Genomic DNA, 288,358 nt, shown 5'->3' with positions numbered 1-288,358 from the left:
GATAATCCCTGCACCCATGTAATGTGTGTCCTCTGTGATAGCTAATCTCAGGTGTTAACCTGATGGGGTTGAGGATCACCTAGGAGACACAATTTGGGGCTTGTCTCATGAGGGTGTTTAACTGAAGAGGCAAGACCCAGCCTCTTAGTCAGAGTCAACACCATTGCATGGGTTGGAGTCTTGAATTTAATTAAAAAGAAAATGTGGTATACACTGTAGCAATCCTCTCCCTCTGCTTCCTGTTTGCGAGCTTAATGGGACCAGCTGCCTCAAGCTCCTGCTACCATGACTTATGTAGGATGGTATCCCCAAACCACCAGCCAAGACAAACCCCACCTCCTTCAAATTGCTTTCTCCAGGCATTTCGTCACCACAGTGGGAAAAACAACTAACCCATCTCTAAAGGAACTAATAAAGGGATGCTTGAGGAGCTACTGTAGCAGTGTGTCGTGAAACACAAAGGATGCTGTAGTGTAGCTCTGGACTAAAGAAAGTCTTAGGAGCTGGGAGTTCCTTACCAGCCCTCATTTTATAGTGTAGAGCAGCTGGAGGCTCTATGATAGCCCAGAGCCTCAGGATCAAAAGTCTTGTGACAATGGGCTACATGGTAGTATTGGGAGTCATTTACATGGACTACCTGCACATTCTCCTATGCAATTCCTACAAAGGCTTAGTGGCTTTGCTTTTACAAACAAACGGCTGACAGTGGAAGTGACACAGCTTGCTAGTGGGAAGGCCACTGATAGAGCTCTGCTCTGGGCACGTGGACACATTCCAGGGGCCACGAGTATCACACCCAGCAGATGGATTTGATGAACTGGTTTTACCTACTCAGCCCATGGTCTCTGCATATTCAGAGCCAGTGTGCAGGCTAACGTAAGTCAGCTGCACTTATATCCTGAACTGTGCTGGACAAATGAAAAATAACATTCTTTCTCCCTTTCTCAGACTTCTCTTAGGACCCCGGCGCATTTCCATTCTTTTCTACCTCTTCAGAAATCACACACACACACACACACACACACACACACACACACACACACACTACACCTTATTTGCTGTAAGACTGCTCAAAATACTCAGGGGCCTGACTAAATCTGAGGAATGACTGACACATGTCTTTGCTGTCACTCCTCTGTCTCCTTTGTCTTCTCCTTTGTAAAATACAGATCTTCAAGGTTTTTAATTAAAAATCTTGGAAAGGACAGGATAAAATCATTATGGTTGATTGTGTTTCCTAGGGCGCTTTTCTCAGGAAAGCCACATTCTAACAGGGGACAAGGAGTTCAACTTGGGTGTCCAACCCACATGGATTTGAGACTCAGGCTGCCTACTGCTTATGCAACGCTTGGCAAGAAACCCAACCTCTCTTAGCTTCAATTTCCTCATCTCTAAAAAGAGAATAGTACTTCAGAGGGCTGTGACAAGGATTAAAAGGATGGAGGCCACGTTGAGCACAGCTCTGGGCACGTGTAGGTGCCTGCTAAACCCCATCACTTCTCCTTTCTCTTCCATCACACAATCATCCGTGCATCAGATGCCAATAAAACTCCTCTGAGACATGTTATGTTGGAAGTCTATCAACACTATGGCTTACTCTTTTCCACATTGCACAACTATTATTGAGGAACACATTGAAAATTTTCCCATATGAGTAATATTTTACACAGATACACACACACACACACACACACACACACACACACACACACACACACACACACACCATAGTTAAAAACAGTTGTTTCAGTTAGGGCTGTCATAACTGTATTTCTGTCTCCCTTTCCCTCCCCCTCCCCCTCCTCTTCTCCCTCTCCATCTTCCTTCCCTCCCCCTCCCCCAGGTCTCACATCGGCCAGGCTGGTTTAAATCGCTATGTACTGGAAGATGACCTTGAACTTCTTCTCTTGCCTCTACCTCCACAGCGCTAAGATTACAGACCTTCACCACATACCTGGTTTAGGCAGTGCTGGGCCTTGAACCCAGGGCCTCATGAACGCTAAGGTAGGCAGTCTACCACCTGAGATATATCTTCATCTTTTGTGACTACGTTTTTATACTTAGCTGCCTTCTTGTCCACTTTTTCTTACAATACCAGCACCGCCTCTGGAACAGATGTGAGGGTTAACACCTCATCTCTGATGCTCCGAACCAACAGCGGCCTCTGGGCTTGCTTGCCTCTTGCTACAGTCATGAAATGCTGTTCCCCTGAGCTAAGAACTCCGGGCTGTGTTCACACAAAGCATGGCTGGAGTGCAGTTATACTTCAGAGCTTGTGCCTTTCTTTCAGTGCACTAAGGAGGTGACTGTCATTAAAGAACAATGCCAAACCATTAGTTACAAAGCTTTCAAGGAAGCTTTGTGCACAAGTTTGACTTTCATTATCTGTCTTTGTCATCCTTGTAAAACATCCCATTAGATTTCCTAGTAAAAGCAGGGAAATGAGGCAGACAATGGAAACTAAGTTGTTTAATTGCTATTACCTTTGAAAGTTTCAAGTTCTTTTTTTTTTTTTTTTTTCATAATTCTGTAAGAAAAAAAAGCTTGGATTTGAGCACTAAGGAGGGTGAACTCAAGATTGAGACAGTCTGTCCCAGTATCAGATATTCTGATAATGTAGCTCTTGCCAAATGATGGCAACATTAGGATGTGACCTTGACTGGGTCTTTAGGCCCCAAAGTAAAGCCACAGGAATTCCTATTCATTTAGCAAGGCCACTTACAAGATGACAGTCCTTGAAAATCCTTGTAACTGCTCCATTTCTGAATTGCCCTATCAGTAATGTCAGGAGAATGCTAGCCACTCAAGGAGCCTCTGAACAAGCAAACAACTGTAGTTCCCAGTCATATTAACCAAAGCCGCTCAACACAGACAGCCTCCCTCTCCTCACCGGACAAGCCAGTGCGGCTAGTGCAGAGCAGCAGCAGTTGATAGCGTAAGATTAAACGAACAACAGGGCAATACTGGAAAGAGAAGCCACAGAGGAAAAATATCCGTGTGTGTGTGTGTGTGTGTGTGTGTGTGTGTGTGTGTGTGTGTGTGTTTGAAGGTCCAGTCTAACAAAGTAACAGCCTAGACAGGAAGCCATGGAAGAGAGATCTTAAAAATTGTGATAAGGAGGCTGAAGTGTAGTTCTACACAATCAGTAACTTCTGGCAGGGCTGTGGATGGAGAAGGACTCATCTTTCTTTAAGGAGCTGCCCACTGGGAGTTTGACAGTGCTCCAGTGGATATATGGGTAATACAAATTGAACCTGTTCCCCCCCCCTCCTCCTCTTCCTTCTCCTCTTCCTCCTCCTCCTTCTCCTCCTTCTCCTTGTGGGGAGGTCACAAGGGTGTGAGGTGGGGGGGAGGGGGTGCTGACCTTGGAGAACTGGAAAGTGAATATAATCTGGGTGCATAATGTGAAGTTCTCAAACAATCAACACAAAATATTATGTTGAAAATAAAAGAAATTCAATTTTAAAGTATAGAAATTCTATTCAAATTTGGAAATGGGCCTTTATGGTGAGGGGTACAAACGTGAGTGCCCCAGCAGCCATTTGTCTCCGTTCAGATGCTATTGGCTACAATTAAACTCCACGTTCACAGCACACTCTTAGGAGTTCATATAAACCTGGTCAAAGCAGAACATTGTGGGGTAAATAACAATAGGTCCTGAATTTTGAGACATTTTTTTCAGCTAGTCTTTCCTGGCTCCTGAACACAAGCTCTCCTCATCTATTTCCTAAGATAATCCATTATAAATTATGACAGGCTCCCTGGCCTGGCGTGTAGGGCAGCCCGATGACTGGCCTTGTCTCACTTTTCTGTCCTACTCATCTCCGATGAGTCCGATGCGTGACCGGTCAGGAGACGGGCTAATTCCAGTCCACGCACTTTTCACATGAGATTGATTTTATTTTTAATTTCCCTACAAATGCATGCCAGGCACAGATCTCGCCAGTTATGGGCACAGCTCTCCTCTATCCCGCCCTTCCGCAGCTTGAACTATCAGATGAAGGAAGGGCCCAGTTACACATAAAAGTGATTATGATCAGCGAGATGTCTGACCGGTATGTCCTCCCACAAACGGACAAAGGTTTGAGGCTCTGGCATGCCCTTTGGATATTGTAGGGCCATCCACTGTACAAAGAAGAAGAAAAAGAAAAGAAAGAAAGAAAAAAAAAAAAACAATGACCCATGAGAACTTGTTGGATCTATTGCCCCCAGTGCCTCTGTGTGTACAGAGTCCCATGTCATCACACAGCAAAGAAATAGATGGCTTTCTCAAATTGGGGCAAACAATTTGTTTTCTGTTTCCACTCAGCAAGACTTCTTTTTGAAGGACCTGACTTCACCCTTTGAAAATGCCCTATGTCACCTCTACAGTCATCTTGGCTTTCACATAGAGGCACATGACTTCTAAGTCTTGACATCTGAAGGGCAGAACTCCATCTTTGGGAATTGTGGTCGGCTCATCCGGGCATTTCTTAGGGCAGCTCAACTCTACATGGACTGCGTTTGCCCCCAAGTTGACAATATCTAGAAGTGCACCGGATAGGCCCTGTACAGAGACTCAACAAGTCAAATCAGGCCAGAGAACACAGGAGTTAAGGGTTGTCTCCTCTGCCCATGTGGGAATTCATAATTTAGTTCTGGCTGCAAGAAGTCTCCCCAAGGACACATTCGACTGTAAGCCACTATCTGCATAAAACAACCAGGTATGGACAAGATGGAAAAAAGAAGAAATAGCAGCAGAAAGAATAGGAGAAACGAAGGGTCTGTGCTTTGCTGTCAAAGGAGTACGATCCTTTCTGTACTTAACTACTTACTTGTAAGCCTTAGATTCCCCCACACATCTAAAAAATCTAGATTATTCTGGACTTCTATGACAAACATCAAAAGAACTAAGAGACTCAGGAAAGCATTTCTTTGGTGTTGGGGTTCACAGAACTACACGCATCCTGAGCAGATTGTCCGGGTAGCCTCTGACCAGACCTCTTAATATATGAGCGAGTGCTTTTTGGACTTCCTGGGAGGGAATCCCAACCCAGACCAAGCAAATTAGGACCAAATCTTCTGATGCTGTTTCCTTTGGAAAAGACAGAACTCCACACAATCACAACAAACTTGCCCAGACTTGGGTTTTGAACAGAGCCTAAGAGGGTGGCAAAGGCAGGGAGATGCTGCCCCCACTGGTGGCAGCCAGCCTTGTGCCTGCTCCTCCACAACCCACCAGGCTGAGGCCCAACTGCCCTCTGGGACAAGCCAACCTTGGTAGTCACCCAACTTGAGAATCTCTTGAGCTCTTCCTGTCGCCATGCCCCACCCCTTCCCTTTCCACCCTCTCCTCTTCTTTCTCCTCCCTGGCAGCCTCTCTGTTTTCAGATGTTTACCCAGAAGAGAACAGCCACGCAGGAGGCCGGGGGAGGGCGAGTACCCTGAAGGAGACATTCCTCCAGAGCTTTCGAGGGCATGTGGAATGTGCGCCCACCCTTCCCCTGTGTGAGCTCACCCTACAGCATGTGCATGTGTGCGTGTGTTTTCTCTGGTTGACTGTAGTCTGTGTCTCTGGCTTGCAAAGTCATTAATCCCAGATTAACCCAAGCCCAGTGCCATTTTTGGGAACAGGGATATCATCTGTGCTCTAAATGCTCCATCTCAGTGGTCTCAGTTTGATCAGCACATCCGGATTTTGTAACATCATTTTATAACTGTTCCCCAGACCCCGATCCCATCCTTCAGAGCTCTGAGGACATGTAACTAGAAGCCACTCCAGTTACTCTCCCCCTCTGCAGTGGACCCGTGTCACCTGCCGCCCTGGCATCATCACCCAGGCATGCACTGTCACACTCCCAACCGGAATGTCAGCTTGCTGTTTGAGATTCACACCGACACTTGGTCCCCAGAGGGCTCCTCCGGGAGCCAGGGCGGCCTGTGCTTGGGAACACATGAAAGCACAGGAGTCCCCTCGCATCTTGGCAGCACTTCAAGCGCCAGCCCAATGAAGAGATCTTGACAGCATACTTGTAAACTCCACAGGCCCCAAGGGCTCAAACACCACGATATTTATGCTAGCGGGTAGAGAGCCAAAACAGTTGGGTTGTTATGTAGGCAGAGGTCAGGACCAGCACTTCTGACACCTGTTAATTGGCATTTGAAAGAACTGAGCTCAGGAAGGTGGGGGGCTTTGGGGGTGCTGCCAACCTGTACCTGAGCAGCAGGGAGTTGTGCAAGGTTCTGGCCCTCTCTGTTGGCCAGAGACTTCCGGTGGGGGGGGGGGCACAGTAAGTAAAGGGGTCTAAGGGTTGCCAAAAAGGATCCTCAAAGAAAGAAGAATATGGGGAAGTAGGCAGAGAAGAAAAGTAAGAGAGCAGGAGGTAAAGTAAAAAATAGAGAGAGGGGGGTATTTTTAGATTTGCTAGCACAGCTCTGTGTGTGTGGCACCCTGGCCAGTTTCTGCAGGCCCAGCACGACTGTTCCAGGTCGGAGTAGATGCGTCGTCCACTTCCCGCCTGGGACTATGAGCCTCACCTGTCTTTAAAGGGCAGCTTCAGGACCACCTCCTGCAAAAAGCCTTCCCTCTGGATGCCACTTGCCCGCGGAGCTGTCTCCAGTGCCCCGACCCACAGTTTTTAACTTCTTGGGATTCTACTAGAGATGTTTTCTGAACCAGTGGCCAACACAGCCTTGGACTCAAAGTAGGTCCTCAAGTGTCCACAGTCGGGTTGTTTTTCTCCCCTCTTCCTGCTTCTTCCTCCATCTCAGCTCGAGCTCAGCAGAGCTTCCTATCTGCCTTCACATAGCCTCAAATAGCCCCAAGTTAGTTACTAGTGCTCTGAGCAGCTCTCTCGTTGCATCTGTCTCAAGCTTTGGGTCCCTCCCGTTGCAACGCACACATCCGTCTTATCTTAGGTAACACGGCGCTGCAATAACTTAAGAAAAATGGTTTCTCTTTCAGTTTTAGCATTCTACATTCAGAAGGTCCATCATTGTGTACTAGCTTGTGTTCCCAGAGCAACTTGCTTGAATCTGGGGGCTCTAGAAATGCTCTACAGAAATGCATTCATCCCTTTATTCATTCTTCAAATATATCTTGAGGATTACAAGCATTGAGTATTTCTGGGGAATCTGAAACACACAGCATACAAACCCCCAGGAGGGGCTGAGGGAACAGCTCAGTTAGTAAACATCTTGTCTTAAAAACACAAGGACATCACTCCCATCCCAGAACCCTTGCAAAAATGTGGGGGTGGTAGCTTAGACTTGTAATCCTAAAACTGGGAGAGGCAGAGACAGGAGGATCACTGGGGGCTTGCTGGCCAGCCAATCTCGTATAACTGGTAAACTCTGGGCCGATGAGAGACAGTGTCCAAGTATGAAGGTGGTACTCCTAAGGATGATACCTGAGGTGGTCTTCCAGCCTCTAAACCCACACATATATGTGCACTTGCCTGCACAGACACACACACACACACACACATGCGCACACACACACACACACACACACATAGAGTTATTATATCCTAGTGAGAAACATAGACCACTCATAATCAAATGAAATACGTGATGTTCCGAGTATCCCAAGTGCCATCAAAAGGAGCAAAGTATGAGAACATGGGTGGAACACTGGAGGGGATGGGATTTAAGACACAGTCATCTGGCCAGACATCAGTTGAAGGAGACTTGAGAGAGTGAAAGAGTAGAGGAAGAGAGTTCCCTTCTCATGTCAAGAGAACCTGGGTTGGTAAAGATGTCAAGAAGGCCAGAGAAGCTTGAGCAGCAGGAGGAGGATCAGGGAGGTAGATTATAGGTACACTGCTTTCTCCTCCCGTCCACTGGTCGTCAGTTCAGCCCATACAATACAAACTCAGGACACTCTGATTCTTGTTTGGCAGGCAACATGTGTTCCTTGCTAACCAATGCCTGTGATCAGAGCTGGGTGCCCATCTACTACGTGCCCATCCTACACCTGTCTTTAGAATTAGTTCAAGGGAACAGTCCTTTGAGTGTCATCTAGGGAATTCTAAAGTCACGAAGAGCCTCCTCCGAATAGCACAGGAGCCCAGGCAGGTGAAGTGCAGGGCCCAGTAAATAGAATCGCCTTTCCAGAGGTGACTTGGAATGTTAGGATTCTTGAGTTGGAGCCTCAGGTACCTGTCTTGCACCTAAGTATGATTCTGCCCTTGAACAACTTTTGTTGTTCAATAACTAACATGCTTTTGAGGGCATTAAAAGAAAGGCTGTGTGTGTGTGTGTGTGTGTGTGTGTGTATACATACACACACACACACACACACACACACACACACACATATACATAGGACCTATGTAGAACCTGAAGTGTTCTGCCAATCTGGCCTGTAATTTTACACCTGCTCTCTGTATGAGGGAAGTGTGTGTGATGGCCGAGGAATGCTTCAGGTATGGATGCTGCTGTACGGTTTTATGCTAAATGTTCAGTGTCTTTGGGAAGAGGGCTGTGTAGTTTTCAGAACAGCGAGCTGATCAGCTGAAAAATCTAGACAGTAAAAAGACAGGCAGATGAAAGAGAAACCTGACAACCCCAAAGGAAGTTGCAGAGTAGAATCAGGGAAAAAAGGACCTATGACTCATTTTAAAAGTGACAAGCACAGGGATAGACCGAAACAAGTCACTACAGGTAAGAGTCACACTGCTCTTTGGGTCATTGTCCTCTTCTTTGCATGTCCCTGGACTGTTCAGAGCCCATTTTTGGATATCTGATCTTCCCAATTAGCCCAGGTTATCCCTACAGCCAAAACCACTCAGTCTTTCTTCAGCCCATCTCCTTTCTCTTCTGACATCTCTAGTGACAGAGACTGAGGCAAGCTGTCTGCTCTGGAGAGCTCCTAATACTAACTAGAAAGTCCCTAAAAATCACCCAAAATTTGTAACCTCCACTCCCAAGCCTGGTTCACCCTTGAGGTACTTAGAGTTATTTTAATCTCCCAGGATGCAGCTTTTTGAGTGTTTTTTGGGTGATCTCTGCCCTGCTGCCCCAATGCCAACACAACAGGCTTGAAGGTTTTCTTATCATCTATGGTTTCACCCTGAAACACCTAGGTTTTGTTGTTTAAATCCTATTCAGAATACGCTGTGTGCTTTCTCTTCGAATGCGGCATGCAGGACCTTCTTCAGCTGTTAAAATTCTTATTTTTGCTGAACTGAGTAGACATGGATTTCTACTTCTACACACTTTCAACTTCCCTTCTAGCACTGAGCCTCTTCCCGAACGAATTCCTAAGAACTGTATTCCAATTCACAAATTCTCTCTACAACTGATGTCATCTTTATGAAATACTGTTTTAATCCATTTTATTTGCATGTTATTCTTCTCGTGTTACTCCACGGGGCCTACACCCTAGTTTACGTCCTCCTGTCCTAGCACTTGGCTTCCAGCACAGACTGTTTTTACCTTCCTGTTATACCCCTACTGTGTAGAAGTACCCTTCTTGATTTAGAGTATTTTCATTTTCTCCATATGTTTTAGTTACTCTCAGGGCCTCCATGTGGAAGACTCCCATGTTCCCTGTGGCTCTTGGATTGTTCCCATACACTACTCTGAGCTTCCTTCCTGGGTTCTACATTCTCAGAATTCACTGCACGGTGCCCAGAAATAAGTGTAGTATTCTGAGGTCAGTCCCAGAGACACAGAACCCTGAACAAACAGGACTTTCAACAGTGTGGGGCCTTCAAAAGAAGCATCTATTAGAAAATAAAATTTGGAAGACTGCCCCCCACCCACCCACACACACCAACAAAGCAACCCATAGGGAAGATTAGCCTGCACAGGGCTTGGGTTGTCTGTAAGGTATTAGGCCAGTAGTAAACAGTACCTTGACCCAGGGAAAACCAGGCCAAATGCCAGCTAGGGAAGAGAAGTCAATAGAGAAAATAAGTCAACAGAGGCCAGGCTGGTGGTGATGGGGGGTGCGGGTGTTAGGTGGTTGGGGTGGGGTTAGGGGGGCAGGTGTTAGGCGGTTGGGAGTAGAGGTAGAAGGCAGGTGTTAGGTGGTTGGGGTGGGGGGCAGGTGTTAGGTGGTTGGGGGTAGAGGTGGAAGGCAGGTGTTAGGTGGTTGGGGTGGAGGTGGGGGCGGGTCAGTAGACACAGGATGCCACCTATGCTTTACAGGTGATTGTGTTCAGGATAATCAAATGGAGGCAATCTGAAGGGCCGCCACTACTGACATCTTAAAGAAGCCATCCTCCGTCATGCCTACTGTTAGTTACCCCATCACGGTCTCACTGAAGGTGGGGTTTGGAGGACAGAAGCTGGATAGCAAGTAAGGCTGGCCACCCACAGTGCGAGCATCCCCCTTGTTGGCATCAGGATGGGATGGACAGGAAAACAAGGTCACAGGTCACAGTGGCAGTCTTTCAGTGTGTCACAGCATCTCAAGGGTTGCATCTGGTACAACAACTGCATGAATGAGCCAACAGTTGTCAGCTCCTCTACTACCTGGGTGTGAAGTAGTTTCTGAAAAAGAACGTGTGTTCTGAACGCTCCATGTCTGAATCTCAACTTTGTCGGTTACTAGTTTTCTTTAGCCTTCTCCACTTTTTCCATGGACGCTTGTGATTAAAGTTGGTTGTGGGTGGAATGTTGGAACTTTATCCTTCAACACTTGGTTACTTGGTGCCAGTAACAAAGAAGCAAGTCTCAGAACCCACTCTAGCCATTTTATTCAGCTGACAGTGGCCGTCAGTCTGCCCTTCAAACAACTACAAGTTGATCCTATAAGCTTTGAGCATCCCTACCCCAGAGAGCACAGTAAAAGTGCTCTCACAGTAACATGAAAGATTTATCATAAGATATTGCAACGATAGAATCAGTACCCACATCCTTCATCAAGGCTTGGATACACACCACAGAGCGTTTCAGGCCTTCAGCCCTTTCTAAAGGTGGCAGGTTCCTCGGTCCTTCAAAGGCCTGTGCTCCTTTCATGATGGACAAATACGCTCTACAGATTCCTAGCCACTACTAGAAATTGTCATAAAAACTGTTTATTTCACCAAAACAAAGACTTTTTTTGCTCTACTTTATGATGATTATTCCACCCTCAGAGAAAGGCTTAGAGCAAGAGAGGTGAAATATTTTATGTCCTCAAGTGCGGTATCTGTTTCTAAGTAAGTGTCTCCCAGTGCTCACTAATGTATGCTACATATGCACGTTGCACTGCTACACTGGAATATTTTAAGTCACAGACACAACCCAAGGCTGGGAAAAATGTATATTCTTAAAGCAAAATCCACAGCTGGATGGGAAACAGCTGTGACCGTTTAAACAGGAGGACAAACAGTGTTCTTTCTTACATCCAAGTGATTTCTGTATCAAATTTGTTTACTGTAATCTTATGTTGGGTCAGGAAATTACTAAGCTCTCTACTGAACTTTCTCATTTTATTATCACAATTCTGCTTGGCTTCAAGAAGGCATTTCTGATATGAGCAACTCCCACACAGACTTGAAACTTCTCAGTCAGGAGGGCAAGAACTGACAAAGATGATAGAGTTGTCCCTGTGCTCCTTTCAAGTTCCAGGTAGTTCTAGGCCCTTGGACAGCTAGTGCCCTGTGCTTGGCAGTTCCTTATTTGATTCCTAAGTTCCCTCTAGCTCTTCCTGTAAGTTTGCCAAAAATATGCTTGGTTTCACCTGTTGCCCCATTTTTGAATAAAGCATGGTAACGGTGGGTTTTAGGAGATTTGCACTCATAAGGGACCTATTGGAACTGCTGAAGGTGAGACTAGCAGGTCACCCACCGTCTTGTTATGACCAGACACCCTTATGACATCAGATTTATTTGGCTGTTTAATGTGAGGAAACCTAGGCTAGGAGCTAAATGCGGCATACAGGCTTCTGTGTCATTTCCTGAGTGTCTGAATCACCTCAAGCCCAACTCATGACTCTGGAGGGGTCCTCTGAAGGCTTCCTATGCCCACCGTGGCTCATTCACAGGCCATATGTAGGATCTAATTATAGATAGAGCAGACTTTGCTCTGTAAATTATAAAAATGTTCTGTGAATACAGATAAGTGTCTGTATCAATTGTGTATACACATCCAATTATTCTTGTGAATGAGCTCCACCTTCCCAAGGAGACATTAGAGTCTAGAAAGGGAAGGGTGCACTCTGTGAGTCTCTGTGATGTCTAACAGTGCCGCTGAGGATGACAGTGTAAAGAAAAGGAGGAGAGTCTTTACCAGGAGCAGGTGGTGAGGAATTGGCTTGATCCTCCATCATGTGAAAGTGGTCAACGCCACTTCAATAAACAATTGAAGTCAACAACTTCAACAAACAATTATTGAATACTTTAAAAAAACATTGTGCTTGAATGAACAGTGGCCTCTAACTTCAAGAAGTTACATGAATTAAGGGATAAAAGTGCTAGAGGAAAAGTTGAAACACAAAGTAAGAGTTGCCATTTCTGTCCAGGAGAACACCAAGGGAGTACATCAGGAGAGGGAGAAGGAGATTTGTGGGAATGGGATCAGGGCCCCCACCAACAGACTTAGTGTCTGTCTTAGTTTTCTTTCCTGTTGCTGTGACAAAATATTCAGGGCAAAAACAACTGAAGGGAGGGATATTTTTAGCTTACAATTCCAGGTTGCAGTTTATTGTTGCAGGGAAATCGAGGCATGTGCCTCTGCTTGCTACATTGTATCTATAGTTCAGCTCAAAAGAGGGACTAGTTGGTTAAAGGCGGTTAGAGCTCAGCTTGCTTTCTCCATCACATTCCACCCTGGGCCCAGGAAATGGTGCCACCTTTATTTAGGGAGGGTCTTCTCTCCTCAGTTAACACAATGAAGCACATCCCTCACAACATGCCTGCGGGCCAGCCTGACCAAGCAATTCCTCACAGAGACCCCTTTCCAGAAGATTCTACATTGTGCCAAGTTGCCAACCAAAACAAACCCTCACAGCATCCTGAGGGGCCTGTGGGGCTGGGTGTGGTGGCACACACCTTTAATCCCAGCACTGAGGAGACAGAGGCAGCCAAAACTAAACAGAGAAACTTTTATTTTTTTGCCGAGTGGGGGGGGGGGGGTGTGAGGTGGGGGGGGGGGGGAGGGCTGGGGGCGGCAGGCTTGAGGGGATCTGGGAGACAGCTCAGTGAGTATAAAGTGGATCTAGGTAATCAGAGAGTTCCAGACTCAGTGAGAGACCCTGTCTCAAGAAGAAAAGGAAGAAGAGAATGGAAAACAAGGAGAGCATGAAGAAGGAGAAGAAAAGTGACAGAAGACGACACCTGACATCAACCTTTGGCCTGCACACCTGCATTCTGACACACGTGCATCTGCCTCTCACGCAATTTTTTTTAATTAAAGAAAATTTTAAAGTAGATAACGATCTAGAAGGGCCTGGTTGCCTGTTCCTTAGTGTGAGGAGCCAGCAGGAGGGTGTCCTCTCTGAGAAGGTGTGTCCTCACCAGACAACTATCATTTGTGCTTTGATCTCACAGTAAGTGAAAGCTGGGAAATGAAATCTCCCCCTCCTGGCTTTGATGAAAGGACATTTCGTGTGCACCCTGCCAATTTCTTGTCCTGGCAGAGGTGCTGTGGCGTCTCTGGTCGGTCACCAAGAGCAGAAGAGAGGATTGTTTCCTGTGTCTGTTCTTCTTGGTCTTGGAATCATATCTACACAGCAAGAGCAACTTAATTTGTCAGCACCGGGTGCTCTTGTGTGAGAGCACACCAGTCTCATCCTCATGCCAACCTGTGAAGGCAAGTAATCATTCCCACTTACAAAGAGACTGGCGCTCTGTTCAGTTACCTTTCTCATTATTGTGATGGCATATGTGACAGAAGCAGCTCACGCTTAGTTTGGGCTTCATCGTTTCAGAGGGTGCAGTGGTCGAGGGCAGGGGGTAGGCATAGGGATTGGCTGGCTCAGCTGCTGGGAGTGGACGCTCTTGTTTTGCGTCATGTTCACATCTTAGTGGATCAGAGAGTTTGGCTCAAACCAGAGGCAGATACCATCTCCAAAGCTCCGCTTTCATGACCCACTTCTAGCTAGGCCACTGTCCCAAAAGTTCCACAACCTCCCAAAACAGCAGCATAGGCTGAGGACATATAGGGTGAGGTGGGGTGGGGGAGGGAGAGGAACATTTGATGTTCATAGAGTTAAAATCTGGTCTGTGAGCCTGCAAATAGTCAGCGTCAGCACTGGGCTTGGAACTGGCCAATTGGGCACCACAATTTCATTCTCCAAAGCCACGATGTATCATTTATGTGCTAAGAGGCAGCTCTGGGTCCTTTCTGGAGAGCCCAAGATAACCTGTCATCTCTGGATGGACTCAGCTTGCAGCTCCTCAGACACATGCAGAAGACAAGTGCTTGGTTGGTGTAAGAAATCAATATTTATTTATTTATTTATTATTTGTCTCTTAGCACTGCACCTAAGAGTGGGGTTGGAAATTCAGAGAGAAGCTTTTTTTGGAGCGGGCAATTGATGGTATACTACCTTACACTTATCTCTTGTACTGGTGTCACTAATGCTCCGTTTGCGATGCCTACTGTTTTTCTCAGTCCTCAGTATTGACTGCATAGTGAACACACACTGGGCGATACTGTACTGGCTTTAGATATGTTGCTTCTTGTAATACTCCCAACAACCCTTCAAGTCAGATAGTATTATTATTTCCAATTTACAGTTGAGAAAATTGAAGCAGAAAGTTAAAGGTCTTATAACACCTCTCAGAGCATGCGGGGTTGTCAGTGGGACTAAGACCTCCCTCAGATGCATGCAGATGATGGGCTGAGTTTCCTTTCCCTTCACTCAGCAGCTCCCACAGTTCTCCATTTATTCTCTGATGTCTTCTATCCATACTTCTGTTGTAGCCCGTGCCTGAGAAGTTGGCAGGCAGGTAAAAAGTGTGGATAATTCTCATTCGGCTGTTCTTGAAGGCTCTAGGGAAGCCATGGGCTCTCCTCAGCCCAGGATATGCACGCCATCGTACACTCAGTGATGGCCCACGCACTGAACAATGTGTTCATGTGCACTGGTTGCCTGTGCTGGTAAACATATTTGCTTTTTCTTTTCATGAAATTCGGACCTGATGGACAGAGTTTTTCAATCCTCAAACTTGTTTTTTTTTTTTTTTTTTTTTCCTGCTATTTAGAATAAGATGCAGGAGAAAATACATACATGACAGGATGAAGATGGTATGCAGGGGGTATTCTTTTCTGAACCATAGTATATGTGAGAGAGTGCACATGAGCATGCACGTGCCTGTGTGTGTGTGTGCATGTGTGTGTGTGCATGTGTGTGTGTGCATGTGTGTGTGTGCCTGTGTGTGTGTGTGCATGTGTGTGTGTGCCTGTGTGTGTATGTGCATGTGTGTGTATGTGCATGTGTGTGTGTGCATGTGTGTGTGTGCCTGTGTGTGTGTGCATGTGTGTGTGTGCCTGTGTGTGTATGTGCATGTGTGTGTGCATGTGTGTATGTGCATGTGTGTGTGTGCATGTGTGTGTGTGCATGTGTGTGTGTGCATGTGTGTGCATGTGTGTGTGTGCCTGTGTGTGTGTGCCTGTGTGTGTGTGTGCATGTGTGTGTGTGTGTGTTGATGTATATATGTACACACATATTTTTGAGGTAACTTGGAAAGCCAGTAAAGAAAACAAAGCTTTCCTCTGCCTCTTGAATCATATGTTAATTCCAGAGCCACAATTGCTATTTTTATCCTAGGCTTTGACAATGACAGCTTCCTTTCTGTAGTGGGGATTCACCTACATTGGACCTGCCAGTCAATATCAGTCTAATCTGGCTGTATCTGTGACATCCTGCAACAATGACTTGTAGCAACTCACACAAGTCAAGATAGCAGACTTACACATGGGGTATTTGTTTATCCCAGTCAGAGTGACTCTGGAGGGTTGACTTAATTGCTAATAAACAGTAGGTTCTTTGTTTCTTCGTTGTGGAGACTTCTGCAGCAAACAGAAGTGACGTGCTCCAAGCCACAAAGTCTCAAAGTCACCCTTGGTCTTGTTCCTTCAGCTTTACTTGTATCTAAATTGATGTCAGAACCTTGCAACTTCAAAGGAACCAAAGATTCAGACTTCTTTATAAAGCCCAGGAAATTCTAAACAGAAGAAAGTGCACCTCAACTCCCTGACCCGTATGTGAAAGATTAGTGTGCATGGTCTCCTTCCAGTGCGTATCTGGGCCTCTTCCCCACCAGCTGACATACATGGTTATCTGGATAGAAGAATCTGCTGCCAACAATGCTTTGAGCACATGGGATTCCAAGTTTCTGAGAGTGGGGATTCACATTGTACTTAAATTCTGTACCCTACAATGTATGGTCATGTCACTTGCACTGACTGATAGGAGAAAAGTACAGCTATGTTAAGCAGGAAAGGACTTTCTGAACGAGATCCCATGGCACAGGTATTAAGACCAGCAATTAGTAAGTGAGACCTCATAAAATGAATAAGCTTCCGTACATCGAAGGGCAGTGTCATTAAGAGGCAGCCTATGGGATGGTAAGCAATCCTTACCAGCTGAACACCCGGCAGAGGGTCAGAATCTAGAACATACAAAAAACTCAAAAGACTAACAACATCAAGAAAACAACCCAGTGGAGCAAAGAGGCATGTAGCTACAGACAGCGTTCTCAAAAGATGAAACACAAATGGATGAGAAACTTTTTTTTTTTAAGTTTGCTGGGCGTGGTGGCACATGCCTTTAATCCCAGCACTCAGGATCGCTGTGAATTCAAGGCCAGACTGGACTACACAGTGAGTCCAAGACAGCCAAGGCTACACAGAGAAACCTTGTCTTGAAAAACAAAACCAAAAAAAACAAAAAACAAAAAGCCAAAAAAAAAAAAAAAAACCAAGAACAAAAAAACAAAACAAAACACACACACACACACACACACACAAAGAAAGAAAGAAAGAAAGAAAGAAAGAAAGAAAGAAAGAAAGAAAGAAAGAAAACAAAACCAGTTTAACATCCTTAACCATCAGGAAAACGCAAATTAAAAATACTTTGAAATTTCATCTTGCTCAGCCAGACTGGCCAAGATAAAACAAAAACAAAAGCAAAAACAAAAACAACCCCCACACAAACCAAAAATCAAAACAAAACAATAACAACAAAAACCAAAACAAGTGACAGTAGATGTTAGTGAGAGTGTGAGGAAAAACGCTCCTTCTCTGCCTATGGGAGTGCACTGGTGCAACCACTAAGGAAGTTGGTATGGAGCTTCCTTTAAAAGCTGGAAATAATTCTACCACATGATCCAGCTATACATCCTTAGGTATCCAATGGACCATATTTCTTACTTCAGAGATCTTTTAGCCAATAGAGTCCTATAGACTCGCCTTGCCCCCAAACATTACAGCCTATTTCCACTGCTGTTGTTTTCCCTCCAGAACTTGACAGTAAGAGCCTGTTGCTGAAAACAGTACATACTTGAATTATACAACATGGAGGAATTGGGATCTGGAGAGATGGATCGATGTTTAAAAGCACTTGTAACTTTTACAGAAGACCTGGTTCAGGTCTTAGCACCACTTTGGAGGGTCACAACCATTGGTATCTCCAGTCCCAGGCAATCTGACAACATAATTGACCTCCACAGATACTAGAAAAGTGTGTAGTATACACAAAACACATGAAGACTAAACAATCATATACATAAAACAAAATAATCTAAAAAATGTTTTAATGACTTTATGAAAAAATGAACAGGGAGAAATCGAGTTGGTACTGAATAGGAAACTTAATCACTCTTGGCTGTTTTTCAGAATTCTAGAAGGTTCTATGCATGCAGAGGACAAACGGGACCATCAATCTCACATAGGTGTGAACCCCACAAACTACAATAATAACCTGCCTGGAAAGATATGCTCATGGCAATAGTGACACTAACATTATGGGAGTGACAATTGCTCTTAGCTTCAGTTTAAGGCTTGTCCCATGGGATGGAAACCACGCCTGTCAGTGCTAGTGAAGCCAAGGACCTGAGGTAATAGATCAGAGGCCTTAGCAGAGAACCCAAGGTTATTATTACCTTAAATGGACAAGACATTCAATTGACTCCTAATGACTTTTACTATTACACCATAGATCAGCACATCTCTCAATCCGCGTTAGAGAAGCTTCTTTTTGCAGTACATGGCAATTAACCCAGAGACCCTCAAACTGTCAGTGGGTGGAAAATAAGAGACTGTGGGGCATTTAGCCCTAAAAAGGGACATGTGTATTGCAACCCTCCTCCCCAAGGCCCAGAGATCTTCCTAGAAGTGAAGCTACAAAGACTGTAAGACTCATAGGTGGTCAATACCATCAAGTAAACTGTATTTTCCTAACACAGCAGGGAGGTTGCCCATGTGGACCCACCGCGATTCCAACAGCAGGAACAAGACCTGCAACAGCTCAAGCCAGAGAAAATGTCAACAGGAAGAGAGGGGAGGTGGGCACCAAGCTCCACTCGTCACTGGGGCTCTACAAGCCTCTGATAGCTTCTGTGAGAAGGCAGGTCAGTTGTCTTTAATGGTGTGGCCTCCAGTATGCTGACCACACTCCAGGTCAGGCTCCATAGGCCAACACAAACTGAATTCAAAGGTGTGCAGGTGTATGTGTGCGTGCATGTGTGTATGCATGTGTGCGTGCGTGTGTATGTGTGTGTGTGTGTGTATGTGTGTGTGAAAGAGGGGCACAATTGGGTAGGAAGGAAGATGGGGGGGGAATCTGGGAGCAGAAGAAAGGAATGAGTATAATAAAAAAAATCCCAATGAACTAATAAAACCATTATTTTTAAAAGAAGAAAAAAATAAAAAGCATTTGCACTGGAACAGGGTAAAGTTAAAGTTATCTTCAGTCACATAAAACAAGATGATCGCATGTGTAGAGAACCTTGAAGATTCTGCTCACTCATAACTATTTGAACTAATGCAAAATCAGCCAAAGTCACTCTACACAAAATTAACACTAAAAAAATTACCTGAATTTTCTTCATATACTACCAATGAACAATCTCAGATGAAAACTAAGGAAAACAATACAATTTACCATAGCCCCAGTAGAAATCATATATGGACTATTTTCAATCAAATGGGAATAAACTTAGTGGAAGACACTGAAAAAAATCACAAAACATGGACAATAGACATTTAAGAAAGATACAAATGGGGCAGTGAGATGTTTCACCAGGTAAAGGTTTTTGCCACCAAGCCCGAAAACCTGAGTTTCATACAGTTACTTGTGTGGCAGATGGAGAAAACTGACTCCTGAAAGTTTTGCTTTGACATTGACTTTCTCTTTCTGTCTCTCTCCTCTCTCCCTCCCTCCCTCCCTCCTCCCATCCCTCAGCGCTCGCTCTCCCTCCTTCTCTCTTTCTCTCTCACACACATATTCTCATTCTCTTTCTTTCTCTCCAGATAAAAAGTATACGTAAATAAATAAAAAACACAACATGCATGACATCTTATGTTTATGGACTAGGGAATTCAATATTGTTAAAATTTCTGTGGGAGCTAGAGTAATCTCCACATTCAATACAATTCCCACTAAAATTCCAATGCCTTTTTTTTACAGAAGTAGAAAAAATAAGGCTCATATGAATCTTAACAAACTTCAATAACTATATCAGTTTTGAGAAAATAACAAAGCTGTAGCCCACATACTAGCTAATTCTAAAATATATCACAAAGTTCCAGTAATTAAAACAGTATGACACAGACATAAAGATAGACATGGAATAATGGAGCTGAACAGATAGCCCAGTGGTAAACCCTTGTACTTTTGATTAAAAAAAAAAAAAAAGTTTAAACTAAAAGAAATAAACTTTAATGCAAAGGGGGGGAAAAGCTTCTTCAATAAATGTTGTTAGAAAAACTAGATAGGTTCATTAAAAAAAAAAAAAAAAAAAAAAAAGAACTAAGACAGACTCTTCTCACCTCACAGGCAAAAATTAACTAAGAACAACATCAAGGCGTGAGCATGAGACCTGAACTGTGGAACTCCTAGAAGAGACGCTCTGATGAAACTGGAGCCGCAATGGCCACTTGGATGTGATGTCGAAGCAAAAGCAGACACTGTCCAATCAAAGAGCAGGCAGAGGAGGAAGCAGTCAAAGGAGTAAAATCACCAACTGTATGTTAAATAAAGGATTTATGTCTAGACCATATAGAGATAAAACTATGTAGTCACTAACACAAAATTAGTGACAAAATAAGCAAGAGTTTGAATAAGCATTTACATGTCTATTCAAATATGTCTATTTGCAAAAAAAAAAATACACAAAGGGACTAAAAAGCATATGAAAAGATGTTTAACAGCGCTGATGATCCAGGAAATGCAAATTGAACCACAGTGCCGTGTGCCACGTATTTTTTACTAACATAGCCACTATCAAAACCCAGAACACAAGTACCACTGAGAGTGTGCAGTCCCCGGGACTCCTGGCAAGATCCGTGAACTGTAACAACCATGCAACATAAAAGAAACAAATAGCGGTTTCTCCAAAGCCTACCAACAGGACCAGTCTTCAGTCTGCGTGTACATCCAGCAGAATAGAAAACACAGTCTTGTAGAAATGTCTGCACAAGCAGATGCATTGCAGTGTGACTCCTACTAGCCGTGGTGGGCAGAAAATGTGCCGCCTCCACATAGTGTAATATCATTCAGCCTTTAAAAAGAAGGACCTCTTAACGCATGCTATAACATAAACTAATCTTGAGGATGTTATGTTAAGTAAAATAAGCCAACACAAAATGACAAGTATTGCTGTATTTAGCTCAGAAGAAATGTGTAATATAAATAAATTCATAGAAACAGAGAGGTGAGTGGAGGCTGACGTGGCCTAAGGAGTATTTGTCATCTGTCTGGAAGCATATTAGCCATGCAAGATGAAAACATCCTAACACCCTGTTATACAATGTACCTAAGTGTAGCATTAACAATGTCACACGCTTAAAAGTATTGAGGGGACAGTGATATTATATAGGGGTTTTCTTTGTGTTTGTTTGTTTTCCTACAAGTTAAACAAGAACATGATGGTGAAATCGAGAGCTAAGTGGTGGATGCCTTGCCCAAGGTCACAGGATTAATGGGTGCTGACCCAAAGTAGGTGGTGTGTGTGTCCTCCACCTGGCCCTGACCTGTGAGAGTGGCTTTAGAGATGGCCAGGCTGGAAGATAATGGAGTCTTTGTCTTCCAAGGATGCCCAGCCTCTGTTTACCTACATTTGTAGCCATCAGACTTCCCCTGGCTTTTGAACTGAGTCTGTAATTGTGTTGTGAGGGATTACACATTAACAGCTTGCTCAGCCTCTGCTGCATTTAGGATCCCCAAACCCCTACTCACACACTCTACCACCCCCCCACACCCCCTCCCTGCCCCACCAGATGAAGTAACAGCCATGTGTGGGGAGAAAACTCCAAGGCCTGGAAAGGTTAAAGGACTTGCCTAGCATCACACTGTGAGCCTGAGAGCAAACTTCAAGCTCAAGTTGCTTAAAACTCTTCCAGCCTCTCTCTCCTCTTCATGGGATGACCATTTGCATTGTTGAGAGTAGGTATAAAGTGATTAAAATGCAGGAATATAGTAATAGATATTGCTTCTGCCCTACCCACCTGCTTCCTCCCTAGTTGATGCATAGGGTTTGGTAAGGGAAGACTTAAAGCATTTTCTTTCTGCATTTTCCCCTTAGGCCATGCTGAGGACTGATTGTTAAGTGCTCTAGCTCTGAGCAATATCCTCAGATGCTTCTTTCCTTTCTTCCTTCCTTCCTTCCTTCCTTCCTTCTTTCTTTCCTGTTTGTTTTTGTTTTTGTTTTTTCATGAAAGGGCTTCTCTGTGTAACCTTGGCTGTCCTGGACTCACCTTGTAGATCAGACTGGGATCTGCTAGCTTCTGCCTCCTGGGTGCTGGGATTAAAGCCTTGTGCCACCACACCCAGATGCTTGATACTTTCTTTTTTGGGGCAGGGTCTCACTAGCTTACTAGGTTAGGTGTAGCTCTCTGTAGCTCGGACAGATCTTCAACCTGTGACCCTCCTGCCTCAGCATCCTGAGTAGCTGAGGTTACAGCTGCCAGGGCCAGGATACTTTTTATGTATTTTCCTAATTTTAGGTGAATGGTACAAGGAAGTCTTGGAAAGGTTACTGCCCACACTGAAATCAGAAGTCCCTTTAATGGCAGCCAAAGAGGGTCCTGAGCCTTAAATTCAGGGTTCTGGGGAGTCATAATTCGTGACTTTCTGAATGCTTTGTGGGTTCCTGGGAGTGATATAGCTGGCTCCTCAAAACCTACTTGCACAATATGGGGTACAGGTGGGCAACCATAGGTCCCACCAGGCACCCTGCTTCCATCCGGTCCTACAAGCCCCCAGTTTTTTGAACTGTCTGTCGTTTCTGCTGATGTGTACTCTTTTTAGGCGATCTTGCATAGGACAGTTTTCCAGGACAGAAATGGCACTTTGCAGGACCCAGGGAGGCAGAATGCTGGCCCAGGAGCCTGAGGGGAACGCTCCTCCAGCCCCATGTGCGTGAGTGACATCAACACCCCAGACTCAGACACTGAAATCTGCTGTGTGAACGTCGGCTCCCAGGGCCCGACATCGAGGAAAGCTGATGGCCAGGGACCTGTGTCTTGCGTTTCCCTCCCTTGGATGAGCTGACTGCCCTCTGGCCTCTGGCCTGACCTCTAGGTCCTGGATGTTGGCCCAGATTTATGGCCCTGGGCTTCTTTTTATCTCTTCGGGAAGTCAACGTTTTGGTTGGGAAGTTTTTCAATTTCCTCCTGGCCTGGACTAAACTGCTCAGATTTCCAAGGACATGAGAGTCTCTTCTCCTCCCGCCTCCGCTGGGCACTGAGACCTCAAGAGGAACCCTATTCCGCCTACAGAGTGCAGACAGGCCTCCGGAAGTGCTCTGGGGGGTGGCCTCCACAAAATCAGCAGAAAAGGCAGGCCCTGCTGCAGATGCTGAGCACCCAGGCTGCTCTTCCTGGGTCCATACCATTGACTCCGCACTAGAAGGGGCCTTTCTGTGATGTGCTTAGGGGCAGGTGCAGAGATTCTTGACCTTGGATGGCCACTGACCACCTCCCATGGCTGTGCCCTACATGTTAATCATTAATTGTCCTGGTCTTTTAGGAGAAGGCTTGGGAACCCTGACTTTCACCATGTACCCCAGGTAGTTCCTTGTACCCCAGAGTTTCTGACCCACAATCACAGGGACTAAGGAATAGACTGAGTAAGAGGAGGAGAACCTTTGTAATCTGGTCTGCAAATGCCGCTAGAACTCTACAGCCTGACTCTTAAGGAAGGAATCTCAACCTAGGCCACCAACGTCACGCGTCAGGGCATACCACTAATATTGTCTCCCCACTGCCCTTTTCCTTAACCAAGAAGTTTTTATCCAGAGGCAAGAGCATCTTCCTTCCTTCCTTGTCTTCCTTTTTTCTTTTCTTTCTTTCTTTCTTTCTTTCTTTTTTTTTTTTTTTTTTTTTTTGTCCACATGTTCCCTCCCCTCAACTCATACTCACCCTCCCAAGCCGCTTTCCCTTTTAGCCTGGGTCCCTCGTCATGGTCATGATGTCATTTGCAAGTCAGGAAAAGCCGTAAAGTCAAGCCATCTCTTTTATACCTTCCGAATTGATGGCCCCCTTTATCCTGAAGGCTTCGCCCACTTTGGATGCCCGCATAGCTTCACCCACCACTGAAGTGCAGCCAGCCGGCTCAGGAGAGCGAGTGGCAGCTGTTGCTCTGTTTCAGGCAGGAAGTAAAGAAGAACCTGATATTCAATTAAAAGAGCAGGGGGAGTCCAGCGAGACAGCGGGGTCTACTGGAGGCCGTGGGCCTGGGAGGGCAGCCGCCTCAGTTCCATTCTCATCTGGGCCACCAGCAGGCGGGGGGGGGGGGGGGGGGGGGGGGTGACCTTGGGTCTGTCACTAAAAGTGTCTGGGCCTTCGTTTCATCTGAAAAATGGCAGTGATGATACCTGTGTCCCCGCTGGAATAGTGACGAGGATTAGGGAGATTAGAAAAACACACGGGGCTCTTTGATCCCTTCAAAGTGGGCAGTGGAGGATGGGTGGATGCAGAAAGCCATCCTTGGCTGCTGAAGCTGGCTGCCAGTTGCAGGGTATGATGGGATGTGTAACAAAGTCATCAGCACTGAGAACTCTGTCCTCCAGCCTGTGAGTCCCACTCAAGTCCCTCTGGCCCATGCAGCCTGCAGAAAACCAGGTCAAAAACACAAACGTGACACATAGGGTCAACAGCAGACTCCAGCCTGGCCATGGACTAGGAATCCTGCACTGGATTTCCAGGAGGAAAACACAACCACAAGTGACTGAGGCTTGAGGCCAGGGAAATATGATAGGAGAGAGTAGGTGCAAAGATGAGGAGAACTCAAGGTCAGGATGATAGTGGTTAGGACCATGGTCGGTTGGTAGGGTGTAATAGATAAGTGAACCGCAGCCATGGAGGCCCCAGTGACAGAACGCTGGCTAAAACATGATGTACCTTATGTTTGCTTCTCAACTGTAGTCAGAGAGCCTTGCAGGCAACGGTGGTCCTTGAGACACCGAGCGCATCATCCTCCCACTGAGCTTGGTGTCTGTGAAAGCAGCCATCTTTTCCAACATGTCCATCATTTTAAGGACAAACATGGTACCACTCCTAGTCGCAGCTGGTCGTGTCAGCTCCAGGGCTGTTGTTCCAGTGTGGATGGGTATTGGATGTTGTGCCAGGCTAAGGAGAGGAAGTGGGAAGAACAACATAGGATTTGAAGTCCCAAGGCTTGAGTACCAGCTTTGTCACTTTGATTTGGGGCCTTGAATGGTTAATCCTTTGGGAATCCCAGTTTCACCATCTGGAAGCTGAGATGATGCATCCCTGTCATAGAGCTTGCCAGAGTATCAAAGGAGGTTGAGAGAAGTGGCAAGGAATGCCGAATATTGGAAAGGGCTGCACAGAGGTGAGTCAGTACAAGCTGAGTTATGCTGCAGTAACAACACAGCCCTAATACTCACTGTGTTAAAGCAGTGTTTCTTCCTCCTTTCACCTGTCTACTACAGGCCAGACTTGGCAGAGGAGGATGGGCAGTATTGGACTAATTATAACTACATAGGAACACATCAGCTACCGGCTCATGAGAGAAAAACAATATTAAGTGTGCACACTGAGCTGTATTTCACTAGCCAGACAGTCATGTGGAAGCCAGGTAGGCAAGGATGTGCCATGCTATCACGCAAGGGTAGATAAGACATGGTTCTTGCCCATAAACACCGTACTGGAGCTTACCTCAGACTTCTAGCCAAAGGTCTCAGAAGCATCTCTAAAAGAGGGGTTCACTCCCAGCTGTGGCTCTCATCCTACCTCACCTGCTGGACACCACTCCCTACTACCACAGCCGTTTCTTTGTTCAGGAGCCTGATCATCGACTGTGCTTTAGCAGCTGCCATGCTGGCTATCTGGTAAGCAAGATTTCGTGTCCCCTCCCCCCACCTCTCTCTCTGTCTCTTTCTCCACCCCATCCCCACCCCCAGAGGAGAGGAGCCCAGGTGGTAGGGTTCAGGATGTGCCCTGCCCCCCTCCCCCACCCATAGACTGCGGCTAATTCATCATGCTTGAACACAACAGGAAAGCAGCTCTCTGCTTGTCTGGGGGCCTTCCTGTGCAAGATCCCCTCAGTGGTCCAAGCTCAGGTCTCTGGTTACTTCAAGGAAGAAACAAACTAACTCAAGGCAGCTTCTGCTTCTTCCTCCCTCCTTAGAGACACTTACTTCCCTGTTCTCCTGCCTCCTGACCACATCCACCCCCACCTTAGAGATTCCTGGCCTGGCCTGAGATCCATCCAGGCCTCCACTTCTTTCTTCTTGGATACTTTGTCTGGGACTCTGAAACGTAAACAAAGAGGACTGATGTAATACTGTAGCAATAGCAGCACATAAAATAGATCACTGTTCGCTGGGCTCTGCTCTGAATATACAATGTATACTAATTTGTTACACATTCACAATTAGCCTACATGTATAAAGTCGATGCTATTAATATCTCCATTTGAGGTTAACCAAGTGGAGCCAGGCCACAGCTAGAACGCAGCTGAGTTGAGTTTCAACCCAGGTCATTTGACTGCAGAACCTAAGCCGATCTATTCCCACTGTGCAGTTACTTATCCAGTGGCAGAAAGAAACTGTTAAAAGTTACAGAAGCAAGCAAGGCCACATTTCTTCTCTGGTGCTCATTTCATGGACCGCAGGAAGAAGAGCCTTCCCAGGGTATTAGGAGTCTGTGGTTGCCCTCTGCTGGTCACTAGTGGGCACTGCCACTCTGGGCACGTTGAGCAGAACCCTTCCAGGCAAAGACAACTCAGAGAAACTGACGACAGACCAGGCAGTTTACCAGTGATGGCATATTAACTATTTCTCTCCCCCTGGCTTGGTGCGGTTACATTTGGTGTTTCCTCTCCACTCACTGTAGGTGAGATGGGGGAACAGAATGCATATGGGCAGCTCTTCACCTCCAAGACCAAGCAGAAGAAACTCACAGTTGCACAACTATCAAATAGAAAGTCTGTTTATTGTCACGGAAATTGCCATGCAGTGCTAGATGCCCAAAAATTATCATCCCAAACAGATGCAAAAGCACATTTGGGGCTTTTATAACTGAGTTAGGATAAAATGCTTTCTAAATTAGTCTGGGTATATTTTTCTACTGTTAGACATTGCATGTGAAGAGATACTTAAAATCCAGCTGTTTTGAATTATCTGTGATTGCTATGCCATTTTTCTTCTTTGCTTCGGTGTAGGAACATGAAGGTAGCAGCCTCTGGCTATATCATGATATTCTTATATTATTATTATTATCATTATAGTTTTTTAGGCTTGTCCTAAGAAATAGCACTTCAGGAGCCTGAGGTAGGTGTAGGGTAGTGAGGACTGGACAAGAGGATCCCTCTGACAAGCTGGGTGTTGCCCACTACCTCTTCCTGTGGAGAGGGTCAGGAGGGGAGAAGGGAACACAGCTCCTCACCCAACCCTGGAAGCTGTTCCCTCAGGATCGCCATGTCAAAGCCTCATGTAGCAAAAGGAGATTGGGGCCCTGGAGTTTGGTGGGCTTAACGGCTCCCTGACAGAGTCACTAGACTTTATAGACCTTAACTTATTGTTTAGAGCCCTCTTCCTGAGGTAGAGGAAGTTGTGGCATACGGGGCATAAATCACACCACCAGCAAATCGTTCGCTATCAGAGCGTGCGTGTAATGTCTCACAACCTGCCAGCACGTTCTGCTTACACAAATGTGGAAGTTATAAGAACTTCTGATGTGAGGGCTCAGAAATGCAGACCCACTTCCAGGACAGCCTGATGATCCATCCCTGTGTGTCCAGCTGTCTGACACGTCTACGTGTTTATTGTTATGGAAATTGCTATGCAATGCTAGATACAGAAGAAATATCATCTCCACCAGATGCAGAAGCACATTTGGGGTCATTTATGGCTGAGGGTGAAATATTTCCTAAGTTAATCAGGGGCTGTTCACATCCAGCACTAGAGTAACTTTCTCACCCTTGCTCCCTGTTCCAATGTGTGAATGAACACTGTGGGCTCAGCCCCTGGGAAGGACAAAGCCAAGAAACTGGAGAGAAAGATAAAAGATCAGAGTTCATTGCTTGTACAGGCAGGAAAGCACCAGAGCTTATTCACAAAGTAGTGTCTCTCTAAAGGAAACAGTTGTACATTTTTTTTAATTGGGGAAAAACATATTAAACGATTCACATAGACGGTCCACATTATACATCTGTATAATTCACATAGGAAAGGCCCATCATCACACAGAGGTGGCACACGCCTGAACATTTCGTGTTCCTTTATCACATGTGTAAAACTTGGTAGAGAGAAACTCCCCTGGGCAGATAAGTTAGTGTTCTTAGGAATGAAATTTAGTCTAGATCACTTAAAAGAGAGACTAGGGAGACACTGAAAATCCGTCTGGCTCCTCTGGAAGGGCTTATCTTAAAATGTTAGCGGTCATTTAAAAGGAGCAGAAGGCCGCACCCACCCCACCCCGGGTGACAGACTGAGCATACTTGCCTGCCTATTAGCAAATTCGATGCCTTAATACGGCACTCTTGCTAAGCCAACCTCTTCACCCCTGCCCTGTTGTGGGATTTGGATTGAATTCTCCGTGACCTGATGTAGCTAATTATATCTGTCTATCCCTCAGGACCCCAGACAGCATGTGAAAGAGGGGACCATTTGTGGGATGCCAGCTCAAAACCTCAGAATCTTCAATGGTACCTCACCATTGAAGTCAGTCACTAGCAGTGCTCACATCTGTCCTCTTCCTTCCTCTATCTGTCTTCGCCCCTGACATCACAGTGCAGTGGACAAGTACCAGTGAGACACGAGTTCAAATCCCAGCTCCATTATGCATTATGTAAATGAATGTGGACATTTTACGTAAGCCTTCGAGTCTTATCTGTGACATGGAAATAATTAATATGTAGACTTTGCACAGTTGGTCCTGACCTTAATGAGATAATGTATATCAAAGGCTTGATGCACACTGAGGGTCTTTATTTCTTCACACTTAGGCTTCTTTGTCTTTTACCAGAGCTGATATGGTATGTCACCTCCTAATTCTCCCTTGTGTCTTTGTGGTCAATCACAGGTATGGATCCCACACTCCCCATTTGTCAGGCTCTGGACTAGCCACTATTCATATTAAACAAGCCCAAAAGGTTTTCCTTCCATGGAGCTACAAAACAATGGAAAGGTAAGGTGTCTCCCTTCCGTGATCTATTTCACTCTTCTCTCTGATGTGCCCTGCAAACGCACACATCACATGTCATTTCTCCACTCGGAACTGTCAATGTCTAGATCTACGAGATAGATACTATTTTCTGCCTGTTGTAAACCTATTTCCTCTGGCTTGAAACTTCATCTCTTACAGGGAGGTGGAATGCTTCTCAAACCCAGGAAGCGGAGGAAACATAAAAGGCCCAGGAAGTTGAGGAAATTGCAAGATTCCAATGTGGATTCAAGATCATAGTAGGAAACAAAGATGAAGCATTTGATCAACAAAAATGGGGTGTGTGGGGAGGGCATGTTGCCTTGGTGATAGAAATTAGTTAGGATCTTTGACAGAAACATTGATGAGTGATTCACTGGGGTCTTATTTGATTTGCATAACTAAAATAAACTTTTAAGGCATCTTTAGTTAGGATTTCCACTGCTGTAATGAAACACAATGACCAAAATACAAGTTGGTGGGAGGAGAGGGTTTATTTGGCTTATACTTTCCCATCACTGTTCATTATCTAAGGAGGTCAGGACAGGAACTCAAACACAGCAGGCACCTAGAGGCAGGAGCTGAGGCAGAGGCCATGCAGGAGTGTTACATGCTTGCTTGCTTATCATGGCTAGCTCATTCTGCTTTCTTATAGAACCAGGTGCCCAGGAGTGACACCACTCACAATGGGCTGGGCCCTCCCACTAATTTAGAAAATGCCCTATATGTTTGCCAACATCCCCATCTTACAGAGGCATTTTCTTAATCAAGTTTTCCTCCTCTAAGATGACTTTAGCTTATGTCAAGTTGACATAAAACTACTCAGCACAAGTGTCAAATAAATGAATAACTTAATTATAATTTATAAGCTGTGACCATTTGCCCGAGTCACATTACTGAGACAGACGGGAACAGTAGAACTGCAGGCTGTACCAGGAAGTGGACTTTTCTGAGGCAGAGCTCCTTGGGAGCACAAGGTGCCTTGTGTTCCAAAGTTTCCGAAGATAACTGAAAGCCGAGTGGTTCCACCTGACCTTCAGATGGTCTGTCTCTTCCCAGGGGAATGCTGTGATAGCATTTTCTGCCACTTTTGTGTCCAGCTTTTATGTGGGTTCTGGAATACTAAACAAAAGTATTCATTCGGGTTTGCACAGATTGCTTTTACCCACTCACAGAGCTGTGTCCCCAGTCACCTTTTAAAAGACTTTTAGTTTTTAAGATATTGTAATTACATCATTTCCTCCTTCCCTTTCCTCGCTTTTAAGCCACTGCTCTAACCAAATACTAGAGAAAAACAACTGAAAGGGAGGAACAATTTATTTAGGCTCATGGTTTAGGAGGCCTTTGTACATCTTGCAGGGAGGCGTGGCAGAGCAGAGTGGCTCACTAGAGACATCGAAGGAGCGGAGAGAGAGGATGTCAGTATTGGTAGACATCCTGCATATCCCTTTTATCCCATCTGGACCTCCAGCCTGTAGCACATTCAGACCTACACTTAGCGTGAGTCTCCATCGTTAGTCACTCCTCTCTGTGAACTCCCTCAGACCTGCCTAGAGATTTGATTTACTACTATCCTGGGGCTTCTCAATCCTATCAAGTTGATAATGAAGATTTATTATTACAGCAAGCACAGCAGTCATGGGAACAAAGTGTGTCAACTCTGAGGATATCGACCCGCATAGCAAAGGCTAGTGATTTGTCGCCCCTGGAATATGTGTTTACCTGAATCTACATTTGCTTCTCTTAGTAGCTTAGGAATCACTTGCTTCTGCAGCTGATTATCACAATGGACACACTTTATGAGTCATGATGGCCCACAGTGTTGTGCTTTTGGCTAAAGGAAATTCACTTCACAATGGAAAAAAAAAATAAAGTAATGACAGCTGTTCAAGAGACTCTACTGGTTACGTGTTAGAATATTCTTTATCCATTTTAAGAAAAAAATATATTTCTCTAACAAAAGTGATATATATATACATATACACAGATGTATACACAGACACACACACACACACACACACACACACAATGTTAAGCCCATATAAGGCAAAAAAATAAAATAACTGTGAGCCATGGTATATGTCAGTTTCAAGCAGGAGCTTTTGAGCCGTTGAATTGTTTTCACGTTTTACTCTCCTGTTTCATGACCAGCAATGTCTGGGCAGAGGCAAATCTGTCTGCCGGCATCCTGAAGTGAAGAGACCATGAGGCAAGTGGTAACAGTGCCATGTAGAGTGGGTTGGAAAGAGACCTCTGTTCCTTGTTGCTGCAGCGTTACGCAACTTGCACTTACCAGTGCTCTTTCTTATCAACGCAATGCCATGGCAAGAGGCAGTATGCGCCCATGGATTTGATGGTCTGTGAAATATAAATGTACAGCACAGAAGGTGTGCGTTATTTATGGGACTGTCCCCTACAGCACAAATGCAGAGGCAGCGAGTGGATACGAAGGGGACAGAATAACTGTAAAATTACTTCCTATCCCTGCATCTCATCCTTGGTAATGTCAGGGGTTTTAATAAACAAGGGACAAGTACTTCACAGAGGAGAAGCCACCATAGCCACATTGTAGTGGAAGCCGAGTGTGCACCTGGACACTTTGGTCATCACACTCACTCAAGTGTGCAAAAGAACTGTAATGGGCGGTGGTGCTCAATCTAGCTATCAAATATGTAGCAGAGACAGATGATGTAGGGGATTTTATTCCTGGTCTCCCCATTCTGGTCTCTTCTGAGGTCTCAATTTTCCAAGTTTTAGTTCCCCTGACTAGAAGACCCTAATATTTTTGCTTAAACCTCATGCAGCCACCAATCCCTAGTTCCATCTGGTAGCCATGAAAGTGGAAGCTTAACTCCATTGCTCTTTCTTCTTCTCCATACAGACTATCTCCCACCAGACTGCTTCTGCTATTGGTCCAGGGTCTTCAGGTAGATGCCCCTTTCCTAGTGTGTGCTTAGATTCAATCGTTTCTTTCTGTGAAAGAAATATGCGGTGATCTTTCTATTACTGCTGGAGTCAAGGTGAAATTTTGACTGAACTGAATAGCTTGAGTGCATTTAACATAAGTATAGTGATGGTAACTGTCAACGTCTCAGAATCAAGAACCACTTGGGAGGCAGGCTTCTGGGAGAGGGGGTATCTTGATGGTGTGGAGGCTGTTGAGTTGTGGAAAGATGATGGGCTGCCTGCTGCGGGTAGTGCCATTCCCTGGACAAGATCTTGGACTGTATGAATGGAGACTGGGAACTGACCAGCAGCACGCTTTCCTTGTCCTCGGCTTCTTGACTATGGTTACAATGTCACCAGCTGTCTCATGTTCCCGGAGCCATGATTCCCTGTCTATGATGGACTGTACCCTAGAACTGTGCACCCACATAAGCCTTCTCTTCCTGGAGTTTTGTTTGTTTGTTTGTTGTTGTTGTTGTTATGGTGTTTTGTTAGCAGAAAAAAGGAACTGAGTCAAGTGTGGCAGTGCATGCCTTTAATCCTAGTCCTTGGGTGTATGAGGCAGGAGGATTGCCATGATTTCAAGGCCAGCTTGGGTTCATAGTGAGTAGCAGACCAGCCAGAGTTACTTAGCAAGATTCTATTTCAAAAACAAACAAACAAACAACAAACCTCCTTCATTCCATTCCTCAAAATGGCATTACTTAGTGACCTTGTACATAGATATGGAAATATATCCAGCATGGAATAAATGGGGGAAACAGCTCTTTGCAGGGGGTGGGGAAGAATTTCTTCATTTAGATATTGTACAGGAATTGTGAGGGGCAAGGAGATTAACACAACCGTGGGAAGATGGAAGTGTGTGCACTGTGGGAAGGCAAAGGGCAAAACTGTGTTCTGAACTGGTCTTCATTCAGACAGCAGGGGCATGGAACCTACAGATTTAATTTCCCAACAAGCTTCTCTTTGTTCTTTCTAAAACAGGTTTGTTTGTTTGTTTGTTTGTTTGTTTTGGTACATCTGGATACTTAGTGTTAATTAATTGTCTAATATGTGGATACCATTGAGTTAAGAATTTATTGTGAGGTATTAATTTTACAATATCATTCATCACTCTATTCTCTGTGTATAAGTCTGTCAATACAATGTTTATGTCTTTGTTTGTTCTCTGTTTCTCTGATCAAGACAGGGTATTGCTGTATCAGGCGGGTTAGCCTTGCATTCCCGATCTTCCTGCCTCCGCCTCCAGAACGCTAGGACTATCTGAGTTAAAGTCATTCTCCATCTTGATCTATTGTCATTAAGGTATGTGCATAACTGTTTCTAGATCATAAATTTGGGGGAAAGGAGTTTTCAAGTAGAATCATTGCTCCATAATTCAGAACAGAGCCCCATTGGAATCCGGAGCCTGTTGCCCTGTCAGCTGTCTAGTGAGGCTCGCCAGCAGCAAAGTTGAAATGTTCAGCAACATCAAAGGGGCTAATTACATAAAGTGTTCTGTCCAATCAATGGCCTCGGGCACATCCTACAAATAGAGAGTAATGGAATAAAACCAGTATTCAATGTGCTATGCCAAAGGCTAAAATACAACAAGCATTTTTTACTTTGGAGGAGAAAAACCCAGCAGGGAAGTTTAATGAAACTTTCCACTAGGAAGCAGGGACTTGATTCTCACTACAGAAGGCCAAGAGGAGGCTGTTGCCACTTCTTGGAAAAGAGAAAACACACCTGCCTGAGATCAGCTCATGAGACTTTTACAGACTTTAAACCATAACGAAAGGGGCAGGTGTATATAGTTCAAAGTAACTGGCCTGGGGTCCGTCCAGGAGTTGCAGTGGTAGACTGTGGCATTTACGTAGCATGCTGACCATCCTGTTCCCATGGTGGGAGCTTGACTTGTATGTTTGAGTGTCTATCACTTCTATTTCCATTTTCTGAGCTTGCATTTTCAAGCTTTCCTTTTCCCTAAAATTCTTCCTGCCTTTAGCACACTTTCAGTAAGGAACCCGTGTGCCACCTCTCATGGAACTGTACCTTTCCCTCCTCATGCACACGCGACCATATGTCTAAGTTACATTTCTATGGCTGTGAAGAGACATCATGACCAAGGAAACTTAAAAAAGAAAGTGTTTATTGGGGCCAACAGTGTCAGAGGGTGAGTCCATCACTGTCACAGAAGGGAGCATGACAGAAGGCAGGCACAACGGTGCTGGAGAAGTAGCTGAGAGCTTACATCTTCATCAGAGACAGAAGGCAGAGAGAGAGAGAGAGAGAGAGGGGGGGGGGGAGAGAGAGAGAGGGAGAGAGAGGGAGAGAGAGAAAGAGAGAGAGAGAGAGAGAGAGAGAGAGAGAGAGAGAGAGAGAGAGAGAGAGAGAGAGCGCTAACTGGAAACGGCCAGGGTTTTGAAACCTTAGTTTCAAACCTTTAACAAAACCATACTTTCTAATCCTTTTCAAACTGTTCTACCATCTGGAGACTAAGCTTTCAGATGCATGAGCAGTGCCTACCTTGAAAAAGCTACCTTGTGTTCTCCAAGGCTTCCTGCTGGCTTTTGGTGCTTGTTCCAATTCTGCTAAGTGTAAAAGAGCTGTGACTCCAAACACCATTCACAGATTTCCTTGCAAGCTGACTTCTGATTGGCTCCTGCCACCGGGAGTCCCGACCACTTGTCAGAAAAGGACTGATAAAAGATGCTTGCACACCTGCTAGTAGCCACAACACTAGCTGCACAGCCCCCAGCCCCTGAGCAAGCCAGTCATGTCCTACAGAACTCCCCATCAGAAGGTCCCAATGTGTAGGGGCCATTCCTCCGTGCTTCCAGGATTCAGAGAACTCTTCGGCAGTTTCAAAATAACTTTTGAATAACCCAGATGTGCCACGGCGTGAGCTCCTGTCTGTGAGCAAAGCCACTTCCTTCTCTTCATTCTCCACCTGTGGGCAAGAGCTGCCTTCTGCTGGCCAACTCTGATTTGTTTGACTTCCTGTGTCTCCTTTCTTGACCTATTTCGTTTTGTTGTATCTACTCTCTGGAATTAGACTTTCTCTGACAGAAAGTCTTGGTACTTGTTTTCTCAGTTTCCTGAGCAGTGTGTGGCCCATTTTTCCACACTGGTCCTGAATGTCTTCGTCAAGTGAAGCCTTGCCTCACACCCCAAATGTTTGCCAACTACTTGCAATTATGTAACAAATATTTAAACAAATTTCCATAAAGGCACTTACATTAGCCCTCCCAGCTTCCTATTAGATTTTAAGTATATTGATAACAATCACCGAATCTTAACTCCATAATAACTAGGTCAGCACAAGATTTTAAGCAAGTGGTTGGTTTGAATGAATGGCTTATAGACAGTGTTTTAAGTTACCAATAGTTCTAAAGTTTGTGTTATGCTGCAGAATAGAAATGATTAAACTTTTCTGGAAAAAAAGCTTTGTGAATATTTTTAAGAGAATATGAAAACGTTTACACACTCCATCTCTTACCATGCTAAATGGTGCTTTCCAATTTACTGACCTGTGTTCACACATATCACCCCATTTAAAACTCACGTAAACAATACAAAAAGGCTTTACAGTTCACTGAAAGGTGGAGCTTCAGGCTTCCAACCTTGACCCTCAAATTCCAAAGTCTGGAATTCTTCCTTATCTTTCACCTGAGATGGGGTTCAGGCCACCATGGCTCTCTCAGTGTCTCTTTAGCGGGAACACACAGTGTGAGACATGCAGGCATTTCACATCTTTTGTAAAGGCATGAAAGGACAGATTATCTGTGATTCCCTTTTCATATGAAATTAAGGGAGAAATGACCGTTCTATCCCTTTGGCTTGGAAGATGTGGACAGCCGTGTTCTCAATTTCACAGTTCATTGCATGTACACTTATTAGATTAGCACTGGCTTAGAAACGCACTGTGGAACCTCCCAATAACTTGGCAGTCACTTTTTGATTGCTTTTTCGAATTGTACTGTCTTGTTCTCCTGAGATTCTGACCAAGGTTTAGTGGCTTAAAACTGAAATGCTACAGACATAAAATTGAATGCAGCCCAGGCAAGGCTAAGGTTATTACTTTTCTCCATCTGATTTGCTATTTGACTTTTCACTGGTGTGGCAGGAATTGCTGTTATGGAAGCAGACACTCACCTCCTCCAAGCTGGGAGACTAATGACAGCATGTGTACCCTGATTTAAAAGAAGATTCATTCCCTTTACCAGTCAGTAGTGGTAGGTGTTTCTAGGATATATATATATATATGTATGTTAGCCTACTTTTTTGGATAAAAAATAATTGTTTCATGTTTATCTATATGTGGTGTTATTTGTAGGCTAGTGAAAAGGCCCAGGCATAAATGCAGTCAATAGTCACTAAACAATACTGTACTGGGAATTATTTCAGATGTATATTTTGTCACTTAATTGTTGTGGTAGGCATGCTCCTCTTTCTGTCTTGTCTCAAGGACATGGAACAGAGAGATGAGGCAGACAGTGGCAAGGCAATATTCAGCAGTCAACATCATCACTCATAGAGGAAGTGATGGGAGGTCAGGAACAGGAATCCAACACCATGAGCCACCTATCTCAACAGAGGAGGCTGACAGCCAAGGCTGACCTCAAAGACTTGCACCAGGCAGGGAAAGGGTTAAAGGGTTGAGCTGCCAAAGGAAAGCATGCACCTCCTTTATCCCAAGAACTTTCAGAGTCACGCAATTATCTATAAGGTTCTGAATGTAGCATGCCTAGGAACAGAAGATGCATTACTGATGTGCTCTCAGCCTTCTTGGGTTATGTCAGACTTACTGAGACAGCATCCATGCATCCTTAGGTTTGCCTCTACATAGCTCCTAGCCTTGACCTGAGCACCTCTCCTTTACTTGTCACTTTGGAAATTAAGTGAATGGAGACATCTCAGAGCTATACTACTTTGGAGAACATTGTATTGGTGGCCAAAATAGGCCACCTCGAGAAGGCTTCAAAACAACCTTTGACCTCTCTCTTGTCTGTCTCCTGCTCTCTACCGACAGCTGTGGGCATCCTCCCTATGGCTCTACCTCAGGGTTTGGGATATTTTTGATAGAAAAATAAGACTAAAGGAAAAGACAGTGGAAAGATTGGCCAACTGGGCAAACCGAGATCATGTACACACAGTTTGGACGTGCTGGCAAGAGAAATGTTCCTAGACACCTCTCCATCTCTGCAAACACTGAGCCAAGTTGCCAGGCCCCATCCTAGAAACCAGTCCATCCTGGTTATTGAGTTGTCGAGGCTGGGGATGGGGTGGAGCAGGGCAGGAGGATGTGGAAGGACCGGTTCTGCATCAGGCTCTGGTGACTGTGCTGGCTGCTCTTCCCTCACTTCCCTTCACTCCCGGCCCTCCTCTCTGCTTTCTACCTTCACTTCCGTTTCCCTCAGTAACCACAATAGCAGGCGCGTTAGTAGTGAGAAAACTACTAATAGCTCCCATATTATAACTTACTACGTTCTGGCATAATGTTCTAAAAGACAGGAATTATAGTGGAGCAAACTATATGAAACACAGGAGGCCAGAATCTGTGATATGAATTATGAAACACTACATAACAATTAGCTGTTGTGCAATACCCAACACTTGTTTCTTGAAACAGGTGGAGGGGTCTGGAGAAAGAGGGGAAGGGGGAGAAGAAAGAGGTTGGGGGGATGGATAGAGGTAGAGGGGAGAGGGGAGAGGAGGAGAAGAGGAGAAGGAGGGGGAGGGGAGGAAAGGGAGGGGAGGAAAGGAAGGGGAGGGAAGAGGAGGGGAGAGGAGAAGAGAGAGACTTATGAGTTCCATAGATGGAGACCAATTTTCCCATTACAACTCCCTGGATTTCTTTTTCTTTCTTTCTTTCTTTCTTTCTTTCTTTCTTTCTTTCTTTCTTTCTTCCAAAGTCAATTCACATTTTATTCAGATTGTAGTCATAAATCCTACATGTGGAAAGTTTTCATTTTGTGAGGACTCGTTTTTGAAATTATGAGTACCTCTTGAAAACTCATGCTTTTAAAGCTCCTTTTTCTCCAGGATCGCTGGGATTCTTTTTTTAAAGATTGACTTATTCTGTATACAGTGCTCGCCCTACATGTACACCTGCCCACCAGAAGAGGGATGGTTGAGATGGCTCAATGGTTAAGAGCACTGTCTGCTCTTCCAAAGGTCCTGAGTTCAATTCGCTGGGATTTCTTAATGAGACGCTCTGTTCTTTCCTTGCTGGCAGGGACTTGTTTTCCAGCCCCCTCTGCTGAACTTTCTCCCCGCCTGCTTCCTGGCCTCCTTTCTCATTCCACCTTTCCTTCTCCCTCTTGAGGTCCCCTCAGTTTTCTGCTTCTTTTCATCTCCTCTTGATTTACTACATGATAGAAAACAATAATCCAAAACTCCAGATAAAAGTGATTTCCTTCCTTCCCTTCCCCCTCATAGAGTTTGACTGTATCCACATGCAAAGCCTTCTTCCTCATCACCCAGCATGCTTTGGGGTGGGTATGGCGCTGCGCCTCAGCAAAGCTTAGATACGAAGCTGTTGACAGAGTTTATCAGTTATCTGCACATACTAGTATATTTAGAAAAATAAAGAAATGAAAAGAAACAAATATTATAAATTTTGAAAGGATACCCCTGTGTAGCAAGTGATTGCCACGGAATAACAGCCACAAACTCAATGCATTGTCATTTATTTTGGTCCCAGAATTCTGGATCAGCTTTGGTTGATTCAAGCTGGGCTGGAGTTGGGCCCTACTGAAGAAAACTGGTTTTAGTTCTCATCTCTGAGTGTTTGTTTGTTGTTGTTGTTGTCTCTACTGAAGAAAACTGGTTTTAGTTTCATCTGTGCGTGTTTTGTTGTTGTTGTTGTTTTAAGTCCTTGCTTAAGTAGGAGGGATGCTTGGAGCCCCTTCGTCTTAGTTAGGGTTACTATCAATGTAGTAAAACACCATGACCAAAGCAACTTTGGGAGGAAAAGATCTACTCAGCTTATGCTTCCATATTGTAGTTCATCATCAAAAGAAGTCAGGACTGGAACTCAAACATGGCAGGGATCTAGAGGCAGGAGCTGACACAGAGGCCGCGGTGCCTGAGCCTCCTCATTAGCTCAGCCTGCTTTCTCACAGGACTCAGGATTACTAGCCCAGGAGTGGCACCACCCACAGTGGGAAGAGCCCTCCCCAACCATCCTGCCGGCGTGCCTACAGCTCTGACTTATGGAGGCATTTTCTTAATTGAGTTTCCCTCTTCTCTGCTGACTGCAGCTTGTATCAGGTTTACATAAAAGTAGCCAATATACTGTTCTTTTCTGAGAGAAGGTAAAAAGCACAGATCAAAGCTCTGCTCGTGTCTTCTGTATTTCACTGGGCAAAACAGTCACATGGCTAAGCCAGAGTGAAAGATCAGAAAAAGGTACTTCTAGTGGCACATGCAAAATCGCATAAAGGGTGCCGCTATAGGGAGAGGTGTAGAACTGACCAGGCATCCTTAACAGAGTCTGAATTTCTGAAACTGCAGCTAATTTAAGGCCAAATCTTACAGCATCCTTGAATAAAACCTTCCATGTGGGAAACTGGATGCACAGGTGCCCCCTTGAGGCTGAGACCATGAATGGAATGAACAAGCAGACCCAGGGAAAGCGTCGGTGCTCTGCTGAGAGGGCACAGAGTGAACACTCCTTGGGCACTGTCTCAGAAGCGCTGAGGTCACTTCTATACGTTGACCGTCTTTGTTCCCTCCTGTAGAATAGTGTAGAAGGCTGGGGACAGTTGTCTCACTTCACCTCATCCTCCAGACTGGGAAGGGGTTAAGGATTTTGGTTTGAATTCTTGGTTTGTTTCTTGAGACAGAACTTCTATGTAACGTAAAGTGGCCAAAAACATGCTAGGTGGTCGAGCCTAGCCTGAAACTCACGGTCCTTGTGCCCCAACATGTAAAGCGCTGGGGTGACAACCCTGTACCATCAAACCCAGCTCTGAAAGGGTTAAGTTCTGATCAAAACAATTAAGGACTTTCTAACTGCCTTTATTCCTCTCTCTAAAGGTTATATTTGCCTAGCAAGACCTTAACCCAGATTTGCTCGAATTTCATTCCTGAACCCACTCAGGCTCAGCATTCCCAGGGGGAGCCACATACAGGATTAAGCTGAGACCACATTGGACTATGGCTAAAGAACTCAAAGGGGATCTGAGCACGAACAATTTCTCCCAGTAAGCCACTCTGCTAGCTTGTCTCTTACACCCCCGACATTTTCTCTTCACCTCAACTCATAACGTCATAGGTAACAAAGAAGCAATCAATCAAAGTGAAAACTGCTCCTTTTTCACTGATTCTACCCCCCTCCCCCAGCATGCAACTCTTTCTGCTGCACTGCCCCTGGCTGCTAGGAGTAGCCCCAGCTCAGACAACCTACAGAGGTCAAGCAACAAGAGCAAGACACAACACTGAGACTCTGGGAGGTACTTGTTACTGCGTAGCTGATCTAGTGAAAATTGACTAATAATAGGTTTCCCCACCCTCTTTGGTTTATTGGGATTAAAAACTAGAGTGAAGGCTGGCATACTTTGAAAAATTCACAGATGAACATTAGAAAACCTCCACCTGTTGTCTAGACCTGACCTTGGATTTGTTACCAGGGAACCATCACCTCTTCTTTGATATTCTTAATTTGAAACTAATAAAACTTTGTAGGTGTTTCTTGCAGTTGCTATTTGCATGCCATTGCTAATGACATCTCTACTATGTTTCCCTCTCTTGATGTTGAGTTCTTTTCTTTTCTGGTGTGGTAGTTGATATTAAATACCAACTTGTCACAGCTAGGCAGGGAGCCTCAGTTGAGGAATTGTCTACAACAGCGTGGGCCTGTGGGAGCATCGGTAGGAACTCGCCTTGACTGCTTTACAGATGTGCAAAAGCCCACCCCAAATGTCAGTGGCACCTTCCAAACGAGGTAGCTCACACTTCCTTTGCTGGCTTGGCCTTCCATCCAGCTGCTGAGTTAACTCACCAGTTGCTGCTATCCCTTGCTTTGCTGATATCAGAACCAGCTTCTCGGGGCTTCTGATCTGGACAGGGACCAGCAGCTCTCTGGGAATCTTCCAGGCCTGTGGCACCTGACTGGAACTGAGCCTCATCAGCTGTGACTAGTGTGTTCTCAGCGTCTATGGTGTGAGGCCGTTAGTTGGACTATTTTGACCCCATTGCATAAGCTGATTTACCATTTCTATGGGTTGGGTTTCTCTAAGGAATTCTAATTCATACACCTGGCTTCAAGGCCAAGTACCTTCTCACCACCACCTACTGAAGTGGCTGAATTAATAATGACGGTGATGATGATGGTGGTGGTGGTGCAAGGCTGCAATTGGGGAAGGAGTGGCAGGAGATGACCTTAGGCTACACAGCAAGGTCTGGAATAGTCTGGCCTACATAGCAAGACTCTAGCTCAGACACTAAGGACTGAAGATGATGTAGCTTGGCTTAGAGTGTTTGCTAGAATGTGCAGAACCCTGGCTTCTCAATATCCAGTGCCACTAACAGCAGCCGCAGTGATGATGGACAGGATGTTTGCTGAAACAAGAGCAATGAATTAAGCCAGAGATTCTGGGCAATATGCAGTTAGGAAAGAAAGGGAGAGCTGCGTTTATCTTAAATTCCAACCTGCACACTGTGTGAAGGAATGCCTGTAACAGTAATCATTCTTAGTTAGAGTAACTCAGTGGCACCAGGCATACGTGAGAGCTGAATTTTGTTTCTTCATTGATAAAAAGGAGAGGCTGGGAGATGATGATATGCCAGAGTAATTGCTCTGCAGGCATGAAGACCTGAGGACCTGGATCCTAGCACCCAGCACCCATGTAAAGAACTGGGAATGTCTGTAAGCACATGTAACTCCAGTCTGGTGGGATAGAGCTAGGCAGACTCGGAGAGACGGCTGGCCAGCCAGTGTAACTGAAACGGCAAGCCTCCAGGTCAGTGAGAGCCTCGCTTAAAACAATAAGGCACAGAACAATAGAAGACACCCAGATGTCTTGTTTTGGCCTCTGCAAAGGCACAAGTGGACACAAACACCCATACACTTACACACTTATATTTAGGCAACACACACACTTTTTAGTTTTAAAGGAAACAGTTGTAGGGCCAGGCGGCGGTGGTGCACGCCTTTAATCCCAGAACTCAGGAGGCAGAGGCAGGCTCATCTGTGTGAGTTCAAGGCCAGCCTGGTCTATAGGGAGGGTGACTTCCAGGACAGCCAGAGCTATTACACAGAGAAACCCTGTCTCAAAAAACCAAAACCCAAACAAAACAACAAACAAACAAAACAAAAAAGAAGAAAGAAACAAGAAACAGTTCTATTGCTCTTTGCCACCAGATGGCGATCAAAGCTAACAAGCTCTTGGGTCCATCTGACTGCTAAACAGGCCTTCCATTCTCTCAGACCAGGGGGTCCACACTAGAAGAGAAACAAAACAAAACAAAGCACAAAAACCAACTCAGTTGCCACTTGGGTTCCAGGCACGGGGACCCACAAGCCGACACTGATATTCTTCTTTTCCTGACATTTTTTCAAATCAGGTGGGTTTACCCAGAAAACCTAGACTCAGTTCTCTTCTGATTTTCTAAAGTTCAGAGGTCTCCAAGCCATAAATATACTCATGCACACATTTAGTCAAGAAGCATGTACAGTCCAGTCCATGCACGGTCCTTGGTTGGTGCTTCAGTCTCCACAAGCCCCTCTGGGCCCTGGTTAGTTGGCTCTGTTGGTCTTCTTTTGGGACTCCTGTCACCTCCAGGTCCTTTGGTGCAACCCCCACTCCCTCACTTTCCCCCAAGGCTCCCTAAGCTTTGCCCAATGTTTGGCTATGAGTCTTCTACACATCTGTTTGGATTTGATGCTGGGTGGAGCCTTTCAGAGGACAGTTATGGTAGGCCCCTGCCTGAGAACATAGCAGAGTCTCATTAATAGAGTCAGGGATTGGATCTCTTCCATGGGGTGGGTCTCAGGATATTCTCTCAATTTCTGTTCCATCTTTATCCCTGTACATCTTGTAGGCAGGGTAAATTTTGGGTCAAAGTTTTTTTTTTTTTTGGGTGGGTTGGTGTTCCCCTCCCTCTACTAGGAGTCCTGTCTAATTAGAGGGTGTCCTCTTCAGTCCCCATGGCCCCTGCTACTAGGAGTCTCAGCTAGAGGCACCCCCATATCCTCCCCGAAGCGTACCCTGTCTTAGGTCTCCAGCTTGTCACAGAGATGCCTCTGCCCAGTTTCTCTTCTCTCTGCAGGACCTCTGCAGCCCCTTTCCCCTTCCCCAGGTCTGATCAGCCCTCATTTCTCTCTCTGTTCTCTCTCCTACCTGTTCCCTCTTTTCAACCACTTTCATCACCTAGTCCATTTTCCCTTCTGAATGAGATTTAGTCATCCTCCCTTGGGTCCTTCTTGTTACTAGGCCCCTTGCACAGATGTAGCCAATGGGCAGCTCAGGCTTCATTGGGTCCTCTAATAAAGGGAGCGGGGGCTGTCTCTGATATGGACTTGGTTGCCTATTTTTTGATCACTTCCCCCCTGGTGGGCCTGCCTTACCAGGCCACAGGAGAAAAGGATGAGCTCTGTCCTGATGCAACTAGAGGAGGGTAGTGGGCTCCCCTTTTCTCAGGAATAGAGAGGAGGGTGGAAGAAGACAGAGGGAGAGTGGGACTTGGAGGAGAGGAGGGAGGGGGCTATGATTAGGATGTAAAATGAATGAATGAATGAATGAATTCAAAATTTTAAAAAGAAGAAGCTTAGATGGGGATGTGGCTGGGTTGGTAGAGCACTTGCATAATAGCGTGAGGAGGAAGTTCTGTGTTCGATTCCTAGAACTGACTGCAAAATGGAGTGGGTCTGGTGGTGCACACATGTAATCTCACCATCTGCGAGGACCAGATGCTCAGGGTCATCCTGAGCTAATAGGGAGTCTGAGCTCAGCCTAGGCTACAGAAGACCTTTCCTTCAAAATTGAAATTTTATTATAAATCTTGCCATTCGGTGTAATAAAATAGATAGTTATTGTAACTAAAGCTTCTGGGCTACTGTTAAGTGAAAATTTACTGGAGCTCTTCAGAAATGCAGAATGTCATAGCGTGGGCCAGAACCTGCCTTAGGTGTCTGGTATCATATCAGAATTTGAGAAGCACAAAAAAGCCAGGACTCGTAACTTGTTTATGAATCCTTTTACTTCCAGCCAAGATCATAGAATCAAAGCGTGGATCGCGGCTGCCGAGGCTGTAGGAGAGGCGGCCTCCGGGTGGGGTAGGGAGTGGGATTACTAACTACTGGACAAGCTTTTAGTAGAGCAAGCTGAACAAGCCCCCTAGATGTGCTGTACAGATCAACCCCATCAGTGACATTTGTAGAGGAATTTGAGTGGTTTTCCTCTGAGCAGAGTAGAATTGCAGCCTTCTAGCATTGGGGGCTAAGAGCTTCGTCACTCTGTACTTCACCCAGAGGCCTGAGTATTGATGGCCCCGCAGTGTGCTTGCTTGGCGTAGTCACATCTGCACATTCTTCCTCTCTCCCCACCTCTCCCAGACCCTCTCTTTTCTTCTCTCACACCCTTTCTTCTTCCTGACTGTCATCCTTCCCTCTATATATGATTTGTGTACCCATACGACCACAGTCATCCACACACATAATATTTGTTTATTCAGGACAATAACTTAACCTTAAAAATGTGTCTGCCAAAATTATTCTTCGATTTTTTTTTTATCCAGCTGCTTGGAGTATTTATGACTCTCCATTAGCCCTGGTAATCAGGAGTTGGTTATATTCCCGTTCCTAAGATAAACACACAGCCACGCAAACGCTCAGGCTACGGGAGAGCACGGAAAGAGTGATCCCCTGCGCCATGCGTTCTCCTCAGCATCCACCGCAGTGCAGGGCAGCTGCTGTATGTCTTAAAACGCCTTGGCATTTTGTTTGTTAAACAACAACAGAATTTTCTTCACGGTCTCTGCTTTACTACTCATCTTGTTCTCACTAAGCCTTTGTCTGTCTGATGCTGTGTGTCTGAGGAATTAGGTTAAGTCTTACTGGAAAGCTGAGCTGGGCTAGCCAATCTTCCCTTGGAGCTGAGGAATAACCTGGGATTTGGGTGCCTCCAGCAGAGCCAGGTATCGCTAAAAGACAGCTTGAGGAAGACTGAGACAGAGAATAGAGAGGACCATGGGAAGAAGAGGGGGCACTGAAGACAAGGAAGAAAGAAAAAGGAAAAGGAAACAGAAACAGAGGTGGGGGGAGGAGGGAGGGAGGAAGAGAGGGACGGATGGACAGAGAGAGAGAGAAGAAGAAGGAGGAGGAGGAGGAGGAGAGGAAGGAGGAGGAGGGAGGGGGAGAGGGAGAGACAGGCAGAGAGATAGACAGACAGGCAGGCAGACGGACAGACAGACAGACAGACACACACACACACACACACACACACACACACAGAGAGAGAGAGAGAGAGAGAGAGAGAGAGAGAGAGAGAGAGAGAGAGAGAATGTGTATTCTGGTAGCTCAGAACAATCATAACAGCTTTGTTAGTGGTTGCTACTCTAGAGCTCAGAGGCAGAGGTATTTTCCAGCAAACCAGACATCCTGAGTTCCATCCAGAGCTGGGGGAAGGAGAGGACAGGCACCCGCAAGTTATCCTCTGGCCTCTTCACAGGCACAGTGCAATGAGCACACACACACCACATAAGTACAAACTCATTAAAAGTCAACTTTTTCTTCTCACACTTATGAGAGGCAGGCTCCTCTCCATGGGCCTTAAGCTGCCTTACACACACACACACACACACACACACACACACACACACACACACACACGCGCGCACACACACACACACACACACACACACACAGACTCTCTGTTCTATCTCCCACCAGTCCTTCCAACCCCCTCCTCCTGTCACATCTCTGAGACTTTGCCCTGCTCTGCCTTTATCTGCAAGACTCTTTCTTGCTCCCTCAGCCCCACCCCCCCCCCCTGCTGCCTCCATCCTGCCTCACTTTCCTTAATAGCACTTTTCACTCTCTGATACCTGTTTCTTTCTTTGTCTGACTCGCTGGATCAGAAAATTACTCCTAGGAAAATAGGGACAGTCCTTGATCCTGAGGCCCGTATCCCCGCTACCCTGCACCCTGCAGAGGAGAATGTGGCTTTGCTATGGGCTTGGCACTCCCATATCAGCTTGATTAGTCATCACCATAACCCTGTAAAGCAGGCTTTACAGAGGGAGCAGAGCCCCAGAGGACCAGATTCTCCTTTGCAGAATTCTTCTCAGACTACCCATTAATCAGTCTTTCTCCAGCGCACGCTGTTGAGTAAGTCTCAGTTCTAAGGTCAAGCCCATGCCACTGTAAGCTTCCATAGGGGAAGTCGGAATGGGCAAAGTGGTACCCACTGGCTTGGGTTTTGTTTGCAGCTGCTTTTGTGCTATGGTTGAGCAGCCGTGACAGGAACCTATAAAACCTAAAGTGGTTACTAACTGACCCTTCACAGCAAAATTTGCTGACTTAAAAGGTGATTGCATTAGTTATGCGTCTCTTGTTATGAGAAAAGACCTAGCAGAAGCCACTTGAGGGTGAAAGTTTATTTGAACTCAGAGATAAAGGGCGAGGGCCATCGTGACAGGAAGGCATGAGGGCAGAAGTGAGGAAACTGGTGACAGTGCACCTGTCCTCAGGAAGCAGAGAGGGAGAGGAACACCGGTGTCTAGCTCATGTGTTGTTCTCTTTCTTGCCTTTTTGTTCAGTTCGAGGCCTCTGTTCATGGTGAGATATGGCTCACATTCAGAGTGGGTTTTCATCTGCATGGAAAACCTCTCTCTGAAAAGCGTCCTCACAGACACACCCAGTGGTGTCTCCAAAGATTCTGTAGATCCAGGAAAGTTTGTTTGAAGGGAACAAAGTTTGATAGTAAGCCAGAATAAGAATGAAACATGTGCTACATTTACACAGTGGAATATTACTCAGCTATTAAAAACAAGGAAAATTTGAAATTTGCAAGCAAATGGATGGAACTAGAAATGATCATCTGGAGTGAGGTAATCCAGACCCAGAAAGACACACATGGTATGTACTCACTTATAAGTGGATATTAGCCCAAAATAGATGTCCTCTGAGAGACTCCACCCAGCAGGGAATCAGGACAGATACTGAGACTCGAATCTGGACTCTGAGCAGAATTCTGAGAGTTATAGGCAAGAGTGAGGGGAATGAAAGCTCCAGGAGGGAGCAGGCGCTCCACTGGGAGACCATTGAGGCCTGCAGCTCTGCACACAGGGGGACCTGCACAAACTGATGCACCAGCCAGGGACAGTGCATACAGAGAACCAAGAGCCCCTGTTAAGATATAGCCGATGGGGTAGCCCACGTGGCAGAGTGGGAAGGGAAACTTCCGCTGAACCTCTGACATGCACTCTGGTGCCCACGATTTGGTCACTGTCCCTAGGCAAGTCGACCTTGTGGGTACACAGAGGAAGGGGATGCAGGCTATCCTGATGAGACCTAAGAAGCTGTGGCCTGACAGTGAGGTCCCCCCCTTTCAGAAGTCTAGGCCAGAAGAGGGAGGGAGGGTAGGAATAAATGGGAAGTAAAGAGCGTGCAGATGACAATCAGGATATAATGTGAATAAACTGCAATTGATAAAAAAGAAAAACTAAGACAAAAAAGAACCTGTGTATACATCCCTCATTCTCTTTATGCATTTTTTTCCCCTTAATGATAACCAGAGATGTTCTAGAAAATATATTCTCCTCTGCTGGGCCTCAGAGAATGGACAATACATAAACCCTTTGATTGTTCGTTTTAAATGTTGATTTGCCTAGTTGAGAAGAGCGCTCAAATGAGGAATTGTCTAGATCAAGGTGGCCCATGGGCGTGTCTGTCTTGATTGCCAGTTGTTGTAGAAAGACCCAACCCATTAAGATCAGTACGATTTCATGGGCCAGGGCCCTGGACTCTGCAAGAGTAGAGATAGCGGGAGGATCCAAGATGGCGGCGAGCAGTGTGGACCGCGTTTGGAGGCTCCAGTGAACAATTCAGGGAATTGCACAGATTTCTGAGCCAGGAACACCGAGGTCCGAACATCACGGCAGCGGGAGTGCTCCACGGTTCGGAGGGGACCAGGGTGCGGAGGACCTGCGTGCCCCTTCAACGGGAGGAGCGTGGTTTTTCTCTGATCAGAGTGCAAGCGCAGCAGAGGCAGCAGCACCAGCGGCACCGCAGCGGCGGCTGAGGTTTTGCGCTACATAGCCTTCCGGTGGAGGCGATTGGTGTGGTGGCTGGTGGGAATTGCTGCGGGAGAGGGGACCTCGGGGCAGGATTTGGGTCGCGGGAGCCTTGGACCCAGAATGGACTCGGCGGACAGTTTCGGCCCCAGAGTCCCGGGTATTGGCCCGGCCCAGCAAACAATTCTGCCTGAGGCACTAACTCAGCGTGGCCATAGCTCCCCTGCTGTGGCGCAGGCTTAGTTGAGCACGCTGCTCCACACTAGGCACTACCTCAGCTCAGCAGCAGCTCCCCTGCGGTGACACAGTTCTGGGCGGAGCACTTGGTTTTCACCACAGCGCTAACTCAGAGCAGCCGCAGTTCTCCTGCTGTGGCTCAGGCTTGGTGACGTTGCTCGGTTCCATCCTAGGCACCACCTCAGCTCAGCGGCAGCTCCCCTGCGGGGACACAGTCCGGGCGGAGCACTTGTCCCACCACTGGCGCTAACTCAGAGCAGCCACATTCTCCTGCTGTGGCGCAGGCTTGGTACGTGCTCGGTTCATCCTAGGCAACCACCTCAGCTCAGCGGCAGCTCCCCTGCGGGGACACAGTCCGGGCGGAGCACTTGTTCCACCACTGGCGCTAACTCAGAGCAGCCACAGTTCTCCTGCTGTGGCGAGGCTTGGTGACGTGCTCGGTTCCATCCTAGGCACCACCTCAGCTCAGCGGCAGCTCCCTGCGGGGACACAGTCCGGGGCGGAGCCACTTGTCCCACCACTGGCGCTAACTCAGAGCAGCCGCAGTTCTCCTGCTGTGGCGCAGGCTTGTGACGTGCTCGGTTCCATCCTAGGCACCACCTCAGCTCAGCGGCACGCCCCCTGCGGGGACACAGTCGGGCGGAGCACGTGTTCCACCACTGGCGCTAACTCAGAGCAGCCGCAGTTCTCCTGCTGTGGCACAGGCTGGACAGAGCTCTCGTTCCACCAGCTCTTACGACTCTGGTTGGACACAGTGTACAGTTTGATCCAGAATTCCTGGCTTAGATTGGTGGTCAGTTCGGGCCCTGAGTCAATAACTGACCACAGCACGCACTTTGGGCCAAAAGGCCCTAGTGGAGCTTGGTGCGTAGTCCCAGCCCAAAAATCTGGCTGGGCCCTGTGTGCATTTTGGGCCCAAAATCCCTAGCTGAGCTTGGCAGACGGTTCTGGCCCTGAGAATCTAGCTGAGTTCTGCCCGTGGTTCGGTCCCAGTGCTCCTGGCTGGACTTGGCAGGGACCAAGAAGGCTGTGGATACCTGGCCTGACCCAACGCTCATTCAGAGACCCAGAACAATTGCGAATCCACAGCAGAGAGGGACTGAGGATCACTGGCTGTGAGAGACCAGAACAACAGGGCTAACCGCCTAACATCCACACCAGTGAAGCTTTGAGCTCGCAGCCTAGGGAAATCGTAAGAAAACAAGTGAATCTATCATCAGACACCCTCCATTTAACTCTGGAAGCTACCCAACAAAAACAAAGACGGCAAGATGTCTAAAGGACAACGAAAAAGCATACGCAAAAAAACCCCAAAACAACATGGCGTCTCCAGTTTCCAGCTATCCCAAAGAAAACCACCCAGAGAACTCAAATACAACGGAAATACAAGAAAATGACCTCAATCCTTAGTATGAGGATGATAATGGAGGAAACAAATAAATTCGTATCAAATGCAGGAAGACGCAGACAAACAGGTGAGAGACATAAAAGAAGCACATAGAGTGGAACTGGAAAAATTGCAGGAAAATGCAAACAACCAGATGAAAGAAATAACTAAACGGTTCAAGCTCTGAAGACCTATAAAGAGGCAATGGAAGAAACTCAGGAATATACAAAAAATCAGATGAAAGAAATCAAAAAATCAGTTCAAGATCTGAAATGAAATGGATTCAATGATAAACACACAGACAGAAGAAAAACGAGAACGTGAGACCTCAGAGAAGAAGGCGAGCAACACAGAGGTGAGCTTTTCTAACAGAATCCAAGAGATGGAAGAACGAATCTCAGGGCTAGAAGATACAATCACAGATATTGAATCAACCATTAAAGAAATGCAAATCTGAAAAACTCCTGACACAAAACATCCAAGAAATTAAGGACACACCATGAAAAGAAGAAATTGCGGATAATAGGCATTGAAGAACGAGAAGACATCAGACTCCAGGGCCAGAAACATATTCTCAACAAAATCATAGAAGAAAAATTTCCCCAATCTAAAGAAAGATATGCCTATAAACATACAAGAGGCCTACAGAACACCAAATAGAATTGACCGAAAAGAAAAACTGCCCGCCACATAATAATCAAACACAAAACATGCAGAACAAAGAAAAAATATTAAAGCTGCAAGGGAAAAGGGCCAAATACATTAATGGTAAACCTATCAGAATTACACCTGACTCTCAGCAGAGACCATAAAAGCCAGAAGGGCCTGGACAGAGATCCTGCAAACCCTAAGAGAACACAGATGCCAGGCCAGACTACTTTACCCAGCAAAATTATCAATAACCATGATGGAGAAAACAAATATTCCATGACAAAAACCAAATTCAAACAGTACCTATCCACAACCCAGCTTTACAGAAGGACTAGAAGGAAAACTCCATCCCAAAGGTCAAGCTACAACCAAAACTACCAGGAATAGATAACGATCCATGGCAAAACACAACTACACAAACGCTCGACTGGAACAACATCAAAATTAAGACTCTTACACAGTCACTTGGTCATTAATATCTCTCAACATCAATGGCCTCAATTCTCCAATAAAAAGACACAGACTAACCGAATGGTACTAAACAAGACCCAACATTCTTCTGCATCCAAGAAACACATCTCACCCATATGAAGGCATTACCTCAGGGTAAAGGTGGGAAAAAAATATTCCAAGCAAATGGTCACAAGAAGCAAGCAGGGGTAGCATTTTAGTATCGAACAAAATAGACTTTCAACCAACCAAATTAATCAAAGTGATGAGGAAGGACACTTCATACTCATCAAAGGTAAAGTCAACCAAGATGACATCACAATTCTGAACATCTATGCTCCCAATACAAGGGCACCCACATATGTAAAAGATCTCCTAAAAAAGCTTAAAACCACACATCGATCCCCACACAATACTAGTGGAGACTTCAACACCCCACTCTACTGAAGGATAAGTCATTGAAACAGAAACTAAGCCGAGAAATAACATCATTAACCAATGCCATGGGTCAAATGGATCTAACAGATATCTATAGAACCTTTCACCCAAACAGAAAGAATACACCTTTCTTCTCTGCACCCATGGAACCTTCTCCAAAATTGATCACATCGTAGTCCAAAGCAAGCCTCAACAGATACAAGAGGATTGACATAATACCTTGTATCCTATCAGATCACCATGCTCTTAGGCTGCAATTCAACAACAACAGAAATAACAAAAGCCTACACGTTTGTGGAACTAAACAACTCTCTGCTAAATGACCCTGGGTCAGGGAAGAAATAAAGAAAGAATCAAGGAGTTTCTGAAATTCAATGAAAATGAAGAAACACATACCCAAATTTGTGGGATACATTGAAAGCAGTGCTAAGAGGAAAATTCATAGCACTAAGTGCCTTTAAAAAGAAATTGGAAACATCACACATAAGCATCTTAACAACACAACTGGAAGCCCTAGAAAAAAAAGAAGCAGAAACACCCAAGAGGAGTAGACGCCTGGAAATTATCAAACTCAGGGCTGAAATTACAAATTAGAAACTAAGAAAACAGTCCAAAGAATCAACAAAACCAAAAGCTGGTTCTTGAGAAAATCAACAAGATAGACAGACCATTAGCCAAACTAACTAAAAGGCAGAGAGACAGTATTGAAATGAACAAAATCAGAAATGAAAGGGAGACATAACAACAGACACTGAAGAAATTCAAAGATCATAAGATCCTACTTTGAAGGCATATACGCCACAAAATTTGAAATCTAAGGGAAATGGACGATTTTCTTGATCAAGTTCACTTGCCAAAGTTGAGTGAAGAACAGATAAACAAGTTAAATAGTCCCATTCCCCGCAGAAATAGAAGCAATCATCGATGGTCTCCCAACCAAAAAAAGCCCAGGCCAGATGGTTTCAGTGCAGAATTCTACCAGACCTTTAAGGGCGAGCTAATACCGATACTCTTCAAGCTACTCCAAAAGATGAAATGGATGGAAAATTACCAAATTCATTCTATGAGGCCATAGTCTCATTGATACCTAAACCTCACAAAGACTCAACAAAGAAAGAGAATTTCAGACCATTCTCTTAGAACATAGATGCAAAAATACTAAATAAAATACTTGCAAAACGAATACAGGAGCACATCAAGATATCATTCATCATGACCAAGTAGGCTTCATTCCAGGCATGCAGGGATGGTTTAATAACGGAATCCATCAATGTAATCCATCATATAAACAAACTGAAAATAAAAAACCACATGATTATCTCCTTGATGCAGAGAAAAGCATTTGATAAAATTCAACACCCATTCATGTTAAAGTTTTAGAGAGATCGGGGATACAAGGCACTTTCCTCAACATAATTAAAGGCTATATACAGCAAGCCAATAGCCAAAATCAAAGTAAATGGTGAGATACTCAAGGAAATTCCTCTCAAATCGGGAACAAGGCAAGGCTGCCCACTCTCTCCATATCTCTTCAATATAGTACTCGAAGTTCTAGCCAGAGCATAAGACAACAAAAGGAGATCAAGGGTATCCAAATGGGAAAGGAGGAAGTCAAATTATCCCTCTTTGCAGATGATATGATAGTGTACATAAGTGACCCTCAAAACTCCACAGAGAACTCCTAAAGCTGATAAACACCTTCAGCAAATTGGCTGGATACAAATTAACTCAAAAAAGTCTGTAGCCTTCCATACACAAATGACAAGCTTACAGAGGAAGAAATTAGGAAAAACCACACCCTTCACATTAGCCACAAGCAATATAAAATATCTAGGAGTTACCCTAACTAAGCAAGTGAAGGACTTGTATGAAAAAAATTTCAAAACTCTGAAGAAAGAGATTGAAGATGACCTGAGAAGATGGCGTGATCTTCCTTGCTCATGGATCGGGAGAATTAACATAGTAAAAATGGCCATCCTACCAAAAGCAATCTACAGATTCAATGCAATCCCTATCAAAATAACTACACAATTTTTTAAAGACATTGAAAGTTCAATTCTGAACTTCATATGGAAAACAAAAAACCCAGAATAGCTAAAACAATCTTGTACAATAAAAGATGCTCCGGAGGAATCTCCATACCTGATCTCAAACTGTACTATAAAGCAATAGTACTTAAAACAGCATGGTACTGGCAACGCAACAGGCTGGTTGATCAGTGGAATCGAATCGAAGACCCAGATATGATCCACACACATATGGTCACTTGATTTTTGACAAAGAAGCCAAATCCATTCAATGGAAAAAGGATAGCATCTTCAACAAATGGTGCTGGTCTAACTGGAGGTCTATGTGTAAAAAAATGAAACTGGACCCATATTGTCACCTTGCACAAAACTCAAATCCAAGTGGATTAAAGACCTCAACATAAAACCAGAGACACTAAGCCACTTAGAAGAAAAAGTGGGAAAGAGCCTGGAACATATTGGCACAGGAGACAACTTCCTGACAGAACACCAACGGCCCAGGCCTTAATGTCACCATTAATAAATGGGACCTCATGAGGCTGAGAAGCTTCTGTAAGGCAGGAGACACTGTCAAGAGAACAAAGCGACAGCCTACAGACTGGGAAAAAATCTTCACCAACCCTACATCTGACAAAGGTCTAATATCCAAAATATATAAAGAACTCAAGAAATTAAACACCACCAAACCGAATAACCCAATTGAGAAATGGGGCTTGGAACTAAACAGAGATTCTCAACAGAGGAGTATCAAATGGCTGAGAAACACTTAAAGAATGCTCAACCTCCTAGTCATCAGGGAATGCAAATCAAAACAACTCTGAGATTCATCTTACACCCATCAGAATGGCTAAGATCAAAAATTCAAGCGACACCACATGCTGGCGAGGATGTGGGGAGAGAGGAACACTCCTTCATTGCTGGTGGGAATGCAACTAGTACAGCCACTTTGGAAATCTATCTGTGCTATCTCAGAAAAATGGGAATAGGGCTTCCTCAAGACCCAGCTATTCCACTCCTTGGAATATCCCAGAGATGCTCCAGCACACAACAGAAAATTTGCTCAACCATGTTCATAGCAGCCTATTCATAATAGCCAGAACATGGAAACAGCCTAAGTGTCCCTCAGTAGAAGAGTGGATAAAGAAACTGTGGTAACATATACACTATGGAATACTACTCAGCTATTAAAAACAAGGAATTCCGAAATTTGTTGGATAAATGGATTGAGCTAGAAATGATCATAATGAGTGAGTTAACCCAGAAGCAGAAAGAATCAAATGGTATATACTCACTTATATCTGCATACTAGCCCAAGGGGCATGTCCCACGAAAGCCTTCACTTACCAGGAAACTGGGACAGAGGGGAAGGCATCCTATTGGGACTCTAAATGAGAGACGCATGGGAGAACAGCAAAATAAAAGGATCCAGAGGGTCCTAGAAATCTACAAGTAGAACAATATGATAGGCAGATTTGGGCCCAGGGGTCCCGCTCAAACTAAGGCACCAGCCAAGGACAATACAGGAGGTAAACTTTAAACCCCTTCCCAGATCTAGCCAATGGTCAGAATATTCTCCACAGTTGAGTGGAGAGTGTGATACGACTTTCTCACATACTCTGGTGCCTCACATTTGACCATGTCCCCTGGAGGGGGAGACCTGGTGGCACTCAGAGGAAGGACAGCAAGTAGCCAAGAAGAGACTTGATACCCTATGAGAATATATAGGGGGACGTAATCCCCCTCAGGAACAGTCATAGGGGAGGGGAATAATGGGAAAATGGGGGGGGGGAGGAATGGGAGGATACAAGGGATGGGATAAACATTGAGATGTAACAAGAATAAATTAATAAAAAAAAAAAAAAAAAAAAAAAAAAAAAAAAGAGTAGAGATAGCTAGCTGGCCGTGGGGGGTGCTGTGGTTAGCTGCTTGGGTTCCAGGCTTTACTTCCCGCCCTCGGTGAAGGCCTATAACCTGAACTGTAAGCCATTTCTTCCCTAAGCAGCTTTTCAACAGAGCAGTAGAATTGAAAATAGAATAAATATCAAACCTCATGGAGCACGAGCACTAAACACGCATATTTAAAAGCCACTGGGATGTGGGGCTGCTTGCTGCTGCTGAAGCATTGCCTGCCCCACCTTCATGAATAAAACACCCCTAAGATGAAAGCTCCAGAGTCTTAAGAACATGAGGACCGCAGAGGTCTCCTCTAGAGCAGCGCCTTTGTTATGTTGCCTCGGGACAGTGTCACTCTGATAGGAGCGGAGGCAGTGATGCGTGACAGATGTCAGCCGTGTCTAAGGTACCTAGGCTACAATGGAGAGAACAGGAAGGGGACACAGCTCTTTTTGAGGGACATGGTAGCAATCCAGTCCACCTTGTGAAGGGGAGATAAACCTGCTTCTGTTTTGATCCCAAGCGTGGGACAGAGAAGAGGACAGGATGTTTACCACTTAGTTGTGAGGAAGCAGGGTGTTTTTCCACATAGAAGCCAAACTTCTTCGTGGGGCAGCTTGGTGAAAAACAGCCTTGAGAAGACTTAGAGCCCAAAACAGGAGAGGGGACTTTTTGGTTGGGACTTGGTTTTTGACTGTTCATCCCTGCACTTCAAGAGGCTCCTAAAGAGAACTGCTCCAGGGAAAGCTTCAAGGCTTTGGACTCCAGCTGAGGCTTGAGGGTCCGGCTGCTGCTCCCGGTTCCAGCAGCAGCTGTGGTGGAATTGCTGGTCTGCTGAAATCCTGCTGGCTACATCAGGTTTCATGGTGTTCTTTACTATCCTTTTCTGATTGTTTGGGTTAGTCGGGTTGTTAGGGAGGTAGGCTCATTTAATAAGTTCATAATAAACTATAATTGATAAGAAAATTGAGCCTACAACCTTGTTTGTTACTTCAGCTGTAATTAGGATCATTGTAACATCCAAATACCTGCTGTGCGGCCGCTTTAAAGTTTCATCCCTGATCGGCACCTGGGATGAAGGGTGCAAAGACCCTTACTGAAATGCCCATGTAGAAGATGCCTGCTGGCACCTGCATTTAGAAAGTGGGTATAATAGATGACTAGAAATCATAAACACAGAGTTTTCTTTGCTGAAAGATAAGTGACTGGGCCTAAGAGAGATACATTTTGAGATGGGGTTTAGGGAAAGGCTTAGCCCTGGATAGTCCTTAAAAAGAACAAGAAGAAGAAGAAGAAGAAGAAGAAGAAGAAGAAGAAGAAGAAGAAGAAGAAGAAGAAGAAGAAGAAGAAGAAGAAGAAGAAACAGCTAGTGTTCAAAGAGTCTCATGGGAAGAGAGACTAAAAGGGAAAGAAGAGAGAAACCAAACCAAGTTGCACCACTTGGACACAATTTTAAATGTCAGGCTTTGTTAGTCTTGGTGTGAGAGTTAATTTTATGTTGGTTAAAGTGATTTAATAAGGGGCGAGGTTTTGTTGGGACATCGTGATCATAGTATACAGCAGAGAAGGGAGAGGACAGGAGGAGGAAGAGACTTTCCAAGGACACTCCCCTGGTGGCCTAACTTCCTCCTTCGAGGCCCTACCTCTTATGAGTCCTTCTACCTCCTACTCCTACCACAGGTTGGTGACCAAGCGTGTAACACACAGGCCTTTGGGAGACACTTATTCAAACGTTAGCACAGGTTTAAAAAGCAAATGAAAAATTTAGCTATAGTATCATTTGTTAATTTGAAGCAAAAATCAACAGCACATTAAAAAAAAAAAAAGAAAAGGCAGGAGCAGAGCTTATTTTGATAGTCTCCTCCCCTCGTTCCTCCACCAAGGCCATGTTCAGTCGGTATCAGTTTATATTGCTGAGAGGATGTGGGAAATGGTCCTTCCTCGGGTCATCTTGACAACTTTTCGCTGCATATAGATACTGGACGCCCTTGTTTTACAAGTTGCATTGTTCTAGATTAAGGAACTAGTGTTTGTTTTAAGATGAGCTACAGGTAACTCTTACATGCTGCTGATGACCAGCAAAGATAAAGCCAAGTAGCAGCCATGTTGGAACTCAGTTACTAACCGGTGAAGAAATGGCATGAGGGTACGAGGTGTCACCCTACTGCCATCAGCAACTGAAAACCTGCATTAAGTACCTACTGTGTGTCAGGCTCACAGTCTTCTTGTGGAATACTAGCCAGTGCAGTACTCCACATGTGAAGGCCCACATGGGCACTTTCCATGAAGAGTGTAGTATGTGTATGCATTTGTGCACTCAGGAGTTGTACACAGTGGAGACCTTCTTGCTGAGCATCTCATCAACTTGCCCCTTCCTTTACTCATGAGGATGCAAATCCCACGCATGAGAACTTCATTCTCCTGAGCTACGTACTTTTCTAAGGATTCACCCTCTCATCCTGTTGTCAGTGGTCAGGATCTCCTGAGAGTATTCAGTCCATGATATCCAAAGAAGGTAACACATGTTTCTTTTTTTTGACAATGTAGGCTCAGCATGTTTCAAAAGGAGGTGGCAATACAACTATATATCATAAGCCCACCATTGACTGTTTTGTCTTATTATAAATATGACAGTGTCCTATAGTTGCCTTATAATTTAAAGGAGACAGCTCAGTCAGTAAAATGCTCACCATGCTAACACAAGAATGCGAGTTTAGCCTCTAAAACTAATGTAAAAGATTTGAGTGAGGTAGTGCACACTTATAATCCCAGCACTGGGGAAGGCAGAGACAGGTGGATTCCTGGGGATACTGGCCAACCAGTCTAGTCTAATCAGGAGCCTCCAGAAAATGAGAGACCTGTCTCAAAAAACAAACAAATAATAACAACAACAACAAAACCAGGTACATGTCTTCTGTGGAATGATTGACCACTGGCCTCCACACACACATGCACACGTAGGTGCACATCAGACGTACACACATGCACACTAATAACAACTTGTACTCTCCAACACAAAGCTTGTTGACACAATTATTAATACTCTTAAGATCTGATGAGACTCAGTCATAGGATGAAGCTCTGTCATCTTTCTTCAGATGCATGTCTAAGGATAGAAGGCACCAGAGCATCATGTGTGAGCTGGTGTTCAAGGGGTTTCCATGCTATTCTAATGTCTGTTCATGCTGTATCCAGCCCCACAGTAATTACTAAGTGAGTTGAAAGGCAAGGTTTTAACAGCTGGTGTACTTCCGGTGTGAAGTAAGGTTTTGTCATGGAAATTATTTTTTCTGACCTACCTGCTTTACTCTGAACCATGCTGGTTTAATACTTAGAGACTTAAGTGCTACCCAGGTTTCTAAGCTTAAAATCTTTGTAGTGTTCCGTACATTTCCCCCCACCCCCCACCCCCAAATACAGAACTTCAAACTCTGTTTTTTTTTGTTTTTTTTTTGCCTTAGTTATTTAACCCCATAAGGCATTGGATAGAAAAGAAAAGTTTTTATCACATCACATCAATGGCAGGGGTTGGACTACATTATTCTCTGGTGGAGGGTAAGTTTCATCTCTGTCAGCAGATACATGAAAACTGTTGAGGGGGAATCTCCATTCTATATATATGTCCCTGTGTGTCCCCTAACCTCATTTGTCCTGTGTCTGATTTCTGCTGTTCAATTCCTTATATTAATCCTGTGGAGTGCTGGAAGACATGGCATATGAGGAAGAGGCCAAATCTAAAGAAACCGCCAGACCTGTAGTTAAACCATCTCATGATAAAACACAGGCAGAGGGAACGCTGATTTTACAGCAAGGGAAAATGAAATGAGAAAACATTTTTCAATTCATTAGAAAATGATTTCCTATAGTACCCATGAGGTTGGAAAACACATTTAGTCTCTCCTACAAGATGAACTGGAAATGAAAAGAAATATTGAATATAAAATGGTAGTAAAATCTGACTTTGGTTCCAAATGGATACTTGGATCCAACTTATTTAGATATGGAAAAAATATTTAGAGGATGAATTAAAAGCCTGGTTAAAGGTCTTTTAGGCCATGAAAGAGCCAAGCTCAGAACTGTGATCTCCTAGCTGCCAGACAAGTGTTTATTTCCATAGACCACACTGCCGCATCCTGCCTCCAGCAAGGACTAAGCTCACAGGACCTCTCTCTCCTGCTAGAAAATGCTTCAAGGACTCAGGTGCAATATTGATCCCAATAGCCACAGATATATGCTTCTTTCTTTGTTTCAGGCTGTACAAAAAAGAGAAGTACCTTATCGGTGGAACTTACATAAAGAGATCCAGGAAGAACCATTACTGAGATAATAAGGCGCTGACGGTTTAAGGCGCCCCTCCGCCAGCTTCAACTCAGACTCATGAGTATGTCCAAGCAAATTTTCACTTTTCCAAATTCTTCCTCTTTATATAAACTTGGAGTGTTTACTGGTTGGATTCCATTTCAAAGTCAAAATTCCAATGTGATGAAGCTGAGATGGAGATCTGAGCTGAATCTCACTTTAGGATGACCCCAGTTCCCTATCCAGGCCAATTTTTGAGTGTGTGCATTAATGATGCTTTCTAACTGCCTTTGAATTTGCAACTCCATGAAACACCATATTCAACTATTCTACTCCCTAAAGGCTAAATGGTTGGTTCTCTAATCAAACAGTCCTGCCTAGCACAATACCCCCTCTCAGACAGCCAAAGACATAGATAGGGGACGGACAAAGTGCAACTGTGTTAAAGTTGTTTAATAGTGTGCCAATACGCAGCCCACCAAAATGAGTACAGCATAGGAGAGGGGGTGGGGTGGGAGAGCTGGCATAGACATTCCAATAAATAACAACATTTTCACATTCATAAACAAAGCTAAAGAATACCTCTGTTTAACATACTTGGGATGAGAGAGCAAAGTGTGACCTAATAATATTGACTCTGGCACCAGTGATCCCCAGGGAGAGAAGATGGCTCTCTGAAAGTGATGGGCAGATAGATGTCTGTTACTATGGATACTGTTAGCTGCCAGCATCAAGCTTTGGGAGTCTTATCATTTTAGGGTCTGTGAGGCAGGTGACGATGTATTACCAGTCTCTTAGGAGTCCAGGAGTTTCATTGGTGTAGCTGGAGTCTTAACATCTTGAAATAGTTGCCTAGCATCAAGAAGTTAAATCTTTAGTGGTCTGAAGAAAGAAAAGGCTGTTCCTTGGGAGTAGGAGAATATAGAACTGTCTGGAAAAAATGCCCTAAAGCTGAGGAAGGGAGCTTTAACAATGAGCCATTGATGGTGAAGAAGTTCAGAGACAAGACAAAGAGGATACTAATGGGAGCCATGCATGGGGTGTGAGACCAAGTGGTCCCAATAGAAACAGTACTGTGGCTTTTTATCGTTCCGCCTCTGTGCAACTGTGTGCTTCCAACTCTTACATGTGCAAGTCAGCTGCGTTTCACAGAAAGGTGTCCTCGTTTCTCACTAAGCTCTAGGAAGGCAGAGGGGCGTTTTCAGGTGAAACAGCAAACCTATTGGTTTGTAAGAGTTACATACTTCAGATGGTGACACTGAGATGTTGCTGAATAGTGTGGCACAAGTTAAAAGAAATGAAGCCTTGAAGACATAATTAGTCACTGTCACTGTGCTCTTACCTTAAGAGAAACTTCGTCTCATTCATCATTGTTAGAATACCTTTGTGCTTTTTGATGGGTTTTGTTTGAGTGGCTACAACAAAGGAAAAGTGGGGCCTGTCTTCTGTCAATTCCATACTTTTGACTCACGGCTTTTATAAGCCAGGGTTTTATTGGATTTCTTGGTAATCTTCGAATATTAGAGTGTATAGGAACCCACTGGAAGCCTGGTAAACTGTGGGCTCATCCCAGAGGTCACAGTTCAGAAGGGCTGGCACCCAGGAACCTGCATTTATGATTGACACGGCAGGAGTAATTCTGAATGCAGCTGTTCCATCAGGGGCACCTTGAGAGACTCTGCTTTTTCTCATCCTTTTCTATTTTCTATGTCCTTCTTGCTCGTTCAAACTCCACCCAGTTCCCACTCCCCACCATAATGACTCTTCATGAGAAACCCAAGTTCATGAAACTTTATGTCACTGCAACTAACAACTCTGTCTCTTCTATCTATTAGAAATGGTTTCAAATCCACCTGCTTAAGAATGTCTTCTAGATCAACCAATGTCATTGATTAGTGATAATATTTATTTCATTCATTTTTTTGTCATATCAGAATCATTACTTTTATGTTTTGGTTCATCTACTTCAGAATGAGACAGGCAAGATCAATGACTCTCAAAAATGCTTGGGAGGAACCTACCTAGGAATCTTTGTGGAATGACACAGAATATGGAATCTTCTACCCACCTCTAGAAAATGATCCGTGAATAATTTTGCTAGAACAGAGCATGAGTATACAGCATAGAACCATAAAAACCACTATAGGAATGGTAGATGCTCTGTAGGTGGCCACACTCATTGTGTCCAGTCCCATACATTCATTATTGTTGGCATTATTATTGCGATACTCACAATATGAGGCCTTGCAAATTCTGAGTAGGTACTCCATCATTAAGCTATAGTCTCAGCCCTCTTTTTACTTTATATTTTGAGACAGGTGATTCAGCATCTCATTAAGTTGCCCACACTGACTCATTCAGTAGCCTAGAGGGGCTCTTGACATCTTCCTGCCTATAACTTCCAAGCAGCAGGGATTATAGACCTGAACCACATAAGCCTGGTCCTACATATTCTAATAATGTGACTCTATATTAGTTAATTTTCCACCATGGGAATAAAATACCATGAACTAGGCAACTTATAGAAGAAAGAGTTTATTTGGGCTAATGAGTCCAGAGGATTAAATTGTATGATGGCAAAGCAGAGGCAGGGAAGTTGGGCCACAAGGTGAGGACTCACATCTTGAACTGCAAATGGGATGTAAAGATAGTAAAAAGGAGATGGTACAAGTCTTTAAACTCCCAATCCCTGAACCCTGAACCCAATGGTATACTTCCTCTAGCAAGGCCACACCCCCTAAGCCTCCCCAATGCACCACTAACTGGGAAAGAGTAATTTAAATACCAGAGACTATGGGGCATTCTTTTTCAAACTGCCATACACTGAGAAACTTGTGCCTACTCTGGTCCACAGAGTTTGCTGAAAAAAATGGTACTCTGTGATGTCCAAGGGTTAGGTCATAAAAGTTTATAGTTTCCATGTGCCTCACCTGCTCCTCTACCTCTCATAATTTTCACAACAGCTGCCATGTTAGAAAGAAGCACAAGCTGTGACAGCACTGTGCTTCAGGAGGATTTAGGAATCTGGGCCACCTAGGTTTAGTGGCTGGGCTCTAAGATGAAGAAGTCTCCCTCTGTCAGCCTTCAGACATTGCTCCTTGTTTATTGATAAGCTGCAAGAGCTTAGGAGTTTTCCATTTATATCCATTTAGTGGTTTTCTACAAGAGATCTGGCTAGCACAATAACTTAGATTAGGTTTTAATCTAAGTATAATAAAAAAAAAAAAACACCTTTGGGTTTTTGCTGTTGCTTTTTGTTTCTGTTTTGGAGACAGAGTTTTGCTAAATATACATCTTATCCTCCCTCTAACTCACCATCCTCCTGCTTTAGACTTCTGAGTGATGGAGTTACACGCAGGAGTCACTGTATCTGGTTTGTCAGGTGGTTTTAAGAAGAGAAAAAGCGTGATGCTATTCCTGCTTCTGCTTTTCCTGTCTTTGGTTTTAGTTTTTTGTCTGTTTTGTCTGTCTGTCTGTCTATCTGTCTCTCTCTGTCTGTCTCTCTCTCTCTCTCTCTCTCTCTGTGTGTGTGTGTGTGTATGTGTCTTTCTCTCTCTGTGTGTCTCTGTTTCTCTCTGTGTCTTTCTCTCTCTCTCTCTTTCTCTTTTTGTCTCTCTCTCTCTGTTTCTCTCTGTCTCTCTCTGTCTCTGTCTCTCTCTGTGTCTTTCTCTCTCTGTCTCTCTCTTTTTGTCTCTCTCTCTCTGTTTCTCTCTGTCTCTCTCTGTCTCTGTCTCTCTCTGTGTCTTTCTCTCTCTCTGTCTCTCTCTCTGTGTCTGTCTCTGTCTGTCTCTGTCTCTCTTTCTCTCTCTGTGTCTGTCTCTGTCTCTTGCTCTCTGTCTCTCTCTGTCTCTCTGTCTCTGTCTCTCTTCCTCTCTCTCTTTGGGTTTGATTTTCTGTCTTGGTTCCACATTGCTGAATCTTTTCTAGAGTCCCCACTGAAGATGATTGCCACAGAATGGCAATAGTTTTATAGGCCATGCTGCTTTTATGACACGAAAGCTCTCACTCAACACAAACCTCGGCTGGCTTCTCTCCATTTGCTAGCAACCAACACTGAGGAATATTCCATTTTCAGTATAGCAACTCTGGTACCAATCTGCATCAGAAACCTGCATTTGAATCATTATTTGGCCTGCTATTTATTAGCTAGGTGTGTCACCTTGAACATAGGCCTTAGCTCAGTGGTTCTTAGTCCTCCTAATTCTGCAGCCCTTTAATACGGATCCTCATGTTGTAGTGACCCCCCAGCCACAAAATTATTTCTTTGCTACTTCATGGCTGCAATTTTGCTACTGTTGCAAATCATAATGTCAATATCTGATATGCAGGATATCTGACAGGTGACTCCAATGGGGTCTCAAACCACTGCCTTAGCGTCTCTCATGCTTGATTTCCTGATTAGTACAGTTGGGATTCTGACCTCCCTGTAAAGATTGTCTCAGAAAATGCACATGAGCATTCATACTTTCTCAGTTCCAAAGAGGAGGTGTGGATTTGCTGATCTAGTAGGAAGGAAAGGAGGAGAGAGGAGGGAGAAGCAGAGGGGAGAAAAAGTGTTTTGAACACTGGGCTTGGGATTGACACTTTGGGGAAGTCATTTGATTGCTTGTTATGCATTGAATCCGCTTCCAATGAAAAAGAATCACAATATATAGTAAACTAATTTTTTGTTTTGTTTATGCTCCCCTCACTCTCCTATGCCCAGGAGTTACTGGTGTCTCCTCCACCACACTTTCAGAACAAGCTAACATTGGATTTTTACAAGCTCACCTTCTTGGGGGATATCCTAATAAAGGGGAAAAACAAGGAGGTTTGGATAATTCAAAAGCTGGCTAGCCAGCTACTGAATAACTGAGTTTGCTGGCCAGGCTTTGTGCTAGTTAGTGAGCCCACCAGTGCTGTGAACACTACAGCTATTGAGTGGATGCTCGGTTCGGCCTTGAAGATCCCCATAGCCCCAAACTATCCCCCACACTCCATGCAGAGGTCTCAAGATTTGACAAATGACTTCTTAAAACCCAAACGCACAGTACCCTGGCCAGTCTGCTCTGTGGGTAGTGCAGCCTTCACTGTGTATAAGCTCTGCGTTTGCTTCATCCATGTTTAAAGATGAGCCTGCCAATGCTTCCTAACAACGGGTGGAAAATGAGGCTGCCTGTCTGCAACATCACTCACTTGAAGCAGAAATAGGAAAATAGTTCACTACAGTTCCTGGAGAAAGTGTTGGCAAGATGGTTTTTAGGGTCTGAGTTTAGAAATAAACAACAGTGAAATAATTAAGTGAAACCTATTTAAGTTTTAATGGACTTTGTTTGTCTTCCCACTTTGAATGCGAATAAGCGGCGTTTGAACTCCCATAAGGATTACTGAACAAAATAAAAAGGCTTCCATTTTTGGAATGGAATGCTGGATGCTACCGTGGTAGAATAAACAACCTGATCCATCAATGCTACTGTATAAAACTACAATTTGTTTTACTCTCCAGCTCAACCACTTGCCAGGGGGCTCATTAGCAGAAGGTAGACAGTGATACACTTCGAGGAGGGCATGCCAAAGAAGAGAATTCAATGCTTTCTGAGAATGAACGGGGTCATCTGCCATCACACACTCCCCATGTTCTTGGCCTTTTTTTTTTTTTTTTCACGTATCTTCTATGAGGAGAAGGTTTTCCCAGGGACCACACACACTGTCCCCTTCTGTGCTGGATAGTTTTATATCAACTTGACGCAAGCCAAAGTCATCTGAGAGGAGGGAACTTCAATTAAGAAAATGCCTGCATAAGATTGGGCTGCAGACAAGCCTGTAGGGTATTATTTTCTTAACTAGTGATTGATGGGGGAGAGCCCAGACCATTGTGGGTGATGATGTTGCTGGACTGGTGGTCCTGAGTTCTATAGGAAACAGGCTGAGCAAGCCATGGGGAGCCAGCCAGTAAGCAGTATACCCTCCTTGGCCTCTGCATCAGCTCCTGCCTCCAGGTTCCTTTCCTGTTTGAGTTCCTGTCCTGACTTCCTTCAGCGATGAACAGCGATGTTGAAGAATAAGCCAACTAAACCATTCCCTGTCCAAGTTGCTTTCTGTCGTGGTGTTTCATCACAGGAATAGTAACCCTAACTAGGACTCCTTCATCACTGCAGAGGATGCCACAACCCGTCCTTCAGGAAGCAGACAGCTAGAGCACAGTTCTGGAAGCATTCAGAATACTGAACCGAGGGTAAAGGCTGGAGATCCTGTGTGAACTTACTGAACTGCACCCAGATAGTGCTTTTCATTGATAATTTATCAGGGTGTGAGAGAGGTACCGTCTTTGAAAACAGCAAAATAATAATAATAATAATAATAATAATAATAATAATAATAATAATAATAATAATAATAATAATGTGTAGAGGCTCCAACTGTGGGGAGCATGATTTGCTCTTCCAGGTGACTTGGATTTGGCTGTCAGTCTCCAGAGGCCACTAACCTTAGTGAGCACACACACACACATACACACAAACACATGCACACACACACACACTTTAAAATAAAGTATATCTTAAAAAGTGAAGAAAAGGAAGGCTCAGATGGTTTACATAGTTCCAGGAGATCTTTACTCAGAGACAAGTTTACAAGAAGGACATTGGGGATAAGAGCAGAACAGAGGGCTGGAGAGATGGCTCAGTGGTTAAGAGCACTGGCTGTTCCTCTTGAGGACCTGGCTTCAATTCCCAATAGGCATCCACAAAAACACAGAATCCATTTTGTGGTGGGCATCTATCTGGAGATGGGGTCTTTCCTGGAGTGTGGTTGATATACCCAGTGACATGCCATTGGAGAAAACCAATTTCCCCCTTACGAGGAGATACCAATTGCAAGTCACTTCTTTGTTAGCGCTGGGACTTTGGGTCCATTTCCCCTTTTCCGTGATGGGATTGTCTGGTTGGAACTTGTGCAGGTCTTGTGCGTACTGTCACAATCTCTGTAAGCTAACGTGTCTATCAGCTCTGTTGGGTCTGGAAGACAGTGTTTCCTTGGAGTCACCTTCTACCTTTGATCCTCACAATCCTTCTGCCTCCACTTTGAAATACGCCTCCGAGCCTTGGGAGGGGTGGGCGACAAAGACATCCCATTTAGGGCTGAATGCTCCCAAGTGTCTCATTCTCTGCAACGTAACAATGAAATGGCTCTTAATGATACACTGCTCTACCCATGTATCAGTGCCTCACTCGACCCACGTCCACGTCAGAGACGGTTCTTGTAGTAATAGATGGTAATTAACTCTGAGACCCCCAAATGGATAGTGCTCAGTTTCTCCATGTTCAATGACGTAAATAAGCTGTGCCTTCAAGAATGGGACCTTACCATCAGGTCGGGAGGGTGACCAATAATAGTCTTGTCAATAGCCTGTGATATTCAGGTGATGGGGTCTGTGGAACCTTTACGGCCAATGGTTAACAAGATGTAACCCATTACTGGATTTTTTTGCAACAATGTTCATGAGGGCTATTGATACATAGTTTTCTTTTGTTGTTGTGTCTTTGGGTGGTTCTGGCATCATGGTAGTAGTAGCCTCATAACCATAAAGGAGAGATGTTTCTTCAGTTTCTATTTTGCAAACTAATTTGAGGAAATATTGGCATCAGTTCGTCTTTGAAGGCCCAGAGGCACTAAGCCACTCAGACCTTGGGTTTTTTTATTTTGGAAGAGGTAGCTACTGCTTCTCATTCACTGGGGTGATGGTTCTCAACTTGTGGGCCACAACCCCCTTGGCATTGAATGATCCTTTTCCAAGGGTCACATATCAGATATCTGTCACATTTATATTATAATTTGTAGCAGTAGTGAAATTACAGTTATGAAATATCAATGAAAATAGTTTTGTGGTGGTGGTGGTGGTGGGGTCACCACAACATGAGGAACTGTATTAAAGGGTTGCAATGTTAGGAAGGCAGAGAACCACTCCGCTAGGGGCTATGGGTCTATTTAAACTCTTTCATTTTTATTTTACTTTGGTATGTGCATATGTTAAGAAATTTGTATATTTCTTATAGATTTTTTCAGTTTAGTAAAATACAGATTTTTAAAGTATGTCCTTAAGAATCTGAATTTCCTCAGTGTCTGTTGTAACATCTTCCCCTTTCACCTCTCTTTTGATTAACTTGAGCTTTTCTTTCTTTTGTTTAATTTGGATAAAGGTTTGTGAATCTTATTGATTTTCTCCAAGAACCAACTCTTTATTTCCTTGATTCTTTGTATTATTATTTTGTGTTTCTATGTTAGTGACTTCAGCCCAGATTTTTATTTCTTCCCATCTACTCTTTTCTAGTATTATTTCTTCTTGTTTTTTGAGAGCTTTCAAGTGTGTCATTAAGCTATTAACATGAGAGTTCTCTGGGTATTTGATGTACCACTTAGCGCTATGAACTTGCCTCTTAGAACTGCCTTCGTTATGTCCCACAGGTCTGAGTATGTTGTGTTTTCATTTTCATTCCATTCTAAAAGCTTTTAAGTTTCCTTCTTGATTTCTGTCTTGACCCATTTTTCATTCAATAGTGAGTTGTTTGGCCTCTATGAGTTATATGCTTTCTGCCATTCCTATTGCTGTTGATATCCAGCTTTAATCCATTGTGGTCAAGTAGGATGCAGGGTGTTATTTCAATTTTTTTTTGTATCTGTTGAGACTTCATTTTTGTCAAACTATGTGGTTAATTTTGAGAAAAGTTCCTTGAGATGCTAAGGAGAAGGCGAATTCTTTTGTGTTTAGGTGAAATGTTCTGTAAATATCTGCTGGGCTCATTTTGATTTATGACATTATTTAACTCCAGCATTTCCCTGTTTAGTTTGTATCTGCATAACATGTCTATTGGCAGAGTGAGGTACTGAAGTTACCACCATCACTATGGAAGAGTCAATATGTGATTTTAGCTGCAGTACTTTTTCTTTTATGAATTCTGGTCTCCCCCTCCCCTTGTGTTTGGTGCATAAATGTTTAGAATTGCCATGTCCTCTTGGTATATTTTTATGTTGTTGAGTATATAGTAGTTTATTTCCCACCTTTCAGATTAGCTTTGGTTTCAAGTCTACTTTGCCAGATATTAAGATATCCTAGGCTAAGCCTGATTGCTGTTTGGTTCCATTCACTTGGGGTACCTTTTTCCACTGCACTATCCTAACATAATGTCTGCCTTTGGTGGTGAGGTATTTTTCTGGGAAGTTACAAAAACACGGATCCCATTTTAAAATCCAATCTGTTAAAGTGTGTCTTTTTACGGGGGGGGGGGATTGAAACTATTATTATTCAGTAGGGTTTATTAATTCCTGGTAAGTTGTTGTTGGGGAGGTAGTGGTGGTGGTAGTGTGTGTGTGTGTGTGTGTATGTGTGTGTGTGTGTGTCTGTGTGTTTGTGTTCCTTTTTTAAATTAACTGTTTCAGAATTATTTATTCCTTCTCTCCTCTTAGGTGTAGTTAAACTTCTCTTCAGATTGAAGTTTTCCTTTAGTACCTTCTGTAGTGCTGCATTGCTGGGCAGAAATTGCCTAAATTTGTTTTTGTCCTAAAATGCTTTTCTTTCTCTATTGATAGTGATTAATAGTTAACCTGGGATGGCATCTGTGATCTTTCAGAATTGGTAGGACATCTATCCAGGCCCTTCTGCTTTAAGAGTCCTTTTTAAAAAAAAAATTTTTTTATTTTTTTATTCACTTTACATCCTAGTAATAGCCATCTTCCTCTTCTCCTCCCGGTCCAATCCTCCGTCCCTCCCTCCATCTTTCCCCCTCTCCTGTTCCTCAGAAAAGGGAGCACCCCTTCTTATCTACCCCAGATCATCAAGTCATATCAGGACTGTGTGTGTCCTCTTCCCATGTGGCCTGGCAAGGCAGTCCCATTGGGGGAGTGATCAAAAAACAGCAGAGTCCATATTAGAGATAGCCCCTACTCCTCTTATTAAAGGACTCACATGAATCCTGAGCCTCCCATTGACTACATGTGTGTAGAGGACATAGGTCCAGTCCATGCATAGTCATTGGTTGGTGCTTTAGTCTCAACAAGCCCTTCTGGGCCCTGGCTAGTTGGTTCTGTTGGTCTTCTTGTGGAGCTCCTGTTACTTTCAGGGCTTTTTTCTCCTTTGTTCTACTTTTCCATAAGACTCCCTATATGTTCTCCCAAAGTTTGGCTGTGAGTTTTAGCATATGTTTCAAACCGCTGTTGGGGGGTCCTCTCAGAGCACAACTCTCTTGGGCTCCTTTTGTTGGTGGTGGTGGTGGTAGTTTTTCAAGACAGGGCTTCTCTGCATAGACCTAGCTGTTATAGACTCACTTTGTAGACCAGGTAGGCCTCATACTCACAGCAATCCACTTGCCTCTGCCTGCCTGAGTGCTGGCACTAAAGGCACGTGTCGCCACGCCTGGCTTGCTTTAAGAGTCTTTAATAAAAAGTCAGGTGTGTCTAATAGGTCCCGTCTTTATATGTGGCTTGATTTTGTTCACCCTCAGCTTTTTTTCTTTGTTATTATTCTGCTCATTTAATGTTTTGTTTGTTGTGTGTCATGGGGACTTTTGTTTTCTGCTCCTGTCTGCTTGGTGTTCTGTGTACTTCTTGCACCTTGATAGGGGTCCGTCCATCCATCCACCTTTCTTTCTTTAGTTCTTTCTCTTTTTTTTTGAGACAGAATCTCTCTCTATAGTCTTGTCCTGGTAGACAAACCAGGCTCACAGAGATCCTCCAGCTTCTGCCTCCTGAGTGCTGGGATTAACGGTGTGCACCATTATGGCTGACTGCCTCTTTTCTTTAAACTGAGGAATTTTCTTCTATGAGTTTGTTTAAAATATTTTCTGTGCCTTTGACAGGTTTCTTGTCCTTTCTTTTATCCTATTATTTAAAAGTTTGGACTTTTCATAATAATATTTTAGTTTTTTTCTGGATGTGTTATGACTGATTTTTTTAAAAAAAATGTTCAATATTTCATTTAATTGAACTATTCATTTTCTCTACTTTGTCTTCAGAACTTGAAATTCTCTCTTCTAAATCTTTTAATTTTTTAAATCTGAACTTTATGTTTAACTTCATGGGTTTTTTTTTTTTTTTTCTTAATTTCAAGTTTTATTTCAGTTTGGGTTTTCTTTAGTGATTTTATTTTCCTGTTAAAGTCTACTTTCAAGTCTTAAATGTTTTTCATTATTTTATCCAGCTGTTCTGTTTTCACAGTTTCAATAAGGCATTCATTTACATCCTCTTTAAGGTCCTTGTACTTAGTCATAAGGAATAGAGATAAGATAGGAAGAAAGGCTGAAAGGGTAGAGGGGGAAACTAGGCTGACCCTAGGTTCACAACACAAGTCCCAAGGGCACAGAAGTGAACTAGAAACAGGACTAAAATAATAAATTTTAAAAATTAAAAAATGCACAAAAGACAAGGGGTTTGCAGTGGTACAAAATCTTGGTTATTTTGCCACAAGGCTAAACGGATTTTGGCATCTGAATGGAGAGGAAGATGTCTGGTCTGAGGTCTCAGCCATGCTCAGTTTCCATATATTTCTGAGATGGAATCATATATTATCCACAATTAGCTTATGGAAATTGTTAAGCGTAAGAAGTGTAAAGAGCCCATGACCCAAAGCAAATACTTCTCTTTTTTGTGAATGGAAAACTTTCATGTCCAGTCTCCAAACAAGCCAAGATTCTAGCCCACACTTTTCTGTGACTTGTAGCCAGAAGGTCCTACCACAGAGCAGGACTGGACAAGAGACCCAAGGGAAAGTTTCAGCTCAAGTGAGAAGAGGATGACCATCAGCAGAAGATGATCATCAGCAGAGGATGACCATCAGCAGAAGATGACCATCAGCAGAGGATGACCATCAGCAGAGGATGACCATCAGCAGAGGATGACCATCAGCAGAGGATGACCATCAGCAGAGGATGACCATCAGCAGAGGATGACCATCAGCAGAGGATGACCATCAGCAGAGGATGACCATCAGCAGATGACCATCAGCAGAGGATGACCACCAGCAAGGATGATCATCAGCAGAAGATGACCATCAGCAGAGGATGACCACCAGCAGAGGATGACCATCAGCAGAGGATGACCACCAGCAGAGGATGACTATCAGCAGATGACCATCAGCAGAGGATGACCACCAGCAGAGGATGACCATCAGCAGAGAGGATGGCCAGAACCATGTAGAGGACCTTTGCTCCAGAGCTCAGCCCTCTTACCTCCTGCCCAAACTCCCTCACAATTGATCCCCATCATTATTTCCCGCCTCACACCATCTCCTACCCATTTCCTGCTCTTCACCCACTTCCGCTGTCTATTTTATTTCTTCTTCTAAATGGCAGCCTATAGATTGGGGGAAAAAAATCTTTACCAACCAACTCTACATCTGACAGAAGGCTAATATCCAAAATATATAAGGAACTTAAGAAATTAAACACCAACAAACCAAATAGCCCAACTCGGCATCTTCAGATCCAATCTATCCCAAAGAAAACAACTGTGATAACTCAAACACAAGCGAAATAGAAGAAAAAGACCTCAAATTCTTAATAAAGAAAATGATAATGGAGGAAACCAATACAATCCGTAATCAAATGCAGGAAGAAGGCACTGCCAAACAGGTGGAAAACATAAAAGAGGTCTATAGAGAGGCACTGGAAAAAACTCAGGAAAATATAAACAACCAGATGGAGAAAATCAATAAAGGAATTCCATACCTGAAGAAAAAAATGGAAACAGTGATGAAGGCATGGTCTGAAAAAAAACGGGAACGAGAAACCTTAGAGAGTAAAGCAAGCAACACAGAGGTGAGCCTATCCAACAGAATTCAAGAAATGGAGGAACGAATCTCAGGACTAGAAGATACAATCGTAGAACTTGAAGCAATCATCAAAGAAAATGCTAAATCTGAAAAAATACCTGACACAAAACATCCAAGAAAGCAGAAAAGAAAATCTTCCCGCTACATAATAACAAAAACATGAAGTGTACAGAACAAAGAAAAAATATTAAAAGCTGCAAGAGAAAAAGACAAAGTAACATACAATGGCAAACCTATCAGAATTACATCTGATTTCTCAGCAGAAACTATAAAATCCAGAAGGGCCTGGGCAGAGGTCCTGCAAACCCTAAGAGACCACAGATGCCAGGCCAGACTACTCTACCCAGCAACCCTAGCAGTAACCATTGATGGAGAAAACAAAATATTCCATGACAAAAACAAATTCAAGCAGTTCTTGTCCACAAATCCAGCTTTACAGAAGTTGCTAGAAGGAAAACTCCACCACAAAGGGACAAGTTACAACCAAAAGTACACAGGAAATAAATAATTACACCATCATAGAACACAACCACACAATATCATTACTGTAACCATCTTCAAAATTAAGGGACTTAACAATCACTGGTCATTAATATCAGTTAACATCAATGGTCTCAAATCTCCAATAAAATAGGACAGACTAACTGAATGGATGCATAAGCATGACCCAACATTCTTCTGCATTCAAGAAACACACCTCGCCCACAAGGACAGACATTGCCTCAGGGTAAAAGGATGAAAAAAATATTCCAAGCAAATGATCACAAGAAGCAAGCTGGTGTAGACATTCTAATATCTAATAAAATAGACTTTCAACCAAAATTAATCAAAAGAGACGTGGAAAGTCACTCCATACTCATCAAGGGTAAAATCACAATTCTGAACATCTATTTGTCAAATACAAGAGCACCCACATTTGTAAAAACAAACCAAAACAAAACAAAACAAACAAACAAACAAAAAAACCAAAAAACCTATTAACAAAGCTTAAACCACTCATCGATCCCCACATATTAATAGTGGGAGACTTCAATACCCCACTTTCATTGAAGGATAGGTTGATGAAACAGAAACTAAGCTGAGAAATAACATCATTAATTAACATCATGAATCAAATGGATCTAACAGATATTTACAGAACTTTTCACCCAAAGACAAAGGGTTATACTTTCTTCTCGGCACCCTCATGGAACTTTCTCCAAAAATGATCACATAGTTGGTCACAAAGAAAGCCTCAGTAGATACAAGAAGACTGAATTAATACCTTGTATCCTATCAGATCACCATGGTCTAAGGCTGGTCTTCAACAACAACAGAAATAACAAAAAGCCTACACACACATGGAAACTAAACAACTCCCTACTTAATGACACCTGTGTCAGGGAAGAAATAAAGAAAGAAATTGGAGACTTCATAAAATTCAATGAAAATAAAGAAACAACATCCCCAATTTTGTGGGAAACATTGAAGGCAGTGCTAAGATGAAAATTCATGGCACTAAGGGCCTATATGAAGAACTTGGAAACATCCCACATAAGCAACTTAATGACACAGCTGGAAGCCCTAGGAAAAAAGAGGCAGAAACACCCAAGAGGAGTAGGTGCCTGGAAATACTCCAAGTCAAGGCTGAAATCAATAAATTAGAAACTAAGAGAACAATTCAAAGAATCAGCAAAACCAGGAGCTGGTTCTTTGAGAAAATCAACAAGATAGACAAACCCTTAGCCAAACTAACTAAAAGGGAGAGAGACACTATCCAAATCAATAAAATCAGAAATGAAAAGGGAGACATAACGACACTGAAGAAATACAAAAAAATCATAAGATCATACTTTAAAGGCATATATGCCACAAAATTTGAAAATCTAAGGGAAATGGACAATTTTCTTGATCGATTCCACTTGCCAAAATTGAATCAAGATCAGATAAACAAATTAAATAGTCCTATTTCTTTTATGGAAACAGAAGCAATCATTGATAGTCTCCCTACCAAAAAAAAAAAAAAAAAAAAGCCCAGGACCAAATGGTTTCAGTGCAGAATTCTACCAGACCTTCAAGGAACACCTAAAACCAATACTCTTCAAGCTACTCCAAAAGATAGAAATGAATAGAACATCACCAAATTAATTCTATGAGGCCACAGTCACATTGATACCTAAACCCCACAAAGACCCAACAAAAAAGAGAATTTTAGATCAATTTCTCTTATGAACATTGACCCAAAAATACTTAATAAAATACTCACAAAACAAATACAAGAACACATCAAATATATCATTCACCATGACCAGATGGGCTTCATTCCAGGCGTGCAGGGATGGCGTAATATACAGAAATCCATTAATGTAATCCACCACATAAACAAACTGAAAGAAAAAAACCCCACATGATCATCTCCCTAGACGCTGAAAAAGCATTTGACAAAATCCAACACCCTTTCTTGTTTAAAGTTTTGGAGAGATCGGGAATATAAGGCACATACCTAAACATAATAAAAGCTATATACAGCAAGCCAATAGCCAAAATCAAATTAAATGGAGAGATACTCAAGGAAATTCCTCTATGTTTGGGGACCAGACAAGGCTGCCCACTTTCTCCATATCTCTTCAATATAATTCTTGAAGTTCTAGCCAGAGCAATAAGACAACAAAAGGAGATCAAGGGGATCCAAATGGGAAAGGAGTGAGTCAAATTATCCCTATTTGCAGATGATATGATAGTGTATATAAGTGACCCCCGAAATTCCACCAGAAAACTCCTACAGCTGATAAACACCTTCAGCAAATTGGCTGGATACAAAATTAACTTTAAAAGTCAGTAGCCTTCCTACATACAAATGACAGTCAAACAGAGGAAGAAATTAAGAAAACTACACCCTTCATAATAGCCATGAGCAATATAAAATATGTAGGAGTAACTCTAACCAAGCAAGTGAAGGACTTGCTTATACAATAAAAGATCCTCGGGAGGAATCTTCAATCCTGATCTCAAGCTGTACTATAGAGCAATAGTAATCAAAACAGCATGGTACTGGCACAGCAATAGACTGGTTGATCAATGGAATCGAATCAAAGACACAGAAATGAATCCACACCCATATAGTCACTTGACTTTTGACAAAGAAGCCAAATCTATTCAATGGAAAAAGGATAGCATCTTCAACAAATGGTGCTGGTCGAACTAGATGTCTACATGTAGAAAAATGCAATTAGACCCATCTTTGTCACCATGCACAAAACTCAAGTCCAAGTGGATTAAAGACCTCAACATAAAACACTAAATCAATTAAGAAAAAGTGGGGAAGAGTCTGGAACATATAGGCACAGGAGACAACTTCCTGAACAGAGAGAACTCCAACAGCCCAGGCCTTAAGGTCAACAATTAATAAATGGGACCTCTTGAAGCTGAGAAGCTTCTGTAAGGTAGGAGACATTATTAACAGAACAAAGTGACAACCTACAGACTGGGAAAAGATCTTCACCAACCCTTTATCTGACAAAGATCTGATATCCAAAACACATAAAGAACTCAAGAAATTAAACACCACCAAACCAAATAACCCAGTTGAGAAATGGGGCTCAGAATTAAACAGAGAATTCTCAACAGAGGAATATTGAATGGCTGAGAAACACTTAAAGAAACGTTCAATGTCTTTAGTCATCAGAGAAATGCAAATCAAAACAACCCTGAGATTCCATCTTACACCCATCAGAATGGCTAAGATCAAAAATTCAAGTGACACCACATTCTGGCAAGGATGTGGAGAAAGAGGAACACTCCTTCATTGCTTGTGGGAATGCAAACTTGTACAACCACTTTGGAAACCTGTCTGGTGCTATCTCAGAAAACTGGGAGTAAGGCTTCCTCAAGACCCAGATATTCCACTCCTTGGAATATACTCAGAAGATGCTCCAGCATACAACAAGGACATATGCTCAACCGTATTCATAACAGCCTTATTCATAATAGCCAAAACCTGGAAACAGCCTAAGTGTCCCTCAGTAGAAGAATGGATAAAGAAACTGTAGTCCATTTACACTATGGAATGCTACTCAGCTATAAAAGAAACAAGAAATCCCCAAAATTTGTGGACAAATGGATCGAACTAGAAATGATCATAATGAGTGAGTTAACCCAGAAGCAGAAAGACTCAAATGGTGTATACTCACTTATATCTGGACACTAGCCCAAGGGACAAATCCCATGAAACTCTTCACTTATCATGAAAGTGGGGAGGACATCCTATTGGGACTCTCGGTGAGAGAATTATGTGATAATGGGGAAATAGAAGGATCCAGAGGGTCCTAGAAACCTACAAGAAGAACATTATGATGGAAGGATTTGGGCCCAGAGGTTCTGCTCAAAGTGTGGCACCAGCCAAGGACAATACGTGTAGTAAACATCGAACACCTACCCAGATCTAACCAATGGACAGCACAGTCTCCACAGTTGAGTGGAGAGTGGGGACTGGCTTTCATACGAACCATATTTGACCACATCCCCTTAATGGAGAGACCTGGTGGCCCTCAGAGGAAGAATTGCAGCCTACCAAGAAGAGACTTGATACCCTATGAGCATATACATGGGGAGGAGGTCCTCACCAGTCACAGTCATAGGGGAGGGGAATAAGGGCAAAATGGGAGGGAGGGAGGAATTGGAGAATACAAGGGATGGGATAACAATTGAGATGTAATATGAAAAGATTTATAAAATATATTATAAAATGCTCAACATCCTTAGTCATCATGGAAATACAAATCAAAATGACTGAGATTTCAGCTTAACACCCATCAGAATGACTAAGATAAAAAACTCACATGACAGCACATGCTGGCAAGAATGTGGAGAAATGGAAACACTCCTCCATTGCTGGTGGGAGTGCAAAATTATACAGCCACTTGGCAAATCAGTCTAATGCTTTCTCAGAAAATTGGGAATAGTTCTACCTCAAGACCCAGCTATGATACTCCTGGGTATATTCTCAAAAGATGCTTTACCATACAACACGATATTTGCTCAACTATGTTCATATCAGTTTTGTATGTAATAGCCAGAAATTAGAAACAACCCAGATGTCCCTCAACTGAAGAATGGATAAAGAAACTGTGGTTGGCGGGGTTGGAGATTTAGCTTATTGGTAGAGTGCTTGCCTAGCAAGCACAAGGTCCTGGGTTTGGTCCTCAGCTCTGGGTAAAAAAAAGAGAATCCAATGGCTTTGCCTGGTGGTGACGGCACACACCTTTAATCCCAGCACTTGGGAGGCAGAGGCAGGCAGATCTCTGTGAGTTTGATGCCAGCCTGGTCTACAAAATGAGTCCAGGACAGCCAAGGCTGTCTCGAAAAACTGAAAGGAAAGAAACGAAGGAAGAAACTGTGGTAAAATACACAACAGAATACTTCTCAGCTATTAAAAACAAGGAAATCATGTAATTTGCAGGCAAATGAATGGAACTAGAAAAGATCATCCTGAGTGAGGTAGCCCAGATCCAGAAAGACACACATGGTATGTACTCCACTTACAAGTGGATATTAGCCATATAGTACAGGATTACCCACAGATCCAAACATACTAAGTAGCAAGGAGGGTCCAAAGGGGGCTGCTTGAACTTTATTTAGAAAAAGAAATAGAATATTTAATTTTGAGTATATACTAAGCATCATTTCCGAACTGTCTTCCATCATCTTTAATTATGACGTCTCTCAGGGTAAAGACAGTGTGAACATTCACCAGACTATTTCTCTTTCTTCACTGACACACTGTTAGGCTGCATTGTCTTAGCTTCCCTTGCAGCTAGGAGGAACTTGAGAATGAACTCTAGTCTATGCCATGAGAGCAATAATCACATTCACTGCTGCTGTTCCTATTCCTGCCTGGCCTGCTTCTGAGACCCTCCTGGATAGCAATTCTGATGCTCTTGGTCCCTTCTAGATGTCTGGAAGCATCTGGAAGGAATGGTGAAGAATGAAGTGGGCAAAGGACTTTAATCCAAGGACCTCGAACCCAAGAAAAAGTCTATGGATAGAACCCAGGAGGAATGTGAGACCTCCAATGGGGAAAATATTGTATTCTTACACTGAAATTTACTCTAGTTGTGAACAACAAATCAGCAGAAGTTATATATGTGGTTTTGTCATCATTAAAATAACAGTTTACACATCATGTTCTGGTCATTGAGATCATTGGACACTACGTGGGCATCACTACATTTTTCTGGATGTTTTGCCACTTCCGGATGGTCTTCTAATAGAAAAGCATGTGTACACTGTTTCTTAGTGTACACTTCGACGACTGCTTTGGCCCTTGAGGTCCTCAGTGACAGCCTCCTGCTTGGTCAGCAGAGGGAGGTATCCTATTTCCCAACATCTTCCAACTGGACACACCCACATTAGGTCAAAGTTCGGCCTGTGAAAGGACACAAACATCAAAGCCAGTGTGGTCCAAGCACAAGATGTTTAATTGTTCTGAAGGCTGGCACGGAGTAGTACCTGCTTACATCCCTCACAACCTTGGTCAATACAGCTAACCATCTCTGCCAGAAGGGCTACCCTCTGTCAGTTCCCTTCAAAGGAGTGTTTCCTTCAACACATAATCCAATCTGTGAAAATAGGCCCTTATTTTTAAAATTGGTTTTAAGACATCAAAATCAGCAATTAAATCGCTTAGGAAGAGTGCATACTAGGTGCCACACATATGCTTCTCATTAAGTTTTGCTTCAATTGCCTTTCCTTTCCTTTTCCTGATTTATTTAATAGAACATTTCTTATGATTCCATCTTAATGGTCTCTTAATAGTGTTGTATGTTTCAGAGAACAGTGTGTTTGTAAGCTTAATTAGGTTGAGGACCCTAGAAATCCAAACCAATGTCTCACAGATAATTTTTCAACCACTCCATCTTCCTCTACCTTTCAGTTGCTAAGGATTTGATGTCATTTGACATTCAGCCTTTTCCATAGGCACATGGACAGAAGGAACACCGTCGCTGGCATTCCAGGCTCCCCACACTGTAACTTGAAGGGACCATCTAATGTACTTCAAGTTGGCTTTGCCAGTGAGCAGCCTGGATATCTTAGACATCTTATCTCTTAATTAAAAATTGGTTTATTGTATGAAAAGGTGATAGAGTGAAGGCAGTATCCAATCATGAAAGAGCACCAGGGAGGTAGCAAGTTTGATTTTCTCCTGTCTTCTGAACACCTAGTTCCCTTCTCTAAAGGGTGCCACCATTATCAATTTATTATATATCATCTCAAAGTACATATTTCTTTTTTTACATGTATGTCCATTTTTCCATACAAATAAGATATTGTGCTATAAATACCCTTTAAGTGACTTCGAGAAACTTAACAATAGCATCTTTCATATAACTACATACAAATCTTCCTTTGTGTCCTGTATAATATTTCATTATAGACTGGACTCTGCTCTGTTTAACCCATTTCTTGTTAATGGATTTTTTTTACATTGCTTCTTACTTCTTATGATTATAGCATTTCAATAGTCTTTACCCAATAAGGTCATTTTACAAACATTGTTGTGTCTCTATTAAACAAATACCAAGGAGGAGAAGACATGAGTATTTAAAATTGAATAATACCACGCAGCGTTATAGTTTTATAATAATGTCTTTTGCAATGACTGATAAGTGGACTTCTCCACCAGAAAGAGATTTCCTCCTAAGAATTCTAGTGATGAGAGCACCCACTGTGCCTCTTTGGCCTAAGCTTAAGGATTAGGCAGATATAGTAACTTATATCTGTGGATGGTGATAAGAGAAGTTTGCAAGATGCAAAGTGTTGGAGTTAGAGTAGGCAGGTGAGAGGAGTGAGTGGTCCTTAGGCTAATAGTATTTAGAGTTAAGGCTACTCTGGCTGAAAGTGCCAGGACACAGACAAGTGAAACGGAAAGGGGGCTCCAGAGAAAGCCGTCGTGTAGTTGGTGAGGAGGGAGAACGGTGATGAAGTCTGAAGTTAGAAGGCTTAAGCTTGCCTTCTCCCTCTCCCACCCACTAGGACGCTCACAGGTTGTTGTATTAGTTTTTTGTTTTTGTTTGTTTGTTTGTATCTGGTAAGAAGCAATTTAAGGCAGGAAGGTTTTACTACGACCTCTCAATTCGTGGGTCTTAGGCGACCATGGCAGGGACTGCATGGCAGTGAGAGAGTGAGGCAGTTGGTCACATCGTATTGTTGGGCGTCAGGAAGGAGCAAGTGGTAAGTGACATAATTTGTGTTTTCTCCTTTTCCCCATTTTAATCAGCCCAAGACGTTACCCCCAGGAGACGTATCTTCTAAATGTAGTCCAGTTGACGATGAAGAGTAGGGACTTAGGCATCATAAGCCCCGCCCCCCCATCTCTCTCCTGTTTTGTTTTGAGACTGGGTTTCTTTGTGTGGCCTTGCCTGTCCCAGAACTCACTTTGTAGACCATGCTGGCTTCCAACTCACAGAGACCTGCCTGCCTCTGGCTCTCAAATGCTGGCATCAATGGCAGGCACACTCCGCTTACTACGTTCTCCTGTGTTTAGACTTAAAGACTACTAACTGTTAAAAGTTCACCACAGCATCACCTATGAGGCCAGGCCACATCTGGCCTGCTCAGTGCCACGCCTGCTGTGATTCCAATTATCCTCCTCATGGGGCACAAGCCCAGTGAACACTGTCACACATTTAAATGGTGTAAAGTCAACTCCGCTAAAATAGACAATGAAACAGAAATGCAGAGAGAATGGTTTATTAGTATGAGTGGGTCTGATTTATGGAGTTAAATGTTCATAAATAATCACTATGAGGAAAACCTAACAATGGTTGTTTTAGATAAATGTGTTGATTAGATAAGCTAATGAACAAATGAACATCTCCAAGCACTTTCAGAAGTTAAGCTATTTTGTGAAGTGAGCAGGCTTCTCAAACCCTACTGCAAGAAAAATTTAAAAACTATTTAGATTTGAAATGCGTATATAATAGTAATGCAAACTTGAAAACTTGCCTTCTCTTGTTTTCTTGTAGTTTTAAGCTATTTTTCCAAACATGTTTTGGTTGAAATCGATGAAAGCATTCAGACTGCCTGTTGCTGGCGACTGGTTCTAAAGCCTGGCATCAGTACATTCTGTCCACATATGGAAATGTGCAGCTAAGGAGATAACTGCTCAAGTGTGGCCAAGTGTCAGGATTTCAAAATAAAATCAGAGGATTGGGGTTAAAGGAACTTGAATGCTCTTTTGACTTGTTGGATATTGACAGTGAAAACATAATGAGAAGAGTAGGCGTTTAAAAAAATTAAAACAATAGTAAATGAAAGAAACCCAAGTGCCCTCTGGGATAGAAGCCACATTGCAGTTGGAGGGTTATGATAGACACCCCACCTCCTTCTGTCTTGCTTTGCCTAACTTTTGCAGTCCCTGTCACAGATGTGTAGGAGAGCCTGGCCCAAGTGGAGCAGCTGGACCTAAGATGATGGCTCTATGCACATACCATGATGCTAAGTAGCAAACTGGCCAACAATCAGGGGCTTTGTACAAGAGACTGCTGTCCCGAATCAAAGAGCCGTCTGCTACTGAGTTGAAAGGGCTTTTAAATTGGGGTGGTCTGCCAGCCACAAAGACATGAAGAGACAATGTCAGCTGCGACTAAAGGCCAAAGTCTGTGACATGGAGGCCTCATGGTCATGACTCCATGGTGTAGGCCTCTTTGCCTTGTTGCACCCTCTCTGAGAGCCAGTTGTTAATTTCCTTAGTTGGTGGCATTCTTTCTCGCATGCCCCACTTTTGTTCTGAGCTAGCATGAGCAACTTGACAGTGTCGTCGCGAGTTTCCTTGTGTTAATAGCAGGTGTACCCCAGCAGTCAGAGGTAAAGACCACAACTGTGGAAGCTCAAATGATAAAAACCAGCACAAGGAAACCCCTGCACCACACACTGCTGGCAAGCAGACACAAACCAACGCTTAACCCAGGAGCCCCAAATCTTTGCTTATGTTAATTGGCCACTCACCCCTGTTTGAATAGTTCAAAGGTAAGAATATCATAATGGCATGGCTCAGATAACTTATAGCTGTCACACTACTAAAATTTCCCAAACTGCCAATTGATTTAGTACTATTTAGGAGCCTATCTTACTGCATGAGGCATATGTATTCTTTAATCCTGTTCATTAAAGGACACGTGTCATTTTCTCCATATAAACCAAGAGTTGGCAAGCTATGGCACACAGGCCAAAAATAGCCTGTGTGTGTTTTAGAAAATAAAGTTTTATTAAAACACACATTTGTGCATGCATTTACCTTCTGACTGTGGCTATACGTATTTGAGCTTTCCCTCAAACCACGAGGCCTAACCCAACATTGGGAAAAGTCCCATTACAAAGGAGATAAAAAGTGAACCTGATCTTCTGGTCTTATGTGGGCTGAGGGTGAACTGACTAATCTAAAACGAAAAGAATAAATTACCTAAGGCTAGTCAGATAAAAATAAATTTTAAAAAGCCACTTCCCTCAAGTCTTCTCACTGAAAATGAAAAAGTTAAAGGTTTCACAATTTCCTCGCCATGTAATCCCATCTTAGGGCTGTCAGCGTCTTAATAGTGTATTGATTGGCCCACACTTCAACTATCTGTAAAGAAGCATTATTACTGTTGGGCCAAACATGAAAAACTACTTTTAAAGGCCTTTTTAAGGGCTTTTTGATTTTTCAAAAGCTTCTTGGGGGCGTATTGAGCTGCTTTGAGAGCAGAATTAACTCTACAGAGCTTTCTCTGTTCCTGAGACGGTGAATTCATTTGCAGCCGGTGAAGTATCAATGACTCATGGTTGGGGGAATGAGGGGCCTTCGAGATGAATTAATGTGGTAATTAGTTACATGGGCACCTGGGTTTCTAGCCTGGTTCTAAGTAAGAACATTTTTTGCTGCTATTGCATTGGAAACTCATGATAATTACCAATAGTCTTTAAAATATGTGGGGTGGACCCCAGTATGAAAGGGTGGCGAGTAAGGAGAAAAAGAAGATGGATTGTAAAAGTTAAATCTGTTAGTGCATAATACTGTTTTTCAATTATCTAAATGCCTGGCAAGCAGAAATAAGACATCTTCATTTATAGCCTTCACTGTATTTATTGATTGTTCATATCTTTTCCTTCAACATTAAAAAAAAAATAGCATGAGAATAACTTTCATTGAATGCTTAGAAAAAGATTTGGTGACCATACACTAAATGTTATTGCTTGGGGGTTCATGCTGTGTTCCAGCCTTTCCTGCAGCTCTGGAAATCTCAGTGCTACTGTTTCTCTCCATTGATCATATAATCCCATAGGACTGGTTTTGTCTCACTGTTTTCTTGGGAAACCATTGAACCACCTACAGCCTCATCCTGCCATTTCAAAATCTATAGTATTGGGTCAGCAAGATGGCTGAACAGATAAAGGCGCTTGTCTCCAAGCCCAGCAAGCTGAGTTGGACCCTCAGGACTCATATGCTAGAAAGAAAGAGCCAAGTCCTGCCTGCTTGTCTTTCTCTAAACTCTCTATGGGCAGCAAGACACCAGTGGGCTGCCACTCACATACACACTTATGCCCGCATAGTAATAATAAACAGACAAAATAAAATCCAAAGGATACAATGTGCCATTTTCTAAAGTTGAGTTTATTAAGGTGTAATTTGTATACAACTCACCATTCACACAGTTCTTTACATTTTGACAGACATATCAGAACAGTCTTATCACATTCCCCCAGCCCCACAAATCTACGCCTCTACCACAGTAACTTTTTCTTCCACTCACAACTTTTGCAACCACTAATTGGTTTCTTGGTCTCTATAGTCTTCTCTTCAGGATGGTTTTCTCTTTATTTAGTTATCCAAATGTCTCAACTTTGTGTGGACAGACTTCTGCCCCTCTCCGGGCAGAAAGGTGCCCTCGTGCCTTTGCCTGACCCAGGGAAAACCTCCTTCTATTGGCTTGTAAAAGAGAAGGATGTTGGGTCTCTTGGACGGGCCTTTCAGGATGGCATGCTTTCTTCCTTTGGCAGGAATGTGCTGGGCACTCCATGTTGACTACCACTCCCAGGACCAAACAGATGACTTGGAATTTGCTTTTGACAAAACAAACACGCCTGCTTGACAGAGATCTCATCACCTAAGGGATGATTTAAATTCCAAATATGCACAGGGTTGAATAAAGACCTCTGCTTGTCTTAGCTCCTCTTAAGAAGGAGGTCCTCTGTGCACATGGGTGAGACTGCGCCTTCTTAAGTGCCAGGGCACCAGGAGCAGAAGCCTGCTCAGTCCACGTGCTCTTTGTGGTGCATGTTGCTGCTCCTCTTGGTATTTCTTCACTCTTTATCAATGTCATCCAACTGGCTGTCAAATATCTTGAAATCTCAATACCCCCCTGTCACAAGTATTTGCTGTTTGCATGAAGTCTGGGTTTCTTTGCCTGGTAAATAAATGAGCATCTGAACCCACTTAGGTTTGAGATTAGAGTTGAAATGTTTGATGATACCACGGAGAGAACATGGACCATCTACACGCACAGTTCACTTATTATCCAGAGAACACATTTCAAAAGGTCTCTAAATTTTGGAGTCCCAGGCAGGCTGTTTAGTATTATGGAAAGGTTTTGAGACTTAGGAGGCCATCTCCCCTTGTCAGGATCGTGACCACCCCTGGGGCCTGTGACTTCACCTGTCTGTGCTTTTGCTTATTTGTGAAACTCAGAGGCTCTTGGTGAGGACAACTTCCTTCCTCCATAATGTCACATTTTCCCAGGATGCTCTGTCCTTAGACAATCACTCTCTTTCCGATTATTTTCTTGATAACATTTACTCACGTGTGTGTGTGTGTGTGTGTGTGTGTGTGTGTGTGTGTGTGTGTGTGTATGAAGGTATGCATGTGTGCATACATGTGTCTGTGTATGTATGCCTGGGCCATAGCACTCATTTGGAAGTCAGAGGACAACTTGCAAGAATGGGTTTCTGTTTTGTGGGGTCACAGGGATCAAACTTAGGTCATCAGGCTTGGTGGCAAGCACATTTACCTTGCTGCTCCTCCCTCAGTGTCCACATTTGTTGGCATACTGCATTGAGGGTGTGGCTGGCTTCATAAAGGCCATGGGTTGGCGCTTTTCTTCCTGAATTCTTATTGAAAGCACCCAGTGACCTTGCGGAGATACAGAAGTTGATTCACAATGTCAGAGGTAGCACGGAGACTTCCCTTTCCTTTTCTTGAAAATAGATTTTTTTTTCCACATAATATACCCAGATTTCAGTTTCCCCTCCCTCTACTCCTCCCAGTTCCTCCCCACCTCCCCTCCCATATGGATCCACCGTTCCCTTGCTGTCTCTCATTCTAATCGCATTCCACCTACTTCTCATCTACTTATAAAATTTACATTATCATCATCATCACCAATTGTGTGTGGGTGTGTGTGGGTGTAGGTCAGAGGATAACTTTGTGGAGTCATTTCTTTCCTATCTTTATGTATGTTCTGGGGATCATATTCTGTCATCAGGCTTACTCAGCAAACACTAACCTATTGAGCTATCTCCCTGGCCCTCTTGCCCACCTTAATCTTCTATCTCTCCATTTCTCTTCTCCTTTCCCTCCCCTTTTCTTTCCCCCTCTTCTCTGTCCCTCTTTTTTCAACAGAGTCTCATTATATAGTTTGGCTGTTCTGAAGCTGACTGTGTGGACCAGGCTGGCTTTGGACTTGCTGTGTTCCTTCTGTCTCCGCCTCCCAGGTGCTGAAGTTTCAGGTGTGTAAAGCTACACTGGACTTTTCAGAACGTTTGTCTTTCCATTGGCTTATTATCTACCAGACTCCTCCAACGGTTTGATGACGGAGTTCTGTTCTATGTCATGTTCATTCGTCTTTATGCGGTGTGGACTTAGGAACCCACCCTGTTAGTTCAAACACCCATACTCCGTCTCTGGGAAAATATTTTCTCAGCTGTGATGCTCTCAATTCACAGAGCAGAATCTCAGGGCTTGACAAGGTCCTTGATGTCATCTCTACCTTTGATATGAAAATGTGGCCTTCAGATAAGCAGAATTGGTAAGTCCTGTGAGAAATGCAGGTTCTCAGGAGCCACCCAGAACTTCTTCAGTTTTAACAAGATCCCAAGAGATGCAAGTTCACAGGAAAGCCGAGAAGTGCTGCTGCACGGTAGCTTCCTGTCAGATGCAACAATCCTACTGGTCATAGCTTGTGGGCCCAGCTAAGGCTTTCCTTTCCTCATTGCACTCCCCCCACACCACTGGCTGCAGGAGGAAGCAGAGGAAGGGAAGACTGCCACAATGGACCACGTTCTCTTATGCCAGAATAGAGGCTCCCAACTGTGATTGCACAATGAAATCACATGTGGTGATGTTAAACAAACAAGCCCTGATGCTGAGACCTTGACCCTAGATGGTTAGATTGGAACCTCTGCCATAGAAGTCCCATCAAAGACTCCTGTGACTTTAAACATCCCATTTAGAGCCATCTATTTGCATCTTACTCTGTCTCCTTCTTTCCTTGCTCTGATTTCCTGTGAACATGTAAATATGCCCTCAGAAAGGCAAAACTGTTATCTCTCATTTACACTTTGCTTGAAAATAGTGTTTTTTTTTTAATAATCAGCATAAATAATTTATCACACACTCTGTAATATCAGTGCAGCAGGAGGCACGGCAGCTCACACAGGAGCATTCTGACCTGGAAAGGCCAAGAGTCTGGGGTGGGGGCGATGAAAGTGCACAGCTGGGAGGTGGCTCTGAAGGGCGAAGGTGCAGACCTGACCTTCATCCGGTAAACTGCTTTGGGTAAGGGGCGGGGCCGGGGTCAGAATGTGCAGCTCTTCTTTGGCTGGTCCACTGTGGCAGTCTTTCCTTCCTCTGCTTCCTCCTGCAGCCAGTGGTATGAGGGGAGTGCGATGAGGAAAGGAAAAAGCCTTAGCTGCTAGGATGGTGGCTTCTGGGGCAGCTTGGGCCCCCTTCCAATGTTTGGCCTGCTACATGCTTGCATCACAATTTTATAGCTAGAAAAGCTGCCCACTGTATTCTGCCATTAGTTACTACTCTAGACACCGGAGTAATAAGCCTATGGTCTGAGACACAGCAGTTTAACAAATTCATAGCTTTTAAGCTAATTTTATTTAGACATTACTGCACTGGATTGTTCTTTGTGGAAGATAAGTTATGTTAACAGTACCTCCAAGCTGACTAAACACATTTTCTGTCAAAAGTTGTGAGGAAAGCATTGGAGAGAATGTTATTTTAAAATGAAAATAAAATCACTCCCCATAATTTTATTAATGTGCTATTAATAAAAAATATATAACACAAAACAATCCCTTGACTATAAATGAATTTGGAGGCACAAGTAACTTAGGTTCCAATGAATATTAGTCACATATTACATTGTAGAAACTGTTCAGATCACACTTTCTCCTTTATATGTATTCATTTCTCAAACCAAATTATTTTTGCAAAGTAAGTCAATTTAATTTAGATACTTAAGGATAAAATCTCATCACATTTTCTTCCCTCAGCTCCTGATAGCCGAACTTTTAAGCCTGAATAAACATACCAAGTTCTGTTAATAATGAACTTGACACATAAGATAGACTCATAGATGCCTTGGAGATATAAAAACTTGGTTTTCGGGTCTTTAAATGTCCCAGCAGGTGATCTTTACAGATAACCATCTGTTGAACCTCACTTTTTACATCAAACAAGTATTAGAGGAAGAGGGAATTTTATTTTTTAAGTTTCTGGTGAGGTACAAATGTTTGGCGGTCACTATTTGACCCAAGAGTTTCCAGGTGGTTGGCATGTTGCAGAAAGAATTGAAGACACACACAACAACAACACAGCAAGGGATTTTATCCAAAGGCTGCAAAAGTGCAGAATAAACACCCTGTAAGAAGCTGTAGGCTCCAAGCAAAATTGCTTAAGCGCCTCAGTCCTGACGAAGAAGGAGTCAGTTTATGGGAGTAGGATGTAGGTGGCTTCCTGTTTTGATTGGCAGCCTAAGTTTTGCATGGCCTTGTTTCCTATGCATGTCCTTTCCCAGGATGCATCTAGGATCAACAGTAAGCATAATGAATCATGCATAGGCACATGGTGGCACCTAGGTCACCGTGTACCTATGTGCTCATCATGAGGACATAGTTTGTATTACTGTGCATACCCCTAAAGCCAGCCCAGCTGGGCCAGCTCATTGCCTCCAGTTCTTAGATGTACCCCAGGAAGTGTTTGACCACAAAGGGGAGTTACTGTAAGGTTTCTAGGGAGATATTAGGTGCTGTCATGGCTGGGTGATTAGTTTTTTTTGTTTGGAGAGAGGTGTCCTACGCAGCTGGGGGCTCCAAGGGCTCTAGGCCATTCCTGTAAACTATCTGTTTCAAGTGCATAGTGCAGTATTGTTACTGCAGGCACAAGGATGCACAGAAGCTCTCTAGAACAGTGGTTCTCACCGTTCCTAATGCTGCAACCCTTTTATACAATCCCCATGTTGTCCTGACCCCCAACCATAAAATTATTTTGTTGCTACTTCATAATTTCATAACTGTAATTTTGTTACTGTTATGAATTGTAATGTGAATATCTGATATGCATCTCCAGAAAGGGTCACAACCCACTGCTCTAGAGCATATTCATGTTCATGGCTAAAACCTTGCTACCACCAGTAACTGTGTGCGACTCCTCCAGGCCATAATGACTACCACCATGGCATTCTCTGGTTCTCTGTGCTTGATTGTTTTTTAAGGAACCACACATAATTGGAGTCATATAGTATGCATCCCATGACTGGCTTGTTTTACTTAGCATGATGTCTCCAAAGTTTATCCGTGTGGTTGTAGATTACAAGCTTTCTTTTTCTCAGGCTGAAAAACCGTTCACATTATCACACCACACACACACACACACACACACACACACACACACACACACACACACACTTTCCTTATCTGTCCATCTGCTGAAGGAATTAAGATTGTTTCACAGCGTGTCTACTGTGGCGGCTGCTGCCATGACATGGAGTGCTAAGACAGCATCACTGTTTTCCATTATGACCATGCAGTTTTGTTTCTTAGGAAAATATGAGTGGAAGATGGAGGGCATTTTAAAAAGCAGGTTTTTGGTAAGCATGGTTATTTTTTCCATTAATATAATATTTGAACTTTATTTTGATAGTAGTTTTGGTATACACAGTCGACATTTTTTAATTTCAGTTTAATATTTGTGTTTATATTTTAACATATTCAGACTGGGATGATTAGCTAGAAAATTCATGACACGTTTCTATTTTCAAACTATAATATTTGGGAAATTACCATGGATTTTTTTAAGCATGAAAAGAATCTGAGTCATTTCCCAAGTGAATCTTTTGCATAAATTCAAATTTCTTAAAAAAGGATACTTCTAAGAGAACTCAGTGATAATTGTTACTCATTCCCTGCCATGAACACTTGGCAGCAGACACAGTCTTTTTCTTCTGTGTAACTCAAATACCTTTATTCAGATTTTTAAAAAGGAGGGTACACCTGTGAAGATTCATCAGCTTGTGATGGATATTTCAATTATCTACTTACTTTGTCATGAAAATGTGACAACATGAAAACTTGAAACTAAGCACTTAAATGTGAAATAACTGTACAGGACATATGTGGCAATATCGCACATCATCCATGTCTGTTCTCTTTTCAAATTCTAATCTGTTTTCCTGTTTTCAGTGTCTCTTCTTTGTCCTGAGTTTCTTCTATACATGTTCCCTGTGGTTAGAGAAAACTGATGAATACACAAGGACACCTACATGTGCATGTCCACAGGGAACAACAGTACACATACACACATGATGCAAACATACCTCATATTTCTATTTACTTATTTGATTTTTGAGACAGGGTTTCCCTGTATAGACTTGGCTATCCTGGACTCACTCTATAGACCAGGCTGGCCTTGAACTCACAACAATCTACCTGTCCCTGCCTCCCAAGTGCTGGGATTACAGTCGTGTGCCACCACACCCAGTTGATACAAACTTTTTAAAATCCTGTTAATTACAGCTCTTCTATTGTCACCGTCTGCTTTTCACCTCAGTGAAGGACAGTCGCTTGAACTGTATGCTTTTGTGTAAGTGTCTGATCAAGTTCACCATTACAGAAGAGCTGGGAGCCGGAAAGTTATCAAGGCTACTCCCCTTACTCACCAAGTAAACACTCCATGTTCTAAATGCCCTGGCTGATGGCTTTGCATCATCTTGCACTCAGCAAACACTTTGACCTACTCCTGAAGCTCAGACCCTAGAGCCTTATTAGGATCTCCAGGGATACATTGTTGCAGTCTAGACACCAGGGAGGAGGATGAGCCCGGGACAGCCCTGCCCTAACAGGGATTCAAGAATGTGCAAGTTAGAAGGATATTGTGTCCCACCAGTTTAGCACAGAAAGCTATGTCAGAGAAGCAATGTGACTCACCCAGGGACCTCTAATAAGTAACAAACAACACAGAAGGACAGAGAACATGAAAACCAGGCATGCTGGATAAATTAAGAGGTACTAAAGCTCTGGGAAAATATGAGTGGGCCTAGAGTTCTCAGCAGCAGCTAGAACTACTTGTGTCTCCTGCCAGTTGTGGGTGTATTCTCTGTGTACACACACGCCCATTTGAATGGATCAGTCATTATCCTACCCAGGAGAGCCCTTTCCGATTATCTCGTTAGTCTTTTGGAAGGTTTTTCATTGTCCCAGGTCCATGCTGGAAATGTGTGATTTGGTTCTTTGGCTGGGCCCCGGATCTTGTTTGCTCTCTCAGTGCTTCTGGGCTTTCAAGTCTGGGGTGGACTTAGCTTGTCTATGAGAAATGTGACACTGAGGGCATGGAATATAGTAAAGGTTCAGTGCGTGTCTACTGTGTGGTCCTTGGGGTACATCCACCTGTCCCGTGAGCACATCTTTGAAAATATAAATGATGCCCTGTTGTCCAGGACAAGAAAACTAACTCTCTCCTCCTTGACCGTTGATCTTTCTTCATATTGTCATTTCATGAACCTCAGAGGCCTCTGCTGCTTCTTTGGATAAATTTGTTTGAAAATGATCCCATGATTGCTCTCTCTAACAAGGCTACCATCCGGACATGCCACGCAACATCTTTCTCTTGAGCTTTTCTGCTCCCACACCGTTTTCTCCAAAGTACATCTCCTCGAATCTGGCAGTTTTCTCCCTCCTTGATGCCTTCTACTTGGTAACACTTCTTAGGCTAAGTAATTATCCGTTATCCCTCAGCGTCCACATCGGGTGGGTTCCAGGCTATCACACAGTTACTCAGATCCCCTGTGTAAAATGCCACAGTACCTACCCATAAACCATGCACATCCTCCAATGTACTTTAAGCCATGCCTAGATTACTTATAAAGACCTAATACAATGTAACTTGTATGTTAGTAGGTGTCATAATGTATTGTTTGGACGATGATGACAACAAAGAAGTCTGTAGATTTTCAAAAGGGGCCACAGTTCTGGAGGGTTGAGGTAAGATGGATAAGGGAACGTCAAGGGCACTGAGCAGTGGGTATGGATGGCTGCCTGTGCTTTCCAGTCCTTTCTGTCTACTTCCGGTCCTTATTGTCCTTTTTTTTTTTTTTTTTTTTTTTTTTTTTAGGCAATGCACAAACAAAAATAAAATCAATCTCAGATTGCAAAACATACTCTTAATTATTTTCCCAGGTTTTCTCCCGGCATCAGGGAATCCATATTTATTAGCACTGCTGCTGAGTAACTCAAAAATGAAGTCTGGATTCTCTTGCTTCCTAGGCTCACCTCCCACACTGGAGGTTTGCCCTTCTCAGCACCCTTCTCGCCACTCCCAGCCTCCCATTTCCTCTGTGTGGGAAGACTGGATATGGGCTGCCTGAAAATCTGGCTTCCTGGATCTTTTGCAGAGACAGAGGAGGAGGGCTTTGGTCCTGTGATCAGGTATGTGCTGTGCTTGTGTGTGTGTGTGTGTGTGTGTGTGTGTGTGTGTGTGTGTGTGTGTGTGTGTGTGTGTGTGATGCTAAATTTAATTTTGCTTTTATTTTATTTTGCTTTTGGCAAGTGAATGGCTTTCCAAACCTCAGGGCTTTTCTAGAAGTAAACCTCATGCAGGACTTCCTTTGCTTTTAACAAGTGACATCTGTTTGATCTGGGTGGGGGGGGGGGGTTGGCAGTGGCTCTTTTGTGGAAGCTGAGACTGCAATGTCTAGGTCGAACCACGACATCATTTTTCTGATGTCTTCACTTTATAGAAGAGAAAACTAAGGCCATGAGAGGTCAGTGGAATCACTAACCTCTTCCTGACAATTAGTGACAGGGCTGGGAGAAGAGTACAGATCTCCTGACCTCAAGTCCGCAGAGACTTCCAAGCTGCTGTGTCTCTCACAAATGAGCCCCGTGTTCTGCAGAACGGACACAGTTGCATGTGACAACTTTGGGACCCCTTGTTTTGCTATGCTGTGTGTGGCGAGCAGCTATGGGGAGCCAGATGTCCTTGAAGCATCCCCAAGATCTACAACCGTCCGTATTGCAGAATCCCTGGGCTGTCAGGAAGATGGCAGCTTGTCTCTCTCTCTTGCATGTCTAACTTGGCAGCTCTGGACAGAATGACATAGTTTGTGAGGTCTGTTCTTCCTGCCTACCTCCCTCTTGGGAGTGCTCATCTTGTGTGCTTCAATTCCTCCTTCTCCTGAGATGTTCAAGTCTGAACCTTTCTCTCCGTGTTTCAATCAGCGTTGTTCTTCCTATCCTAAAAGTCCTTTACCTGAGTTGTCCTCTAGCCTTTTAAAAGTCATTCATACTTTCTCTTAGACCCAAATGAATACCACTGATTAATATTGAGCATTAACAAAATAACACTAATCTCATCATCGCACATCCATTAACATGGCTTCATGGGTTCCCTTGTTTATCATGATGTGAGCGCTTAGTCTCAGTCTAGAATGGGTATATGTATTGTTCCCAGGGTTTGCTATCCAAATCTTGCATTCTGAACTTTACCAGCATGCATTTCCCTTTCCCCCTCACTGTGAACACGAATATCCTACCTGTTGTAAATTCTGGAGTTACTGCCCTAAGAGTCAACTAATTTCCTGCTAAATTAGTCCTTACTATTATGCTAACAGTACTGTTCTAATGCCACTTTGCTTCCTTTGCAAGAAAAAATGTGCCCATTTAAAAAAAAGAAATACATGGAGAAAAGTTCTTAATTTGTGCTTATGTACCTCTCTTTATTTTGTGTCCTTTAAACAAGACATTCATTTAACTGGAGGTGTATTTCAAACAGTGGAAGATTCCAGAACACCCAGAGTCTGATCAGTAAGGTGTCTGAGGATGGTTGGTCCTGTATCCTCCAAAGCATCACCCAGGATGCCCGTCTTCTTAGCTGGTCCCCTCTGAGAAGGACAGTCTGCGTTTTAGCCTTGAGCGTGAGCACAAGATTGAAACTTTACCCTGTGGAGGTGGACCTCTGCACACTTCAGTCAGAAGGGAGCATCCAGCCGAAAAAGCCTCAAGCATAGCCTTGCTTCCTGCTCAATCTAGGCAGGTCTGAATGTAGAAGGTAAGTTTAAAACACTCAGAAAAAAACCATGGAATGATGTGTTCATGACCTTGGGTAACGGTGCTTAAACAGGTTATAAAATATACTAGCCATTAATGAAAACTCACTAGGAATAAGTCCAATATTGTTCCATGAAAATCCTATTATAGACATAATCATGGTTTAGACTTTAATGAGACTGATGATGTATTAGTTTTCCCATGCTGTTGTAACAAAGTGCCATATGCTGAGTGGCTTAAGCCATACTAGTGTACTGGGGCCAGCATGGTTGCATTCTGGGGAGAACTCTGTTTTGCAGATGGCCACATTCTTTGTGTGTATTGGTTGGTGCGGGCTTGGGGGAGTGTTCCTGGGTCCCTGTGAGGCATAGGGCACTGCAGAGAATGGGGCTCGGGCAAACAGTCCACTTTCTTAATATGTTCTAACATGCAAGGAGAGATGGGGAAGGAAGAGGAAGAAGAGGGGCCTCTTCTTTGTATCATGTAGTTATAGCTGGCCTACAGCTGTGTAGACTTGGCTACCTTGAGCATGCTTCTGACTCCTAAGTCCTGTGATTGCAGACATGTCTTTTTATAATGCCACATTCTTATTGGATTAGGCACCTTGCCCTGTGACCTCCTTAACCTTAACTGCCTTACAAAATCCTCTTCTCCATGAGCAGTCACGTGGGGATTTGGGGATACCGACATCTATTTTGGCGAGACACAACTCAGACCATAAAGATGGCTTTGCATTTTGTAGTAGCATGTGCCATCCCATACAGTGGCTTGTACCCGGTTATGCCTCCAGCATTCTGTTTTAAGGAGCAATTGGCTGTGTAACTGTTTACTCCTCCCTAGCTCTCCTGAGTCCATTTGAATTGTACTTTTGTTGTATTGTGGTCTTTGTGATGTATTGTTTACATCCTTATCAGAGAGCCTGCCACATAACGTGGCCCATGCTCTATGGATGTTGGAGATGCAGTGATGCCATTGTCTGATGATCTAGTTTTATCTGTGAATGGGACGTCTGAATTCTCACTCTGTAATATAGACCATAGAGGTGTGAGCAGGGCTTGATGGTACTGGAAGGATCTATTTCTTGATCTGGTTGGTATTAAAATGTGCCCATCTTCCTATATATAATTCTTCAGGCTGAATACTTCTCCTTTGCATACTTATATATGTTATGTGTTAACAAAACATGTGCCATGTGTATGCCAAGCATACAATATGTAAGTTCAGCTTGAAAAGACATTATGTTAGCGTGAGTTTGTAAAACACAGTTATGTATATATATTATTTACCAAAATCCAATTTTTTTTTTGTCCAAATTATCAAAATTGAAAGCATTTACCTTCCACTGAGCACGGACTCGTCTAGAAACAAACCCTGAAGTCTATTATAGCAGAGCATATGGTTCTACATTCAGGGTCATTTGCCGCAGCTTACCATGGTACCATGGAAAACACAGACGAGCATTGCTCAGATGCTGGTGAGGAGGCAGCTGATCTGCTGACTTGGAAGGGTCTGCGGATTGATCACTATGCAGAAGTTTGAGATAAGCACAAACATATGTAACTTGTTCATGATGATGATGATGATGTTTGTGGAGTGTCTGTAGAAAGCCACCCAGAACACCTGGAGGTAAAACAGGAAACCTTGTTACTGCCTAACTTACTTAATAAACATTGCAAATTTCACTTCATTTAAGTCAATAAAACCAAAACGTATTTTCCCTTTTGCGCCTCTGTCACCTTCGTTTAAAGTATTACCAAACATTCCACAATTGATAGGTTTCCCTTTATTTTCTTCACATCCATTCATGGGCAGAAGTCAAAAATCTTCTTCCAGTGATATTGAGCAAAGTAGGCAAGGCCACTTGCCTGCGGGTGCTATCATTAATTGAGTTTAAAGCACCAGAGAATCTAGACACATTGTTTTGCTTTAAAAAAAAAACATTCAAAGTAATTTTTTGCCAGTGTTAGTTGCCCCTCCACCTCCCCTCCTTCCCCTCCCTTGAAGGCAGGAAAAGGGAGAAAGTCAAGTGTCTTCATTTGTCTTTAGCTAGATTTATAAGCAGTTGTCAAACTCCTAGGAGAGGGAACCTTGGGAAGTGATTTTAGTTGTGAAGGAGAGGAAGCTTCCAGAGCTGGTCTTCCATTTGTAACAGTAAAATTCCTACGAGGGAAGTTTTGTGTCTGTGGCCCAGGACCCAGTATATGGAGGGGCCCTCAGAAAGAAAGAAGCGGGGAGGGACGCAAATGCCTACGCCCATCTAGAACAGGTAGAGATGACATGGCTAGAAAGACAAAGATATCAGCCCTTATCTAGCAGAGAGCCAGTATGCTAAAGCCCATGCTTGCAAAATTAGCAATAGGCATATTTATATAACAGTGTTTTAAGAAAGACACAGTGCTGGGTTGTGGTGGTGGGGGGGCAGGGAGGAGAGACTGGAATTTCATGCTGCTGTTTCATTAGCTAATATAAAATTAGAAGGTAGAACTCATCCAGGTGGCACAAGCTGCCGTTATTCCAGCCCTCGAGAAGGCTAAAGAAGGAAGATTTCAACACCATCTTGGTCTATGCAGTGAGCTCCAGGTGAACCTGGCCTCTACCTGGAAAAGCAAAACAAAGTAAGTTGCAAACAACAACCACCCAAATTTAGTTATGTTCACCATCCATTTTTTTGTCCACCATCCATTCATTGGGGGGAACATGCTCCAAGCAGATCCCAGGGTGAAACTCCCAAGTCTCTTGTTGAATCTACTTCTCACCTAATGTCCTTAAGAGCCTGACTTTCTACTCTGGAAGCAGGTCTGTCTGGATTTGGTAGCAGTTCTGTATGGTTATGTTGTTGTTGTTGTTGTTTTGTTTTGTTTTCTGAGACAAGGTTTTTCTGTGTACCCTTGGCTGTCCTGGACTCACTTTGTAGACCAGGCTGGCCCCTAACTCACAGTTTGAGGAGGGGCGGTGTATGAATTTGGGCGAGATACGCAGCCTTTCCCTGCCTCAGTCTTTTTGGCTGTGAAATGGGGATGATGCTAAAATCACACCTTCTTGGTATGGTTGCTATGGGGATTAAAAGCACTTCAGAGAGGGCCCTGTGCCCAGAAGACAGAAGATCATACAGATGTTAGTTTTAATACTCATGATTATTATTTATTCAACGCTATGCACCAGAGAGTATTTTTAAGCAATAAAGAGCAGACCAGCAAGGGACGCATCTGCATTAGGGCACTGGCTCGGCCCGAGATGCACCAAGAACTCCGATGTCAAAAGTCAAGAAGTTGTCTGATACAGAAGGATTCAAATGGGGGTGGTATGCCGTCCCTAGGCAGCTGAAAGCAGATTCCAATGTGGCATGGAGGCCCGGAAGATGACCTCTAGTGGCTTCAATGATCCTAAGGGTCTACTGTAGTGTGACAGAGATTATCTCTGTAGAGTCACCTTGCCTGGTTTCCCTGCATGTAGATCAGCCTTGGTTTTCCCGCACTCAAAATGAAGCAGACTTTGAATTTATTTATGGGGCACTTGAACACCTGAAAATGCCAACGTGTAAGGAAATATATTCTTACCTTGCTAACAGGATTAGGTTCATTACAGGATCATGAGTAGAAACCACGGGGTGGGGCTTCACTCCTAACCAAAGGTTAGCAAGAACCGCCCCCCCCCAAGCTGCTTTGCCATGTGGGGCGTGGCCATCACCCACAGACCTCAGCCAGTGACCACAGTCTTCCTCTGCTGGCAGCTTCCTAGGGCCTCTGATCTTTCCCAGAGATCTGGCGAGGGTGTTTTCTTTTTAGTGCACTCCTCTTTAGTTTATTTATTGTTGTCTGTTTTCATTAGGGCTTGGAGGTCAGAGCGTCAGTTTGCCCTGGAGCTTGCACCCTTTTTTGGGTCAGTACCAGCAACTCCAGCCAGCTGTGCACGTCCCTTAGGAGGGGAGGCGGGGGGGGGGGGGTTGTCCTCAGCTGGAGAGCTAAAAGTACTGGCCCCCGCATTGGCATTGTTTCTATTTCCCAATCTTAGCCTTGCCAGCGCCTCCTTTACAGAGGACCTTCTCTGTTACAAAGGGGTTGGGGTTGCCAGAGTTACCTGGAGCTCGGTCTCCGTTTCTGGAGCGTCTAAAGTTGCCATCCGCCACCAGGAGGGGACCTGCTCTCCCTAATCTCCATTTGGCCTTTGCATCTGAGTGGCCTAACCTCAGCTGTCCATGTGGGCCTTAAATCCCGTTTATCTTCTTAGCACCCCAGACCTGGACAGCCCCGCCCACCTCATTCCCGCTCGCAAATTACAGCCCCTCCCTTGCGCTTCCTCTAGAGTTCTGAACTGAGCGGAGTAATCTTTGAGGTGTGTTAGGGAAAGTGGTTTAAACTGGGTGCAAGCGACCTACAGAGAGCGTGAGGAAAGAAGGGTCCAGCCAGTGGAACCTAGGCACCCCAAAAGTTCAGAGCCAGGATCCAGCCGAGGACCCATGGTCCCGTAATCTGACTCTACGAACTCCCGCGGAGTGTGGAAATCGGTCCCACCCAAGCCCCCGATCTAGGTCACCCGCGGGGAAGGGCTGAGCTGGGGGCGGTGTGCTCAGGAGGTGGGCGAGGAGTGAGTCGATTCAGACCCCGGCCCTTGCTCTTCCACTAGATTGTAATTCCACCTCCTGTGGGTCGAGCCGCCCTCCCTCAGGCGGTCAGTGCGTCCCTCCCCTCAGCCTCCAGCGTCCACTCCCCAACCTCGAAAAGCTCTGCCGCCGCGAGCCCGCTCCACACCAGCACGCCAGCCTCCCAAATGCTGCCTTGTCTCCTCGGACTCCCGAGTGGTTCCTGATTCAGCTCCCTGGGTCCTCCACCTTCTCATCCTCGCGTCACTGGCGTCCCCCACGTCCCCCAGGAGACGCCCTTCCCCTGCGCGCCCGGGACTTGGTGAAACTTTGCAGACACCGTCGCTGAGATGGATTTAATCCCAACCTTCTTGCTCCGTTTCTTGCTCCTGGCCTGCTGCGTCCCACCCGGCGCCCTGTCACTCCGAACCGCTCTGCGAAAATCAGGTAAAGCGCTCAGTGCGCCCTGAGCCATGGTGCCGGGAACACCCCAGTCCCGGTCTTCGGTGGGGTCGCAGAGCAAGCAGCTTCACACTGCTCTCTCCGCGGACCAGCGTGGGCTCAGCCCGCCCAGGCTACGCGCAGAGCTAGCCTAGACAGGAGCCTCTCCCTCCCCCAGCCCAGCCAGTACCAAGGAAATTGTTTGTTAAAAAGCTCCGTTTTCCAGAGCTAGCAGAGGTGGCGGGATCTGTATGGGATCACAGACTGCTAAAAGTTGGGGGCAGCCATCGCTCTTTCTTGGTTACGGAGGGCTGAGGGAGAGCAGAGGACTTCAGCAGCTCCTCCTGTTTCTTTGAACATCTTATTAGATTCATATTGCCTAGAGCCCAGCCATTTCCTGTTGAGTGTCTGAACGTTTGGCTTGAGCCCCCCTTCCTGGCTCTGGTCCTGTCCAAGCACTGGGTAGGGACCTGCACTTTCTCTGTTGTTGGAGTTCTTTTGCAGCCCGGGGGGCATTTGTGCTGAAAGGAGCCCACAGTGGGTTGTTAACCTGATCTTTTTAGAACTCCTCTCTTTGCTCTGCTGTTCAAACAAAGATGTATGTATGCACTGTAGGCTAGCTAGTACAAAGGATCGAAGAGACCATAAAGCCACAAAAACTCACATTCTCTCTAGGTAAAAGTATGTCTTTATCTACATTGATTTGCTGTGCCATAAAGGAAAGTAGAATATTTTAAACAATAAAGTTCCTAACATTGTTTCTGAATAACGATTTTTATTCTTTGTTAGCTAGGACCATATTTAGAATTGTGTGTGTTGGGGGGGGGGGGGAGAAACATTGCTTTTTCTTAGCTTACTTTGCAAGTGGGGGTTGTCTTATGGGATTAATTACGGCCTCTGAACAATGGAAAACAATCTAACTATTTGAATCCAGCTTGTAAAACCTCACAGAAAGTGGAGTCTGCCCTCACAAATGTTTCTACAAGAAAGTGGCAAACCAGGAAAAAAAAATTATCAGAGTGCAAAGAAAATAATCTTGGCAGGTTTCCATTTGGCTGCTTAAATATTTCTTACTGTATTGAAGAGATATGGAGAGAGTGGGCAGCAGTGGAATATGACTTTTTCACGTACTCTGGTGCCTCATATTTGACCATGTCCCCTGGAGGGGGAGACCTGGTGGCACTCAGAGGAAGGACAGCAGGTTACCAAGAAGAGACTTGATACCCTATGAGCATATACAGGGGGAGGAAGTCCCCCTCAGGAACAGTCATAGGGGAGGGGAATAAGGGGAAAATGGGAGGGAGGGAAGAATGGGAGGATACAAGGGATGGGATAACCATTGAGATGTAACAAGAATAAATTAATTAAAAAAATATTTCTTACTGCACAAGTATCTATCTGGAGTAGTAGGCTGGTTGCCTTTTATCCTAGGAGGTATCTCAGTCTTCAAGCTTTAGCTGCGGTCACCTGTATCCCCACCCCCCTTACCTGACTTAGCTTTTAGGACTGCTCTCTGCTTCTGTACTGCACTTGGATTTGGAACAAATCTGTCTGCACACCATCCAGTTCACTTGGGAGGCAGCACCAGCCACCCAAGGTTGTCTCATAGCAACTTGCCTTCTTGCATCTCCATACATCTTCCAGCATCTCAACATGAGGATCCCTTGAACTTTCTTCCTTAAGAATACCACATTGGGACCACTTGAGCTCTGCAGGTTTGTGCACATGAAAACGATCTAGCCATGTTTGACTAGCATGTGCATACATCCATCCATGCCTCTGATCCTGAGTGCCATACACAGAGTTCTTTAAGGAGAGACTCCAATCCGTTTAAGCAGGCTGCAAAATTATTTCACAAGAACCTGCTGTATAAAACTGCACACATGTTTTCCCCTGTTCCTTTATTTTATTTTTTTTTGGGGGGGAGGGGTCATTCCTCTCCTAAAAACATTTCTGTCTGGCTCACTCAGTATCTTTTTCAAATATTCACGTCACCAGTGTATCATGTTGGCTTCTTTGGTTTTACTTAAACCAAAGGAGTGTGTGTGTGTGTGTGTGTGTGTGTGTGTGTGTGTTGGGGGTGATTTTGAAAACTTCCTTTTAAATGTTCTTGGCCTCATCAAGGTGGGATGAATATTTAGACTAACTCCAGCCTAAAAAAGGCCTATTAAAAAATTAGTTCATAATTTTATCCAGACAATGGTTTTCAGGTTGGAAAGCTGCTTGGGTGAAAAATGAGAGCTACTTCATAAACTTCAGGGGGAAGTTTCCTTGTGGCCTCATTTACATCCTACGGAAAGACTAGTTTTTGATCCGTAAAATTGGTCCAGATTAAAAACTGAATGCGCCCCGGTTGGCTCTGATGTGAACAGCAGAGGGGCTCATTTATAATCTTCCCCAGACACCAGAGAATCCTGCTCGGACCCATAGGGGAGTGACTTTGTACCTTGTTTTCCACCATAGAAATTGGCTTGTGTGCAGTACTTTGAAGGTGGCGTGGCTACCACACAGGCATTCCAAAGCAGTCTGGTTTGCTTATCTATTTATTCCTCTGTACTCGACTCAATCGACTTTGGATATTTAGAGTTTAGTTTTGAAGTCTTGGATTCCAATTAACCTGAAGGTCCCTTCTCTTCTTTTAGAAAGAGACAGGTAGGAAAGAACCCTTTGCCCCCTCGCCCTAAGGTGTAGCACCTTCTGGCACAGAGCATTAGGAAAGCAAGCTCCACATATGCCAAGACTCACAAGAGTTGCCACTACAGTGTCAAATTAAGTCAAATTAAATAATAATAACTGACATTAATTAAGTGCGTGTTACACTATTCTGAGAACTTGACACATACGGATTTCTTTAATCAAGCCTGCAGCTTTGTGAGCCCCATGCTGCTAGTTTCTTTGTTTTACTGCTGGGGGTGGGGGTGGGGATGGAAGGGTGGGAGTTTGGGGGTGGGGGGAGGTTTTTTGAGGAGAGGCTGTGGTTTGGAGGAGTTCAATATCTTACCTGAGGCCACACAGAGGCTAAGCGTGGAATGGAAATGTAGGCTCTGGTATTTGGCACAGAATCCCAGGCCTCTACTGTCCTGTTTGCAGAGCTATATAGCCTTGGGCGTTTTCAAGGTTGAGTTCCCCAGGGACAGAGTCGCTGTAACCTAGGTAGAGGGCCTTGCCTTGCTGTTTTGTGAGGGAGACCTGTGTCACCTAGGGAACATGACTGGGCCTCCAAGCCAAACAGTACCTACACTAGGGATGAGGGTACAGGAAGCCACTGTCCCCTGATAGTGCAGGTAGCCATACAGATCAGCAAGGAACTGCTTGCTTCCTTCTGTTACACAGATGGGGGCTAATGTTTGGGGGGACAGAAAGACACTGGAGTCCCTTGGAGGTAGAAGCGTGAGAAGGTGAAGGGCCCTGTGTATACACCACCTGAACAACCACCCCTGAACACACCACCCCTGCACGCATCATCTGCACACAACACCCCTGCACACAACACCCTTGAACACACCACACCTGCACACACCATCCCTGCACACAACACCCCTGATCACACCACTCCTGCACACACCACCCCTGATCACACCATCCCTGCACACAACATCCCTGCACACAACACCCCTGAACATACCACACCTGCACACACTACCCCTGATCACACCACCCCTGCACACACCACCCCTGCACACACCACCCCTGCACACACCACCCCTGCACACACCACCCCTGCACACACCACCCCTGCACACACCACCCCTGCACACACCACCCCTGCACACACCACCCCTGCACACACCACCCCTGCACACACCACCCCTGCACACACCACCCCTGCACACACCACCCCTGCACACCACCCGACACACCACCCTGAACACACCACCCCTGCACACACCAGCCCTGCACACACCACCCCTGCACACACCACCCCTGCACACACCACCCCTGAACACACCACCCCTGAACACACCACCCCTGAACACACCACCCCTGCACACACCACCCCTGCACACACCACCAGCCTGCACACACCACCCCTGCACACACCACCCCTGAACACACCACCCCTGCACACACCACCGCTGATCACACCACCCCTGCAGGTCTCCAGGTTCAGAAACACAATATGCCAGAAAGGCTTCATTCACATCCTGCCCTGTCGTAGACTGGGAGCAAGTGACAACTCCTCATTTTGCAATGGGACTGAGAGGGACTCAGTGATTTGTCCAAGGTAACATCAAAAGCAGAACTAGGGTTACTGTGAAGACCCCAACACTAGTGGCCTGTAGCCTCTTCTGCTTCTGAGCATGGTTTTCCTCTGGGGGGATTCACACAACCGTGGGTGGACAAGCAGGCAGGGAGCTTTCACTATGAAGATCATTTCTAGGCAGCTTTATTGAGGCGAAGACGTTCAGGAAAATTCTTCCTTTTCAGGGATAGTGTGGTAAATTCTAATAAACATATGCAGCAAGGACACCCTCAGCTGTCCAGCCTCAGCCCGCAGTACCACCTAAAAGGCTGTATTCCCCTCATGGCCTGTCCACAAGCTAGTCCCTTGCAGGCCTTGGTTTTGGAATGTGTTTTCTTTACTCAAGAATATAATCATGTGCTCCTTGGTGGAGAATCCACCCCATCAAAGCCCCTGGCAACTGATGATCTGATTTCTGTTCCTATAGTTTTGATTCTTCCAGAATGCCATATTTTGTGTCTGCTTTCTTATACCCAGTGCAACACTGACAAGATCAATCCATGTACAGTGGCACTTATTAGTGGTTTGCTGCTTTGTTACGGGTTAGTAATAGTCCTTGTTTCATAGATCTTAGATGAACGCAGTTTAACTCTTGACTAGGGAACGGCGTTTCAGGTGTTTTCAGCTTAGGGCTGTGGTGAGTGAGGCCGCTACATGCAGTTACCTATGTGTCTCTGAGTGGTTATGCTGTGGTGAGCGGGGCCGCTACATGCAGTTACATGTGTGTCTCTGTGTGAATATGCTTTTATTTATCCTAGTAAGAAGCCAAGTGGGATCAGTACTTCCAGTGGGCTGAACATTCCAAGAGAACACTGGTTTTTCAGAGTGGTTGTACTGTTCCGTATTCCTAGGTGCAGTGTATGGGAGTTCTGCACGTGCTGGCTCCCTACAGCATCCTGTACATGTTCTAGTTTTATTTCTGTAGCTGTGAGGAAGAAACAAAAACAAAACCTTTAAAAAAAATTAGTGGAGGATGGGTTTAGTTCATAATTCCATGTTGTAGTCCGTCACTGGCAGAAACAGGAATTTGAAACGGGCAATTGTGTCAGATCCAATCAAGAGCAAAGAGAATTAAGTACATGCATGCTCACTCGCTTGCTTGTGCTCACTGATTTCCCTACTTATATGTTCATGATTTCTTTTACTAGAGAATGGTGCTGCCCACAGTGGCCACGCCTTCCCGCATCAACCACGGTAGTTAAGACAGTTCCCACGAGCCAGAGCCAATTCGACGTTGGTAATCCCTGACTAATCCTGTCTTCCCAGATCATTCTAAGTTGTGCCAAGTTGAAAATGAAAGCTTACCATCTGCATCCAGTTGGTTCTTTGTCACCTCTCTGTTTGTTTGCTGCGTTGACTAATAATATTGAACTTTCTTTTTCTTGTGTCATTTGCCTCTTAAGTTTCTTTGGATCCTTTGGCTTTTTCTGGAAAAAAAGAGATGTTTGTTTTCTTACCATTTTTTTTTTAGTGTTCTTTGTACATTTTGAGTGCAGTCCTTTATCAGACAAATGCTTTGAAAACACGAGCTTCCCAGGTGCAATTTTCCAGTGGTTTTTATGCACACATGCATGCTTGTGCACGTGCACACCTAGGTGTGCAGCAGTGGGTACACATGTAGAGGTCAGAGGAAACCCCAAATGTCATTCCTCTAAACCTATCCACCTCTTTTGATGAAGGGTCTCACGCTGGCCTGTGTCTAATCAATAGGCCGGACTTGCTGTGTCCCCCAGTCTCGTTCTCCCCAGCCTTGAGATTACAAGTACATGTCACCAAGAGCAGAAGTTTTACACGGTTCTAGAGATTGAATTAGGTCCTCATGATTGCAAGGCAAACACTTGGCTGACTGGGCCATCTATTCAGCCCTTTCCTTTTGCTTACTTTTCTCTTTCTTTCTTTCTTTCTTTCTTTTTGTTTTTGCTCTTGCTTTTGTTTTGCTTTGTTTTGTTTTTTTTTTGTTTTTTCAAGACAAGGTTTCTCTGTGTAGCCCTGGCTGTCCTGGACTCACTTTGTAGACCAGGCTGGCCTCGAACTCATAGTGATCCGCCTGCCTCTGCCTCCCGAGTGCTGGGATGAAAGGCGTGCACCACCATGCTCGGTTTCCTTTTGCTTTCTTAAAGGTATCTTTCAAAAAGAAGATCATTTCAACTTGATTTGATCCGATTTATTCCCTTTTAATGATTATTCTTTTTAGGACAACTTAACCCATGATTGCAAAAATGTTCATCCTTATCTAGAAGGTTTTAAGTTTCCACTTTGGTCTACAAATTATTTTGAGCTACCTTTTTTGGATGAGGAGTGATGTATTTGTGTATTTATTTGTGTGTGTGTGTGTGTGTGTGTGTGTGTGTGTGTGTGTGTGTGTGTGTGTTTTACATAGGGTCTCTCTGGATAGCCCTGACTGTCCTGGACCTCACTATGTAGATCAGGCTAGCCTAGAACTCATGAAGATCTGCCTGCCTCTGCCTCCTGAGTGCTGGGATTATAGTGTGTGTCACTGTGCCAGGCCATAAAGTGTCATATTTGGATCAAAGTTTTCTTAAGGATTTGTAGATATGTTGGCATTGTTACATAGTACTGTTGTTGTGCTTGGTGGTGTTGGTGGTGAGGGGGCGGTTAGCTTAATGAATTGTTGTGCACCTGCCCACAGAAACTGGTGCCACTCAGGCCTACTCACATCCTCTTGCATCAGATGAGGGGTGGCTCTTAGGGGTGTCTTTGCTGTGTCATGTCTGTAGCTGGGTGCCATAAGTCACAATAGGTGTACTGAGGACTTTACGATTTATGGATTAAACGGCAGTGTTCCCAATCCTAGGGTGTGGAGTTGTTTTTTTATTGAGACAAAATCCATGGCATTATTAAATCTGCCACAGGTACACAGGAATGAGAGAGCACATGGGTCCTGATTTTCCTCTTGACTTTTCCATTTTGCCTGAGCTCCCAAGGCCAGTGGGAAAAAATAAAGCAGGGTTCAGGGCTCAAGGTTTTCCTGGAGGAGCTGACTTTCTCCACAGTCATCCTCAATATGGCACAAGCCCATAATATTTTCCTTTCCACTTCCTTAGTATTTCTCCACCCATAGGATTAGATTAAAATGAAGATCTAGGGAAATTTTTTAAAGTTCCAGAAGAAGAGTTAGCTCACAGGCAGGTGCCTTCCTCACCGGTGGAGGTTGAAGCATCCGGGTCTCTCCAGGGGGATACTGCTTCTCAAATGCCACCCGCATCAAACTCCCTCTCTATAAGTCATGTTCTTACTTAGAACTCATATTATAGACTTTTTCCAAGTTACGTGATTTGGGGAACTCATCTTTTTCTTTTACTAGAAAGTTCTTTTCTATCACAGTGAAGTTGTATTGGTTCTATAAAGGCCTTCTCTCTCTCTCTCTCTCTCTCTCTCTCTCTCTCTCTCTCTCTCTCTCTCTCTCTCTCTCTCTCTCTGTGTGTGTGTGTGTGTGTGTGTGTGTGGTGTGCTCTCATGACCGTATGATATCTATTTGTTCCTAGCTGGTAATGCTCCATGAACTTCAAGAATCATGGCAGGAGAAGCCTCTGGGTCTTCACTGAGCTGTTCTTCCCCTTTTCCATGCACTTCTCTATCGTGTCTGGTAACTACGAAGAAGTGTTTCTCTTTGTTTTTCTCTGTCTTTCTCTCTTTCTCCATGTCTGTGTCTGATTGAAACAAAGGAGAGAGATCAAGGTCAGGGGTAAATATGATTTAACACAAGGCTGTGCTTTCCTTTGAAGAAGAGTGACTTGTCCAGAAAGAAACCATATATATACATATATACATACATACATACATACATACATATGCATATGCATATACATATCCAGAACTTAGAGTTCACTGGGGAATAGTAGTCTGTAGTTTTCTTTTGTTCTCCCACCCCTGCTTTGTTAATTTGACCTAAAAATATCCAATGATTTCAAGTTGGATTTATGAAAGTCCAGACCCATATGTTTGAGGTTATGGTGGGGCTCAGCTTCCACATGCTTTGTCCTGTGGGTACCTTGAGTTCCCATAACTCACTCAGTGAGGTTACATGGGTTCATAGTCTTTTCCAACCATTTTGAGTCCACTGGTGTGGCCCTCCCTTTTGAAGAAGGACCCAAAGTGTGTCTCCATGCAGAACTGATTGAAGAAGGGAGTCTCAGGTGGAAAAAAAAATTATATAAACAGCCAGCAGAGTGCACAGTTCCAGAGCTGGCTGGTGTAGGACTTGGGTGGGGGTATAGGGGTGGGGGTAGGGGGGTGGCGGGTGGCCCTCGGCAGGCAGGTACAAAGGTCCTCAGGTGTGCATTAGTAATTTCTAGAGTATACTCCTCGCATTAGTGGTTGAAACACAAAACTCCAGGAGAGTTGACAGCAGGTGACTCACCGTCTACACATGGAGAGTTTAGGCTCCTCTGCCTGCTCTGCTACACCCACAGTTCCTGTTTATCTCTGCCCCATCAAACTCTGCCAGTTAGCAGCAGCATTCATGCAGGTGAAACTTAGTTAAGCAACCGTGTATAGACTCAGTGAGGTTTCTGGAGGTTGGGCTGGGGATTTTTTGTCTTCTTTCTTCCTTGGTTACTGTTGTTATTTATTAGCTTTAGAGCCGGGCTTGGTAGACAGCCCAGGTTAACTCTGAAGAGGTAATGCTCCAGCTTCAGGCTCCTGAGTGACTTATGACACCTTTTCGGAGCCAAACCATCCACACCTCCTTTCTCTACCTATCCTCTCAGGGATGGCTACATGTGGAAGGGGACCCCACAAAAAGACCGACAGCCACACCATGCTCCACAGAACCAATCCCTACCCTCCCTTCTCTCCTCACCTTCACAAAGCTGCTTCATTTACCTTGTAAGGGGCTCCTGGCTGAGCAGGTGTGTACGCACTTCAATATTCAGCCACCTTGGGGCCAAGCTCTGGGCTTTCTTGTTAGTTATTTGGTGACGTTTGGAAAACTATGTAAGCTATGCAACCTTTCTCTAGTTTCCTTATCTGCAATTAATAAATGAATAAATAACAATTTTAAGGAAAGTACATACCCTATAGGCTCCTTCAGAGAACCAACGAGACAGTGAATGTACCAAGGCATTGGGTAAGACTGACTGGTGCCTAAGGGTAAAATCGAAGAAACTGTTAATCTGGGTTAGAAGGAAAAGCTTGAAAGAGTAAATATACAAACATATTTACAGGCTTACTAACAAATACAAGCATTTGTGACTTCATTTCTTTTTATCCTTTCCTGTACATGTTAATGTATCATTGCATGTGATTTAATTTGTAGTGACTCATAAACATTTGAGATATCTTACAAATTAATTTATGAATCAAAAATTGTTCAGCCACAAACCTTGATTTTATGCTTGGGATATGAGGCTGCCAGGTACGTGTTTCATGTTTCCTTTTAATGAATTACCTGTGTAAAACAGTATAACCCTTGGGGACGATGCTTGAATTTTGCCCGGTAACTATTTTGGGTCCAGTTTTACAGGATTAAGGGAAGGGAAGGAGTCTCTTAAAGAATATTCTGATGCTTGGTGTGTGGCAGGGAGTTGGCCCAATGTAGTCAGGTACTAGGAGATAGCTCGGGTCTTGTGCACTGGTAATAGTGACACAGAAAGACAGGCCAGGCCCTGTGAACTTTCTGTAATGACTCTTCTGGTTCCTTGGCTGTAAGAAGCCCTCACTTCCCCCAGGCGACCCCACTGCTAGCTTACTCTGAAAACCAAAGGAAGAAAAGCAGACCAGTGTTTTGAAAGAGCTGAAGTGGTGTGTGTGTAAGGAAGGATGAGCCATTCCAGGCCGAGCATCCACGATCCAAAATCCGAAACCCCAAAACCAAAACTTTTTGAGTACCGACATGGTGCCTCAAGGGGGAAAACCCACAGATGACTTGACATGTAAAATTTAGTTTGATGCACAATATTATTTAGAACTTTTCATTAATTACCTTTAGGCTATATGTAGAAAGCATTTGTGAAACATAAATAATGTGCTTTGTGTTTTGACTTGGAGGCCCATCCCTCCCCTACCCCTGCAAGCATTGTTACATATATGCAAATATTCCAAATCTGAAAAATATCCCAACCTCTTCCATTCCAAATCAATTTGGGTAAGGGAAATCTGCCTGCTTCAGCTAAGAGCAATCCCTGTAACGATCGGTGCCTTCCCCACCAGTCCCATGGCTCTGCTCTCATCTGCTTTTATTTCTGAGCCTCTCCCTTCTCACTCCCCAAATGATACCTGAGATGTGTTTCTTATCTGACTCTGCAAATACTGAGTGATTTCAATTTTTAACATTTCGTTTTTGCTGATAAGGCACCCTTGAATCCTAATTCAGTTAATGCTATTTATTTTTCTTAGTGCAATAAGTTTATATTAGCCTTTTAACAGTTTACATTGTGCGAAAGGAATCTTATCAGCAGCCACTTTTCCGTAACATCTGGGCAGTTGGGAACATAATACTTAAATATAACCTGCATTTAAAGCCTTCCTTGGACAGATGGCTAATTTTATTGATCTAATCTTACATTTAGGAATAGGTCCCATGATCCTTTGCTCACAATTCTTGGAGTGAGCAGAGAAATAAATAAGATGGCCAATGGTTGTGAATCAGGAGCCTGTTCCATGCCTGAGATTTATCTGTTAAATACTTCCCTATAAACAGTTGCAGTATGAATTGCTTGAGTCTCTACCTTAGGGGAGTTCAGATAATGCTTGCAGTAACACAGGTAAGAAGGCAGCACTCTAGCAAAAGAATTGACATCTAATTTTACCTCCTGGTGACAGTGCCATGGCATGGTTAAACGTGGAGCGTTACCTCTGCTCTGGCCAGACATCTATGCCCCTGGCCTGGCTAGTTATCACTCGAGCCATTTTACCGTGAACTCCACTCTCAGAGACAGCTGCGCGCGCGCGCGCACGCACACACACACACACACACACACACACACACACACACACACATATCTATCTATATATATATCACATGAGGCAAATTCACACAAGAAACTGTGTGTGGTGGGGCGTGTCTGTATCCTGGAACTTGGGAGGTGAAAGCGGGGACCTTATAAATTCCAGGCCACTGTGCGCTGCTACATAGTGAGACCATCTCAAAAACAGAACATAGACAGGCATGACAATATCAAACTCAAATTCACCCTAAAGCATTGGTTAATCAGGGTTAAACATGTTTTCATTAGTGAATACATAATTGGTTGATAAATGACCACATGTCTCTCTTATTTTGCACTAAGAATCTGGCAAGCCCAGGTCAGTGCTTTCCTCATGTGACAGTGAAGCCACCTGTCTGCTCCAGGTTTGCTTGTCCTGTCACTAGAATAGTGATGTGTCACGAGGTGGTGGTGATGCACACCTTTATTCTCAGCACTAGGAAGGCAGAGGCAGGGGGATCTCTGTGAGTTGGAGGTCAGCTTGGTCTACACAGTGTGGTCCAGGACAGCCAGGTTTACACAGAGAAACCCTGCGTTAAAAAAGAGAGAGAGAGAGAGAGAAACCTTGTCTTGAAAAAACAAAAAAAAGAGAGAGAGAGAGAGAGAAACCTTGTCTTGAAAAAACAAAACAAACAAACAAACACACAAAAAGAATAGCCATTTATCTCCTTCAGCACATACAAGCAAGCATCTGGATTAATCGAGCCAGTTTAACATGGGCTGCGGGATGAACAGCTTCTTAGTTTGGTGGCTTCATACAATATTTATTTTCCATTTACTCGAAGTCCGCCATGTGTATTTCTGGTTGGCTGCTCCCTCGGATGACTCTCTTGTGAGTGGTGACCTCAGGATCTCACCATCCTTTGTTTGGTATCTCCATTTTGTATTGTTACTGTCTTCAAGACGGACCTACAAGGAGGAAGGCGAAGAGCATGAGGGATTGTGGGAGAGGTTCTGTGTGTTATGGCATACCACAGTCACAGAGCCCCAGCTGAACTGCAAGGGTGGCAGGAAACGCATTTGAAGTGTGTCCATGGGAAGATCCTGAATCCAGGACAGTGATTGTCTCCGATGCTCTATTTTGAAATTCCTTAAAGGACCAAGAAGAGGTATTGCCAAATTTGTAGGAGCAGGTCGTCTACAATTTTCGTGTCTTTTTACCTGTGGATGAATTTGAGCCAGAGGGTACTTTCATTGTGTTGTACAGCCTTGCTTGAAAATCAAGCGCTTCCTGTCTCAGATCACGTCCTGTTACTATAGAGGAGTGAGTAAGGAAATGAGAAGCCAAGGATGGGCATTTACAAAGAAAAGAGGAGCTAAGGTGGGTTCGTATAAAGAAGGATTTATTTGGGTTCATGGTCCAAGACCTTAAGGCTGCACCTGGTGATATCGTTGCTGGGAAGAGCCCTGTGATGGTACAGAGAAGACATGGGACATAAAGAAGGGAGGGAGTGTGTGGATGCATCCTTGCCTCTCTTTTTCAAGGCACCTGGACCTAAGTATAAATGCCCCCCCCCATAACCTTATCTAATCCTAAGCACTGCCCAAAGGCCCTAGCTCTAATCGCTGGACACAGATTAAATTTCCACCCTCTCAGTGCCTCACAGTGGGGATTAAATTTCAACACATGTTACCCAGAGGGATGTAGTCAGACTATGTCCGAACCATGGCGGTCACCATCTGTCAGAAACCAGAGCAATATAAGGAAAGACCCTGAAAGCCAAGCAATCCAATTGTTATGTATCTGAGACAAAACATCCTGCTGGGTGAGGATGAAGACAGTTTGGAACAAGGCCCCAAATATGGAGAAAACTACATTAACCTGGGCCCCTCCATTGGGCTTGAACTCTGACAGTTCCTGAGGCTACAGTGATCTGATTTCCAGAATGGACATTATCTGTTCCTCTGGGTTCCTTTCTGCCCTCATAGCTGGATCAGAGAAAGCCTGACTGCAGGTGCATGCTGTAGCTGCTGTCAATCCTGCGGCATAAAACCTACCACCTTTGTCTTGATTCCCTCTTTGCTGAGTGGGCTTAAAGTCTCCTTAGAGCCTCCACCATGTTACCATGTGTCTGTCTATTGCATTATTAACTCTTTTGGAAAATCTCTTATACCAAAGGACAATCTGCCTTAGTGTCCTCGTGGACTCCCAAGCCCAGAACGTTTCAAGCTATATAACTGTGTGTTCTTATATCTTACAAGACGTAAAATCCGTTCATAGAAGTCACCTACGAACTAGTCCAGTGGTTCTCAACCTTCCTAATGTTGCGACTCTTAACACAGTTCTTGATGTGGTGATGACCCCCAACCCTAAAATTATTTCCTTATTACTTCATATCTGTAATTTTGCTACTGTATGAATTGTAATGTGTGTAGTCTGTGTTTTCCAATTATTTGGAGGGTCATGACAGGTTGAAAACCAATAAATTGGGGTGTGGCTTTCTGGGGCTGAGGAGACGGTTCAGAGGCTAGAGCCCTTACCACATGAGCATGAGGTTTCTGATACCCAGAACCCATGTTTGAAAAGCACTTAAGTTCTAACACTGGGGAGGTAGAGACCAGAGGCACTATGGGACTTGCTGGCCAGTCTGTGTAGCCTAATTGAAGAACTCTAGGTTTCTGATGTCTGCCTCTGGCCTCCACACACATGTACACACACATCTATGTGCACTATACACATAAATACAAAAGAATAAGTGAAAGGATGGCTTTCTAGTGTACCAATTAAGATTTTTGCTACTCCACCCACCAGTTTTCTAGAAGCTCCTCTATTTGGGTCCCATCACAGAATGGACTCTTTATGGTAGATAATTTATTCAGTAAGATGCTTCTTAAAATATAACAACAGTCTCTTAGACATAACATCCTGCTGGGTGAGGATGAAGACAGTGTGATGGATCCCACTGACCATAAATTCACAAGTGTGCTTGAATGACTTTCCAAAGCACCTTCAGAAAGATGATGTCATTGCAGCTTTGTCATCTTTGTCCCATTGGGAAGTCAGGGCAGATGACTTAGAAGTAGGGAGATGGCATAGCCAAGACATGAACTTAGGCTGACCAACGGTCTAGCCTTGTTGCTTCTGGTCAGCCCAAAGGTGTATCTGTAGCCAAGAGAGAAGATAACAGTGAAACTCCCGAAAGCAGACTTAAATCTTGCTCTGCTGTATGGCTTGCTATCTTGTAGACTTCTTTGCTTTCCCAGTGTCAAAGGTATCCCCACGTTAATCTGACATTGGAATATTTCTCCCCATCTCAGCCCAGGTAAATGCAAGCTGTGGCTCCCATTGCCCATGGAGGGATCTCACCAGAGAGATTTCCTCTTCATCCTGCCTTCTTTGGAGAGGATGAGTACATGTCATGGGTACCCTGGAATGACTGAGGGCTGTTGACAATGCTACCCCAGTCGGCTGGTGTGCAGATGACAGCCCTTGAATTTCCTGAGTGTCTGATAGGAGAGATTCTTGGTGTCTCGGGGATCACCCAGAGGATTGCCTAGCTTTCTCATCCTTCAAATATTCAACCTCCTTCTTTGGTAGTAAGCAACATTTGTTAATCTTCCAAGGTGGACTATGTGAAGGCCAAGTGACAAGGCTTTCTCTTTGATGCTCTCACAGTTTCTCACTGGTGTCATATGACAAATAAGGCATTGCACTGAATAATTTCTCTCCCAAAGTAATGGATAAACTTCAGCTACAACCCATATGCCAAACACAGGGGAGTCATAGAGATCTCATCAGACAAGTATGTCGTAGAGATCTCAACCAGATGAGTATGTCGTAGAGATCTCAACCAGACGAGTATGCGTTTGAACACCAGCTTCAACATTTACTGTCTGGTTCCAAATGAATACTTCATTTTCCCCTCATTCTTTATCTTTCTTGTCTGAAATCTAAGCTTCACAATACCTAGATAAAGTTATTTAGATGAAGCTATAAAATGCCTAAACATTTGGTGCTCATTAATTGTGTTCTTTATTCTTTATGGAGTTTATATAGAAGCAGAGCTTTTCCATATTGACACAACCTCAGATTTGAATGACATTGACATAGCTATATAAATGATCTTAGGAGCCCATGAAAATGCAAATGAAAGAATTCCATTGCCTTAATTTCATATCACAGATTTTTGGAGTATGTGCCTTCAAATGATGAGTTTAAATGTCTAGATTAGTCATAAAGTTCATGTCCTTGAAAAAAGACCTGAAATTAGAGTCAAAGTTAATAAAAAAATAGTCAATATTCATTTGGAGCCTTGTATAAAATCAGAAAGAAAGGATTAAGCCACTGTAGTAGTAATAGGTTTTTGTATGTAAACTATCAAAAAAAAAAAGGGGGCCCCATTTGTAGATGGAATATTTTTGAAGTTTCTTAGCTATCTTTTTAAAAATCATCCTATTAACAGAATAAATTTAAACATGCTATTTATTTTTAAGAATTTACTTTTGTATTCATCTGTCTGTATATGTGCACACCTGCACGTGGGTGTTTGCAGAGGCTGGAAGGCGCAGGTCCCCTGGAGCTGTAGGTATAGGCGGCTACAAGCTTCCCAACAGGGATGCTGGGAACTAAGCTCTCATCCTCCTTTGGAAGAGCAGCTTGCACTCTTAATGATTCTAATCTCCAGCACAAAGGTGCTATTTCTGTGGTAAATGCTATTCCCCCCCCTTCCCCTTTTTTTAGACAGGGTCTCACATAATATAGGCTGGCCTGAAACTTTCTTTGTAGCTAAGAATGACCTTGCTCTTCTGATCCCCCTGTCTCTCCTTCTTCGTGCTGGACTTAATGACATACAACATGAGGCCCAGTTATTCTGCCAAAATTGCTTTCTCCAAATGCAGTTCTGATGCTGCAACTCTTGTTAATTTTTGTCTCAGTGTGTGTGTGTGTACCCCTCAGCCTTCTAAAATCTAATGCTGGACACTCCAAGCTTGGATAACATGGCCTTTATTCTCCTGTCTTCTCACGGAATTCATTTCACAGCCCGTTCTCCAGACAGGCTAGATTGCTTGCCATTTTATAGCAAGGCTATAGCAAGGTTCTCCAGAGCTGAATGCTGTCCACGTGTTGGTCTAACTTAAAATACTGCTCTCTCATCTCTGCACAAGGCAACACCTTTGAAGTGTGAGTCAACTGTTTCTAGCCTGAGAGGTTTCATATGGCACCCGCTAGGCAGATGCCAGCCTTCTGGGCTCCCATTCAGCCTGGCATTTTGGCTGTGGTTTGTCTTTTGTTTTTGAGGTATTTGACTTCTGTTCTTCACTTGGTCAACAAAAGCATCCTGATTCCTGATCCTTTCTCCCGTTCGTTGCCTGATGGGGTGTCTTGAGTGAGGCTGGCCCTTCAACCGACAGCTGCGAGATGGGAAACAACAGCCTCATTCTGGGCAAATGCGTTTTCACATCGTGTGATTAATTTGGTCCCTCTCGTAGCTCCCAAACTCATTTCCTTTCTCAAGTGCAATACAGAAAAGGTGTCACCTCCATGCGCTAACGTTGTTGCTCAACCCGTGCAGACGTTTGGAAACCCACACCGCAGTGTGATTTAGAGACGGGAATGCCCCTGGGAGTCTGTCTGCAGCGGCAGGTAATTTAAGTCCCACCCCTGCCTGCTGCAGGCTGTTGGAGTGTCAGAGTTTTAAAGAGAGCCTGATTGAGTCTAAGCTGTGAACTGCTTCTCTGTTGCTACCCAGAGACCAAGCCTGGTTGAAATAACCTGTGGGGCTCAGACCTGCTCTGCATGTGGAGGTCAGGAAGCCAAGACAGGACCATATACTTAGATGCCAGAGGACAGTGGGTTAGGAGGGGTTAAAATAGCCCAGTGTTCAACACTCCTTAGCTCATCTACTTTTAAAACCAGAAGAAATTGAGGTTTTCATGGGTCTGGTACGACTGCAAAGGTCACATTGCAGGAGAGGGGCTAAAACCAGTCAGTCTACCATAATGAGGTCTGAATGCAAGGTCGTGAAGAAGACGGTGCCTAATTCTTCAACATTCATCTTCAGCTTTATTGTGCTGACCCTGGCTTGCTTCCAGAAATCAATCCTGCAAACCCTGGAAAGTAAAATGGCCAAAAGCTGGAAATTTTGCAAAGGTGTTTTTCATTGTTTGTCTTCTGAGGACCGACAAGCCTCCTAAAGTGAAGGTGCCTGATTGAAAGCACCCAGTTAACTGGCTTCTTGATCTATCTATCCAAATATCAAGAAAAACATCTCACACACACACACACACACACACACACACACACACACACGTTAAAAAATGAGTCACATCCCAGTTGAAATTAAGAATGAATGACACAAATCATTTGGCATTAGGAGAAAATGTGTTGATGTCTGAAACTGACTTTGAGATACACTAGATTTCCCGACAGATGGAGAGAGAGAGACAGACTTTGGGCAGATGCATGGTAAATATTAAAACAGTGGTGCAGAGACCCAGTGGTGAGGATATACATGCTCCCTCCAAAATTCTTTCACTTTCCTTTAAGCCTGAATGTTTTCATGATAAATCGATGACATAAGTATTAAGAAAACAAGCGGGCATACGTTTATAATATCCGTAGAAGCAAGGCTCATGGATGGTTGGCTCTGCACACAAAAATGTGTGTGTGTGTGTGTGTGTGCGCGCGCGCGCATGCTGTATCCGTTCATGCATGTCTTCATGTGAGTGTGAGTTTATACATGTTGCACGTTTTCCTCAGTTGTGCTCCGCCTTATTTTCTGAGACAGGGCTCTCAGTGAACCTGAAGCTAGACTGGGTGGCCAACAGGATCTAGGGATCTTCCTGTCTCTGCCTCTCTAAGGTTGGGGTTGCAGGAATGTGCCACCAGGCTTGGCTTTTACGGGAGTGCTGAAGATCAAATCTCTGGTCCCCCGCTTCTATGGCCAGCACTTTATCCATTACTTCATCCCCCAGCCTCGGGCTCTCGACTTTTGTCCTGTGCTCTCACTCTTCATCAGAGTGCCCTCAGCTCGTCCCTGCCCTGCACCGTGCTCCACAGGGCTGACTTCCCGAGCCACGCCTGAGGAGAGAGGAAGTGAGCCTGGTGGAATTCCTCCCCTGTGTTCGAGCTGCCACACTGCCGGCAGCTGGGTTTCCCTAAAATTGGAGCTCTTTGACAGTGCACGGCCAAACTGCGGTGGGCTCCGGGAAGGCCACTTTCCCTATGTGTGTGTTCAGCCGTGTGGGTAGTGACGGCATCATGCTAGTGTGGTCTCTGGGTGCACAGGAATCCTAGAGTTCCTCGAAGCTGCTCATGCCTCCCTAAGTAGCCTCTTAATTAAAATCTTCTTAAATATTAAGTGAATTCTTCTTCCTGCTGGGACCTTGATTGATACCTTTGATACCCTGTTTTGTAATAAATGCCTCCCAGAGCACTGATTGGTGTGGAGCTTGCATTTACAACTCTCTTAGGAGCATCTGGTGCAGCCGGAGGCTGCCTGCCTTAAATCCATGCAGTGACTATTGGCTAAATGGAAACGTTTGTCTTTGGAGATTGATCTGTCTATTGGGTGAGGATCTGCTGGCCATTGGGACAAGAGCTGAGTATGACACACCTGTGGCTGTGACTGGCTAAGAACTAATTACAGCCATCTCAATGATTTTCCATAGAAATTTTACCAGTTAGTGCTAGAGATCTCTGTATAAAACCCTGAGCCTTCAGTATTCAATATGTATCTTATAATTAAGCATTGGTTAAAGGAGTAGATCTTATGTTAGATATTCTTATCATGAAAATATAAAACAGAAGATTTAAGAAATTGCTCTTGTCGCATATAGTATGTGCTGTTGTTAATTTAAAAGTATGTCCCCTGGAGGGGGGGACCTGGTGGCCATGTCCCCTGGAGGGGGAGACCTGGTGGCCATGTCCCCTGGAGGGGGAGACCTGGTGGCCATGTCCCCTGGAGGGGGAGACCTGGTGGCCATGTCCCCTGGAGGGGGGGACCTGGTGGCCATGTCCCCTGGAGGGGGAGACCTGGTGGCCATGTCCCCTGGAGGGGGAGACCTGGTGGCCATGTCCCCTGGAGGGGGAGACCTGGCGGCCATGTCCCCTGGAGGGGGAGACCTGGCGGCCATGTCCCCTGGAGGGGGAGACCTGGTGGCCATGTCCCCTGGAGGGGGGGACCTGGTGGCCATGTCCCCTGGAGGGGGAGACCTGGTGGCCATGTCCCCTGGAGGGGGGGACCTGGTGGCCATGTCCCCTGGAGGGGGGGACCTGGTGGCCATGTCCCCTGGAGGGGGAGACCTGGTGGCCATGTCCCCTGGAGGGGGGGACCTGGTGACCATGTCCCCTGGAGGGGGAGACCTGGTGGCCATGTCCCCTGGAGGGGGGGACCTGGTGGCCATGTCCCCTGGAGGGGGAGACCTGGTGGCCATGTCCCCTGGAGGGGGAGACCTGGTGGCCATGTCCCCTGGAGGGGGAGACCTGGCGGCCATGTCCCCTGGAGGGGGAGACCTGGCGGCCATGTCCCCTGGAGGGGGAGACCTGGTGGCCATGTCCCCTGGAGGGGGAGACCTGGTGGCCATGTCCCCTGGAGGGGGAGACCTGGTGGCCATGTCCCCTGGAGGGGGAGACCTGGCGGCCATGTCCCCTGGAGGGGGGGACCTGGTGGCCATGTCCCCTGGAGGGGGAGACCTGGTGGCCATGTCCCCTGGAGGGGGAGACCTGGCGGCCATGTCCCCTGGAGGGGAGACCTGGTGGCCATGTCCCCTGGAGGGGAGACCTCGGTGGCACTCAGAGGAAGGGACAGCAGGTTGCCAAGAAGAGACTTGATAACCCTATGTAGAATATACAGGGGGACGTATTCCCCCTCAGGAACAGTCATAAGGGAGGGGAATAATGGGAAAATGGGCGGGGGGAGGAATGGGAGGATACAAGGGATGGGATAAACATTGAGATGTAACAAGAATAAATTAATAATAAAAAATTAAAAAAAAGTATGGCCTAATAAATGTTTATTATTAAGCTTATAATTATTATGGTGGTTTATTTACTTACTTTCTCAATCAATAAAGACACAGATGCCTGATGTATTTTAGAATAGACTTAATTCACCCTGGGCATGGCAGATATTCCCTCCTAAGCTACCTTCCATTGTATCCCAGCCTCTATCCCACGCCCTCTGCTCTAATAATTTCTATTTGGGCTAACTTCCCAACCATAATCCTAAAATACTTACTAAGGTTGTTCGTCTGGGCCATTTCTTTCATGTGGAACTTCAGAGTTCCTCCTCTGGGCCCACATGGCTCATTCCTATGCCATGGTGATCCTCCACCTCCTTCCTCCTCTGGTACCTGTCTGCGTCTCCTTCCCATGATCCTTCTCTCCCAAAGCCCGGGAACTTTGGCCACGCCCGCCTTCCTCTGGCCCTACCCAGGTATTGGCTTTCTTTAATAGTCAAAGAGAGACGAAGCAAAGTTAAACAGTGATACTTGGGGTATGTGACAGTCTGAAGTAAGAATCTTGGGGGCAAGCAATTAACATGTACAAAGCACCAGACCATAATCCAACAAATATGCTAAGTTTTGATAGATGTAAAATTAAATTAAAAGGTAGATTGGATGTTTTATCTGGCCTTACCAGATTAAATTACAGTGTTGAATGTGAATTTTAGACAGGCCACACATGCACTGAGTCAAATAAATACTTTTTCATGTAGATGTTCCCAAATAAAAATGTGGCCTGCTTACACTAGAAAATGTTATTGTTCATCTGATGTTGGACTTTCACTCCACATTCTGTTTCTGTTTGCTAAGTATGGCGCTGTAGTTACTGAGTGAGCACAGCAGTGTGTCCCACTGCCCTGTCAGTCTTGGTGATGCTGAGGCCTGATGGTAGTATGTGTCTCTAATCGAAGGGGCGGGTGGGGGGTGGGGGAGAGTCTGAGCTTAACATATAGAACAGCAGTTCCCAGCCTGTTGGTGTCGACCCCTTAGGAGGGGCCACATGTCAGATAGCTACACTGTGATTCCCAACAGGAGCGGCATCACAGTTGTGAAGTGGCAGCAAAGAAGACTTATGGTTGGTGCCACCACAGCATGAGGATTTTAGCAGGGCTGAGAACAACTGTTCTAGAAGATGACCTAGTGGAATTTGAATCTAAGTTCCATCACTGACCAACTAACAGAAACAGGACAGGAATCTAACGTCCCTAACTTTCTCCCAGAAAAAGGGGATTCACTAGAAAAGAACGAGGGTTTTCGGTAAAGAGGGACCAGAAATGGGCTACATCCACTATACTATGTCTTCTTGAAAAGGTAAAGTCATTTATTGTTTTATTTATTCCAGTAAAAACAGCTGGATTTTTTTTTCTAAGAACCCAGAGGTGTCTGGCCACATGTAAAATGAAGGGAAGATAATTCTTTATCTCCTACCAAAATGTCAGCAAACCAACCTGTCATGGCTCCAGCCTGCTTGGGCTTTCCCCTCATTTCTTATTAGATTAATCTTTTCACTGACTCCCATGTTTTCTATGTATACATACATAGAAAATATGTACATATTTTAGCGTGTATGTAGAGCAGGCCTTTGTGTCTTTTGAGAAAAGCCCTTGTACAAAAGCTGCAGATCCTGGGCTGACCAGCTCTAAAAAGAGATGGAGCCTGGAGGCCTATGGCGAGCACAACAGTTCTGCTGTACCACCGACTGACTAATTCTGCTTGGAAATGCAGGACCCAGTGCCGCTTACCATTTTAATAGAAATCACCACTCTTCTCCTACAGTGCATCAAAGCGTTCTGTATTCTAGTCCCCTCTTATCTGTGGTTTTACCTTTCACAGCTCCAGCCACCACAGTCCACAAACAGTAAATGGGAAACCTCAGGTCTGAACGATCTGTTATGTTTTAAATCTCTTGCAGCTCAGTAAATGAATCATCTCCTGCTCAGAGTTTCCACAGTGTGTAAGCTACCTGACCATTAGCCATTCAGTGCTTCCTCTCATATTAGACCATAAGCTATCTCAAGGCCACAGTGCCTGTGTTCAAACAACCCTTATTCTGCTCAGTAATGTCTCCCAAATGAAGGAGTAGTTATGTGGGCAGATTTTACACAGTATATCATTAAAATAATTCCATTTTGTTATTAGTTCCTGTTGTTACTCTTGGTGTGTGTGTGTGTGTGTGTGTGTGCAAAACAGATTATATACTTTGAAAAATCTATAGTGTTAGGCATCCACTGAGAGAGCCTTTGATGTTTGGGGACTCCAAATTCTGAGTCCCAACTTCTACCATAATTTTCCCGAGAAAATGATACCTGCACCATGGTGTGAAACCCAACTATTTTGTTGAGCCACCAGCTCACTACCATCAACATTCACTGAAATGATCAAACATTTTAATTGTTTGTTCTGAAGTCAGTAGATCTCAGATTTCATCACTTAAGTCATAGCTTATTGAGAAGTCCCCTCGTAGATCATGGGTTGCTATAATGGTCAAGAATTCACCTCTTCGTTTAAAGGTACACCTTCATAAAACAGTAACAACTGATGTTTCTACAGTGCTTGCTGTGTGCCAGGCAGTGTAGCAACAATGTAGCTTCATTGGGCTGGAAATATAGAACCATAGGATTTTAGCAGGAAGAGGGAGTTTGGGGGGCACTGTTCAATAAAGTATAAGTTATTTGCCTAAGAGCATGATGCTAGTGTGGGTAAACTTTGCTCTAGGACCCCGGGCCTGGTGTTCTGTCTACTGCTAGATCTACCCTTGTGAGTTTATGATAGAGAATGAATATGCAGCTTCTAGTTTTGTTGGATTGGTCTTCCTCACTTTAGAAGTTAGTCTTTGCTTATATATAGTGAGAGGTAACAAACCACCAACCCAAGTTCCTACAATGGCTGTACACCTTGAGAAACAACCTGTGTAAAAATTGTCCCTGCTTCTGCTTCCATCAGACTGCCTTCATGGCCACCTCTTATAAACTCCAGACCACAGATTTGTGAAAGACACAGCTTCTAAAGCACAGAGACCTACAGTTGGAGAGGCATGTGTATCAGGGTCAAGTGGGAAGTGTGCCCCCACCTCCCCGGAGTTGTTTGTATAGTGGACTCTGAAGTAAGGCACCTATGAAGGGGACATTTGTGTCATAGGACTGTGGCAGTGCCTTAATCATTTGGCTTGCTTCACATTATTGTGGATAACCTTGAAGTGGAATTAATTCATCATGACAAGGTTCCAGAAATTTTTTTAAAACCACAATTGCAGTCATCCTTCTCAGAGTATCACCTTGTGTAATACAAGTCCTTTAGAACCAAGGTTAGCAACACTTTGACAAAGAGCCAGACAGTAAATATTTTATTGATTGATATTTCTATCTATTGGATCTACAATCCAACTACTCATCTCTGCCTATTGTAGACTGGAAGCAGCCATAGGTCACATATAAATAGCTGTATGTTACTGCTGTTTCAATAAAACTTTATTTACAAAGAGAAGACAAGGGCCAGATCTGACCTATAAGCTGTAGTGTGTAAGTCATCATGTGGGTGCCGAGAATTGAACCTGGGTCTTCTGCAAGAGCATCAAGTGTTCCAAGCCACTGAGCTATTTCTCCAGCTCAGAATTGCATGTTTTAAATGAATAAAAATAACTCCATTACAAAACTATCAGATTCAATTGTTCTCAAGAACAATTATGTTCATATAATTAAAGCAGAAAATCTCCTCCAGTCCATTTTCCCCTGGTTAGCTAATTGAAAACGGGATGCTTTTCATATAGATCTAATTTCATTTTATTTTCAGTTGAAAATGGCAATGGGAGATCTGCTTGGTGAGATTTGGGTGTAGAACACAACTTCTTTTTGTTCTGTGCTTTCTGTAAGTTAGAGCCCACCAGTTGTTCATCCTTCAGATGCCGACTGTAGACGTCTCTCATTATCTGAGGCCGGGGTGCTTTTAGAAGACCTGTGGCAATTATTTTTGGGGAGCACATTGATAGACTAATTCTAAAGCAGTGTCTTAGCATGTACAGAAACAATCCTGGGCATTTTGTTTTATTACTGATCATACTTGGAGTTCATCTGCTTACAAGTGGTCATGTGATTACAACAGCAACCAGGCCAGTGAGGAGTAACACATGACTGGATGTGTGTGTGTGGGGGGGGGGTAGGAAGATGCTGAAACACAAGAGATGAAGAGGCAGTGGGATCCAGCCAGGACAAGTCTCCAGGGGACACTGGCCCAGGTCCATGTCAGTACGATGGACGCTGCTTCTCTAGTCAGAGAATAACTTAGGGAGACGTCTTTTGCATCCAGTGGTATAAACATCTGCATGGCTTTGCCCCAAATCAACTTCCTCCTCTGTTCACACCCACGCCTTACTCGAATAATCCGTGTACAAGCTTCTGCCAAAGTCTAATGAAATTGTTGACTATTTTGCCTTGGTGGGTTTCAATCAATGAAACACTTCTCCATCAGCCACTAAAATGTGCAGTTTCCATAATGAAGCACACATGTACAGATTACAGGCATCAGTAAACTTGAGACTTTATATTAAAAAAAAAGCAGACATTTATACAGTTTTATTACATACCGAGTGTAATTCCCCAGGTTTGATATAGTGATGCTTTTGTTGCTCTTAACATCAGTTTGAAGTGGACCACCATGAAAAGACTAAGACAGAGAGAGGTTAAGTAGTGAAGCCAGAGCTTGACCCTAGGCAGGCTGCATTAGCACTGTTCTTCTAAGCCACGCCTAGTTTCTGCTTCCCCAGGACTGCAGGGGCATCAGATGGGAAGGGTTGAGCCATCATCCACAGGAGCACTTTGATACTCTCATCTCTTACACCTTACAGTTCACGCAATGAGCACAAATGGCAGGTTTGGGGCAAAGCATGTTAGAAGCACATCAGTCTGAAAGAGGCAGTGTGAGCCCAACTTCCAAAGTTACCCAGTTCTTCAGGGGAGGAATACTTGTCTTGGTGGCTAGAGTAAAATTTCAGTCCTGAATGAGGCCATGGGAAGCCTTGAGTCAGTGCTCACCGATCACTTTAAGTCCTCAACGTGTCATCACAAAGCTCCAGCGTCCCTACCTGTCAGTGGCAGCTGATGGCTGGAAAGCAACCTCACTGGATTAAATTGGAGTACTTTGCTACTACCAACATCCTATTGTGCTTCTCATAGATAGCAGACAGATTGTGAGCAGCCATCACTCCTGTAAGGAGACTCTGCACCCAGGAAACAAAGACCAGTATTCATGTGCTTAGACAGAGTAGATCTGGAAGAGCCTACCATAGTGGTCTGGCAAAGCACAGTGGCTCAATGGTCATATTCAATAGTACTTATCAGCTTTGGAGAAGAGATTTTTTGTAGGGCAATTCTGTAACATTGGATATTGGCACATTATGATAGTGATGTGAGTATGCATTTGTAAAATACTTCAGAGTCTATAAACCTCTAGTCTACCTTGTCACTATCATAATCATCAGACTTAGAGTGAGACCAATTTGCAATCATATGTCCTGTATTTCTGGCCTTGGTCAAATTCTTCAATCTTTCTGAGCTTCAGTCTTCTTCTTCTTCTTCTTCTTCTTCTGCTTTGTCGTTTCTTCTCGTCTTATGTCTTCTTCTCCTCCTCCTCCCTCCTCCTCCTCCCCTCCTCCTCCTCCTCCTCCTCCTCTTCTTCTTCTTCTTCTTCTTCTTCTTCTTCTTCTTCTTCTTCTTCTTCTTCTATAAACTGGGACTAAATCATTTATCTTTCAGAGTTCTATGAGTTGTCATGTAACACCTGCGTTGTGCATAAATAGAATTCAGCTGGCAGCAGGTTCCGTGCAAACCTCCTTGACACATGACACATGCAGAAAGGCTAACAGGCTTGGCAGAACTGGACCCCACATCTGACTCTTTGACTAGTAGTCTCTGTCACACATTGCCTGGAGGTATGGCTGCTTTATTTAATGCACGATGGGGCAGCAGTACCATCCAGTGGTGACGGAGAAGGAAATGGATGCCTGCTCTGAGAAGATGGCATGTGAGTGTCATTCTGGCCCTGAGTGGGAACATTGGTAAATCAACATACTTTCATTAATTGCTCATCCAAGTTTGCATAATCATTGATTTGTCCAATGGGTGTTTACTTAGCAGGTAGCATTTGCCAGGCATTGTGCTTACTAATGGGAATAAAGTGGAAAAGATATACAATAATTTCTCTAAAACTCATTAGCACTTCAGAAAATTCCAAAGATATAATGATTCCTATTGGAAATAGAAATTACTTACTTTGTAATTTAACTCTATTAGATTTAAATCATCTGATTACAGATTATAGAGCTAATTATAAAGCTGAAAGGTACATTATGAACTGCTTTTCAGTCTAATTTCTCATTATAGATCTTTATTAATGTAGTTTTGTATAAATGAAAATTCACTGCACAGGTTAGATGGTCTACAGATTTCACAAAACTGTGAAAGATAAAAGGACTTAAATACATGGTAAGGCTGTTTTATGGGGCTATCCAATTTTCCCGACATAATCTAGCACTTTCAATGTAATTAGTAAAATAGCTTTAACTTTGGTCAGTTTTAAAACTGGAAAATGGGGGGAAAGCCCATACTGATGAGAAAGAAATGATCTCCACTTTGATATGTCCTATGTATTATACACATAGTAGCATCCAAGGAGAGAACCTCACTTCACAATTGTACTTTACCTGGGAAAGCCAAGCTATTATTTAATAGAATTTTATACAAGCACATAGTCTGGTTGAATAGCTCCGCTTTCAGGGCAGAGAATGGAGTTTTGAATTCCTGAAGCTGTGGTCCCTGAGTTAAGAAGATACAGGGCTCGCCCAGTCTTGCACAGAAGACTATTTAGTTCCACCATGAAGCCCAGGGAACATGTTGGTTTTCTTATGGCAAAACCTCTCAGACCGCGAAAAAGCATAAGACGGCAAACACTTGTTTTCCCCTCCCTTACACGTTACAATTAAACGGTGGGACACATTGTTCAACTCTACTCTGCCCAGATGTTCCCCCTTCCATGCTACTTCTGTATTCTTTAGCAATGGGGCCTCTGTCCTTGTCCTAGTTTGCTTTCTAATGGTGTGAGAAACACCACAACCAAAGGCAACTTGCAGAAGGAAGGGTTTCTTTCATCTTGTAGCTCTCATCTGCAGGAAAGGCAGGACAGGAGCTCAAGACAGGAAGCTAAAGGCAGGAGCGGAAGCAGAGGTCATGGACGAATCATGCTTACTAGTTTGCTTGCCAGGGCCTGTTCATCATGGCTTCTCTGTCATGACTTGCATGCGGTGGCTTACCCAACCTGTTCCTTTTTATACCTCTTGCCCAGACAACATGGTAGAGGCATTTTCTCAATTGATGTTTCCTCTTCTGTATAAATAGATTGTGTAAAGTTGATAAAAAGTTAACCGGGACAGTCTTTCATAGTCAAGTGTGCTCCTATGGAACTCACCCTATTCTATTTTCCTGGGCAGGAAAGCCTTTGTAGATCTTTGTGGTTTTGACTTTAAGCCCCTCATAGGCATGGTCAATGTTTTCTTCATAACTCCAAATAAAAATGGCAGAATAAGACTGATGACTGTGTGTACACATATGTGCACACTTGTTGGCTTTCAGACCCTGTTAGGTGGCGCTACTCAAGCTAGTTCTGTAGCCTGGGTTTAAGGATGAGGCAGTTTTCTGTTCTCTGCATCCTGTACTATGGTCAGCTCTCAGCTCAGCTGGCTTCCGGCACATATGGTGCCACTTGTAGTAAGGACAGGAGAAGAAGCTACCCACCAAGGAGGGCAGCAGTCTCCAGAGTATGTTCCAGGCCCTCTTTCCACCTGTGGTAGCCAGAAATGTATGCCATTGTTCCCACCAGAAACAGAAATAGAAAGAAGGTGGTTTGCTCAACGCAGGTTTCCTGACAAGACAAACACAATTCAGTAATCTTCAGGCACATTGCCCAGGAACCTGACACTTTACCTTATCTACCAAGGATTGTCCATAAGCAGGAGGTGACAATAGCCTTTGATTTCGCTTGGCTAGAATTGGAGACATGAAATGACTCTTAGGTGCTCTCAACTGACATTCAGAGTTGCTTTTCACTCATCTAGAAAAACCAGGGTAGACTCAAAAAGAAATCCGATGGGTGTTCTTGCTCTTTCAAAGCTGTCGTCTCACAGGGTTTTTCAGATTTCTGTCACACACACTGAAGTTCCATAACAAGAAGCAACAGCCGGACACCAACTTCAACCTCATCCATGACATCTCTTTCTGAGTTCTGCATGTTACAAGGCCTTTTCTTGGTTTTACACAGGGTCGCCCCTATGTCCCCCTGGCTAGCCTTGAATTCACTGTGTAGACCAGGCTGGTCTCCAATTCACAGATCTGGTGATCTCTGTCTCCCAAATGAGTACTTGGATTATAGGTGTACACCACAGCATTTTCTGACCCAGTCTCTTCTAATTATGATTCTGGCCGGGCGGTGGTGGTGACTTATGCCTTTAATCTCAGCACTTGGGAGCCAGAGACAGGCAGATCTCTGAGTTTGTGGCCAGCATGTTTTACAGAATGAGTTTCAGGCCAGTTAGTGCTACAGTGTTTGTCTCAAACAAAACAAAGCAAAGCAAAGCAAAATAAAACAAACTAAAGGTTCTGGACACAGATAGTGATTGATTCTAAACAAAGATAACTGACTCCCCACTCCTTCTCCCTCCCCCCCTCCCCAACCAAGGACAGAAACATATCACATTCTTAGTCAAATCCTTACTTTAATTTTTTTTATCAAATTACTTGCCTCAACAATTTCATGCACAGTCAGTTTGTAAGTTAATTATATACCGACTTTAACAATGCCTTTTCTTTTATCTGTTTTAAATTACTTGCTGTTGGACTTCATTGAGTGCCCCTTTGTTCTTACAAGGGTTTGTTTGAAGAATGGCTTTGTTGAGTTTTCTATGTTTGTTGCCACTGCTTAAAAAGAAAGTCTGGAAGGAAAGAAATCGAACAACAGCTGCCCAGTTGTGGGTCTCTTGCAAGTACAGGCACCCTCAACGTTCTCTTTCATCTTCTAAGTGCTGAAACCCTTCCCACTTTTAAAGCATATAGATTTGCAGTGGTGTGCAAACTGGGCCCTCAGAGTTGTGAACTGATGATTTTCCCACACTAGAGTCATACAGAGGTGGCAGGTGTATCAATAGTTGCCATACGTGCGTGTGTAGACAACTTAAGTACACTATGCGAGGACACATGCTTTTGTTAGTAGCATGGTCTACGTATATGTGTGTGGGCTGATTAGCTGGGACTGAGATGGGGGAGGGGAGGGTTAACCAAAGACAAGTTTCTGCAGGAAACAAATTCTGTTTCAACTTTATATGATGACTGTGAGAGATTAATCTTTACTGCAATTCTGTGGGTGCCATGTTGAAAACAGGTAGAATAAATGCAACTCGTGCTTTCTCTGTCTCCCTGTGGAGCCCACAGGAAGGCTGCCACTTCTCTCTGTCTCCCTGTGGAGCACACAGCATGGCTGCCCTTCTCTCTGTCTCCCTGTGGAGCACACAGCATGGCTGCCCTTCTCTCTGTCTCCCTGTGGAGCACACAGCATGGCTGCCCTTCTCTCTGTCTCCCTGTGGAGCACACAGCATGGCTGTCCTTCTCTCTGTCTCCCTGTGGAACACACAGCATGGCTGCCCTCTGCAGAACAGCACATTGGGAACATCCTTCCCTATTTCCTGTTTGTTTTTTGATTGTTTGTTTGTTTGTTTTCTGGTTGGAGCTTTTATTTCGGCCTCTGAGCCTCATTCTCCATATGTTTTCATTTCTACTTGGAAGGGTCTAGACAGCTCTTGACTGAGAGCCTTAACTTTTAGTCTAATAAAGTCTCTTTCTAGCCGGGCGTGGTGGTGCACGCCTTTAATCCCAGTGCTTGGGAGGCAGAGACAGGAGGATCGATGTGAGTTCAAGGCGAAGTTGACTAAGTTTTAGTCTAATAAAGTCTATTTATTTTTTAACTTTTATTTTGTCTGCTGTTTGACCTATGGAGACCTTCCATTTCCTGATCTGGGGCACATGCACACTCTCTTTGTGAAGGACTTGAGTTTGGCTCAGGAGAGTTAGGTTTGAGCGTTAGCTCCCATCTGAATGGCTTGACTTTAGACAAGTCTTCTGTCCTTCTGGATTTCAGTAAAGAAAGCCACCCATCACCCCCCACAGACTACGATAAAGATAAAACTGAAGGAGGTCTTTAAAAGCTGATCTCTGGTCCCATCGTGCTGGCTGTCAGGAGCTCCTCCTGCCGGTCTCTTTTATTTCTGAAATACTTCAGTGAGAATCACTCATCAACACAGGACACAAGTACAAACATATTTCTCCTTAGTGGTTGCCCTCTATCAGCTCCTCAAAGCATCTTCGAATGTAGTTCTTCAGACACAAGGTAGAGCTTTATTGAGTTCTTTCCCAAGCCCAGTGATTACATAAGCCTAGCACAGGAACCAACCGGCTTTTGAAACTTTTTTTTTTACTTTGATGTCTCAAAAGTATAATCTAGATGCTTTGTCCTAATGTGGGTTTCATTTAGGGAGCCATTTGTCATGGCACATTTCTCCTTCAACATGAAAGCAAGATGTGACACCGGGGGACTCCTGTGGGAACTGAGACCATTAAGGAGCAGCGGGTCCAAGACTCCCATGTCACTCACTCGGGTGTTGGCTCCCTCTGCAACTTTTATATTGATCTTTCTTTTGTTTAAAAGTTAACCGGCCGGCCAACTTTCACCCTGTAGGAAACCACACGGAGCTCAGTGACCAGGAGTGGGCTATCATTCCTTCGCACTCACGGTTCAGCTGGTTGGTTGGAGCCAGGCTGCGCTAGGCTACATTCCTTCTGGGATTGACCTTTTGTATCAGTTTATACACAGATCTACTCCACATTCTGGGACCCAGGCTCAAAGTACAGCAGCGTCTCATGGCCACAAGGCAAGAGGGACAAGCTCATGTGTGTGAGAATATTTAAAGCACCTTACTGCATCATACAAGCACCAGGTCCGCTGTGAGCACCAGGTCCGCTGTGAGCACTAGGTCCGCAGTGAGCACCAGGTCCGCTGTGAGCACCAGGTCCACGGTGTGAGCACCAGGTTCACAGTGAGCACCAGGTCCGCTGTGAGCACCAGATCCGCAGTGAGCAGTCTTGCTGAAGGAGCATAGAAGATGGCGCCCACACATGATGCTGCTCTATAGGATGTTTACACTGTGAAAAGAGATAAGAAAGGCGACAGTCTCACAGGCTCGTCTTAGTTCTACTTATGCTTCTTCTCCCTCTCAAGGAAGGCATCTTTCCTCAACAGGAACCAAATCTTGCATGTGTTTCCCCACGGGAGGGTAAGCCCTAGACTGTGATTGTAGTGTCTGAAGAAGAAAGGTCTTACAAATGAAATTTTGAATTGAAGTGAAGCTAATGGTGCTTTAACTTAACTCTTCACCTTGATTTGTTATTAAAAAAAAAAAAAAAAGTAAGTGCCGTGTGGACAGGCAGCTTCAGAAGAAAGCTAGGAGCGTGGTAGTGGTCAAGGCTTCTCAATTCACTTTTTATCGTGTTCAACCTGGAAAGAAAAGCAGGTTTGCAGCAGTAACCAAGGCAGAGAGAGGCCGTTTGTGTGAGTGGCTGTTTCATATAACGTGTCTGTTGAGAGGTTTTAAGATCTGACTGATGAATACGGTATCGATAAACAAGCTGCAGGACAGGGAGGTGACTACACTGTATTCTCTTCTATTCTTCCAGATGCATGTTAGAAAAAGCCTCATTATTTTGTTACATGAAAAATAATAGAAAATACTTGCCTAATAATAGAAAATTCACTGAAGTTTTTCATTTAAAATTGGAACAGAAAAGTAGAATTTAATGTGAACTTTGCTCTTTCCTCTACCCTAAAATGCATCAACTAACAAACATGATTGTGGTAATAGTTATCAGGCAAGTAGTAAAATGTGTCCTCCACATTTCTGGCACAAAAATAATGCTTGTGTAAAGCAAAATGTATTCCGTTACAAAGTAAGCCTTGTTTATCAGTTGGTCGTGGATTGGAAGAGCATGGTTTTATACAAACTACATTGTGAAGGCAAATATAACCATGCAAGCCTAAAATATAAAGGGGTAGTGTGGGTGCATACATGTGTGTGCATGTGTGTGGATGTGTGTGTGTGCATGTGTGTGTGCATGTGTGTGTGTGGATATGTGTGTGTGTGTGTGTGTGTGTGTGTGTGTGTGTGTGTGTGTTTTGCTGGTTACCAATTCTCCTGGCCATGAAATACTTTGGAAGTAATGTACAGGAAAAAAAAAATGAGAAAAATATTGGTAGAGTCACATAAGAAAAATAAAACAGTCTTTATCTTGTATCTTGGTGGGAGGGCTAGGCTGAAAGAAAGAACGTCTCCTGACTTACTGCTTTAACTGTTCGAAGCCAAGATAAAAATTGCTCTTCAGAAGACAAGCATTAATTTTTGATGAGTATAATGATGATGATGATGATAGAATTGACTTAGTAAATAATTCAGATTCCAAGAGGCCAGTTGTGTGGGTTCATTTTGTTATCTTGATTGAATTAAGAAACCACTCAGGGATCACTGCAGCCTCTCTCTCTCTCTTCCCCCTCCCCCTTTTCTTGCTTTCTCTCTGTGTGTGTGTGTGTGTGTGTGTGTGTGCCTCCGTGTGTGTGTGTGTGTGTGTGTGTGTGTGTGTGTGTGTGTGTGAGAGAGAGAGAGAGAGAGAGAGAGAGAGAGAGAGAGAGAGAGAGAGGAAAAAGAAGAAGGAGGAGGAGAGAGATGGTGTTTCCAGATAGAGACAGTTAGATCCTTAGGACTCAGAGGTAACGAATGCCTTAATCCCTTGACAAAGTCATAATATCACAGCATTCATGGGATGTAAGGAACAGTTAGACAGGGGGTCTTTAGAAAAACTGAGCTGCATTTTGTCATGAGCCTTTCTGTCTTCTTTCCTCTGCCTCATATGGTCAGCTTCTGCCACATGCCTCTGCAGCCATGGTCTTCTGCCTCACCATGGGCCTAAAAACACAGAACCATGGGCCAAAACAAAGCCTTCCTCCCTTGAGTTGTATGTGTCACCTATTTTGTCACCATAATGCAAAAGTGATCAATATGATGGTTTAACCCTAAAGTTCTTTGTCTACAATCAACTGTCTCCCACTTGAGAACTGTACCCTCTTCACAGAAGAATTTCAGTTATAAAATGTTTAGTGACTGGGAAATGGAAGCATCATCACTAGGAAAATCCTGCCATAGTGTATCCATCGCAAAGTAGTGGGCCAAAGCTTGAGAGGCAGAGAAGGACCCACAGCATCAGAGAAGCCTCCATCTGAGGACAGTTGTTATGTACAAAGGGAAAGTAGTAACTTATAGTGAAAAGTCGTCAGACACATCTTACCTACGTGGGCCAGGTGTACTAGGACTGGTGAGAAGACACTGGTGTTATGTACTCCTTGATGCCCTGACAGAGTCACAGGCTTCTCTGCTATCGCTTCCCCAAGTGTCTCATCTCAGTACGTAATGAAAATGCATCCATCACAAAACCAGACTGAGGAGTGTTCTACAGAATAATTGACCAGAGAGCTCCACAAGTGTCTAAGTCATGAAAGACAAGGAAAGACTTCAGAGCTGGTACAGAGTGGAACAGGTTAAAGAGAAAGAACTAAAGAGCCTGAGCTCCAGAAACAAAGACGAAGCAAGCCCCTTACCAAGGAACTAGCAGGGAACTGACAAAATTTGAACCAATGTCACATTTTTAGAATTTATTATTATGCTGTGATAAGATTTAATCATAGAGGCAAATGGGGGCAGAGGGCCTATAGGAACCACCACTGTTGTTTTCCCTGCAACTTTTCTGTAGGTCTACAGTTGAGATCCATAGCCAAACATTAGACAGAGCTTGGGGAGTCCTGTGGAAGAGTTGAGGGAACAATTAAGGGAGCCAGAGGGACCAATGACTTTACAAGATGACCTTCAGTGTCAACCAACCTGGGCCCATGGGGGCTCACAGGGCCTGAACCACTGAGCACAAAGCATGCATCGACTGCCCGTAGGCCCCCTGCACATATGTAGCAGATGTGCAGCTTTGTCCTTGTGTGGATCCCCCAACAACTGGAGCAGGGGCCCTCTCTAACTCTGATGCCTGCCTTTTGGATCTTGTTCCCCTAACTAGGCTGCCTTGTCTGACCTCAGTGGGAGAGGATGTGGCTAGTTCTGCAGCAACTTAATGTGCCAGGGCAGGTTGGTGCTCATGGAGGACCTCCCCCTTCTCTGAGGAGAAGGAGAGGGGAGGAGAGGAGGAGAGAAGGGCAGGGGAGGAGGGGAGGGGAGGAGAGCAAGGGGGGCATTGAGAGGAGGGGGCTGCAATCAGGATGTAAAGTGAATAAATAAATTAATTTTGAAACATTTTAAGTGAAGATATGGTATAAATTGAATTCCTAAAAACTAATTCTGTATATTAAATTAGAGAATTGTCCCTCTTAGTAAAGGAAGATGATTATTTACTTATCCAGAAGCATAGTAATTCCCAGATTAAAAAAAAAAATAACCACTTGACAAATTGCATAGTTTTGTTTAGTATTAGACTATCTGCGTGATGTTTTATTTCTCTCATTCCTCTGGGTAGGTTTGTAATTTATATTCAAAACTATTTGAACAATAAGTCGTTTCAAGAGTAGAGAGTAACCTTTTTTCCCTTTTTACAGAATGTAATTCCAGCGCTTGGGAGGCAGAGGCAGGTGGATCACTGTGAGTTTGAGGCCAACCTGATCTACAAATTGAGTCCAGGACAGCCAGGGCTATACAGTGAGATCCTGTCTCAAAAAACAAAACAAAACAAAACCCCAAAACCTCACAGAGAGAGAGAGAGAGAGAGAGAGAGAGAGAGAGAGAGAGAGAGAGAGAGAAAGGAAGGAAATAGTTTTCCCTCATACTATATACCCTGATTATTTTTTCCTCTCCCAGTTCCACCCCATTTCCCCTCCCTTACAGATCTAATTTTCTCACTAGAAGAATTCTAAGAGATAACAAATTATAAGCCAAGTAAAATATAATAAGATAAAATAAAAACACATCACACTGGAGTTGGACAAGGCAAACCAACAGAAGGAAAGGAGCCCCAAAGAAGACACAAGAATCAGAGACCCATTCATAAAACGCCCTAAACAGAAAGCTATGACAGATACACACAGAGCTGATGCAGCCCTGTGTCGGCCCTGTGCTTGCTGCTTCAGTTTCTGTGAGTTGATATGAGCTTTGCTCAGTTGCTTTAGAGGACTTTAATCTCCTGGTGTCCTCTGTCTCTTACACTTAGCCTCTTCTTTCTAGGGGTTCCCTGAGCTCTGCGGAGAAGGATTTGATGGACATATCCCATTTAGAGCTGTGTGTTCCAAGGTCTCTCTCTCTCTCTCCCTGTGTAATGTCTGGCTGGGTCTCTGAATTTTCTCCCATCTGATGTAGGAGGAAGCTTCTCTGATGGTGGCTGAGGAAAGCACTGACCTATGAGTACAGCAGAATATCATTAGGAGTCATTTTAACACTACACTTTTTTTCTTCTTTTAGATCAGTATTACTTGCTTTTACCCTAAGTCTCTGGGCTATCTAGTCTCTGATTCTGGAATGTTTTCCATCTCATGGAGTGGGTCTTAAATCAAATCAGACATAAGTTGATTTTCCGACAATCTTTGTGCCATCGCTGCCTCGGCATATTTTTCAAGAAGGACAGCATTATAGATCAAAGTGTTTGTGGCTGGGTTGTATCTACATTTCTTTTTCAATGGCCTGCAGAGTACCTTCCCATACCAGAGACACAAGGACGTAGGGGTGAAGGTTCTATGTGGGCCCCAAGTCTACCTCTCCGTGTTTAATGAATTGTGTGGGTGTTGGCTTCAGTAATAGGCCCTTGCTGTCAGTTTGTGGAGGGCAACTTATTATCTTGGTAACAGCCTAGATTGTTTGGGGATTTCCATAGCATCCCTTTGGCCAACAACTGAATAGAATATAACCCAGCTGCGGTACTGGAAGCTTTGGTGGCAAGAGATGCCCAGGTGGGACTTTGTCTGTCCCATTGTTTGGTGACTTCATTAGGATCGTCTTTATATATTTTAGGAGGGGAGAGAAACCTACTAAGCATGCTATACTCCTAACAAAACTTGCTCTGCTTTCTTAATCTGTCCTATGTAATAATTATCTGGTCTTTAAACTCACATTTCTCAGGCAAAGAGCCAGCCAGAGCCATTCATTAATGGGTGTGATTAGCACTGTCTTTGCCAGGCACACTTCGGAATAGCAACTCCAAGGATACGTTACAATCACTCTGGGCTCTGAGAACCACCCACCAAAGATTCAGAACTATTTCTGGGTGCTCCCTGCCCCATTTCCTAAATTATTTGGTAAACAGAAGTAGCCAAGGAGGAGAGACTACAGCTGGGATCTGCTACTCCTGCGTGTTCCAGTGACAGTGTCTCCCCAGGGCACTCCAGACAGGATCCAGTGTGTGTGTGTGTGTGTGTGTGTGTGTGTGTGTGTGTGTGTGTGTGTGTAACATCCACCATAGGAAGATCAGTTTTGAGAAAAATCAGTCTCCAAGGACTTGAGAAGAGCCTGCTAGAAGCATCTGGAGCCAAGGACTGTTGTTTGCTGTGAAAAGGAGGGAAACTGCTTTCTCACGTTCTTGGCCCGCAAACCTTGCCTGGCAGTAAGACTCTGTTGAGCGTTTGCTTCTTTTCCATCTGAGCAGCAGCTTGCATCATGAACTGCCTTAACTATGACCCTGGCTTTATCTGAGTAATGTCAAAGTGAGCTAGAGAGTTCATTTCTCAAGTTCCCCCTTCCCGGCTCTCATGTTAGGAGGGACTTACAACCTCACAGCTTGTGGGACCTTCCCAATCCACTCCTTGTTTCATTGGCTTTCCCAACACCTAGTTTGCTCAGTCACAATGGGACCACAGCATCACTCACCCATCTCTGTGGACCATCTCTACACTTTACACCACTCTCAGGAGCTCCTGTGTCAGCCTTTAACATGGTGCTAAGACCTCTATTATACATATACTTAGTACTCTGTTGCATAATTTTTTGATTGCATGTGGATATAAAAGCTAGAACTGTTATTAAATTACCACAAATGCAGAATAGCATAAATATGCTTTATCACTATTTAAAAAAACAAACTTGCATGAATTATTTGTTTATTTATTTATTTTTGAAACAGTATCACATGGAACCCATGCCGGACCCAATTTCTCTATGTAGCCGAAGTTGACCTTGAACTCCTGATGTTTCTGCCTTTACCTCCCAAGTACTGAGATTACATGCATGTGCCACCAAGCCTCATTTATATACAGGATTTGGCAACTGAACGCAGGGTTTTATGCAGGTTAGGAAAACACTTCTTATTAACTGAGCTACATTTCTAGCCCATTAAAAAAATGTGGGGGGGGGGGCAGTAGGTAGCACATATGAGTGCCCATGTTCATGCAGGCCAGAAGCCTCAGATTTGGAGCTGGAATTACAGCTGGTTGAGAGCCACCTGACACTGACTGGGAATTGAACTTAGGTCCTCCATAAGAGCAGTATGTGCAGCCGGGCGTGGTGGTGCACACCTTTAATCCCAGCACTAGGGAGGCAGAGGCAGGTGGATCGCTGTCAGTTCAAGGCCAGCCTGGTCTACAAAGGAAGTCCAGGACAGTCAAGGCTACACAGGGGAACACTGTCTCGGAAAACAAAAACAAAAACAAACAAGCAAACAAAAGAGCAGTATGTGCTCTTGTCTGCTGAGCCATCTCTCCAGTCACTGAATGTTTGTTATGTGGCAAGCATTAAAAACAAAACAAAACAAGCCAGGTGTGGTGGTGCATACCTTTAATCCCAGCACTCCAGAGACAGAGATAAGCACAGATCCCCGTGAGTTGGAGGCCAGCCTGGTCTACAAAGGGAGTTCAGAACAGCCAAGGTTACACTGAGAAACCCTGTCTTGAAAAACCAAAACCAAATTGAGATGTAATATGAATAAATTAATAAAATATATTTAAAAAAAAAGAAAAGAAAAACCAAAACAAAACTAAACCAAAACCAACCCCCAAACACCTTCCTCTTTCTTGGGTTAGGTAATTTAACCCTAAATTGCAAATCTCTAAAACATTGCTAGATATAAGTTCAGTGATGCATATTTAACAGCTAAGGAGATAGTCTCAAAAAGTCCTAAGCAGATGAAGATGCATTGTGCCCTAGTCATGTGTGCAGCTCTGGGATGTGCATGGATTTCTGTGTTTTCTGCAATACAGAAAAGATAGATGAAGACAAGACAACCTCCTCAGGGGCCCACTCCCATGCAAAACCCAGACTTGTGCCACAGTTGCCTCCTTACAAAGCATCTTCAGTTATCTGTGTATGGACTATGTGGCTTAGCGAAACCAAAGGCAGTTTGAATTCAGACTCTAGGACCTGTGGTAGGCCAGGTAAGCAAGGGTTGGCTGTGGCGCACAAATTCTAGCCAGTATCCTAAAAGAATATTCAACACGAGGAATCTGGCATGTGTTTATTAAGCACCTGTGGTGTACTGGACACTGTTGTAGGTATTTGGTACCTCTAAACAAAAACCAGATATTTATATTCTAGAGGAAAGGGAGACTTTAAACCAGCTTAAAGTAAGTGTGTGTGTGTGTGTGTGTGTGTGTGTGTGTGTGTGTGTGTACTATAGAAGACAAGAAACACTGACTTGACTGATAAAAGGCAGCTGAGTGTACAAGGCAGGGCTGGGTATCTATAACAACGTAACAACGGTCAGGCTGGCCTCAGTGGGGTAAAGGGAGTGAGAAGGTTACCAATGAAAAGAATGGGCAGTCAACAAGCTCCAGGATGGAGTGCAGCAGGGAGCAAGGAGGAGCCATGTGACTGACTGGGCAACAGCAGGGAGCACAGAGGAGCCATGCGACTGGGCTGCAGCAGGGAGCACTGAGGAGCCATCTGACTGGGCTGCAGCAGGGAGCACTGAGGAGCCATCTGACTGGGCTGCAGCAGGGAGCACTGAGGAACCATCTGACTGGGCTGCAACTTGGTTGAGTAGGAGGAGAAGAGAGAGTTAAGAACCGCAGCTGGAATCACGGTCATGTGAGAATATGGAACAGGGTTTTGAGCAGAGGGATAACTTGTGAGGTTTTTTTCTTTTCTTTTTTGGTTGTGCTAGAAACTGAACACAAAGCCTAAAAGTGCTTTACCACTGAGCCAAGTCCAAGATCTATGGGGTTTCTTTTTCACTACACAGCTCTGGCTATTTTCTGCTGAGAATAGGAAGGCAGAAAGAGGGAACCCTGTCAGGAGGTAATTGAAGTAACACAGGAGAGGGGAAGATGTAAGGATGGCAGGCACTTGGTCTGAGTTTGTATCTTGAAAGTAAAACCAACAGTATTTCTCCAGACATTAGGTGTCAGCATGAGTAAGAGAAGAAAGGATCAAGGATGAAACCAAGATTTTAGCCTGAGCCACTCAATGGAGACTGTATGCTGATCCAGACAAAGAAGGCCATGGGTAAAGCGGGTCTGACAGTCAGGACATCAGGAGCTCCATCTCAGAGGCATGGCATTGAAGATGTTTTCATATGAGTGGCGATCGAACTTAGAATCTGGCAGCTCAGAGAAGAAACTGGGGGCAAAATGGTGGCCTGGCAAGCCTTGTGATGGCCATTGTCAACTTGATAAAATCTAGAGCCACATGAGAACAGGAGTGTCAATGAGAGCCTCGATTAGGTTGTCCTGTGGCATATCTGTGGTGGGTTGTCTTGGTTGCATCAGTTGATGTGATAAGACCCAGCCCACTGTGGGTGACACCATTCCCTGGGTTTAGGCCCTGATCTGCACTGAAACGGAGAGCCTGAGCATGCCCCCACTCATTGGCTGTAGCTGTAACTAGCTGCTTCAAGTTCTTGTCACCACAACTTCTTTGTTCAATGGGCCATAAGCTGGAATCATGAGCCAAAATAAACCCTTCCTGTGCTAAATTGGGTTTTGACCGGTTGGTTTCTTTGTTTTGTTTTGTTTTTTGTTTTTGTTTGTTTGCTAGCTTTATCTCAGAAAAAAGGAAATGAAACTAGAATAAGTCTTTCTAGGGTGAACAAGATAAGTGAGGGAGAGAATACATGGCAGAAACCCCAGGAAGTCAGAGAGTGAGAAGGAACCAAGCACAGCTTCTCAGAGGGAGGGAGGTAAGTTTGGGGGAAGTTGGGGAGGAGCCTGAAAGCAAGTGCAGGCCATAGGTCAGAGGGACAAGAAATCAACTTGCAAACATTGTTAGTAGATACGTTAGATGAAGACGAACACTAGCCATTGCAGTGGCAGAGCAGAAGCCCCTGGGGCCTCTGCGGCAGGCACCTCAGCACCACATAGGGTAATGCTTGAACGAGGAGTGCTTGAAGGAAAGGTAGGAGGAGAGATAGAGCGAGGAAAACAGCTGACAACAAATAAGGTATCTGGATGATGATTGAAGAAGCTATTAGAAAGTAGGGGTGGGTGGGTAGTCCTGGGCAAGACAAAATGGGAGGTTTTTTTTTTTTTTTTTTTTTTAATAATGGGAGAAATAGGAGTAGGTTTAAATAATTCGTAGCCAGACCCTTAAGTACCAGTATAGCGTCTTTCAATGCTAGGGTTAACAGGAAGCTCATGGAAAGACTATGGCTTCGGAGGTGGAGGTCTGACCGTGGGGATGGGTGGGTGAGAGCAAGCAGACCGTGTGAATGAGAAATAAAAGAGAGGCATTTCAGAAGTGACATCAGTTAAAATGTGTAGGACTGGAGAGAGCTGGTGACCGCTAGGACCTGATACCTAGGTGACATCCATCTCCTTATCCTTCGTCAGCAACAGAAATCCAAGCTTAGTGTTGTGACAGAGGAGCACACCCTCAGCTAGACATGGAGACCTCATAACCATGACTGAGGAAAGTCTGTTTCCATAGGACATAGTGCTGGACCCAGACAGAACTGGCACCTTGGCAGGTTTGTGTTCAAATCTCAGTTCAGCCACACACTCTTACTGTAAAAGTCCCGAGCCTTGATGGCATGATGGCAAAAACAGCAAGGCAGGTCCCATAAGGCTGTTCTAAGAATCGCACGAAATAAATAAGTATTGACATGAAGCAAGGCTTCAGGAAACGAGCCACCCTGATTCTTGCTAAAGTAGAAATTAACTTTATTTCCATTCCTTGCTTGATTCTCCTTCAATAGTTTAAAACCACCACTTTTGAAACCTGAGACTGTTTCTTCGAGAGGTTTATGGTTTAGGTTCCTACGATTCAAGAGGAATGCCTAGGAAACAGATCTTCCTCTCCTCACTCAAGTACCTGTACAATGGACAATGTGTATTTTTCTAAAGTGTCCCATACTCCCGGTAAGAATGGAGGCTTTGTTCATTTCAGCTCCTGGGAAATGTACTGAACAGGAGTGTCCGAGTGCTCTGGGCTGTCCTCCGGACAAGACCGTTAGCTCATTCGGGATTCTTGGAATCCCAGAGTGCAGCAGATGTCACTCAATCCATCTGCACAGCCATTGTAGCAAAGACCAGGAGGGTTGTCTTTACCATTTCACAGCGATCATAGTGGCAGGAGTGTGATGCCCCCTGTTCATATCATGGCAACCAGGAGGAGAGACTGGGCCAGGCCCCGGGGCCAGACATAAACGTCAAAGGCCCCATCCTTAGTGAACTGGTTCCACCAGTTAGAGTCTACCTACTCCTTAAGGTTTACAGCTGCAAAATATCGCTGAAGAATGAGCATTCAAAACATGAGGCCGTGGGGACATTGCAGATTCAACCATGACTGGAAGTGCTGTGCAAATGTGGGTATAGAGCTGATCTGCCAGGCAACAAAGATGAGGAGAAAGATGAGGACTCCTAACTTTCCTTTATCCTTTCTTGAGAGTTGCTCAATGCATGGAGAATATTAGTTCAGTACTGGAGGTATAGAGTCTCATCGTGGTTTACTTCTCTCTGTACTTGAGGCTCCACAAAAATAGATTTGTTTTTTCAAAACAAGCAGGTTAGGTACCAAGAGTAAATGGAGACAGTGATGACAAAATTTTGGAGAACGACACCCTAAGCTGGCAGTAAGGAGAGCCGAGAGGCTTAGCAGATGTGCACCCCGAGTCCTTCTGTTCTCTCGTGCTGGTATCATCTGCTGATTCTGGAGGCAGGGCACGAAGAGAAAGATAAGTAAAGCCTGCAGGGAAGTGTGACTGAGCAGCAGTCAGAATCCCACATCGCTTTCTCATTTCCACATGGCTGGGAAATGGCGTCACTTCTAAAAACACTGAATGCAGAAGCTCCATGGATGAGTGGTGGCTACAGCTGAGGAGATGGGTGGCCCACTGAAAGGTGTAAACACATTCTCTGACAAGACCTTGAACCTTACCACTTAGCACCCAGAATCTGGGCAGACAGTTCTCTCCTTCAGATAGACTATGAGGTCTTCCCCTTAGACTTGGCCAGCCTGAGGTGAAAGAGCCAGGGTTGTAGACGTCGAAAACTCCCAGCCACCACAGACAAGCTCATAGGCTCAGTCCACTCCCACACAGCATGCAAAGAGGGTTAGATTTCTGACCATTTTAGTATGAAGATAAGATTAAGACTGCTCAGGCATCTAAGGAATGTCTCTAGTACCCGAACATAATGTCCCACCCCTAGACAAAGAACTACAGGCAGCCAATGACTTCTGGGAAAAGGAAACTTAGTCCTTCCCAGGGATGAACCCCTTACTGGTTGTCCTTGAACCTATATGTACACCACCAGCAGAAACAGACTTAGCAGCCTGTATTTAAATATATGTGTACATATACCACACACACACACACACACACACACACACACACACACACACACACACCAATAATAATCAAAGAAGAAGAGGCTATATACTTGAGAGCAGGGCGGAATGGAAAGAGCTCCAAGCAGGACACCTGGGAGGGGCTGAAGGGAGAAAAGGGATGGGGAAGTATTGTAATTTTACTTCAATTAAAAACATATTAAAAAGCCAGGGGCAGTGAGTGGTGCACGCCTGTAATCTCAGCACTTGGGGAGGCAGAGGCAGGTGGATCGCTGTGAGTTCGAGGCCAGCCTGGTCTACAAGTTAAGTCCAGGATAGCCAAGGCTACACAAAGAAACCCTGTCTTGAAAAACAAACAAAATAATAATAATAATAGTAACAGTCATAATAATAATAATAACAGTAATAATAATAACAGTTACTAAAAGAAAGATGCAGCTCAGAGGGAAGAGAAATTACAAAAGAGAGGAGAATATAAAAGAAATACATCCAAAAACATGCATCCTGATCCTAGTCATGGGAGATCCTGACGCTGTGGCATGAGAGCAGGGTAGTAGGTAGAAGAGAAATCTTTTTTTGAAGCATCATAGTGTCTTTAAGCAGAATGTTATTTCAAATAGCACCAGGGCATCAGTCAACCCACACATCCACACTCAATGTTTGCTCACCTTGACACATCTAGGACAAGTGGGTCCAGCCAGGCTTCCGTTCTTGATCATATGCCTGCTTGTGCACTGCAGGTGTGCTAACCCGGCCTCCTGCTTCACAGGAAATCTAAAGTGCTAAATATCTCATATTCAAGGCCATTTTCCTAAATTGCACTTGCAGCTATTATTGCTATGGTATAATTTATATTCTTCTTGCTTTCGTGTAGCACAAGTTTTATTTATTCTTGTTTATGTATGCGTCGTAGATGTGCTGCTGAGCAAGCCATTTCTCACAGTGCAGAGAAAAATGACCTGTCTGCCCCTTCACTATACCAGTGATTTCCCAGTGAAGGGACCATTCCCCTGGTATGCACACCCCTCCTAGACTCCATCCTGGAGTTGGCTGCTGCGTGGGAAGGCCACATGTAGGAGAATCCCAAAGCCTGCTGATAGCAGGAGTAAGTCCTGCTGAACTTTCAGCCAACGGCCGACCTGGCCCTCCACCCGTGTGAGTGAGCCCACTTTACAGGTGGATGGTGGAGCCCTGACTGGGCCACTGCTGCAGATAACAGACACTATTTCCTCCTGGTCCCTGTTAAAGGACCATGGTGGACAAGTAAGGAGTACAGTTGAAGCCATTAAATTCTGGGCTTGTGTGCTAGAGAGTAACAGATAACTAGCGGCTCTTCTTTGCTATTCCATTGGACCCACAGCCTGATGAGGCCAGGGATCTGCTTTGCGTTGTATCTTTTAAGGCAGCCCTGAAAAAAACATGTTTCCTTGTAGTTCCTTCTGTTGCTTTTTTCAGTTGACATTCTTAGTGAACTTTCTTTCTGTCCAATTGAGAGGGGAAAATGTCTTAAAGGATTTAGAGATTCCAGAGGCCATACACGTAAGAGTGGATGAATTCAGAAGCAAGGACTTTATTTGAAAAAGACAGGTTCTCACTATGGACACTCATGTCTCAGACTCTTGAGTGATGGCATTACAGGCATTTACCACACACCTAGCTGGGGTTTTCTTATATTTTTGGTCAACAGAGTTACTCTGATCTCTGATCTTATTGCCCTGTCTTATTTAGTGTGGAGTATGGTTTTCCTAAACCTTGACTGTCACAGAGTAATTTTAATCCAGCAACATGGCTGCTCTGATCACGCCCAGAGACCTTCTAGGTGCACGTGATCTGGACAGAATGAAGACACGCCCTTAGCACACGCCTTTAATCCCAAACAATGAAGGCAAAGCTAGCGTGTAGACAGAAGACCAATGGTTGAAAGTGATGTTGAACTGAGATGCAGACAAAGTGACTAACAAAGGAAGATTTGACAGAATAGAATATGCTCAACGCTCAGGAGGACGGAGAGAAAAGAGAGGCAATTTAAGAGGAGGGCAGAGAGAGGAGGCAGTTTTACTGGGACAGTTTTACAGAGACAGTTTGAAGAGAAAACAAGCTAGACACAGGTGAAGACAGAACACAGAATGAGAAGGAGCCAGAAGATTAGAACAGATTGCTAGAGTTCATTTGAGGCCAAACAGAGCAATTTAGTCAGGGGTCAAGAGAAGCCAGTTTGAATCAGTCAGCTTGGAGGGGAGTCAGCCAGAAGAACTGAGTTGAATCAGCCAGTGAGAGTTCAGAAAGAGCTAGAAAAGGTGAGCTTACTCAGCAGTAAGTTTCAGAGGCTGAAAACATTCTAGGCCTAGATTAGATTATACAGAGGCTAGAAGCTTCCAGGACTGGGCCTAGGTTAGCAGATGGAGGCAGTGAGGCCCGAGATGACAATTACATCAGTCAAATAAATGTTATGTTTACAGACTGCTACCTTGGTGCTTCTCTGGCTTGCTGTGGATTCTGGTTCTGAGTTGCTTTTAGCCTTTTGATAGGCCTGGTTATTCCATCCCTATAGTTTTGTGTGGGAAAAAATAGTTTCCCAGAAAAAAAAATTGGATTGGAAAGCCGTCCCTTAGGAATAAACAGATTTTTTTTCTCTCTGTACTCAAGCAGTCCCTTACAAAACCTCTTCTTTCTTACAGCTGCTAAATGAGAGATTAACCATTACTATATAAAAACTGTACAGAACCAGGAAGCTCTTGTTAACATTTTGAAAACAGCCAATCCAGCTTTCCCTTTCTCCATCCTTTGCAGACACGTGATGCCCTGCCCACCAATAGGACCACGCCCTGGCACACTTATGGTGAAGTTCTTGCTGGATATCTTCTGCTCATGAGACTCTCTCCATGCAAAGGGCTGGGATGTAGCATGGCCAACAAAGCTTGGCACTCTGGTCCTGAGGACTGGCGTTGAAACCACATGGCCTTGGCTGTTTCTAGCCTGTGACCATAAGTCAGTTTCTCATGCTCCCTTGAGTTTCCTCATCAACAAAACAAAACAAGCAAACAAAACAAAAAACCCAAGGTATTCAATGTGCATTATGAGGTTGCTCCAACGTTTAAAATTAAATATTATTAAGGATTCAGAACATGAACTAAATCTTTGACAAATGAGTAGCTAGGGACTAGAAGTGTGTAGTTTCGTATTATATTTCTTGCCTAGTATGTTAGGCACTGGATTCAACACTCAATGCTATTTAAATAATAAAATAAAAGTATCCACAAGAAAGATAATAATGATTGACGATGATGATGGTGGTGGTGGCGGCGGTGGTGACCATAACGACAGTGGTGACGGTGGTAATGGTGGTGATGGTGGTGATGGTGGGCTCTAGGGAAACAACTTGAGGTCAAAGGACTCTTAAATGTTTCTTTCTCTGAGGTCTCTCTAATCCAAGATGGACAGAAAAAGAAGGCAGGTCTTCTCTTATGTGCAGCAGCTCCCTGTATCCCCCCCCCCCCCCGAGCTAGTCCATGACATTTTTATTGAGCCTTTTAGTTTATAATGTGAGGTTTAAAAAAAAAAAAAAAGCAGTCCTCGTTAATACTTTACATAACTACAGTAAAGTATCTGAGACCTAAAGGGGCTTCAGGGGATTACATTTCTCAAAACTTAAGATCACGTAAACAATATTTAAGTCCTTGAATTTTCCAGTTGACAACAGTTACAAGCTCTGATTAGTCACGTGAAGCTTCAAGGCCAACTTTGTATTGTTGCTGACATCTTCACATCTGAATCCCTGCTTTCAGTCAATGGGTACTAATTCCACTCTGACGATGAGCTCGGCGTCTGGTGGGATTTCGGCGTCCGGCTGCCCCTGCTTTCATCTCCACTGGAACTTTTTCTCCTTCGCTCACAGGTGTGGACGCTGCATCCCATCCTGTGAGATCCTCTCCTATTCTGACCTTGAAATGCTCGGCATTTGTCCTCTTTGAGCTTGTGTGAATTTAGTGACAAATCTGGTCGCATCTGTGAGTGTCCCTGTATACCAGCAGTGAACAACACCTCCCTTTTGGGGGGAAGTTGGTTTTACGTCCTTTGTTTATAACCGATTTTGTGCATTTCAGGGGACCCTCATTGGGAGTCTCTTCAGACTTGGCTTCACTTTTTTTTTTTTTTTTTTTGCGTGCCCAGACTCTTTACCTACGGCCTCTGTACCCTTGAAACACTTACTTTCCAAAGGATGGTCAAAGCTGCAACCAAACGGTCCTTATTGACAGTCTTAGCTACATTTTTAATGTTTCTCAATAATTCATGCTCTGTCAGAAACAAATCTGAACCATGATCCTGCCGAAACCTGACAGTATTCTTCTTGGGCAGCTGGATGCTGCAGAACAGCCCCTGCCATCCTCCTGCCTCCTTTGCTTCCTTTCCTCCTCTCCTCCCCTTCCCCCTCCCGTCCCCTCCTCTCCTCTCCTGTGGTTTTTACAATACCTGTTTCCAGGTGTACATTAACTCTCATCACTGCCCTGCAGAGCGCTTGAACTTGCGCTCCCTCTGTAACTAAAATGCTATAGCTTTTGGCTAACACCTTCCCTTGTCTAGTGCCCCAACTAGTGTCCCCACCGCTTTGCTCTCTGCTTCTACAAGGTCATGTTGCGGTTTCACACATGTCTCTATCTGCCTGGCTTACTTCACTCATCACAGCATCTCCCAGGTTCATCTGTGCTCTTTCCAGTGGCCAGACTTCTTTTGTGGAGTGCAGGTGCCATGTTATCTTTATTCATTCCTCCGTGTATAGATAGACTTTTCTACAGTTTTGTTTTCCTTCTGGCCAGCAAAGGCAGCAAAAACAGAAATGGCAACATCTATAAAACATTAAAAATCCCTTGATACCAAGATCTTTATCAAACCACAGGGCTGGAGCAAAATCGGCCACCTTAGAATTTCCAGGGCTAAGGAATGAATGCCAAACAGGCAAAGGGGCAGAATGGAGACAATGCTGCCGCCTGATCACATGCTTTCTTAAGTAAGAAGAGCAGCACCTGGCACAGCGAAGTCCCACAAAGGTTTCTCCAGTGGTTGGGGGTGGAGGTGGGGGAGGGGATTCAAAGTCAGAGATGCCTGAGCTCACTGCAGCTCTCCAGCTAGCCCTGTTGCCATGGACACTTGAAATATCAAAGTCTCAGTGTCTTTTATGTGTAAGATGATAACAATGGTAACTTCACAGGGTTGTTGTAAGGAGTAAATGCCATGATATCTGTATGGTGCGCTTATAAGAACTGGCCTTAGAATCAATCTGTCTTGGCTCACCAGCTGAGCGCTTTCAGAAAAGTCGCTCAATTGCTGTGTCTTGGGTCGTCTGTGAAACAGGAATGTTAACACCGAGTGAGAGGTTAAATATATGGGCTCCTTCAGAATATTCTGGCATGTGTTGGATTGTACCCTTTACCTTTAGTGATAGACACCAATGGCATCATGGGAAGGGCCTAGGTGATGGGTACCCTCAACACTCAGTCATTGTCAGCTGTTAAGATGCTTATCTATCTCTCAAAAAAATAATAAGTGCTTTTTAAATGAAAACGAAAACATAAGAAAAAGTAGAAAGAAAATGTAACCACTTTGGGGAAAGTCTCAATAAAATTTTTGTTGATTATTTTCTCAGGAAAATATTATTTTCTTGGAAAATGTATTCTGTTTTGTAAAATCATGTATTATATGTACATTTCTACATTACATGCACAGTCCTGTATCATGTATGCACTTATGTAGCGTATGTACATTCATGTGCTGTATGTACCTCCCTGCGTTGTATGTACAGCTGTGTGTTGTTTGTACACTCATGTATTACATCCACAACCTTGTATTGCTTACAGTAACGTATTGTATGTACGCTCATGTGGTATATGTGTAGCATATGTTATATATATATATATACTCATGTGGCATATGTACATATATGTTACTCATATGACATGTATACAGTCATGTGTTATAAACACTCATGTGGCATATGCACAGTCATGTGTTATATGTGCACTTGTGTGGCGTAGGTACAGCCATGTGTGTGTGTTCATTTACTTCAGAGACTGCTTGGACCACATCCACTGGAAAAGAATCATTTCCACGTCTTATCACAAACTCTTCATGAACATCATTTACGTGGCGGGCCGTTATGCACATGTGTGTGGCCACAGCCCACGTCCACAGTCTTGCCTAGATTCTTGCTGCCTGAATTTTTCTTTGCTATGAAAGTTATACTAGTACATAAAACTGTTTTCACATAAGATTATCTCTAGAATACAGAGCGTGAAAACTGTGAGCATTTGGCATATTGGTACACATTAGACTCATCCTACAGTGTCCATCTACTTTTTAAGAGTAATACGAAGCTAAACTTGATGACGCTTTCCTTGTCTCAGCATTTGGAACACAAGGGAGGGGAAAGCAAGTTTGGGGTCCCCTAGGCTACATACTGAGACTTTGTAACCAAAATAAAGCGCTAGGAAGGATGGGGCTCAGGGAAGAAGCTTGCCTTATCTGCATAAAACTCGGAGTTCCCTCTCCTACACCACAAACACAAAAGTAACCATACCAAGTTACATCAAAGTGTATGAAAACGCTCCTATAGAACTTGCCACTATTAACAACTTGTCTCAGGCAGGCATGGTGGCACACGTTTTAATCCCAGCCTTCAGAAAGTACAAGGAGGATCTCTTGTGAGTTCAAGGCTAGCCTGCTCTGCATAACGAGTTTCATGCTAGGCAGGGCTACATAGTGAGATTTTTGTCTTAAAAGCAAAACAAAGCAAAACCCAACTAGTTTCACTCCATTTTCAAAGTGTGTGTGTGTGTGTGTGTGTGTGTGTGTGTGTGTGTGTGTGCACGCGCGCGCACACATGAGCATATTCTAAGGCATGCATGTGTAAGTCAGAGGACAACTTTGTGTATGTAGTCCATTCTGTCTACTATGTGGTTACTGCGTGTTGCATTCAGGCCATCAGCTCTGTGGAAAGTGCCTTTACCTGTTAAGCCAACTGGCCAGTGCCTTGTTTCAATTACAGGAAGCAGTGGCCCCCAGGTACTCAGTAAGAACTGCACTTCATTAACTACTCATGTGTTCTAAATATTTCTAAACGTGTGTGTTTAAATTTTGTTGTTTCTAGTAATTTGTCTATTTAAGTTTTGCTTATTTTCCATCTGGCGAACCGTAAATATTTCTGTTGTGTTTTATACAAGCTCCTTGCGTGTTAAATGATATTATTCTTCTAATGGTCTATAAATATTTGTCCATAGGTGGTGTTTTAACTGTGGCATTCCTTTTCACATAAGAAATGTTTTGAAATGCAGTTGTTGGATAACCTGTTTATTTTGTGTATGACTTTGTCTATGAGCAAAGCCTTAGATGGTATAATGCTGAAGTGGGTGAGGGTGACTAGGGAGAATGTCCTTATTTTATGCTTTTACAAATGTTTATTTCTCAAATTTTTTAATCCATCTAGAGTTAAAGTTATGTCGGTGCATAGTGTGAATTAAGGCTGCAGATTGATTTTCTCTTCTAATTTGCTAACCAACTGTCCTAATGCCATTCGTGGAATAATTCTTCCATTCCCCATTGATCCAAGATGCCTTTCTTATCATAAATTAAGTTTTTTATATGTTCTAGGGCTATCCATCCTGTTCTATTGATCTGCCTGTCCATTCCTATGCCAATTCCATGGTGTTTTAATTATAGTTGAAGGGTCTTTTAAGTCCACTACTTCAAGAATGCCCAGCGCAGCCAGCACATTGTGTGAACGTTTGAGTAAGGTCAATGGGTACTTAGACATGCCCACGGATTTCATTCTCAGGCTCCTCTCTGAGCCTGAAAAGGCCACAGAATGATTGCTGTTTATTGAAAAGATGCACTTAGGAGTATAGATGTGCCTCTGGAAGGGCCCCCAAACAGTGGGTCTCCAGTACAGGCCAATATGGATCCCACTAATGCTTAATTCTCTGACTCTGATTTTCCCAGTGTTTTGTGTTCTTCAAACGTTGGTAGACTGTTATGTTAATACATAATGGAGACCAGCCAAAGTCAGGTGAAGCATGTGACTAGTGTTCTTCAAGGAGACAGCTTGAAGAGCGGGTCTGTGAGTTCATCCTCCCTCCAAATATTGGTATAGGCTTTCATAATCGGGACCGTGAAGGAGGAGAACTGTAACCAAACTCTCCTTCTTATCATAAGCCATGGTACTTGTGGCTCATTTGTTACAGCAGCACCACTCAGCCTAACCTGACTGGTAACAGAAAGTGAGTCAAATTCTTAGTACTTGGTACATCATGAATTCAATTAGATACTTAAAAATGAAATTAGAGAATTAAAATAGATACCTGCTAGGACACCAGTGAGGTGAGGCTGATTTAACCTTGTAATTTACTCAAGTGTATCTCTTTAAAGTGGCAAGGCAAGCCTCACATCTTCTTGACTGGGTGTTAGTTTACTAACTCAAGAGTTATTATCATCATAGTGATTCCAGTCTTAATGGTTCTTCTCATCTTTAATACCATGACTTAGTTTCCTATGTCAGAAACTAATATCACCCCTTTGTCTCAGTTATGCTGATCTTTTTTTTCTACTGAGAACTTAAGTCCTGGAGGACACCCCAATGTTCTACAGCTTCTGCCCATCACATGCAATAGCACCATTCATCCTACAGACGTACGGTATTATGTCCACTTTGTCGTTAAAAATGTATGATATAGTCCCATTACACTTCCTCAGTTCCTTGTAAGAAAGACTTCCTTGCCCTCGATGAGGAAATCATGCCCCAGATGATGTGAAGAGAATGGAACCTTGCCTTAGGCTGGGCCCAAGGTGAAAGCAGTCTTGGGTGGCTTGACCCCACCGAGACTTTGTCTCTCCACACTGATAAAGACCTTAGACTCAGAGAGAGAGGGAAGACGTTTCAGCCCAAGACAAAAGACAGGCTCTGGTTTTGTATTGCGAAAAGGACCATCGGCTTAGGAGGAGGAAGAAGCAGGAGAAAAAGAGGAGAAGGACGTTGGGGAATCGGAGTGAGAGCACTCAGAGGCTCCTGCCCACAGTGTGCAGAATTGGAGGATTTGGCCGTGGGCAGCGAGCTTGGTGGATTCCTTCAGGTTTGGTCCATAGATGGTGTGGCTTCTTCTGTCAGACGGAGGATGTGCTAGACTCCTGGGAATTATGTCCCTCGAAACTGATGCCCAAAAGTTTTCATTCTTGTTCTCCTTAATCTCCTTTCCCTCCTACTTAGGGTAGTCAGGCTGTAATAAATTACTAATAAAGTCGAATCATTAAGGAATCAGAGCCAACAAAATGACCTGAAACTGGTATGTTAGAAGTTGGTGTCCTTTTCAAGTACAGAAAAGACAATGGAGCCTGTGGTTGGGAGGTTGGTTTCTGAATACAACCAGCCTCAGCTCCCACCTGCTACCTGTGGTGGAGGGATGGGAAGGCATCATCCAGTGGGCAAGCTGCTGTATCTCTACCAATCTCACTTTCCCTGTACAGATGGATGGAGAAAGCACGTGCAAATGATGTTAGCCCAGAACCTGGTCCTTCAGGTCACTGTTGACTGCTAGTATTCCTTGGGTGAGACACCACATCCAGCTTGATCTCTGATGTCAGGCTCAGGACAACATCAAGCTCTCTCTAGAGGGTGGGGATAAAACAGCAAAGTGTTCTTTGGTCCATGAGCTAAGTGAACATGTTATATATGAACCTGTGAACTCACCAGGAGTTTTAAAAGACACCAGCTTTTAGGGTAAAGAGCAGCGGCTACTTTCTTTTCCTTTCCTTTCCATTTCCAAATGACTCTTATCTTTATTCTCCGGAAGACAGTGAGTTCTAGGCCCTATGCAAATACTATGTGCCTTGCTAATGTATCAGCTCTATTTTCTCTGAAGACAGGGGCTTCCCAGGAGTGAGCCACACGTGAGGGCTGGACAGGGTGTTCCTTGCTGCTGGTTGGATCTGGGGCCTGGGCATGGTGCTGTCCACCTTTACACCAAGCACAGTTCTCAGCAGAAGCAAGTGGGTCTCTGGGAGCTTGAGGCCAGCCTGGTCTATATAGTGAGTTCCAGGCCACCCAGGACTGACTACATAGTGAGACCCTGTCTCAAAACACTCCACCCCCGCCCCATCCCCCAGCACAAAAAACGTTGGATTTTTGTCCCAGCAAGAGTTTGTGTTTCTAGGTTGGGTGTGGACATCCCAGGCTTCCCCACTGCTGTGTATGTTTCCAGGGGCCAATGTTGGCTGTTAAAAAAATGAAGGAGGTGGGTTGATTCTAAATAGAAAAAAGGAAAGTTCCACTTGCCAAAGAATTGGTGTGGCATCCTACTGCTATGAGTGGCACTCGGAGAAGGGATCAGCTTGTGTTCTTACACATATTTTACACATGCACACAGTGTGTCTTCATCATGTCTACCCCTCACCAGCACCAGCTCCTCCCAGGACTACCCGTCACACTTCCTCATCCTCTTGCTTGAACTTTTTTAGTTTTTGAGCACACTGAGTCTCATTCACGCTGCCCATGTGTGCATGCCTGTGGGATCATTCACTGAGCTACGAGGAACCCACCAGTGGACACACACCTTGGGAAGAATAACTCCCTCCTCCCCTCGTCATCAGTTGCTAGTAGCTCCTCAGCTCAGGGTGGTACCTTAGGAGCCCCATGTACCCTCCATGCTGGTGCTATTGATTTCCCAATTTGGACAATCTGTTCCAGGTAGCTAGGCTTGTCCAGTGAGAAGACTTCTGCCTGGGCAATAAGGTTTCCCCCACCAGGGCCGTGATGACAAAAAGAATGACACTTTCTCTTTGCTCATTTTATTTTCGAGCAATTTCCAGTTTATGCAAGTGTGTATTTCAGATAAGTTTCAGACTTGTACAGCAGTGTTTCCATGGCACCTTCATTCAGCATCTTCTGATGTAAATGCCTTATATTACCATGGTGATCAGCTATCAGCTCTAAGAAATTAACATCGATACAGCACTATTAACCGCAGTGAGTTATTATTCAAATTCTATTCAATTTTTCCCAGTATCTTTTTTTTTCTATCCTAGCATCCAATCCAGGAACCCACTGTGCCTTTTGATGTCACATCTCTTTAATACTATCTAGTCAGCGGCAGATGCTCAGTATGTTTTTGTCTTCCAGGACATTGATGCTTTTTAAATGGGTTATTCTTTTCATAGTGACACTTAATTTAGGTTTTTCAGAAGTGGCATCCTCTCATCTCCCATCATAGCTGACACATAGCTCAGCCCAGCTCAGCTCTGATGAGGGGTTTAGCTCTACTGTAGAGTGAGCAGTTGATTTTTACCAAGTTTCTGTGTTGACATTGAGTCCCCAGAGTGGTAGCATTTAAAGGTAGGACATTTGGAAGGTGATCAGGCCATGATGGTGGCGTTCTCACAGTTGGCATTAGTACCCCTAGTTGGGGATGAAAAAATAAACAGCCTCCTTTGCACCATATGAGGATCCAGCAAGAAGGTGTTGTGTATGAACCAGAAGGCCACCTCCACCAGACACCATGCCTGCCATGACTTAACCACAGACTTCCCAGTGTGTAACTGTGAGAAATACACTTCTGCTGTTTTTAAGTTATCCAGTGTGTGGTATGTTGTTGTGGTTGCCTTCATGGTCTATCACAGGCTCCATGTTGGAGAAGGAAGGCTGTCAGAGAATTTGTGGACATGAAAAACCATGATGTCAGTTTGTAAACATTTCTGTTGAGATACTTTGGGCTATGCAAACAAACTGTTTCTCTTGCTTTCTTCAGGGAGCTTTCATCTTGGATTTACCTGCAGCAATGACCTCTGGCATTCTAATGTCGGTATTCTGCCTGTAATAACCCTGCCTGTCGGCAGAATAGTCTCAAAGCTTCATCTAGCAGCTAGCCAGAGAGGGCAGCTACTGTAGATATAGGCCACCTTCTCTCAGGATAAAGGCTGGTTATGGGTCACAGACATGACCCTTAGTCCTTCCAAGGGACTCTTTTATGCCTGTGGCTTTGGAGACACAGGAGGGTAGATGTCACCTTGGTTTCTCCTGTGTGCTTTCAATGCCTTTTTAGGAAAGATTAACCTGGTTAAGAGTTAAATTCCCAGAACTCAAATGGTAGAAAGGAAAAACCAACTCTCATAAGCTGCACACACAGAGACACACACAGAAAGATGTACTAACAAAGCTGCACTCCTTAGGCTGAGAAGGACGAGAACCATAGTCCACTTTCAGCAAGTTGTTAGCACAGAGCAAAAGGCCTCCAACCTCGACTGTGATAGTATTTCTGGGAGTAGAGGTGGTGGTGGTGGGGGGGGGGATCATGCTTGTCTGCGATGCTCTGTGATACCACAGCACCTAAAAGAGTAAATTCAGGTTCATGGTTAATTTAGGGATGCAGAGGAGGCAGGCTAAGGTTCCAGATGCTGTGCAAAGGCAGCAGGGATTTACTCGGTCAGCTGTTTACTTAGCCTACTGTGTCTGTTTTGTGCCAGATACTGTAAGGACACAGGGATAAAGGACATTAGATGGGGTCACAAATGTTCTTGGCCTCATGAAGCTTACAGTCTGTTGGTGTTAGGAGTGACACAAAGAGTCCATGTGGAACAGAAGAGAGGAGGATTTGACAGTGTGCCCTGACATCCTGACTCTGCAGGACCTGGGAGGACAGCGAGGTACAGAAGGAGAGGACACTGCTGTCGCCTGCAATACTGGGCACTGGGTGTGTTTGTGAGCCACTGGGGAGGTGACCTCAACGTTTTAAGGAGGTTTGGAATTTTGTGTCAGGATGCATTCATAATTGTTCCGGGTGGCTTTGGCCCACTGGCTGTAGGTTGAACATGCCTATCAGTAAAGCCTCCGTGCTGCATTCTTGCCAGATGCCACTGGAGGGATTTCAGTCTGTACTTCTTTGCCTTCTCCAATGGGCAAACGTGTTTAGGGTGGCAGGAAAGCACAGACATATTACTTAGAAGCAATTTTGTGTGCTCGTGCAATGTGTGTGTATTTCTGCATACACGTGTGCTTGTGTGCATGTGTGTGTGCATGCACGTGTATGGTGAGAGGTATTTGCGGCAGAGTTGCACAACCTTTTGGCTTTTGTAGACAACGTGAGACGTTAGGTTGAGCCCCCCTCCCCTTCGCCTTCCTGTTTGGAAGATGTGCGTGTGCAACCATGGATGCCTCAGCCTGTATCCTAACCCTGCAGCCCCACACTCCAGGATGATGGCCTGTATTCTGGTGCTGGACTCCATAACAGTGGCCTTCAAAGAGGAGCCTGGCTGTGACAGGAACGCACTGGGGACTGTGCTGTGGGACACAAGACCTCTTGCAACCCGGTGTCTGGGCATTTCCTAAATCCTGGCTTGAGTGGAACAACTCCTGCTCTGTGCTTTGAAGCTATATTTTTTGCTGCTGCCTTGCAGACAATAACTTGGAAGCAACTTCTGTGTGGAGATTCAGTCACATCCGTACAAAGCTACTTTAGCGATGTAGTGACAACAATAGAGCATCCTTCAAAAGACACAAATGTGGGTTTGTTTTCTAACTCACAATTTGCTGACTATTTTTAGTTAGCCAGGCACTTTTTACTGCGCCGGTGACTATTACGTGGTTCGCTCTGTGAAAATCAAATAACTGGAGAGTCAGCCATGTATTTCTGCCACAGCCCATGCTTTGGTTTGCATTTTGAAGTGTTTTTATGAATTGGGTTGCAAAACTAATTGAATCATAGTCATGAATTCTGCTCAGAAAGTTGAAGTACGTTACAAAATAAAATTACCATAAGAAATTGATCTAATTATTCAGCAGTTTCTAATACAAAAAAAAAAAAAAAAGCCTAATACAGTTGAAAAAAAAAAAAAAAAACTTCCAGAGAGGGAATCTCAGAAGCACAGCTCCTCCTGGCAAAGAAAAAGCTTTTATTTACTTATCTCTTTGGAGATGCAGCTCTTAGCTTATAAGAACACAGCTTCAGGGCCTTGCTTTGTTAGCGGACTGTTCTACTTTAAACTAGTTTTAAAGGGCAAGGAGCCTCAACACTAATTTTCTTATGTAACTGAATTTCATCATTTGTAAACACCATTCTTGAGATGGAAACATTATTATTTGTTGACCTGCTCGAATCCTGTTTTTCCCACATGGGAGTGACTCAACTGTTGGAAGGGGCTTTAACATTGAGGAACCACCGATGTGTTTCCTTACCATAACTGCTGAGGTCTCAGCATACTGCAGATCAAATTCTTTTTGCTTCATGGAGAGCTCTCGGAGAGCCGAGGCTGGCTTTTTGTGTGCCTTATATCAAGTCTGAGCTCTGCTGTGATGACTCACACACTGTGGAGATGGGACGAGTCTGCAGTGGCTGGGGGAGCTTTAGGGACGAAATCACTGTGATCCTTCCACTGCTGTTAAGACCCTGCCCAGATGCCTTATGTCTCTGAAGTTGACACAGGCATGTGTCTTCCTTTTGCTTGGTGGTTTCTCTCCTCCTTCAAGAGCCACTGCGCTTTCCTGACTGGGGTTTATATCTATCTCAGGGGTTGCCTTACCCTTTGCCTGTGGCCTGTCCTTATATTCCAAGATTCACAGAATTTCTATGTAGGAAGTATTTGTGTGCTGCCAAGACAGCTTCAAAGAATGCCAGCTGACAGTCTGCCCTGACATCCAGCACATTTCAGACAGATACAGAGATGCCATGTTCACCATGCAAGCACTGCTTGGGAAGTCTATCGTTCTATCGTCTAGCAGCCATTTGTCTGTTCTGGATGCGAGATCTAGAATCCCAGTGCCCTGGCCCAAACCACACTGCATTCAACTGTTCCTTGGACAAGGGGAAACGGCGCCCTCACTAACACATGCCATGGGGAGAAACTGTTGGATGGAGTTAGCGAAGAGGTGGCTGGTCATTGCAGCTGTGCTGCTCCTGGGCACTGGGTTGAGGGGAGCTCTGAGATTTCCATAAAGAAAGACTGATGAGGACCCTGTGCCTGTGGTCTACAAGTGACAGTGGGTGACGACAGCAGCTCTCAGGAGCATGTGTGGTCCTCTGGTTGAAAAGTAAGGTGATGAAGGCAAAGGCCCCCACCTCTGGCTTACTTTCCTGGGGCACAGAGGGCTGGGCTAGAGGAGGACAGTGAGCCACAGAACACATGTGGGTGGATGGACAGGGAAAGGGGTGTTGAGGGAGTTGAAGGGAGGGGGAGCAACAGGATCACACAGCCAAGGTGGGGGACAGGAAGGGAAGAACACCAAGATTTTATTCCTCACTAGATTGCTTTCTGTCCCTTAAGGTAAGATCACAGATCCCCCAAACCGTACAAGCCCATTTCTTCATGAAAATAGTTAGAAACAGTGTCCCCCTCAGCCCAGTAGTGGTATAGATCAACTAACTCCCGCTGAACTTGGTGGATTGCGCAGAGATCTTTGATGCCTGAGCAAACGCTGGCAAGCTGAGGGACAGACTACTAGTCAGAAGGACAAAGGAAGGTGAGTATAGCAACAGAGGAACCGAAGTACACATGTGGAAGCCAAGGAGGGATGATTTCTAGCCAGCAATGACAGGCAAATGAGAGCTGGCTAATGCTTTTGAGTATTTTAAATTTTCTGAAGATTTTAAATCTCTCTTTACCACACTGTCTCATCTTTTCCTCAGACCTCTCTCCTTTAAAAGAATGTGTACATGATGTGCTACTGGTTCGTTGCCTGTTTGGCTGTTCCCAATAAAAATAGATCAAAGAAACAATTGTATGAAACAAAAGCACAGACTTACATGGAGATAGAAATCAATGCCACCTGAATAGCCCTTATCTCTGGAAGTGAGGAAAGGGGGCAGGAATTTGACATGGAGTTTTACCTGTATTTGTTTTATTTTTATTTTTAAAAGGAATCTGAAAACTAAAATTATCGCAAATAATAATAATTTCAAATCTATATGTATGTTAGTTATTTGGAGAAAGAGAAAAAATATTTTATTTTTATTTATTTATTTTTATGTGTGTATTATTTTATTTATGGAGCTTTGGGTTGTTGTGAGGTACCTAATGTGAGTGTTGAGAGCTGAAACTTGGTCTTTTCTGCAAGAGCAGCGAGAAGTTATCTCCGGCCTCAGAGAAAAACACGTTACAGTCAGATATGTGGATAGGTTGCTGAAAGCCTAGACCCATCAACTCCAGCTCAGGGCTGTCATGGCAGTGTGAAGCCACAACCCTGCCCTTGGGTCTTTCTGCTATACCCCTCACACATTGCCGTCTATCCCAGCCATTCTCCAAGCCTCGTCTCCTGGGAAGCCCCGTGGTGGCCGCCCTCTTTTGAGATCAGGAGCCCAAGGAGAAAGATGTATTTGTGAGGCCTCATTCCTGATCAGAAGAACTGCCTCAGCCAACCGAGATCAGAGTGGGAAAGATCACGCAGCCTTTTATTTAGTGGTAGACAGCCCCTGAATAGCGGGGTGGGGGGATGGGGTGGGGGTTGCAGTGCTCCGTGGCTTCGGCGCTCCGTGCCCTTTGCAGCCAGCCACTCCCTGACACAGGTTCAGTCACAGCCAGTGGCAGTTCCACGTGACCGTGACGTTGCTCTGCCCCTGAAAGCCTCCTTCCTGGGTGTCTTGAGTTGGCTGTGACGGTTGGGGTGAACAAGCATACATGCCCGATGTAGGTCTATTAGCTTTCGTTGTTGAGAGCTAATCTGCTTTATTAATTGCAAACTATATTTAGCCTTATCATTAAATAGAGAAAAGCATTCTGAGGACATGTGCAGCTCCGTTTGCTGTGAGTGACCCGTGTAAACTTAGCGCGTACCTCGCATGTTTCCTTTGTCGTGGCTGGGGGTCTCAGTTGGACTCCTGACTCCACAGTTCTGGCCTTTAAATGCAAACAAAACAAACTCTTTGAAAGGAATTTCTTTCTTTAGAATGTGAGAAGCCGGTATGATAACATTGTGTAAAGCGCGTGTCAAGTAGAAGAAATAGGAAAGAAATAGTCTTTAGTCTCAGCTGCCTAAACGTCACAATTAACCTTTTCTCTTGTCATCAAGTTGCTTTTCAAGTAAATCCATCGTAAGACTGCAATCACAGTACTATGCTAATCTGGGCGAGTTTCTTAAGTTTCAGACTATATTATAATTCTGTTACAGACACAGACAAGCTGTGATCCCCGCCTTGTTCTCTACCTTTGCTTTTAGATGGAAATAAATTCATGTTTATAGAAGAGTTGAAAAGACAGTGGAGAGCATTCCTTCATGCCATGACTCAGTGTCCTCTCATGTTAACTCTCCTTATAACTGTGGCGCACTTGTCCAGTCTCATTTAGTGAAAGGATAATTCTATCAAGGAAGCAGCAGACTTTATCTGGACGTGATTTTTTCCCTCCACAAATGTCTTTCTCTGCTTGAGAATCTAGTCCAAGGTGGCACACGTGTTTCATGAAATTCCATGTGAGTGTCTGTACACAGCCCACCTGAGTGATGCACACAGTCCACCTGAGTGATGTACACAGTCCACCTGAGTGATGCACACAGTCCACCTGAGTGATGTACACAGTCCACCTGAGTGATGTACACAGTCCACCTGGGTGATGTACACAGTCCACCTGGGTGATGCATACAGTCTACCACTTGTGTGATGTACACAGCCTACCTGGGTGATGCATACAGTCCACCTGTGTGATGTACACAGTTCACATGTGTGATGCACACAGTCCACCTGGGTGGTGCACACAGTCCACCTGGGTATCATCCACCGGCTATTGTCCTGCTTCTGCACATTGAGATTGTTATGGTGTCTCTGTACCCAAAGAGATGCTTTGTAAAGCATCCTGCTGGTACATCCTTTGCTTTGTTTAGGACTCTTCCCTAAGACAGGCTCACCACACTTTTGGGAGACAAAAGACAGGATAGAGTTATGGCTATAGACACCACTGACATTGCCAAATGGTCCTCCACCATGCCAGCTACTCATTTACACTGCCCTCCCTGATTATCGGAAGGTGGTACTGCAAATACTCCTTTGGCACTCCTTACTCTCACTAAACATTTTGGCTTAATTTAATAGGCAAACCCAACATTTCAGTTTTTAAACATTGTTTCTTTCATAACTCACAAATTTGAATATTTCCCTGTGAGTGTTTACTAGCTATACTTCTTGTGTGATTTTTCTCTTCATATCTTATTTATTAAGGTTTCAGTATGATTTTTTTTTATCAATATTTATGAGTTTCATAATAAAGATATCCCATGGCCTGCCATTTAGCAGCAATTATTTACCCTTCAATCTGCTGGTCTGAATTTTCCTTTTGTAATTTTTAAAATGCATCATGAAAGTTTCATGATTTAGAATCAACTAGTTTTCTTTTTGATTTATTTTTTAGCCTCTTTTAAGCCTGGAGAGTTTCCTCTACAAAAAAAAAAAAAAAAAAAAAAGACAAACAAACCTGATTTTGAGATCCAAGTACTGTATTCTGTAGCTTGGCTTTCCAGGTGTCACAGCTTCATGAGGAGGAGTTCCGGTATTTGGTCCAGATGTCTGGCCTGGCTGGCTACCATGCATGCACAATCCTACCTCCATAGGTGGCACCGAAAGGTCACCCATGTGTTTCCAGCTGATTGTGGACACACAGTCGCTTTTCTCTGTGGCCCAGGTAGAATTCCTGTAACCATCCTGATTCCTTCCTCCCATCACTTTCATGTACACCTGGTTGTTGATCCCAAAGGGTGTAGGTGTGATGGGGACACTTTTCCCTCAACTGCAGGAACAACTAGAGGTCCCTTCTTCTCTGTAGGATACTTTCCTAACCTTCATTTTGTCTGCCTCACTCTTATAAATCAGAAACAACCAGGTATGTCATTACTCTGTGTAAAAAAAAAAACTGCTACATACTCTACAAACTCAAACCCAACCGCAATGCCTTGTTAACTTGTTTGTGGACCCACGTCTTCTCATCCTTATGGTAACCTCGCTGGCTGACTCAGTCCCTTGTACATACAGAAAGCTCAATTTATAGTTGTTAGATGTCTTGAAAGAAAGAAGAAATGAGTGAAAAGGACAATGAAATGTGAGTCATACCAGTGCCCAGCAAGGTTTGATGTAAATTCTGTCCAGAAAATATGACAGGAAAAAGGGACAGATTGATGGAATTTATGTATTTCTGATGCAAAGATGGGGACTGTAGGTTGACATCGTCCCTATCTATCTCACTTTCTGTAATGCAAAGGCTTGGACACACACACACACACACACACACACACACACACACTCGGTCACTTAAATTTCCAAGACTCCCTTACAGCCAGCGTTCTGGATATGAACTAGGTTCTACCAACCAGACATGCACTTGGGGAGATACAGAAAGCAACAAAGGTGCAGATGCCCCTTTCCTGCTACTGCTTTTGCAGTCAAGCCAGGTCATCCGAAAACGAGATCTCATCATTTTAGTGTTCAAGACTAGCTTGGTACCATTATTGGTAGTGGGAGAAGAGAGGCTTCTTGTTTCTGAATGTCTGCTACCTATCTACCTATCTATCTATCTATCCATCTATCTATCTATCATCTCCATCATTATCTACCAATCATAACAGTTGATGGAAACTACTGAACTCCATTTCTCTGTCCTTCTCCCAACTTCTATAACTATCTTTTTTTTTTTTCTTAAAGATTCTAGGGTGTTTTCTAATTTATGCATTGAGCCATTACAAACACACAATGAATATGACGACTGACTCCTCTCTTCCTGAACTAAGCATCCTGCCTGAATCAACTTTAACTTTTCCCAGTGCACAGGGAGAATGCTATTCCTGTGACTCCAGATTCAGCTATGTCATTGGTTATCTTAATATTTCCTGAAGGACTCATAAGCCATTTTCACTATCTTTGTCCTCTGTTGCCACTTTGAGCTGTCTAAGAATAGACTTTTTAACTCAGCAGTGGCCATGGCCAGTAGTGGCAATTATACAGTCAGACCCAATAATAAAATTATAGTGAGAAAATATAGTTGAATTAATGACAAAAATGTTTAACTTATCAAAACTTTTTGTAAACCAGTGAGGGGACAAGACTCAATTTAAAAAAGATACAAAGATAAATGTCCAACAAAAGTATAAAGTATTTAATTAAAAAATTAATTTTATGAGGTCAGGTGTGGTGGCGATGCCTTTAATCCCAGCACTTAGGAGGCAGAGGCAGGTGGATCTCTGTAAATTTGAGGCCAGCCTGGTCTACAAAGCGAGTCTAGGACAGCCAAGGCTACACAGAGAAACCTTTTCTCAAAAAACCAAACAACAACAACAAATAATAATGATGATGGTAATGATGATGATGATGATGGTTTTACGCTAGGAGCAAGGGCACAAGCCTGTAATCCCAACACTCCGGGAGGCAGAAGCAGGTGGATCTCTGTGAGTTTGAGGCCAGCCTAGTCTACAAAGGGAATCCAGGACAGCCAAGACTTCACAGAGAAACCCTGTCTCAAAAAAATATTAATTTTAAGGCCAGGCGTGGTGGTGCACACCTTTAATCCCAGCACTTGGGAGGCAGATGCAAACAACTGCTGTGAGTTCGAGGCCAGCCTGGTCTACAAAGTGAGTCTGGGACAGCCAAGGCTACACAGAGAGACCTTGTCTTGAACAACAACAACAACAACAATAATAATAATTTTACAAAGATATTTGTTTTGTTTTGAGATGGGGCCTCGTTATTTGGTTCTAGCTGGCCTAGAATTTAGTCTGTTGACCTGTCTATTTTTGAACTCAAAGATTTGCCTGCCTCCATCTCCCTAGTGCTGGGCTTAAACAAATGGTTTTTGACTCAGTTTTTAGAATGTGGGCTGTCACTCAGCATTCTGGTGCTTCCCTTGCATAGTCAAGACCCCGGGTTCAATCCCCAGAACTGCCAAAGTGGCAAAGGACACCTCAAGCTTTTCTTTCTTTTGTTTTCTTCTTTTTAATATTTAATCATTTTACAGCCTGATCCCAGCCCCTTCCCTCCTATCCTCCCAGTCCCATCCTCATGCCCTCTCCCTACTTTCCTTGTCCTTCTCAGAGGAGGGGAGGGCCCCAAGGGGTACCAATGCACCCTAGCATCTCAAGTCACAATAGGACTAAGCGAATCTTCTCCCACTGAGGCCAAACAAGGCAGCCCAGCTGGGGGAAAGGAATCCAGAAAGAGATTCACAGCAAAACTGAGAGAAAGGTGCAGAGATTTCTTACACATCCTTACCTGTACACAAGCTCAGACTTCCAGGTTATAAACAGCCCCATCCAAAGAGGTCCGTTTGTCTCAACTGATCAGCCCCCAGTTGACTATCAGCTGAAGTCTACAATTCACATTAGGGTTTATTATTGCAGTTGAATGTGACACGAGTAGGGATGGGTATATAATGGCAGGCATACACATCGTTACAGTATCATATCGCAATGGTTAATCCTAACCACCAGCTTGATTGCATTGAGATACACTCCTGGGAGGTTCACAAGGCACACTTCTGATGTGCCCCATGACAGCATTTCTAGGAAAGATTAACCAAGAAAGGAAAGCCCACCTTGAATGCGGCCAACCATCCCAACGGGGCTGAAGGCCCAGGTAGAGTAGAGAGGGCGGGAGAGCACCAAGCTAGTATTAGCATTCGCCCTCTCTGCTTCCTGACCGCCTCAAGATGAGCTGCCCTGCTTCACCACCCTCCACACCAGGATGGACGCAAGTCTTTTCAAATGTGGTCTAGAGTACTTCCTTCTTTTGAATTGTGTGTCTTGAGTATTTGTTACATATGGAATAGTTTCACTTGTAAAAAATCCATCTATTCGTCTCTGTCTCTCCCCAGATTCTTGGCACCCACTGATACCTCTACTGTGCGCAGAATGCCAACTGTCTGGAAGTACTCAGTCTGTAGCCTTTTCCAGACCGGCTCCTTTCATTTAGTAATATGCATTTACATTCCTTCTAGGTCTCTTGGCCTTATAATATCCCGCCTATTCTTTGTATCAAATAACATCCCATTGTCTGGATGTACCACAGTTTATTTATCATTTCAGCACTTGAATTGCTACTTCTAAGATTGGGCAATTATGAGTAAAGCTGCCATAGATGTGTGTGCACAGGGTTTTGTGAGAACAGCTTTTAGTTGCTTTAAATAACTAGAGGTGCACAATGCTGCATCATATGGTAAGGTTAGGGTTATTTTTATAGGAGACTACCAAAAGCTGTCTTCCAAAGTGACTGTAGCAATCTGAATTTCCGTCAACATGAGAGGGAGATAGCTTTTAAATCTGGAGATTGACCTGGCTTCATAGCAGACACCAACCCTGTTCATAGCGCTCCACCCTGTAAGCCCCTCCTAGATGCCATACATTGGGCTAAGGTTCAGCAGATACATTTTGGGAAGGACTCAGCACCCTTTAATTTTCTACTTTGAAACAAAGTCTCACTAAGTTGCTCTGACTGGCCTAGAACTCACTCTCTAGTCCTGACTCCTGGTCTTCCTGCCTTGGCTACAAAGTAGCCAGCATTTCTGGCTGATGTTACCAAGCTTTGCCTGGGCAGCGGTACTTATTGCTTCCCGTTCTTGGCAGTGTTCCATTTTTTTGTTTTGTTTTTGTTTGTTTGTTTTTGTTGGTTTTGTTTTGGGTTTTCGAGACAGGGCTTCTCTGTGGAGCCCTGGCTTTCCTGGACTCCACTTTGTAGACCAACCTGGCCTCAAACTCACAGTGATCCACCTGCCTCTGCCTCCAGAGTGCTGGGATTAAAGGCGTGCGCCACCACACCTGGCCCTTTGGCAGTGCTCTAGATTTAGGTCATTCTGGTAGGTATAGACTGAAATCCCATTGCTGCTTTAATCTTCGTTTCCTTCATAATGTGATGTTAAGCATCTTTTCATATGCATGTGTTTTCTATCTGTAGATCTTCTCCCGTGGATTATCTATGACCCGTTTAAAAAACTACATTATTTTCTCATAGTGGGCACTAAGAGTTCTGTGTTTATAGTTTGTTCAGTTGCTGTAGCAAAATACCGTAAGCTGCGTGGTTTATAAACAACAGAAATTTATTTTTCACAGTTACCGAAGTTTGGGCCATGGGGTCTAGCTGCCAGATGGAGGCTGCTGGGGGGAAGGCCTTAATGCCCTTTTCTAGTGTGTGGGGTGTAGAAAGTCCACAATCGTGTCACCAGGAGATTCAGTGTCTGGAAAGGTACTCCCTGGGTCGTCTTGCTGGGCTCTCACATGGCGGAAGGGGGGAGGAGTACTTAAGTCTTTTTTCTAAGAGCACTGTACTGGTTTTCTTGTCACTCACTGTGGCAAAATACACGACAGAATGACTTAACAGGAAGTGTTTCTTTTGCCCACACTCTTGGAAGATTTAGGGCATCATATAAGGCATGGGGAGTTTAAAACCATAAGAACTGGTCTCATCTTCGAGAACTGGGAAGCAGGGGGCTTAGGGTGGCACTAGATGGAGATGCGTCTTTTAGAGCTTCCCTAGTATCCTACATCTTGTAGTTGGGCACCTTGTCCCAAAGGCCTTATCACCTCCAGAGCTGGACCACTAGCTCAGGCCCAAATGTTGAAGCACATGAGACTCTGGGGGGCATTTCAAACTGAAACCATCACAGGCACCAACTCATCTAATCACCGCCTGGGGTTTATGGTCAACAGATAAATTGGGCGGGGGGACACATTTTGCATGTCAAACTTATATATTGACTAGTAGTCCTTGGTCAGATGTATGGCATACAAATATTCTCTCGTAGTCAGTGGCTGGTCCTTTACTCTCTTACCAGATGTTTTGCAGAGTAGAAATTCTGAAGTGCTAACATTTACTCCCGGAAAGCCCCACCCTGCTTATTTGGAGCATGCCACGCATCATCATAAGCTTATAAATTAGTTCATTTCTCATACACAAGTTTGGTTCTCATGAGTCTTTAAAAGTATTGCTTCTTTTAAGTTGGTAGCTCTTAGCAAGTTTTCAAAGGTGTCAGTCTTTTGCCTAGATTTATTAGGTCTGGCTAAGATGTTCCTGTTCTTTACCAGGGAGCACTGCTACTGTTTACTGGGGAGGCAGTAACGGTGTTGCTAAAAATCCGTCCACGCTGTAGGACAGCTCTACCATAACTCACAATGGCAACAGTGTCAACACTGAGAAATTGGCCTACGTACAAGAATTCCAAGAAATTACTCAAATTAAATAAGTGTATGTTTAAGGTTTTTTTCATTGAGTCTTTGAGGACAGCCATGTCAGTAAGCCCCACTAATTAGAATGCAGGTGTACTGTGGTTGTGAAAGATATCCACCCTAGAAAGAGTTTCTCATGCACATGAGGGAGCTCACGTGGAAGTTCTTTTCAGCATTTTCTTTAGTGAAAATGTCTAAACAGTCTTATCGACGAGGCTCATGGTTAATATACAAATGCAATCTCTGGGGGAATTATAGGCTGTGTGACCCCTGACCTTCTTCCTATGAACTTTTGAATGCCCTCTGTTTCGTGCACGGACTTGGTATAAGATCTAAATCCCAGGCCTCCCTTCAGTCTGGCATTCCTGAGTTTGGAAGCCAGGAAGGAATAACATTTTTTTCTGCTACCACGTTGCCCAGGTAGGCACATGGCCCAAATTTGTACTTCAAGATGGAACTTAGGGCCATGAACCAGGTAGAGGCAGACAGACCATTGGGGACTAAGTTCCTGGATGTACGTATAAATGAGAAGAAGGGGCTGTCTCCTGCTCATTTCTGAGTGATAAAATTGTGGGCCTGTGTGTGTTCTAAATTTTGACAACTTTCATATGCCATTTTAGAAGTATAAGATATATTAATGGTCATAAAATTGCTTAAGAAAAATAGATAGTGTCCTAGTTTCTTTTCCCACTGTTGTGTTAAAACACCCCAATAAATGCAACTTCACGTTCTGTTCTTCAAAACATTGATGAAACAGTTAATTATTTAATTACTCAGGAAAGAATAAGAATAACAAGGTGAGAAATGCCTGAAGATATTTTTATTTATTTATTTTAATTTTTTATTAATTTATTCAAGTTAACAGTATTATACACAGGGTTAACTGAACAATTTCCTTGGCCCTTCTGACCATTAATATAACTCAAGTAACAAAAACATTTTACTCATGAGTGGGAGATGAGAACATTGGCAAACAGCCTTAGAAGTAAGAAATTGGCCCATTTACACAGATGCATTAAATTTCTGTAAGTTGCAAATACTGTAACAAGTTGCACAATTATGTGCCATTGTTAAAAGAAAAGCACATCTGGACACAGCAGGAAGATGAAATTTTTTAAAAACAATCAAGATAGGCTCTCACTATTTAGCCTTGACTAACCTGGAGATGGCTTTGTAAACCAGGGTAGCCTTGAACTCACAGACGTCCATTTGTCTTTCTCTCCTAAGTGCTGGGATTAAGGCATACACCACCATAGCTAGCAAGGAAAATCAAATTTTAGAGCATTCATTAACTCAAGGAATGTTTGCTGAGCTCTGATTATTTCCTATTCTGTATGCTGGACAAGATAGAACTGCTTTTTGTCTTCATGGAATGTTATTTAAAATGGTAAATTATGGAAAATAAAAGTGTCTAACAATAGTGGCATGACAAATACTGTTTATTATGCTTAGTGTGCTGTGGAAGTATTTACAGTCATTAAAAATAATTATTTTAATGACAGTAAGTTAAGTAAAATAAACCAGAAAATTATGAACATGCATACATATACACATAATCACTAAATAATAAATAAAATGATATATAACTAAAACTATATGGATCATGCATATACAGAACAGTGTTTTCACTGTTTCGTAGGCCAAAAGAAAGTCTACTAAAATGCTAACAGGGCTCACTTCTGAATGATAAAATTGTGGGCCTGTGTGTGTTCTAAATTTTGACAACTTTCATATGTCATTTTAGAAGTATAAGATATATTATTAATGGTCATAAAATTGCTTAAAAAAAATAGTGTCCTAGTTTCTTTTCCCACTGTTGTGTTGAAACACCCCGATAAATGCAATTCAGAGTAGAAAGGTTATAGGTCCAGGTTACAGCCCAGTAACACAGGTGAGTCAAGGCATCTGCTCGTCATATTGCCTGGCAGTCAGCAAGCCGCGAGCTGTGAATGCAAGCGTGTGTCTGCTCGCTGTCCTGTGTCCACTCTTTAACTTCCTGTACTTATTTGTTTATTTATCTATGTGTGAATGAGTGCTTGCCTTCAGTTATGTATGTGTACCACATCCATACAATATTCCTCAAGGCCAGAAAGGAGTGTTGGATCCCCTCCAACCAGAGTCACAGGCGATTGTGAGCTGCTAGTTCGGTGCTAATCCCTGAGCCCAGGTCCTCTGGCAGAGCTGCACGCTCTCCTAACTATGTAGCCGTCTCTCCAGCCACCTCTTCCTCTACTCTCACACAGTTCAGGATTCAAACTCAGGGGAAGGTGCTGCCCACAGAGAATGGGTCCTCTGGCTTTAGTCAACATCATTAAGATAATTACCAATAGACATGTCCACAGGCCAGCCTGGTCTAGACAATCCTTCATCGAGGCTCCCTTCCCAGGCGAGTCTAAATTGTGTCAAGCCGATAATTAAAATGAATCAACCACAGACCATATTTTCTTTTTCTTCCTTCCTTCCTTCCTTCCTTTCTTTCTTTCTTTCTTTCTTTCTGTTTTTGTTTTTGTTTTGTTTTGTTTTTGAAACACAGTTTCTCTGTGCAGCCTGGGCTGTTCCGGACTCACTTTGTAGACCAGGCTGGCCTCGAACTCACAACCTCTGCCTCCCGAGTGCTGGGATTAAAGGCGTGCGCCACCACGCCCGGCTTTCAGACCATATTTTCAAAACCACCCATAAGAGTGTATTAGCTATATGAGCAGATATATCTATGTAACATGCTTACACAACAGATATGTTATAAGTAGATTAAGAACAGGTTGTCTTATTAAACCTTTTTCAAATTCTTATGGGAAAGCCATTGAGTTTGGTCTGTTCCACTGAGAACTGTAAGTCTCACCTTGTTGCATGACCACAGGTTGCAGAATGAATCGAAGGCATTAGTTGGGCCACTTTCTCTCGCAGTGGGAGTGAGCAGTTCTAGTGGGGTTTCTGAGACTGCTGTGGTGGATCAGCAGGCGCTGCATCGTTCTTATCTGCAATCTTTGTCTATAAGGACATGCTCAAATCTTGGCATGAGCGATACTTACGATGGGATATATGGCACATCTAATGCAATCTTTTTTGTCTGGAGCAGGCAAGGTGGGGCCTCCTCTTGACATCAAGCTGGGAGCCTTGAACTGTACAGCTTTCAGCATCCAGTGGAAAACACCGAAGCTTTCTGGTATCCCCATCATTGGGTACACAGTGAGTACAGAGGCGTGCAGTGTGTGTGTGTGTGTGTGTGTGTGTGTCTGTGTCATCTGTCTGTCTTTCTGTGTGCCCATTTTTCTCTGTGTTTGCCTCCTATACAGGTTTAGTAACTCTTATCTGCTGGGGATCAGAAATGTTTTGGATTAGGGATTATTTTTTCCTTCAGATTTCAAAGTACCTGCCTAATACATAATTAGATATCTTGGGACTAGGATCCTAAGCTAAACCTGAAATCTAATAATGGTTCATATGTACCTTATGCATACATATAATAGGAGACCATTCTATATAATTTCAGTGTATCTAGGTTTTCACTCATCATGTGAGATCAAGTTTGCAATTTTACTTTTTTATGTTTTGGTGTGGTATCAGCACTCAAACTGTTTCAGATTTTGAAGCAATTCAGAGTTTGATTTTTGTATTGTAGGTACCTGCCTGGTTTTGATCCCTCACATCAACCCTCATGTGTCAATAACTGTGTCAATTCTCCTCTGGCGAGCTGGTAGTACCACCATTAGGATCTATCCAGCCTTTTTGCTGTGTAGCTAAGGGAGCACAGAGCAGGTAGAGTGCGTGGTTTCTGCTACCAGCTGCATATCATCAAATTCAGATAATAACGCAGAAGCAGAGAAAATCACAGGGAGCCACTGACAAGACCTCACAGGTGAAGCAGAGGACTTGTTAGGGACTGCGCCCTCCCCACCAGAGACTACAAACTAGGTTGAACTACTGCAGTTCGTCAAAACAGTTTTCTTTGAATAGTGTTTTTGGAAATGTGTTAACTTTAGAAGTCAGGGAATTTCAGACTTCTGAAGTCTCTGTGATACTGGGAGAGGTGGTCATAGCAAAACCACAGTGCTCCGCCCCTCAGAGTGCCCCGCCCCTCAGAGTGCTTCGCCCCTCGGGTTGAGCATCTCATCTGGGATGGGGAGAAAGCTGCTTCCTTCATTTGTGTCCCACCATTCCGTACTGTCTTTATTTTACTGAAGAGCAGAAGCTCTTTTTCATAGTCCACACCCTTTGGTCTTCTTAAAGTAGAAATCTCTTTTGAGATGACTGTCTTAGTGAGGGTTTCTGGCGCTGTAATATTACACCATGACCAACTTGGGGAGGAAAGGGTTTATTTCACCTTACAACTCTCAGGTCACACTCCATCACTGAGGGAAGTCATGGAAGTCAGGGTGGGAACCTGGAGATGGAAAGTGAAATAGAGGCTTACTGGATTGCTCAGCCTGCTTTCTTCCAGCACCCACACTCACTACCCACAGTGAACCGGGCTCACCACATCAATTATGAAACAAGAAAATTCGCCATGGGCTTGCCCAGGGATCAGTCTTACAGGAATATTTTTCTCAATTGACTTTCCCCTTTCAAAAATGACTATATCTTGTGTCAAGTTGACATAAAATGAGCCAGCACAGTGACACATCTACAGACATGGAAAATCAGTGCCCCAAGGTTATATTTTGGGGGCATGGAAGGAGCTAAGGCCAGAGGTACCCATTCTTCCTCATTATAGGGGTCTTTCTCCAAGCCTGTGCAGGCTTATGGCTCTACTAGGCACTCCACTTTATTCACGAGGACCTAGGTCAGTAGCCACAGCCTTCCTGAGTGTTTTTGACTCTTTGATTTTGGGGAATGTTGCCTCTATTCTCACCGGGGTCTCTTCTTCTTTTCAAGGTGTTTTACTCTGAGGTTGGTTCAGATAAGTCCATCCGGGAGCAGTCACATAATGTACCTGTTGGCCAGGACACCCAAATCACTGTGAGTACTTCCATGTAGGCCCCAGGGCGTTTGGGACCTCTGGGGAACACAAATAGATTTCTGGCTTGCTACGTGTGCTTCCATGTATGTAATGATAACAAGAGTCTGTGTTAGCATTCTCAAGTGTTTTCCCTGTGCACCGCTTTGGTGACATGCTATCCACCTCTTTTAAAAGGCAGCCATTTGATGAAAATGTCCATCCCAGACACATTTCATTTTTCCCAGAGTGGAATCAACCACATGAAGGCCTTCCCTGTCCACTAGTCTTCTCTTCATAAAATTCAAGGATGACACTTTTGTAATCTTAATAAAACTTTATAAATAAACATGACACATCTATGTGTTCCCGACTAGCTGGAGACATGATGCAGAAGAAAATGAGGTAATTTGAAATGTATATTCACATGGTCTGTTGTTTATTTTATTTTCCCAGCCCGGCACCACATGTCAACTTCTCCTGTTTCCTGTCAGGGTCTCTCAGGGGGAAATCTTTGCTTTTGGATTCTTCTGGTATCTTTCCTTCCCGCTCCTCCTCCCCATCCTGCCCCTTAATCTGCAGGCTAGAGCTTCAGAGTAGCTCATAAAGCACGACACCCATGCCTACAAACGACACTGTCATGATGGCAGTGGTGGCACTGTCTGTCACTCCCACTTAATAAGCGCCTGCTGAGCACAGCACATCCGGGAACCTATTTGTCATCTTCGATAAGCCACTATTACTTATTAAGTGTCTGTCACGGCCAGGCACCGTCCCTCCTGTTTTATGTTTGTTTTTCCTTTTAATCTTCACAACTCTTCTATGACCTCATTCTACTGACAGGAATGTTGAAACAGAGAGGTGAAGTCACTCCCCCAAATCATATATTAGGAAGAGCCGGCATCACTTGCACACCTTGGGTGGGGGGTCTGAGCACGGACCTGCCCGATCTTTACTAAAGCTCTCGTGTTCTGGGAGGACTTGCTAGACGCTTGAGCTTGCTGGTATCTCCCCATCAGCCTTCAGCCCTAACCTCATTAGTATCCGAAGCCCTCAACCCCAGCCTGTGGTTCTCTCTGCCCTCAGTTGGAAGACTAGGACCAGGCATTAGGGTGTCCTGTCAATTTCTAGTAGTTCAGCATCTTGCTTATGTAACAGCTGGTGTAGTGGCTTCTGTATGGCCAGTGCAAGATAGCATGCAATCCTTGTCTGAGGATAGTATTCATTTAGATTAACTTCATTTAGGAGCTCCCCTCCCCAACCTTGGGACTTTCTATAAACCCACTGACCTCATGAGAGAGTAGGTATTTTGGCTAGTAGTATCCCCACCAGGGTTTCAAGGCATACTGTTCTGTCTAAAACACAGTCAAGGTACTGACCCAGAGCTTCATAACTGAGAGTGTCCCTGGCACAGGAGAGCAGAGCTACACAAGTGGCACTGTGAGACCAAGTCAAGGCAGGTGTAAAGTAGAAGACCTGGAGGTATGACACTGGAGTTCTAGATCTTCCGTCCCATTTGCAGGTTAGAATGCTGGCCAACGTAACTTTGTCTATGCTCGAGCTTTGTCCCGTGGAAAAGATGCAATGATCAGACTGCAGTGAGAGCAGACAAAACTGTCATAAAATGTCACAAAGATGTTAGAAGTCATGCCTGTGCTCTACACACCCTCTGTTGGTGACATTCAGGCCTTAGGGTGGTGTCCTGTCAATTTCTAGAATTCCAGCATCTTGCTGGTGTAACAACTGGCATAGTGGCTTCTGTATGGTCACTGCAAGAAAGCATGCAGTTGCTGTTTGGAGATAGCGTTCAGCCTTGGAAAAGTTCAGTCTAGCCTGCTGGCATGTAATCCAGGTTGCACAGGAGGCAGAGGCAGGAGAATGTCACTTTAAGGCCTGCTGGGTATAGGGTGAGTTCAAGGATACACCACAAGTTGCTTATTAGGGCCATGTCTCAAAAGGTAAGGAGAAAGAAAGAAAATGAAAAGGTAAAGGAGGAAAAAACCCTCAGGCAACAACTCAGTGGTAGAGAACTTGACCAGTATGTGAGAGGCTCGCCATTCAAACTCCCATATATAAAGCAAAACAAAGTAAAGGAAGAAAACTACACTGCCTCTGATAAAACAATTAGAGAACAGTGTAAGACCAGATGCCGTTAACCTGAGATTTAATAGGCAGGGTTTAGCAGGAATAGATAAATATTGACACAAACCATCAAGAGATACAACTTGGGGCTGGAAATGAAAACAGAACTTTCTAGAAAGTTGGATTCAAAAGAATCCCATCTCAATGGGAAGAAATGGTTTGAACCTTAGGAATGAACATGTGTATGTGTGCGCATGTGCCTGGGCGCCTGTATGTTTGGGTGGGGTGAGCACACTTGTCCAGGATACAGGGCTAAAGAGGAATTAGTGACTATGCAGAAATGCAAGAAGCCAAGAGGTTAGAATTGGAAGCCTTGCACAATGGTGCTCCGGGTGTTTGGATTTCTATGCTACAGCAAGCTAAGGATTCTAGGCCACAGATAGTATCTGTGGTTCCCAAATTGTGTGCCAGAGTATCTTGGAGGTCTTCGACAAAGCTCAGAAGGGCACTCTGTAGTAAAACTTTGAGGTGGGCAAGAAGGCTTGATGGGTAAAATAAAAAGCTGATGCCCAACCTGGTAAACTGAGTTTGCTTCCCGAAACATGCAAAGGTAGCTGCCTTCCGCCCTTTATACATGCACCATAGTATTCATGCCCCCACATATATATCATGCACACACAAACACATAATGATAATAATTAATAATAATAAGCTCCAAGGAAAATAGCAACATCTCTGTGAATTAATATTAAAAAGGTGTTTGGCTATAACTACCTAGTAAATAGAACTGTTGTGCATTTGTTTTGGCCCAGAGGTGGTATACGATGGTTCTGAGAAGTTATGTGTGCCTCGGGCGGAGGAAGTTTAGGACCTCTTTACTTTTGCATATAAACTATAGCATATGGCCGTTATGAGAATTAAATGAGGCAATGGTTGTAGCACTCTCAGCACACCCACCCAGAATAAGATCTAGGAAGCAGATAATGTAATTTACACCGCAAAGGAAAAAGTCTATTTGCCTCTGCCGTACTTATGGGCAAGGCGGGAGCTCTGTGGACTGAGTTTAGCCTTGCAACTTTTCTCCTCTTCTTCAGATCTCTTCTGTTTCTCTTTCTCTCTCTCTCTTCAGCGATCTCCTGGTCAATATTTGTATATCTTCTGGAAGTTGAACCCAAACCCCAGCCCAGGGTCAGGAGAAGGGAGGCCCTTCCTCTTCACTGAAATGTTAAGTTTTCTGCGTCCCCTTGTCCTGTGTAAGGCCCACTGCAGATTAACTAATCCTAGGGTTCGCAAGTAGGATTTGAATCATTTAGGAAGGAGCATTAGCATTTGTATGCCTGATGTTTTATCTCACATAGCAAAGAAAGGATAAAGGGTTGAAGTCATTTGAACTCTGTTCTAAGATTATAGGAAGCTGACTGAGAAAGAAAATACTTAAACTGGTGAAGAGCATAATAGGGGTCCACCTCCCATCCAACCTCTTTTATCCTTAGTTTTACTGCCTCAGAAAGTCCTTATAGTATACAAAGGCCCCATCACCAAAAATAAAACTTGATTTTATTTTCCAGATTGAGTAGCAAGTAGGGCACTAGGTTGACAAATGGATAGTCTGATTTAAATGATTCATAGAAAGGGGAAACAAAGCAAAAATAGCCTGGCTGGCAATGTGCAATTCTTAGAGATTATTTAGTAGTCTTCCTTCTAGAAGCTTCTCACATGGTTAGCTTTTTGCACCCACTTTATCTTTTGTCTTAGAAAGATGACTTGCAGCTCCACTCAGGAAAACACAATAATGAAGTCAGGCTAAGAAAGCTTGATAATACTTTTGAGAATTAGAAATAGAAAATAATGGAAAGACTGGTGACTTTTGCATTTTGGTCACTTATCATCAGTTAAGTGTTTGAGCACACACCAATATATGTCTATTTATGTATCTATAAATTATACATGTAGCACTATACTACTATATTATGTACATTATAAAATCCCACAGAATCTTAGAAGAAGAGATAAAACAGAAACAGAAAGTTCTGGTTTCTTCAGCTATCTTAGTAGTGTGTTGCTTACCTAAAGGCTCCAGGCAGTTCTTTGGACTCTACTGGACTTCCTGAGCCAGAACATTGATTCCGTTCTGTTTAGATAGGTCATATCTAGAGAGAGAGAGAGAGAGAGAGAGAGAGAGAGAGAGAGAGAGAGAGAGAGGGGGGGGGGCGGAACTTAGGAATCAGAAGATTTGTTTATAGTTTCCACCCTATCATCACCTGAGCAAAGGTGACCTTTGGCAAGGTTTCTGAGCTCATCAGAATCTCTTTGGCAGAACATGGGTAGACTAGCCCTGATTCCTGACTGGAGATGGAGGCCATGCAGAAATACGTCTGAGTTTCTTAGTGGGCAGACATTAAGGTTATATACTCTCTTATAGTACTCAGGAGAGACTCACACAGTGAGGATTGTCAGCCTCAGGCTCCCTTCCATTCCAGTGTTCTTCTCTCTTTTTTAAGATTGTGCATATGTGTGCACATGCACAAGTGTGTGCGTGTATATATGTGTGTGTGCATGTGTGTATGTGCGTGCGTGCATGTATGTGTGCGTATGTATGTGTGCATGCGTGCATATGTACGTGTGTGTGTGTGTGTGTGTGTGTGTGTGTGTGTGTGTGTGTGTGTGTAGGCTATCAGGCATTGGATCCCTTGGGCCCTAGTGCAGCCATCACTGATGAGTTCTGTCTCTCCGGCCTTCCACTTCACTGTTGTGCCAACCCTTCTTGAGTCCTTCCCCAGATGCTTTAAGGCAGCCGACAACCGTGCTATAGGTAATGAATGAGAGAAGGAGGAAAAGGAGCACGCGCCCCTTCTTTTCAAGAGATAGCTCAGAAATTAGCCTCTGCGTTTTCACCTTTGTCCTATTGGGCCAATTTCCTTTCTTGTGACCATGGCAAAGGAGGGGAGACTGGACATCTCCTGCTGTGGTCCAGCTGAAGAGCAGGGATTATGTTATGAGCAAGGAGTGAATGGATATGAACAGATCATGTTGTGAATGGAGGGAGGACTAGGGCAGCAAATACAGAAAGGCAAGTGAACTTTGGATAACCAGAGACTGCCTTTAGCTATGGATGTGCTATGTCTGGCAGCCAGGGCGTGGGGAAGACTAAATTACAGAATATTTTATAACAGGAGCCAGACTCTCTGCTGCTTTGGGTAGCTGCATGCTGTTTTGATTAGGTTTCAGCATCTATAAAGTGGGAATAATAGTGTTGACCTCTCAGAACTATTGTATGAATTGAAAGAGGCACCGGTGGCCCAAGACCTTATAAATTCCAAAACACTACATAAAAGCATTTGGCTAAAGCAGTCATGAGATGTAAGTGTGGTACCCTGGCAGCCAGTGAGGATGGTGAGAATACTGCGGAAGGGCTATCTCTGTTCAGTTTTTTGAACTTTCTCTCTGAGCTCAGGCTTGCCCTTCAAACTCTCCTACAAATATGAGTCAGTGGACACTGGTCCATTGGCAGAGGTTCCTTGTGTTGTGGAGACGAAGGGTCCAACTTTAGGAAATGGTTTTGCATTTCAGAAAAGAACAGACAAACTGAAAGCAGGGTTATCTGGCAGTGCTCAGTATTGCCAAACCCTGACCGCAGCAAGGAGGTAGAGGGCGGGTTAGGGAGGGAAGGCTCCTGGGTTAGGAGAGGAAGGCTCCTAGGTTAGGGAGGGAAGGCTCCTGGGTTAGGGAGGGAAGGCTCCTGGGTTAGGGGAGGCTCCTGGGTTAGGGAGGGAAGGCTCCTGGGTTAGGAGAGGGGAGGCTCCTGGGTTAGGGGAGGAAGGCTCCTGGGTTAGGGAGGGAAGGCTCCTGGGTTAGGGAGGGGAGGCTCCTGGGTTAGGGAGGGAAGGCTCCTGGGTTAGGAGAGGAAGGCTCCTGGGTTAGGGGAGGGAAGGCTCCTGGGTTAGGGAGGGGAGGCTCCTGGGTTAGGGGAGGAAGGCTCCTGGGTTAGGGAGGGGAGGCTCCTGGGTTAGGGAAGGAAGGCTCCTGGTTAGGAGGGAAGGCTCCTGGGTTTAGGGAGGGAGGCTCCTGGGTTAGGGAGGGAAGGCTCCTGGGTTAGGGAGGGAAGGCTCCTGGGTTAGGGAGGGAAGTCTCCTGGGTTAGGGAGGAAAGGCTCCTGGGTTAGGGAGGGGAGGCTCCTGGGTTAGGGAGGGGAGGCTCCTGGGTTAGGGAGGGAAGGCTCCTGGGTTAGGGAGGGGAGGCTCCTGGGTTAGGGAGGGAAGGCTCCTGGGTTAGGGAGGGAAGGCTCCTGGGTTAGGGAGGGAAGGCTCCTGGGTTAGGGAGGAAGCTGGTAGGAGGAAGGCTCCTGGGTTAGGGGAGGAAGGCTCCTGGGTTAGGGAGGGGAGGCTCCTGGGTTAGGGAGGGAAGGCTCCTGGGTTAGGGAGGGGAGGCTCCTGGGTTAGGGAGGGAAGGCTCCTGGGTTAGGGAGGGAAGGCTCCTGGGTTAGGGGAGGAAGGCTCCTGGGTTAGGGAAGGCTTCCCCCATAAAGTATCTCCAACAGAATCAGAGTACACCTTGGCTTGACTTTAGACTTTGACAAAGCAACAGAACACAGCAAATCCTTTTTATTTAGAGAACATATTCAACATTTTCTTCAGTTTCATGAAAGGCTGAAGCGGCCATTACAAGATTGTCAAGGGAAGGTGTACAAAGATTTGTAGAATTGCCTGGCATCTTACTAATCATTCTGAAGATTTCCACAAGTCACAATATTCTGAGAAATTCCATTTGGGAGGAGAAGTGCCAGCGGAAGAAAAGACAGTAAATCACTAAGTCCACTTCTTTCCTCATGGCCCCAACTTCACCTACTCTTGACCCTCCCACAGTTAGGCCACCTGGCTAGCATAACTGCCTGAGAAATGGTGATCTCTAAACAGCTGGTCTATGTCTCCCCCACAGGTGAGGGAAGCATTGATCTTCCGCGGCTAACGAGCAGTCTGAGTGCTTGCTAATGCATATGTGCCGCTTCTACAAATATAATTGTTTTCTTGGTTTTTATTCTTGGTACACTCACATTTCTGCTATATGAACATTCATATCATAGCTAAATAATAATCTAGTCTTTGATATTTATTATTGATGTAAACATCACAATCCTTCTCAGTGCTGATATGATTCATTCCGAACTCTGGTTTAGGAGTCATGTTGGGCAGGGTTTGGATCTTTGCTTTGTCTCTTCCTGTCCCTCTTGAGAACACTGAATTAAATAAGGGCATATGCACAAAGGCAACCACATAGGATGAACAAAATCCACAGATGGTCAATAATGATAGTTAGATTGGGTACCGACTCCCGACAAAATCAACAGTAGTCTATGAAATCTCACCATTTTCATACACTGCAGTGAATTCCCAGGAGAAAAGGACCCTACGGCAAAAGCCTTTGGAGCAGTCATTTGATTTGAAAGTATTTCTGGTTTGTGGGACAAGCCTGGAGGGTCAGTTGAAAGAAGAGTAAAAGTGAGGCTTTGGGCCCCCCTACTCCCTCTAGACCTGGGACCCCTCAACTTGACCTAAACCTGGGATAGAAGGTAGAGTCAGGACTCCAGGAAGGAGAGCAGATGGGGCCACTACAGCCACAGACCTCCTGTTCAGTAGAGATCTCTTGTGAAAGTGTGTGTAGGACAGAGAGCCAGGGGGAGGGGGGGCAGAGAGAGAGAGGGAGAGAGAAGAAGGCAAAGGAGAAGACTAGAAACATATGCCTCCTGGATTGCTATAGCAACGGCTCAGATAAGGAACCAAGGGAATCTGGGGTAGAAATGGAGGAAGGGGGCAGGTCTGAGGACAAGAGTCACTCAGCCTTGTCTGTGGAGTTGCTGACACAGGGCCTTGAGCACGGGTGCTGTCTTAGCTTGTTCAGGGCTGTTAGAACAGAACATCACGGGTAATATATAAAAAGGAGAAATGTATTTGGCTCGTGCTTCTGAATGCTGAGTGTCCAAGGGCACATCTGTTCAGCATCTGGTGAGGGCCTCCTGCTGCGTTACCCTGTTGTGGAAGGTACATGGTGGGGGCGCAACTCACTTCTGTTTCTATAAAAATTTAATACTTTATTTATTTATTCACTCATTCACTAATTTGTTTGTTTGTTTGTTGTTTTCGAGACAGGATACCTGTGGCCCAGGCTTGCCTCAAACAAACTACCTATGCAGTCTGGGATGACCTTGAATTTCTGAGCCTCCCATTTCGACTTTCAAGAGCCAATCCCTTCAGCAACCGGCTAGCCTACTCCCATAGTAACTAGCACAATTAGTCAAATTCTGAGGGCTCTGTCCTTGGGATCTAGCCACCCAGGACTGTTGCACTAAAGATTTAGGTCTATTTTACAAGGTGAACAAGAACTTTCGGGGCCGCATTCAAGCCTTGGAAGGTACTATTGATCAAGATGGAGGGGTCAGTAGGTTGAGCTCTTCTCTTGGTGAGGTAATCTGCTTCTCTGAGGACGTCTTGGTTCACGATTCTTTTCTTTCATCCCACTTTGGTTCACTTATTGATTCATCAAAAGCCCCACATGAGCACTGGCAGGGGGTCTGGCAAAACTCTGCTAGTCTCTGTGATGCCAGGGGGATAGGAAGTCGCATCCTGCCTTCTACGGGGTGGGGAGAAAGTGACAAACAGACAATTACAAAACAGTGTGAGTAGTGTTAAGACTGAGGCCCACAAGGACACCAAAGAAACGTAGAGGAGAGGCATCTAACCAGACTCGGGGACGGGGTGGAGAAATGAGGTAATGTCTCAGTTGAGTCATGAGAGACGGGTAGGGAGAAGGGCACTTCATGGAGAGGAGCAGCAGGTTCAAAGGCCCAGAGGCAAGGAATGGAACGGCATCAGTGTGATCCCTGCCAAGCTCTTAGGTATGACTGGAATGTAGAACGCAAGAAGGGGCGATAGCATGGATGGTGTTAGAAGGATGAATGGTGTGGGGTGGGGACACATACACATATGCTGCTCAAAGGGAAGTTTAAAGTGTAAAGTGATAGGGTCCCATTTGAGACCTCGGATGGTAACTTAAGCATAGCAGTGAAGGGTCCAAAGTGGAGCGCAGTCAGTTCTTGTTGTAGACAGAATCAGCCCCTTGTCTTCGTTGTAAGGGCTTAGATTCAAGTGGCTATTGGGATAAAATGACATAAGCAGATTCCAGTGGAATGAAGGTGGGGAGGAAGGAGAATGAATACGCAAATCCGTTACTGAGGAAGAAGCTGACACTTGGGAGGTTCGGTGTGAAGGGCACAGGCGAGAAAGGATGGAAGAGTCAGGATTCAGGGGCAGCGCAGGTCGGCTCCAACTGGTGCCCTTTCCCCTGCACTGTACTAGCGCTTCTCTCTGATCAGACTAGCTGCACCTCCCACTTAGCACTGTTGTTGGGGCCAAGCCTCTCTTCCTGAATCTGAAGGGACAGATCTTCTTCAGCTAGGGCTTTGCGCTCAGTGTGGTTCTGCCGGGACATTCTCACATGCATCCATCACAGTTCTAGCCTTTCTCGAGGAGCGGGAAGCAGACAGCATCAGCATCATCTGGGATCTTGTCAGAAATGCAGCAAATTCTTAGGCCATTTCTCACTCGGGACTACTGAATCAGACACTCTGGGAGCCAAGCCCACCATTTACCTTAAGGAAGCTTTCTTGGTGGTTCCATCAATTTAAAATTTGAGAACCAAGCTGGACATGGTGGCGCATGCCTTTAATCCCAGCAGAGGCAGGCAGATGGATGTGAGTTCAAGGCCAGCCTGGCTTACAAAGGGACTCAAGGCTACACAGAGAAACCCTGTCTCGAAAACAAACAAACAAAAATTTGAGAACCAAAATTTTCATCCCTTACTCTTTGATCCAAATCAAACCTCAAGTTTGCCATGAGTTTTCCACTTTGCAATTTACAAATGCAGAGAAAGCCCAGGGGTATCCCCGAAAGATGACAGCATGCATGACAGCCGCCCCCAGAGGACAGCACCGAGATTTGAATAAGCTCTTGCTCTGGGGTGCTGTGCAGACTCTAGTGAAGATTAATCCTCTGAACCTATGAGATACGTTGTGTGCTGTTTTGCTTTGTTTCCAATTTTATAACTGGCTCACACCCACATAGAGCAACCAGTCTCTGTCCTATGCAAGTTCCCAGAGATCTCAAGATGTAAACCTTACAGAAACTGTTTAGATCAACACTTGTCAACGTGTGGGTTGGGATCCCTTCAGGAAGTTGAAGAACACTTTCACCGGGGCCACATAGCAGATATTTACATTATGACTCATAAGAGTAGCAACACTCTTGTTATGACGTAGCAACAAAAATCATTTTATGGTCGGGGTCACCACAGCATGAGGAACAGTATTAAAGGGTCACAGCATTAGGAAGGTTGAGAACCACTGTTCTAGAATGCCCAAGCAGAATTTCTAATTTTTGGCACCTTTCTTGTTTGATTATTAACAGGAGGAAGTGATTGGAGATTTGAAGCCAGGCACTGAATATCGAGTGAGCATAGCAGCTTACAGCCCGACGGGCAAAGGAAGGCTCAGCTTCCCTCGGCATGTGACCACTTTGTCTCAAGGTAAAAATGGGCTTGGATTAAATAATAATGGGAGGGGGCTTCCCATTTATTCATGCCTTCATTCATCAAAAAGCACATGCCAGGTACTGTATCAGGCTCTAAGAGGCCACTGGTGACCACAGTAAGCATGCCTCTGTGCCCTCAGAGCTCAGCAGGGCCAGTCAAGACATTATCTGTTTAGCATATGGAGACAGATTGTCAAATGTGGTACCCACAGGCTGCCAGGACTTACCACATAGGAATGCAAGAAGAACTCAGTGAGACAATGAGACTAACAAGGGAAATGGAGGAGGGGGTCCGGCAGATGTTCATCCATGTGGTACAGAGGTGGACACTGGAATACAATGCTAGGTCCACTGTTCACACTGCGCTCACTGTCAGGAAGTGACAAAGATGTGTCTCCACCTGCATTACAAGAAGTTCTTAGAAAGGTGGAAAAGTTTCCCTGGCCTAAACAATAGTGTGTACAAAACTAGAAAGTATGTGAATCTGGACATGTAGACAGTAGCATGTACCAGGTGATGGTACATGACGGCACGCACCAACATGTCCTACCACTGCTATCTATATGGTCATCAGTACATACACAAAACACACACACAGAGGTATCGAGAGGAAAATAAGCTGCAGCAACAATGGGTATGCAGTTTCCTTGGGAGTAGATACCAACCACAACATGGAAACAGATGAATGGTTGATAGGAGATAGGGGTGTGGCAGAAGATTCTCAGGGGTACACATCATAGGTCTCATGGCCAGTGAAGCCAACTGAATTGCTTGCCAGCCGGAGGTTCTGGGAGCGGGAAGGAAGACAAGATTTCAATGAGTGTGAGTTACATGGTGAAGTTATCTGGTTTTGCTGCTTGGCTTGGGTTTTGAGGCCCTACCAAACAGATATGGTTCAGTAGTAGAATGTACACCTATTTTGGATGTATCCAATCTCACCTCACCATAGCCAAGTCTAGCTGTATGTCTCATCCTGCCTAGATTCCTGCCTGCCCCCTGCAGCACCCCAGCAGCCACGTGTCCTTGTGGTTTCTGATTCTGAAGTGGCCCTCGCTTGGAAACCTGGCAAGGATGAAGGAAGTGCCCCAATTCAGTCCTACGCTGTGGAATTCATTAGGTAAGTCACAGGTCAAGTCACAGACCACAGCGACTCCTCCCCGGATGATGTAAGAAAGGGCCAAATCGTCACTGGACCTCAGCCATGTGTGTGGTTACAGTAGTACAGAGCCTTGGAGGATGGTGTTTGGAATCAGGCCAACATTTATTCCTGAATATTCGTCTTGGAAGAGTGGTCATCGATGACAGTGTCCCCTCTCCCTACTGTCTGAGCCAAATACTGTTCTGAGCTCTGAAAATCCTTTATGTGCCTTTACTATCAAGTTGGCCTGCATTTCAGGGTTGAAACCTGTTCTTCTGACTTTAAAGTATTGTATTAGAAGTAAATATTTGATGGGCTTTCTCAAAAGGAAAGGGAAGAACTCCTTACATACAAACAGCAAGCACTGTGACCTCCAGATCCATACTACCTTAGGGCAAGTTTCTAAGTTTGAGTTCAACTTCCTTCCCTCCTATTACATTTTAAGTAGTCATTATTCAGTTTGACAGACCATAGAAATTCATGTGGAACTCATGACTGTCAATGCTGCTGTGCAATTTTATTTAAAGAAGAAGAAGAAGAAGAAGAAGAAGAAGAAGAAGAAGAGAAGAAGAAGAAGAAGAAGAAGAAGAAGAAGAAGAAGAAATGGCGAACAAACCGAATTCCCAATACAAGGTCTTCGGCCTGAGTTTGGGTCTTCATTTGATTCTGGGTGGAAAGTGCACAACTTGGGTCAGTCTGGCCTGCATTAAAGATGAGGAGCTCCTCTGAGGCCTCCATGTTGTGGATTCAAAGAGACTCGGCAGAGCCTCACTCCTCAGGCTTTCTGCAGCTGGGGCAAAGGGTCGTGTCAAGATCTGATGAGTTTGGGTGGTTTTTTTCTGTTTTGTTTTTGTTTTGTTTTTTTCTGTCCTGACCTCCCAGTTTATTCCTGGACTGTGGGAAGCAGACATCTGTGTCTTCCGAGCTCGTTTGCAGGCAGGGCCTGCTGAATTCCAAGTAGCAGGAACTTGAAAGAAGATTGAGGCAATAACATATCAGCTTCTGTGACCATAAAGTCTCCTGGCAAGTCCGAATTCAGGGAGCCCTAGATCCATGGCGCCTTTAGCAGTCTGTCCATCCATCTTTCTGCTTTATTGATTCGTTTTCCAGCCGACTTCCCCACACCCTTAGGTTTTGTGGTCTTCAAGCTTAGCTCCCTCCTTTGACAAGGGTATGGATTTCTCCTGAGACCTGGCCGAATTTCAATGTGCATTCTGATTAGGCAAGTCTAGGTCTTTTTCGTTTTCCAAGCTGATCACAATGGTCAGGGTAGAGAGAATTTATGAAGTTAACCAAGCACTGGTCATACCATAAGCTCTGAAAGCAGCCATAGGTGGGAGTTTCAGGCCTGGAGTGTGTAGGCCCAGTCTTCAAGATGGGTAGCCCCTCAAAGGGAAACTGGAAAACCACTCTTGCAAATGGCAGGGGAGGAGGGGGTGGAAGAGAAGAGGAAGGAATTTTTTTTAAATGAAGGAAGAGGGGGACAGAGGAAAGACAGATTGAAGGGGGAGAAGGAAGAAGGGAGGAAGGAATGTGCAAGGGGAAAAGAAAGGATCAGGAGGGATGCTATGGTGACATTCAAACCACAGGAGGAAAAGACAAAAGATGTCTCTTATCACTTAGAAAGGAGGGTCCATGGAGGCCTTTTTACGGTAGGTCCCTAACTCTGAGCCACTTAAAAACAATTATGTTAGCAGCCATTTGTTTACAAGGAGATAGTGTAAAATGCATTAGAGAAACGTAGCTAAAGAAATCCTTTGCCACTGTACCAGATGCTACTACAGTAGCCAACATCCTGCCTCACCAACTGCAGCCCCTTTTGGTCCGTGGTCACTGTCAAGCCACCACTGGAAGACATTTACTGCCACTGATTTCTCAGCACACAGTGGGTAGCAGGAGCCTGTGAGCTGGCTCAGCAAGTAAAGGAGCTTGCTGCAAACCCTCATGGCCTGAGCTTGATTCCAGACCCCAAATGGTGGAAGGGGAGAACCAAATCCAGTAATTTATTGTCTGACCTCCACATGTGAGCTGTCATGGAAGTATGCGCGCGCACACACACACACACACACACACACACACACACACGCACGCACGCACGCACGCACACACACACACACACACACACACACACACACGCATGCACACACACACACGCACGCACGCACACACACACACTGCAAAAATGAAAGGCTACCAGTTCAGCCTATGGTGATGCTTCAGATACTGAGATTCAGACAATCTCAGTATTTGTGACTCATTTACAGGCTCTGACTGAAACTTCATGCCACCTGGAGTCAAAAACCGAGATTTAGTCTTCTTCATAAAGTAGTGAGCCACCAGCTTTCCTCTCAGAACTTCACTCATTACTAGAATTTATAGCAATAACCGGATGAACGGCTGCAATATTTAAGAGGAATTCTAGCCTGGGTTGGTTTTCCCAGCCCTCAGATGTTGGTACTGAAAACATTTAAGGATCGCTTTTTCCTCTGTTACTTTATAGTTCTGGTGCAGGAGGGCCTCTGGCTTGCTTCTGAACTCCATGCTCAGCCCCAAAGGACTACGCCAATACAATCAATTTAGAAAGAATGGAAAACAATGAAAAATGTCTCCCCACCCTGTTTCATGGAGAAATTATTTAGGACGTCGGGATGCTCTGATATAATCGGCTCCTTGCCAAAAGGAGCAATCAAAAGACCGGCTGGCGTAGACGTCAGCCGAGACGCCCAGTTAACAAATGATGCCTTGTGAAAGCAAGAATTCTTTTTTTTAATTATTATTATTTTACCTTCAAAGATGAAAATGTCAGAAGCACCTTGCAGACTGGCACAGGGTCCTAGGAGTTCTGCTAAGCATTAAGGCCTCAAGTAGATGAAAACACTAACCGTTTTCGCAAAACTAAGACCCCAGGTGTTACAGGCAGATCCTTTCAAATTTCAGTTCTTCATTCTGTGATGGCTCCTAGTAAAACTCCTGCTCAGAGCGCTGGGAGCTGATAGAGATAGAATCCCCATGCAGCAGCTTTGGGAGCTATTTGTAAACTGCAAATGAAAAGGCCTGCACTCCTCTTGCAAACTGCCATTCAAGATTATCATTGCTCGATATTCTACCCATCTGTTTGTCATTTGATTAGTTTAGACCAGTATGTAAATTGAGAGGCTGAGGGAGCTGAAGGTCAAATAGATTTCCTTTTTAATGTAATGACTTAATGTTTCGGACTTCACACCACAGTTCATTTATATGGGGAGTGAGATTTGCGTAAAACTAGACTGTTAAGCAGACAGTGAAAGCTCCATTGAGTACACGGGGTTTTCTCTCACTCCTGTCTCATTGGCCCTGGCTTATCTATGGATTTGTGTCTCTTTTCTTAGAGCCGGGTGCTTATTTTTGCAGTCTTTAGGTCCCCCAAAGGGCTCCACAGAATTTAAGGGATCTCTATATTTGGTTGGAAGAAAACTATATTCTTCCTATTTGGCAAATGAAACTAAGCACTGCGTTCATAAATCAATGGTGACTCCAAACTACAGTGGCAAAGCAGTTCCTGGGGCTTTTGTCACTGTTGAATTCATCTTTTCTTATCCCATTACAATTGTTGCACATATCTCAAAATAGCAGCCAAGTTTATCACTAAACTAAAATTATTACCTTGACTGAAATTGGTTCTTAGTTTCTCTTATTTTAATAAAGCAGTTAAAATTAAAATACCAAACTTATTACTTCGGTTATTGCTGCCAACATAGTGATTGTGATCTTATGTTTAAAGTTACCCACATAAAGCCGGTCGTGGTGGCGCACGCCTTTAATCCCAGTACTTGGGAGACAGAGGCAGTCGGATCACTGTGATTTCGAGGCCAGCCTGGTCTACAAAGTGAGTCCAGGATGGTCAAGGCTACACAGAGAAACCCTGTCTCTAAAAACCAAAAAAAAAAGTTACCCACATAAAACCATTCTAGGAAAGGGCCTTTGTCAGACAGTCACTGTGGCATACGAAGGTTAAAGACTATAATTTTAGGTCAGAAGTTGACAGGCCCTTTCTTGAAGGACCAGATGGCAGTTTTGCTCTATCGCCAATATGAGGTCTGTCTCAAATAATCTGCTATGCCACTGTCACGGGAAAGCAGCTGTGAACTTTAAGACCCCCAGGGACTGTGTTTCCATAAAGGTTAATGGCTGAATTTTTTGGACCACTGGCTTAGGATATCCTCTTATTCCTAACAAATTTAAATTTTCTTAAATATCCTATTAAAAGAGCCTACTATGAACATTTATTTATACAAGCCCATGTTATTAACAAATATGTGCCAATCATGGCTAAGGGATTTAGAGGCAACTAAGCTGTGCCCCAAGCTTTTGGACAGTGTCATGAGGGATATGGCTGAACATAGTCCCGAGTGGCAAGTGGCGCAGCATGTGTGGGGACACGGTCTTTGGGGGATGCGTGCTCGGCATCTGAACTTATTTTTAATCTTGAAAGTTTTAATTGACACATCAAAGTTGCACATATTTGTGGGTGACCCAGTTTGGAAGGCGTCTGGGCAGGCTTCTTACATTAGCAGAGGAAGGGCACAGCAGAGATAACCACAGAGGAGGCAGGAGGAAGCAATAGGGAAGGCTTAGGCTAGAGGAAGCCACTTAAGCAATGGCTTGGAGGCAAGAAGAAAATGTTCCTGCAATTGCTTAGAAAGCCTGGAGCTATGCATGGCGAGGGAAGAGTAAGCACAGGTCAGACAAGAAAGGCATTAAAAAGAGTTCACTCTTTATTCTGAAGGGAGAGGGGAACCATAGAAAGTTTTAAGGAGGAAAGTGATTTTTGGTATTTGCATTTCTGGAAGACCATGCAGACTTCTCAAGGAACCCAGAGGTGACCAGGGCAAGTCCCAATGATTTGTGTGCCTGCAGTCTAGAAAGAAGGACAGAAAAGTGAAAGAAACTACATCCAGTGGTGATAATCTGTGACAGAAATGGTGGGTTCAAGGCAGTCGGAGATTTCACGTGACACTGGCACCTGGGCTGATGTCCACGAAGAATAAAATGGGGAGGGAGAGAAAATTTTAAACTGTCAGAGAATCCGATGTCCTTCAGCAAACGTTAAATGTTAAATTGGGGAACCATCATGGCTTTGAAAGAGGCCACAGATATCTGGCAGTACCAACCATGCATTTGGTCCACTCTGCCTCAGGCTAGCCAGGCAGCCCCCACTCTTCAGACCACTCTGCCCGTGTTACCACGTCCCCTGCAGGGTGGCTTTCTGCTCCAATGGTGTCTGCCCTAGTGGAGCATAACTACCTTGAGCCCAGTTTCCCAGCTAATGTCTGTAAGGTGCTTAAGCTTCATAGTCTCAGCTTCCAGGACACTGGTTTTCTAACTGCAAAAGATGATGGACTTGAAGGTATTTGAGGTGGTCCTGACCTGCCATTGTTCAAAAAAAGGATATAATAAAATAAAAAATAAAATACAAGAGGATGTCACAAAAGGCATAAACAGGGGTTGTGAAACTTATTTCAGTTGTGTGTGTGTGTGTGTGTACATGTACATGTATGTGCACATATAAATGATGTTCATAGGGTCATAGTGCCCAGTGCATGTCTTTCTGTGAATCATAGAAAAAACATTGTTCTGAATCAACATGGATTGAGGTCAGAGGCCAGAGGTTCCCTACCCTGTCCTAGGAGTCACTTTTACTCACCCTTCCATGAGTGAAGGCTACCTTCCTCTGCTTATGTCCAGGCATTGAGGCAGGGGCCATCCCTCCCAAGGCGTACACCGTTATTCCTGATCATTCCTAGTTGCCACCACAAGGTTTCCCTTCTAATAAACATCCATTGTCTCTCTAAGAAGCCACTGGACATTCTAGTCTTATATGGAAAGCCTGGAAGTGTTTATACCATCATCACAGGATACAGTCTTGTTACTTTCCTAAAGATGCTCTTCTACATTTTGTGCATACAAGCCAAGCAGTGCCCACCTTTAGAGCTTTGCCTCCAGTAGTCATGGACCAGATGAGTCAAGCAGGGCAGGAACCTGGAGGCAAGAGCTGGTGCAGAGGCCATAGATGAATGCTGCTTACTGGCTTGCTCCCCATGGCTTGCTCAATGTGCTTTCTCATAGAACCCAGGACTGTGCCCTTGGGTGGCACAACCCACAAATGGCTGGGCCTTCTTTCATCAACCACTGATTGAGAAATGCCCTCCAGCCTGATCTTAGGGAGATATTTTTTCAGGCGAGGACCCTGCTCAGTTGAGTCCCTGATGACTCTAGCTTATGTCAAGTTGACATAAAACTAGCCAGTACAGAGAGTCCACATCCCAGACAAATATCTTATTCCTTAAATTTTTTTTATTCTTAAAATATGACTCTTTTTCTTTTGAGTTCAAACTACTAAAATCTTTACTAATGTTTTTGACTTGGCCATGTAAAGCTATGCCCTCTTTATCCCTCTGAGAATCCCTCCCACCACTCTCTATTTTTTCTTCTTCTTAACCACTTACATTGTTCTTAGAAACCCCACCCCTCTTACGCACACACACACACACACACACACACACACACACAAACACAAACACTCTTTCTCCTTCGCCCATTTCCCATTTGAACTTCTGTGAGACACATAGGTATTCTAGGCTAATAATTTAGAAACCCATTAAAACAACAATCATTAAATATTTTCAATATATTTATTTAGAGGCAGAACATCAAAAAATTTAATTATCTTTTCTTTCTCCTTTTCTCACAAGACCTTCAGTAAAGTTTTTCAAGGTGCTTGCAGTCCAATTCTATGTTGTGTTGGTACTATTCCATCCTGCAGAGGCCCTTGAAGAGTGTGTGTGTGTGTGTGTGTGTGTGTGTGTGTGTGTGTGTGTGTGTACTCATATGCACTCCATCCTGCAAAGGCCCTTGAAGAGTGTGTGTGTGTGTGTGTGTGTGTGTGTGCATGTGTGTATGCTCATATGCGCATGCACATGTGTGGATATATTGGGCATACATCAGTTTATATGTACATACTCATATTAATTAATTTTCTCACTGCTGTGACAGAACTCCAGACAGAAACTCCTCAAGAAAGGAAATTTATTGTGCCTTGCAATCTGAGGGCATAGTCCTTTGTGGGATGGAAGGCACGGTGGTGACAGGCACTCTAGCTGTGGTGGCAGGAGCTTGGAGCAGATGGTCACATGGCATCCACAGTCAGGAAGCAGGGGGAGATGAACGTGCTCCACTCCACTTCCTTCTTTTTAATTCAGCTGGGATCCCTAGGGACCCTAGTTAAGCCTAGGGAATGGCGCCGCCCCCATTCGCAGGGCCTCTTCTCACCTCAGGAAACCTCACTAGAAACACATTCACAGACAACACCTCTGAGCTCATTCACGTTCATAATAGAAATTAGCCACTGCATTCCCCTATTTACCTACTTAGAAGTCCTCACTGAACAGCACTGAAGTTGTGAGAGATTAGTTTTTAAAATTAGTTAAAAGCATAACTCATTTTAAAATGATATTAATACCTTAAATGCTCCTTTTAAAGATAAATTCTGTAAATGCACATCAGTTCACCACCTTGTTAGTGTAAAGCTATGGTAGTTCTTTTGTGTGTGGGTCCCTTGACTGGGTTGCCACCCTGAAATTCTTATGTACCTTGTACGTCTTATCTGTACTAATAGTTTCTTTAAGAGAACCAAAAATGTAAAGTCATTTGCAATTCTGAGGGAGAATTTTACAATAGAATTTTACAATAATTTCCCAGTTTTCCCTTTTTCTTGGTTCAAGGACAATTATTTAGGTTTCAGCTTTATCAAGCCCTTAAAACACAATACAGCTACCATTCATTTGACACTTACATTTCATTGCTTTCTGTAATATTAATAATTATAATGAACACAGAAGTTACAACATGAAGTCAGATACAGTGGCACATCCCTGTGATTCTGCATGCTGGAGACTGAGGCGGGAAAATCAACATTTGAGAGGAGCCCAGGTTACAGAGTGAGGCCTTTCCTCAAACGAACAAGTACTAATAAGTTCTGGGAAGAAAATTGACTTTTGGGCCAGGTGGTGGTGGCGCACGCCTTTAATCCCAGCACTCGTGAGGCAGAGGCAGGAGGATCGCTGTGAGTTCGAGGTCAGCCTGGTCTACAAAGCAAGTCCAGGATAGTTAAGGCGACATAGAGAAACCCCGTCTTGAAAAACCAGAAAGAAAGAAAGAAAGAAAGAAAGAAAGATAGATAGATAGATAGATAGATAGATACATAGATGAAAATTGACTTTTGATAAGTCAGGTGCTTGGTTGGTAGGAACAAACAGAGCTCAAGGGTGAAGTAGAAGTTGAGGCAGCACCTTGAGAGCGTATGGAGAGAGACGCCGAAGGCTTGTTTGCCCACTCATAGTTAGTGTTTCCCTGCATTGTGCCCATCTTTTGTATAGATCAAATGCACGTTCTTATCAGGGGCTTATTCATTTTCTTCGACTGTCCCACCTTCCCACAGGTACTTAGTGCTTAACCCACATAGTTGGTGTAGCTTTGATCTCTCCTCCACCCAAGGATTCTCCATTTTTCTGCATCCAAACACTTTCACAGTTTGATTTAAGTTCTTCCTGGTCCTTGTGGAATTTCCACAAGAGTCTGGTTTATATAGAACTATTTTAATCCAGTTCTTGGGGCTCGGGAGACAGCACAGCTATTGAAGGAGTTTGCTGTTCAGTTTCTCAGCACCCATGCCAGGCAGCTCACAATCACCTGGAACTCCAACTCCAGGAGATTGGCTGCCCTCTCCTAGCCTCCCAAACATTTACACATGGGTGACACTCACACACACACACACACACACGCATGCACACACACGCGCACACATATACCATGCATAAAATCAAAATAAAATTTCAAGTACAGTTCTTAAAATATGCTATTTTGCACTGACTTCCTGCTGGTTCTTCCAAATTCTGTTCCTGCGCTGGCCCAAAGATGTGCTATTCCTCCAATTACACTATTAGCTCCCTGAGGCGGGCTGTCCTATGAGCCCCACAGATATAGCTCCTGCAATACACCCTACTGAGATAGACACCAAAAGAATTTCATTGTACCAAGAAAATGATTGTTCACTAAGATGGGCAAGGTGATCAAAGTGATATAAGAAAAGGAAAGGGAAAAAATACGGTTCTGTACCTTTAGGTATATATTTCCTTTCTATGTTTACAAGGGCAGATCTGGTTCATAAGCTTTGGGGATCATTATTATCTTTGAGAATATGATTGAAGCTAGTGGGCCTTTTCCTAGAACAGTAAAACTAGAGCACAAATACAAAAAAAAAAAAAAAAATACTTGCTTATAATTTCTGGGGACCTTCAAATACTCAGGCTGGGTTCTAACATCACTCATGGTCAGCGAGTCACCAAATGAATCCTCCCTGAGCATTTGAATTGACTCCTTGAATTCTGAGTAGCCATTGCTGAGTCTGGATCCCCTCCCCAGAAACCCTTGTCCAGTAACTCTGGAAGTCAGCCATGGATCTCCTGCCTTAGCCCCTCCTGAGGTGTGAGATGGCTGGCCTTGCCCTGTGCCATTTCTTGGAAAGTGCTGGCAAGTGTGAGAGCTCTGTGGCTGGCCCTCTGTTCTCAGAGCAGCAGCACATTCTCAGTCAACTTCCCCTGCTTTGGCCTTTTCATTGTTGGGGAAGGTGCCAGGATAGTGTTGCTATGGTGACTTGACTGCCAATACCGTAGTTAGGCTAAAAGTCCCCTCCAGTGGGAGAAGATAAAGCTATTGTTGAGGATGGTTTAAGACAATACTTCTGCGGGGTTATCTCTCTCAACTTCACCTTCGTCCTTTGTACCTCAAGAGACTCTGGGAACAATGAAATGAAAAACCTGACTCCAAACCAGAGGCTAAGTATTAAAGGTTTTGAACTGTTATTCAGTCTGCATGAGCTATATATTACGAAATTAAATGTTAATGATTTCCATCATTTTTGTTGGAAATAGTATTTCCCCCTGCACGAAATGAACACTGAATATGAAGTGCCCATGTTCCTCCCTCCGCCCCGCCCCTCCCCTAGTTTTGCATAAAGATGGCTGCAGATCCTTGCAAGGAGCTCTGGGTAAACAAAAGCACACCCAAAGAGATTAAGATTCCTTCCTCTAGAAAGAGCACAAGGGAAGCTTAGCAAATAATAGGAGAGTTTTATCTAAAGACCACATCTCTTCTGCCTTTACTTTTTGGTATCTCCAGTGGCTTTCCTCCGTGAAGTGATTCTGTGCTAATGTGAATTTGCAAATGAGTTCTCTTCACTCATTCAGCTTTTCTCTTTGATGATAAAGTCATTTTGAGAAGAATTCCACCTTTAGGACAAGACTTGGAAGAGCTCAGCCCTGCTTCCTCCACTAGGCGTGCCCTGTGGCTTTCTTTGTTTGCAAACCAGGCGCTGTCACCTAGTGTGGTGAGCCAGGCACTGTCCCCTAGTGTGGTGAGCCAGGAACGTCTGTTTCTTGGGCTTTTAGTAAATCCTGCTAGACAAAAAACCAGGCAAGGACATATTTTAAAAAGGGAGCCCACCATCCAGGCTTCTCCTCATACTTCTTTTTCTAATATGTTCTTCACAAAAGACAGACACCAATGTTCTGTTCTTTTCCTGCTACTCTTTAAGCCCCTGTGAGCGGGGGTGGGGGGGGCAGGGAGCCAGGTGAAGGGGCAGTAATCGCCTCTGCCATCATCAGCGCAGTTGTTAATCCAGGATCACGGTACCTGTTTGCCTTTTGCTTTGGTTTTGGTGTGTGTGCGTGCGTTGTTTTGTTTGAATTTAACCCCATCCCATCAACCCAACTTGGCCTCAGCAGTTCTCAGTTGTGACCTTGGTCAGGTTTCTTGCCCTTTCAGAGCTTTAGTTTCTCTTTTATATTAAAAGCAGAAGCAAAACACTGCTCTGGTTAATGTCAGTGCCTCCTGCAGAGGGCCTTTGTCAGAGGTTAGTAAGTGAAGGTGCCAGAACTACACTCGGCACTTTGAAACATTTGGTAAGGGCGAGCAATTTAACAGCCATTAACACAAGCCCTCCAGTTAGGCCCCAGCTAGGCACTGCCACTTCCAACTTTCACTTTGCCTTTTTTACTACCCACAATGCTCTTCTTCCCCTCTAGCTAGAGCATCCAGGTAGAGCTCTACTGTGCAAAAGAGATGTAGCCCTATTCTGGATGAGTTTATGTATGCACTGTATGTATGCATTATGAAGGTAAAAAGAGAAAATAAAATTTAAAAACCTAAAGATGTATTTGTTTTATTATTTTATGTGTATGGATGTTTTTGCCTGCATGCATGCATATGCACCATATGTGTGTCCAGCATCCCCTGGGACTGGAATTACAGATGGTTACGAGTCATGACATGGATGCTGGGAATCGAACCCAGGCCTTCTGAAAATATAGGTGCTCTTAACCACTGACCCAACTCTACAGCCCACGTAAATAAGTTTTAATAAAATATTTTAACTTGGTATATCCAAAATATTATCATCTCAACATGAATCCAATATATATAAAGATAAAATCAATTTTATATGTACAGAAGAGATAGTTTTCTTCTTATTTTTTTCCTTTAAAAGCTTGTGTGCATTTTTTTTTTTTTTTTTTTTTTACTTATAGTACATATTAATTCATGCTGGGTATGTCTCAAGGGCTGACTAGCCACATGGAGTAGCAGTACACTATGGGAATGCGCGGTAAGCAAGCAGCTACGAGTTATTAACTTCAGAAGTAAATGTGTCCCCTCAGTAGTGGCTGGAACATATTTATGATATGGTACTAGAATGCGTGCCAAGAACATGTACTTCATGTACCCTTCATGGCATGACCTTGTCTAGGTCCCTGCTTTAGTCACATTGTACAGATGGTAAAACTGAGACTTAAGGACAAAAAAATAAAATACATAAAACAAACAAACAAAAGGGTCAACAAAAGCAGAGCTCAGATTTGAACTTGGCTCCCTCCAAATCCAGAGATTATACTGGCTTGGTGCATGCTGCTTCCTTGGTTAAAAGTCTAAGCGGAGACTGACCTCCTCTGCAAGGCCCTCAGAAGCACATGTGAAGATTCAGTACATCGACGCAGGCGTAGCTTATTAAGACTACGAGTGTCTGTGAACGTAGTCATCATGGGTGTTCCCATGGCAACTCATGCCGTCAGTCACCCTATAAAATTTGTACTTGTTTACTCGGGAACAGATTGCGAAGAGATGAACTCTGTTCCCCTGACCTCTAGGGATGGGGCCGCCAAGGAGGAGGCTTGTTGAGGAAACATCTGGGAAATAGAATTCTTTCAGATGAGCTTTCCAGTGGGATCCTTAGCATCGTGGTCAAGGCCGAGCAGGCAGAAGTAGACAGTCTGTAAGCAGTGCCTAAAACGGGCCCTAAACATGATCTACTTGCTTTTATTGGCAACACTTACAGTTGATGACGTCATGTTTTGAAAGCCGAATCACTTACAGATAGGAAATGTTAACTCACTTTTATGAGCGTTGCTCTCGGGGTGAAAATGGTGTTAGCTCCCGTGGCCGGCCAGCCTCTTTTCCCTATGGTATTTCTGAACTGTTGCTTTTCTTATTTTTATTCATTAAAGACCAGATTTTGACAAGAGCTGGACCGTAATCCAAGAGCGGCTGCAGATGGAATCCATGGTTATCAAAGGCCTTGATCCAGACACCAACTACCAGTTTGCTGTGAGAGCCATGAATGCGCATGGCTTTAGCCCACGCAGTTGGCCCAGCAACACCATCCGGACGCTGGGTGAGTGCTGTACCTGCCCTGAGGAGCAGGGGCAGCTGTGCTGTTGTGGTTGCTTCTCAGAGCCTTGATTGCCTGGGGTTTCTTAGTGCCCAACTGATGAACAGACTGGGACCGGGCGCTTCCCAGGCTTCCTCCTGCCGTTTTCCCAGACCTTTGAAGGTTCCACTTAGTACAGGGACACGAGGCTATTTCTGTTCTAAGCAGTCAGGGAAGGTTTATTTTTGCATCGTCCTTGGGGAGTTTGCGGTTGGTTTTTGTTCACAATCTCGGGGCAGATCACGCAGCAAGAGATGCGCAGTCTCTCTCGGCCTCTCATCACCAGTTCATCTTGGAATCCTGGGGGAAAACGCTAAGAACCCTTAGACTCCTCAGGGTTACTGCCTGTCTGCCAAATCAAGGAGTCTCAGCTGAGTGTGGTGGGCACCTCTAATCTCATTCCTTGGGTGGCGGAAGTAGGAGAGTAGGCATTAATTCAAAACCCGCCTAGGCTACTTACTAAAAACCTTTCTTAAAAACAAACAAACAAACACAAAACAAAACAAGAGTCGGTCAAGTAACATCTGCCCCTCTGAGTGGTGATCAACACAACTCAGGACAGGTTTGGCATGCTAACAAGCAACTTGGGGGTCTAGTTGACTGTACAAGTTCCCAGGGTGCCTGTGGGGACCTGGAGGGAGCATAGGACCAATGTTGAACAATTAAACAGGATTTTCTTCAAAGTCAGATCATGCTTCTGGGTCTGAGGTTCAGCAAGCTGTCACGTGATGTCAAAAGCTGTATTTCCATTAGAAGGGTTCAGGCAAGCATGCCAAGCTTGCCCAGCCCAACTTCAAAGTCTCTGTACTTTGGAAGTAGGGTCCCATTTACATAAACCTAGAACCATGGGTAGTCAGGACTCAGAAGGGGAAAGCAAGCACATTTTTGTTTGAAAGCGTTATGTCTTTGCAGCTCAGCCCACAAATTCCTCCAGAAGAGCCTTGCAGCTGCTACAGGCCCTGTTTAGCCAAGAGAGGGGCTCCAAGAGGGAAACCTATCCTGAGTGGTTGGTTTTCCTTTGCTTGCACAAAGCCCTGTTTTTGTTGTTAGAATCTGAATAAATAACCCCCTCCCCTGCCCCCATAGCTGGCTTCCAAGGCTAATACTATTTCCTGGGGATTTGTGCTCTTCTGAAGAGTGTCCATTCTGTGCCCTGCAGTGTTGGGTTCCCCTTCCTCAAATTGAATTATTGGAGTGGCAGGGAGGCCTCCCCTCAAAAACTACTCCCGACCCCTCTATGCCCCATGCAACAACTACAATGGAATAGTAATTGTTCAGAATGGAGAAGCTGCCCGAACAGACTCTTGGAATGAAGAAGACCCTTCTTTCCACGTGAGAAGCTAGCAATTCTACTTCAAGGGCAGACCGCCTTCCATTCTTGCTAAATATGTTCTCTTCTGTCATCTTAAAATTGCCCAAAATATAGATAACTGTAGCTAACGGCTCACTGTACTTCAAAACATGGAGGTTGTCTTTGGCCCTTCGTATATGCGTGTGTTCGTTGCTCTTACCAAGCCTGTAATGTACAGCGTTTCTGTTCCCCACCTTCCATCTGTTCCCAGTGTCCTCTACTTCATAGAGTGAAGAAAGAAGAAAGATGATGCGTAACAGCTCAGGCTGACCTTAACCTTGGATGGGTGTGGGAGAGTACACTAGCTTAAGGAACAGATGGGTGGCTGCGTAGAGCATCCCTTGATAATTCTCTTTCTTTAAATGATGTACTTATCTTTGAGGTTGTTATTATTTTTCTCTAATTTTTTTATGTTATTTTTAATGGAAAAGGCAGGGAAAGAGATGCAAAAATTACTTTATAAATATGAGATGTTTTATGGCATTTTTGACTCCTGGGGAAGTAAAACTTTATCGGTTCATTGTACAATTGTGTACAAAGGATAACAATGCCAAACAAAACAAAACAAAACAAACAACAACAAAGCAACTCCTTCCTCCAAAAAACCCCACCAAACCTCAGTGAAGACTTTATAAGAACTTATTGTTGTTTTCAGTGTTTTGTTCTGTTTTTGAGACCTGATCTCAAATAGCTCAGGCTAGCCTCCAATTCTTTATGTAGCTATGACCTTCTGATCCCCTTCCTCAGTGCCAAAAATGCGGGCATGTGCCACTGTTCCCAATTTATGCCAGGGTGGGGTTTTAAACCGAGGGCTTCATTCATGTAAAGCAAGACTTTGACAACTGAGGTGTATTCACAGCCCGTTGTATTAACAAATATTCTTAAATAAATAAGAATCTGATGCTTTTACGTACATATGGTTACTCAAAGTAGGATAACTGACTGAGGCTTTATTAGATGATCCATTACATGGAAACATAAGAGTGCACTGTAAATGATGCTTCACTTGAAGTTTTCCTCTTGGCTACACTACTGCCCTGGAAAACCCTTTATTCTAGCACATTCTTTGTTTTATTTTGGCATTGGTAGTAAACTATATTTGCTTCCCAAACACACTTTGTTTTCCTGCACAAAAAATTACACACGAGCCGCGCGGTGGTGGTACACACCTTTAATCCCAGCACTCGGGAGGCAGAGGCAGGTAGATCTCTGTGAGTTCGAGGCCAGCCTGGTCTACAAACCAAGTCCAGGACAGCCAAGGCTACACAGAGAGACCCTGTCTCAAAAAACAAACCAAAAACTTACACGCATGCCAATTAGCATTATCTGAGCATTGATGAATTTGAGGTATTAGGATTGACACTGGAAAGACTGCTGAGAGCTGTGTCTTCTGCTTACCACTTTACCTGTGAAACCGGGTCACTTCTCCCAGGAACTGAGGGCTGGACGGGTAGTATCCACTTCCTACAGATGGAGAAAAATAGCATCTCTGAAAGATTACAAATTTTCCCAAGGCTGATAATTACAAAGACAGGATTTAAGATGGGTTTGCTGGCTACGAAGCTATTTCATTGAGTATGACTGAGATCGCTGAGGGGAATCATTGTGCTAACACACAGTAGGTGGTACAGCAGAGGTTAAGCACAATGGTTCAGTGAAGGAAGGGCTAGTCTCTGTAGAATCTAAGGACTAGGGAGGTGCTGGCAGCACAGGACCCAGCTGCCAACATTTGTATTCCCCCCCCCTTTTTTTTTTATCTTTCTTTACAAAACAGAAATATTCCTTTATTATATAAGTCTTCTTCTTTGTACCCTTTGTATTCCTAGCAACATCCCACGCTCCATTCCTAGACCCTGACAACCACTCCTCGGTTTCACCGTTGGTCTCATTTCTTTCATTTTATCATTTTGGGAATGTTGTGTATAGAGAGTTGTGCAGTATAGAATTCGGGCACCTCGGCTGCTCGTGGATCTGACAGATAGTGCTGGGAGTCTGGGGCCCAGTCTGTGTTCAGCCAAAATGAAGACAGAGTGGTGTGGGAGAGGCTTGACAGATGTGCGCCTCCTGTGCTCCAATCTCATTCAAACACAAAACAGAATGGGAAGAAAAAAAAAAACACAATGAAGTCTCTAAGTATCTGGTCCTCTCTTGAGAAACAGGGCTCTTTTGGTCACTGCTCTGCAGGATTCACTGCCCTGCATTTACCTCAGGCCTCTCACAAGGAGGCACCTCCCAATTCAGTTCCTATGGTATTTCCATGAGAAAGTGGAAAATTAGATAAATAAAACTTTCAAAAGACTAAAGTTCCCTTCTCTCTCTTCTTATCCCCATCCTGTGGTATTCCTTTGATCCCGTGAGAAGAACACCATCAGTGTTATGATTCGCCTTTGGTCTTGTAAATGACTAGCTGATAAGCCAGGCTGGGCCCACCCCATGTGTGGTCACTTACCTGCTGAGCTTCATGATTGGCTCAGTCAGGAAGCACAGGGGCAGGAAATAAAGGGCGTAGTAAAGCTTATGCATATTTTCATAGACAAAGATTTAAGTAAAACTAATACATGTAGAATCAATCCTGAAATGCTGTAACTTCCCCGAGGAATGGACTGCGACCTTAGCACCCAAATCATTTAGTTTCTAATGTTTCATCCTTGTAATATAGTTAGAAAAAGAATCAATAAATTCTTTAATGAAGTAGCTCTGGGGTCCTCAGGGCAGTCCCAAGTACATGTATTCTTTTCACTCCTGCCAATAGTCATTTTGTTCTTTCTGCCTCAGGCCTTTGGCACCTGCTGTTTCCTCTGCATAGAACTCTGTCCCCTCAGATGGTTCTGTGGCTCTGTCAGCCCCCTCTATTTCTGCTTTTAGGTCGTAGCTCACTTCTGTGGGCCTCTGCTGTACTCACATGCCCTTACTTTGTTTTCTCTCTAGCAATGTCACTGTCAGAGACTGTCCTGTGCATTTAGTTATGTGTATCATCTCCCCTGGCAATGAGCTCTTTGTTGGAGCTGGAGCTACTCGGTCAATGCTGACTGCCCAACCCCTTCCATTATGCCAGCACTCCCTAAGTGCTAATGAGTTTGCGTGTGGGTGTGACTTAACCAGCCAAGGGCTGTTTTGGAGGTTGAGTGACTGCATGGGTGATGTCAAATCAGAGGCAGGTAAGGGTGATCTAAAAGATGACACAGATCCAAAGTGGGCTACCCAGTGGCAAAATTCTTAGGCAAAGACATTGAAGCCTCCAGAACTACAATGTTACAGAAAGAAGAAAGAAGTAAATAGGATTAAAAAGAAGAAGGAGGAAAGCCTGGCAGTGGTGGTGCACGCCTTTAATCCCAGCACTCAGGAGGCAGAGGCAGGCGGATCGCTGTGAGTTTGAGGCCAGCCTGGTCTACAAAGTGAGACCAGGACAGCCAAGACTACACAGAGAAACCCTGTCTCAAAAAAAAAAAAAAAGAGGAGGAAGAGGGAGGGAGGAAGGGTAGAGTGAAGAGCCCCAGTAATTTAAAGTTAAGGCACTAGGGACCTAGGGACAAAAGAGGGGGCTTGCTGATGGGGCATTAGAAGGAATATTTGCATCTTATTTCAAACCAAGCCCTCATCTCCCCACTGTGTTTTTTCTTAACCATCAGAATAACCTCTAATGTTTTCTTTATCACCTTTGCCTCTGGTCCCGAGAAGTTTCACTGTGATCTTAGATCTTCAAAGACTTTGTAGAAATGTTATGTTTGGGTTTTTGCCATCTCCCCAAATCCAAGTTTTTCTACAGTTTTAGATTTTCCTCCTCCAGGGATCCAAGACAGACTCACATGGCTCCAATTAGTCAGATTTCTACACTAAATGCTGTGCCCCAACCTTCCCAGTGTCTGGTGATGTCTGTTTCTATCTATTGCTCTGAGATTGGGGCACTTGCTTTTACCTTTCCAACTATCTTTGCTGAGACCAGCTTCAGTATGCCAGGTTCCCCAGGTACCTGAGATATATATATATATATATATATATATATATATATATATATATATATATATATATATATATATATATATATATATACACACATATGCAGAATAGATTTTTGCCTCTCACCAGTTTCAAGTAAGGTCTTCTGTTTGGTAGTGGTGGCCCGAATTTGCCTGTAGCAAGAGTGCAGACAGGGCGCACATGGAGACAGGTGGGAACCATTCTGAAGCTATGATGTCACCTTCCGGCATCCCCCATTGCCTGATGCACATGAGAAACCCTTACCAATCTTGAGCAACCCCTCTAACTGCCCTGCAAGCCCTGTTCCTCTACAGAACAAAATCTCCTAGCCAACTCTTGGCTTGAGGGATCAGTAGATGCTCAAGGTCACATACTTTCTCTTTTCCTCAGTTTCCCAATCTCTATGATCAGCACAGTCATGTCTGGTGAAGGTAGTAGTTTCTAATTCCCAGGCTTGTTTTGAAGAAAGGTCTATGGAATGGAAATTATGCCATCTGCTTATTCTCTGAGTGATGAGAAATGTAGATGGTTAATGGTTGTTTCCTCCACGTGTACTTACTAAAGGGCAGCCAGTGCCAAGGACAGCCATCACCGAGTCTATTCGCTTTTCCTCTATGACTCCATATCCTGAGCTCTAGCTATGGCACAGGAAAACAACATTAGTGTCCCAGAACTAAAAAAAAAGAAAAGAAAAGAAAAAAAATCCCTTAACCAAGAAGTGGAAGAATGGAAGAAGTCATATGAGTTAGGGACATTGGCATTTTTGGAGAGAGTTTTTGTGGTATGGAAGTGAGGGCTTTCATTTATCCTTTAAAGTTTCCATAATTGAATCTATGACATAAATTAAGAACAGAAATGGTAACAGGAGAAAAGGTCTACAGACTTACTATCACAATAGCACTGCTACCAAAAAGGAGTGAGCCCCACCCCACACCCCCAGTGACACCAGTAAGCTTGTATACCCACTTGGTGTGCTAGGTGAGCCCTACCCCACACCCCCAGTGACATCAGTGACCTTGTATACCCACTTTCTGTGCTAGGTGAGCTTAATCTCGCATGGCTGTTGGAGTCCCTGGAGAAGATGTGCACAGTGAGGTCCTTCTAGGAAAAGCATTCAGAAGACCTGGCCTTTCTCCCTTGATTTTCCTCAAGAGTTTCCAGGTGACAGTGTCAGTCATAGGCACATCTAGGTTGTTATTCCTTGAAGTCTCTCAGTGGACTGGCCAGCTCAGAAAGATTTCCTTTAAGCTAAAATAACTACACGAGCATGATACACCATGTGCTCTGAAAACAACAAAGTCCCATGGCCTCCCTACCATACGGCAGCTTTAGGCTGCTGGTCATGTTGGTGCAAATGCTAAAGAGATTGAAGCCAGAGGATGGTGAGTTCAAGGCTACGGCTGGGGACATAGCTTAGCTGCAAGAGTTCTTGGGTAGCATTCACAAAGTCCTACCTTTGACCTCCAGAACCACGTAAATGGGGTGATGGCACATTCTTGTAATCCCTGAACTCAGGAGGTGGAGGGAGGAGAATTAGTCATGGAAGGTCACCCTTCTTCCCACACAGGACTTCTAGGCCAAACTAGGCAAGAGATCCTGTCTCGAAACCAAACCCCAAACAAACGACAAAAGCCTCAAGGAGGATTAAAACCTAACAGAGCATGGAATTATACTGTTGTGACTCTACTTTTTGTTGGTTTTTTTTTTTAGTCTTCCCAAAGTCAACAATGCACTCACACAAGGATCCGTAAATTTTTCTATGAAGGTCTAGTTAGTAAATATTTTAGGCTTTAGACTCAGCTATTATTGAAGAAGGCACTATATATATGATAAATAATATGCATGAGTGTACTCAGATAAAAGTTAATTTATGGACACTGAAATCTGAATTTCTTATAATGTTTGTGCATCATCAAAAATTTATTCTTTAAAAAAAATTCCCATTGCTTCTAAAAATGCCAAAACCATTGTCAGTCCATAAACAAGACAGGTGAGCTGCCCTTGTCTTGTGGACTTGTTTGTTGTGCTGTGTACTGCACCTCTGGAATTTATCCCCCAAAATTTAAGAGTCTCTAGGAAATCTCGGGAGTCCTTTTTTTTTTTTTTTTTTAATAAGTAGCAATTTTGCCAAGCTTGGACGGAACCAATTAGCACATAAAAATGTATTTGTTCCCCTGGCAGACCTCTGCAATTTAATTTTTGGAGAATATTCTTAAAGAAAAGACCCAAGAGCTTTAAGTCAGGAGCAGGGGAAAGGGGATGGGCTGCTCAGTATGAAAGAGAAAGGAACGTAGGGAGGGGAGAGTTGCTGCACTGGGCTTTTCTCCAGGGTGGAGGGGAGGCCTGTAAATTAGAGCTCCATGGATTTGTAAATCTTAGGAATGGAAGATGGAAGCGGAGACCAGAGGAGAAACAAATCACTGGCTTCACCCTAGCACAGACCAACCTGCATTTTAAGTGTGTATCTGAGCATAAACACAACTGCAAATGTGATTTTACATTCAGGGTGCCCCCTGCAGTAATCGCTCTATTGATTTGCTAATGCCTGGATTCATGTAAATCTGAATTACACCCATTTGCACAACTTTATTGGCTTTGAAGGGAATGATTCACTTGCTGTTTAAATACCTGATACCTATTAATTGCTCTTTGGAGACCTTTGTGCATGCTATCCTACATTTATTTATAATCAGCACACCAATATTTTATCCACTGGCTAAGAGAGAAGACAAACTGAAGCAAATGATAAGGAAACATAATTTCCCAAAGCCAAGGCAAACCCCATGCTCTGGCTTTCACCACAACACACTCTTCTGTGGGCATCATCATGTTATGAGCGATGTGGGGTGTCTTTGTGTTTCAGGGAGGCATTCTCCTGGCCTCAGGTGGACTCAGAGCTTTGGAGTAAGGGTCCCAGGTGTTTGCGGTCACACCGACTTCCACGCAGTCAGTGGCCTCCGGGTTCTTGTTTTGCAAATTAAAAGAATGAAATTTGTAAACCACAAAGAAGGAGCTTTAGAAATAACTTTATTATACATTCATAGGTGAGAGCTTAAGAAAAAAGAAGGAGGGAGGTGCTCCCATATCGTAGGGGGGGTCATGGATGCTACTGATATCTCTATAGGGCTGCTAGCCCAAGGGCTTTTTGAGGGGCTCCTGGCAGAAACTAGTGGTGGGACAAGGAGGTGTCTGCCTGTCTTACTTAATGTCCTCCTGCTGTGAAGAGACACCATGGCCACAGCAACTTATATAAAAGGAAAGTGTTTACTTGCATCCAGCTTACAGTTCAGAGGCATGAGCCTCTGGGCCTAGCTTGAGCTTAAGGCCACACCTCCTAGTGCCACTCCCTAGTGACCAAGCATTCAAATATATGAGTCTATTTGGGCAGTTCCTACACAAACCTGGGTGCCTCCTCTAGATCACGTCCTCACATGTCAATTTCAGACCAAGGTCTCACTTAGGAGAAGAGCTGGCAAGAACCAGGAAGCAGGAAGCAGGGCTCTTTTTCTGGCACTTCTGACTTCCGTCAAGGTCACTCTCAGAGCTGCCCATCTGGGGTCACTGGTCTCCTGGAGCCGTCTCTACCTCATAGTGACACCCATCACTTCTTAGCACCTGAATTCCAGTTCTTGAGTTCTTTGATGGGCAACTAGGGTCACAACTGTGGTTCTATCAGCACATATCGGAGTCTGGTGGCAACCTGCCAGGGCTTCCAGGTTCCTGGGTGTGCTGGAGAAGCACATATGGAGAGTGGTAGAAGCAGACACAATTTATGAAGGAAGAGTGCCTATCTAAAAGAGAAAGTGGAGGCTGGAGAGATGGCTCAGCAGTTAAGAGCACTGACTACTCTTCCAGGGGTCCTGAGTTCAATTCCCAGCAACCACATGGAGGCTCACAACCATCTATAATGTGATCTAATGCATACTGTGTACATAATAAATAAATCTTTAAAAAAAAATAAAAATTTAAAAATTTAAAAAATTAAAGGGGGGGGGGGCCAGAACTGGGAGAGAAAAAAAGCTCAGTGAAACCCATAGCCTCTATAATTGGGACTTTTACGGGATGTTTGTATGTAGTGAGCTTTTTAAAAATGCGTTCTTTATCTGTTACACAGCAGCCATGGCAGCGAGGGGCTCCTGGTCTTACCACTAGATAGCTTCTTTGACATACTGACTTTGGTTACCTGATCTTCAGCTACAGATAGGCAAGTGAGCAATCTGAAATAAGCTTAAAGAAGAGCTTGTTTGCCAAAGCTTGCACAGCAACAAGAAGGCCAAGTGAGGACACTTGCTGGCATCTGGACAAATAGGAGGAGCCATGTTGCAAGAGCCATGGCTTCCAGATATAACACGTGAGGCTGTCTCAAATGACCCACAGGTAGGAATTATGGGAAATAAATACCCTGACTCCTTTTCCTTCCTTCTTCTTCTTCTGCTGGTACGTCCTGATAGCAGAATATATCAGAGAGCCAGGCATACTAGCTTCCCAGAGTGCAGGAAAGAGTGGAGCTGGACAATGTATGGGTCTGGGGCCAGAGAAAGGAACCCACCGCCATAAGGAATAGTGCAATCAAATAGAGCAACAGAATGGTGCCTGCTGTATGGGTTATACATTGTGTGTGTGTGTGTGTGTGTGTGTGTGTGTGTGTGTTTCATTCATTTACATTTAGGGCACAGATGTGTCTTTTGTTCATATACTTAGCATGTTGCCCTGAACATAGGCAGTGATGAACTCCCCAGTCAGGCCTCTGTATACTGAGGCTTTATACTCACGGGGCTGGAGAGATGCTACCTCTGCTTTGGACAGATGGAAATAGGTCTCTAAACATAGTAGCCGTCTCACTGGCAGATCTGCATGGAGACCAATTGGTGATTGATTTCCACAGCAGATTCCTTAGTAGTGGGATTCTCTTCTTCTTAAGAACTTGTCCCCAGGGTGTTCGGGGAGAGTACTGATCACGGCAAGGGTTGGATGGAAGGAACACCTAAGTAGGCTGAGTAGTCAACAGGGACTAACTGTGGTCTGGAGGCCACAGGAACCACTGAACTTGGCTGCTTCTCAGGGCAACATGGGCATTCTGGGAGAGCTGGAGGCACGAGACAAACAGAATGTAAAGTCTTTACTTAGATTTTAGCAAAGTCATTTGAATGAGGCAAAGAAAATCAACACATTAAATCCCCAAACAGAAATATCTTTCATGTTTCTAAATAGAAATGAGTCTTATGCTCTATAATGCTCAAAAAAAAAAAAAAAAGCAGCAACATGAAAGATTTTTTTAAAACCAAGCTGTAAAATAAAAGGATACAGAGGGTCCTAGAAACCTACAAGTAGAACAATATGATAGGCAGATTTGGGCCCAGGGGTCCCGCTCAAACTAAGGCAGCAGCCAAGGACAATACAGGAGGTAAACTTTAAACCCCTTCCCAGATCTAGCCAATGGTCAGAATATTCTCCACAGTTGAGTGGAGAGTGGGATATGACTTTCTCACATACTCTGGTGCCTCACATTTGACCATGTTCCCTGGAGGAGGAGACCTGGTGGCACTCAGAGGAAGGACAGCTGGTAGCCAAGAAGAGACTTGATACCCTATGAGAATATATAGGGGGAGGTGATCCCCCTCAGGAACAGTCATAGGGGAGGGGAATAATGGGAAAATGGCGGGGGGGGGGGAGGAATGGGAGGATACAAGGGATGGGATAAACATTGAGATGTAACAAGAATAAATTAATAAAAAAAAATTTAAAAAAAAAAAAAAAACCAAGCTGTAAATCTTCTCTAAACTTAGTGTGTAAGGATAACATTTTATTATGGGCTATCTGATAGAAGATATATTTGTCCAACAATTATTGGGGCTCCCAATTTAGCAAAAACAAATGCTAAAAACCATGAAAGTCAGACACATACTGACACAATAATAATGAAGGGCTTTAATGTCCTACTTTGATCTTTAGAAGGTCTTTCAAACTAAAAATCAATAACGAAACGATGCCATAGATAACTATACGTAACAGATATCCACAGAATATACTATCCAACAGATATCCACAGAATATACTATCCAACAAATATCCACAGAATATACTATCCAACAAATATCCACAGAATATACTATCCAACAAATTCCACAGAATATACTATCCAACAAATTCCACAGAATATACTATCCAACAAATTCCACAGAATATACTATCCAACAAATTCCACAGAATATACTATCCAACAAATTCCACAGAATATACTATCCAACAAATTCCACAGAATATACTATCCAACAAACGGAAAGAGCACATTCCTCTCAGTAGCCCACAGAATCTCCTCTAAAATCAATTACAAAGCAATATTTAATGAATACAAAGCAACAGAAAGAATTCTTGTGTTTTACCTGATCCTAACACTTGAAACCAACAGCAAGAAAAGCTACAGAAATGACAAAGACACTGGGGGCTGGAACGATGCACTTGTCAATGAACAGTGAGCGAGTCACTGAAGAATCAAGGAGAAAACATCTTAATCTATAGAATCCAATGAAAGTGAAAGAATAATTCACCAGACTTCCAGGATATTGCTAAGGTTATTCTAAGAGGAAAGTGTGTGGATGTAAATATTTATATTACAAAGAAGTAGAACAGTCTCAATCCAAATAACCTAATAATTCATGTCAAGTTTCTATGAAAGTGAGAAGCCAGATGCAGAACAAAGCAAGAAAGAATAAATATTAGAGCATAATTTCATGAAATAGAGGTTGCAAGAACAAGACACATAACCTCTCAAAGCTTTCGTTCTTTGAAAGCTAAATAAGATTGACAAAACTCTCACCAAGCAAAGAAAGTGAGGGAACATGCGAATTGATAAAATTAGGAACAAAAGGGGAAATATTACAGCAGACACCAATGAAATGCAGAGGTTAATTAGGAAATAGTTAAAAATATTATATTTCAAAAGTCCTATCAAAATTGTGTCAAGAAGACATAAGCAACCTAGGTCCATAACAACCAACAGCATTGAAACAATAATTAAAAGTCTCCACAAATCAAGAGGCCCAGAACCAGGAGATTCCCTGCTTCACTTCCCAAACTTTTAAAGAAATGCTAAAGACCTAACACTAAATACTTTTCAAACTGCTTCACAAAATAAAAAGGGAAGGAATACTGCCAAACTCATTCTATGGTACTGAGCTTAAGGATGGATCTATTGGTGTAACAGTGGCACAACTATTACGGGAGCAACCAACTGCTTTATGTTTGGATTCAAGACCCAGTCAAGAGGAAAGAACCTATATCTGCAACTATAAACATTCTTAGACCCTAGAGATAAGGGAAAAACTTATTACTGTTGTTTAGTTAAATCAACATAGCATCAAACTGTCTTCTAAATTTCCATGTTTATATCCACTTACAAGTGATACTCTCAATTTTAATCTGAGAAACTTCTCTTCTTGGCAAATGGTATTCAGTACAAAGACACACAACTATTCAAGGTGCTGAGAACAGGTGACTACTGAATGTTCAGCTCTAAACAAGAAATTTCAATCATCTCCTGTAAAGCTCAGAAAACATTATGGGGTGGGGATGAATGTGAGGATTGGCAGAGAGGGAGAAGGACTCTAAAATGCTATCTTTTGGGTATGGCACAGCCATTGCGATCACAAATGCACAGTAGATGAGGTTACCTATTCTGGTCCTGCATACAACAGGCCATGTCAGCAGTCATGGATGGAGAAGGGATTCATGGGGTCACCATACTCCCCCATGCTGAGCTACTGGCTACTGATAGATGATAAGAGAGGGGAAATCATTGTCTTCAGTTGCACACTAACTGGTGAATCCATCAAACCCCAAATCTATGACCACAAGAAGATAGCTTAAATTTTAATCTATTTACACAAGGTTATAGATGTGAGGGGGTATGTGTGGAAAACTAGAAAGGGGACCGTGAAGAGATAGAAGAGATCTTAAGGGGAAGAGGAGGATAAGCGAGTGTATGTGTGATGATTAATACTGTTTACTTGACAAGATCCAGAATTGCCACAAAGGTAAGCCTTTGGGTATGTCTGTGAAAGAGTTTCTAGATTGGCCTAATTGAGATGGGAAGACACACCCTAAATATGAGTGGTACTGCTGCATGGATTGGGGTCCTGGACTGGATCAAAAAGAGAAACCAGGGGCAGGAGAGATGGCTAGGCGGCTTACAACACGAGCAGCTTTGATAGAGGACCTAGGTTTGAATCCTAGCACGCACAGCTGTCTGTTACTCCAGTTCCAGGAAATTCAATATTCTCCTCTGGCTCCAGGCACGCATGCAGCTCCCTTACATACATACAGGCAAAGCATTTGTATGTGTAAAACGTCAATCAGTCAATAATAGGTCGATCGATCAATAATTTGAAAGAGAGAGAGAGAGAGCGCAAGTTGGGCGCCAGTGTCCTATTGTGCCCTCCCTTCTGTTTGTGGATGTAGTAACACCTGCATCAAATTCCAGCCAGCATCACTTCCCTACCGTGACGTTCCCTCAAAATATGAGGAAAAAATCTTTAAGTTGTCTTCACTAGGTATTCTGTCACACAGTGCAACGTGTGGCATGAAAACAGAATAGGAGAGAGGACTAGCAAGAAGGGATAGGAGTGGAGAAAGGGGCCAGTAAGAACAGAGCTATGAAAATGTGTGACGAGGCTCACTACTCTGGGCAAGCTTAAGGAAAACAAAAGAAGGGGGAGGTATATAGGATATTTTCTTTGTCTCAAACTTGAATAGAAAATTGATGCTGTGTCAAAGAAGAGAAGCAATTTTCTGGGGCCCAGGTCCCTTCTCCCAGGAAAGACTCACTGACATATCTCATACATAAATTAATTGGTACAAGTGCTGGCCTTTGTCTCATGGCTTTCTGTGAGTTAAAAGATGACCACGGGCTTGATGGTGGAGGAAATTAGATCACTACCCCTCGGCTCAGCTTGCCAAGCAGTAAGCAAATCCATTTTCCTTTACTAATTTCTGTTTCCCAATTCTTTGGGAAGCTGAGGCAGCAGGTTACTGGTCCCAAGTGCCTGGTCAAGACCACTTCTCATTGCTGCTGCTGCTGCTTGTAAGCGTGGATTAGTGACAGCCACCACATTTTTAAAAATCTGACTGTATCTTCATTTTGACCAAGTAAACTGCTTCTTCCATCAAAGTTTTGATCACTGGATCATCCAAAGGATTGCAGAGGCCAGCAGGGAACTGTGAGAGTCCGACTGCTTAGCATAGAACAGCTCCTGATGGTGTCCTCCAGCAGGTGGCAGCAGTTTACAAGTGATCCAGCAGGTGGCGATAGCTCACAGACTCCCAGAGCAGGAAGAGCCAGGAACCTTGGGTAGCTTGAATTGAATTAGAACTAATAGGGAAGTTCTCTCAGATTGCCCTGGAAGTGGCCTGCTTCTTTGCATAACTAGTCCCAGCCACAGTAGAAGGGGGCAACAAATCTATATTTCAGTTTTTAATCCAAAAGAAAAGCTCATACGTTTATAATCAAGTCGGTCTTGATACATAGAACTCAGAGTTGTTTGTTTTTTAAGGTAAAATATAGTATATGTTTAGAAAGTGTTGAAACAATGGAAGTCATGGATTAGAACAGCTGAAAACAAGACTACCATCACCCCCTTTTCTCATGCATCACCACCAGTTAGAGTCACCCTAAAATCACTTTACTCAAGAAAGTATAGGATCTGGTTTATGAGCTGCCTTAGTCAGGGTTTCTGTTGTTGTAAAGAAACACCATGACCAAAACCCAAGTTGGGTAGGAAAGGGTTTGTTTATTTGGCTTACACTTCTAGATCATAGATAGTTCATCATTGGGGGAAGTCAGGACAGGAACTCAAGCGAGGCTAGAACCTGGAGGCGGGAGCTGATGGAGAGGCCAGGGAGGGTTGCTGCTTCACACGGCTCAGCCTGCTTTCTTATAGCACCCAGGACCACCAGTCCAGGGCTGATGGCACGAGCTGGGCCCTCCTGCACTGGTCACTAATTGAGAAAATGCCTTCCGGCTGGATCTGTATTTAACATTTTAACCCTCGACTGAAGCTCCTTTCTCTCTGATGACTCTAGCCTGTGTCAAGTTGACACACAAAGCCAGCCAGTTCATGAGCCTGTGATGATTACTTTTCCTGTTTGACCTCATCCACACAATTCTAAATCTATGTATTTAATGTCTGCTTAATGCAAGGCAATTTCTGGATGCTAGGGTATTAGCAGTAAGTAATACAGTCATTTTCCCTACAGTTGTGGAGCTTACACATAAGAGAATCTGCCTTGGTCAAGAAGTAGAATGAATACACACACACACACACACACACACACACACACACACACACACACACACACAGCTATATTCCATAAGTAACACATCAGCAATGATAAGTGTTAGGAGGGAAAGATTGGGATAAAGTACCAAGATGCCACCAGGTTATATGGCTGGCTCTAAACCTACAAGTCACTAAAGATACTTCTAATGTGTCCTGACATCCCCTGTTGCAAAAACCAACTCGTGTGAATGATTGGGACCCCACATGCAAGTGTAGCCCTGAATTTCCTACCCATCACCCACTGATTGTTTTTTGGAGTGGTGGGGTTGTCATGTCTACAGTCCTTAGTGCAGATTTTCTATGTCTGTTTTCTGAGCTGCTTCTTTAATTGCAAGATGTTATTTCCTTTAACCAGAAGTTCTGAGATTCCATTTCCACCTCAGTATGTGTAGGAACACTTCCTGACTCGGCCATACACTGTGCCCTTCTGCAAACTTCAGCCAGTCCAGCAGGATTCCTATCATAAGATGGAAGACACTGTGTAGCCTGGTACTGGACCCTAAGAGTTAGTATGAATCCAAGAAAGGTTAATAAACACCAGCTTCTAGTCTCCACAGACACACACACACACACACACACACACACACACACCATACATACATATACACATCATTAAAAATAAAGATAAAATCTTTAAAATAGAGGTGTGTGTGTGTGTGTGTGTGTGTGTTTTCAGTATCATACCCTTGCTGTACCCAGAACTTTATATTCTTAGGTCATTTGATTCAATTTTTAAAAATATCCCTTATGGCCCCTTGAACTATTTTCAGTCTACTGAAATCTATAGCTTGAATAATATTGGATCAAATACACCAGGAAATTCTATATTAACATCTAAAGCCTTAAAGGAAAGGAGCATTAGCTGTGTCCAGGACTGCTACTTATTCTTACTTTTGACAAATGACTTTTGGAGGAAGCTGATGAAGCCTTGAGCCAAGAGTTCATGGTCAAGTCTGGTGATTAGATGCATCTAAAACACCTTGAATGCCTGTTTACACTGTGCTCTGTGTCAGCAAACATACCCTGGAGCATAGCAGGGCGCGGTGGTTGTGGTGAAGACACTGGAAAGCGCATTTGCCAAATATTTTACAGTGAAGTGATGTTGAGTGTGGCTGATAAAAGTGGCGTGGGATTTCCTCAAGAGGGTTGGTTGAGAAACATAGGATTCTGCTGAACAGGTCTTTTTGATTCATTGTTCAAAGAAGGTCTAGAGAGTATGCTTGGACATTTTTCAGAGGCAAAAGGGGGTAGGAACCCCAAGGGGGAAAACAGAAACTAGCCCCATACTTGCTAATGTGAAACCACACCCCTAACTAACGTGAAGACCACTCCTTCACTCTCATGTTTAAAACAGTCCACGTTCCCTCCCCAGTTGACTCTGTCATGCACTGTTCCTGCTTTCCTGGCAGGAGTATCAGCAGATGGTAGACCAGTTATACCAACTGACCTGAGGGTCTTTATGTGGCCTTGGTTTTGGTTTTGGTTTTGGTTTTGGTTTTTACATCCTTTCCCTGCTCCCTCACACACACACACACACACACACACACACACACACACACACACACACACACACACACACACCCCACTCACTCAGCTCCTTGGTATTTTCTCGGGGTGAAAGTTTAAAAACACCTTTGAAATTCTTCCATCAGAAAGCAACTTGTGGCTTCTGTTTGTTATTCAGACAGTGAGCTCTCGGTCTCAGCAGGTCATGATTTTCTTTCTGATGGAGGTGGTTTTGTGATGGTTCATGCACAGAAACCCTCCATTGCACCCCAAGTTCTTCTCTGGCTCAGTCTTACTTTAATCAATATGCCAATACTTATTTGAACATGAGAGCAGATTGCTCTCGTTTCTTTTCTTTTTCTTTCTTTCTTTCTTTTTTTTTTAAGGTTTCTTGGACACAGATTAATCTCATGACCCAGAGAGAGGCTGGCTTGCTCTTGTCACAGACTGTCTAGAGTTTTCAATTACTGTTGAGTATGATTATGGATCAGAGAGAGGCTTTAACCCAGCCGTATTCCCTGGGGTAAAACTGACTCTGCCTGCATGAACAGAAAAGTGCAAGTCAGTGAAGCCTGCAGTTTGGACCCTCTCAGCTTAGTGGCCACTGACCTGCTCCAACAAGAAGGAGGCTTATTCAAGGAATTTGAGTGCACATCTGGCCCTTAGAGCCCACAGATTCTGTAGCTGCAGATTCAACCAACAGTAGATGGGAAATATTGGAAAGGGGGCTGCAACTTTATTAAAGATGTACAGATTTTGTTTTCTTGCCATTTTTCTCAGATGTGTGACTTTTCCTCATAAGATCATGAAAAGTAAACAATGGTTTGTTCACCTGAGATGGGGCGTCTAGGACACACACACTTCCCCCAAAAAAGAATGAACCAGGGAGTTGCATTGAGAGTTTTTATAGGAATGTGCATGAAGGATAATTTACAAGAGTGACTATTCTTAAACGCTTTGTTCCTGTACTTCCTTGCACACCTTGTGGGACACTCCCCTGCGGAGTCTAGTCCTTCTCCACAGATCTTACTGCTTAGCCAACCTGGGCGGGGGGGGGGGGGGGGGGGGGGTGGTGGGGTGGTGGAGCCTTATGAGCGGTGTAACTTTCTGAGCTTCCTGGAGGACTTTAACTTCTACTTCCTGACTGAATCTAATTTGTTACCCTCTGGTCTCCTTCTTTCAGGGGAGATGCTTCAGTTCTGGGGAAAGAGTTATGCAACCGCTAAGCAATGCAGCACCATTTATATAACGTTTCCATCAAATTAGGCACCATAAAGAATCTATAGGTGGTTTAAAATATGCAAGAGCGCATTTGTAAAGCATATGCACACAGCGCACCATTTTATATAAGGGACTTGAGCACCGAGAGATGGACTGCCAATGGACACCAAGGGTCTACTCTATTTTTAAGTCACTGATATTTAACCACTGTATGAAATGATTTGAGGACATATGTACATTTTAATGTACATATGTAAAGTTGAGATCTTGTGTGTTTCCCTCATCCCCCATCCATGTACATAAATGACTACAGGCAACTAAGGGTGACTAAGAATGGAAGACAGTCTTCTCCAGGGAAGAGCATACTGATTAGTCACTTAGTACAAGGATCAGCCCTGAAAACACATTTGTGGACCATTATATAGGCTGGGCAGTGTGTGTGTGTGTGAGTGTGTGTGTGTGTGTGTGTGTGTGTGTGTGTGTGTGTGTGTGTGTGTTCATAGATGCACGTAATAATGATTAATGAAGAAAAAGGCCTTGGTTTTGAAAGAGAGTAAGGAGGGGTACTAGAGAGAGTTTGGAGGTAAGAAAGGAAAGGGGAAATAATGTAATTGTATTATAATCTCTAAAATAAATGTTTTAAGTGTAAGGACTGAAACATGGCTTGATATGTATACTGATTCCTGTACACGCATGGGGACCTGGGTTTAGATTTTTAGTACTGGTTGAAAAAGCCAGGTGCAAGTACCCATCACTGTAAGCATAGCATTGGGAGATAGACAGGTGGGTACCAGGACTTTGCTGGCCAGATGCTCTAGCCAAAATGGCTAACTGCAGATCCAGTGAGAGAACTTGGCTCAACAAGTAAGATGGGGACCAAGCAAGGAGGACACCTGAAGTGACCCTTGCTTCCACACATGCAAAGTATAAGCAAGTGTACACACTAAATAAAATGTACGTCGTAATGACAATAAATCAAATATATGCAACAAGGAACAATCACGCCATGATGAGGTTCACAACTAGGCATTTTGGGTCTCACCTGTGATCCCAGCACTTGGGAGGTTAAGGCAGGACGATTGACATGAGTTTCAGCCATCTTAGGCTGCATGTGAGTTCCAAGCCAACCTGGCTTCTGAGCAAGAGCCTGCACTCTGGATGTGTGAAGCTTTTTATCAGAGTCATAATAATAATTTGGTATAATGATTATCTAATAATTAGACCAGGAGAAGTCAAGAAAACATTTTTTAACTAGATACAGTTGTAAGAAGAAATTGCCAAATTTTGAGCACAGCAATGAATAGCAAGTTTTGAAGTGGCTTTATTGTACATGAGGAATTATATTTTACACAGCTAGGTTCCTTTTTGCTGTTTCTTATTAAAAATTAAAGGTGTCAATTTGAAGTGTAGCTGACTGCCGGCAGATCTGTTCAACTCAGAAGAAAGAAAACCCTTCAAAGTCAGCAGCACCCCGATCAGCCTGTACCTTGGCTCACTCGGCTGGTTTCTTGTGTCTTAGCGGCCACCACCATCCAGGTTGTGCTGGTAAAGGTCTGAGTCGTGTCTTTTAGCCCCAGTTCAAGCTGATGTTCTAAAGTATTCTATGCGTAATAGAATATGATAATAAATCAAATAGATACAGAGGATAAAATCATATGAAAATAGCCAGACACTTCAGCTCTTACCTGTAATCCCAGTACTCAGGAGGAGACAGCAGGAAGATTGCCATGAGTTTGAAGCCCTCTTAGGCTACCTAGTGAGTGAGTGAGTGTGCATGTGCAAACACAGAAGTACAGTTATGTATCTCTGTGTGTGCACATATAGGTACACATATTTAGTTATTGTGCAAAGGCCAGATGACAGCCTTAGGTGTCACCCCTCAGATGTTGTCCACCTTCTAAGGTCTTTCTTCAGTCTTGGTGCTCACCAAGCAGACTGGCCAGCAACTCCACCTCCCCAGCACTGACATTACACACTTACACCACCAGACCCAGAATTTTCTGTGTGACATTGGGGGATAGGATTTAGGGCCCTATGTTTGTTCAGCAAGTCCCTGTGGACTGAGCCATCTCCCCAGCTCCCCCTGCCCCACACACCAAATGCCTTGGTTCCTTTAATTCAGCCTCTCTGAAGGTAGAGCCTCCATTCTGTAGGCCACGCCCTACCTATACCATCCTTTCTGGGCTTATGTGGTTTTTATTACAACTTCTTGTGTGCATGGAACCCATCCTCTCTACTACTAGACAATGTGTAAGAGTCAATCTGTTGTCAGCCTCCCTCTGAGTGAAGGACTCTTATTTTTTGCTGAAACATTATTCCTTTCAGTTTATCCTTGGGTTTATTTTCTTTCCACTGGTCAGCAAGTATTTATTGATTGATTGATTGATTGATTTGGTAGCTTGTATATCTTTTTATAGGCTGATTGTAATTACGTGTAGTTACGGAGCACAGTGTGATGATTCGATGTTATGTACACTGTGAATACCAACCAGCTCAGAGCAATCCCATTCTTTTTATTTTCTCTCTTCCTGTGCCTTATGGTTGAGGTGCTTTCTTACAGCACCAATATAGCTCAGATGTTTACAATTCAGCCTGACACACATGTGTGTAAATGGCAGATTTGTTACACTTGCACTTATTCTAATTATCATCATGTTTTGTTCATTCCTTCCTTCTTGTGTTTTCAAGTTCCTCTGGGGTCCCTCCTCCATTTTTAAATGAAGAGGGGACATTTTTTATTCCATTCTTTTCCTCCCCCATATGATTTACTGTTTCTGCCATTTGGGATCAAATGCTGTATTCTTTTATTAGCTGTTTGTAGCCTGTTCACGTTTGAACTGGGCAGTCTGAAGTTAATCAATACCTTTTAGCCTCCCTTTAAATGGACCCAAGAGCTTCGCTTAATTCAGGCCCTTGTTGTCCTCCACAGAACTTCTCAGTATTTCTGTCCTCGGTCATTTAATGGTCACATCTGCAGACTTAGACAAAACTAGAATGCACTAACCCAGCATTAATTGTCTTCCTTCTCCCCTGTCTCTTCTTTCCCCTCCGATCCCCACCCCACCCCCCAGTTTTTACAGTAAATCATCAAAGGTCTGTCAGCCACACACTATCTCTGATAATTTCTTTGTTTCACTTTTAATACTGAACCAGCATCTCATCAAATACAGAACTTGGTGTTGGCAATTCTCTCTAATCACTATATCAGAGCCCTGAAGAGGGATTCTAGTGTCTCCAGTTTGAGTATTTTTCTCTTGTGGATGCCTAAAGAGAACTGAACCGTGTTTCTGTCTTCAGAAGCCAGTCTGAGGGACACAGAAAACTCAGGACACAGGTACTTGGTCCTCTTGCTGGGTAGATAAAAAAACATGTACACCTGTTTTTCCCTCCCATCCACACTGAGAGTCACACACAAGCACACCCCATCTTCTTCTCTTTCTCACTCTCATGTTCCAGTTCCTGACTCCCAAATGCAGGATGTTGACTGAGGCCTGTCAGTGGGAGCCAGTTGGAGATGAGACCTCACAGGTCAGCAGCATTGCCTCTCTCCCTGCCTCACACAGGACCCCTGCTCAGCTTTCCCACTGTGTACTTCCTGTTGGTGTAAAAACATATGTTTCCCACTCAGAAAAGGTCATAAGATAAAAAAGAAAAACCAGTTTGGATGATGCAAAGGGAAGATGAATAAACTGGAAAGTGTTTAAGGTTCTAACTAGGAAAAACAAGCCCCAAAAGGTCTAGGGAAGACTTGGAAGCGACTCCGGCTTTCCGCTCTTCTTCATCATCTCCATCTGACTAAACACTCCCTGAGCATTTGTACTGAGATGTCCCAGCCTTTCCTCCCATGCCACTCTTGTTCCAGTGACCGCAGAGGGTTTTTAACAAATCCAATTAACAGCCCCTTTTCTCTTTGCCCACTTTTAGAATCGGTTTAGAATTAAGTCGATGCCATTAGCAGATAGGCATCCTTACGTCTGATAAAGGCTGAGCTAGAAGGCAGGTTATCTCTGAGAGTCGGGTTGGTCTGCCAGGACCCTCTGCCTGGTATGGATCCTGACATAGTCTCCTTGGGAAGGTTGGTCTTTTGTGACAGTTTTACCTACCAAGGCCACTATTTCTCCCTAGTCCTGGTGAAGAAAGGATACAGAAGGGACCAAGTTTGCCTGTAGTTCCTCCTCCTCCTCCGCATCTCTCAGTTTGAAGTGTGGGCCAACGGCTTCTACCTGGCAATTTGATCCCTACCTCCACTTCATAGGGATGGAAGAGATTGGATGAGAACCCAGTAATTCTTAGTTCTTAGACTTTGTCTTTCCAAGGTAAACTTCAGGGGTGGGGACCAAGCATCTCCATTGAATCTTCCACAAGCTGAGCTGTTAAGACAGGTTCCTCAGAATCCCGTATAACAAGTGATTCTGGCAGTGATAAGATATGACTTGGCAGAGCCTTAGGGTATGATACTGAACCCAAAGCTCCCATCCCATCCCCAGAGCATGTGAGACCAATCATACCAGAGTCTCTTTTCATCTTTGTGAGTGAAACTTTCCAGCTCTTTTCTTCTCAACCCTTGGCTGGTGTGCACATATCTGCAGCATGTCTGCATCAGCAGTGTGAATTTTAGGGTCACAGCAGTTAAGGAACTCAATGATCATGAAATCTAAGCTTACCCTTTATTTGTATGTGGAAAGGGTTCTTGTGTGTTTGCACACGCGCGCGCACATGCGTGTGTGTGTGTGTGTGTGTGTGTGTGTGTGTGTGAAGACAACCTCTGACGTCATTCTTCAGACATTGTCCATCTTGCTTGTCAATCTGGAACCTGGAGCTCACCAAGTCAGCTTGGCTGACTGTCCAGTGAGCCCCAGGGAGCTGGCCGTCTCAGCCTTCCCAGCACCCAAATCACACGTGCTCACCATCATCTTTTCTATATGGCTTTTGGAAATTAAACGTAGGCCCTCATGCTCGTGTGCTAAGCAATGTCTTGACTGAGCTATTTCTTCAACCCTCATTCCTCATTTTGTTGAGAACCGTGAGATCTAACAACATTAAATGACTTGCCCAACAAAATATTGTGCCCACCTCACATGACCAGAGACACTTTCAGCTATGTCATATTGATCACCACAGGAACAATGTACATAAAAAACATGATATCTTTATAAATGCAAACATATATGGACTTTCTTAAAATAAAGGGTATCCTCTTATTCACCAACAAAAAAAATTTGTATTTCATAATTGTTTTTCTTAATATTCCAATACTCCAGAATTTGTTTTGCATTCAGTATGTGGTATGACTATTATCATTCTAATAAGTGTCTGGTTTTTTAATGTTCTCTTTTCTTAATTAACAAAGTGCCAAGTGGAAAGAGATAAGTTATGTACTTTAATTACAGCAACCCCAGGCTACTTGGAGAATTCTTATCAGGAGTGTAGAATGCATGACCTACCCACATTGAAAAATAAAATTGGTGGAAGCTTCATGGGTGTGAGAGTGAGGAAACAATTCCATCTCCCACCACTGTCAGGAGAGACGAGCAGTAAGCTGCCATCACAAGCTTCTTAGAGTCACATGGGCCTGGTTTTATTTGCATGTATTTTTCCCTCTCAGTGAGCACGAAATGGCACAAAGTCTTGATCGCTGTGAAAGACTGGGAGTTTGGACTGCTATAGAGGGGCTGGTGGTCAGTGTCAGAGGCTCTGTACTGATGACTCCTCTTTTCTGGAACCTTCCATGGCCTCTCCAAGCCTCAGTTGATTCCTTAGGAGATCTCTTTTTGTTTTGTTTTTGCCTTTCAAGACAGGGTTTCTCTGTATAGCCTTGGCTGTCGTGGACTCACTTTGTAGACCAGGCTGGCCTCGAACTCACAAAGATCCACCTATCCACCTACCTATGCCTCCCAAGTTCTGGGAAAGCAGGTGTGTGCCCATGCCCAGCCTCCTTACTAGATCTTGATGTCTGGATAGAAGGAGGTTGTAAAGGGTGGTCAGGAAAGAGTGAGGAGGGTCAATGAGAACAAAATCTAATGCCATACATGTAAGAAAATACCATATTTTATAAAATAATTTGAAAATTTGATAATTAAAGAAGAAAGGAAGTTGGGACAAAGAAAGTGTGAGGTGACAGGACATGTGCCACTTTTCTTTGTGAAGGCCCAGAGGAGGCAGGAAGTGGCCGCTATGGACCTGGCTATATCACCAGTCCCGGAGTGGGTGAGGATGACGATGGATCTGAAGACGAGCTGGATCTGGATGTGTCCTTTGAGGAGGTACAGTCACTTCTCATGTTGACTCCAGTGGGCTCTGTGTCCCTGCTGACCTCAGCAGCTTATCCATGGACCATGGACGTGGAACTTCTGGCTGAAATCAGCTTGTTTACGCTCAGCATGAATTTGCTTCCTCTGACTACAACACTTGGTGTGGGGAGGCAATAAATTAGTACCAGGGAGTTTCCTAGCAGGTTGTTATCCTATGAACAGCCTCTGTCTACCACTAGCTTTGCAAAGGTGTGGTGTGTGTGTGTGTGTGTGTGTGTGTGTGTATTGATTCAGTATCCTCATCATACGTGTATATGTAACATATCTAATACATATATATGTGTATATTGATACATAGATTTACCACCCACAGAATTTTTAAAGATGAGTCAGTATAAGAAAATGAATGATTCCTTGACAAAGCCATGCATTTCATAATATTTTAGTAAGAACAGGTCATAGAATATCAGCTTTATTACACCAGAGTTTTCTGAGTAATATAGGGCAAGGTCCTTAAATTCTCTGAGTCTCCAAGTCTTCCTCATAAGCTGGGGCCAGTACTCCTGTCCTACTGACACCCTGGGGTTTGGGGACACTATTAGCAGTAAGCCTGTGGCTCAAGATCCACACGTGCACGGTATAACAATGGCTCTGTGTTTATGCCACGCCCTTACTGTCTCCAACTTAGGTTAAACCCCTTCCTGCCACCAAAGCTGGGAATAAGAAGTTCTTGGTGGAATCCAAGAAGGCTTCTCTCTCTAACCCAGAGATGGGTTCCAGGCTTGCACAACCTACCTCAGCATCTCTCCCAGAAACTACAGCGGCTATGCCACCCACCCCAGCCCAGCGGAAGGGGAAGAGCCCTGTGGCCGTGATGTCAAGGCTCTTTGACATGTCCTGTGACGAAACTCTCTGCTCAGCTGACAGCTTCTGTGTTAATGACTACACCTGGGGGGGCTCGCGGTGCCTCTGCAGCCTGGGCAAAGGTGGCGAGGGATGCACGGAAGGTAGGCGCCTGGACAGGGGAATAAACACAGCACTGTTGATCCTGCAGAGACAGACACAGCACCTTTAGCTCTTTTTGTAAGATAAGCCCTTTCTTCCATGTACTGGTTGGTAAATGGGCTTCCCCGGGCAAAGTGAGAAGCAGCTTCCACGGCCTTTCTGAAGACTAGCCCTGTTTCTGGGTGTGTCAAGTGTGAGGTTTTTGGAGAAGCCATTGTGAAAGCATCTCAATAGCACCAGGGTGGTGGACTCTACTGTTATCCCTTGTCTATCAGAACTATAGCCAGAACACTGGGAGGGTTGAGAGAGCTGGGGCTGGAGAAGCCACCTTGGGTACCACAAATGCCCAGCTTGGAGAGGAGTGATGCTCGACTTTAAGCTACTCACTTCTTTTCAGGCAAGCAGGGGCCCATCTCTCAAATCCAGGTTCCTCTGAGGAGTTCCCAGAACTCCTTTTGATCCCAAGAGTAGAGGGTGTGAAAGGCGGAAAAGGGGAAATGGGAAGGGAGCGGAGCATAATGGATTCCAGAGGAGCATAATGGATTCCAGAGGCCACAGGCAGACTGTGGTGCATGCTGGTTTCTGCTTTGAAGGGTGAGATAATGGCATTCTGTCCCCGTGTGCTTTGTCTTTCCAGATATCTTGATTCAGTATCCTCAGTTCTTTGGCCACTCCTACGTAACCTTTGAGCCCCTGAAGAACTCTTATCAGGCATTTCAGATTACTCTGGAATTCAGGGTAAGAGGAGCTGGTCCTATTGGACACCAGATTACATCAAAGGAAGAGACAGGACAAGGAAAGTAAAATAGCAAGACACTTAGCCTGACCTGAAGTCAGTGACAACATCCGGCAGGGGTGGGGTACAGGCACAGTGTTCAAGTACATGGCTAGGGGAGGGTTAGTTTGCATGTCACAAACTCTGCAAGATTAGATTCCCAGTGAGAATGCCACTTCTATAGCAAGGAGCCAGGGGCAGGATTTCAGGGATAACAATGCATTTTATCCTCCAAGCCCCCCTACAGAGACCTCTCTGCTCCCAATCTTCTAAAGATCAGCATTCAGCTAGCATCTTGAGCCCAATGCAATTCTTTGCATACCTTAGAAGAAGCTAAAGAGCCAACAGTCTGGGAACGCACACCCTTTGCCATAGTGTTACTGTGTAGAAAGTGGCCTGTCCCTCAGCTAATGCACCCAGGATGATTACCCACTGGACTGTTGGTACTGTCTAGCTAGAAAGAAAGTAGCCATTTTACAATCTCCCCAGACAGAGAGGAAGAGTAGAAAGAACGCATGAAAACCAGAATGCTTGGGCTGGAGAGATGGCTCAGTGGTTAAAAGCACTTGCTACTCTTCCAGAGGATCTGGGTCCAATTCCCAGCACCCACATAGCAGCTCATACTTATCTGCAACTAGAGTTCCAGGGCTTCTGACACCCTCACACACCAGACATTCCTGCAAGCAAAATACCAATGAACATAGACTAAAAATAAAATTTAAAAACTCTAATGTTCTTCAGTGACAGTAGACATTAGTGAGTTTAAGCAAGGTGCTCTGTGGGTGGGGCTTTAAGACACAGGTTTTGTGGAAGCTTCGCAGGTACATCCACAAAGCCAAGCAAAGAGCAGGTCAGATGCGGGCCTTCCTCTCCTCAGAGCATGTCCTCACACACTATTCACACCACTGCTATTTTTTTTTAAGAAGAAGGAAGTGGTCTGGATATGTGGGAACTCTCTGGCGTTCACGTGCTTGCATCAGTAGCATGGCAGAGGGAGCACTCATGTTTTGTCTTTATGAGTCTTTATAGACGAGGAAGGAGAAGTGGCGAGGTTTCTGTGGCTTTTGCTCATGTGTTCACAGGCAGAGGCGGAGGACGGCTTACTGCTCTACTGTGGGGAGAGTGAACACGGGAGAGGTGACTTCATGGCCCTGGCTCTTATCCGACGCTCCCTCCACTTCAGGTAACTCTTGCCCTACGTCCTGTAGATTTTAAATTTCTGTCATATAGTTTGTGCACACCACAGTACACATAACTAGATTTCAGTCACTAAAGTAATCTGTTCAGGAGATGAGCTGGGGCCAGTGTCTCAAGGACTAGAGCCCTGTGTCCGCGGAGTAACCTTTGGAGCCTTACCTCATTCACCAATTCTGACACCAATTAAATATGGAGCACCCACTATGGGGCCATGGCAGTGTGGCGAAGGCCAAGTCCTCTCTTTCCTGAAGCTCAAGGAGAAAGCAGCATCTTCTCAGAGCCATCTACTTGAGAGGTGGGAGGGGCCCCAGGCTCCCAAGGACTGACCGAGGCCCAAGCCCTGCCATGGCTTCCCTGGGGTTGAGCTGAGCTCTTTGACTTGCCTTCTCTACCCTGGCCATTTCCATCCCGAAAGCTTCGGGAGCTGCTTTTAGTTACCTTTTTATTTTGCACGAGGCAGGGTTAGAGCACATAAGGTCTGCCTGTGAGTGAATGACAGACTTCATCCTTGACCCTGTTCGTGGTACCCTTGCTAGCCTCCCGATGGCATCACTTCCTTGCCACCTGACTTCTGGCTGATGGTGTGAGCTATGGGAGTTGCCTTTTCTCAAAAGACTGTGGTAAGGATTGCGTGAACTATCATATAAGCTTAGCCTAATGCTTGCCCTGTAGCAAGCAGTAAGTATATACCAGCCTTAATAGCTTATTTAAGTTTTTTAGGCATTAAAAATACTTTTGGGGGCTGATAAGATGGCTAACTTAGTAAGTGCCTCCCCCCATGCCAAGTGAGAGCTTGGATCCTTAGAAGCCATGTAAAAAGCCAGAAATGGTAGCACATATATAAGCCCTGGCAAGCAGGGACTGAGGATCCAGGAGCTGCAGGTTAGCTAGTGGAGTTGGTCAGTGAGCTCTGCATGCAGGGGCAGAATCCATCTCAGAAAACAAGGTGGGAAGCATAAGGGAAGGCACCTGATGCCAATCTCCCGAGTGCTTCCAGCTTGTGACAGCTAGCACAGACATATGCATAATCACACACATGTTTTCAGTTCTTGGGGAAGTCAGAGATTTTGGAGCATGCTCTGTTAGGTGACTATATCCTGGGTGCATGATGTCAGGCACCAGGACTGGGCTAATGGCTCTGCCCTCATGGGCTCCAGCACTCAAGGATGAGGTAGACATCTAACGGCTGGTCAGCGCTTGGCTGCAAGAAAGGGGCTGTAGGTGGCATATTATGGGCATGCCTGTCAGGCTTCATCCAGGTGTGGAAGTGGCCAGATGGCTGTTTTCAAATTAACAGGAAAGGATGAAAACATTCCCTGTCAGGTATAAAGATAATTATTGGTCCCTGGGCTATGGGTAAGCAGGGAAACTAGAATTCTGCAGCCATCTGATGGGGCTTCTCTTCTTTCCCATTCCTGGGCCTAAGCCAGAGTCTCCTGTGGAAACCTCACCTGTTTCGGGGCCCTGGACACCGATGGCAGGATAGCCTGCTCCCCAGAACTCCTGTGAAGATTGTATTTTTACACCTTACTAATATCAGAAGACCTATCATTTGAGACTTGAGGAGAGTCCTCAGAGAAATGCCTAGAAGTGGGATGATGCTCAAAATCTTTGTGCTTGCATCCACTTTGCACATCTGGCAGTCTCTGGAGAATAGGCGAAGGATCCTACATCCCAGCTTCTTCTTAGTGGCTGAGAAGATAAGGCCACAAGCTAGTAAGGCCCCCACACATGAAGTCTCTGAGACCTTAGACTATCCATAAATAGACTATGCATAAATAGACCAGGAGCATCAGAGAGAAGGAAGGCCACCTCTTCTGTGTAGTTATGTGGCTCTGAACAGCCATAGATACAACTGTGGGCATATCAACCCTTCAGTCAACTGTTACGCAGATGTGGTGCCTCTTGCTTGTAATCACAGCACTCTGGAAGCTGAAGAAGGATGCTTGTTGCCAGGACTACACAGTGAGTTCCAGGCAGTTTGGAGTACATTGTAAGACTGTCTCAAAACCAACGGAGGTCTGGGGAGGTGCCTCAGTCAGCCAAGAGTGACTACTCTAGAAGCATGCAGACCTCAGTTTGCATCCATAGAACCCATATAAAAAAGTCATTGTGGTCACAGCATCTGTAACCCTAGGAGTGTGGTAGAGACAGACATCCCTGGGGCTCTCGGCTCATGTGTCTAGCCAAATGATGAGGTCTCAAATAAGTGAGAGAGCCTGTATCAAAAGATAAGATGAAGAGCAATTGAGGAAGACACCTAATGTCAACCTCTGGCATGTGCACATGTTCATGCGTTTGCGCACGCGCGTGCACATGCACACACACACAGCCATACACACACACGCACACACACACACACACACACACAAATACCACCCTCCAAATCGAAGAAAGGAACCGTTATCCTAGAAGTGATGATGTGGAGTCTGAAAACACGATGAACTGGTTTGTTCTAGACTCTTCCTTCCCTTCTCTTACCCCGCCCCACCCCCCACAGGTTTAATTGTGGAACTGGGATTGCAATCATCGTAAGTGAGACCAAAATCAAACTGGGGGCCTGGCACACAGTGACATTGTACAGAGATGGGCTGAATGGGTTGCTGCAGTTGAATAATGGTACCCCAGTGACAGGCCAGTCCCAGGTAAGTGTGAGTCCATACCCTGCTCATGCCATCTGGTCCCCCAGAGGAGATCACTGCAAAGAGCAAGGCTCTAGAGACCTATGGGAGGCTGGATTTCCGTAGGGCACACAGTAGAGCTCTGGTGGGGTCCCCACAGCTTTGCCTGTCAGAGATTTCTGATCCCTTCCATACACACCTACCTGGGAGAAGCCTTGAACTGTGCTCTGGGCGCACAGGTGGAGCACACAACAGGTATGTGGGGGATGAGATATCTTTGCACATGGTTGTCTAAGCTGAAGGTCAAGAACAGCCCATGTGGGAAGCGAGGAAGCCATCATTAGCATCAGATATAAAGGTAGACACGGATGTTATGATATGTGGCTTTGGCAAGTGGCCTGGAAAGATTGCATTGTCTGGTTCCACATTCACGAATAATCCATTTGTCCTTATTGGGATACTTCGTTGCAGGAGGAGGTAAGTTAGCTTCCTCTTGGGTCACTCTGCAGGTCACCGAGGTACTCACATATCTGTTATGGCCATGGTAATTTGAAGATTATGTTTTTAGAACAAACAGTTCTGGCGGTGATCCAAGTGTAGAATTACAATCAGCACAGTCTCTATATTCTCCAGGGAAGGGCAGTGTGGCCTTTGGATATGTCTAAGCATCCTTCCCATCACTAGGTCCTTGCTGTGCTACTAGCAAGACATAATATAATAATAAAGGTCTATGCCTGAAATTTTTATTTATTTGGGTCAAAAGGAACAAGGAACCAACTCTAGTGAATTGCAGTATGCAGAGATTGCTTATGCCCATTGCTTAAGAGGAAAAAAGACAGAGTGGCACGATTTTAGTACAAGAGTGAAAAAGATGGTCAAATGAAGTTTGGTAAGAATAGAGAAACTTCAATGTGGAGTCCAAAACGCTACCATGAAAACAAGGTAGTTGAAAGCAAGGAGGTTTAATAAGGATGGGTAAGCAGGGTCGCTTGGTGGTCCCAACATGCTAGAGAAGCGTAAGTCAGGATAAATGGAGAAAGGGAGACGCGGCATCCAGAACAGAAGATGAAACCTCTGTCTCGGTGATTCTGCAGCGCCCTAGAGTGAGGGCATTCTGAAAGATAAGAGCATGCTCCCAGGGCTGCCGCCCAAGCAGGAAGTGGGCCTGGCATGCCTTCAGTGGAGCTGCACGGTGACTTTTTTTTTCTTTTTCTTTTCTTTTCTTTTTTTTTCTTTTTTTTTTTTTTTTTTTTTTTGCTTAGTTGAAAGATAAAGGCTTGGGGAAGAAGAGTCAGCCGTATGGGAGAGCATTGAGGAGTCTGTCAGATATCAAAGACTGAGCAATGGGTCCCCCATCCCAAGGAGTAGTCAAAAAATAGCATATGTAAGCAATTAAGAGACATATGCGTAGAGTCCAGGAACCAGCGGGAACCTGCCTTATATGAAGGTTTATATTTTTCCAATCCTGATATTCTATAACTTTATCAAATATAGATACTAACTTTTAAAAGGCATGTGATTTTAGGGCTGCTCCAGATGAGGTTGGTATTGCTGGGACTTTGGGAGCACAGCAAGTGTGAGCAGGCCCTCAGCTGGGGATGACTTAATGGCTGTCAAGAGACAGGGGTTCTATTTTAAGCTGGTTCCCCAGAAACAGGGTCAAGGTGAGGTCCTGTGCATAGGATGTTTTTAGAAAGAGCTCCCTGGAGAGACCAGCACTGGGGAAGAGGAGTTGAACAGGGCAGAAGAAGGAGTCAGCAAGACTGAGAATGTAGGGTTCGCACCTGGTCTTGGAGCTGGGGAGTAACATTATGCCTCACAGCCACCCCAGACTGTTAAAGGCTGTCAGACTCCACAGAACCGAAGGCCGAAGTCATCAAACTCACCCTCTTCATATGCTTATGCCCCAGGAAAAAAATGTTGAGCTTTAGGCTCTCTGCTGTGGCCCTGGATGGGGAACAAAATCAGAGCAGAACAGTGAGGCTGGGATCCTGAACTGACTCCCGAGAACTGGACAGAACAGGCGAGGACAGCATTCAAGTCATGTGATAGAAGTGGCTTGGCAGTGATAGCAAGCAGCCGAAGAACCCTTAAAGCCTTCTCAATACCAAGTGGTTCAGCCTCATGTTTTCAAGTCTTCTTACTTGCTCATTGGAGAAGATCAAACAAGGATTAGATTCCTGTTTGCTGGGAGCAACCACTTTAGGGCTACACAGGCGTTACAGCCAGGGACCAATCTGAGACATTTCATAAGTTCTAGGGCTGTACATCCCCCGGCTCCCGTGTTAATCATTTAAGCGAGATGAATGAGATTCGTGTCCTACAACCAGAACAACAAACGGTGCCTTAATTTTTCCCTACCTCACAATCAGTCTCTGTATTTTGTAACCTCCAAAATTACACTTCAGGCTGTGGGTTTGGCCCTGGTTTAGAAGCTTCCCTGACTCAAGGTAATGCTTAAAATTTTAAAAGAAAAAAAGTACCCATGAGCAAATTTCAGAATACTTTGTAATACAACTTTGTTGGATATTTCCTGGCGATAGTTCCTCTAAAGAATTTGGTGTGAAGGTTGCTGGGACTGTGAGAGGGCAGATGTTCAGGCAGATGTTCACCACACGTGCGACCTTTGGATGCACAGAATAGCCTCATGACCCATCCAAGGTACACAGTAGACTGGTGTGAGGACTGGAAAGAGATCTACTGGTTTTGGATGCCAGTCTGCTTCCGAACCTGCGAGGTTGGCTTGGACGTGACCTCCTTCCTTCCTCTCCAGCCATTCCAAGACCGCTGCTCACGGAAGCTCAGCCCCTAAGGACTCGGCTGAACTGACTATGCCGTTAGTCACTAATTGTGATTTTTTTTTTTTTTTTAACCTAGCAAGGCCATGTCCTAAAGACAAACCCAGAGAGAGGAATCCCTAAGGTTTTAACCTACATCTTAGCCATACTCCCTCATCACAATCTGTTGTGTTTTGGTTTTTCTATTCTTTCTCTGTTTAAAGTAAAATAAAGTTTTCACTTTTCTTAAAGGGCCAGTACAGTAAAATTACCTTCCGCACACCTCTGTACCTTGGTGGTGCCCCCAGCGCTTACTGGCTGGTCAGAGCAACAGGGACAAACCGTGGCTTCCAAGGCTGTGTGCAGTCATTTGTTGTGAACGGGAAGAGAATTGACATGAGACCTTGGCCACTGGGAAAAGCCCTCAGTGGTGCTGATGTTGGTGAGTGCTCAGGGGCCAGATGGGACCTGAGGCCTTCTTTTCTGGTCCTGGTGAGTTCACACAGGGCTTCAGGAGTGATAAACTCAAGTCTACGCTGCATGGCCACATCCACCCTGAAGCCAAACTTGCCACCATCTTATCGTGAGCTCATTGGGCAGAGCAGCATGTGCTTTGACTGACACGGTGATAACCGCACACATGTATGTATGTGCACTGCTTGTGTACCTGGTGCTCACTAAAATCTGTAAGAGGACATCAACTCCCTGGGATGGAGTTATAGGCAGTTTTGAGCCACTGTGTCGATGCTGGTAATGAAACCTGGGCCCTCTGAAAGAACAGCAATTGCTCTTAGCCACTAAGCCATCTCTCCGGCCACAGAAAATTCTAATTCTTGACCATAGTGTCCAATATTTTCTTCTCTACCATCTCATTTAACCCTAATTTTAGAGGAGAGAACAATACTATCACAGCCTCTTTGTAGATGAATGATGGGGCTTGCAGAGGAAGGTACCTTCTCCTGAGTGGCAGCAGAGTGCAGACTGTCTCACAGCAACAAGAGCATCTGTTCCACGTGCAGCAGGGTGGGACATTTCCTCCAGGGACTGCCTGGGTCTGCTAGACACATAGCAGTGAGATGCTGCAGACTAGGTTAAACCGAAGTTTGTTCCTCTAGATTGAGAGTCAGAAGTTCAAGGTCCAAGTGCACAGGGGATGGTTTCTCCTGCGTTTTTCTCCCTGGCTTATAGCTGGGTGGCTGTCTTCTCACCTCATCTACACAGGGTCAGTCTTTCCACTGTGCACATACCCCTTCCTTGTCTCTCAGGTGTCCAGATTTTGTCTCCTAAAGACATTAGATCACATTAGAATGCCTCACTCTTATGATCTCATGCAGGGTCTTACTTTTAAACACAGTCGTTTTGAGAGTTAGGCCTTCTATCTCTGTGTTTTGGAAACAGAGTTCTGTCCATAACACCCTATTCCCTTATCAGTGGCTCCTGTTCATAATAAGAAAGAGGTTCAGGGTGCTCCTGGCTCCCACCTTCAGCTCTTGTCTCCCACCATGCTAGTCACAGGAACTCGGGACGGGGGCTTTCTCTCAAGACCCAACTCCAACAATGACAGGTCCATAGTGTTCTTATGTTACATGGTACCAGAGAGGTTCCTTTCCTGCTCCCCTCTTCACGGTCCTTTACTTCTTCCCTCTTTGAGAGCTGGCTGCTCCGTATCCCCACCCCCGGCCTCCGTAATGAAGTCCTTTTTCCCTTATCTTCTGATTGTTCATAACCTGTTTCTGTCTCCCTCTGCAGTCACCTATCCCATGGGACTTCTTCCTTTCTCCCTCCCTGCCCCTCATCAAGGACCTTGAATGACATTAACAGAGCAATCTCATAGAACCCCCAGCCCAAAGAAGCACCCACCTGCCTTTCATGCCCACTTTTATTCCCTTTCTTGAGAAAGTTATAGTGCAGAAAGAAGATTTGAACACCGCTCTCTTCCACGTGAACCTAAAATAACCCTCAGACTTCACTCCTTCTCTGGAACCAGCCGAACTCTTGGGACTTCAGCCCCAGGAGAGTCTGCCTGTCAGATCAAAGCCAGTGTCGCTGGGACTCTGGTTGGGGGCCATGTTCTTAGAGCTGTAACCTAAAGGAGATGCTGGTCAGTTCTATTTGACCTAGTGGCTAGCAGCTGGGATTCTGAGAGGCCCACCCACCTCATGCTCATTGAGTGGTCCACCAGCTAGGGCCTGGTTTAACCACCTGAAGTTGGCTTTCTTGTCCCATGTGAAAACTGAGCACATAGCCCTGGCCAGATCTTGTGGTCTTTATGGGGTGCAGGTGACTGTGATGGTCAGGATGGATGAGACCAGCCCTACTGGGGTGATACAGCCAACTAAGGGGGGGCTGTTAACCTCTAGAGAGTTAGCTACCTAATCAGGCAGGGGTGGCAGAACGCGGCAAATAGCACAGCTGGACTTGATGTCACTGACAGATGAATTCTCCCTTTTCCCTCCTCCCAATGTTTCTGGAAAGATGGCAATGAGACACACAGAAGGAAGGCAGCTAGAGCAAGCCACTGTGATTCCACGTAATGTTTCAGACAGTGTACATGAAACGCAAAGCAGTTCTTCCAGAATACTCTGCTTGTTTGATAAAAAGACACACGCATACACACACATAAACACGCATTCACACTCTCTCACACACACATACACACACGAATGCACACACATACTCTATCACACGCTCTCACACACGTATGTTCTCTTTCACACACATATATTTATACACACAGTAAACAAACACACATACTTTCTCACACTCTGTCATGCACAATAACAAGCATGCTCTCTGTCACACACACTCTCTCTGCCTCACACACGCATACACACACACACTCTCATACATGGTCTCTCACATGCACACATTCCCACAGTCTCTCTCACACACACATTTTCACCTATGTACTCTCTAACAGACACTGTCATACACTCTCTTGCACTCACACACATATACTCACAAACTCTTTCTCACGTACACACACATACAACCACACACATACGAGCCCTCTCACATACGTATTCACACACATACACATATGCTTACTCATACGCACATACTCTCTCTTACACAAACACACACACACACACACACACACACACTCACATCCTGTGACATGAAGATGAGCCTGAAGCACTTTTCTCTATGAAGTGCCTCTCTGTCTCTCTTGAAACTAACTGTTGAAGAGAAACAGGGTTCCAGAGCACATGCCGAGGTACTGTGGCACTTCCGTTCTTCCTGCCCAGAGGAGGAGCTCAGCAACAGAGTTCTCTCTCCAAGCTTGTCTGCAATGGCTGAGATTTGAACCAGTGAAGGCAGAGGCACTTCACACAACAGGACACTTTAACACAAATACTCTGGTGGGAGGAGGGGTGCTTGCTGTCCATCTTGCTTTCGGGAGCAGCAGAGAAATGGATTAAAAGCAGGAACCATTCCACCATCCCCCTCAGTGGTTATAAAGTGTGTCCTTTGATTTATTGTGTCCACGATGTTTGAAAAAGCCTTTAGCTCTTCCAGAGGACGAGCCAACATGAAATGACAGCAAGGAAGAAAGGTTCCCTTCTGTGGAGAGCTGGTCTGTTATGCAAGGGCAGACAGTAGGAATGGGGGCCCACTAGATGCTGGGGTCAGCTGCCTGTCTCTGGGTGGGCGCCTGGTAACCTGGCTCTGTGGTCCTTACTCTATTTAGGAGAGTGCAGCAGTGGGATCTGTGATGAGGCCTCCTGCATCAATGGAGGCACCTGTGCAGCCACCAAAGCTGACTCCTATATCTGCCTCTGTCCTCTTGGCTTCAGAGGCCGACACTGTGAAGATGGTAAGACAGTGGGCCCTGGCTGTGTGTTGATCGATGTGGACAGAACTTTCCATCAGTGCCCATTTAGCAGTGACCTGTATGTTCTTAAAGGATCCAGGCTGCATTGCTGGGAGGGATGGGAGAGTATTAAAGGACCAAAGTTTTAAACTAGCCGCAGATATATTCCTTTTAATAAACCGAATCACAGGCCAGCTCCTCTGGTCTTTCTGTAGCACCCAGACGCCTGCATTGGTGTGGTAGTGCACTAACTTGAGTGCACTAAAATCTCATCTTTATAATATCTGACTGTTCCCAAGAAAATACTGGGGAATTTTTTGTGTACATACAAATCAATAATGTCATAAGACAAATGTGCTCTTGATTTTACTTCTTTTCTCTGATCTGATGATTTATCCCATCTTTCCATACTGTATCATATAAATACATACATGTATGTAGACATATATATACAAATATACATGTAATGTACAATTACACACAATGTATACAAACAAACAACCGGGGGCAATAACTGAACATTTTAAAGAATTTGGGGAAAAATTAAGGCTTGAGCCAGATTTAATTTTCCAGAATTCTAAAATTAAAAGAAAAAATAAAAGAGCATAAAGTTGGATTATAAAAGTAGTCAATTTTGCCTATGAATGATTCAGGAGGTTTGAAATTAAGATATTACACAGTGGAAATTATTTACAATATCTCCTCAAATCTCATGTCTCTTATGTACCCAGCATGTCAGGAGAAGAAAGAGAGTGCCAAGGAAGGAAGTTTTAGGGGCCAGACCTGAGGTGCCACAATGCTATTGCAACTACACTCCACTGGCCGGATTCAGCCATGCCAGCCGCTACCCACAGGGCAGGAGATGCACATAAGTCCCCAAGAGGGATAAGACACAGCCACACACAGCCCACTAGCTGGTCTCAGACACCCAGGGATCTCTAACACTCTGCTTGTCTCTTCAGCATTTGCTCTGACCATCCCTCAGTTCAGAGAGTCGCTGAGGTCCTATGCCACCACACCTTGGCCCCTGGAGCCTCAGCATTATCTTTCTTTCACCGAGTTCGAGATCACATTTCGGCCAGACTCAGGGGATGGTGTCCTCTTATATAGCTATGACACGGGCAGCAAGGACTTCCTGTCCATCAACATGGCTGGGGGCCACGTGGAATTCCGCTTCGACTGCGGTTCTGGCACTGGAGTTCTCAGGTAAGGGCCAAGACCTTGTGCAACCTGGCTTCCAAAGCCACAACCGCCACCAATGACCACTAAATTGCCACCCACCACCCTCTTCTGGTTTTCTCTTTGCCAGCATCTGAGGAAGCCTGCACTGATTCGGAACTATGTTGAGCCACCTGTGTGCCCCTCCCCTTTCTTTCTCCTCCCCTCCTTCCTTCCTTTCATGAAATACCTACCAAATAGGTACTAATCCCCAGCTTCAGCTTATGAAAAATGAGCTTGCTTCCTACGGATGCAACCACTTCTGTTTCCCCCTGAGGGCATGTAGTGTCATCAGTAACCAGCCACTCAGGGAACTAGAACCAATCCCCACCTTACACAGAGCAGCATGTGTTGAGTATGTGTCCTTCGCAGGCCAGCATCTTTTTTTTTTTTTTTTCAAATAAACCACTACGTCCAGTTAGTGTTTGTGGGTATGTGGTTATCCACTGTAGCGTGAGGATCCCACCAGTGGCCAGACCCTACAGAAAGAATAATTCTCCATTTCCTCACAACTACCCACTGCCAATAGCTCCTTGATAAGGCTCGGGACCTGGACATCACTGTCCATGTCCTGGCCAGAATTTTGGCTGGTTTGCTCTCCTTCAGGTAACTACAGATGCTGTGAGTTCACACTTGCCATAAAGTCCAGAAGACAGCATCCTACGGTGCACTTCCCTATCCTCTGCCTCTCACAGTCTTTCTGCCTCCTCCTCTTTACTGACTCCTGAGGCTTGGTGGCAGGGGTGGGAATTCTAATGATAATAGTTGTCCAGTTTAGGCTAATCAGAGTCTAGTTCTCAGCACTTTGACCCTTTATGCATCTTTCCACTGACGAGTGCATACTGGGAAAGCAGGTTCGTCTGACCAGTGTTGAGACCAGCCCAGGTCTGTGGGTATAGACGTAAATGTGTAGATGCCAACTTGACAGCGCAGCATCTCACTGTGTTTCTCTTAGGCTACTTTGAACCTTCCAGCTCGAAGGCCTCTAATCTAATAGAGATCACCGCTGCTATGTGTGTCTAATTCTTCTTTTGAATGTGCCTGGAATGCTCTGCTTAAAGCCTGCCATGGCCTTTCAGTCTGTTGTTATTTCCAAGGGAACTCTGGCTGTGCTCGGTGGCTATTCATACTGCTAACTTGTCATTTTTAGAAGGCGTGTGTAGCGGGGAGATGTTAGCACCACTTAGTGCCCCAAACTGCTGACTATTTTTTTTGTGTGTGTGTGGTTGATGGGAAATGCCTGTTCTGTTAAGTTTCAACTGTTCCTCAAAGGATTGTTTTTTGTCCTTGTGGCTGAATTTCTGCATCAGTTAACACCTCCCACCCCAGGAAAGGGACAAACATATTTGTCCCTCTAGTTATTTAAAACATCTTATATCTCAAGACAACTTCTGTGGGTATTTAATTGATTCAATTTACATACGATTATGCAAAACAGGCTGAGCAATTCACTTAGAACTATATGTCAAGTTTAGGGAGGAAGACGCCTTGATAATCACCTTGCACTTTGAGTCATCCCTTCAAGGTAAAGAGTGACCTCCAGATCTGGAGGTGCAGGCATGCCTCCCACTCCTCCGGAGCACTGGCCCCTCCCACTCTCCCGTCCCTCCGACACTAGCCCCTCCCACCTGCCCTTCTGCAGTTGCAGATCCCACTTCAGGGTCACTGGCAGCCTGATCCTAAGATGTCCAACATTTCTTCCTCATAAGTCTATGACAATTTTCAGTTGGAGGTATTTTAGTTGGGGGTTTTGTCGCTGCTGTTGGTTTTGGTTTGCTTTGGGTTTTTTGTTTTTTTGTTTTGTTTTTTTTTTTTTACAGTAAGAGTTACTCTTTTCCTACTTGACAGGGAATATGATTAAAGAATGAATGCTTGGATCCTGGGTGAAAATAAGATGAGGGTTACCAGGAATTCAACCACCATCCACCTTCCATCCCCACCTCTGTCCCCTGCAGCCTGGCAGCAGGGGACACCATTTGTATTTCACATGCCCCTTGGGAAGTTATTTATTTTGAAAACTATTTCAAAGAATCCCCACTTAATTAAGAAAATTTGGTGAAAGTCTGAACAGTAGGAAATTGTGGACTTGGCCAAGTCATTTCAATTTTAGGAAAAGGGTATTGTGGTCAAAATCATTATGAGCTTGATTCAAACATCAAGGCAATTGTAATGAGCTCTCGATGGCCATGATCAATATACTGTGCAGAAGAAGGTATCGGATTGACAGCCAGTGACCTCTGCGGGACGGGAACATGACAAGTATGCTGTTAGTCATTATGGAAATAGACCACTTAAAAAGACCTGCTTGTTTCTTTATTGCATATTGATTTAGCCAAGGTGATTAAATTCTAATTGCTAAGGACAAATCACAAAGGCATTTGCCTGAGCAGAGGAATCAAATTAGGGGGTGCTGACCCTTTAATAATCATGCCATTGGTATTCTCTGTAGTTTTCTAAAGATGATACAGGACCAAAAAGTAATTGGGAGGTTCATTGAAGGCCAGGAGCTAGACATTGTTAGAAATAGAAATACAATAATTATGTTCTTTCTGCATGCCTCACTCTAAAACGTGATGCGCGAGACTTCGGCAAGTAACATTTAAGCAGCAAGTGCTCCCACCTTGACTTGGTAACTGGACTTTTAAGGTCATCTTCACCCCTGTCAAATCACCCATGTGTGCTCACACTGCCTCTCCTTGTCCGGGCTCTGTGTGTGCTGCGGTAGCCGACTGTTGGAAACACGAAGAGTTCACAAAGAGCCGAAGCTTATGACTCACATTTATAGAGCCTAGGAAGTCTAAGGTCAAGTGACCTGCATCCTGGCAAGGGCCTTCTTTTGTCACCCCATGGTGGGAGACAGATCAATTTGAGAATATCTTTGCATGAGCCTGCAGGAAGGAAGGGACCAGTGTGTAGACTTGTATCAAAAGCCCAATCCAGGTGATAAGGATGTTAATCTATCCATGAAACACAGACCGTAGTAAGGAATTAGTTGCCTCTCGAGGGTCACAACTCTCAGCATTTCACTGGGGATTAAATTTTAATACGTGGTCTTTAGGGGTACCTTCAAACCAGAGCTTTTTTCCAATATTCTAATACGAAACATCTCAAAGTGAGCCAGGTATGATGTTGCACATCTGTAATCCCAGAACCCTAGAGACGGAGCGAGGCAGAACTCTCTGAGTGGGAGGCCAGCCTGGTGTTCACAGTCAACCAGTTCCAAGCCAGTCAGATTTACACTGTGAGACCTTGTCTCAAAATTCAGACGGGGGGTGGGGGGAGGAGGCTAACAAGATGGGTCCGCTGTGAAACGTGCTGGCTATGTGTGTCCTCATTTGCTTTCTGCTGCCATGATAAAACACCACAGGGAAGGTTTAGCTGGGTTATTCTTCCACATTACAGTCATCCATTGAGGGATGTCAGATAATCTCCTCCATATCCACTAAGACTTGATATCCTTTCTGAAACCGTAAGCCAAAATAAAACCCTCCATCCATTAAAAGTCACTTCCAGTTTCCAGTCGAGTGTTTAAACACAGCAACCTGGAAAGTCACCAATACAGGTGGGTGCCTGAGATTAGCATCAAGTTCATCACGGCTTCACTGAGGAAAGGATAGTGCACGCCTATGACACGCTGCCTCCTGCTCAGTTTCCATCTGCACTGGTTAAGCGTTCTCCAGAAAAATAGAACAATTGGGGCTATAGAGAGGGATGTAGAAGGCTATTTGTCTGGACAGCCTGTCTCATATCATTACATAGAGGCATCCCACCATTTTCTACAGGGAAGCTGGAAACCCAGAAAAGTCTGTGGTGTGGTTCTGCCCAAGCTACAGGTGTATCCATAGTGCAAGTCTCTGTCTGAGTCCAAAGGGCCAAGGACCAGGAGACTTGTGATATAAGTTCTGGTGCATGTCTCAAGAACTGGGAGTAATGCTACTGTCCAAGGGCAGGATGAGGTGGATGTCCAAGCTCCATCAAATCAAGAGAGTCCATGCTTTTCCTGTCTTTCCACTCTGTTTGGGCCCACAGAATGTTCGATATTGTCCATCTGCATTGGTGAAGCCTGTCTTCTTTACTCCGCTCATCAATTTAAAGGCTCACCTCTCAGAAACCCCTCATAGAGGCACCCCAAGTAATACTGCACCAGCCAGCTGGGTTTCTTTCTCCAGTCATGCGCACCGAGAATGTTAACATCACATCTTTCTCCAACAGGAGTGAGGACACCCTCACCCGGGGCCAGTGGCACGAGCTACGAGTATCTCGCACGGCGAAGAATGGCATCCTACAGGTGGACAAACAGAAAGTAGTAGAGGGGATGGCAGAGGTAAGGAGGACACACATGTTCCCCTCCACAGTTGGTAGAGACCAGACCACTGTGTTCTGCTGTTGTAGGTGGGAAAGTAGCATGAAGGAGCCGCCAGATGATTAAGGTACTTGCCGCCAAGGCTGATGATCTGACTTTATGTTCACACACACACACACACACACACACACACACACACACACACACACACACGTACATGTGCACAAACACATAGATAAATGATTTTTAAGCAGCATCATGTAGCATCTGAGTACATAGGTTGTAGTGCTGAGGTTGAAATCCCTGCTGCCCACTAGACAATTATGTCTCTCTTCTGCCACTGTAAATGGGAATGGCGACCATAGAACTAACATCACAGGATGGATAGAAACCTGTGAGCTATGCTTAGTGCTTAATAGCCAGGGCACTTTTAACAACTTGCTTTCTGATGCTTTCACCCTGCCCATCCCCCACCAACCTTGTCCTTGTCATCTATATGATGTGATAGCTGAGATCACAGACCCAGCAGTGTAGGGATGACGTGTCTGACAAGAACATTCTTCAAAGCCTGATTCCTGAGCTTCCAAGTCCAGCTTCACTGGTCACCCATGGTATTAGCTCAGGCTGGTCACCTGTGGTACTAGCTCAGGCTGGTCACCCGTGGTATTAGCTCAGGCTGGTCATCTGACTCCTGAGCTTGTGTTTTCCTCATTGCATCATTATCCTCGTATCAATGGAGACAGTGCTGGTGATGGTGCACACCAGAGAGTCATTGTGAGAATTAGGAGACTTTCATAAGCAAATCGCAGCAGTATTAGCATGTGGTTGGCTCTGTGTTGCTTTATTTCCTGTTCTTATTAGATAATACTGTGCTATTGGAGACTCCAGGGCACTTTCCACTGTTGTCGGTTTTATTTCCAGGGTCACATCCAAAGAAAAGCTACATTTTTAAAGAGGAGATGAAGACACTTTGCAGGAAATGATAGGCTACCTCCTTCCGTGGGTGTGACAGCTGACCCTAGGCTCTGTCAGCAGGCGGGATGGTTGTTCAAAAGCCAGAGTGAAGCTGCTCCCACCCAGTTCACTGAACACACTGGGACTCAAAGTCCTTTTCAGAACTTTGATTCCAAGAACAGTCTGCTGTTGATGCCACAGCCTCTCCCTTTCCTCAAATAGCTTCTTTCAGATCTGGAGTCAGAGACGAAAGGGAGACGCTTGTGAATGTGTGACAACTTTAACTTGGACAAATCTTCCCAGAAACCTCTGTGCTTCCTTCATGACCATGCATTGAAATAAGAACTGTAAAGGTCTTCGGTTTCCCTCCCTGGTGTTGCGCTAGCCTAGCATAGACGTGGACCAGGCCTTAGGTTCCATCCCCAGCACTACAAAAAGCAGGCAACAGGCCCCGTTGGTACTCCCAGAGATAAATGGAGCATGGTCATCAATGGCCACCATGGTCGTCATCTTCACCTCTCCAGCAGTGACCCTTAACCCATCCTTCTTCCACAGGAGTGAGGACACCCTCACCCTAGGCCAATGGCATGAGCTCCGTGTGTCTCGCACGGCGAAGAGTGACATCCTAATGATCTTTCTCTAATGATCTTCCCAAAAACACATAGACCCCTCTTGCTTCAGACTTGGTAAACTTTTGCGTCCAGTTCAAACTCCTGACATGGCTTCTGAGGCCCCTACCACCTGGTGGTCCTTCTAGCCCTGTCCTATACTTGTAGACTCTCAACCATGACTTCCTCCTGTTCCACAGTTGCCACTTTTCTTGGTCAGCTCTCCCAATCCCTGTGTCCTGGTGAGGTGAGAGACCTCCCTGTCCTCAGGCATACCTCATAGGAGCCTGGACAGTGCTCACCTGCTCTGATCCCCCCTACACACGGACTTGTCCATCTTTTCCATCAGTATCAACACACAGAGGGCAAGGGCTGGGTCTTTCCTACTTGTTAATGTTTGTCCAGCAGTAATCCATTGCTTGAGCATAGTAAGTAGGTGCCGAATAATGTTTGTTAAATGACTTAATGGTGCTGCTATTTGTTTTATTTTATCATAAACACAACCTTTTAAAATATTTATTTATGTATGTGAGTATCTGTATATGTGAGTGTATGTGCTCTCATGTGTGTGCACACACCTATGCAGAGGACAGCAAGGTCAGAAGAGGGTGATGGATTCCTCAGGGGCATTTGTGAAATGCCTGACTTGTTACCTGGTTACTATGGCTTGAGCTCCGGTCCTCGTGGCTGTTCTGCAAGCACTCTTAATCACTGCCCCATCTTTCCAACTCCAAGAATTAGATATTGTGTTTCTTAAAGTGTGTTGATGCCCTGAAATCTCAAGTGTTGGTTTACTTTCCACTGCTATCTTAAGAGCGCTTCACATTTTACTTATGGCTTCTGTAGAGTGACCTTAGACATTGACTGTAATGCATGTGTTGCTACCTAGAGGGACTGGGGGGGGGGGACAATGGCAGGTTCCCCGAGCACTGGGAGGATGGAAGACCATCTTTGGCCCAACCCTATGCCTTAGTCCTTTGTCTTGGAGGGGTTCTAGCCATGCCATCCCCAAACAGAGCAGTAGGCACATGTTGGAATGCTGACAGTGCATTTAACTCTGGGCAAAGCCTAAACGCAGAGCATCTCTGCCCTCAGAATAGGCTAGACTGTTACCAACTACTCCAGAACAGAATTTATAACAGAGAGTTACTGTTCACTCGTGCACCTGGCACCAATAGGCAGCTGCAGCTTTCACTTATGACCCAAACTGAAGAGAAAAGAGAGAAGAAAGAGTTTAGAGACGTACTCCCAAGGCCTGATAGCTTCTGCCTAGAAGAGTTCATTGCCTTTTGGCTCCAGTGTCCCATCTGAACTCCACTGACTGGAGACAGTTTTCCTGACAGAGTATGGCTGAGGTAGCATGGCTCACCAGCAGACAACAATGTAGTCTATACACAGCATTTTGATGCTTCTGGGATTTGGATATTATAAATCCTATTTGCACACAATAAAACCAAGCCTCAAGGAGGCTAAAAAAAACCTTCCTGATATTCAAGTACATCTAAGGTCAGTTACCACACAAAATAATGTGACGATTCGGCCAATGTTGGCCAGGTTGCTGTGGTGGCTCATGTGGCTGTTGTCACCATCTATCCTGAAGTGGGACCATTACTTGCTGTTCTTTATGTCTTGACAGGGAGGCTTCACCCAGATTAAGTGTAATACAGACATTTATATTGGTGGAGTCCCAAACTATGATGACGTCAAGAAGAACTCGGGCATCCTCCATCCGTTTAGTGGGAGCATCCAGAAGGTATACCGTCACTTCCCTGGCCTTGATATCACTCTGGCTGTGCACAGTGTTAAGTGATGTAATCGGTGTTATCAGAAAGATGGTTGGAGAAGAGACCTAAATGGTTGCTATTTTATTTTTTTAGTGCTTACACTCTTCCTGGGTTTCTGTTCAGTACAGAGTGATTCTATTAAGTCAAGGTGATTTTTTTTCCAGTGAGTATTTCCCAGATTTTCTAGGACTAATAAGGAGCAATAGCTGGCACTAGGATGCCACAGGCACTTGCGTAACCAGGAAAGGGACAAGCGGAGGCAGGGAGCAAGTTCCGCTTAGACTGTTCTCTGAGTTACTGTGTAGTTTGCTCTGTGTGAAAGCCAACTGTTATTCCCACCCACCCACAGCAGTTGTTCCTCAGAAATCATATAACAGAGCTCTCAGGCTTCAGAGACATGTTCTAGAAGGGTGAAGATGAAAGAAGAGCTGACCCGCTCCCTCTGTCTCCTCCTCCTTCTCTTGGGGATACCCAAGATCCCTCGGGCCATAAGCATGTGCTCTGTTAGGTCCATGCGTGCAGACTGACTCAGAGCCCAGACTTGCAGGCTGCCAGCAATAGAGAAAAGTGAGCTTGCACCCTAGTCTAGCCTCTTCATGTTTGCCTTTAGTGATGAAGGGTAGCGTGGGAACCAAGGTAGGACTTAGTGACAAAGTATGAGAGTAGAAGACAAAGGAGTGGTGACACTGGAGGAAAATGCTACCATAATTTGAAGATCACACCCTAGGAAAGGACCTTGGTGTGTATTCTTATATCTTGCTGCTCTGTCGTAAAAGTCCTGAGAAGGTTTTCTTGCTCTCACACACGTTTTTGTCACTGAACTTTGATGCCGTTGTTGTCTCAAATCAGACCTTGGTTCCCCCACAAAGGTCACATATTCACATATAAATGTGGGTTTGAGTTATGAAGAAGCTTGCCCACATTGCCCTCCCTCACAGTGCCCTCCCTCATACTGCCCTCCCTCACAGTGCCCTCCCTCCTCTAGCTTTGCCTCTGGCTCACAGGGCACACAGCCCTCCTCTCCTGGCCTCTAGAAAGGCTGTTCCTCCTTTCCTGTGACTGAGGGACTGACCGTGCAGCGTCCAGCAGGAGACAAGTGCTGGGCTTGTATTGGCTGGAGCATATACTGCTGGTTTTTTTGTATTTTGCCTGCAGCATGAGAAGGGGGAGGTTAAAGAAGGGCCAGGCTCTTCACTAGTGGCTTCTCAGGCTCAGGACCTGGAAAGGTTTTCTCCCAACCTTGCAACAGTCTCCAGGGGTGAGGTACATTTTTATAAATAGAGTGTAGAGTCCCAGTAGAAAGTGCCTGTGGTGACTGACCTCTGCTAACACCCCAGGTACTGGGGACCCCACAGCGTGTTACTGCATCCCTCAGTTGGAAAGCCAGGTGGGGGGCAGCAGCTCAGTGTACATGGGCATTCCTTGTCCTACGTCAAGGGCTAAGAGAGTCGGAGGAGGTAAATCACCCAGCAATTTTGGCTTAGAGCCATCTGTTAGGGAAGATGGAGTGGGGCTCCCATCCCAGCAAGTATATGTGCAGTGGAGAAAAAAAAAAAGCCTGAGCTTTGCTGTATCATAGTCCTGTAAAGGATGTGGAGAGAGAGGAAACTCAGTAATGTCGGAAAAGAAAGACAGCAGGACTGGGTGGGGAAATTGGTGAGGCCTGGCTGCTGATTTAGGGGATCTCAAACAGTATACGGAGGAAGTATATCAGGAAAGTGACTTCCAGGAATATGGAGTGAGGCTTCACTTACAGAAGCAAAACATCTGCATCATCAAAGCCCACTCTAGCACAGGTGACAGCTCACAAGAGCCAGAGACCTGGAGCACATAGCACAGCCTACATGTGACTTAACAGGTTGGATCTTCTTTCCCAGCAGCTCACTGGGTCTGATCCTCTTCTACGCAGTCTGTGTGGTCTCTGCTTCTTCCAGGTTACTGGCCTGTCTCGGTTTCTTCCAGGATGCTAGGCCTGGGCATTTTCCAAGCAGCTCAGCTGGTCTGAGAGTGTCTCTCAGCACATTTTTCTGTTTATGTACTCTTGGGAGGAAGAGCCCTAGTGAAGCTGATCAGTTTCAGAGACTTCTGGAAGCTATTCTGAGTTGTCTACTTCCTGTCCTAAGGACTGTCCCTGCAGGGTAGGATGCTTCCATTTCAAAGGTAACTGATTCCAACAGAGCAAACAGCAAGCTTGACTCTTCCCCTTTACCCGAAAGATCTCTACTCAGATGTTTGGTTAACCTCCTCCACTATATGTAGCTCAAGTTCATAATTGCAAGTTTGTCTTCCAAAGTCTTGTGTTTCTTTGTCTTTCTCTATCCCAAGATCATCCTAAATGACCGGACCATCCACGTGAAACACGACTTTACATCTGGTGTGAACGTGGAGAACGCAGCCCACCCCTGTGTGGGGGCCCCCTGTGCCCACGGGGGCAGCTGTCGGCCCAGGAAGGAGGGTTACGAGTGTGACTGTCCCTTGGGCTTCGAGGGCCTGAACTGCCAGAAAGGTACATTTGGGGCCTGAGCCTGGCATCCTGGGAGGCATGGAGGACACAGATGGAATTATGCCGACCATACTCTTTTGGATTATTCATACACACACACACACACACACACACACACACACACAGTACTGGGATTTGAACCCAGAGCCTCACACATATTTGGCAACACACTCTGTCACTGAATTACATGCTTATCCCTTTCTGTAATTTTTCATTTTGAAAGAACATCTCACTAAGTTGCTCAGGCTAGCCTTGAACTCATGTATAGCCCAGATAGGCCTTAAGTTTACAAACCTACTGCATCAACCTTCCAAGAAGCTGGAATTACAGACCTGTGCCATGAAGGATGGTGAGGCCACTACTCTTAAAGGGAGAATTGGTAATACAGGTACTTCTTGCTATATGGGTCATTTTGATCAACAACTTCAGTAACATATCAGGTAGTTATTACATCATATAAGCTACTGTAATGGCTTATGGAGAATTCAGTCCTAAAATAACTCTGTAAGAGTGGTTAAATTGCCTCTTCATCGCCTGCCCTGACCATTCCCTAAAACTCATCTTGTAGGCTCTCTTCCAAAATGTCAACCTGTACACAAGGGTTGATGCGTTGAGCTACTCCAAGAGCATCTTGGCAGGGGAGTACCTTTGCTTATGTACTGACAAACATTTGGATGCCATAAAGAGAAATGCTGCCCAAATACAGAAAAATAGGAATAATGCTTTGGTTATTCAAACTAAAGCATGCACAGTATACTCTGTGTCTTACACGCTCTCAGTTATGAGATGGGAGTGACCACCAGAGACCGCAGTACAGACTAAAGGATGCAACACATCGGAACATTTACAAGGGTCCCTGCCAATTACTGCATTGATCCTAGCCACTATTATTACTGTTGAGTAATAAGCTTCCTTAGCAGGTACTGCGAGCTTCCATCAGGCCCAGTTTGAAAGGTTGGGAGGGCCACAACCCACAGACTGTGTGTAACCCTTCCTGTAGCTAATTGTGGGAAGCAGAAGCCATGGTCTTGGCATCTAGAAGAGGTCTCTGTGTACCTGCCCATATGTGCACATATGCTGAGCTACATAGACCATCTTAGGTCTAATATCAGAATGAGCCACCTGCCCCCGAGCTGGTTTTTTTTTTAACTAAAGCAAATAGGCCTGAAAGAAATAAGTCAATGAATCCGTGAAAGATGCCAATTTGGTAGTTAATCAGCTTAGTGGCACTTCTTACATTTAAATGACTTCTGAAGTCTGTCTGACAGAGCACGGATGCTTTTTCCTCCAAGCAAAGAAGAACATCTCAGATTCTAATTCTAACAAACATGTTGTTATAGAGCTATTAATAGGTGATTCTTGGAAGGAGTGTCGAGTTCAGGGGTGGCCTGTTCCTTCAGAGACTTGGGTTTGGAGTCAGGGGAGATGGCTTAGTTGGTGAAGTACTTGCTGGGTAAGCATACAGAGCTGGCTTCAGTGCCCTAACACCCATGTCAAAAGCCTGGTGTGACGGCATGTGCCTTAAAATCCCAGGGCTAGCAACATGGGGACAGGGAAATCCTGGGGCTTGTAGGTTAGCTAGTCTTGTGGAATCAGTGAGCTCTGAATTCAATGAGAGATCCTGTCTCAGAAATAGGTAGGTAGGTAGATGATAGATAGATAGATAGATAGAAATGATGCAGAGTGACTGAGGAATTAGAGGAAAGTGAATAACTTGATGTCAATCTCCATCTTCCACACACAAGTACAGAAATGTGTGCACATATCAGCATGAACTCTTACACATGTATGTGTGTGTACATAAACACATACAAATAGACTATACACTGAAGAATGAAACTTGAATTTGGGGTTCATCCTTTAGGGTTAGCCCTAAATCTGAAGGGCTGAAATAGACTTGTCAAGCTTGCTTCTGACACTAGTAGCCTAAACAGAACATCTGGGCCTTTGCGAAGACTTAGCTTTGGGGATTAAAGAAAGAAGCAAAGGGCACGGTATGATCTTGTTGGCCCTGTGTTCTGATACAGAACTTTGTCTGGATTAGACATAAGGTGTTCGCACAGTGGCTCTGGGACTCTAAGCTTGTGTCCAGTGAGAAACAGATCTTGCCAGAATGGCAGGACAGACCTCAACAAGATCCTGGGCAAGATCTGGGGGAATGGGCCACAGCAGAGGGCACATGGCTCTTCTCCAGTACAGCAGGCTAGAAGCTGCCCCACATGTTACCCAAGTGTCTTCTCCAATTCTGAAATGACAATGCTACTCAGGAAGTGGGAGCTATGCAAAGGCCAGGAAGGGTTGTATAGGGGAGGTCTTGCTTTTATCCCATAGCTCCTCTTCTGTGACAATGACTTGCGAGGGCTAAAGGGGTTCTGTGACTGTTTCCCCCGGGTTGCACATAACTGTGGCTGGTGATCTACATGCTGCTATGAGTTTGGGTATCTTCTCCATTGGAGGGTCTGGAAAGAAAGGGAAGGGAGACAGGCAGTGACCACATACAGTCCTTCGAGAGGGAAGCTTAAGCTGGCCAGATCCAAAACTAGACAGAGCCAGGATGCTTGGAGGCCATCTGCGGTTGTCAGGGGAAACGCTGCTGCACTCAGCAAGGTCGCTGTTCTACATTTAGCAGCTGCAGTTTTGTGCTACTTCCTAATAAAACTATACTTCAAAAGCAATAGTCTGTTCTAAACGTTCTCTACAAAAGTCTAACTAGTTTAGGTTGGGGTTGTGTTTTGATAGTTTTATGTGTGTGTTGTTGTTACTGTTGTTGCCTATGATGTCTTTTCTTTTTCTTTTCTCTTTCTTGCTGTGTAGTCCGTGATGATCTTGAATTAATGACACTCTCCTTGCCTTGGCTTCCCAAATGCTAGGATTACATGCATGTCTTCTGCTTTTCCGTCTTCTTGTTATTTCAATCAAGGGGCAGATTATTGCATTAAGACCCAGAACCAGACCTCACCTAAGCCACTCCAGGAACACTTCCTCCAGGAGGAAGGCAGTTTCCTCCATCGCTACTCAGATTGTCTCTATACTCCTCGGGGATGGAGTCAGGGCATCTGGCACTTCCCACCATTTGATGTCATAGGAAGATGGAGTGAAAAAAAGATTACAAACCTTTACAGGCCTGCAGACCACCATGGGGATTACACACACACACACACACACACACACACACACACCACCACCACCACCACCACCACCACGACCAATGTCCATACAGCCTCTGAGACGATCCAAGGGCTGAGGTTTCTCCACAGTATCTGACTTGAGGCCAACTTCAGCCTCCATGAAGCTAGGGGTCGCTAGAGGCCCTCAGCTCCAGCCATCATTTCAGGAGTCAACAAAGCCATAAGGCTAGACAGACTTGCTTGGTCTCCTCACCTCTGATTTGAAGACTCTCGGACTTAGAAATCTTTTCCCACCAAACTATAGCACCTCTTGTAATACCGTTGTAGTTGAGAGCCCTTCTCATCTCAAGAAGGATGTCAGGAGGCTAATGTTTCCATCACTGGACCTTTCTTTCCTATTTTTCTATGTTCTCACCACACTTTCTCATGCACTCAAGCTCTTAGCCCCTCCCAGTTCCTATGTCTAAGTGTGCTGCCAGTATTTTAGAGCTGAACATTTCAAACTGCACAGAAAAGGTTTTAAAGCCTATGAATGGATGGTTTGTGCCTGGCATTCCCCCTTCACAGCCTGCCCAGCACTTACAGACACATGCTCTCATATGCACAAGATGGGAACTGGGGTCTGTGGTCAAATAAATTTGGATAAATCTGAGTTAAACAGTCAATAGCTGTTGCTGCAAAACAAAGTTTTCACCTCAAAAGAAATAATAAATTATTAGTGTATATAGAATAATTATTATATTATATGCGATATTGTGTTTAGTTTATTCTGGAGGTAAATATGAGTGGTGATAGCCAGGGACACAGATTCAGGATACCCCAAATACCCTATTCCAGTGTGGTAATGGTTTTATGCAGGGTTTATAGTTCTAAAAGAAAAAAAGGCCGGGAGTGGTGGCGCACTCCTTTAATCCCAGCACTCGGGAGGCAGAGGCAGGCGGATCGCTGTGAGTTCGAGGACAGCCTGGTCTACAAAGTGAGTCCAGGATGGCCAAGGCTACACAGAGAAACCCTGTCTCGAAAAACCAAAAAAAAAAAAAAAAAGGTGATAAAACAAGATATTATTAACATTCATTGGTGGGAGCATCAGATAGGTGGGTTATGGGAAAGCAAGGAAACGTATGTTATAGATTTCAGATGCTATCTGATGACATTTTTAGCCTCTAGTCTGATGGAAACTAGTGCTTAGTTAATGCACTCCAAGGTTTCATGTCATCATCATATTTCGGTTGTCCACAATCAGAGAAGTTCTGATCTGTCAATCGGTCTTGTAGAATCTTTAACGCGCACGCGTGCGTGCGTGTGTGTGTGTGTGTGTGTGTGTGTGTGTGTGTGTGTGTGTGTTGCAGAGAACTTCAGTTCACACAGCTCGCCCTTCTAGGGGTATTCTCAGAACCTCTGCTGCATTTGGAGTTGCTCATGGGTGAGCACAAGGCACAATTGTTTTTCCTGGGCTTCTCCCAGCCTGCAGCAAACAGGTCACCCAAGAAAATAACTTGCTAGCTGTGATCTCAGACCTTTGGTTCACGAGACCAGCTTGGATTCAGGTGGTGCAGAATCAGGTGAGCCACTAGATGGCGCCGTTTCTCCATAGCAGGTGGAGTTTTTCACCACACCGAAAGACAACAACCTTGGAGGCCCAGCTTGAGTCTAGGGCATAACATTCCTGGGCAAGGCTGGGTTGTTAGAGGTCCTTCTTGCCTGAGCAATGCTCACCTATATAGTTCAGCCCTTGGGGTGTTTTATGCTAAACTTAGCAGATTCGTGTGTTGCTGATTTGGGTGATTAGAAAAAAAAATCTTGGTTTCATTGTGTAGGAAAATAGCATCAGTAGATATAAACCCACTTTAAAAAGATTATTCATAAAAGCATGTTACTAAACATGCAAGTTATGCATACTGCTGGGAATTTATTTTTTTTAAGATGGCACATCATTAAACACTGGAAACATGGGAGTCTTTGAGCTACATTGATATTTAGTTAGTTAGATGCAGGGCTAGTTGAATGGACAAAGATTTTAATTGCCTCTGTATATCACACCTAATAAATCAGGTTGTATAAGACCCTATCCAAAGTGCTTGGGACCAAAAACATTCCCAATTCTACAGGCTTGACTTTTTCAGAGTTTGGAATACCTACATATCCATAAAGAGATATCTTGAGGATGAGACCCAAATCTAAATATAAGGTTTATTTGTGCTTCCAACATATACTCTTTCTTTATGTAGAACCCGGAAGCAATTTTCTGCTGTATTATAGTGTGCCCACATGCATGCCATGATCTCTGGTATGGAATTTTCCAGATGTCCGCATTCAAAAGCTGTAGTTTGGATTTGGGGGTTGAATGTGCTTGGCCTGTACGCTAAAGAATTATGTACCAAGTAAACTACCCTTGACGGGTGTATCCACCCTGAGAGCCAACCAGCGGACAAGCCTTCTTGTTCCCCGGCCCTGAGGTATATGTACCCGGAAGCAGTGCTGCCTGTTAGCCTCCTGGATGTTAAGACACTGAACTTGTGTCAGACACCCTCATGGGCCTCTCACACCTACATGTGAGAGTGTTGCAAGAGAGAGCTGTCCTTTCAACTCTTTACCAAAACTTTTAACTCTCTCAAGTGGGAGATTCTCTTGCGTGGGGGGGTGGGTGGGGGTGGAACTTGCACGTGGCATCGCTGCTCTTCGTTGGCAGACCACCTGATGGTACGTGTTTTAGCAAATAGATGTGAGGCAGTGATAAGACATTTTCATTAATACATTAGTCAGGCCACTGCCACAAAGGAAAGAGCACAGGAAAGGCCAGGTCGAAAGGTTAGCATAAAGTATAAACATGTTCACAATAAGACTTGAACCAGGAGGGTTGGGAAGTGAGCTTGATGTCACCTCAGGAGCTGGCGGGTTTGAACGGAACAGCTTTTTACCTGCAGGCCTGCATGCACTGACTAGGCCGAGGGCAGTATCATGGGGATTTAATGGCATGACTTCTGGAGGACGCCTTGCCCTAAGTGACTCACAAGACAGCTTGGTTTCTAGAATTGTGCCAGGGGCAGTGGGGGAATGTGTGGTTGGTTGGTTTATTGTCCCTTGATTACATGCAGCCTGAGGAAGAACATTAACAAGCAGACAGACATTTTTCCAGGCAGAGTAGAAAGGTGGGTTGAAGGAGGAGCGGCTTGGGAGCTTGTGGTAAACGCCTCTGTAGTTCTCTGTCACCCTCAACTGCAACAAGCCCAAGGCTGAGCAATATCAGTTGTGACGTGAAGGAACTGCCAGGGCTTCTTGCAGCAGCCAGTCCTCCATTCTATTCTGCATCCTCACGGAGCTTTGTGAAGCAGGCAAGCCTGGCTCCCAGCGATCCGTGTAGAGTACAGTGTCTGAGTGCTGCCTCTCCTCTTCTCTTTCACGCTGGCACCTGGCAGAGTGTGGGAACCACTGCCTCAATAGTAAGTACAGTAAGTCATGGAAGACCGAACTGCTTGGGCTCCTGCCAGAGACTGCCAGCTCTGGCCAGGCCATGAGCACAGCACACCCAACGGCAGGCAGAAGGGAAATGGGGTGAGTGGGAGTGGGCAACAGACACGCCATCCAAAGTACCAGGGGGTCTGTGGTACCGGGGGTCTGCCTTGCAAGTGGGCCCCCAGAGAGTGCTGAGCTAGGGCGGCTAGCTGGACTTAGCTCCAGCAGACAGCTGCCTCCTGGGGCTCTGTTTGCAGAGCTGACTTGTGACAAGGACACCATGGTCCAAAGAGAACAATGGGATGGCTCTTGGCCATGGGCCCACAGGCAGGGCCAAAGGCAGCAGCAATGGGTCTGGCTGTACCTCTCACCCTGGTGCCTCTGTGGTTACGGTTAGCCCAGGGCCAGACTCCTCTGGTGGGCGCTCTCCTGCTCTTTCCCCCCCTCCACCTCTTCCTTCACCGTGCACTCTCTCTCTTCAGGCCAGCAGTGATGCTCCCAGCCCTGGGAGCTCAGTCCTCCCTTTCTGCTTCTCTGCCTTCGCTTTTCCAGTCCACAGTGTCTCTCTTTTCCTGGCCCAGTGGCTGTCGTCTATCCACTAACCATTCTCTCTCATTCTCTTTTTATGTTTAAAAGTCATATTTAAACTCTCCCCCATTGTACAACGCATCAGATGATACATTTCCTTTCCTGGATGTGGCGCTCTTGTGCCTTACCTTCTTTGTATCAATTACGTTTGGAGCTATAATTGTCTCCTAAGCTAGTTTTTCTCTCACTTTGCACACTTTCCCCCCAATGTGAGATATCCTCTACCTTGATTTTTTTAAAGTGTTATTTCTGTATCTTTCCAAAGAAGAAGGAGGTATTGCAGTTATCTCTCTCCCCCAGAAATCCCCTCCCCACATCCCAGCACATGACACCACACATGCCTGTTCCTTTGATGTATACTAAAGGGTGATTCCTCAGGGATACTAAGTGAGGAGAAATGGGGAGGAAGGAAGTTCATTTCTGAAATACTGGAAAGTGAGAGGTTGGCAGGGGCCAAAATGAGTCTGGCCACCCTGGTTCATGCTCTACTGCAGTCTTTGCTGGGGAGAAAGTGGGGTAGGGGTATGAGGGGTGGATGGGGGGGGGTAGGGTGGAGGTATGAGTGAGGGTGGGGTGGGGGTGGGGTGGGGTGTGGACCAGTCCTGGGCCCTTCCTGCCATGCTCTTTGTGCTTCTTTGGGAGTTTGGGGCTTTGTGAATTCTCACCCAGGACGTGACGTTCAAGTGAATAGTAGAGGCTTAGCCACTGGATGTCTCACTCTCTCGCATCAGAGCTGGGGGTCTGGGAAGACAATCTCTAAGTAAAGAACCCACTGGGCCTCGTTTGTTGATGACTTCCTCTGCCTCCTTTGGCAAAACTCCGGGGTTATCCCCAGCTGCTCTCCACGTGGCTCAGGCGCTCCTCCAGCTTCCAAAAAGAGCTGGGGACAGTTCAAGTTTCAGCGCATTGCATTGCAGAGCCTTCTCAGTGGGGCCAACGCTGTGGCTGCCAGCCCCAGGGAAAGGAAAAGGGAGAAATCACTGCCAGACCACTGGGCCAGGCTGTCCCGAGCCAGGCCAAGGACATTCATGGCCAAGAGCTAAGGGGCTGACAAGCTGTCAAACGTCACAGTCCACAGCTAGCCTTCCTGCCATCCTACTGCCATGTGTGTCAGTGTAGAGGTCAAGAGGGCCACATGCCTTATAACCTCCATTCTCTGCTCTGTCTCAGCCATTACAGAAGCCATTGAGATCCCACAGTTCATCGGCCGCAGTTACCTGACATATGACAACCCAAATATCCTCAAGAGGTAATGGGCCAGCATAGTGGCTTGCTTATTCCCTGGATGTCATCGCCCAGTGTGACTCCCAGAGTTAGTTGTTATCTTCCATGCCAGATGAGAATTCTCCCCATGGCGGGGGGGCAGGGGAAGAGGGGGGATATGAAATAAACATAGAAACAAGAACAAAACAAATAAACTAAACTTGAAGGCATTAGTTTTCTAGCCAATTGCGTTACAAGCACTCTAAACCTTTTCTGGTCAAAGGTCCTGGAAGAATGTGACTTGCCCCCGGGGTTTCCAGTGTCTCAGTTTGAGAGGCAGAAGGCACTGGATGCTCCTAAGGCCGGAGTGTGACCACATCGTACACTCCCACCTCCGACCTTAGCAGGACCCTTAGCTCTCTGCTATTCCATGACATAGCCTGCATAGCTGCCCGGGGTCACCTGTGCAAGGGTTCAGCTGCTTCCTAGCAGACACATAGCTCAGAGCCACTTCCTGCCAGGCCTGCACCTATGTCTTCAAAGGTCAACTGTCCATACAGCGAAGATTGCTCACTTCTCTTCATGTGAACAGAGGAGCAGGGTATAAGGACAGAAGGCATGCTACAAATGCTCAAGTTACAGCTTTTAGTCCCTGGGAGGCAGGAATGTGCCAGAACTCCAAGCAGCCTGCAGATGTGGCAAGGATGGGAGTGGCTCTTAAAGAAACTCTTCCAGTCAGTAAAGCTTGTTGTTGGCATCTTCAGTTTGCCCCTCAGTCCTTTGTCATCGGTGATGTTCATCTGTCTTTCGATCACCAGCAAAATTATTCTAGAAGTTTCTTTCCCCTTTAGATTGGGTGCATACTAAAAGATGAGAAATCTTTAAGGCCACCCTACTTTAGCATAGAACTTAGGGTTTTTGAGAAACAAACTGATTGAAAGATCCTTCTCTGGGTCATTTAGGGTGACTTAAGCCATATCGGACTATTTTAGTGGTTTGAATAAGGATGTCCACCAGAGTGTCAAGTGTTTGAATGTTTGGTTCCCAGTTGATGGACAGCTTAGGAAGGACTGAGGGGCGTGGTCTTGTGGGAGGAGGGAGGCCCTGCTTTGCTTCCCTGATCACTGCTTCTGTTGTTGCCTTAGAGTGAAGATTTAGGTGAGACACATTCCCAGGGCAAGGGGCACCCTCCTCCATCTTTGGCTCCTTCCTACCAATGGTAGAAGGTCATTCAGTCCCCGCAAAGCAGAGCACTATGAAAGGAGGCCACATCTTCAGCCTCTAGTGCTTAGCCAGAGGCCACCACCAGTCAAGGGGAGCTAGAGCAGCAGTGACCATCCATGGAGAAGCCTCAAGTCAGAGCAACTCTACTGGAGTGCTTGTGTTGGTGTGTGTAGGCAGGCAGGTGTATACCTGGGCGAAGGTATACAAATGGAAACGTTCATGATCTGTTTCAGTTTGATGCCTTCAGAGGGCCAAGCAGCATAAAGTCAGCTCAAAGTGTCCTAAACAGGAAGCGGATTCAGTGAAACAAGTGCAGTCTTTCAGCTGGGCTGTCAATCTAGAGCCTCTGCTGATCTCATCCATATGCCTGCCGTGGTGCCCTCGGCATATTCCTTAGCAGCCCATGGGACACTCGTGGGCAGTGTCACACTGGGCCAACGTCCTACAGAAGTGGAACAGACTCTCATGGAAGAGAAGAGGGTTTCCACAGAGTTCTCACTGTTAACTGGATAATCAGTTATGTGTCCATTCCCAGACCAAGCGTGGATGAGAGCAACCGCAGTGGCGTGACTGGCTCACACCACCAGTCTGTATTGCCAGGGGAGGGACAGAGCATGGGATCAGAGTCAGAGACTAGCAGAACTGTCCAGGATTGACTTCCCTGTAGCTGGCCTGGTGGTGCCTTCCTATCTAGATCAGACTGTGGCAAGCCTAGACAACCCCCGCCCCTGCCTCCCCCCACCGTGTTCACTACTGAATGTTCCCTACAGCTCTGGAACAAGGTATGAAGGAGAAAGTGGAATGGCACCATTGACAGGAAAGGGGGAAGGACCCACTTTCTTCCCACTCTTCTTACCAGAATGGGAAAGAAAAAAAGCAACTATTCCATGTCCCTTGCTCTACTGAGTCACTACTGTATACGCCCCATCTACAGCCATGCACATGGTATTGGCCAGCTTGGGAAGATCTGAAAATCTAAACTGCAGGAGCCTTGGCTTCAGGCTGTCCTACTGCCTTGCTAATGGAAATATTAACTTGTATTTCCTCCTGCCTTACCTTTTACTAGAGACCCTCAGGCCACATCACATAAATGCTGATATTTTAGCCAGATGCAATTCTTAACTAGCCTTAGGGACTGATAGGGACACCGAAGCCTGGGGGGCCTCTTCCCAGAGATACTGCAATCCCAAAGCCATCTTGCTGGATGCCCACTGTCCTCAGAGCTTCCTGTGCCTTCCCCTAGGACTTGTCATGGCACTCTTCCAAGACCAACAGTCACTCCAACAGGTCACCTCCTTTGAGGCCCCAGGCCTTGTCTATCTCCCACTCCAGAACTGTCCCAAGGACAGTCACTGCTGTCCATGCTGGCTTTGCACTGCCACTGTTACAGCCAAGAGAAACTGCTGAGTCAAGCCCTGTGACAGTTGGGAAGCCCACGTTCTGCTGTAAAATGAGGAGCAGCTTCCCAGGAGCCAGTGAGTAATAGGGTAGGAAAAGAGATAGTCCGGTTCATAAAGCCACCCACCTGGGACTGTGACGTTGGCCAAAGTCTTGCTCTGTAAATGCTCCCTTGTAGGATAGACACTGCTGCTCCATGAGCATCCAGGACTTCCGGGAATGGTGCGTCTGGTATGGGCAGTGCTCCTTCTGTTCGCCGGGTGCATGTAGATGCAGAGAGAGATGCCGCCAAACATATGTTTGTGGTTGATTTCACGAACTCTGTGTGCATCTCCTCCAGGGTGTCCGGATCAAGATCAAATGCGTTCATGAGGTTTAAGACGACCGCCAAGGATGGCCTGTTGCTGTGGAGGGGTGACAGCCCCCTGAGACCTAACAGTGACTTCATTTCCCTGGGCCTTCGAGGTGGAGCCCTGGTATTCAGGTAACTTCCTCCCAAGCTGCCTTAAGAGTGTCTTGAAGTTTCCCCCCACCCACACACACACACACACAGTGCAGACTATGTTGCACAGTGACGCAGGAGTAAGCGCAAACACACTCCTCTGTAGCAGAAGGCTCCAGCCTTGGTCCAGCTTCCTCGGCCTTTGGTTTCCAATAGTGACATCCATGCCTCTGAAGCAAATTCCTATCACTTTCCATTTTTGCCAGTTTAGCCCAAGTTTTATAGGACTGTTGTCACATTTATTCATCTACATACTGTCTCTTAGTGTGTTCAGGCAACCATGGCACATCAGAGTAGCTTCAAAGGAGAGCGTTTGGCACAGTCTCCATATTTCCTCTCTGGCCGTCTGCACAGTGATTCTGTGCCCCTTGCTCTAGTGTGTCCCTGCTGTACACTCCCCACGCGCAGACTAGTAGTGGAAGTGGTACTGGCCCGCTTGGGAAGATCTGAAAATCTAAACGGCAGGAGCCTTGGCTTCAGGTCCACCTGCTTTGCCCCGGCTCTGTAGCCTTGGGGTGCGTGCTGATTTGTGGTGCTCTGCTGAGAGAAGGAAATGGAGATTTGTGTCTCCTCAGAGCAACCAAATACCTGTATCTTCTTAAATACTCAAGTGGTACTAATAAGGCCATCCCAGAGGCTCATACTTTCTATACTTTCTTTCTTTCTCTCCTTTCTTTCTTTTCTTTTTCTTTCTTTTTTGTTTTTTGGTTTGTTTGGTTTTTTGTTTTTTGGTTTGTTTGTTTGTTTGTTTTGAGGCAGTATTTCTCTGTGTAGCCTTGGCTGTCCTGGACTTACTTTGTAGACCAGGCTGGCCTTGAACTCACAGAGATTCATCTGCCTCTGCCTTCTGGAGTGCTAGGATTACAAGTGTGCACCACTTGTAATGAGCCAAAGCCTCATATCTTAATTTTTAAAAAATGTGTGTGTGTGTATGTGTGTGTCTGTCTGTCTGGCTGGCTGTCTGGCTGGCTATCTGTCTGTCTGTGTGAATAGATACTATTTTATTTTATTTTTGAAGTAGGATCTCACTGTGTGGTCTTGGCTGACCTGGAACTTTTCTATGTAGAGCAGGTTGGTCTTAAATTCACTAAGCTCTGCCTGCTCTACCTCCCTAGTGCTGGGATGAGAAGCAATTAAATGAATTTTATTTAGTTCTCCAAGTTGTCAACTGTATGGCTATGCAGCAGTTAAAGAATTCCCTGGCTGGGTGGTGGTGCCTTTAATCTCAGCACTTGGGAGGCAGAGGCAGGCGGACCTCTGTGCATTTGAGGCCAGCCTAGTCTACAGATCTAGTCCCAGGTCAGCCAAGGCTACACAGAAGAAACGCTGCCTTGAAAAACAAACAAAAGTGGACACTTTCTCCCCTTCTCCCTACTCCTTTTCCCAAATGAGTGAGAGCTCAATTTCTGAAGGGTAGGGATTATCTTGTTAAATATGAAAACTAGGGCATCAGGATTGTAAAAGGTGATTGCCACCAAGCAGGGGTGCCCTTGTGGAACTGGTTAGAAATGCCAGTTCCCAGGCCCCAACCTGATCTGGCTGTATTGTAACCATTCCCCAAGGAGATCCGGTTGTCTGCTCTGGCTCTGGGTCCTTTGCCCCATAGGCAGGTATTTGTTAAGCTTTTCCTTTTTCTGGTACCTGCTCTGTCTGGTGAAGATCCCTGAGTGTTCCATAAATAGTGAGGTCTGACTTTCATACAAACTCTGGTGCCCCATTTCTGACCACGTCCCCTTGACGGGGAGGCCTGGTGGCACTCAGAGGAAGGATAACAGGTCACCAAGAAGAGACTCGATACCCTATGAGCATATACAGGGGGAGGAGGTCCCCCTCAGTCACAGACATAGGGGAGGGGAGTAAGAGGAAAATGGGAGGGAGGGAGGAATGGGAGGATACAAGGGATGGGCTAACAATTGAGATGTAATATGAAGAAATTAATAAAATAAAATAAATTTTAAAAGCAACTGAAACACAGACCCCCCCCCCAAAATAGTAAGTCAATCCGAGTTGTAACAAAGGAGAGGGTGCTGACCCACAGATATGAGGGAGACTTAATTCTGGGGCTTCAGTCCTGTGTGCTGGGGATATTGGGGTTACTGGCAGGACAACATGAAACTATTTGATTTGAGGAAAAGTCATTTTGAAAGGACATGTGACGCCTCTAACACCATACCTGCTCTGTGACTCGGTCTTGTGCCTGGGGACATTGTGGTGCTGTGTGGCTCAAGAGCAGACACTGACAGGTGAGGAGTCACTCTTCTGCAGCCATGCCTTCTCCCCCGGACCTGTGACCCCACCGAGGCTTCCCACTCTCCTGCCGCCACAAGGTCAGACGACTACAGAGCTCTTCCCACCCAGTCGGCTGGCTGCTTCAAAGCCATTTCTTTGTGGTTTTCCTGTGGTTAACCTCACTGGGCCTCAAGTACTTGATTGTGCCCAGAAAAGGGAACTGAATCAGGAGCTGAGTAGGGGGTGGGGCGGCCCAGCTCCCCCTCAATTGCTAGCTGAATTCAGTTCATGGAGACTTTAAGAGAACTGGCCACTGGCTCCCTCCCACCAGCTCTGCTCTCACCTCAAGCCCTGGAGGAGCCCCTGCCAGCCCCTCTCACTCGTACTAGCCTTTTAATAGCGACTTCCATCCTGGACTCACTCATGGCCTAAGTGGCTGTTTCCCGAGTTGCAGAAGTTGTCCCCTGCTTTCTTGTTCTCTGAGTAAGATACACTTGCAGGACCCAGGTTGGGGTAGAGCTGCCACCCACATCTAGAGCTACCTGTTGCTGCCCACTGGGCACTTTCATCTGGGTAATGACCCTACCACATCCATCCATGCAGCACAGATGCATGGGAAGGCTAGGCTGGGCTGCAGGCAATCAGGATTATGATATAGATGGGTAGTCTAAAAAACCCAGCAAGCCTGAGTCACTTTCACTGGGGAGCTTGTCTCAAAGGTAGGTCCTGGGTTTGCCTACCCTCAGGTTCTGATAGTGGGGGTACACCCAGGGATCTTATTAGCACCTAGCACCCCAAATATTCTAGAAAGCACACCCTAAGGATAGAGTCTGACGTGGCTTCCAGGCCCCACACACTTGATCCCTCTGCATGGCTGTGTGATCTCACACAAATCTCCTACCTTTCTCTCAGCCTATGTGAGAGAAAAGGCTGGTTGGGAGGGTTTTGTGGGAAGGTGTGGCTATGCATGCCTTCTGAGGTGGAGGTAAGGAGATCTGGACCATTCTTAGGTTCATAATGAGTTCTATAGGCATGAACTACATGAGCCCTTGTCTCAGAATAAAAAATAAAATAATATAAAAAAATCAGAACAAAATATTCTGGCCTAGAGGAACTTGAACTATTGAGGCCTAGAGCTGTCCGCTCTTCTCCAGGATGCACAAACTCACTCCTAAAGTTGCAGTGTTTCAAACAACACCAGGAGAGACATCCTGAGGGAGTAGGATGCATTCTAACTTTCTACCCTCACCCAAATTCAGATCCCGTGCTAACTTGCCGCTGAGATTCCTGCCAGGGAACAGAAGCGAGCAGAGCAATGGGAGTCTCGAGCCGAACACTTTAGGAGCCAAGCTGAACACACAGAGAAAAAGCAAAGTGCTCATCTGAAGTGAGGGTGGCGCTCAGTTTAAGCCCAAATTCAGATCACGTGCTACTTACATTGACTCCGTAACACTTTCAGGCACCAGAGAAGAGATCTTACATTAGCAAAGTGCCTTGTAACATGGTTTAAAGGGGACATTACTGAAAGTGTCACCACATGAAGGCCTGAAGATGTCCAAGTAGTTTCCAAGGGCCAGACCCAGAGCCACTTCTAGGTGGCGCCCCTTGGTGGCTAGTCTGTCAGCCATTGGTGCACACCCGTGGCTTAGGACAAACGATTTATAGCAGCAAAAGTTGAGGAACATTGACAGAGAACCAGGCAAGCATTCACTGCTTGATTTAATGGCTTGGTAGAGAGGCATAATTTCTGTGTAGTGCACAGCTGCTCAGTAAATAGCCTGGGAGTTTAAAAAATATATAGAATCAGGGGTGCTAGTCTCAGCACGTGGGGAGCAGAAACAGGAAGAAGGAGGCGTTCCAGACCAGCTTCAGCTACATAGTGAGTTTGAGGCCATGTGTATGCTGCATATAAAACAAATAATCCAGGCAAAGTATGAACAGATGGTTCTATGCAGGGCCTGAAATTATGGCTTCAGGGCTGGAAAGTTAAGTCATGAAGAAACTGAGTTGTCTCACCTACATGATGGAGAGCATTTTTGTCTGTCAGATTATTTCAGCTTCCTTGAGCATGTTCTGCCCTTCCAGTGAGTAAGAGAGCTACTGGTTTGCAGAAAAGCCCACCCTTGTTTCACCTGGTTCTAATACAATGGGACTGTTTTAGTCACAGACACCCTGAATGGCACATTCAGGTGTGGCTCCCTGCAGTTATCCACAGGGGCTTGGGCATTCCCAATACCTCAGTTATGTGTTTATAAACTGGAGTTCACTCCCTTCCAGGGCTCCCCTCCCAGAAGAGACCTCAGGAAGTTAGGGCCTCAGGGTGCATTGGCAGCCTCCTGAAGAAGCCTCACCCAGCGCAGTGATTTTGACATGCTGACTTTGTTTAGTTCCTACTGCGCATTGCTGTTAGTTAGCCATTCCCATGGTCCTTCTGGGAAAGCATCTCACCTGTATTCGATAAAATTAGGCAAAGCATCCTAAGGCACAGAGCTGGTAAGATGACAGGACTGGGGATCCAAGCAGGTCTGTAGAGTCGAGTACCCATGCTCAGTCACCCAAGCTATTGCTCAGCACGGCTGCGTGCAGGATCCTCCAGCTCTGTCTGCTTCACGTTCATTCCTCTTTCAAAATTATTACATTCATTTACTCTCTCTCTTACCCTGTGTGTGTGTGTGTGTGTGAGTGTGTGTGTGTGAATATGTGTGTGTGTGAGAATGTGTGTGAGTGTGTGTATGTGTGTGTGAGAGTGAGTGTGTGTGAGAGTGAGTGTGTGTGTGAGAGTGTGTGTGCATGAGAGTGTGTGTGAGAATGTGTGTGAGTGTGTGTTTTGTGAGTGTGTGTTTGTGTGTGAGTGTGTGTGTGATTGTGTGTGTGGGTGTGTGTGTGAGTGTGTGTGTGTGAGAGTGTGTGTGAGTGTGTGTGTGAGAGTGTGTGTATGTAGATTAGAGCACAACTTGTGGGAGCCAGTTCTCTCCCTCCATCATGTGAGTCTTGGGCCTTGAATTCTGGCTTCCAGACTTCATGGAAAGCATCTTTACCCTCTAAGCAATCCTACAGGCCCAGGCTCTTCTCTTCATGAAGCATTCGGCTCCCACATAAGGAATAAACATAAACCCCACCTACTGGCTATTGTATAGGAGACACTTGATGTGGGAAAGTGGGCTAGAACGCTTTGTGGGTTTTAGGGTCGGAGTGGCAGCTTTGTCCCGTGGTTTGGTAAGGCATCGCACTCACATTCTTGGCTCAGTGCTGTGGCTGTGTTGCTTCTCTGAGACTGTGTTATGAAATGAACGAGCTATAGAACTTTCCCTGGGAAAACCAAGTGCTTTCTATTCTCACTCAGTTCTCAGAACAAGGGTCTCTAGGAGGAACCAACATTTCAGTTCAGCCTTCCTCTCCCCCTAACGCGTGTAGACAGCTCCCCTCTCACAATGAGAGCTAAGCTGCCCCTGTGGACCACACTCTCTGGAGGTCTGAGCACGTGGTCTGGTTGTGTTATCCGGGCAATGTCTAGGCAGTTGGCCCCTACCCAAGCTAGAGTAGTCATTCACTAATTATGTGCTGGAATAAGTTAAATTAGAATAATGGCGTGAACAGTGGGTTTAGAGGACCATTTCTCTTGGGAAACATACCCATGTCTTCTGATTCCTTTAGTTTCAGAGTGTCTTTGAATTGAGGTGCTACAAAGTAGGTCTGATATTACAGGCATGGGACAGAGACTATAAAGAGTTCAATTTTATATCTCACGTCTATGATTTCAGGCAAATTATCTTCATCTCTTTGGAGTCCAGCTTACTCTACAATATTGGGTGGTTATTTTTTTTCTTTCTTTCTTAAAGTGAAAATGGTTAGTAGTTTCCCAAGACTTCTATAATAAAGTACCATGAATTTTATAACCTTAAAAATCAATGTTTGGGCAGATGTAGTGGCACATGACTTTGATCCCAATACTCGGGAGGCTTAAGCAGGTGGATCTCTGTGAGTTCACGGCCAACCGGGCCTATGAAGTGAGTTCTAGGACATCCAGGTCTGTTTTGCAGCAGCAGCAGCAGCAGCAGCAAATCAATGTTGTACATTCCTGGTGACTAGAAACCCAAAATTCAACATGATGCCAGAACCTCTTCCTTGGCAGGACCTAGGGGCTTCTGTCGGTGGTCCTAGTGCTGGGTGGCACTCTTTGGTGTTCCTAGTTACTATGTGAGTAGTTGTAGCCTCTGCCTTCATCACCTGCATCTCTGTGTCCAAATTTCTTTGTATAATGGCACCAGTTATATTGATCGAATATGTCTCTCAGTGTGGTTTCATCTTAACTAATTGCATCAGACCCTCTTTCCAAACAAGGTCATATTATTCTAACGCTCAGGGCGGACAGAAGTTTCAGAGAAACAGTGTGCAAGCCGGTGCCAATGATAAGCCCTTCTTGTTAGTCTGAGTACTGTAGCTACGAATGCTTCCATGTGTGGGTCCAAATCACCCTGATGACCTTACACTATGTAAAGTAAAGCCGTCACAAAAAGGCAGCTGTGCTGTGACTCTACTTAATTGTGTATCTGGATTAGTCAATGCTAACAATTAGAAGGGTGGTGCTCAGGGCCTAGGGGAGAGGAGAGCTAAAGGTTTTCATTATTCATCTTGCAAGATAGAAATAGCCTAAATGTTAGTTACATGTGAATATTCTTAATACTCCCAAAATGTCCACGTAAAATGGCTTAGATGGTAAAGTTTATCCTACCACAGTTGAAAATTTAAAATGCCATTCATTCATGTACTAAGCTGGAAAGGGACTACCTTCTGTGCTAACCTTGTTACTTTGGCTTAAGGACATTGCATTCTAAGTGATATTTTGCAGTGAGAGCCACTGTGAACGGGCAGCTTCCTGCACCTCTGTGTTTCATTGTTTCTTTCCTTGTTTCTCCCTAATACCCTTAGCTACAACCTGGGCAGTGGTGTGGCATCCATCACGGTGAATGGCTCCTTCAGCGATGGCCGGTGGCACCGAGTCAAGGCTGTCAGGTGAGCACCTGGCCAATGAGCACTGGTGAGACAGAGCCAGGCTACAAGAGGGTGCATGTAGGCAGGCATGGTGGTACATGCCTTTAATCCCAGCACTTGGGGAGGCAGAGGCAGGTGGATTGCTGTGAGTTCGAGGCCAGTCTGGTCTATAAAGTGAGTCCAGGACAGCCAGTGCTACAAGGAGAAACTCTGTCTCAAACAAACAAAGTCAGCATTTGTTGTTATAGGTGGAAAAACACCTTTAAGTGGCAAAATTGGGGTGGGGTCTTAAAGTCTCACAGGATGAAAACTTGAGTCTGTGAAGACCTTGCATAGGTAATCCTCCCCTTTAAAGGAATCTTATCTGAGCATTAGAAGTCATACGTGTTCACCTAGCCCCTGTGACATATCTGTGCCCTCCCAATGCCAGTCACCATCCTGACTTTTGGTTAACTTTGGGCAGATCATTCCTGTGTCTTTATCATTTTACCATGTGTCCTCACTCCTAATAATACTTCTTTAGAGAAATGAAAAGCAAGTCCAAATCAGCAGTGCCAGTACTGCATGCTAAATGAGTCCACAGTGAAAAGGAGTTGACTGGAGGCTTTGATTGCAGTTCCCTGATTGTACTGTAACCCTTGCTGGGGAGCAGGCAGGCAATGACTACCGTGAGGCTTGGAGGCCGTGGGGGCTCAGCATTGTCAACAACCTCTTCTGCTCCCATATAGACTGTGCTAAGACCACCCTTATTCAGCCCCCTGCTCTGACCATGGGACCTGCCTGGGAAGGCATGTAAAGACACAGATACAGACCCGATGTCTGTCTGCTTCCAGGCAGCCCATAAAGTCCACATGTATATGTAAGGATTTCAATGAAGCCCAAACTCTAGTCATTGAAACAACAACAACAACAACAAATGCTTTCCCATAATGCATATTTACAGGTTTGGATCTCAATTTTGTTATTCTAAAAAACAGGTCAAAATGCAGAGTCCAACTGAACTTCAAAACACTCCCAAGCATTCAGCTTCTGAGTAGCTCCTTTCTCTCTCACTCATTTACAAAAGAGGTTTCACGCAAGCATCCCCAAAGGGATGCCAAATGCTTTGGTTCTCAGCTCCGGCCACATCTAATCTCAACATCTGCCCCAGGAACACCAGGGGGTATACCCTACTTATATTCGTGGGTCACAATGGTTGGTTGAATATTCACACACGATAGAAGAATGTAAACCTTCATAATTATTGTGATTTGATTATGTAAACGAGGATACACAATGGTGTGGCAACCAGACCCTTCCTAGACATCTAGGGAAACAGATGTTAAATGCATTTCCCAAAACTATATAAATTGCTGTGGGCAGGACCTAGATCAAAACCATTTCTGTTCTACCCCGTAGTGCAGCCCACACACAGGGATTTCAGATGCTTGAGAGAAGTAGTGTAGTGGAATGTTTCCTCAGAAGACTTCACACGTGAGAACATCCATCTTGGCATGTGAAGATAGCTTCCTAGACATAGCCTCTCCTAGTGACATCATTGACCTCATTTTCAGTATCTCTTGGGCTATAGTGAGGGCTGAATAGGAGATGAGGCCAGAAGCTGGAGGGGTTGACATATCTATGCATATATTGTGAGCTGTGATCAGGCAGGCCTAGTGGGAACTGAGTCAAAGTTATAGCTATCACATATGGCAAGAAGGACTGGGTTGACATCTTCATCCTCTGTGGAAAGCTCCAGGTCAGAGACAGTAGAATAAACAAAGAGGGGCTCTGTTTTGTGCACTGTTCTGCTTTGGGTGATTCTGGTCTTGCAAGCATGACCTAATAGTATAGAGAAAATATCTCATTTATCCAACATCTTATGCCAGATAGTTTAGAGACAGTGCTTTATAGCAGTTCATATTCATAGAAATTTAAGATCTGTATTTTTTTTTATTTTTTGTGGGAAAAAGCAATCGCGTGATTATATGTTGGATAAACCTAGCAACATTCTCCTTGGCCGACCCTGACAGAGCAAGATGTGTATCAGGTGATGCGCTCTGTACTCTGCATCCATAGCAGACGGCATCCACAATAACTGTGGAAGTTACTCTTAGTTACTACCATTTCCTATAAGGATGCTAAGCTTCATGGATTCACTCACTCGTTCATCTGTTATTATGAGCCATACACCATTCAAGATGCTCGAGACACATCATTGAGGAAAACCAACTCCTGGCCTTGATGGGCTTGCATTCCCTATGTGACAGCAAAAAACTAGCAATAAACACAATGTAGTGCATCATGTAGCTTGGAAGGTGACTGCACTTTTCCCCCAGTCTAAGATGCCATTGATCAGGAGGCATGGCTTTAACTCAGAAATATAACAAATGAAAATGTGCTCATAGTTAATGAGATCAAGTAAGCAGGAATAGTTTAAAGTAGTGAGGGGTGGATGGCAGTGCGAGCAAGACAAAATTTTAAGGCTGTTACCCATCATAGCATCCAGGTATGAGGGTGTAAAAATCCATTTTAAAATGCAGAGGCACAGCAGGAAGAAATTCCTGAAAACTCAATGAATGAAGCGATGGTATCAGAAAGTGAGTCTGGATTGGTCTCACTTCCCATGGGACTATAAAGGCTGGCATTTTGCGTGTGTGTGTGTGTGTGTGTGTGTGTGTGTGTGTGTGTGTAGGTGTGTGTGCACTCATGCTTGCATGTTGACAGCCTGAGTGCTTGGCACACAGTAGGTACTTTTATACTTCTAAACCTAAATGATTGAACTAACTCCAAAGATGATAGTTCATTCTGTTTGGTTTCAGTTTACTTTGCTTTGCAGGGATGGCCAGTCTGGAAAGGTCACGGTGGATGACTACGGAGCCAGAACAGGCAAGTCACCTGGCCTGATGCGTCAACTCAACATCAATGGGGCTCTGTATGTGGGTAAGTGGCCTTGACCAAAGCGTCATCTGTCAAAGCTTTTCCTCCTTTTCCTCATTAGACCTTTATTTGTTGCCCTGGGGTTGTGTGCTCCATGGGGTCAATCAAATACCTGGAAATCAGGAAGCTGTCTTCCATGGTCTGAACTTCTGACTCAGGCTTGAGGGGGCAGGAAGGGACGCGCTCACATTGCTCTGGAGTGATCCACCAGGAAAGCCACGCTTTACTTGTCTATAGAACAGGGGCCTTCTAAATATAGCCACAGGAATTCTCTCCGAGGAAGGAAGATCCGGCTGTGTGTCCTCACTCAGAATAGAATGAGCAGAATTCCTATAAATGGCAAATAGTCTCCTACGCAGACAGAAAAGGAAAAGCGTGCGTTGGTTCCATTTGTGTTTTCTGAGTGAGCTTAATTAAAAGCAGCCATGATAGCACCTCTTTTTGACATTACACACCATTTGAAAACCTGCTGGAGAGTGATTTGCTTTTAAAGTTGTCAGCTGAGCTAGAAATCATACCTGAGCTCAGTTTTAGATGCCTTTGGAAGTGGAGTCAACTGACCAAAGTCAATCTAATACGTGTGATGTCCTAGACAGTTTGTCCTCGGCCAGGGGACATTCGAGTGGACCATAAAGAATTGCACTCTTCTTCTTGTCTCATTCTCTCTCTCTCTCTCTACCTCTTTCTCCCTCACTCTCCCTCCCTCCCTCCTCCCTCCCTCCCTCTCTGCCCCTCTGTCTCCTTGCAGGTGGAATGAAAGAAATCGCTCTGCACACGAACAGACAATACATGCGAGGCCTCGTGGGCTGCATCTCACACTTCACACTGTCCACCGATTACCACGTTTCCCTTGTGGAAGATGCTGTGGATGGGGAAAACATCAACACTTGTGGGGCTAAGTAGCCCGAGCTGGCCTTGCCCAAGGGACATAGCCTCTATCCTGACCGTCCCAGGGGCCCAGAGACCCTGCCTGATGCTGCACACACAGAGAGGTCTGGGAATCAGGTGTGTTCCTTCTCCTCAAGGACAAAGTCCATCCTGGTGGGAGCCAGGACCGAAGGTCCTGTGTGGCCTTCTCTGCAAACGCTCTGTGGACCAAACACAATGGACTACTGTGATTAGGAGGCATTGGACTTCGTTGTTGAAAGTATAGAGTCTGAGAGAGATCATACGTCAATGCAATTCCAGAAACTCTCTACTGTAGTTCAATGGCTATGTTGTGTTCAAAAGAGTGAAGCAAGACTAAATGAAAGAGAGAGAGAGAGAGAGAGAGAGAGAGAGAGAGAGAGAGAGAGAGAGAGAAGGAGAGACAGACAGAAACAGAGAGAGACAGAGAACCCCCCCCCCACACACACAGAACAGTATTAACATACTTCTGCCCCTCCCTGACTTATGACACTAGCAGAATGACTGTGTGACCCTGAATGTCATACTTCCAATCTTGGCCTATGGATTGTGTAGATTAACCCCTTTCATTCCTCACTGGCTGACTCACTGTGCTCTGACTAGTCCATGAAAATAAAGTCTGGAGGGGATAATAAACCTAGAATCATAATCATACTGTGGCCCCCTCCCCCATGCTTACTTCTAGTGCAAATATTCTTTTTTTTTTTTTTACCATGCAGAGTGAAGAAAATGGGCCCCCTGATTTTGTAGCTGTACTTTTGTATGTGTCTATTTTTTATAGCCATGGACTGTCCACACTTATGGTGTGCTTTTGAAAATGAGGGCGGATGATCTTAATTATGGCACACTTTCCTAATAGTTTTCTGGAAAAGGAGATGTGATTGGGCCATTTGTCATGCCAGTGGGGTGGTAGAGAGTGGCGAGAGTGGGCTACTGGGAGAGGTGCCCATTCTCTTTCAGCGCATGCTCATGGTTCACAGGGAACAGCTATGGCACTGTCCACAGGGAAGAGATGAAAAGGAGTGTATCGCTGAGGTGGGCCACCACCATGTTTTAAAGAGAGGGAAAGCATCTGTAATAAACACGAATAAAGGGGAGGAGGAAGGACTTGTTCAGTCATTTGTGGAGATGCGACTGATTTTGCAGAGGCCACGATTATAAGGGTCCAGGTTGTGTGGGGCTGGGGATATGCCCTCGGCAGGATCGAGGATCCAGACCAGCATGGAGAAGTGCACTTCCTTCTTTTTTACCATCACCTGTGCCCTGTGCTGGGCATGCATATGACTGCAGACAGCTGGCTCCCTGGCCGGTCCCCACGTCAGAATGTAAGGGAAAAGTGTGGTTTAATGTTGTCCCTATAAGTGCCCCTATATGATCCAAGAGCCTAAAATCAGCCTCAGATGTGACTCCGTTCTTGTTTGTGCAGCATCCATTCAACAAGGACTTGAACTTTGCTCAAAGCACAGTTTTAGGCATATTAAGACATCTAAGTGATGGCTAAATAAGCCACAGGGGTTTGCCTCATGCTCCAACCTCCTGCCTCCTATGTAAGTTTAGGAGCCATTGACGGCAAAGAATAATAACAACGAAGGTCGTGGTGCTCTTTCTCTCCTGAGATAGCACCTGGTGAATGCAGTCTGAAAAAGAGACATGAGTTGGAGTATGAGCCCCATTACCTCTCAGTCACCCTCACCTCAGCACCTTTTCCTGGAGACTTCTAGGGCCAGTGCTTCCCATGATAAAATAGAGTTGTTTTTGTAGCATATTTTGAATGGACTGCCTCTGGAAAAAAAAAAAAGATGATCGTTGTGATTTTAGCCAAATATCCAGCTGAATGGAGGCCAGAGAATTGTTCCTGCAGATGGGTTGCTGTTCTACACAAGTGTTATCCTAGAAAATGCAGCGACCCAGGGATGAGGGCCTGGGAGTGTGTACTGATTCTGAAGTCCTCCCTGGGAGGGGAGCACACACGGAGTCTAAGGGGTGGTGGTGACAGCGACGGGGTGATGGAATACAGGCAGGAAGGGCCCTGTATGTGCATAAACAGTGAACAGACTAGTCAAAGGGGCAAGAAATGTCAGGGTCTGAGTGGAAGATAAGAGATGGAGGATCATGGCTTTCCCACCCTTTCCATGGGACAAACCCCAGGCACAAAGGAATGAGTTTATAGCAGATGTAATTATCAGGCTCAAGTCTTTACTCTCTAGCTGAGGGATTAGACTTCACTCCATACTAATGGGCAGGAGATCTGGGAAGAGCTTAGCCTGGGCTTGTGGGTATTTTGCTTTCATCTCTAAGTGTAGCCATTATCTCTTGCCACAATAAAGCTGCCTAACTTAAGCCGAAACTCTGCTCGCCCCGCCCCCCCGTGGTTCACAGCAGGAAGTTGCTCCTGTGCCCCGAGTGGCCAGCCTGGAGGCTGTACCAGCATTGGGGTCTTGACAAAGTGGCTCTCCATGTCCTTGCTGGAGTTCCTCATATGCAGAGTGGCTGGGATGGTAAAGCGACCTGGGTCTGCTGTATGTGCCCCTCATCTTCCTGGGCCAAATTGGCTAGTCTGGGCATGCCTGTCTCATGATGATGGGGGCGAATCTGTTATATAGCTGGGCGGTGGTGGCACACACCTTTAATCCCAGCACTTGGGAGGCAGAGGCAAGTGGATCACTGTGAGTTAGAGGCTAGCTTGGTCTACAAAGTAAGTCCAAGATAGTCAAGGCTACACAGAGAAACCTTGTCTCAAAAAAACAAACAACAAAACAAAACAAAAAACCCAGAACTATTATGTATCATTTCCCTGTGTCCTGTTAAAACACCAAGATTTGAGAAATAAAGAAACCGATTCCCTTTGAAAATAAAGAGGAGACTCTTCATAGTGAGGGGTCCTGCTAAGGGAGTCACCATGCAGGGATACAAGAAGGGGTGAAAAAAACCACGCCCATTAATGAGTTGATCCACCCTAGCAAATCATGTCATTGAAAGACATGCCATAGATGTGAGGTGGCTGGAGACCACTGCTCTTCTGCAGAAGTATTCGGACTGATGATGGCAGAGGTATATGAGGCCAGCAGTGACTGGCCAGGCTCAGTGCAAGTAGCACTGGCCGCTCCCCTTGCCCTGTCTTCTCTCCCTGTCTCACTTGACTACCTCCTCTTCCTGTTGCCTGCTATGTGGTAGCCATGTTTTTCTGAGGAGGGACTGTCAGGGAGCAGGTCCGTAGCCTTCCTGTGGCTGCTGTGGTGAGAGGCGGGTTAAGAAGTCGGCCTGGTTTTCGGCTGGGAAGAAGGTTCAGGGAGTAGTCAGGGAACCGGGGACCAGTGTAATCTCATCTGAGGAGAAAGGGGTCTATGAAGCATCAGTTCCTAAAAAGCTCCCTTAATTAGAATTTGAGGAAATCTCCCAGAACCCTCCATATGCTCTAAGTGCAGGTTATGGGGGCACAGTGCAAGCCAATAGCATTCTTGATTGTTCTATTAAAGTGGACTTTAATAACCTGGTATATTTTCTCTAGATCCACTTCCAATATCAAGCCTATGGGGTTGTCTTTGTCCTTGCTCTGCCCCCAGAGCCCTCTTAGGTTTGTCCTGTCACTGCTCCGAACTGGCTTCCTGCTCTCTGCCTTCTTATTTGCCTTTCATTTCCTGACCAGTCCATTCAGGTCTTGCGCTGCTCCAACACAAACAGGCCTACTGGTTTCCACACACCAACTCTCCCAGGTCCACAGTAACTGGCCTTTCCTCCTTCCGACTTCCCTCCTCTGCTTTCCGCCACCTCTCCCTTCCTCTTCCCCCCCTCCCCGCCAGCCCCTCTGCTCCCCTCCCCCACGCCCCCCCCATCCCCAAGTGGGAGGAAGGATCTCGGACTTATGCCCAGAGCTGGCAGGCAGAGTGCTTCCCACTTGGAGGAAATGCTGCATTTTTCACCTTTAACCCAGAAAAATATGGTTCTCAGAAAACTTGTTTTTAGCACTGAGAGTTCCCAAAGGAAGAAAAATGAGAAGGGGGGGGGGGGGGCTACCGCCCCTTACCATGGCCTGCGGCCCCTCACTGTGGCCTGCAGCCCCTCACCGTGGCCTGCAGCCCCTCACTGTGGCCTGACCCTTGCTCCATTGGGAGGGAATTGCCCAGGGCCAGCCTGCAGAGCCCCAGCTGCCGCAACATACAGTCAGAAAACCACACTTGCAAGTGGAAAGAGGTTACACGGACACGGGCCCCTGGACAAGACATTAGCTATTTCCCATTCCTTCCTTTACATCCCTGCCTCATCCTACAGTAGCTGCCCATGAGATGGAAGTCTGTAAAGGCCTGGCCCACCCGTGCCAGGGCACTTTTTCTGCCAAGAAGAGTGCACAGAGGTTCGACAGTTCTCTGACACTTTGACCCTGATGGAGTCCAGAGGAGAGAGACACACCAGTGGGAATCAAACCCACAGTGCCAAGTAAAGGATGTGTGTGGCTGCAGCCCAGTCCCACAGAGGGGTCTCAGCAGAGAGACTGTTTCTTTCAAGTGCATTGTAATTGGGTATGCCCATAAAACTGATTAAAACAGGAAGGGCCTGATAGAAGCCACTGTCCCACTCATTGGGAGGCCATAAAAGGCCAAGTTTGGAGGCTCCAAAGACACCAGGCATTGGTGTAGGTGGAAGTTCCAGATTGCAGGTGACTGCACGGAGGCCAGCATATGACTAATCTGGTTTGACAGTGTGGACCAGCTTCTGGGCTAAGCCTTCTGACTGAGCAGCTTCAACCACGTGACCCAAGAATGCTTGTGTATTTGATTTTAACAGTTGTGCTCCTAGCAGGGCCAGAGCAGGTAGGCTTGTTTGACTTGGGAATATGGAAATGTGGTAAAAAGATAGGTCATGATGTGCTGACCAGTTTTATGATACAAGCTAGACTCTCTTTGGAAAAGAGAACCTCAACTGAGGAAATTACCGCATTAGACTGGCTTGTAGGCAAGCCTGTGGTACATATTTTTTAGAGGAGGGAATCGATGCTTGATACAGGAGGGTGCCTCTTGACTGTAGAGGGTGTCACTCCTGGGCTGGTGGTCCTGGGTGCTATAAGAAAGTAGTCTGGGTAGGCCATGAGGCCCAAGCCTGTAAGCAGCACTCCTCCATGGCTTCTCTTTAGCTGTTGCTTCCAGGTTTCTGCCTTGAGATCCCACATGGACTTCCCTACATGGTGGACCACACGCTCTGAGAAGAAACAAACCCTTTCTTCCCCGAGTTGGTTTTGGTCATGGTGTTTGATCACAGCAACAAGAAGGTTACTGTGATAGGTGACTCTCCTGAGGTCTCAGCAAGAGAGAGGCCACAACCCCAATACTGCACTGGGAACAGGACTCTAGGGTCGTAAAGGAGCCTTCTGGGGGGCTTCTTGGGGTTCAATTTTCTTAACAGTATAGGGAGGTTTGAGCGAAGGCCAGTTCTTGAGGTCCCCTTGTCAGTGTCTTGTCATAACTCTGTTTTGAGTGAATTCTTCTGGGCTTTTCTATTGTAGGTGTGAAGGCGGAGAGCAGCTGTAGCTGGATGGGATTTGGGCCCCTCTACAGGAAGTTAGGTCTGGACCCACTTCTTTTCCCTCTTCTCCTTTGCCTTCACATCCAGAAATAGCCTCCAAAACTCAGGGGAGTTGTTGAAACTATTTCTGGCTAAGCATTGTGATTCCTGGGCCCCTGGCGTGTCCTGGCTAAACTATACGCCTCACATGCAAGGCAGCAGGCAGCAACGCCTCTCTGCCTTACCTCCTCTCGCTGCTTTCCCTTGCTGAAACATCTCTGTCCTAGAAAGTGTGTGGCTCCCAGCAACACTTGTCCTTTCCTGGAAAGACAGAGAGGAACGTAGTGTCTTAACATTTGGACAAAGTCTTTGCCTTTTTGTTCTGCTTTAAGACTCAAAGGGTATCTGGAGGCGCAGAGGATTCTCAAAATATAGTGTGATCACATCCCCCCTGTTGTCCCAGCTGCCTGTCTTTAAGTGGGGGCCCCAGCCTGGGGCTGCAGTCTCCTTGGACAGTCTGATACTGAAGGGCCGAAGCTCTGACTTGGCTATGTGCGAGAGGTCTTGGATAGAAATATCTCTGAGAAAGGCAGCCAGGGCGGCTCAAGGAATTTGCCATTTATACTCATTTAATAACAAAAGTTAGAGGAACCAGGCCAGGGGATTAGCTGAGGAAAGCCCGGCTAGGAAGTTGGCCCAAGGAAAGCAGCGGCAGAGAAAATGAAGTCTTAGCTGGATCCGTGGGAGGGGAAGCCGAGGTTCGCAGGACCCCTACATGATGAACTCACAGCCTGCGACAGACATTCCCTGTTCTCGCTGAACTGGATGGGAGGGGGTGGGTATCAGAGAAAACTATGGGGAACAGTGTAAAATGGGGGTACTGCTTAGTAGACAACGTGCCCACTGGTTTTCCTGGTCATGTTCACATGACCTCAGGCCTGAAAGAAGTCTGTTCGATGGCTAGCTCCAGCCTGCTGACCTATAAGCACTTGCTGAGGATGGAGGCTTCACCTGGTGAGCTCATTCTGTCTAGCCTGGAAACCAAAGCCCCTGGGAGTTTGTTCAGAAACCTCAGGTTGTTGAGGGTCAGTGCTTCTGCAGGGGTCCTCAGTTAGCCTTGCTGTGGACCTCGCTCCACAGATCCTCAGCAGACCATATCCAGTTCACAAGTATTTGCTGAAAGCCTGTTCACAAGAAGCTGGTGAGAATGTAGAAGAGAACTCAAGGCATCAGGGCGGTGGCCATTTGACACTCAGAATGTCCTCTAAGCGCTCTGGCCACTCCATTCTTTCAAGGCCAGGAGAGGCCACATCTATGCCCTACGGAAGCTTCTAGGCCTTTCTGTAGTATCTCCTTTATTTAGTTAGGCACTCAAGGTACCAAGGTTTTGTTAACTTTAAGTCCACTTATTAGTAACCTAAGCACATGAGTAATGTTCTATTTTATTCAGTTTGGGGCAAGAACCCTTTGGGCCAGAGGACAAGCATCTTGGGGGTTTCTTGGAGTCCTGCCTACAGATAACCATTTACTTTTTATATGCTAAGAACATCCTGCTTCCTTGTCCAGCTTCCTTAAACAGTGAGTCAAAGACTCATACGATGGGGAAATTTCATATTCAGAGAGAAAAATCTATTTTAGACCTTCTATTTATAGCTCCTGAAAACCCATTTTCTTTGAGCAGAAGGATGTATGGCCAATGACTACACACTGAGGGTGGAGCACAGTGGTTTGTGTTGATACCCTGGGGACCAAGGAAATTGAGTCATGAAGCTGCCCTTTCTAGTTGTCACTGGGCCCTGGGTAGCCCTGGCTCCCAGGTCTGTTGGCTACATCTTAGAGGAAGTGGCAGGGAAGCAGAGCTCTGAATTAGGTCCAATCTTCATTAGTCAGTTAGTTGGAAAAGACCAGATTTTATGGCCAAGTGGTTTGAGAGTTCTCACATATGTGAATGGCTCTCAGAATGATCCCTAACTCTGAACAAACCCAGGCCAAGGATTTCTGACATTCAGAGTCACCCACCAGTCTGTAAAAGAGATGGGCAATATAAAGTCTGTCATATATAGATAATATAATATATATATTACATATAGATAATCCATCTATCATCTATCTGTTGTTGGCTTCTTTTTTTTTTTTTTTTTTTTTTTGGTTTTTGTTTTGTTTTGTTTTTGTTGTTGTTTGGTTTTGTTTGGTTTTTTGAGATAGGTTTTCTCTGTGTAGCCTTGGCTGTCCTGGATTCTCTTTGTAGACCAAGCTAAACTCACAGCAATCCGCCTGCCTCTGTCTTCCGAGTACTGGGATTAAAGCTATGTGCCACCATGCCCAGCTGTTGTTGGCATTTTATACATGTCTTAAAAATACTGTTGATGAGATTTTCAAGCTATATTAAAGAAATGAAACAAGTTCCCAAATACAACACACACATCATGCTTAAAAGGACAAAAAGCAAGATTTTTTTAAAAAAGAGCCAATATTGCCCAAGATAATGTAAATTTGTTTTATCTGATTCTAATTTTTCTTTAGTATTCATTTGTCTAATAAAGATATACCTATAATTACCACAGGGCACTTTTAGTGCAAGAACGGAAGTGTAACAAAGGTTCTTCATTTTTCCATGGTTGGCGACCCCGTGTAAAATAGTCAGGGCTGCACTTTGGCCTTTCTTCAAAGCGCATTCAAAGATTTGCCGAGCTTCTGAAATGTGGCAGGTTCTACACCAAGTGGGGATGGTACAGATGCCAGCCCTCCCCCACCCACATCTGATTTCTAAACAAAGGCCCCTGAGGCCTCAGAAAGATGCATGGTGCCATGGGAAAGTGTAAGGACTGTATCAAGCAAAGGATCGAGGGGCCTAGGAACACTGACAGAAGCTCCTATGACCCAAACATGTTCAACTGAGAGTTGGGGGTAGATGCTGTTCCCCAAGGAAAGTGGGGCTCTAGCTGAACTTTAGCGAAGCAGACCTTAGGGTCTCCTTCTAAGGCTTTTGCTATGTGCTGTGAACTTCTTTTTAAAAATAATTTGTTCAGATTACATCCCGATTGTTATTCCCTCACTTGTATCTTCCAGTCCCCTCTTCTTCCCTTTTTCACCCTATTCCCCTCTTCTAGGTCTATGACAGAAGGGGACCTCCTCCCCCACCATATGATCACAGCCTATTAGGTCTCATCCTGGTATCCTGCTTCCCCTTTCTCTGTGTGCCAGCGGGCCTTCCCACCAAGGGGAAGTGGTCAAATAGGGGGCACCAGATTCATGTCAGAGTTAGTCCCCGCTCTCCACACAGCTGTGGAGAATATGCTGTCTGTTGGCTAGATCTGAATAGGGGGTCTAGATTTACTGTATGCATTGTCCTTGGTTGGTTCAGAAGTTTGTGCCAGGTCCCTTGGGTCCTGATCTGCCAGCTTTGATGGTCTTCTTGTAGGGTTCCTGGACCCTCTGGGTCCTTCTATCTCCCCATTCTCCCATACCACTCTCACCTGTAGTCCCAATAGCAAATTCCAGCATCTGTCCCAATCCCCCGCTGAGTGAAGACTCTTAGAGGACATCCATGTTGCGCTAGTATCCAATTATAAATGAGTATATACCATGTGTATCTTTCTGGGTCTGGGTTAACTCACTCAGGGTGGTTATTTTTAGTTCCATCCATTTCCCTGCAAATTTCAAGATTTAATTGTTTTTAATAGCTGAGTAGTATTCCATTGTGTAATGTACTACAGTTTCTTTATCCATTCTTTGACTGAGGGACACTTAGGTTGTTTCCAGATTCTGGCTATTACAAATAAGGCTGCTATGAACATAGTTGAGCAAATGTCCTGTTGTGTGGTAGAGCATCTTTCACGTATATTCCAAGGAGTGGAAAAGCTGGGTCTTGAGGTAGCCCTATTCCCAATTTTCTGAGATTGATTTCCAAAGTGGTTGTACAAGTTTTTACTCCTACCAGCAATGAAGGAGTATTCCCCTTTCTTCACATCCTCGCCAGCATGTGCTGTCACTTGAGTTTTTGATCTTAGCCATTCTGATGGGTATAAGATGAAATCTCAGAGTTGTTTTGATTTGCATTTCTCTGATGACTAAAAACATTGAGCATTTCTGTAAGTGTTTCTCAGCCATTCGATATTCCTCTGTTAAGAATTCTCTGTTTAGCTCTGAACCCCTCTTCTTAATTGGGTTATTTGGTTTGGTAGTATTTAATTTCTTGAGTTCTTTATATACTTTGGATATTAGCCCTTTGTCAGATGTAGGGTTGGTGAAGATCTTTTCCCAGTCTGTGGTCTGTCACTTTGTTCTATTGACAGTGTCTTCTGCTGTATAAGAGTTTCTCAGCCTCGTGAGTTCCCATTTATTAATTGTTGACCTTAAGGCCTGGGCTGTTGGTGTTCTGTTCAGGAAGTTATCTCCTGTGCTGATAAGTTCAAAGCTCTTCCCCACTTTTTCTTCTAACAGCTTTAGTGTATCTGGTATTATGTTGAGGTCTTTAATTCACTTGGACTTGAGTTTTGGTGATAATGTGGTGATAAATGTGGATCTACTTGCATTATTTAACATGTAAACATCCAGTTGAACCAGCACCATTTGTTGAAGAGGCTTCTTTGTCAAAAATCAAGTGCTCATATGGGTGTGTGGATTCAATTGGGTCTTCGATTCGATTCCACTGATCAAACAGCCTATTGCTATGCCAGGACCATGCTGTTTTAATTACTGTTGCTCTATAGTACAGCTTTAGATCAGTGATGGAGATTCCTCTGGAGGATCTTTTATTGTACAGGATCGTTTTAGCTATTCTGGGTTTTTTGTTTTTCCATATGAAGTTGACAATTGATATTTCAAGGTCTTTAAGAAATTGTGTAGTTATTTTCATAGGGATTGCATTCAATCTGTAAATTGCTTTTGGTAAGATGGTCAGTTTTACTATGTTAATTCTCCCTATCCACGAATAATGGAGATCTTTCCATCTTCTGATGTCACCTTCAATTTCTTTCTTCAAAGACTTGAAATTTTTTTCATACAAGTCTTTCACTTGCTTGGTTAGAGTTACACCTAGATACTTTATATTACTTATGGCTATTGTGAAGGGTGTAGTTTTCCTTATTTCTTTCTCAGTATAGTTGTCATTTGTATACAGGGAGACTACTGACTTTTTTGAGTTGATTTTGTATCCAGCCACTTTGCTGAAGGTATTTATCAGCTGTAGGAGTTCTCTGGTGGAGTTTTGTGGGGTCACTTATGTACACTATCATACCATCTGTGAATAGGGGTAATTTGACTTCCTCCTTTCTAGTGTGGATTCCCTTGATCTCCTTTTGTTGTTTTATTGCTCTGGCTAGAATTTCCAGTACTATATTGAAGAGATATGGAGAGAGTGGGCAGCCTTGTCTAGACCCTGGTTTTAGAGGAATTTCCTTGAGTATCTCTCCATTTAATTTGATGCTGGTTATTAGCTTGTTGTATATAGCCTTTATTATGTTTAGGTATGTGTCTTGTATCCCTGGTCTCTCCAAGACTTTAAATATGAATGGGTGTTGGATTTTGTCAAATGCTTTTTCAGCATCTGAGGAGATGATCGTGTGTGTGTTTTCTTTCTGTTTGTTTATATGGTGGGTTACATTGATGGATTTCCGTATATTGAACCATCCCTGCATGCCTGGGATGAAGCCTACTTGGTCATGGTGAATGATATATTTGATGTGTTCCTGGATTCAATTTGTGAGCATTTTATTGAGTATTTTTGCATCAATGTTCATAAGAGAAATTGGTCTGAAATTCTTTTTCTTTGTTAGGTCTTTGTGAGGTTTGGTATCCAGGTGACTGTGGTCTCATAGAATGAGTTTGGTAATGTTCCATCTATTTCTATTTTATGGAGTAGTTTGAAGAGTATTCGTATTAGCTCTTCTTTGAAGGTCTGGTAGAAATCTGCACTGAAACCATCTGGCCCTGGGCTTTTTTTGGTTGGGAGACTTTTGATGACTGCTTCTATTTCTGTAGGAAAAATGGATCTATTTAATTTGTTTATCTGATCTTGACTCAACTTTGGCAAGTGGAATCCATCAAGAAAATTTTCCTTTTCCTTTTACGTCTCCCTTTTCATTTCTGATTTTGTTGATTTGGATAGTGTCTCTCTGCCTTTTAGTTAGTTGGGCTAATGGTTTGTCTATCTTGTTGATTTTCTCAAAGAACCAGCTCTTGGTTTTGTTGATTCTTCGAATTGTTCTTTTTATTTCTAATTTATTGATTTCAGCCCTGAGTTTGATTATTTTCAGCTGTCTACTCCTCTTGGGTATTTCTGCTTCTTTTTCTCCCCCCTAGGGCTTCCAGATGTGTTGTTAAGTTGCCTATATGAGATGTTTCCAGTCTCTTTATGAAGGCACTTAGTGCTGTAAATTTTCCTCTTAGCCCTGCTTTCAATGTGTCCCATAAATTTAGATGTGTTGTACCTTCATTTTCATTGAATTTTAGGAAGTCCTTAATTTCTTTCTTTATTTCTTCCCTGACTCAGTTGTCACTGAGTAGAGAATTGTTCAGTTTCCATGTATGTGTAGGCTTTTTGTTATTTCTGTTGTGGAAGTCCAGCTTTAGCCCACGGTAGTCTGACAGGATACAAATTTCAATCTTCTTGTATTTGTTGAGGCTTGCTTTATGACCTACTATATGGTCAGTTTTGGAGAAGGTTCCATGAGGTGCTGAGAAGGTATAATCCTTTGTGTTTGGGATCTGTTAGATCCATATGATTCATGACATCAGTTAGTATTATTATTTCTCAGTTTAGCTTCTGTTTTGTTGACCTATCCTTTGGTAAAAGTGGGGCACTGAGGTCTCCCACTATTGATGTGTAGTTTAATCTTTATTAATGTTTTTTTTTACAAATGTGGGTGCCCTTGTATGAGGGGGTGTAGATGTTCAGAATTGTGATGTCATCTTGGTTAAATTTTCCTTTGATGAGTATGAAGTGCCCTTCCCCATCTCTTTTGATTAATTTTGGTTGAAAGTCTATTTTATTAAATATTAGAATGGCTACACCAGCTTTCTTCTTGTGTCTGTTTGCTTGGAAGACTTTTTTCTAGCCTTTTACCCTGAGGTAATGTCTATCATTGTGGCTGAGATGTGTTTCTTGAATGCAGAAGAATGTTGGGTCTTGTTTATGCATCCATTCTGTTAGTCTGTGTCTTTTTATTGGAGAGTTGAGACCACTGATGTTGAGAGATATTAATGACCAGTGACTGTTAAGTCCCTTGATTTTGATGTTGATTGCGGTAGAGTGTTTGTGTGTTTTTGGTTATGTTTTGCTACAGTGAAGTTATCTATTTCCTGTGTTGTTCTGGTTGTAGTTTGCCACTTTAGGTTGGAGTTTTCCTTCTAGTAACTTCTGTAGGGCTGGATTTGTGCATAAGTATTGTTTGAATTTGTTTTTGTAGTGGAATATCTTGTTTTCTCCATCTATGGTTATTGAAAGTTTCACTGGGTATAGTAGTCTGGACTGGCATCTGTGGTCTCTTAGGGTTTGCAAGATCTCTGTCCAGGCCCTTTTGGCTTTTACGGTGTCTACTGATTCTGATAGGTTTGCCATTATATGTTTCTTGGCCCTTTTCCCTTCCCACTTTTAATATTTTTCTTTATTTTGTACATTTTGTGTTTTGATTATTATGTGGCAGGAGGATTTTCTTTTCTGGTCTATTCTATTTGGTGTTTTGTAGGTCTCTTGTATGTTTATATGTATCTCTTTCTTTAAATTGGGGAAATTTTCTTCTATGATTTTTCTGGGCCTTGGAGCTGGGTGCCTTCTCTTTCCTCAATTCCTATTATCCTTAGGTTTCAGCTTTTCATGGTGTCCTTGATTTCTTGGATGCTTAGTGTCAGGAAAATTTCAGATTTAACATTTTCTTTGATGGTTTTATCAAATTCTTCTATTGTATATTCTACACCCCATATTCTTTCCTCTCTCTCTTGAATTGTGCTAGCGATGCTTACCTCTGGAGTTCCTGTTTTCGTCTCTACGTTCTCTCATTCCCAGCTTTCTTCTGTTTATGCTTTTATCATTGTTTCCATTTTTAATCTTCAGATCTTGAACTGTTTTATTGGTTTCTTTCATTTGATTGTTTGCATTTTCCAGAATTTCTTCCAGTGATTTCTTCATTTCCTCTCTATAGGCTTCTGTCATGGCCTCTCTACAGTCCTCAATCTGTTTGGCTGCATCTTCTCATGTTTGTTTGAATATTTTATCCATTTCCTCCATTATCATCTTCATTATTACCAATTTGAGGTCATTTTCTTGTGGTTCCGTTTGGTTTGAATTCCCAGGATAGGGTTGATTTCTTTGGGATAACTGGGTTCTGGAGACGCATATTAATTTGGCTTTTGTTGTTAATGTTTTTTATGCTGGCCTTTAGTCATCTTGCTGTTTCTGATGTTGGTAGTTTCTGGTGTCCTTTGCTGGCCATTGAGAGCAGTTCATTAGTGTCTATAGGTTGAGACCCCTCACCTGTGGGGATCAGGGAACCCTTCCTTGGATCAGGCAGGTGACCTGGGTTCAACTTCGGGGGACTTTGCTCCACACCCTGCACTCCTTACTGGGGCAGCAGAGGTTGGTGCTGGTGCTCTGTAGTCCAAGGTTCAGACCCAGAGAGTGTAGGTACAGCCCTTTATCCTACTTTTGGCTGTGTTTTGGAGATCCTGCCCACAGCCACTGGGGCCCTGGGGTCTTGGGTCAGTCTGCCAGAATGTGCAAGTACTGCATGCTGGCTTGTGGCAGTTGGCTGGGCTTCCGTGCACATCCCTGTGAATGCTCAGGCCCTGGGGGCTTGGTTTGGTCTGCTACACAGTGTGGGTACTGGAGAATGTGTCCACTGCCACCTGGATGACCACCCCCTGCGTGGGCCCTGCGTCCCTCCTGTAGCCCACAGTTCAGTGAGAGAGAGAGAGAGAGAGAGAGAGAGAGAGAGAGAGAGAGAGAGAGAGAAAAGAAGAAGAAGAAGAAGAAGAGAGAGGAAGAGAGAGAGAGAGACAGAGACAGAGAGACAGAGACAGAGAGACAGAGAGAGAGAGAGAGAGAGAGAGAGAGCGCACACGTACAGCCCAATAAGCTGTGCTGGGCATTGGAGACCCTGCCCACGGCCACAGGGCCATGGGGATTTCTGTGGACTGGCGGGGTGGTCTGAGGTCATATCCACCCATTCTCCTGGGTTCTCCCCTGGGTCAGCAGATCCAGATGTTGGTGCTGAACCAATAGTTCACTCGCAGATACAGAGTTTGAGATATAGTGCACAGCTGCAGCTCTCAGGTGAGTATGTGGCCAGTCTCTGGGGACTGGGCACCTGTTCTCCATGGACCAGTTAGATAGCCTGAGGCCAGATCCACCTGTGCTCTGCACCGTGTGGACCCCTTTTAGTAGGGATCTCCAGGTCTTGTGATCTGTAGCTCCTACAAGACCTAGGCTCCATCCTGCGATCAGGCCTGGTGTGTGGTCTGTGCCACCATATTGGATCTCCTCACTGTCCATTTCTGAGAAGTTGCACGGTGCAAAGGAACGTGTGTCTAAACTATTGTGCTAGTGTTTGTACCCTTACAGTGCTGGCCAGAAAGAAGATCATGTTGAAAGCAAGCATCAGTCCTGCATGGAATGTTATGAGCTTGGCCTATAATAGATTTAGCATTCTTGTAATATACATTGGGTCCCAGGCTTTAAGATGAGGAATGGGACAAGAAAGAGGTTGAACATCCTCCACTATGGTCCAGGTGACCAGTGGTGAACTCAGTATCCCAGATGGGACTGGGCAGCCTTACACATGGCAATGGCCTTCAGAGCCATCATGAAAGTGGAGAAAGCAGCTCTGGCCAATAGTGTCTGTGGTGCTGGGGAAATGAGACTCTTGGTTTGCTTCTGACAAGATGTGCAAGCTGTATGCACCATGACTAGGCAAGCAGGGGTGAGGAGCAGCCATCTACTCTCAATACTGCCTCCTTGGCCTATGTGCTTTGGCACCTTAAGCTCTGTGAGGGGGAGGGGTGGTGGAGAGGAAGAAACAGAGTCCAGTTATGTCTTCTTCCCAGGCTGCTTGTAGCACTGCACCAGGTCTGCAGTGGTGACAGGCTGGCTGGGGCCATAAGGGGACATGATTTAAATCTGAGCTGGAACTTAAAATTATTTTTCCTCTTTCAAGCATTTAGCTCCCTGAAATATTAATGCACTGGAGTTTCCTTCATTCTAACATTATTTCTCCTTGACAGCTTATCAAAATAAATTTCCAATGCTTTTATTATCCCCACAACTGCAGATTGATCTTCTAAGAGTAAAAATCATCTCCAATTTAATCTTGAATCTGTTCAAGTCAACCCTCATTACCAATTTACCTGGGTTATAAAGATTAAAAGCCTTGAAATCCGTTTTACTGCCAGTCATTCATGGGGAATGGTACTAGGCATGTGGGTCATTTCACATGAATCCTATAGCTTTTTAATAAACGACCAAGGTTTGCTATCATGCTGTACTGTGATGCTGGACATTGTGTGTTACCATTCATCCATCCTGTCTAGGTTTCTCCTCTTAATGGGCACTTGGTTTCTTTCTTTAGCCTTTTCAGCTCCTGCAGGTAACAGTGGTATATATTCTGGCTTCAGAACTTGCCTTCTGGGAACAAGTTCTGCATTGAGACAATCCCAAAGTACAGACCATATGTGTGAGCTTTTTTAGCACTTTAAACATTAACACATGTTTCACAACTAATTTACAACTGGCTTGCACTTTTACAGGCTAAAGTCAGGACCATTCACGCTCTGGTTGTTGTTTGTGGTAAGTCTGAGCTACGTAGGACAAAGAACATTTCTCCCTTTATAAGCCTCTAATGGCACTACATACTTTAAAATGACTAGACTTTTGTTAAGTCAATTACCTAGATTTCAAAATTCAGTTAATTTGAAATGTTAATGCATTCCCAGAAACTCCTGAAATTGAAATTTTAATGCATTCCTGAAACTCCTGTCTTGGGAGATAATAAATTAAAATCTTTGGTTTAAGGATCAGCACTTTTCTTTCATTTTGAGACAGTATGTAGCCCTGGCTGGCATGAAACTATGCAGCCCAGGCTGGCCTTGAACTCACAGAGATCCCTCTGCCTCTGCTTCCTTAGTGCTGGCTGGGAATAAAGGTGTGTACCATCATGTCTGACAATGATCTTGTTATTTGCTAATGATGGGTTCTCACTTTCTAAAAATTAATTTTATTTTTTATTAAAATACAAAGATCATTGTTTTTTCTCTATAAATATGACACTAATTTAATGGAGCAGATAGAAGGTCCTATCAGTAACATAGCAACGTCTTCAAACACTAGAAGTGCAGCGGAGGCTTCTTGATTGCTGTAGAATCCACTGATATTTTCAGGGGATGGAATAAAACAAAACCAAAAACAAAGTGAAAGCCACTTTTCCTAAATGTTTGAGACACGAGGGAAAACACCTCAAACCAATAATGTCCAAATTTACCAGGGTAAGATGTAAGAAAATATATTTATTTTTTCCATGACAATACTATGATAAAATTGTTAAATACATGCATGTTTTAAAAACAGACACAGGTAACATCTTTATATAATTAACAGCCAAGCAATACTACTTTTATATTTGCAGTGTCTTAGTAATACGTTATTTACATGCTCATTCTATATTCTCGTGAGGATCATGTTTCCCAAAGCTAAATCCTGAAATTATGATATAAAATGTTCAAATTTCCCATTCTAACAGCAACACAATATCCAAAATTCCACAAGGCTGGAAACACTTCAGTTGTCAGTTTCTGTGCGTGCTGTTGTAGTCCATATGCAACTCAGAATCCTGTGGGTCAGTGAATCACAGACACACAGCAATCCCATTTCCTTACTGTGTATGCATACTTAAGAGATTCCATACAGGACGGAACATGACTTTAGGTATTGCACATCATAACCAATCATTGGTGTTAACACAAAAATGTCTGTAGTGGTAATATTACAAGAAATGGAAAAGGGAAGTTACAGAAACTGCAGTTTCTATTTCTTTCAGCTACATGTACACACACCTGACCAAACAAAAGTTAGTAAACAGTAAGTAGTATTTATAAGAATCTAAAAATACTTAACATAACACCATCTTCAAAACAACATTCACTCTACAAACCTTATAAAAGACAAAAACTTAGGTCTGTTCACAGTATGTGTATTTTGTAAACAGTAATGCACTGTAATGCAAATTTGAAAGGAAAAAATGGCAATTTCTTAATGTGACAAGGAAGATGGCTTGTGGTCTGCTTAGGAAAGATTTGATAAAAAATAGTTTTAAAAAATTTACTAGGAACACAGTATTTTTAGACGGCTTCTTTTACCTTTGAACATGCCTGTAAGTCGGTATCATCTTAGCCTCTGCATCTCTCTCCCTTCATCTAAAGCAATGTTCAAAACAACTCTGAACAGCAATGCATTTCAGCTGCTGTACCTCAGGGTATCCCATAGTATCTACCCCAACACAGGGAGCTGAATGGCATTTAGTCCTCATTGTGTCACTGTGCTACTCATAAAAGAAGACAATGGAAGGGAAGTTAAACAGAAGGAAATGGGCATTAACAATTTACCTATTAGGAAAGGTCGGGTGTAAGCATTTGGCTCAAACAGGGAGAGAAGCGTCTGAGAACTACCCTTCAGCATTCAGTTCTATGACCACCTGCCGAAGACTAAGACGCCATGGCATAAGGAAGATGGATTTACCACCTAAAATATTTTCATCGTTTAAGGATATGCTATGGGAGATGGAAGTAAGTTCAGAGGTTGAAACTGCCTATTTGAAATGGAATAATTAAAAATAAAAGCACATGTAAGGAAATAGAACAAATTGAAGTAGCCAGCCAATTAGACATATCAAATATTTTAGGCATAAGTACAGCAGAAAGTGAAGAATAGTTTGATTTCTTTTATGGTTCTGATTGTCTAATGCAAAAGTGACCTTGAACACCCATATGAATGTAATAACATTAATTTTCTTGTCATTTTTTTTTCTCAGCAGTTTTTCCATTTTTAAGGTATTCGGTTCCAGAAACCAAAAAGTAATGTAAATTATTATGATTTATATTTGTTCAGTGTGCAATCAGTTATGGTTTATTTGTAATAAAAATATACCAGTTAGAATTTAAACCAAGCAAATTCTATTTACACTTTAGACAAAAATTATCAGTCATAATTCAGGGAGAACAAGTACTACACTGGCTAAACGCAGTGGGATCCAGCCATGATCTAATATCAGAATCAGAAGCATGTGGATATTCTAGACCAAATCACAACCCCAGAAACTCTAACAAGATGAAACAAAACTTGATAGTGCTCGGCTAAATGTTGCTTTCAATCCTTTCTGCCTACATTTAGAAAGAACTCATCTGTATCATAATCAGCATGAATATGATCACGCCATTATTAAGATAAAAGCACTAATTGAAAGGGAGCAAAAATCTAACAACTCTAATAAACTAAAAGGCTTAAACAGTAGCGCTAGGACTGGGGTTGAATCCATGAGTCAAGCTAAATGAATTTCAAGGATATTTTAGGGTTATTTCTAAAAGATTAATGTCCTGTAAGTTTGGCCACAAGTTTTTTTTTTTTTTCCTGTTTCTTTTCTTTTCTTCTCTCCTTCTGTAATTTTCAGTTCTGGATAGTAGAGGTAAGACAAGTGTGACAGCATGAAACTGCATCAGCAGAGAATATCAGTTCAAAGAAAATGTCTTGAAATATCTTACAAAGAGAAGGAGTTCTATTAATAAATTAAGCTCACACCCATATGCCTGCCATAACATATTCTAGATTGGTACAAACACCACCTCCAAACTGAGTACTCTGTTTGATGAAAGCATGCTGACCGTGACTAGTGAAACGCGAGTTTTCCAATTCCCCTCATGCTGTGGGGCTGTCTCCACGGTACATTAAAATCTTACAGTCATTTCATATCTGTGTGAGCTACAGCTTAATCTTTACTACCTTTCAAGACAGGTCTGCAGCATCTGTAGTGCTCTGGGAAGGAACTTCATCAATATAGCCACTGAGCTTTCACTGGGGGCCTGGCATTAGCAGCTAATGACCCTTCCCTTGTATTCACTTGAGAGGCCAAGTATTATACTTTCAGATTCCTTTAAAAAACATTTCACAACTTGCAGCACAGTTTAAAACAGGAAACAGCAGAAACTACCTTAGTGCAAGCAAAACAAATTTTATCAGAATTAAGTGCCTACGCAGTAAGAAACGTTTCGATTATACTTTCTGCGTATTGACAACTGAAAGGGTACTTTAATTGAAGAATACCGTGACGTTGACTTTAAGTTCCCATTGGGAGGGAACATTCTCCAGCCTTTCAGGAAATTACATTTAATTAACACGGAAAGGGCTATGATACTTGATACTGACAGTACTACTGTGACAGGAGAGATTTCTAACAAGAGCTGAGTTTGCAAGAAGCTCTAAGAATGTGACTTTCCACCACCGCGTCTGAGTGTGATAGTATTGGGTGTTTGGAATGCAGTCCTGCAAGTTCCATGAACCATGAAAGCTATGCTAACATGAGAAATGAGGCTGACACTTCCTCCCTCGAGCCTCCCAATGAATGGCTGCTTCTGTTGCCAGCTGCAAGAACAAAAGCACCTCTATCGCTGAGCACAGAAACACAACCCAACTTTCCAGATATGCAGGGCTACCATCTGCAATCCGAGGCACTACAGGTTCAACGAATGGGAGGAGCCAACAAATTCAGAAGGTACACATGTGCTAACGAATGTAGTATATAACTCAAAAAGCCTAGTTAAGTATTTTAAAAGCCCAAGTTAAGGACGGTTTCCTCCCCCAATCAAATGGTATTTAAAATGGCCACTCAGAAGCGTCACGAGCATCATAAACATCAATCTTCATTTCTCGCGAGGGAAGGCAGAGTAAAACTGGCTTACGAGAGCCTGACACGTCCAATATGTGGGTGTTCAGCACAGAATGGAACCTAATTCTGGTTGAGATATTTGTAGGTGTCTGGGCTTTTCTTAGGAGAGCACAGTTTCTCTCCTTTTCCTAAGGGCCGAGGACACATGTAGCTTCCCTTCTCACTGGTCCTTCACTTTCTCTCAGGAAAAACAGCTACTCTGACTCCAGGGCACATCTATTATGAGACCACCTTGCACACATGCATACGAACAAGCCTTGCACAGATACAGCAGCGCACACATACCCAAGTCCCAAACAATGAGAATAGGTAATAAGAACATGGTTAAAAGTGTTCTTTTTCTCCCCTGACCACCTCCAGTTTAGGTCATTCCTATAAGCAGGACTCGGGGCAGGGGCTGGGGGGAGGGGGGAATGCAGAGGTTTAACCCTGCACAGGGATGCAGCCATCTTTAGTTCCATGAGAAAAGACAAGGAAAGCTGCCATAGCCTCATCCCTAAGTCACATTCTCCTTTAATAATCCGGGGTACGCTGCTTCCTGGTAGCCCAGTGGTCCTTGAGAATAGAATTCAGAGGCAGGGTGAGGCGAACAACATTCTAAACCCTCTTCACTCTAGACACCCATGTGAAGAGGATGCATTTGATGACCGGGGGGGGGGGGGGGCGGAGGGTTCATCTCTTCTGACCTTTCCCTGGGTTCTCAGGTGAATGTAGCTCAGGACGGTGAGCTATAACCTTTGCAGACACGCTTTCTAATTAGACTGAATATGAAACTGATAAGCTTCAGTGGGGAACAAGGCATGAGCTGAGGGCAGGCAGAGCAGAGCGATGACAAGACGTGCCAGCGCTCAGAGCAGCTGGGTGGAGAGTGAGAACAGGAGCTAAGGAGGGCACAGGGAAGACAGCGGAGAACTGGACATGGCTCTGGTTTGGACTATTTTTCAGTACTGAAAATTTCTGAGAGCTACTATCTACCTTTTATATGCTATATAAATGTATAACTTACTGTATTTCGTTCTATATACTATCATATTAGGAAGCTCCAAAATGTAGTTGAATCCTAGGGCTAAAACATGATCATGCATTGACTATTAGATTTTTGTCTCTTGTCATCGTGTAATTCCTCCCCTCCCCCATATGATTCTTTAAAAGATAAAATGAGAGGCATGGTGGTGCACGCCTTTAACCTCAGCACTTGGGATACAGAGGCAGGTGAAATCTCTGTGAATATGAGGCCAGCCTTGTCTGCACAGTGAGTTCCAGGACAGCCAGAGCTACACAGTGAGACCCTATCTCAAAACAATAAATAAATAAAAAAATAAAACATGAACTAAGAGGACAATTGGGGGGGGGGGCTTCAGGTGATTCAACCCAAGGGCTTCAAACTCTCACTTCGGCAACCCAATGGCAGGGCAAATACACGATGTACATTTTAGGCTTTTACTCCGCTTTTCTAAGAACCGCCTTCACTGTACACATTGCTGATGAGGAGCCAGGGTGGATGAAGAGGTGCGGTGCTCGGGACCCAGCTCTCCATGGCTCACAGACAATCACAGGCCATACGCACCAATCCCACAAGTCCTGTGACCTCTATTATGAAGTCACTGCTGCTCCAGGGAGAAGGAATCTCCCTTTAGATCTAGACTTACATATCTGAAGACTGGGTCTAAAGACTGGGTCAGAAAGCTACTGAGAGGCCCCAAAGATCATCCCCAGCTATTGGGCAGGGTAAGTGGCCTATATTCTCAGGGGAACTGAGCCTCGTTGGGGCTGCAGGGTCAGCGCACACCACTGGCTATTTCTTAGTAGTCATCTTACATAGCAAATCGTTGCAATTATATACTTGTGAATAATGTTGAATTTGTTCTA

General features: G+C 44.5%; 1 protein-coding gene across 1 annotated transcript; it reads left to right on the top strand.

Moving 5' to 3' along the window:
• Positions 1-98,240: 98,240 nt before the first annotated feature.
• Positions 98,241-266,444, top strand: Egflam (EGF like, fibronectin type III and laminin G domains). Its single transcript, XM_051150935.1, has 22 exons — positions 98,241-98,687; positions 168,876-168,985; positions 170,672-170,755; positions 181,271-181,388; positions 182,375-182,510; positions 195,125-195,291; positions 219,865-219,980; positions 220,657-220,975; positions 221,611-221,711; positions 222,831-222,931; positions 225,446-225,590; positions 228,596-228,785; positions 232,035-232,160; positions 233,120-233,363; positions 237,588-237,699; positions 240,877-240,993; positions 243,350-243,530; positions 251,867-251,945; positions 254,862-255,005; positions 262,182-262,265; positions 265,063-265,166; positions 265,912-266,444. The coding sequence occupies exons 1-22, from the start codon at positions 98,591-98,593 to the stop codon at positions 266,064-266,066; spliced, it is 3,030 nt and encodes a 1,009-aa protein (XP_051006892.1). The 5' UTR covers positions 98,241-98,590; the 3' UTR covers positions 266,067-266,444.
• The last annotated feature ends 21,914 nt before the right edge of the window (positions 266,445-288,358 follow it).

Source organism: Acomys russatus, chromosome 9 (genome assembly GCF_903995435.1).
Source record: "Acomys russatus chromosome 9, mAcoRus1.1, whole genome shotgun sequence".
In the NCBI taxonomy this organism is placed as follows: domain Eukaryota; kingdom Metazoa; phylum Chordata; class Mammalia; order Rodentia; family Muridae; genus Acomys; species Acomys russatus.
This window is presented reverse-complemented; position numbering and strand designations above follow the sequence as displayed.

Coding starts and splice junctions, on each gene's coding strand:
- Egflam (XM_051150935.1), top strand. CDS start 98,591: ATGGATTTAATCCCAACCTTCTTGCTCCGTTTCTTGCTCCTGGCCTGC. Junction 181,389..182,374: donor TGTGACCACTTTGTCTCAAG/GTAAAAATGGGC, acceptor CATCCTGCCTAG/ATTCCTGCCTGCCCCCTGCA. Junction 195,292..219,864: donor CAACACCATCCGGACGCTGG/GTGAGTGCTGTA, acceptor TTCTTTGTGAAG/GCCCAGAGGAGGCAGGAAGT.